This window comes from Marmota monax, unplaced genomic scaffold (genome assembly GCF_021218885.2).
Source record: "Marmota monax isolate L192 unplaced genomic scaffold, Marmota_monax_Labrador192_F-V1.1 WCK01_AAM20220418_F8-fsc00269, whole genome shotgun sequence".
NCBI classification, from domain to species: domain Eukaryota; kingdom Metazoa; phylum Chordata; class Mammalia; order Rodentia; family Sciuridae; genus Marmota; species Marmota monax.
Window position 1 is genome coordinate 1405992 of NW_026694072.1, and position 284637 is coordinate 1690628.

Sequence of the window (284637 nt, forward strand, 5' to 3'; positions counted from 1 at the left end):
TTAAGAAAGGCAAAAATAAAGCAAATACCTTCACAGTGGAACCTACAGCTGTGCTTGAATAACGGGGGGGGCCACAGCCTGGACAAGGTGACACATATAAATGACTTGGCTCTTTTTTCTCTCAACCCTTCTGGTCACCCCTGGAGAAAGTCCCAGCTGGTGTCACTGTGGCTGACACCTTCCTGAGGCTCCCGGGGGTCCTTCAGGAGAGGGGCACAGCTCATGCCTGGTGGACGCGGCTGGACCCCACCGAGGGGGCTGTCATTTTGCTTTCCTGAGGCCCCTTCTCTCGACACCACATTCTGCTGAAGACCTTTGCAGTTTCCACCGAGCGCAGGATAGAAAGTGTATTTTAAAAACAGAACTGAAGTAGACCATGAGCCACTGGGGCACAGGACACGGCATTGATCCTGAGGGCTGCGTGGGGCGGCAGAAGATGTAGGGTCAGCCTGAGGAAGGGCCCTTACCAGATGGTGGCCAGGAACCTCGTTTCTTTCTTTCTTTTTCTCTTGGTACCAGGGATGGGACCCGGGGACACTCCATCTCTGAGCCCATCCCCAGCCCTTTGTAGATCTGATTTAGAGGCAGGGTCTGGCTCAGTGGCTGAGGCTGGCTTTGAACTCGAGACCCTCTTGCCTCGGCTTCTCGTCCTCTGGGGTGACAGGGGGGCACCCCCACGCCCAGCTACTCTCTCTTTTCTCTGCCGCTCTGGGGTCCTCCTCGGGGCGAATCCGAGTGAGTCACTGGGGGTCTTCACGCCACGGGCTTTTGGCCTTTGATGGTTTAGAAAGCACCCAGGTGACTTGCGGTTTTTGTCAAAATCCAAGTAGGAGCTGGGATGGGGCTCAGCGGTGGCGCGGTGGCCTAGCTTCCTGCCAGGGACACCCTGGGTCCCCTCTGACCAGCAAGAGAATTCCCAGGAGAAAATCGATCGCGGGAAAGCCCTGGCCGCCTTCCATCCCGATTTCAGGACGGAGCTCTGCTAATTGATCAATCATGTATGTTATCATATGTACAAGGAGCACACGTGTATATTTGTGGCTAATATGTGACATGCGAGGGCCACAATCCCTTCTCCAAACCAGCTGGGTCCCCTGCGCTTTGGGACCCACTGTCTGGGATTTCACCTGGTTACAGGACACGTGTCTCACACTCTGTGATGGCGCCTGGGGACCAGGGACAGCCCGCTACAGTCTAGTGGACCGATCGTTTCTTCCCAGAAACATAGACATTTCCACTGAGTGGACAGAAGGCAGGAAATAGCCTGAGCCCTGCACGGGGTGGCTTTGGTGGCCAGGAGAGCTCCTGTCCCGGGTGACTGATGGAGGCACATTCTGGTTTCAAAGGCTCCTGGATTTTTGAATTCTGAAGTGTGTGACTAGGTACTTGGGCAAACATTTCCGTAGGAGAAATTTCTAGAAAAGATGCAGCTAGGTGGAGCAGCGCGTCCACTGGGAAACATTTAAAATGGTCCATAAGCGGCTTGTGGGCCCTTGAAGTCCCTGGAGAGGGAGGTGGGCCGGGGCTGTCCCTGCGCCTGCCAGGGAGGCTTCCTGTGCGGGCAGGAGCCCAGGAGCCGGGGCCTGGAGAGACTCAGCCAAAGGAAATGAGGTCGGCTCCCTGGGGCTGGGAGGGGCAGAGCAAGGCTCCAGGAGGGGGAGCTGGGGAGGCAGCTGGTGCTGGGATGGGCTCTGCCCCCTCCTGAGCTCCTGCAGGGTCTGGGCCGTTCCTCTCGGTTCCTCTCTGTTCTCATGGGTGCAGGGAGATGTGGGAGCTGGAGGCCGGCAGCCCTGGTGGGTGGGGCAGTGCGGGGTACCCCCTGTGTCCCAGGCACCGAGCAGGGAGTGACAGAAGCAGAGATGGTCCAGGGTCCAGATGGCGGGGGTGGCGTTGGCCAGACGCCTGCATTTGGAGGACTTCAGGGGACCACAGAGAAAGAGAGGAATCAGGCGACTTTTCCTGCCAGAGTGAGAAGGGTGTTCGGGGACCACCTCTGTCCCCATTTTACAGAGGGGTCCAGGGGCTCCCCCGAGATGTCTTCTGAACTCTTCCTTCTGGAGAATCCTGGGGAGGGAGAGCTTCCAGTTCTGCCTCTGAATCAGCCGGGTGTTGACAGTGACACCCGGGGACTCCATCTATTGGTTGGCCTCAGGATCCTCATCTGTCAATGTGTCCCCCACTCCTGACCCACTGCCTGTTTGGAGAGGGGCTGGAATCAAACCTGATCACTTCCTTCCCCTGCCTAAAGCCTCCCATGGCTCCCCAGTGCCCTCCAGATAAAGATGTGTGGTCCTCCGGCTCTGCTCTCCGGCTCCCGCTGGCCGTTCCTCCACACCCAAGCTCCTCAGCTCCACAGGGCCTTTGCATGGCCCCCTGTACCTGCATGTTGGGGCTGGAGCACCTGCTTCAGATTCCAGCTCGACCACTTCTCAACCTTGGCAAAGTCCTGTTCCCACTCTGACCCTCAGTTTCATCATCTGCCAAATGGGGCCAACCATAATGAAACCTGCTTTGCAGGTATTCGTGACAATTGAGTCAGTACTAAGTGCTCAGTCATCGTCACCTCTGACCCTTCCTCATGGCCCTGGGCCCTCGCCGTCTCTTCCCTGCTTGGCCGTGATGGTTTGCGTGTGATCATGAGGCTAAACCCTGTCTCCTCCCCCAGAACCTGATCCAGGAGGACGGAGACAAAGCTGTCTCCTTCACGGCCAGGCCCCGGCACCACCCCAGTGCCTGGCACACAGTAGACTGACCCTCTGGGAAGACCTGTGGGTCTTGGTGAATCCCCTGTGACTTGGCCTCTCCGGGACACTGTGTCCTCTAGGTCCCCGCCGCTCAGCAACCCAAGTCTCTTTTGTAAGAGACAATTAGGCTGCTCAGCTGTGTGGGGGGTCCCCTGGCATCTGGCTGTGGCCCTGGTCTGCGGGGCCTGTCTGTGCAGCAGGATGGCGGCTCCTCTAATTAGATGCAGCCAGAGGAGATCAGTGGGCCTTTTCCCAGGTGCTCCCAATTAACTCGGGCTCCTCCAGCTGCCTCCGCCTAAGGACCCCTTGTCACGGAGGGGGTGGCTGAGGAAATGCAATTATCTCCTGGCCTAATGACTGGAGGGAGTGGGTGACCCAGGCCAGCCTGTCCCCTCCGTCTGTGCCCGGCAGCATCCTGGTTGGGGGAGGTTTTACAAGAGAAGGGACATGAGACCCCAAACCTCTCAGACCTGCCTCCCGGTGGCTTGTGGCAAATCACAGCCTCTGCAAGTCTGTGAAGCCGGGCCTCTCCAGGAGCCCCTCTGCACCCACGTGATTTTCTGCGTCTCCACAGCGGTCTGCATGAATTTCCTACTGGCTTTGATTCTCTAGAAAACCTTAATAGGATCCCTGTCTATAGATAAGGAAACCGAGGCTCAGAGTGTTCCCCTGACCTGTCCGAGCCCACGTGTCTTGTAAGTAGCATGTCCCCAGTGAATTGATTGCATCCCAGGGGACGTTAATAATCACACCCAAGCTATGGGGCAGCAGGTGGAAGATCCTGACAGCCAGCCCGAGAGCATGTCTACTCATGTGGTGCGATGGGTCAAGAGGGAGGGGACCTTGCCTTGGGCCCCAGAGAACTCCGCTGAGTCTGAATCATGCTCCTGCCTCCGAATGATTCACACCTGCGAGGTCGTCATTTAGCACCAAGCGCCAGCCAGTTACTTCCGATTCAGCCCAAATCTCCAGGGCAAAGGATTCCTGCAGGTTTGACAGGTGTGACCAAGCACACCTGTTGCCACCGGCTGAGGGTCACATGATCAGGGGACGGCAGCCCAGGGCTTGTGCTGCCAGACATGAAGGGTAGTGCCTGGTGGGTAGCACCCCGGCTCCCTCGCCTCCAGGTGAGACAGCCCTGAGCGCGTCCCATGTCATCTCCCGGAAGCCTCGGGTGGGCGGAGCCGAGCCCCCTCCCTCACTTCCTGCTTCCCTACCAGCATTTCCCAGGGTCACCTCCCAAATAAGTCACTGCACCCAAGTCCTGGTCTCAGGCTCTGCTTCTGGGGAACCTTGGCTCCCACCTGGATTCACACGGGTCACTGAGCGCCTCCGTCTAAATAGGCTGCATCCCCAAGATTTTTGGCCTCGAACCTGTGCATAGGACCCTACCCACAAAGTCATGGTCCTGGTTATCCGAGGTCTTAAAGACTCTCAAAGGCAGAGCTAGGTGACACAGGTGACGCAGGTGACGCTCTTTCCCTGGAACAGATCTGGCCATGGCCGAGGCGGCCCTCTGTCCTGGGCCCCGCCTGCTCTCGCCTGAATCCCTCCGCGGGCTCTTGCCCCTTCGGGTCCCCTGGGGTCTGTTTCCTGGGGGGCCTGTCTGCTCGCCCACTCTCCCAGGCCTTGCCACCTCCGGGCTGCTTGCCCCCCTCTGCCTTGTTTGCCTGTCAAAGCCATCAAGACCCAGCTCAGGTCCCCTCTGCTGGGAAACCCTTCCTTGTCCCAGTCGTCCCCCATGCTTGAGTGTCTTTGTGGTGGCTCATGGTCTGTGTCCTCTGAGGTCAATGGGGAGGAGAGTTGGCCCTGTCCCAGAAGCCTTTGTAAAACCTCGTGCCGCCTCAGTGACCAGGATGGAGCCTTGTATTCCCATCGCACTTCAGCACCGTGCGCAGAGGAGCGCAGGACCCGGCTCAGCCCATCACTGGGACCCCTCCAGCCGCACATGGGGTTAGCACCGCGTGATGAGGCTGGGGATGCAGGATGGCCAACCCTTCCCCACCAATGTCCCCTGCTCAGCTTCAACAGCTTCCTTTTCTAATTCAAGAAATACAGATTCAAAGGTGGGTTTTCTTGATGTAAAAAGTTCCAGTTAGCCGAGCTCGGTGGCGCAGGCCTGTCGTCCCGGCTGCTGGGGAGGCTGAGGCAGGAAGATGGCGAGTTCAAAGGCAGCCTCAGAAACAGTGAGGCCCCAAGCACCTCAGTGAGACCCTGTCTCTAAATAAAATGCAAAATAGGGCTGGGGATGGGGCTCAGTGGTTGAGTGCCCCTGAGATCAATCCTCGGTACCTGCCCTCCTCCCAAAAGTTCCAGTTAAATGGTCATTTATGTCCACTCACACACAGATGACTTGGTACTCTGTTACTCAGCACAGATGAGCTGGAGAAATGAGAGTCCCCAAGGGGTGCCACTCAAGCAGCCGTGGACTGGGACCGTCTTCCTGGGGATTCCAGGGCGGCTCAGGCTGAGGTCCGTGTTTCTCAGGATGAAGGGCATGGGGACCCTTCCCTGGCACCTGGATAATTATCTGCACCAGGATGGGGCCTCTTCTTCTTCCCTCTCCTGGAATTCTGGGGATGGTGACGTTGGGGTCCACGTTCAATACAGCTGGCTTCCCCGTTGGGATCCCCCTGCTGCCGTCTAGCTGGTGGGAGGGGAAGTTCATGTGATCCCCCAGATCCCCGAGCAGGGAGCAGAGGGCTGGGGGTTCAGGGCCGGCCTCAGCTCCCGCCCTGCCTCCCCCAGCCCCCCATCCCTCCCACCTCCCCATCCCCTGCCCCACGATCCTTTCCCAACTCTCTCCCCAAGTGTCTTTACTCTTGTGACCGAGAGCCTCTTCCAGTCTTTGTTGTCAAAGCGTCTTGATTAATACACAATCTGCACAATCTGCCAAGTCCTTAGCCTGTCCTGAGGACTAGGTTATGTGCTTTGGGAAGTTTGCATTAGTTACTTGTTACTGCTCAATGAATCAACCCCAAACCTAGAGCCTTAAAGCAACAGGGCACACGTGCAATCTCATAGCTTCTGTGGGCCAGGAATTCGGAATGGCCCGGCCAGTTGATCCTGGTGGGTTGTGTCAAGATACTGCATGGGACAGCAGTCATCGGAGGGCTTGCCTGGGGCTTTGGGATCAGCTTCCAAGAAGGCTCCTTACGACTCGGGCAGGTGAGTGTTGGCTGTTGGCAGAAGACTTAGGCTCCTAGCTGGGGCTCTCTTCCACTCTGAGTTCCTCCAAGATTAAAGAGAGAGAGTTGGAAACTGCAATGATACATAAGTAAATAAATTCAAAAATAAATTTGTAAAATAATAATAATTTATGAATTCATAAAATAAAGTGACCCAGTCTTAGATGTCACAGACTGCCATTTCTGTCATATTCCACTGGTTAAACAGGTCAGCCCTATTCCATGTAGGAGATCACTACCCAAGGGCCAACAGAGAGGGTGTCTAGCACAATTCCCGCTTGGATCCCCAATGATTGACATGCCTCCCACATGCAAAATACATTCACCTGCTCCAAAAGCTCCCTAAGATGGCATTCTATTGCAGTGTCAAAGTGAAAACCTCCTTATCTAAATTGGTTAAATTAAATTACACTCAACTTACAGCAGAGTACAGACAGAATGACCATTAGAGACAGCCCTGTTCAAAATGGGTGCGTGGGTAGCAGACACACAGCTGGTCTGCAGCAGAACTGAACTCCATCAGGGCACACGTTGGCCGTCTTTGAAAAAATTATATCTCGAAGCCTGAGAATGAATCTCTATGGGCTCAGCCTGTGAACTCTTGCTTTATCCAGTTTCACCATTTTCTTGGTTCTTTCTGTAGAGTTGTGAGGGTCCAAAGTCCCTTTTCAATCTATGTAGTTTCTGTCTTTTTTTTTTTTCAATTCAACTGAAATCCTGCCGATACATTTCTCTTAAAAATTGTGGGTCTTTTGTGAACCTTATTGAGGGTCATTTCATTAAAAGAAAGTTCTACCTACATGAATGCAGCAAAGTAGCAGGATATAAAATTAACACCTATAAATCAATTGTGTTCCTGTTTTACTGATGTTGAATTAGCTGAAAGAGAAATTAGGAAAGTATGGCATTCACAACAGCCTGAAAAACAAAACAAAACCAAAAAACAAACAACAAACCAACCAAAAACCCCCTTGGGAATCAATCTAACAAGGGAGGTGAAAGCCCTCTACAATGAAAACCACAGAACACTAAAGAAAGAAATTGAAGAAGACCCATGTTCTTGGACAGGCAGAATTAATATTGTCAAAATGGCCATGCTACCCAAAGGGTCATACAGATGTAGTGCAATTCCTATTGAAGTTTCAATGACGTTCTTCGTAGAAATAGACAAATCAGCCATGAAATTCATTTGGAAAAATAAGAGGCTCAGAATAGCCAGAGCAATCCTCAGCAAGAAAAGTGAAGCCAGGGGATATCACAACCCCAGACCTTAAACTATACTGCAGAGCTACAGGAACAAAACCAGTGTGGTATGGGCACCTGATCGGCAAGAAGACCGATGGCATAGAATAGACGGCACAGAGAGAAACCCACGCACATGGATCTTATTTATGTAAACTGTTCTCTACCTTGGGCTTCTGCTGGGATCCCAAAGCGTCAGAAGCACGACATCCTTCATTTACTAAAGGGCACTTGGTTATCAGGGGCGCCATCTTAGGTCTTTCGGAAGCATTAATAAAGGAGTTCCCAGTTGCCCTCTCGGTTTCCCCTTCATACCTCATTTCCTGACAATACCCTGGATTTGATATTTGCCCAGAGATATTTCTTCCTCTTGGCACACTTTGTCATCTAGAGACACAAGAAAATGTCAAAGCCAGCAAGTCCCGAGTTCCTTCTGTTCACGGCCATTCATTGAGCTGACCTGTCGCCTCTTGTGTATTATTTCGAGCATCAGGAACAAACAGGGTCTGACCTAGACATCTGCCTGGAAATCTCCTTGCCTAGATCACCCAGTGGACTGGACATGTCACCTGATTTCCATGTCACCTGATTTCCACGTCACCCAGGCGGCAGTGTTGCTAAACGCTCTGCGGCTCCATCACCGGCACCGTCCCCCTCTGGGTCAGCACTGATCCGTGTGCGCCCATTCCCGGCAGCTCTTCTGAAGTTCATGTTTTATGAGAATCCCATTGAGTCCCCCTGCCCTCTGGAACCCGATGACATCAGTGTCACTATTATTTGAGGAAACTCAAGCCCAGAAAGCAAAAATCAGTGACCCTGGGCCTCCCAGAGAAGAAGTGGAGGATGGGGGAGTTGAACGTGGGATCCTGGCGCTCTTGGGCTATTATTATGATTTCCCTTCCTGAAATTTAATCTCCATTGTCCTGGCCAAGGTCTGAAGCTACGTCCATTTTTTCCTTGAAATGCCTGTTTTCCCCCAATAGATGCATTTTTCTTTTGGCCAGGAAGAGATAGGTGAAGATGCACTTTCCGGAGTGGCTAGGGTTTCTCTTTACTCTGGGGGCCCTGGGACTCCCCGAAGCCCCCTCCCCCCGTTTCCTGGTGCTCCCCTTATTCAATGATAGGAAAGATGGAGGTTTGCTCTGGACTTTTGGGAGGTGGGGTCAGGACAGGTTTTCCGAGGGCTGAAGTCATTGACTCTTGAAGGTCGCTTGGGGGAAGAGAGAGGAGAAAGTGATCCAGGCAGGAAAGTCAAGTGACCTGCTTATACGTCCTCGGGGAATTGCCACCCCCCCCCCCCCCCCGCCATCTTCCTAGGTCACAGATGCCCTCCAAAGCTAAACAGCAGCACAGGATTTAGGGAAAAGCACACGCCCAAGGGAGGGAGACCTGGTCCCCCGGATGCTGTCAAATGTGCCGCCTGTCCTGGGTCTTGACCTGGGGTCCCAGGCTTTGTCTTCTGAGCGCCTGACAGACGCGGCCTCCCCTTCAGTGTCCAGGGTGAGCTGGGAGCTGCCCACATGGAGGGAGCCTGCAGGTCTGCTGTGGGTCTCGGGGTCACATACAGTAGCACCCTGACTTCCCTCCGAGCGTGGGGTCCAAGACACAATTTGTTTGCCAAGACCCCGACCCCTCCTAGGCCACTCCTGTGGCCCTCTCCACCTCTGACCCCGTGGGAGACCACACTAACCTCCTGTTATTTCTTTTTGGTTATTTGATTTGAATTCAGGGTCCCTTGGCCACCGAGCCACATCCCCAGCCCTATTTAGTATTTTATGTAGTGACAGGGTCTCACTGAGTTGCATAGGGACTCACTTTTGTGGAGGCTGGCTTTGAACTGGCGATCCTCCTGCCTCAGCCTCCAGATCCGCGGGATGATTGGCATGCGCTATCACACCTGGCTGGGAATTTTTATGTTTGTGAATTTGGTGTTGCTACCACACAGATCAAGATTCAAAGCATTTCTATTCCTGTAGGAGATGAATTTATGCCCCTTTCCAGCCCATAATACCATCTGCACTCTGAATGATACTTACCCTGGTCCCCATCTCCAGAGATTAATTATATCTATTCCAGGGCTTCCTATCCGTGGGACCACAGAGTTTACCTCTGGCTTCTTTCACTAGCATTACGACTACTTTTGAGCTACAACTGTGTTGTTGCATGTATCAGTATTTTTTCATTTCCCTTAACTAGTAATATTCCATTTCATGAATGTAGCCCGATTTATTTACTCGTTCTCATATACTAAATGGACATTGAGCTTGCTGTCTTTTGTCTGTCATGAAGAAAGCTGACAAGGACACTTGAGGACTAGTCTTTGTACACTCATGGATTTTGATTTCTCTTGGGTAAATATCGAGGAGGCTGAAGGCTGTTTCTCAGGGTAGGTGATGATGATGATGATTGCCCCACATCCTCACCAGCACTTGATATTATCAGCCTTTTCCATTTTAGCTCCTCTCCCCTGTATATGGCATTATCTCATTGTGGTTTTTTTATTGGTATGACTGATGCTGTTGAGCAATCTTTTCCTGTGCTTATGGGTGAGTGTGGAGGTGTGAAAAGAGTTGACATTCAGGGACAACTCTCAGCCACAGGATGGAATTTAGTAGATAAGTGATACAGCCTCCTTTTCCTCCGGGGGTCAACTGTGGGACATGATTCATGATGATTCTTAGACATGTCCTATTGGGATTAAGTCCTAGTTGCCCACAGTAGTAAATGCATCCTTAAGACAGTATTAGTCTGTTCTCCATTGCTGTAACAAAATACTAGAGGCTGAGTAGTTATAAAGAAAAGAGGTTTATCTAGATCACAGTAGGGGAGTCTGAAAGTTCAAACAGCATATTGCCAGCTCTGGCAAGGATGTCTTGGCTGTACCATATCATGGTGGAAATACGTGTGAGAGGGAGAGGTCGGATGGCAGACAGGAAGCCAGAGTGTGGACAGGGAACAGGCTTGCTCATCTATAAAAACTCACCCATACAGAAATGAACTGTGGTTGCCCATGAACTACCTGAATTCTTTCTTTCTTTCTCTTTGTTTTACTCCCTCCCTCCTTCCCCTTCTTGCTTCACCCCTTGGTCAGGATATAATGCAGCAGGAAGGCCCTCACCAGGTATTGGGACCTTGGTATTGGATTTGTCAGCCTTCAGAACTGTGAGAAATAAAATTCCATTTGTAATAAACCGTCCAGTCCGAGATCTTCTGTTACAGCAGCGCAACGTGTACTGAGACCCTGCCCAAGTCAGAGAAGGAGAGGGAGCCACACCCTGGCCCCTGCCCTTTCCACTTCCTCCAACCCCAGAGCCTCCCTTGGGTGGACTCAACCTCAACCCTGCTGACCCAGGTCCTGGGAAATGCAGCCCTCAGGCTCAGGCCCCCTCAGGTTGAGAGCCGAGCCAGGTGAGGGCAGGACAGGGATATGAGGGCACTTGGGCCCAGACCTGGTGGGAAGGGAGTCGACAGGAGTCTCCCCAGGGGTCTAGGGGCTGCTCAGGTCTTGGCTTCCGGGCTGGACCCAGAGACCACCCTCTCTGTGTTTCAGGCTCAGTGGAGCATTCTCTGTCCCAGTCACCTGGCTCAGTGACAGCTGACCACACAGGATATGGCCCAAATACCTTCTCTCCCTCCTGGGCCACCCTGAGCTTTGCTGTCCCAGGGTGGTGGGGTGCTTGGGTGTCTGTGGTCTGTGAGATTCAAACCCACCCGAGTGGAAAATGGTGGGAGGCGTGCCAGCCCGGGACACCTTCCTCCTCAGCAGGAAGGAGGCCTCACGCCCCTGCTGGCCAGGCCTGCCACGGCAGATGGCGCGTCCAGCCCTCAGTGCCCAAGAGGGAACAGTCAGGCCAGGAGGAGAGAACTGGCTGGGCCCGTGGCTCATCTTGGCCTGGCCACTAATGGGTCAGTGGCCTTGGGAGTGGGTTTGTGCACCCCACCGTGTTTGTGGGGTCTTGTGAACAGCAGGAGGGGGGTCCTGGCTCGTGTCCCAGCATCCTCTCTTCCTCAGAAGACATGACGTGGCCAGGGGCACACCCGAAAGCCCAGTGTGTCTTCAGCCCAGTCCTTCGGTGGGAAGAGCACAAAGTGACCCCCAGTGATCCTGGCCCCCTGGTATTCACACTGTGGGTTCAATCAGAGGTGTACCCCCAAAGCTCCGGTGTTAACGCAGAACTGTTCAGAGGTGAAAAGATTGGATCAGGGGAGTTGTGACCTCCTCAGGCCCTCCTAGTTTGAATGGCAGGGTGGGGCGTGGCTGGAGGAGGCAGGTCACTGCAGGTGACTTGGAAGGGTGCATGTCTCTCCCCCTTGCTTCCCAACCGACCCCTCCGTGAGCTGAGCAGCCATCCCCTGCAGGGCCCTATATTGCTATAACAAAATACCAGAGGCTGAATAGTTATAAAGAAAAGAGGTTTATCTAGGTCACCTGTGGCCCAGGGCAATGGAGCCTGCCGTCTGTTGGGTGCAGGATGGGCGACCTGCAGCCCCCCAGATAATGGGAAGTGGTTGGGAGAGAGGAGCCCACCAGTGTCTGTGGGTCTATCCAACAGCGCCTCCTGGAGCTCAGGCGTGGAAATGCAGGCAAAATTCTCAGCCTCCAGGCCCTGGGCCATCCTGAGAGATGACAATGATCTTGCTTCCAGAACCTTCTCCTATCCTTTTTCTCATTCTCTGTTAATTCTAAGTCTTCTGGGCTCTGTTCTTCTCTTCTTAGCTGTTGTTTTCTGTTGGGCGACCATGATCTCTGGCTTGGACCACAGTAAGAGCCTCCTCACGGACCTGCTTCTTGCTTTTCCTCTGCAAACCAGCTCCTCTCTGAAGCCAGGGGAGACTCTAGAACACAAGGACCATCGTGTCACTCCTGCTCTGGAACTCTCAATAGCTCCCCGTGGCCCTCAGGACAAAGTCCTGGCTCCGTGCCACATTCTACAAAGTCCGCCTCAGGCGTCTCTCCCACCACCATCGACTACGCCCCCCCGTCTCTGGCCGTGCTGAGCTATGCATCTCCCGACTCTGCGTCTCTCTCTGCTGTCCCCGGGATGTGCACATTTCTGTTCCTTCTGGATGGCATACTCTTCCTATGCAGCGCCGTCACCTTCAACTTTGAGACCTGCTGCCCACCCTGAGGAGTCACCTTGGACATATCTTCCTTCCACAATGGGAGCTAGGCACCCACCTGTCTTTCTCTGCCCCATCATAATCACATCTTGCTGTACTACACCTACCCTGTAGGTCTTGGACCCATTTTTATTCACCATAGTGTTCTGAGTGCCTGTTCTGAGTACAGAGCCAGGTACATAGTAGGTGGTTAATAAGTGCTTGCTAAATGCATGAATACATCCACACCAGCTCCCTACCATTTATGGAATCTGATTTAACTAGAGTTTGGTGGGCAAATCTCTCCTGACCTGTTCCACCTTTCCTACCTAACCTCGTTCCCCTTTACCCTTAATATGTACCCTCACCCAGCTGATGTCTTCTCATTGTCCTGCTTGGCCACAACCCTCTCCTGACGGCCACAGCTTCTGCTACACCATCCTTTCCGTGCCCTGGGAGTCTGTTCCCCCTGCTCTCTGCTTGTCCAGGCCAACTCACGTCCTGACCCCTTTACCTACCTTTGGTGCCTGTATCGGCCAGTTTCCCTTTACTACAATGAAATGCCTGAAACGAATCACTTAGCAAAGAAAAAACACTATATCTTTAGCTCCCTGTTTTTGAGCTTCGAAGGCTTTGTGCCTGCGTCAGCTCAGTTCTGATCCGGGTGGTGGGGAGCAATGGCAGGACCATGCGTCACAGCGAGTCACAAGCCCAGAAGCAGAGAGAGGGAGAGGGGACTAGCTAGGGTCCCACACCCCCAGTGACCTAAGGACCTTGCATAAAGACGCACCTCTTTAAGGTCCACGGCACCTCCCAATACTGCCACCCTGAGGACCAAGCCTTCACATGTGGATCCCTGAGGGACACTAGCCACGTGCAAGTCCATGTGTCCAATGGTGGAGAGGATCTGGCTGAGAGGACAGGTTGAGGGCAATGCTGGGGCTCAGGGAGTCACAGCCTCAGTAAGTGCCCAGAGGTGGGACAAGTCTGTCCTGGACAGAGAACCGTCCTGGGCCAGGCTCACATGCACATTCTCACTTAAGCTGGTCACACGTGTCATGGTGACATTTTACTGCAGCTGAGATGCCAGGTGCTGGGGTCAGATGACCTGGACTCGGAGCACAGCTCCTCCAATGACCAGCCAGTGACCCTTCATGACGGACACTTGCTACCCTCCTGGTCCCCAGAGGGACACCAGCAGGACAGGCACCCACCCCCTGGGCTCCTTGGGAGAATTTGGAGTCAACGCATGGGAGGTGCTTGGAACCATGCTCAGCTCAGTAGACATTAGCTATTATTAGAGTCTCCAACTGTCCCATGTGGAAGGGAAGCCGCCAGCCACATGTAGCTATTTCCATTTAGATTCATTAAAATTCAGCAAAATGAAGGATCCAGTTCCTCATCACCTTAATCAATCAACGTGTCAGGTGCTCAGTAGTCAGGGAGTTGGAAGGTGTAGATGGGAAGTCCCCATCATGGGGGAGGTTCTGTGAGTCGGGTCTGCTGAGGAAGGACACGTAAGAGGCAGGAGAGCTGGGGTGGTGGAGGGTGCCGTAGTTTGGATCTGGGATAACCCCCAGCGGCCCGTGGTCTGAGGCTTGGTTGCCAGCCTGCGGTGCTGTGGGAGGTGGTGGGATAGGCCTTTAAGAGGTGGGGCTTAATGGGAGAAAGTCAGGTGATCAGAGGCATGCCCTTGGGGACACTGGGGACCCCAGCTCCTTCTCTCTTGCTTCTTGGCTACCGTGAGGTAAAGAGGCTTGCTCCATGTGCTTCTACCATAATGTGCTACCGCGGGCACAAAGCAACATGGCCAAGGGACCGTGGGCTGAAATCTCTGAAGCCATAAGTCAAACTAAACCGTTCCTCCTTTTAAAATCGATTATCTCAGGTATTTTGTCACAGTCTTGGTAAACGGACTTAGACAAGAAGACAGGGTGAGAAATCTCCTCTTGTCCATTTGGAATTTTTATCGTGTGCATTTATTACTCAGTAGAGCATGAAAACAAAGCACACGACAAACAGTCCTGTCAAGGAGAGACTGGGGCTCAGAGAAGGTTCGAGACCACAGCACGGGATGGTGGCCAAGCCGAGGCTGGGCCTGAACTCTCGACTACCAGGCAGCAGACAGGGGGCTCAAACGCAAGCGTGGAGCCCACAGGCAGGTGATGTTCCAGAGTCCGGCCCTGGAGACTCCAGGGAGCCCTTACGTTCCTCTCAGTCACGAGGCCCATCTCCTGACAGATCCCCGGGCCCTGCAAACACTTGGCAGAAAAACAAGAGGCGCCTAATCCTGATAACAAAGGGCGTGGCAGGTGGCGGGAGGGCCTCCGGGAGTATTCATGAGGCTGCCACGGGGCGCTCTCCAGGTGAGGACTCCGTTGTCACTTTGCCCCCAATCCTGAAAGCAAGTGCGCACAGTGGCCGCAGCAGGAGTGGTGTTCGTGGGTCACGGCGTCAGAGCCGAGCCCGGAGCCTGCTGGGCAGCCTGAGCTCCTTCAGCAGCGTGGTGGCTGCGGGGAGGTCCCCACTGACACGGGGGCTGGAATCCAGAGCCCAGCGCAGGGGGATCGGGGGGCTGCGGGTCAGGAGGACGGCAGGCTGGGGAGGAACCGGTGTGATCCAGCACGAAGGAACCCTGGGCGTCCAAGAGTGTGTGATTAGACCTGGGAGACAGACAGGGCTGTCCCTGTCTCCAGCTGTTAGAACGGGTGCCAGGCCTTCTGTAGGCAGGAGTGTCCACCGAGGCCCTGCGCAGGGGGTACAGGGAGGATGGAGTAGGGCCGTTCCCGGGTCTTCAGGTCAGGGTCCAGGGAGAGAAGAGGAAACAGAGGGCCCTGGAAGCCTGGAGGGGCGGAGGCCTCGGGCCAGCGCTGGACTCGGCAGTTCCCCAGGACCCTGTAGCACGCAGCTGCTCTGTGGACCCCCAGCTCCGGGAACCCGAGAACAGGCTCTTTGTCGGTAACAGAACTTTGGTAGATTCCTGCACTCTCTCCACTGCTGCTGAAACCCCCGAGGGCCTGTCCCTTCCCCTCCCTGTCTCAGGCCACCCCTTTGGAACCTCTTCCATCATTTGTCCACTTTGGTCTTGAAGCCCTGCCCTGGGCGCCCGCCACTCGCCCGTTTAACCAGCTGCTCATCCCACACCCGCCCCATCTACCAGCCAGCCGGTCAGTCAACAGGCTGCAGGTCCAGTCAGCCACTGACCACCCAGCCGACGGCCCGACCAGCCAGAGGCCAACCGGAGGCCAAGCAAGGAGCCCAGACTGACTGGGGTCAGGCAAAGCCGTACCATGACCAGACCCAAGCTGGCCGAGGGCTCGGCCTTCCTGTCTGGTTCGCCCGTCCCCACCTGCAATCACCTCTCTGCACACTTCTGAGCCTGTAGAGCAGCGGTTTTCAAACTGGGTTCCGTGGGGCCCAGGTTCCGTGGGAGAGTCCTGGGAGCGCTTTGGGCTGTGTGTGGTAGCCAGCGGAGGCGGGCAGGCGGGGCCTGGGACCCTCATCCTCACGGTCTCCCTCTCTCTTGTTTCATATATTGAGATTCGGGGTTCGATTTTGTCTGGAGAAAGTGTGTGATGTCTTGAAGTTGAAATCCATCCGATGTGTTAAAGTTTGAGAACCAACTTACTTCTGGGCAGTAAGTTGGAGATTGTGTCCCCGTGGGCCTGGGGGAGGCGTGGTGGAGGCCCTGGGCTCGTGATCGCGAGAGACGGCTGGCTGTGTCCCCCGGGGGGTCCTGGGGCTGTGTCCCCCTGGGGTCCTGGGGCCGTGTCTCCCCGGGGTCCTGGGACACGGTGTCCCGGGGCCGGGTGCTCTGAGGAGCCCTGGGAGCCCTGCCTGCAGGAGGGTCTGAGGGGCAGCAGCCCCTGGCCACGCTTCCCGTGGTCCCAAGCGCAGCTCGCCTCCAGTTCAGGGTTGGCGGGAATTTCCAAGCTCCTGGCAGGCGAGGAATGTCCTTGGACGCGGTGCCCGCTAGGAACCGACTCCAAGAGATCTTCCGGCCGTGGCGGGGCCTCCCCATCTGCCTGTTCCTTGGAGTCTCCACAGGGAAGGGAGCCTGCGTGGGAAGACAGAGTGAGTCACAGACACATCACCACCCAACCCTCAGAGGCCCTGGGTGGGGCGTGGGGCGTGGGGCCAGGGACATCCTCTTGGGCTCCAAACCCTCAAAGTGGAAGAGTAGCCAAATCGGGTTCCCACTGCCAGAGAGAAATCAGAGCAGGGAGGCTGCACCTTGCCTTTGCTGTGTGGCCTTGGGCAAGTGGCTATACCCCTCTGAGCCTGTTTCCTGTTCTGTGCAAAAAGCAGCTAGCTAGTGACTGTCACTGCAAAGCACATGGCCACAGGGGGGACATGTCTTCGTTCGGTGGCCAATGGCCACACAGGGAGTTTCTAGAAGAGCTGGGATCACCACTGAGGTTTCCAAGTTGACATCTCTTTCCTCAACCCTGTGGACAAGCCGGGGACATCTTTCTTGTCTTTCTCTCTCTTTCTGGGGGGTGTTTTCCTCTCAGGCAGGGAAGAGCTGTCCCTGGCTGTGAGGCTCAGCTTTGCTTCTGTGCCAACGCCTGGGGCTGACTCAGGGGGCTCTTGATCTCGTTCCCAGCTCCCTGTCCCCGACGCCAGCGGGTGTGGGTTTCGGTCTCTCCCAGGGAACATTAGCCGTCCCCACCGGCCTGCCCGGGAGCTGGGAGCCATCATTTATTCAGAAGCAGCACTGGGAGCGTTTGATGGATTGGTGACAGCCCAGCTGTGTTCTGTGGGCAGCTGATGGCCACGCCGTCACAGTTTTAGGTATTAGGAGCGCCATGGGGAAGATAGATCTCGTGCCTCGGGGGACCCTGGGACAACAGCTCTTGAGCGATGTCCTCCCACACCTTCACGCTCACCTGGCAAGAAGACAGTCCCTCCATGCTGCTTTCCACCAGGCTACCGCGTGAGCACCCTGTGGGGGGAAATCTGCTCCCGGGATGGGGAGGAGGTCCATTTCGGGGCTAGGAGGGGTCCTCGTGCTGGAATCAGTCTGCTAGAGGAGAGTGAGTTCTTTGAGATCACGTGGTCCAGCCCGCTCACTTAAGCCATAAAGAATCCAAGGGTCGTGCTGGGTGTGGTGGCTCACGCCTGTCATCCCAGCAGCTGGGGAGGCTGAGACAGGAGGATCGCCAATTCAAAGCCAGCCTCAGCAAAAGTGAGGCCCTAAGCAACTCAGTGAGACCCTGTCTCTAAATAAAATACAAAATAGGGCTGAGGAGGGGCTCAGTGGTTGAGTGCCCCTGAGTTCAATTCCTGGTATCCATCCCCCATCCCAAAAAAGAATCTGAGGGTCAGAGTAGAGAAAGATCTTATCCTAGGCCACCAACCAGAAGGCTGCACCCTGACCTTCCCCGACCCCTCTTTACTGCTGGAGTTGGGAATGAGCTGCACCATGGAGAAAAAGAACCTTGGAGGAGATCCACATCTTCATGAGCTCTCCCAGTTTACAGAAAAAGAAACTAAGGTTCAGAGAGGACCCTGGTCCTCCGGGTTGTCAATTTCCCAGTCGTCGCGGTTTTGTGCGGCTGCCCTTGGAACCCACCTCAGTGCGTAGAGCATAACGTGTGCAGGAGATATTCGTTGAATGAAGGGTCATGAGCTCAAGATCTGGAGCTGGAAACAGGAGATTGAAGGCCCACCTGGGGGACAGTGGCCTGAGTATGATCACCGCACCCCCTTATTTATTCACCTTTTAGCACTTCCCACTATCTGCAATGATCTCAGGGTATCTATGTTCATTGCTCCTCTGGTCTGAGGGACTATGTGGACATGTCCATATGATGAGTATGTGTCATAGCACACACACAGGACAGGGCCTGGCCAATAATAGCTGCTCACTTAATCTTGTTTGAATGAACAAATAAACAGAAAGGTGGATGCAAATTGTCTAATGCAAGCAGGTGTGCTGTGGATATATATTTCCTTTCACTGTCTCATCTGAGACCGCCCAGAGAATCTGGTGTATTTGTCTAGTTCTCATTGCTATAATAAAATAGCCGAATTGGGAACATTATAAAGAAAAGAGGTTTATTAGAACACAGTTTTGGAGGCCAAAAGTCCTGAATCCATCCAGCCTTTGGTCTGGGCCCTTTGGCTGTGTCACATTTTGGCAGATGGCACCATGACAGGAGTGAGTGTGAGAGAGATCACATGGTGATCCCAGGAAGCCAAGAGAGATCCGAGGGGCAGTCTTGCCCTTTTATAATGACTTAGTCTTTCAAGAACCAGCTCACTCTTCTAGGCCAGTGACAGTGGCCCCCACTGACCTGATCTCCCTGCACTAAGCCCCACCTCCATCACCACTCCCAGGACCAGGGAACCCTTGAGAAGCTTTTGGATTTAAAATAACTGTCAACGCTCCAGGCAAGTCCCTCTCAGAGGTCACTGCGGGCACCGTGTTCTCTGTGGGAGGCTCTTGGACATATCTGGATGGATGGTGTAGTTTTTCAAAGCAGGTGGGGCTGTTTTCTATCAATCAGGAGATTTTATATTGATGAAAAGTCACATTTTCTAAAAGAAAAGGGAAGATTTGGCAAAGCCAGATCTGCCTTTCTGCTTGGGGAGGAAGGACTGGCACTGAGTGGCCACCACCTATGGAGTCGGGAGGGACATATGGCGTCCGCTTGGCCCCAGGTGCCCTGCTCCTCTCACTAGCCTGTGCCCCGTCCACCTGTTCCTGTGACCCTCGAGCATGGACGTCCCCGGATTTATTCTTTCCTGGTCCTGCTGAATGGCCAGGGCCACTCCTCTGTCCCCTTCCCTGTTGAGCCACAGCTGCTCCCTCAAGAGTGCACTGTCCTTCGGGGCAGCCCCTAGCTTGCTGCTCCCAGCCCGCCCTCGCCCTTGGAGTACAGATCCTCAACTCTGTGCAGTGGATTCTCCAGGAGCCAGTGGTTGGTGAGGAGGGAAGCCTGGGCAGGGCCTCCCGGGCCTGTTTGGATCTCCGACGTGTCTCCAATTTCCCTGCTTCTTCTCTGGCCCCAGATGGGGGACTCGGGCGGGGGCTGCTGGGCACAGATGGCTTGCTATTTACGACAACCCGGACCCAGCACCCCTCCCCCAGCCCTCCTCTTTCTTTTCTAGACCTGCCCCAATGTGTTGGAGGTGTGTGGTGTCGTCCCCATCCCCGTCCCCCTGTCCCCCCCCATGTCTCCCCCATCCCCCCATCCCCCCCAATTCAGCCATGCCCACACCATCAGAGTGGGGGAGAAATGTGGGGCAGAGGGAGCCTGGGGAGAGGTGTCCCTGTAACTCTCTGCCCAGATGTGGCTCTTGGTTCCCCTGAAGAAGCATTAGAAATGCAGACTTTGGGCTCTGACTACTGCTAAATCAGAGCCGTGTGTGTCAGTGAGTGTGTGTGTGTGTGTGTTGCTGGGATTGAACCCAGGGCCTTGTGCCCGCAAGGCAAGCTCTCTACCAACTGAGCTGTGTCCCCGGCCCCAGAAGCCGCGTTTTAATTGGTGTGGCCAGAGCTCCTCTTTTGTCTGTCTGGGCTGCAGTTCTTTCTCTGGGAGAAGCCATTCCCCACCGTGGGCATTCTACAGCGCATACACTGATATATAACTTCAGAAGAGCAAGTGGCCCCTGGCAAATTCCGTATTACGCGTCAATAAAACAGAAGAGAAAACGTAACGATTCCCAAAACCACACTGGGACCTGATTCGCACCACCCCCAGCCCCACTTCTAGAGCCCAGCCGGCCAGCACTGGGTTTGCAGATTCCAGTCCTCGAATCCTCTGTAGGGACAGGGTTAGGTTCTTGCTGAGATTTGGACTCCCCTGGGGAAATTTAAATATTGCTCATTAGAGATTTTTTAAAACCAATTTAATTGACACACAATAATTGTACGTATGTCTGGGGTGCAGAGCTGTTTTGATACAAGCATACACGGTGCGACGATCACATTGGGGTGATAAGCAAACCCACCACCTCAAATGCTTATCTTCTCTGCACTGAGAACTTGCTGAATGCTCTCTCCTGCTATTTCAAAGTGGAGGTACATTATTGCAGAATATAGTCACCCTATTGTGCAAGAGAACGTCACATCTTCTTGCTCCTGTCCATCTGCAACATGGGACCTGCTGGCCATCCTCCCCTCATCTCCTTCCGCCCCCCAACCTCTGGCGATCGCCTTTCTGGGAGATCCATTTCAGGTCGCACCCAAGCGAGAGCAGGGGCCAATTGTCTTCCTGTGCCTGGTGGCTTTGCGTAACCAACCGCCTTCCTGATTGGTCCACGCTGTCATGAATGACATGAGCGAGTCTAACGTAATTGGCCTGAGTGTGAAAGGGGGCGTGGCTTAGCAGCAGTTGGGTGTGACCTGGGAGTAAAAGGGGCGTGGTATAGTCGCAGTTAGGCGTGGCCTGGGGTGGAAGGGGCGTGACTTAACCGCAGTTGGGCGTGGCCTGGGCGCTGCGGAGATTTTAAAAGCTCCCCAGATCCCAGCTGCAGCCAGGACTGACAACCGCTGTTACAACTTCAGGCCTCCGTTGAAAGGTCCCAGGGGACAAAATCACTCTTTCAAATCCCACAAGGAGGAGGCTGAGGCTGGAGACCCACAGGGCAGCCTCTCCCTTTTCCCCTCGTGTTGGAATTGGACAGCGGCGTCCACATGGAAGGACGAGAACCATTGTATTAGGGGACAAGACCTGAAATACACATCTTGGAGTCCCAGCGTCCCCGTCTGGGGGAGATGCTGGCCTGCGAGCAGCTCGGAGGTGGCCGTCCACGGGCTGCCTAGGCTAGCACCGGCCCTTCACGCCCCCCTCTCTCTCCACCTCCCTACTTCATGCCTCCTGTTTTCTTGGATCTCAACCAGTGGATCCCTTCTCTGGCCACCCTCAGGGAAGGCGGGTTTCCCTTGTTGCATATTTTCAAAGAATGGGGCTCTTGGCAGAGCCGGGCTGGCAGGTGGGTGCTGAGGCATGGAAGGCTGGGGACCCTTCTGGGGCTCGTGGTGTTGGCATCAGGTCTGTGGGCCCCTCGCTGTGCTCCAGAGCACGATACAGGACTTACTAACATTGCAACTAATGAGCCAATGCATGGCTCGTCCAGGTCTCTAAGGTGCCACACTTGCGGGAGGGTTCTCCTTCCCACGTCCTCTAGGCACACGGGGAGGTACTGGGTCGGCCCTACGGTGTGCACTCACTGAGGCATAGCTGGCTTTCGTGGGTCAATAATTTTCCAATAATTAGACTTCCATGCTCGTATGTCTTGTGGTTTAAATATGACTCAGTTATACCTCTGTTGCTAAAGTAACTGCATACGTAAGCCCTCAAAAATTTGCTTTTAACAGTGCTGGGCTACTGTGGATTTGTGCTATTTAGGTAACTTGCAATCTACTTTCAGGACAATATAATTACATGGCTGGGTTATTTTTAATTTCATGGGGCAGAATTTCCCGAGTTTCAGTCATACCAATGCCACCTTTCAGATTTTCTTCTCTATGGTGTTGTGAATTTAATATTTTCCTTTAAATCTACCCATTAAAAATATCAGTAAATGCCCTCATTAAAATATCAGTAAATGTAGCTCAAAAGGAAACTTATATGACCACAGAAAATAGAAAATCAGTTATCGCAGCATTGCTCAGGTAGACGGTAACCATAAAATATTAGACTTTCACATAAATGATGAGAACTAGAACAAAGCTATTCAGTGTCCACTTGGTACTGCTGCCTGCCCTAGGCTTTGAGGCTGCTTCGTCATAGAGGGAGACCAGCAAGTGTTGGAGAAGGTGTTAAAACCCATCAGCACCAAATTGAGACTTTGGATAGGTATATCAGAAGGACTGAACAAGAACTGAAAAAGAGAATAACTTTCTCACACTCTCATTCAATATTTCCTGAGCAGATATGTCACCACAAACCCCACTTATGCATAATTATACTGCACTAATAAAAACACACAAAATGTTTATTTGGTGTCTAGCCCTTGTCATAGGAGATCATTTTATCGTGTAAACTTATTTGCATGAGCCCAGTGTGGTGGCACCTGCCTGTAATCCCATAGGCTAAGGAGGCTGAGGCAGGAGGATCACAAGTTCAAAGCCAACCTCAGCGATTTAGTAAGGCCCTAAGCAACTCAGTGAGACTCTGTCACTAAATAAAAAATATAAAAAAGGGCTGGGGATGTGGCTCAGTATTTAAGTGCCCTGGTTGAGTGCCGTCGGGCTCAATCCCTGGTACATTAAAAAAAAAAAAAAAAAAAAAGAAGAAGAAGAAGGAAAGAAAGAAAGCAAGCTCATTTGCATGAACTCACTCACAGTTACTCTTGTCCAAGTCAATAGCAATTTTAAGTTTGGCCGTCAGTTTACTGCAATTTATTTTTATTTTTCCTCTAAGTTCTTTCTTAGAGTCACATCAAAAGGGTGGAGATTGGGTGAGTCTTGAGATCTTTTGTTCTGCCCAAACTGGGGAGTTCAAACTGCTGACAGCCCCAGAAGCCTTTGAAGTGGAACTGTCCGGAGTTGGAAGTCTGCCTTTATCATCTGTTTGCTCTCTGATCTTGTGCAGAGCACTTCACTTCTCTAAGCCCACATCTTCTTAGCTGTAAAATGTGAGAGTCCTGCGAGACTTACATAAAAGCATTCTGTGGGGATCCCCTACCACAGGACCTGTGGTCCATAATTGATCGTTATTGTCCATTCTGTAAGCTCATGACAGCTGGACACTATCTCTCTTATTGTCATAACACTAGCACCCGGCACCTGGTTGATGGTCAATTAAAAAAATCTCACACTTGAGGCAGGGCGTGGCGGCACATATGTCTTTATTCCTGGTGATTCTGGGAGGCTGAGATAGAAGGATTGTGAGTTGGAGGCCCAGACTCAGCAGTTAAGTAAGACTCTGTCTCAAATAAATAAATAAAAATGAATAAAAAGGGCTGGGGATGTAGCTCAGTGGTATAGTGCCCTTGAGTCCAATCCCTGGTATATAAAAAAGAAAAAGGCTCACACTTGAGGAAGTTCAAGGTTGCAGAGGGCGGGGAACGCTGTAGACTCATGAAGGCTCCTGGGGAAATCTCCTATTAGGTGGTTGAAGAGTATCAACTTAGACATTGCCTTTGGGGGCAAAACAGCTCATGAGATTCCTGGGGGGGCAGGTGCTGTGCTGGGGAGTCAACAGGAAGGGCTTCAAACTGTCCCACGGATGGTAAAAATGAAGACAGCAGGTGTTCATTTACCCTAGTCCATCGGGGCTAGAAGGACAGTGTCCTCTTTTTATAGAGGAGAAAACCGACATCTGGAGAGGAGGTGACTCGACTAAGGGGTGAAGCTTGTTTGAAGCCAGCAGAGGCTTGAACCCCTGTCCTCGGATGGCTTGTCCAGCGCTCGGCTCCCGCGTCGCCTCCTGTCCTGTCTGCCTCCTCCACCGCTGTCATATAATGAGAAGCAGCTGGGTTTTCTTTCCAGAACTTCATAAAGCCCCGGTCTTCATCTCCTTCCTTTCTGGGAATCAATCCGCATTCAATGAAGGCACCTGCACAAAGCAGGGGAAGCTGGGAGTCTCCTTGCGTGCCCCCCGGGCCAAGCTGCGATGCTGGGGGTGTGAGGTCAGGGTGTGCACAACAGAGGGAGCGCCAAGCCTAACAGGCTCCGGGAGGGCGGGGCTTGATGTCTCCCCTGGGTTTCATCTGCTGGATTAAACGATGCTGATCCCTGAATATTATGCAACATGAATAAGAAATAGGGACAAAGAAAATAGAAAAAGAAAAAAAGAATTAAGAAGAAAAACAGCAGCTGGAATCCCACTACCTAGAGATAGCCACTGCTGACCCCTAGCCCCATTTCATTCCAGTTCTTTTCTCTGCTTATATAAAATGAATTATATTTCCTTTTCTCCCACCCCAGTAAGCTCACAACGAATGTACAAGGCTTTTATCCCCCTTGCCTATTCCAACCATTGGCTCATGTTAACAAAGGTTTTTATTATTATTATTATTATTTTATTCATGGACTTGGGGAAAATAAATAATTTTTATATTAAAAGTGATACAACCACAGTTTGAAGTAGATGTGAAACGGGCCTCCATTTTGTAAAGACATTACAAGGCTTCAAAGAAAATTTAAAGATTTCAAAAGTGTGCTAGTGGTGTGGACTCCACTCCAGAGCCTCCAGTTAGACTGTCACAGTTTTGTGCTATTTGAGGGGGTAGGTGGGAGAAGTATCGGGCTATTATAAGATGTTTTATCACCAAGCAACACATATGTAATAGGTTATATATATATATATTTAATACATTATATAGGTTTAATATGATCTATATTTCTATTTTGTGAAATGCAATATACTTCAGATATAATAGCTTTATTGAGATATCATTTACATACCATCCAATTCAGCCATTTAAAATATACATTTCAATGGGTTTTAGTACGTTCACAAAATCGTGCTATCAACGACACAATTTTAGAATGTTTTCATTGCTTCCAAAAGAATCCCCGAATCCCTGCATGCCTTAGCAGACACTGGCCATTTCTCTCCCGTCTCTTTTCCCCATATATTTTCCCCTATATATTTGCCATATTTGCCTGTACTTGTTTATTTTTAAAAATCATTTATTTATTTATTTATTTTTTGCAGTGAGGGTTGAAGCCAGGGCTACTCTACCACTGAGCTACCTTCTCAGCCTTTCTTACAATTTTTAAAGAATTTTGAGAAAGGATCTTACTAAATTGCTGAGGCTGGCCTGGATCTCAAGATCCTCTTGCCACAGCTTCTCAAGTCACTGGGATTACAGTCCTGAACCACCATGCCTGGCTTGTTCTTGATATTTCATATAAAAATTATGCAATTTGTGGCTTTTTAAAATCAGACTTTCTTCATTTGACACAACATTTTAAAAGTTAGTCCCTGTTGTAGCATGTGTCTGGACTTCATTCCTTTTTAGGGCTGAATAATATTCCACTTTAGAGTTATATCACATTTTCTTTATCCATTCATCTGTTGAGGGACTTTTGGGTTGTTCCAGCTTTTTGACTACGTGATGAATGCTGCTGGGAACATTTGTGTTTAGCTTTTGCTTCATTTCACTGAAGGGGGGAATTGCTGGGTTATATGGTGATTGTGTTTCTTTAGGATTCACTGCAATGTTTTCCAGAGTGGCTGGTCCAGTTCACACTCCCAGGAGCCCTGTAGGAGAGTCCGGGTTCCGTTCCACCCCTACCTGCCACTGGAGCCACTCTAGAGGGTGTGCCGTGGTCTGTCTGATTTGGATTTGTGTCTCCCGACTGACTAACGATGTTGAAGATCTTTTCACAGCTTATGAGCCACGGGCCATTTGCATATCTTTGGAGAAGTGTCTGTTTAGCTCACTAGCCCATTTTAAAGTTGGATTATTTGGTTATTTATCTCTTCATTATTGAGTTATAAAAGTTCTTTGCCTATTCTAGATACGATTTCCTTAGCAGATGTATGAATTGCAAAGATTTCACCCCAAGTCTGTGGGTCGTCTTTGCACTTTTTGGATGTTATCCTTTGAAGCATAGAGATTCAAAAAAAAATTTTTTTTAATGAAGTCTTGAGAGTATTTTCGAGATATAATTTTTTGGTAGGATCCCGTGTTTCCTGTAGGAAAGCCGCGACTTGTTGAACCGACGTTCGTGCTGTTTCTGGATTCTTCGCTGGGATCCATCTGTCAGGCAGTGGGGTGCTGGTGTTATCTACATGACAGAGTTCCAGGGCAGGACGTGATTGTGGATGAATCTGTGAGCACAGGTCACACGGTTTCCTTGGGATGGAGTTCTGCAAGTGCTCCGGGTGTAGATGCCCCCAAGAGTCAGAACTTGAGCTTGGGCTCCTCCTCTGGCTCCCGTCCACCCCACCAGTGGTGTGGGGGGGTGCCCATTCACACAGCTCTGCTACCGACATTTGGAAAAGACAGCTTTCTTCCCTGACTTTTACATCTGAATTTTAAAATGTGCGTGTATGTTTCTGACTGATCTGGCTACAACTTTATAGGGGGGAATAATTTTGAGGTTGATCAGAGACATCTGTAGGCAGAAGAAATAGATAGTTTAAATCCCAGAACATCTTTTGAAAAATGCAGATTTTTTTTTTTTTAGTACCAGAGATTGATCTCAAGGGCACTCGACCCCTGAGCCCCATCCCCAGCCCTATTTTGTATTTTATTTAGAGACAGAGTCTCACTGAGTTGCTTAGGGCCTCACTTTTGCTGAGGCTGACTTTGAACTCACGATCCTCCTGCCTCAGCCTCCCTGTCATCTGCTAGGATGACAGACATGTGCACCACACCTGGCTAAAATGCAGTTTTATTCCTTCTGCGGTCAGACAGAAATCCTGTGGAATGAGGAAACACCATCTTTGCTCAGTTCCTTGGGGCATCTACTTTAACACACAGGCACTATGTAGCCATTCTGTCATTTCTGGGCTTGCCGACGGAGGGCGCCTTCAACATCAGTCACCCTGGGTCTCCTTAGCGCCATTCTTCAGTTTGTCTCATCCTGGTGACAAAAGTAATTTGGACTAAAGGGTCATTCAAATCATGCCCAAATTCTGGATTAGTGGGGTTTGAACATTCATAAAATCTTTGGATTGTCAGGCAGATGGTGGCTTCAGTCTGTCACAGATCTCTCTATCTATCCAACACGTCTTCAACATGGGCCACGAGATTGCCCCGAGTACCAGGGATGTGAGGCACACGCATGAACCAGGTGTGTGGTTGTTTTGTACTTAAAACCACTTGAAGTTCTCAAACCCCTTTGAAAATCTTTGGAGCCTTTCCCCCAGAAAACCCTGTACCCACAGAGGCATGCACACATAAATTGGTGGTCCTTAGAGACCATCAATAGACGACTCAACTCAGAATTGATATATTTCAATGAATTAAAAAAGATGAGCCAGGCATGGTGGCGCACACCTGTCATCCCAGTGGCTCGGGAGGCTGAGGCAAGAGGACCTTGAGTTCAAAGCCAGCCTCAGCAACAGTGAGGTCCTAAGCAACTCAGTGAGACTCTGTCTCTAAATAAAACACAAAATAGGGCTGGGGCTGGGGCTCAGTGGCTAAGCACCCGGGGATTCAATCCCCAGTGCCAAAAACTATGAGAAATAACTTGTTATAAGCCACTCAGCTTATAGTATTTTGTTATTACAGCCCAAACAGACTGAAGTTTATGGGGTTCACACAAGCCATCCCCCCACAATTCATTTGTTATTATTACTTCCAGAAGGGAACTGAGGCACAGAGAGGTCAAGCCACTTGTGTTAGGCCACACAGCTATGAAGTACACAGCAGAGTAAGTGTTGGGGTGGGATTCGAACCTGCGCCGTGCTCTCCACCCCTCCCATCTGCGACCTTGAAGTCTTCCGGCTACGATTATGTTGTATTCATCATCTGACAAGAGCTGGGCTCTGCGTCGGGATCCTGAGGGCCTTACTTGCCAGGGTTACGCCTTTAGTTCCCGGGTCCTGGGGGGTCCTGGGGGGTGTGGTGGGCTTCCCCGACTGGTCAGGCGATATTGTAATATTCACAGGACTGCACAATTCCCGAAGCAGTGCCTCTGGGGCTCTTCTGAAGACGTGCACCTTGGTAGAGGTCTGTGCAGGGGGAATGGGGAGCCCAGGGCCTGGGGTCCCTGCAGTGATGGTGGGTGGGGGGAGCCTGGGCCTGGGCCCAGCCCCTGCCCCTGAGCTCTGCGTGTGCCTCTGAGTCAGAATCCCTGGCAGGAAAGTAAACTTTCTGCACCTAGGGGAGGAGTGGGGAGCTCACTTTTCAAAAATAGGAAAGGCAGCCCCGTTGCTATGACGAAGTCCTCGTGTTTTCAAAACCCAAAAAATTTTGATGACCCACATATGAAAAGGCACCTACCACGTCCTTGTGAAAATACACAGAAACAACCGGCATCTCCTGCCCCATGTGAGTGGGGGGTGGGCGGGGGCCGGGGCAGCTTGTCTGAAGTAGGACCTCAAAGGCTCTGGGGTCCCCCACACTGGGCTCCCCCCACGTCACCAGCAAACCCCAAGCGCCCCCCACAGAGCCACTGCAAATGGGGGTGTCTTACAACAATATCTGAACAGGGATGGGAATCATCCACACAACATGGGTCTTTATGAAAACTAAGAGGAGCCTCGAGCTCCTGAGCCCAGAGCTTGGACCCACGGGTCGTGGACATCGGGTCGGCCAGCTGACTCTGCAGTCTCCCCCCTGGGCCTCCGGGGTCCACTGCCCGTGACCGCGGGCCTCACGCGTCTCTGCGGGTCCTTGACCAGCTTCGGCCTCCAGGTTCTGAGCTCCCGATCCTGGCCGTGGAGGCAGGGCCAGGGCCCCGGGCAGCTCCGGGGCCTCCCTCTTCCCATAGGCAAAATGGGCGCAGTCCAGGGAGACGGACGGACAGAGGGAGGGACGGAAGGCGGAGGAAGGCCGAGCCAATGGGGCTCAGCACAAGTCACCGGTGACTCCGGGGGAGGCTGTAAGGGAATTCCTCGTCACCAACCCCCAGGTAGGGGACGTGGAGGGGTCACCGGAGGCTTCTCACCTGTGCTCTGATGGTGACCCCAGGGGCCCTGGGGGGCCAGGGTGCTGAGGGCAGTAGATCTGACCCAATCTGGCCTTATTTCTTTCACCTTAGGGTTTGGGGTTCCACACAGAGTCTTCTGGAAAATAGAGGCCTTTATAGAGAAAGACGGAGGCTGGTGGTCAGGGGGAGGCCGAGGGCTGGGGCAGGGGTGGGGGCCTGAAGAGTCCCCGAGGGCATGGGAGACCGGAGGCCTCGGGTTTCCCTGACGGAGCCGGGAGAAGAGACAGGCCCTGGGACAGAGGGGTCAGCGGGCAGGAGAAGGAGGCGCAGGCCAGCGACACACAGGTCTGGAGGAGACAGACCTTCATTTCATAGAAGGGACAAAGGAAGCCCAGAGAGGGGAGGTGATTTGCCCAAATCCACACAGCAAGACAACGGCAGGCTTGGATTTGAACTCAGGTCTTTCTGACTTCAGAAGTTGTGTGTGTGTGTGTGTGTGTTAAGGTCATGCCCTTGACCTCTAGGCTGCCTTAAGATTCAGTGGCTTTGGTGTCTGGCCCTGGGGAGGGGCTCAGGTCAGGAATACTCCAGTGTGGGTCAGCCCCGCGGAGCCAGGGACAGCAGCCAGGGCGGGAGGCAGAGGTGCACAGGGCCACGTGGAAAAACAGGAGGGACACGGTGGCCACGTGCAGACGGGCCTGCAGGAGGGCGCTGGACTCTGCCAGGCAGGTGGGAGGACACGGGGCCCACCTGGAAGGCGGCTGGAGGAGAGGACGTCCAAGCATGGTTTCAAAGGACACAGGTTTCCAGGTGGCTGGGTGCAGGGTGGCCGGGTGGGGGGGTCACCTTTGCAGAAGGAACAGCTTGGCAGAGGGTGGGTTCCGAACAGAAGGGGGCACGTGGCTGGAGAAGTGGGCAGGTTTGGGGCACAGGAAGCTTCTGTGCGTGTGTGCGTGTGAGTGTGCGCATATATGAGAGTATAAATGTGTGTACATGTGAGCACGTGGGCAGTGTGCATGCTTATGTGTATAGGTGAGTGCGTGTGTGTGTGCACATGTATGAGCGTGTCCACGTGTGCGTGCATGTACTTATGCAAGTGCATGATTCTGTGTGTGCTCGTGTGTTTACCTGCATGTGTGCACGCGTGGAGTGGGGGTTGGGAAGCCCTCTGGGAATTACCATGATCGAGCAGTGGCTCAGAACTTGCTGTGTGGCTTTGGGCAGTTGCTCACCCTCTCTGGGCCTCTTTTTCACTGGCTGGAAAATGAAAGCTTTCCCGGACCATGGCTACATGGGGTTCCTGTCACCTGAGAGCTGGCAGACAGCCAGCCATCTCCTGAGCTCCTCCCATCCCGTCTAGGTTTCCTGCTGACACCCCTGCAGGGCCCTCCCGTGGTCACAGGCCCCCGGAAAGCTGTCTTGCAAGAGGAGGGTTTGGGGCTGCTCTCCACCCCTGTCGCCCTCACCAGGAGGGTTCGGAGTTGGGGCTCCTCGTGCCCCACCCTCCCAGGGCCCCTCCATGTCTTAACCCTTCCCAGCCTGGAAGACAGCCCGGGGCTGGGGCGCGGCCTCCTGCACCGTTGAGGGCTGCCAGCCTCCTCCTCTGGCCTCCTGGACCTCCTCGCCCTGGGTTCCCAAGAGCCAACATCTCTGCGCTTCCCTCCCCCTGGATGTTTGCAGAGCCCAGGGAGCCGCTTCCCCTCTCTCCCCTCCCCTCCCCTCCCCAGACCTGTCCCCGACAGGGTTTCTGTCTGGGTGGGAGGACGCCTGAGGACCGCCGTGCTGGGCCCTCCTGCCTGGTGAACTTGGAGTCTGCTGGCACTCGGCCTGCAGGAAGGGCTGCTCCCTCATTTGGGAAAAACGGCTCCCTAATGCCCAACGGGGGAGGAGAGGAAACCCAGTGTTCACGGCTTTCGGCCTCGTGCCAGATCCCGCGCTGAGTTCCCCACCCGGGTCTGGTCTCCCATGAGAGCTCCATTCCTCCCATTTGGGGAGGAGACGTCGAGATTCAGAGAGGCTAGGAAGTTGCACAAGGTCACACAGCCAGCAGGTGGAGGAGGGGCTCTGACTCAGCTCTGCCTGCCCCGGAGGCCAGCGTCTGAGCTCAGCGCCCTCTGGGTGCTTCAACAGATCCCCATGAACTTGGTGGCCCAAGACAGCACAAAGTTAGATTCCTATGGTTCTGGAGGCCCAAGGTCCAACGGAGACTCAGGGCATCACCAGGGGACAGCAGGCTGGTCCCTCTTGGAGGCTCCGGGGCAGACTGCGCTTCTTGGCTCTCCCGGCCTCCTCCCCGTTGGGCCTCCCGCCTTCCCACAGGGACCCTTCCCACAATGCACCCCCTGGACGACCCAAGCTCGCCTCCACATCTCCAGGTCCAAATCACATCTGCAAAGTCCCTTCCCTGTCACTAGGGGGGTGGCATAGCCTCAGGATCTGGGGGTTAGGACAGGGACATCTTCTGCCATTCCTCGTTTCTGTGGGTCCTGGACACGTGCCCTGGGGATCCTTCCTGGTACTTCAGGGGTCATGAGGGAGCACCCTATCCCATCCCTCGTGGGCAGTCTCCAGCAGGCAGGCTCCCGAGGGTGAGACCTGGACGTCCTGCTCACCAGCCTGGGCCTGGCACACGGAAGGAGCCCAGGAAATGGCTCTTGAGGGCTGAATGAACCAGAGAAGTTAAGTGAGTGGCCCAAGGCCACACAGGCGGTCCAGCCAGAATGGAGCTCTCCGTTCTAGGCCTTCAAGAAAGTTCAAAAAGGCACAGTGTGGGCTGCAGAGGATCCTGCAAGTCACAGAGAGCATCTTTGGGAGCCTCCTCTAGCCATCTGATGACCAGAGAGGTCAAGGAAACTTTAGTTCTAGAATGTTAAGAACTCGAGTCCCTTTAACACCAATCTCCAGGACTCCAGATCCCGGCAACGGACGGTGGTCATGAAGCTGAAGTCTGATCCTCCATCTTGACCCCTGAGAGCGATTCCAGGGGTATAAACAGGTTTCCCTGCGCCCCTGGCCTCTCCCAGGCCCCAGCCTGCCTGCCAGGCCCTGAATTTCAAAATCCTGTTGATAAATAAAAGTGCAAACAACAAGACAAAAACATCCTTTCGCTCCCAGGGAGGAAACCCCAAACTTTTCAGCCATGTTCCAAAGGGCGCCCCAAACCCCTGCCTTTGGGTGGCTGGAAGCCCCTGAGGGAGGGTCCTTGGCCAGGCAGCCCCGGGGGACTTTTCAGAGGGACCCCAGCAGGGCTGCATGTTCTCATCCCTCCCCCGGGACCAGGGGCCCAGCTGGACAGGAGCCCAGGGCCTGGCCTTGCCAGATGTGGCCCCCGGCTCATATACTCAAGCTCAGGACACCCAGGGGCGACTTGGGGGCGGGGCGTGGGCGGAGCTTGGGTGGCAGGTCCCAGGAGGAACCGGCGACTTCCAAAGTTCCTCCAGAGTTGGCTTCTCCCAGCGCTCCCTTTCCGGGGTCCCCAGATTGTGCCGGCCACCAAGAGGGGCAGGAGCCGTTCCCAGGTGGGGGGACAGCACGCACCAAGGCCCAAGCCCTGAGTGGGGACAGAAGCAGCCGAGCAGCGGGTCCCTGGCAGGGAGCAGCCCGGGGCCGCATCTGCTCCCGGTTTGCGCCCAGACGGTGGGCGGGGCTCCCAGCTGCGCCAGGGGCGGGTCGCCCGGGTCCTCGCTGCCACCCACGGCTCCCGCGGGCAGGGGCGGCCTCCGCGGCCCCCACTCGCGCAGCTGGCGACCCGCCCTCCCCTCGCAGCCCGCTTCCTGCCCCTCCTCCCTCTCCTCCCTCCAGCTGTTTCTCTGGCTGAGTCCCGGTCCCTGTCCCTGTCCCATTCAGGGCAGCAGCCCTGGTGAGCAGGCAGCTCCGGACGGAGCGCGGACTCCCGGGAAGCCTCGTGGGGGCTGCTGCGCTCTGGGGGACTCCACGGGGGTCGCCAAGGGACCGAGAGCCACTACCCGAGGAGCCCTGTGACCAGGAGGAGGAAGCCAGGGACACAAGTGTCCTGGAAGTCCCCGGGAAGACGGAGCCCCGAGAGAAGGTACCAGGCTGGCTTTTCGACGTCTTCCAGAGGGACAGGGGAGGGGACCGCGGAGACAGCAGTTCCGATCTTCTGGTAACTTAGTGTTTGTCTACAGGCAAAGAGTTTTGAGGTCATTTTCAGATTTCAAAAGTAACGCCTGCTGTTTACCAACCGACCAACCGACGACAGCAGGGACACGGCGTCCTATAGGGATGGGGACCCCCATGCACGTGTGGCCGCACAGAATCTCCCACCATCTGGGTGGGAAGCCTGCTGGGTCCTTAGCCACCGACCCTGAACTGCCTTGCAGATCATTTCTATTTTTGCCAACATACATTTTGAGGGCTGCGTGGGAAGGGGCCCAGGAAGTCACTGAGCGCTCTGCGGTAGATTTGTCATTATTTTGAAGATGCCACGCTTTCCCCAGTGGGTCATCTTTTGTGTTTGTCTTAGGGACCCCTTTCCAGGGGTGCAACTGCGTCCTAGTGGGTGGCGCCAGCTCACAGTCTCTATGGCGTTGTATCTGGGTGCAGGGTTCTCACATCTCAGTTACCCACCCCTTGGACCTGAGGACCTAAGACTCTTATCCAGATGCTTCTATGTGCATTTCTTATTAATGTTGATGGTTCGCTCTTCTTTGATTATCCTGTTCAATTCTGTTCCTATTCTCCACCCCTGGGAACATTGTTTCTTTTTATTGATATTTAGGAGTTCTTTGCATATGAAGGATAAGATCCCCGTGCCAGTGTGTTCTGTTGAAAATATTCCACAGCCCCCCTGGGCCTCATCCTTGTGCATTTTAAATGGGAGGAGCCACGAAAAACGAGCTTTGGGCCAAATTACAAATAGACAACACATTGCAACGATCTATTAGCTGCTTTTGGATGGAAGTTGGTTTGCTGGGAACTTTTTGGTTCGCCGAGGCCAGGTCACAGGTCTGAGGTCACATGGTGAGGAAGCTGCCAAGGAGAGCCTGGCCTTCTTTTCTGTTAAGGAAAGCCCAACTTCCCCTTCTGCACACCTGCCTCCTTCTCAAGAGCAACCTTTTCTGTAGCTCTTGCTCTCTGGAAGGACAGACTCCTCTGGATGGCTTCATGCTGAGCTGCATCTGCTGCAGGAAGGGGGTGGCTTGGCATTTTCTTAAGAAGGAAGGTTTAACTTGAACTTTTGGGGCTCAGGTGGAAAGTCCAGTTGTCTTGTCTGTTGTCCTGGTAGCCTGGGAGCTCCTGGAGACCTTGAGTATCACTTTCTTTCTCTGTGTCCTCAGTCCCTTGTGCAAGAACTAACTTAACCCATGATAGGTTCATGGAAGAGCATTGATTGAATAAGGAGTAACCAGGTCTCAGTTTCACCATCTGAAAAATGGGGTTGGACTAAAGTGTTTACTCACTGACATGTCTGTTTGCAAGCCACTTTATTAAGATGACCCTCTTGAGTCTGCACCATGGCTTTATAATAAAGGTAGCAGGAACACACCTGTTTTACAGAGCAGAAGACCAAGGTCCAGAGGGGGGTTCTGAGGCTCTGTCTCCACAAGACACCATCAGGCACTGTGCTACAGGGGTCAGTTTGAACTGGTTGGCCACCTGACAAGTGAGTGACAGAAGCAAGTTATCCTTTACCTTGGTGCCTCAGTTCCCTCATCTATAAAATGGGGCTATGAATAGTAGCTACCTTGTAGGATAATTATAAAGATTCAATGGGACCATACATGGACAGCACCCCGCAGCGGCTTGTCATGCAGTAAGGTACGTAGTATTAACAAATCTGTGCTGTTTTAGCTCACTCGGTTTGTGGTACTTATTGTTATAGCAGCCAACAAGAAACTAATACGCTTGTTGCCTGAACTCTTACTTCATTTAACACCAGGATGTCATAGATTCTGAATCCTGTTCAAACAAATCCAGGTATTCATTATTCTTCTTGCCATCATTTTTATACTACCATGCTGTTTAGACCTGTAACATTCATCTGAGCCAAACAGAAATGAAGCTGGGTGCAGTGGTGCATGCCTGGAATCCCAGAGGCTCAGGAGGCTGAGGCAGGAGAACCATGAGTTCAAAGCCAGATTCAGCAACTTAGTGAGGCCCTAAGCAAGAGCAAGACCCTGTCCCTAAATGAATAAATAAATAAAAGGCTCTGTTCTTCGATGCACTTGAGCTCAATATCCTGGTACCAAAAATAAATAAATAAATAAATAAATAATAAAAAAGAAAAAATATATATACATTTTTTACAATAGATTATTAACCTCTTTAAAATAGATGATTAGTTCATAGATTCTTGCTGACATGCAGGAAAACCAAAAGCCTATTTTGTTCTCTTTGAGCTTCTCTGTGCCTGTGCAGCCATTGCTGCCTCTGCAAGGCTATGAACTAGACTCAGAGCATCTTGCCCTGTGATCTCCAGACCACCTGGATAAGAATCATTGATGGTGTTTCTCAGAGTTTAGAGTTTGAAATCAGAATCTCAGAAGGTGAGGCACTGGTGTCTGCATTTGGACCAACTCCTGGGGAGATGGGAGCACCCTAAAACTTGAGAACCAGAGTACTTGAATATCTTTTTTTTTGTCATTTTTCCAGGTTCCTGGATTCTTTGCTGGGCATGGGGGTTTCTTTTTCCCTTTCTAAGCAAATACCCTTGTGTTTCTGTGAAGTCAAATGTTCTGTGTCAGCAATTGAGGCCGGGAGGCTTGGTGGAGAAGAAGTGAAACTTTGTCTTATGGCACCACAGAGAGTTGGATCATGTTAGCAAGCCCCCAGCGAGGGGAACTTTGAAATTATTTTAAGCTGCAGAAGCCTTTTCTCAAATGAAATTTGGCTGGGAGGTGCAACTTGAAAACAGATAAAAAAAGGGGTATAGTTTACTCTGGAACAAAAATGGAGCACGTCAGGCTGCAGCTCACTAGACCCGCCTCTCATTTCTGAAGGACCTCCAAGAATCACTTAACTCTCTGGGGTGGGCTGAAAACTGGAAATCTACTTCCTTTACTTGATCTAAAGATCAAGCTTCTAGACCTTTATTAGACTTGCTGTGTGAACTAAGGCAAGGTATTCCCTGCATCTGGTCATAATCATTTAATCTATAAATAGGGAGGTTGTATTAGTTAAGGTGGTCTGCAGTAACAAATAGGCCCAAACACATAAATGGCATTAGCAAGACATGCTTATTATAAGGCAGGTGTTTCTTGTTTTACTCTTTCTTTTTGTTTTCTTCACCCCTCCTACCCCACCCCACCTTTTGAGACAGGTTTTTTTCTATGTTGCCTCAAACTCCTGGGCTCCCCCTTGATCCTCCTGCCTTGCCGCCTGAGCAGTGGGGACTGCAGGTGCATAACACTGTGCCTGGCTTAGGGCAGGTGCTTCTGAATGGAGGGTGTTCCTCTTCCTCACGGTAATTCAGTGACCCATCTTGTGGCCCCCTCACCTCCTTGGACTGGCAGATGAGAGAGTGGCAATGGCATGTTCACGTCCTAACACCTGGGCTGGGGTAGCAGACACCCTTTTGCTCCTGGGAGAGCTAGGCTTGTGGCCAATCGAGTTGCAAAGGAGGCAATTCTCAGGCCCCTAATCATGAATTTCTCTAGAACGTGTACAATGGCTATTTTCTCTCCCTACTAGGGGGAACAAAAAAACATCAAACCAAGGATGACAATTTTAATGAGTGCTTTACATTTATGGAGTTGAAAGTTTTTATAGCCATCATTTGTTTCACTGACCTTGCGTGGAAAGGATTCAGGATCATCATTGCCTCTTTATAGATGAGGAAAACAAGGCTCAGAGAGGTAAAGGGACTTTGTCAAAGTCACACAGCTCTTAAATAAAAGAACTGGGATTCGAACTCAGAAAATCTTACTCCACCGGAACATTCACGTGCATAGACGTGTGTGTGCATGTGGTCAGGGTAGAGATTTTCCAGGCTGGACTTCCCCAGGGCTGGGCACAAGGGCAGCCAAAGCTCAAGATTATTGTAGGGTTCCCAGAACAGGCCGAAGTTCTTGATTGGGAGGCAGCTGGGTGGTTGTCCTGGCCTGGGGAAGCCCAGTGTGACAGTATTACAGCCACTGGCCACGAGAAACAAGAAAGGGCGGTGTGGGAGGGCAGGTTGGGGTCCTGGGTGAGGCTGGGGCTCGGCTGGGCTGGGTCTACTGTGGGTGTCTGGGAGTGTTTCCTGTGTGGACAGCCCACAGCAGGACGAGGACTTTAGTGACATAGGAAACTCGGTGACTCAGCCCTGCTTCCTGACCCTTGGCCCCTGAAGGAGAAGCTTGCAACACAGACTTTTCCTCATTCACTCAACAAACACTCACTAACGCCTACTGTGCGTTGGGCCCCTGCAGGGCCAACCCCATGAAGAAAGGTGGGGTTCGTGCCCTTGTGGACCTTGAGCAGTCCCAGGGGGGAGTTATGTTTGTTCCCATTTTAGAAATGAGGGAAGTGAGGCTCTGATTAGGGGAGTGACAGTCCCAGGTCTCTTGGTGGGATGAAGATCTGCGTTCTTGTTTCCCACTCCAGGGCTCTTTCTAGATCCACGGCGGAGAGGGAGGCACTGGGCCCGGCCTGGGATGCAGAGAAAGGGCCTGGTGGTTGGCAGCTACTCTGTGCTGTTTCTGGGCTCAGGTTTGAGGCAGTGTCAGGAAATCAGTTGATTCATTTGTCTTTGGTGTCTCAGCATTTGTTTTTGGAGTAATGGACATGAGCATTCTTGAGAAAGAGTAGAATTTCTTGCAGTGCTGGACGGAACCAAGGGGCAGTCATTTTACCTGGTCCCAGAACTGTCATAGACTCTGGGGCCCACTCTAGAATGCAGCCCCCTGACTTCCTGACAGCCTCGGCTTCCTCCTCCAGGTTGTGGAGGGATGGAGTGATCTAACGCTCACAGAGCCCTGGGCGCACCGGCGGCTCCAAGAAAGCATTTCATTATCATCCTTCTCAGGAAAGTGAGAAAGTTGTCTTTGCCAGTCTGGGTTGGGGGCATCTGGTGCTTTGCAACTTTGGGTCCCCAGGCTGGAGCAGGTCCTTGGGGCCCTAGGGGGGGCACCGTGGACCTGGCTTTCCTGAGCCTCACACATACTCTGGCATTGAAGGAAGCCCCAGAAGTTGAGTCAGCAGGCGCCAGCTGCCATTCAGGCAGAGGGGGAGGGGTGGAATCAGTTCTGCTTTCTCAGGACCTGACTTGGGTTCTGTGATCCTGTCCTGAGGCACGTGACCTCCTGCTGAGGGCAGCACTTGTGCAAGGAGGTGGAGAGCGAGGCTCAAGAAACAACTAGCACAACTGATTCTCCACCTTGGAAATCAGGGATGAGAGACAGGGAGCTGATGGGAGGGGGTGAGCATGGGGGAGGGCAGGCCCTGCACCGGGCACACCTGGGCACACCTGGGCACACCTGGGCACCGGCCCTGCATGTGCATGCTCCGTGAATGCAGACATCTTTGCTGGGCTTGGGGAGGGGGTGCCTTCTTCTGCCTGTCCGTCAGGGGTACCTCCTACTGTGATCTGCACCCATGTGCCTTATGGACTTGGGCTTTGAGAGCTGAGCTGGCCATTCTCTCGCTCGGTTCCACAGAGCACTGACCATCAGAATGGACACGGGTGTGAACACCCAGAGAGGCGGGGCCGGCCTCCTGTATGGTGGTCAGGCCTGACCTTGGCCCCAGCCTTGGGGTCCATCATTGAGATGCTTTACCCGCTGAGCTCCCGGCGGCACGGGGTGTGCTCTTGGCTGTGAAACGCTACTAAGTGCTTCCCAGGGGGGTCGATAAGGAGAAGGACCGAGCCAGACTCCAGCACCTGGCGGCTGCTCGGGCGGGGCTCTGGGTGACCACATGAGCCCCGGGCCATTCAGGCTTCCAGGGCGGGCGCTGTGCCGGGCGTGGGGATTTCTGCACACGAGGACCCTCTCTTCGGCTTCTGCCCCATGTCAGGAGCCGAGCTGCCTGGGGACTCCTGGTGGAGCATGTGTGGCCACCTAGTGGCAGGTACCAGCTGCCCGCCAGGCTGTGCTCAACCCAGAGACTTCTTGGGCTCTGAGTTAGCTGTGTCCCCTCAGCTGCAAGAGCCGTTGTGACCTCAGCGTGGCTCAGTTCGCCCCATTTCCGCCCCTTTCCAAACATCTGTTTCTGCTTCTGGTCCTGCTCCTGATGGCCCCACTGTCCCTCCCAGTCCCCTGTTTAAACGCCTCAGGAGGGAGCACCTTCCCGGTGCAGATGGTGCTGCGGCCCCCCCACAGGTCCCTGACCGGGTTCGCTTTGCTCTCTGACGGTGGATTGGATCCCTCTCAATCTGGAACCTTCCTTTCCAGCAGGTCCCCGAAGAATCTTGAATGGACGTTGAAGTGGACGGTGTTGACCTGGACAGGATCTGGTCCAGGGTGCAGGTCTCCCTCTGCCCCACCCTCCCCGTCTCTCTGGTGGGAACTGCCGTCACCTCTCTACCTGGGTGCTCAGGGCTCTGCCAAATCTGCAGCCACCTGACCTCTTGAGTCCCAGGCTTGGGACTAGCTGGGTATCGCTTCTGCCACTTCTGTCCATCCTGGAAAGTGACCAGTCCAGTCTAGAATCAGGGGAGGAGAAGCAGAGTCCCCCTCTTCATGCTAGGAAGGACAGGTATGTTTTGGGAGATGTCACAGTCTGTCCTTAAAGATAATATACCCACTGGGGGTGACAATGACCTTCTGAGATAAGTGTGGCCACGCCTGAGCTAGTGCACACTCCCGTTTCTCAGCTGAGCCTCAGAAAGGGAGCGTGAGACCATGTAGAGAAGAGAGCCTCCATTCACACCATTCATTTATTGAGCACCTACTATATGCCAGGAGCGTGGGATACCAGGAGGAATGAACCCTGTCCCCGAGAGCCCCCAGTTAAGTAGGAGATGGCGTGTAGGCAGACGGAGGGGGTCCTGTCTGCTCAGAAGATTGGCTTGCAGGTCAGGGAGTGGGGGGACGGTGCTCACGGGTCCTGACCGCCCCTGACCATTCCACTCACCATCCATTCAGTAGGGAACACACACACACAGGGCCATTGTGACCCAGGGCTGATTGTTGTCTGCACTAACTGAGGCTCCTTCAGCTTGCCAAGGGCTACAGGGACAGACGGGAGGAGATTTTGGGGATCGGAGCTGGGTTAAGGGGGTGCCTGGAAGAAAGTTGGTCGGAAATAAAAGAGATTTCAGGGCGAGAGAGCAGCAAGCAGGGAGACGTGGGGGCACCACAGTGTGGGGTGTCCTGTGGGCGGGGCGGGAGGCAGGGGCTGGCAGGAGGGAGCGGGGACTCCGCAGGGTCTGGGAGCTCCCAGCGGCTTCGGGGAGGGCTGGTGCTCTTGGTTTTCCTGGAGGGCACCCTGACCCTCCCAGACTCAGTGCTGAACTCCAACATGGGGGCCATGGAAGATTCCAGACGACCCCAAGCTAATTGAGTTTGCAGTTGCGAGTCAACAGAGGGCGTGTGGCTCTGTGGCTTCGTCTCCCGGGTTGTCTGGCCCCCGGGGCCAGCTTGAGGGGGACAGTGGTTTTCATGTCTGGGATGGTGGGTCCTTTGTCCTGCCGCTCTAAGGACTTGCTGACGGACGTGGGCCCCAAGGCTGGGAGGGCACTTGGCCTTTGCTTTGGGCTTCACGGGAGCTGGGTCAGGATGGCCTCTCTGGTGGGCCCCGGGGGATCTGTGGAGTCTGGACTGGCAGGAGGAGGCTGGCCTCCAGCCTCGGTACCCAGGTCAAGCCTTGCTGACATTAGAGGCTCCGGCGGCCTCCAGGCCGTGGGGGGTTGGGGGCAGCGATGTAGGGACAGGTCCTCAGGGAGCCGGGTCGTTTCCAGTCTGTTCTAGAACAACCTGGCTCACCAGGGCCTCTTCGGCTGCCCGGGTTAGGGTCATGAAGAATCCAGGGCTCCTCTGCAGGGGGACGGCCGACGCAGCAGCCCTGGGCTGGCTGACCCCTGGCCCCCGTTCCCGCCCTCTCTGGGCTGACCTTGGGAAAGCTGCCCCACGGCCAAGGAGCCACCAGGAAAGGACCTTCCTCCCAGGGACGTCGTGGGGCTCAGGGGAGGGCCTGCTGAGCCGGAGTTGGGGTTCCCAAATAGAACACGGCCTCCTTGGGAGGGGCTGGCCTGACCGGGCCCCCAGGACTCTTGAGCCACCGCAGGTGAAGAAGGGCCAGCTGTGGACAATGCCCGTGTCCTCGATTTGTCCCAAGTGCCTCCCCTCCTCTTCCTGCCTTGGCCAAAGACCATGACAGGGATGAGGGAGACGATGAGTCACCAGCCTTGCATTTCCTGGGGCCCCCGGGGCCTGTCTGGCCTAAAGGGGCCTCTCCTTGACTGTCCCCTCTCCTCCCGTGACACACCAAGGGTGTGAAGGAAATCAGAAGCAGGACTCTGTGGTCTGATGGGCAGGCGGGGCCCTGCGCCTCCTCCTGTCCCCAGGGCTGGCCCTCCTCTATGCTCCCCGGTCACTCCACACTCCGGCCCTGCCCCAGCTCTGGCAGGTCACATGTCCCAGGTGCCTGGGAGGCCAGAGGTGCCTGGGGCTCTGCTTGCCAGAGCCCTTGTGTTGCTTCATCTTCCTGAAGGGACAGGTAGATGCCACCAGCTGTGTCCAGGTGGGGCTCCTGCCCAGCGCCACTTCCTGCTGCCAAGGTTGTCCCTGGGCCATCACCCTCGGGCCGATGGCCACAGACTGTTTATGAAAGGGACGCTACCCTCCCCCATGGAAGCGTGTGAAGGAGGGGACAGCCCTGAGGGACGGGCAGGGAAATGAGGGCCAGAGGGGACGCCCTTCATGCTCCAACCTGTGACATCTTTATCAGTCAGATAATGACTTGAGCTTTTTTCCTGTTTGGTGGGACTCCTGGGGATTTGCAGTTGGACAAACCTGGGTTCGAATCCCAAATGCCCGCATTTCCGGCTGGGTGATCTTGGATCTGCGAAGGTGTCTCTGAGCCTCAGTTTCCTCGCTTATAAATTCAAAGTGGTGGCAGAATCTGCGTGAGCTATGAAGTGAGGGCTGAATGAAACCATCCACACCAAAAAAAAAAAAAAAAAAAATGGTAAGCCAGGCATGGGGCACACACCTGTCATCCCAGTGCCTTGGGAGGCTGAGGCAGGAGGATCACAAGTTCAAAGCCAGCCTCAGCAATAGTGAGGCCCTGAGCAACTCAGTGAGACCCTGTCTCTAAATAAAATATGAAAAAGGGCTGGGGAACGTGGCTCAGAGGTTAAGCGCCCCTGGCTTCAATCCCTGGTACCCAAAGAATAAAAAATTAGAAATCAATGCCACCGCAGTGGGCCCGCACCTAGCAGCTCCGTCAACCAGGGAGCCTGCCCAAGAACCCGGGGCTTAAAACAATGTGGCCCCAGGCGGGGTCCCCAGGATGAGGCCTCCAGATGAGGAGCCTGGGTCCCTGTCACTCTAGGCTGACGCTCAGGGTCAGCCATCCCTCTCTTCCTTGTGGGGATTCCTTGATGTCCTAGTGAGACGGCCTCGTTTTCCTCACCTGTAAATTGGAGGTGAGACTGAAATGCCTTCCCGTCACAGGGGAGGGTGGGGGGCTGCAGGGGTGACTTTTTCTTTCTCTTGGTGGGGAAGTGGGGATTGCCACAGCCAGGTGTTTAAAGAAAAGAAGTTGGAACTGGGGGCCGGGAATTGGGCTAATAACAGCTGGGATACTGGCCATTTGCCATGCGCCTGCTTGGCTCAACACAGGGACGCTTTACCAGCCCCTTTTATGTTTCATTTAGAGACAGGGTCTTGCTTAGTTGCTTAGGGCCTCATTAAGTTGCTGAGGCTGGCCTCAAACTTGTGATCCTCCTGCCTCAGCCTCTCGAGTCGCTGGGATTTCAGGCATGTGCCCCTGTGCTGGCTTGCCTCTGTCTTTTGAGGGGCGTGTTCCCAGAAACCAGGGCTGTATTCTGCGTCCTCCTGAGTAATCAGGACAGGGTGGTGGTAATGTAGAAGGAGCCCTGGCCCAAGGCAGACCCTTGAGACATGTTCTGGAACCATCCAGAAGGCGTGTCTCTCCCCTCGGGCGCCAGGTAGAAATCCTGGGTCATCTCCAGACCCTTGAGTTCCTGAGGGGGCTCTGGGGGTCCTGGGGGGTCTCCCGGCCACGGCATGGAGAGCATGGCCCGGTGCTGGTCAGCAGGGGTGGCCTGGCCTGTCCTGTCCCTGTGCTCCCGCCCCGTGACCCCTCTGTCCCTCCTGGCCCTTCCTCCTCCTTTTCCTCTTCTCTCTTTATTGAGTACGGGCTGCAGCTTCCCAGAGGCTGAGCCCAGCAGTTGGGCCAAACCCTGCCTGTCCCCAGCGGAAGGGTCCTGGAGGTGTCCTGTGACAGCTGGGCGCTGGGATGGGCTCGGCCTCAGCTCTGGAAGGGGACCTGCATCGTGCCCCTGCAGCCCCCGGTCCGCACCTGTCACATCAAGGCTACTGGGTGACACTTGCTCATTGAGGGACTGGACAAAGGGGCCCCTCCAGCAGAGGGACGCCCCCTCCCACTGCAGGGAGCAGGAGCTGGGGCATCCGCAGGAGCCCTGTTTACCTCAGGGAAACCGAAAGGAGAGCTAAGATGATGCTGAGATCCCGCGCTTTGTTTTTAAAACATACAATTATTTCGAGGACATAAACTTGGTTTGTTTTATTGAAAAGCCTGGGAATCTTTTGCATCCAGCACCTAAACGCCCTGTGCATCTGAGCTAAAATACTGTGGCCCTTTGGTCAGTTCCAGGAAAGGTGCCTTCTCTGTCCCCTGGCCTCCTGTCTGGGTGGCTCATTTGAAGAAAACTTGGGGTGGGGAATTCATGGACTACCAGGTCTGAGGGAGGGGTTCACAGATGATGGGGTCTTCTTTTCTTTGTCTCTGCATGGTGTGTTCAAGGAAAGGCACAGAGAGATGGAGGAACTTGCCCAAGGTCACACAGCTGATGAGCAGCTGAGCCAGAGTTTGACCCCCAGGGACTTTAACCATAATCCTCCGGGAAGTTGCTGTTTGACTAAGTCCATCTGTCCCGTTGGGTCTGCAGCTGGGCAGCTAGGACAGATTTCCTGCACACCAAGATGGCCTTCCTCCCAGAACCCGGTGAGCCTCCTGGGGGAAAAGAATGAGTAAAAGAGGATTCTAAGAAGCCCTGTGGTGGGCTCTGATCTGGGTCCCTTGTGTGGTTTTAGGCGAGTGAGGGCAAAACTATCAAGTTTTGGGCACCCCCGTGTCCCCCGATTTGGACTCGCTTGCCTAGTTCTGCTCCCAAGGGGGGAGGGGCTCTGAGTCCGTTTTCTGTTACTAATAATACCACCCCACCGTCTGGGTAAGTTGTAAAGAAAAGCGGTTTGTCTTGGCTCATAGTTGGGTCCAAGGTCAGGGGGCCGCATCTGTTTGCTTTCTTGCTGGCAGAGTCCCCAGGCGGGGCAGGCATCACATGGCAAGGGACAGGGAGGGTGCGACGCTCACCTCCAGGCGTTGACACTCCCGAGACAACCCGCTAACTCGCTGCCCTGCCCGGTGACTGCGCGGATGGATCCCTGCGAGGGCAGAACCCCAACTTCCTTCAGACACCCCATCTTCCCAGCTCCTCGTGAGGAAGAAACTTCAACTTGAGTTGAGGAAGAAAAGCCCCATTTCCAAACCCCGGCAGGGAGGGAGGGAGGGAGCCAACCGGAGATGTGGCCTCAGGTGGAGGCTGGCCTCAGCCTGGCCCCTGGGAGCCCTGGAACCGGAGGGATTGTGCCCCAGGTTAGTCAGGGACAGGCAGCTCCTGCTTGGCAGAGGGCGGTTCTCAGCAAAGAGGACTGTGATGACATGCTTGCTTCTAATGTCCCCTGGGGCTGGCGGATGGGCAGCTCTGCTGGGGCTTTTGGCTTCTGGACTGTTTCTGTGGATGCGATTGCATGGGAGCTTCGGGTCCAGCTTCCACTCCCTTACAGAATGCATGAAGGAGCAGGGTGTGGGCGGAGCTAGAGGGTGTGGGTGGAGTAGAGGGGTGGAGCTAGAAGATGTGGGTGTAACTAGATGATGTGGGTGGAGCCAGAAAGGTGGAGCTAGAGGGTGTGGGTGGAGCTAGAGGGTGTGGGTGGAGCTAGAGGGGTAGAACTAGATGATGTGGGTGGAGCTAGAGGGTGTAGGTAGAGCTAGAGGGTGTGGGTGGAGTAGAGGGGTGGAGCTAGAAGATGTGGGTGTAACTAGATGATGTGGGTGGAGCCAGAAAGGTGGAGCTAGAGGGTGTGGGTGGAGCTAGAGGGGTAGAACTAGATGATGTGGGTGGAGCTAGAGGGTGTAGGTAGAGCTAGAGGGTGTGGGTGGAGCTAGAGGGGTGGAATTAGAATGTGTGGGTGGAGCTAGAAGAAGTGGGTGGATCTAGAGAGGTGGAGCTAAAAGAAGTGGGTGGAGCTAGAGGGTGTGGGTGGAGCTAAAGGGTGTGACAGAGCTAGAGGATGTGGGTGTTGCCAACAGGTCACTTGCACATCTCCTGGGCACAGGGGAGGCCGGGGTGCCTCTTCTTTAGGATTTCGAGAGGTTCTTGGTGAACCTCCACCTCTGCCCCATGAGCTGCCTGGCTTTTCACCATCAGAATGTCCCATCCCAGTTCCGCTCAGGAGAGTCTTTTCCAGCCATATGATGGGGTCCTGCAGAGCTTCTGGGCTCTGCTGTGACCTCAGCCTGACAACCACCTGCCGATCAGGTGTCCCTTCTTTGAAGCGGCCTTCGCGGACTCAGAGCTGGAGTCGATGCCATGCCCATGTGTCCCCCAGTGTCCCCCACGTGTCCCCCAGCATCCTGGGATCCCTCTCTCCTGATCATCCCTCCTCTGCCTTCCCCACCTGGCTCCCGGGGTCATGGGAGCGGATCTGTATTTTTGTGTTCCTGGTTCCTGTGCCGGGACCTGGCAGGTAATAGTGCTCAGTAAGGTTATTAACTATGGATGAGAACCATGTAATCACACATACCTCCAACATACATGTCAGGGAGAAAGCTCCGAGATGGGGGTTTGAAAAACTCAAGCTCCTTCACAACCGTACCACTTGTGCAACTGGATAAGATTCATAATCATACTTAGAATAATCATAAAAATAATAGTAATAATACTAGTTAACTTACCGACGCTTTATCATGGGTCCTGTGCTCCGTTCTCCCAGTTTACCTCCCTCCTTTATTATATCCATGAAGTACGTACTATTACTGCTTTGTTGGTAGATAGGGAAATGGAGACATAGAAATCAAGCAACCCTGAGGTCTCACAGGTATGGTGTCGCAGAACTGGCACTTGAACTTGGGTGGTCTGGCTTCAGAGCCTGCCCCCTTGACTATCTCACATTGAACATGGCTTTGGGTTCAAGTCTTGTCTTCTCTGTTTTTAAGCTGTGTGACCCTGGGCAAGTTGCTTGACGCCTCTGTGCTTCAGTTTCTTCACCTGTGAGATGGAGGGTGGTTGGGAGGAGAAGTGAGGGCTGGGAGGACCCCAAGGATTCACAGGGATGGTTCCCAGGTCTTAGCAAGGCAGCGTTTTCAAGGGGTCCCTGAAGTCAGCACTAGCAGGGGCGTCACAGGTCAGGGCTCTTGGCAGAAGGTGGAAGAGACCGAGAGGAGGGAGACAAAGGCTCCTTTGTCAGCCACTTGGCCCTGCAGGGAGGCTGGCCAGGAGGACCATGAGTACCACGAAGAAGGTGGACGGGATGGGACTCCTGCCCAGGAGTGGGTGGGGACCCTTCCTCCTTCCAGCACATGTTCTTCTAGTGCCCCGGGTGGAAAATTCCCTTGGATCCTTTCCCGAGGGGCCAGGAAGGTTGGGGCCAAGTCTGCGGAAGGGTCGGCTTTCTCCGGTGCCCGGGAACACCATCGCTGTTTCGGTTTAGGACTAAATAAAGGTGGCTGGTGGCTGCTCGGGTCATCTGTCTGCCAAGCCACCCCCAGATCTGGCTCCTCCAGGGCTCGGGCGCCAGCTCTGGGACTGGGGACCACAGTGACCCCTGCCTGCTGGCCTGTCACATGTTCTCTGTCACTTGCTCCGTCCTCTAGCCTGACTGGCCTCCTCTCTGGGAACCTAGAGAGTCCAGCTCCACCCTGGGGTCGAGGAGGGGCCTCGGGTGCACGTCACCCTCCTGTGGCCATCCGCCGTGTGGATGATCCCTGGTCCCACGGCACCCCGGGCATGGCTGTGGTCTCCCTTGGTAAATGTGGACACTGAGGGTCAGGATCGGGAACCGCTCCCACAGCTGGGTGAGAACCACGGTTCTCTGGTTCCCACGAGACCTTGACTGCAGGCGTGGCCCAGCTCAGGGGATCCACAGTGTAGGCCCTGGAGAAGGTTCTGGATGGTTTAATACAGCGTTCAACCAACACAGGGGTGAAGCCCCTTTGGCTCACTGTAAAGGGTGAGGGCACTGGAGATGGAAAAGTTGTGCTCTACATGTGTGATAGGAATTGTAGTGCATTCTGCTGTCATAGAGAACAAATTAAAATAAAATAAAAACACCAGACTCTTCTAAGATGCTCCCGAAAAATGGTGGGGTAAATCGTAACGCTGTGACACATGCACTATTGTTAGTTACAACATTGTAACAGTAAGGGACAGAAAGAAGTTAAGTACCCATCCCCAGGAAACTGGCTAAGTAAAAGCCCAAAATTCCGCTGCCCAGTGGCACTCGCCTGTCATCCCAGAGACTTGGGAGGCTGAGACAGGAGGATCGCAAGTTCAAAGCCAGCCTCAGCAAAAGCAAGGCGCTAAGAACTCAGTGAGACCCTGTCTCTAAATAAAAAAATGAAAAGGGCTGGGGGTATGTTACTCAGGGGGGAAGCACCCCGGCGTTCAATGTCCTGTACCCCTAAACAAATAAGCAGTCCCTCGACCCTTCCTAAAGCCCACCAAAGCCGTTGATGAGCATCCCTTGGCTCCTGTGACCAGCACGTGGGCAGATCTGTCGCTGGGATGACACTAACTCCATCCCAGAGCCAAGGCCCCTCCTGTCTGGATGCTCAGCTCAGAGGTCTCTGGTCTCTGGGGATTTTGGAAATCCTCGCCCGTCCTTCCCACGTTTTTAAAAACATGCAAATACAACAGAAAATGCACCCCTCCTGCATCCAAGATGTTGGGGGCCTCCGTGGTGGGGTGCCTTCCCTGGAGCTCTGCCCTGTCTGCACTGGGGTGGCTCCGTTGGGTCTTCCTGGGAGTCTGGGGAAAAGACTCTTTTAGCTTGGCCTCCTTCCTCTTGTCTACGGGCTCTAGGTTCTCATCTGTAAAGACGAGACAAACCGAGGCCCAGAGAGGCCAAGTCACTTTCCCCATGGTCTACAGCTCACGAGCCTGGACTGGAGAGAGCTGACCCTGGCACATGGGCATCCTGTGTCCCTTCCTGAGCCGAAACCGCAGGGGCCCTGGGAGGCCACGCTTTCCATCTGTGAGCTGAGGCTCTGTGTCTGCATCTGGCAGATGGAGGTGCCCAGAGGAGCCCTCTGAGCAGAGCCTACTGCCTCTCTGACTCCTGGACAGCTCCTGGCACACGACTGCCACCTTAGGTAGCAGGTCTCTGAGCCTCAGTTTCCTCATCTGTCAAATGGGTGTCACAGTCGTACCTACTACTCACAGGAGCGTAATGTCACAGGGCAGGATGTTGGCAGAGGGTCCAGCTTTAGGAAGTGGACAGGGTAACACACAGGGCAGCCCTGCCCCCTTCAGGGACAGAGGAAGGGGCCTCTGGGAGTCAGGAAACCGTGATTTATTGCACACTCCCAGGCACTGAGAGCCACGGGGACATGCCTAGAGAGTATGGCGGGACACGAGGTGCAACGGGGATGGTCCTGCTCGGGACTCTACACCTGGGTCGTGTGTTCTCTTCACCCGGGCACAGACCAGCGGGGGTTGGCCCAGGCCTGTCCCCCACCCCATGAGGAGTGTGACCATGTCAGAGCATTTGCCCCTGAGATATTCTAGAACTTTCTTTAGACTCAGCCAGCAGTGCCTACCTGTGCATGTCAAGGCTGAAATGAAGCGTCCCCCTCCCCTGGCACCCCCAGGCCTGTCCCGTACACAGAGAGGCGTCTTGTTCAGTCATGGTGTGTGCGGCGTCCCCCCGGGGACACCTGGGAACTCTGGGCTGTGAGGGGTCAGCTCCGTGGATGGCTGTGCCCAGGCCCCTGGGGGACGCCCTCCTGCTCCCTGCAGCAGGGGGCGTGCAGTTTTGCAGAGGAGGCTTTTTTGAGCCAGGAGCTGCTGACCTGTGTCGCGCTCTCAGCCTGGGCTGGCGTCCAACACGGGACCCACCCACCCACCGTGAACCCTGGGGACTCTGCTTATCGTCTGCGTGTTTTCCTCCGGGTCCTGGCTCCTCTTCTGTCCCCACCCACGTCCCCCTTCCTCCTTTTACTCTCACTTTTAACTCACGGTCCCTCTGCGAGTGAACGTCCCTCACCGTCCCCTTCTGGACCGAGTCAGTGAACCAACCCTGGGCACAGAGGCTCCGCAGGGGCCCCGGGCGCTGGCCCTGCCTGGGAGGGCAGCTCGGGCCTGGGGAAGCCCGCGGGCGGGGCTTGAGGGCCACGGAGAGGAAGTGCCCGCCGAGGTCACAGTGAGGAAGTGGCCCCAGCCCGGGGCGGGGTGGGCGGTGGCGGGCAGCGTGTCCTGTGTGACCCCAGGGGGGAGCCGGACCAGGCCTGAGGTGAATGTGCAGGTTGTCCAAGTTCAGTTTCCTTAAAAAAATAAAAGGAAGGACTTTCTAATGCCCGAGTCTTTCTAGAAGTTCTGTGGGTGGGGGATTCGAACTGCCCTCAGAAGCACAGGACTTTGGAGGTCCTCGGAGCCACCAGCCTGTCCTAGGGTCCCCTTCGATCCCCTCAAACTGGACAGCGGGTCACTCCACACACCTGCCTGCGTGCTCTCATGATGTCCCCCACGGACCCAGGCTGCAGTTCAGCCACCAAGGGGGACGCGGCCAGCCAGGGGCCAGGCGGGAACTCCGGGCGCTGGGCCCCACTTCCTCTGGCACAGGGTGGTGGCCCGTCCTGGGCTCTCCAACAACAACTCTTCAGGCTCCGGAATTTCCTCTGGTCGCCAACCAGGGTTTGGTGTCACGCAGGGCGGGGGGGCGGGGGAGTGGCTTCCCAGCAGGACCCCTCCCGGGTCAGGGCTGGGCCTCCCTGGGAATAGGTGGCGAGGGGTGACGGCAGGGCGGGTGGAGGCAGGCAGCCTGGGAACAGGGTGGGACCTCCTACCCCAGCCTGGTCGCTGGCAGCGGCACAGGACATTTGTCATGCTCTGCCTGGGCAGGGGCCAGGAATTCCAAGGGGCCAGACCCGCCCGCCCAAGGCCCTGCGCCTGGGCAGGTGGGGACTGGGGTCTCTCAGGGCCCACCAGGTCCCCCCAGTAGCTGGTGAGTGGGGGTCACCGGGGCTCTAGAAGTGGTGTGCAGAAGGTCACAGACTGAGACTAAAGGACAGTCAAGGGCCGGGAAGAGGTGGACCTCAGAGTCGGGGCGCTCGGGTCCTGATCCCACTCTTATCCTTCCTTAGTTGTGGGGTCCTAGGCCAGTTCCCTCGCTTTTCTCCGCCTCAGCTTCTGCACCTCAAAAGTGGGAATGAGAAGATTCACCTGGAAGGTCTACGTAGAGGCCCTGGGGGCAGTTGGGGCCGGGTGATTGACGTCATTACAGCCTCCTGGCTCCTGTCCTCTCGCCCCTGGGCCCTAGGACCCGGCTGGTGCTGAGGGGACAGAGGGCATTTTTGGTGGGGGGTACAGGGAGTTGAACTCAGGGCACTTACCCACCGAGCCACACCCCAGCCCTTTTTGTGTTTTACTGAGACAGGGTCTCACCGAGTTGCTTAGGGTCTCACTAAGTTGCTGAGGCTGGCCTTGAACTTGCGATCCTCCTGCCTCAGCCTCCTGAGCCGCGGGGATGACAGGCGTGTGTCACCGTGGCTGGCTCACTGGGACGTTTTAAACAGCGAGGGGTCGAGCTGGGCTCTGGCTTAGACCACAGGCCTTGGGCTCTCTCAGGGCACCAGACACTGGCCGGCGACCCCACTTGCTTGTCCATCTGTAAACTGGGAATGAGTCCAGCCAGACGCCCAGCGAGGCTCCTTCTTCTTGGTGTCACTTTGCGGCAAGCCTGTCCTGACCCGCGTCGAGTCCACCGTGAGGCTGGGAGCGGGGAGGGCCCTTGTGAAAAGCACACCCCGAGCAGAGGGTCCCGTGACAGGGAGGCCTCCGGGCACTTGGTCACCATGTCCCCGGTGCTGGGCTCCTGAGCACAGGGAATGGGTTGGTTTGGAGGGACTTGGGCTCTGAGGGTCCCCACAGTGACCTCTGGCTGGATTCCCAGGAGGCCATCCTGGCTGGCCGGGGGGAAGGGGCCTGATGCTGCTGCTCATGGCCAGGTCCCCCTCTCTGGGCCGCCTCCCTCCCTCCACAGGGTGGGGCACCCGATTCCTGGACCCTCCAAAGAGCTTCCTGAGCCACCAAGTCCCCTTGCTGTCCCCGTCTCTCCTCCCAGTGCGGCTTCCCCATTGCCCCCTGGTCAGGAGCTGCAGACCAGGCCTGGCCCCCCATGGCCCTCGGGTCCCGTGGGGGAGGGTCTCACACTCTGAGCCCCTCCCCCTCCGCATGTCTCTGCGATCCCCCCGCACCCCAGCCGCACTCCGCAGGCCTCTGTGGGGACATGCACGGTCCCCTCCGCAGGGACCCCTCTTCCTCGGTGGCTCCATCTGGCAAAGGTCTCCCATCCTCCTCGGAGGCTCAGATGTGGCCTCCCCCTCCGAGCTCCTCCTTGTCTCCCTGGCCACCGTCCGCGGCTTTGCCCAGAGCCAGGGACACACACTCAGCAGCCAGAGGAGCCACGCGGGAGGGAGGCACGTGTGACTGATTCACGGACCGTTTCACTTCCACAAAGAGATGCGCTGTCCAGCGAGGCCGCGGCGAGGGCGACCTGTCCTCCCGGACAGAGGGGCCTAGGGCCCGCGGGAAACGGTGGCCGACTGTTCCCTTAGAGCCAGGGGACAACAGGGAGGGCTGGGGACTGGTCACCCACCCTGTCTGCGGTACAGGTCAGGAGGGCCGGTTTGCTGGGTCTGGGTTTGAGGTGACATGGCACAGCCCTGACCATGCTGTCCTTTGGTCCTGCACCCACGTCCCCTGTGGGAGGGCAGGGGTGGGTCACCTCAGCCCCATAGCATCTGGGAAGGAGGTGGCACATAGAGAGTGCCCACTAGCGGCTTTTCCAGGGGCCATCTGAACGCGAGGATGGGTGCGGCTTCTCGTCCCTTTCCAGGAAGGCTGCAGGAGAGGGGACAGGAGGGTCACCGGGTTGGAAGGAGGCGTCCCTGGCCCTGGAGCTCAGCCCCGCGTCCAGCCTGCCTTGTCGGAAGCTGCCCAGCCTCCGGGAGGCCTGAGTCAGCCTGGGGGGGGGGGGCGGCCTCCAGTAGAACCTCTGTCTCCTGACCTCTCCCAGGAGGAGGTGCCGGGCCTCTCTCTGCCTCCGGGGCCCCTGCCGAGCCCACTTCCTGCCCTGGCGGGGCCATGGGCCTTGGGAACAAGGTGGCCTCTGTTGGGCGGCCAGCAAGAGGCCTGAGTGGGGACGCCCTGGGCCAGATGTGATGGGGCCGATGGGACACAAGGAGAGGGCCCGGAAGGGCCTGTGCACTGCCAAGTTCTCCTTGGACCCTGAAACCGTGGATTCCACCGAGGAGCCGCGGAAGTACACGTGACTTCCATCCTGTGACAGAACTTCTCCTTCCTGTAGTGCCAGCACAGTGACCGTGGCCACAGCGAGCCGTGTTTTCTTGTTCCTCATAACTCCTTGAGACGGAGGGTAGAGAGGAGGAGCCTGAGGCCCAGAGAGGTGCAGTAACTTATGCAAGGTCACACAGCCAGGAGGTGCTGGTGCTGGATGCAAAACTAACTCTGAGTGATGGAGCAGGATTCCAGGGCACACCAGGGGAGGACAGGCTGAGGTCCAGCTTGAAGCTCCTGTTCTGCCCACTCACTTACTCTCTGGGTAACTTTGAGGAAAATCCTGAGTTTGTCGGAATCTCAGTCTTCTCATCTGTGAAATGCCTTCATTTGAGTGGCGGAATCACTTGAGACCCGACCCAGGGCTGGCTGTTGGCTAGGGACACCGGCAAGGCTGTTTCCTGCCCCTCCAGGAATGCCAGGTGATCTGCAGGTCCCAGAAGTGGAAACGGGTCTGGAGGGGGGCAGGGGGGCCCGAGGCCACCCAGACAGGGAAGGACCGGATGGCTGCTGGGCTCCTCCTGAGGGACTTTGACACAAAGTGTGAAAATGCTCTATAGAAACTGCTGTGGTCAACAAGGACGCCAACCTTACTCATGGGGTCATGGGGGAGAGGATGGGTTATAAATTAACCTTGACCCTCTGAGGGGTTTTAGAGCTGCAAAGGGTCCCAAAAGATCCCTCCGTGCAAGGAAGGTTTTATTATGACTATTCTATGGGCGGTTCAACTACAACTCAGAGAGGCAAAGCCATTCACCCGGGGTCACACAGCATGGAGCCCAGTCATGCGGTGTATTTATGGTCTCTGCTTCCGCCCACCCAGCACAAAGCTAGGAACAGACACTTGGTCCTTCAACTATGGTATCTTTTAAAGCTGGAAGAGAGTTTCTGAGATCATCAACTGCAACCTCCTTGTTTTGTAGATGAGGCTCCAAGGAGTCAGAGATATTCCTAAGCCCGTGTGCTAGGTAGAGGCTGGGAAGTGTCAAAGAAAGAGCACTAGATTCTTCCCTCTCCATCTGGGTTCCAATTCCACCTCTGTTCCTCATTAGCCACGTGACCTTGGGGAGATCCTCGGCCCTTCAACTCTAGAGCGGCTGTAAGAATGGCCATGATCCCATGGGGCCTGGATGAGGTGGTGTCTCTGCACGTCTGGCACACATAGTAGGTGTTCAACAAAATGGTTCACTCTGGTGGTTACTATTCACAGTGAACCCTGCCGACGGAGGGTGCAGTGTCCACCTGGCCGGGGTCAGGAGTGAGTTCAAGGGGCCTGGGAGGATGTTCTCCTCGTTCACTGGACCAAGTGACAGAGAAGGAGGAAACGGAGGCTGGGGCTCTCTTGTTGGGGATTTTCCTTTCCTGCCACCTCCCAGGTCCCTGAAGGTGCTTCTGCAGGGGTATCGGGTGCAGGTTGGTCATTGGCCCTGAAGGCGGCTGGGCTGGACCTGGGGAGACAGCAACAGCTGCTCAAGGGGCACCCAGGACCCCTCAGGTGCAGCCTCCAAACCTGCAGCACCCTGGGCGGCACAGCCAGTGTGTGCCACCAGCTGGCTCCTGGCTGGGGACAGGCGGGCCTCCCGCAGTGTCCTCAGACCACATCCTGAGCGGCCCACATGAGCACCCCAGGCTGCCGCCTTCCACATGTGCCGAGTACACAGCCCGGGGACTGATGGCGTGAGAGGACCCAGAGTGGACTTCAGGGGATTAGCTGAACACAGCACTGGGCCTCCCAGTCCGCGGGACATAAGCAAGGGAGGAATTGTGTTTACCGTCCACCTCCAGGGGCAGGGGCAGTGTTTATGGGGAGCAGCTTGGGCCGTCTGCCTGGCGACTTTGTACAAGCCCTGGGCCCTTGAGATAATGCCTAATGTTTAGTACTGGACGCATTCTTGGGGACTGGAGTGGCTTTCTGGCCTGGAGAGACGTCTATCCAAATACCGGCTCTGGGGGCCTTTGATGGCTAGGAATGGCTCTGGGGAGATGGCTGACAGGCCCCCGATCGCCAATGCCATAACTGGGCTGAGTTTGGAAGAGGTGTCTGCACTCTACCTCTGAATCTGCTGCCAGCTCAGGGGTCATTTTGGGGCTGGGGTCGGGCCTCAGCTCAGCACTAAGGTAGGCAGGGATTTTAGCCAGCAGGTGATGTGATGTGGTTTGCATTTTAGAAAGATCTGTCCTGTGATAGTCAGCTTCCTGTTACTATAACAAATACCCAACATAAATCAACTTGAAGAGAAGAAAGGTTTCTTTTGGCTCAGCTTTGGTTTCAGTTCACGGACAGTGGGCTCATGACTCCTGGGTCTGTGGAGGAGGAAAGTGATCACCCAGTGGTAGCTTATGGGGTGGCCAGGAGCGGAAAAGCCCTGGTGTCCAGGTCCAGCCATGGCGAGGAGAACTTTCCTCCCTCGGCTGAGGGGCTGGGAGAGGGCATGGCCACCAGGGCCCAGAGGGTGCCTCTGTGGCTAAGCTGTGGGCCCCTTCAGGCACTCTTCTGGCCCAGCGGTGTGCAACAGAGAGAGGCTGGAATTAGAGGTCGGAAGGCAAGGAGGCTCTTGGGGTTGGCATCTGGGTGACCCTGGAGGGCACAGGGCAGGAAAGTGGCGGCTCTCTGGTGAGATCTTTGGCGAGGAAGGAAACGCTCTCACCCCTTGGGGAGGGGTACCCTCGGGGGACAGGCCAGGCAGTGGCGGGATACTTGGGGAGTCTCCTGCATCCTTGTGCTCAGAGCTGCAAGAGGTTTTGGGGTCCCCTGGCCCCTGAGCAGGGGCTCTCCTGGCCTCCGCCCGTCCTCAGGTCCTGAGCTCAAACTCGGCCCTTCCAAGCCCAGGAAAAGTGGGGCGGCCTCTCAGACAGCCCGTGCCTCCCAGCTCCGCCGGTGACTCAGTGCGAGCTCCTGCACGTGGGCGTGAGAGCGTGGAGGACATTTTCTCCCGACATGGAGCTAATTCTGTCCCGGGGCTGGCAGCCAGGGCTGCGGCTGGGACATCTGCTGGTGCTGTGTGGGTTCCAGGTTAGAAATCGCTCAGAGCCTGGAGATCCAGGGAGTGCGACCACGGCCATCTGGGGGAGCCGGGGGGCCCCTGCCCTCTGCCCTGGAGGGTGGGAGATGGGCGAGGGGACCCACCAGGGAACAACGCAGCAGGCAGACATCCCGACCCACAGCTGTCTGGTGGGTGGGATGCAGGTACAGTTAGTTCTAGGCTCTGGGGCCCACCGTGCAGACGATGGACAATGTCTCCCTTCTCTGTGGCCTAGGGAGGGTCACCACCCTCTTGGGAGCCTCAGTTTCCTCAGCTACAAAATAGGACATCCTCAGAGGGGCGTCCTGGCTCCCCATAGCCTTTTGGAGGCCAAGAGAATCAGGGGAGGGGCGTCTGGGCCGCCCAGCTAGACAGTCAGGGAGGGCCGTGGGGAAGGGGGAGAGGGGGACAGGAGCCAGGCCAAACAAGACCATCTGCAGAGAGAAGAGGGGTTCCAGCCTCCTGATGGGCTCCCACGCCCACGGGCCCTGATCAGGCCTGGTGTGTAGCCTGGGACCTGTCGCTGGGCTGGGGGAGGCGACTGTGGAGGGAGAACCTGCAGGTGGTGCCACAGCTGGGACGGGCCAGGCCCGCAGGTGAGTGGGTGGCAGGTGAGGGCCGGGGGCTCTCAGCCAGGAGGGCTGCGGGGATGGCAGAGGGGGAGGGGGAGGGCGGGAGGAGGAGGCTGAGACACCAACGGGCACAGGATTAGAGAGAGGGGACCGAGAGGTCAAAAGAGAAGTGGGTGGAGGAAGGGGGCCAGGGGGACCATAAGGCAGAAATGGAAGTCAAACTTTGCTGCCTAGATGTCCCTTGGCCCCACGGTCCCCTGAGCCCAGGGGGACACAGGTCAGCCCGGCTCGCGGGAAGCTGGTTCACGCTCACCAGGCGGCTGTGAGGGGTGACCCAGGGTTAGGGTTAGGGTCCATCCAAGTGACCTTGTGGCACTAGGGCAAAGATGAGCCGAGGCCACGTTCCCTCTGTGGTCTGCGGTGTCCCAGCGTCCCCACCGGCCAGGGGGCCCTCCTGTGCCTGCAGGAGGCTGGATGGTCCCACCGCCTCAGAAGGGCCTCTGTGGTGCCCGGTCGGGCCATCACCCCTAGGGCCACAGACTGGAGGGAAATCCAGAGGCGCCTGGAGCCGCGTCCTGCCTGCGCTGTGCGACGCAGACCCCGAGTCCTGGCGGGTTGGTCCTGCTCTCGGAGGCTCCAAAGGGGCTGAGGCCAAGGAGGAGGGAGTCTGGCCAGTCCCCGGGCTCATGCCACCTTGAGCTTCTTCGGGTCCTGTGCTACCTGGGGCTGAGGTTCATCCCCATAAGTCTTGGGCGGGCGGCTGGAGGGCGGTGACAGCCACACGCAGCTTGTTCAGTGAGAAGGGAGTGGACACCATCCGTCTGGGCTTCTGTTCTCAGTGTCGGGGAACCGGTGGTGACCTTGACCGCGCTTGGTCCCTGCAGGAGTGCTGTGGTGGGGTTGTGGTCAGAACACAGCCTGGTGGCCTCCTGTCCCCATCTGGGGAGGTCCTGGGGCCAGGCCACCTCACAGACACCTTGGGCTGAGCTGTTGGTTTGTCCAAGTCCAAGTTCATCCCCTGCCCCTGAGTGTCCATCCTGGCAGAGGGGACAGGTGACTGGGGTGAGTCCCCACCTGGAGATGTTGTGCCACTGTCCAGATGACCACATGCACACGCAGCCACATGGAGCCTTCTAAAAGCAGCACGGGGACAGGGCACGAGCCCCTGAGAGCGGGAAATGCGTTGGAGACGCGGAAAATGCACGTTCTACAAGACCCCGGCTGGACGACAGGACGCACCGGAGCAGTCTGGTACAGGGGGACGGTGTGGGAAACGGGCTACGGCAAGAGGACCACAGTGGGGCAGGGGACTAGCTCAGGGGCTTCTGGAGGCTGCCATGGAGGTGAGGTGGGAGGTGAAAGGTGAGGTCGGAGGTGAGGTCAGAGGGGAGGTCAGAGAGGGTGTAAGGGGATCAAACCCCCCTCCTCTCCCGATTGCCAGGGAGACACCAAAATAACAGACCCCCGCATCCCTGCCTGGGTTCATGCTCAGGTGGCGCCCAGCCCAGAGCCGACCAGGCCGCCCCAGGCACAGGGCCAAGGGGGTCCTCTCTGTGGGCTGCCAGCATCCAGCCACCGGCAGACACATCTGCGCCCTGCCGGAGCGCTGTAGGGACTGGGTGCAGGCACTGGCCTCCCCGGGGACTCTTGCCCCTGACAGTGGGCACTGTGACTGTCTGGGAGGGATGACCCCAGGCACCCGGGAAGCCCCTGGGGATGTGCCCCCAGGACAGGGTGCGAGGAAGTCGGGGTTCAGCCTCGGGGATGTGGCTGCGTGGTCCCCACGGTGCTCGGTGGGGCTGAGCCAGGGCCACGTCTGTGGGCCTCTGCAGGTCCCCTCCCTGGCCTCCTGCCCAACAGCCCTGGCTCTCCGCTCCCTAGGGCTTTCCGGGATCGCTTCCTTGGTAGATCCTTTTGCAGGAATCGTCACACGAGGGTTTGCTCCTGGGGGCAGCGGCAGGAGCCCCTCTACAGCAACCAGCGGGTACAGACCTGCTGTGAGAACCAGGCCCAGATATTCTCTCAGGAGTGGCCACAGGGACCCACGATGTGACACGGTGTCTGTGCACCCTCCTGGGCAGCCGGGGACTCTCCTGCTTTCTCCTTCTTGCCACGGCCTGGTGGGTTGGGCTGCGCACCTTGTGCTGGTCCTTGGCAGTTCTTTGACCTTGGGTTCCTCTGGCGCCTGGGCTTGGGAGACGCCCCCTGGACATTGCCTGTTCCGACATTTCCCCACCTTCCTGTGGGGGGCGCTGTCTTTAGGGGTTTGCAGGAAGGAGTTCCTTGAACATGCTGATGGCCATCCCTTGTTGGGTTTGGAGACAGTAAATATCCTCCTCCACTGGAGTCTCTGTGGGTGTGTCTGTGGTGTAAGTACATCGTGTGTGTGTGTGTGTGTGTGTGGTGGAGTCCGGGGACCTGAGTCCCAGAGTAGGTGAGGCTGCAGGGTGGGGAGCTGCAGGGAAGGCTTCAAAGCACAGAATGAACACTTGGAGGAATCACAAGCAACCCCTTGATTTTTTTGGGGGTACTGGGAATTGAACCCAGGGGGACTCAATCACTGAGCCCCCTCCCCAGCCCTAGTTTGTATTTTATTTAGAGACAGGGTCTCCCTGAGTGGCTTAGAGCCTCACTCTTGCTGAGGCTGGCTTTGAACTCGGGATCCTCCTGCCTCAGCCTCCCCAGCCGCTGGGAACTCCTTGATTTTTGATGGAGTCGTGTTCAGATAAACCCAAAGTTCAAAGTATTGTAGGTTAAACATGCATTTACTGTGCCCCAGTCAGCCTCAGGATCCCAGGATTGGCTGGGAACCGTGGCCAGCTGCCACTGCCCGGCATCTTGAGAGTGGATCCAAGCACCTATCCCCAGCTTGGGAAAAGGCCAAAATTCAAAATATGAAGTATGGTTTCTGTTGAATGCATATTGACGTTGCATTATCATGAAAGTCAAAAAATGTGAACTGGATCGTCTTGAGCTGGGCACGGGTGCTCTAATTTATAATAATGACAATAGCAATGACCTGAAGCTGTATGTGTTTCCAAAGCCTCAGTTTCCTCATCTGGAAAATGGGCCAGAGGATACCCCCCACCCCCACTGCAGAGCTGCAGCCATACGTGGGACAGTCTGTGACAAGGCTGGGCACCGTTACGTAGTAAGTGCCCAATAAATACATTAGGGTGCCAGTAATATTAAGCGTGCGTTTATTAAGTACTCACTGCATGCCGGGCATTGAGCGGGGCGATGACTGGGAACAGTATGTGTCAGGTGGCCCTTGGTGTGTGTGGGTGGCCTTGGGAGAAGCCGTGCATGGAGAATGGTCAGCAGCAGAGGGAGAGGCCTGGGGACCTGGAGAGAGGGAGGCGAGGGGGGCAGGAGGAGCCTGGTGGACCCCGGCTACAGCCAAGGTCACTGCTAACAACAAAATAAATAACAACACTGACCTCGCCTCCTTGAGCCTCTGTGTCCCCAGCTGAAAATGGGTGTGACCATGTTGGGATCCTGTAGGGCTCTTGGGTGACGTCAGAGTGCAGCTCGTGGCTGGCTGCCCAGGAAGTGCTCGGTGAAGTCACCTTGTCCTTCATCCCTCCATCTGCCGGACGGTATTCGGGACCCCGGGCTGAGGCATGTAAGATGCTCATTGGGGACAAAGGGTGACAGGCCCCTTTTTTTTTCCTCCGCATTTCTTCTTTGCCTGTAATTGTTTATAAAGAGGGCAGAAGTGACCCTCTGTGATTTCCAAACCCTGAGCCTGAGGGGACATCACAGGAGAACCTGATCCCTGGAGCACTCTCGCACACAGGCCAGGGCTGCTCTGGGACACGTCACCGTCCCGAGGCCACCATGCTGGGAGCAGGCTCAAGCCACCAGTGCTTTAGAGGATCGAGTCAGAAAAATAAAACAAGACAACACAGACCAGTGGGTGCCCACCATTGGCTCTGGTCCCAGGACGTGGTGCTGAATAAGACCCAGTTCTTGTGCTCAGATGTCCTGCCGCCTGGTCAGAGGTGTCCCCTGGCCATGGTCACATAAATAACTCCTGACTCGCAGAGGTGAGCAGATGGGGAGTGCGCTGGCCTCCTAAGGCTGCTCCGCCAAATGGTCACTAACGGTGGCTCTGCTGTCAGCCTGGCTGTGACAGATAATGTGGCTGCTGGCCAGTGACTCCCCTCCCTGGACGTGTGTCCCAGACCTCAGCCAGATTGTCCCCAAATCTGGGGAGGGTGCATTCCTTGAGAGGTTCAAACGAGCGGAACAAGAAGGAGAGTGTCCCCAGAGGGTGGAGCCGGGGACCCTGCAGCATCAGGAAGGATGTGAACAGGCTCAGAAAAATGTGCTTGGCTTTCTAGAAAGCCCTGTGGTTAAGTGCTAAGGTCGGGGTTAGAGCAACCTGGATGTGCATCTGTCCCTGGCTGACCCTGTGACATGGGCTTCCCTTCAACGGAAGCGACAGCAGGGTCACCCCTGGGTTGCATGAGCTCATGCAGCCGAGCATCCTCCGTACGTCTGGGCTCTGGTGTGCACCCCACCAACTCTGTATCACAAGGAACTAAAACCAATAGAAAGCCTCATCCGGGGCAGACCAGAGTCCCAGCCAAACCCAGGCAGAGGCTGGAGGCCAGCAGCAGTGAGGGAACAGCTGCCTTTAGCCTGCAAAATCCACTCCGAGCTTCCTTGTAGCCACATCAAAAAGGGAACAGCGGATCCGTCGCAGGGTCTTGCGTTAAGAAGAAAGAGGAAACAGTTTCAGTGTCTCAGGAGACACAATGTTGTCCTTGACCAGGAAGAAAGAAATGGCAGCGCCATGGATCAGGAATCACAGAGCTCGGCAGGTGTCATGTGGAACTTGGGGTACAGAGGAGGGAAGTCTGAGAAGGTGGCTCAGGGAAGGATCCCTGTGAGGGCCCCAGGAGTGGGCAGAGGGTCCTGCTTGGGCTCAGAGTAGGTGGGATGTGGGGGCTGTTAACCCTGCAGGGAGGCAGGGGAAATCTGAGCCTTTTCACCTGGGATCTCTAGAAGTCAGATTCTGGAGGCAGACCTCCCAGCTGTGTGACCTCAGGCAAGTGGCTTCACCTCTCTGATCCTCAGTTTCCTCATCTATGAGCTGAAGTTATCCCTGCAGGGCCATTCGGGAGTACGGCATGGAGTCTTGCATATAGTGAGCACCCGAGTAGTTGTTAACCACGTGTGCGCACATATTCTGTGTATATAATCACGTAGACTTCTTTCATAAGCTTGGTGGGATACAAGTGACTAAAATGTGCTATAGCTCTTTACAACGAAGACTTGTCCAAAGAGTCATTGTCATTGCGTGTTGCTCCCAGCAACTCGAGGGACGAGTCCTTTACCTCCATCTGAGAGGCTTGGCTTTGAGAAGCAAAATCCTTACTCTTGTCCCTGATCTGCCTTTGGACTCAGAACCGGCATGACAGGAGGGCAGGAAGGTCCCCGTCCTCTGGCCTCGCAGCTGGCCTTCTCCTCTCTGCTCAGATGAGAGACAGTTCAGGGAGTCGTTGAGAAGCCTGAGGAATTAATAATAATAACCAGCACTCGACGGCGGCCTGCGAGGGGCCCTCCTGTCCAAGGATTCCGTATCCGGGATCGGAAATATTTTGGAAAAACAATTGCATCTCCACTGAACATGTCATTCCTTGTCCCCAGACCATTCAGCGTATTTAGGCCGCATTTGCCTTGCGTCCTGTCTCATAAGTAATTCAGAGGTAACTTGAAGGACGTGGCTGGGCATCGCCATCTTTACAGGGTCCTTGGTGCCTGGGGATTTTGAGAAGCGGGGGAAGGGCACGTCCCCACAGAGGAAATGAGCCCACTCGACTCCTGCTGGAGGGAGGGGTGAGGGGTGGACAGACAGACGTGCCCAGAGGCTGTCAGGGGAGCTGTCAGGGCCTCTGTGCCAGCCCTACTTGACCCTGACCCAAACATGGAATGACGTGGCCTCTGACTCCACGGTGCCCTCAGCCCAAGCTGAGAGCCACCAGGTTACGACGTGCGGCTGGTCTCTGCGGAGCGGCTGGGGATCCTGGATCCCCCTCCTGTCCCCCGTCTGGGCTTCCTGGGACCCTGCAGATCTGCCCTGGCCCCGCACTTGTACCTGCGAGCTCCCTTGGAAAGGGCCCCCACAAAGCCATGTCCTTGTCCCTGGGAGAACCAGCACTGGGACTCTGGACAAGTCATTTCTTCCTCAGGGACCTGCTTGGTGGGAGCCATTGGCTTGGACGGATCACGATTTCAGGGGCAGCGTGACCTGCGGGTTCAGAGCCCAGGGTCTCTCTGGGCCTCCGCCCGGGCCTTCACCTCCCGGAGCCTCACTTAGCCCCTCCTGGGGTTTGAGTGACAGCAACCCGGATTGAGAGCTCTGCCAGTCCTGGGTGCCTGCCAGCTCAGCATGTCACCGCAAGGGTCACCAACCCCCGTCAGCGTCCTCCAATCACGAGAGGCCAGCTCCAGCGTCCCCGTCTTTATTCTAGTGCCCCTGGGGACACTCAGTGGACACCCTGGGCTGCCCTCCCAGCCTGCAGAGTGGAGAGACACTGAAGCTCAAATCCTGAGCCCCTTGATCTCAGAGTCCTGCATGGAATTTCCCAACTGCTTTTATTAATAAAAGCAAAGGACGACTTTCATGTAATAAAGTAGAACCTGAGGTCCATGAGGACCAGCCACACACTGACGCACAGGAACCTGCAGGTATTTATCATGAAGTATCCACGGGCAGCCTCGCCCAGCTCTGGCGTCTGGTTTGGAGCCGGTTGGTCAAGACGGGAGAGCCGGGCAGAGGAGAGAGTGTGGGCGCAGGGGGCTGAGCCCAGGGTTCCAGCCCTGGGTGGCCGTGACCCGGGGGCAGCCACCCCGCTTACTGAGGGTTTGCTGTGTGTCAGGTCCCAGCAAAACACCCCACATCCCCAACAAATTTAGTTCTTCTTCTTTTTTATTTTTTGGTACCAGGGATGAACTCAGGGTGCTTAACCACTGAGCCACATCCCCAGCCCTTTTTTAAAATTTTATTTAGACACAGAGTCTCACTGAGTTGCTTAGGGCCTTGCTAAGTTGCTGAGGCTAGCCTTGAACTTGTGATCCTCCTGCCTCAGTCTCCCTAGCTGCTGGGATGACAGGCGTGTGCCACTCCACCCGGACCAGCCTCCAAAGAGCTCGCAAGTGCGGGAGGTCTTGGAAGCAGTGATCATGTGCAAGGTCACATGCTGGGTTCAAACCTCACCTGGATCACTTCCGGGTCGAGTGACCTTGGCTGAGTTCTACTCAGACGCCAAACTTCTGCAGCCTCCTATGTCTGGTGCAAGCAGCCCAGGGGCTCCTTATTCTGGCCCTGAGCTTGTGCCATCCCTTCGTCCTCAAACCCAGACCCACCTGCCGCCTCCCTTTCCCCTCAGGTGTCTCCAGCTGTGCACAGGAACCGGCTGACCGGGGACCCCTGTTGGACACCACAGCACTGAACGGTGAGGGACTCCTGTGGTCTGAGCTCAGGTCTCCAAAGGGGACGAGTGGCCCTGGCCAGGCTGGGAGCACGGGGGTGGCTGCTAGCAGGGTTTTGGAAGTGTGGCTGGAACCAAGTTCGTGGCACCATGCCTCTCTGTCCTAGGGGGCAATTTCCCCATTATTCGAGGGGCTTTTGGGTGAATATTTCCTTCCCCCCAAACGGTGGGGGAGGAGAGGATCCCAAAGAGGCAGAAGATATAATCGTCAACAGGACAGACCTGAAACTTGGAATTTTTTGGTGCTGAGGATTGAACTCAGGGGCACTCGGCCACTGAACCCCACCCCCAGCCCTATTTTGTATTTTATTTAGAGACAGGGCCTCACTGAGTTGCTGAGGGCCTCGCTTTTGCTGAGGCTGGCTTTGAACTCGCGATCCTCCTGCCTCAGCCTCTGAGCCTCTGGGATGACAGGCGTGGGCCACTGTGACCGGCTGACACTCGGATTTCAATGGCAGCTTGGTCTTTTCCCAGCTCTCTGGCCTTGGGCCACTGCTGGAGTGGGGTCTGCTCAGAGCCGGGCAGGGCGCGGTTGGTCTTGCTGGCGCCGGTCAGCTTTGGGCGGTCACTGTCGCCCAGCTGCCCCTCATGACCTCCCTTGCCTTGCAGAGGATGGAGGATGGGGAGTACAACTCCTCCCTCCCCTACGACGACGAATACCTGGATGATCTCGGCCCCGTGTTGGTTCTGGACGACCACCCCGCCCCGGAAGCCAGGGTGACCAGGATCCTCGTGGTGGTGATCTACAGCATCGTCTGCTTCCTGGGGATCCTGGGCAACGGCCTGGTGATCGTCATCGCCACCTTCAAGATGAAGAGGACGGTGAACAGCGTGTGGTTCCTCAACCTGGCCGTGGCCGACTTCCTCTTCAACGTCTTCCTGCCTCTGCACATCACCTACGCCGCCCTGGACTACCACTGGGTGTTCGGGACGGCCATGTGCAAGGTCAGCAGCTTCCTGCTCATCCACAACATGTACACCAGCGTCTTCCTGCTCACCGCCATCAGCCTGGACCGCTGCGTCTCCGTGCTGCTCCCCGTCTGGTCCCAGAACCACCGCAGCGTCCGGCTGGCCTACACGGGCTGCGTGGTCATCTGGGTCCTGGCCTTCTTCCTGAGCTCCCCGTCCCTCGTCTTCCGGGACACGGCCAGCCTGCACGGCAAGACCTCCTGCTTCAACAACTTCAGCCTGTCCGCGCCCGGCTCGTCCGGCCGGATCGGGTCCAGCCAACACGTGCTGGTGACCGTCACCCGCTTTCTGTGTGGCTTCCTGGTCCCTGTCCTTGTCATCACGGCCTGCTACCTCACCATCGTCTGCAGGCTGCGGCGCAACCGCCTGGCCAAGACCAAGAAGCCCTTCAAGATCATCGTCACCATCATCGTCACCTTCTTCTGCTGCTGGTGTCCCTACCACACTCTCTACCTGCTGGAGCTACACCACACTGTCCTGCCTGGCCCTGTCTTCAGCCTGGGCCTGCCCCTGGCCACGGCCCTCGCCATCGCCAACAGCTGCATGAACCCCCTTCTGTACGTCTTCATGGGCCAGGACTTCAAGAAGTTCAAGGTGACGCTCTTCTCCCGCCTGGTCAACGCTCTGAGTGAGGACACGGGCCACTCCTCCTTCCCCAGCCATAGGAGCTTCACCAGGATGTCGTCAGTGAACGACAAGTCTTCGGTGAACGAGAGGGAGACCAGCATGCTGTGAGCCTCACCTGGGAGACCTGCAGCGGTCACTCCCAGCCCAGGGGGGCCCAGGGGTGCCCGGGGACGTGCCTTCTGAAGACCAAGGCAGGCACCTCCTTACTGCACCTTGATGGATACTCGCTGCATTTTGCGTAGGGGTGAACCGTGTTGTGAATCCAGGGTGGGGAACCCCTTTCTCTGAGTGGCATGGGGGACGGAGCTGGCCATGTCTCACGTGGACCTTGGACCAGCACCCTGAGCTCCAACGGAGACCAGCCTGGACCCACTCAGAGCAGCCGAGGAAGGATTCTCAAAAGCACAGCTGTGAAATGAGATTGGCCTAAGGCTGTGGTATTAAGCTGCCTACTGGGTACCCCAGGAATACCCCGGGTCCTCTCCAAAGTCCCTGGAGGGAGCAGGAGAGGTCAGGGGGAACCTAGCGTGAAGCAGCTGACGCTTCGTCCCCCGAGATCCTGGCCCTGCAGGTGTCCCTCTGGGTGAGGCCCGTGGAAAGGCACAGGATACTGACTGAAGTGACAGACGCCCCTGACCGTGTACTTGACTTTGAGAGGAGTCGAGAAGATGGACCAGGTCCCCAGGGCTTTGTGGATTCTGGCAAGGTCCACACCAGGGAGCCTGCAACCGGTACTGGGGTCTGGGGAAAGGCAGAGCAAAGACCGTCCAAGGCGTGGGCACCGCAGTTCACCCCAGAGCTTCCCACGGTGGGGCACGTCAGCCACAGGTGCAGGGACGCCGGCCCAGGGGTGGAGGCGGCGGTGGGGACCCAGATGCTACCTGGCAGGACAGCCTGCAAGCTGCCTTCCCGAGCCACATCCCTGAGACGAAGGCAAACAGCTCCCGTGTGCACCTCCTTGTCTGGCTTATTCTCTTCTTCCTTTGGCAGGAAGTGACATTGTCCCACTGACAAATGACAGAGTGGAGGCTCTGAGGGAGGAAGCCAGGCACCCAGCACCACACACACGGCCTCACAGCGGCAGAGATGTGATCTGCCCCAGGCTCTGCCTCCAGAGGCTCCCCTCTGGTATGGAGAATTTATCTGTTGAGAAGATTCCAGACCATCACGTGGCCCATATTCAGCACGTCCATGAGATATTTACTCCCCACGGTGGCCCTGAGCTAGGCACAATGGTTATTTCCCTTTTGCATATGAGGAATCTGCAGCTCAGAGAGATTAAGGGACTTGCCCAGGGTCACCCAGCTAGTTTGCTGGAGGCTGGATTGGAACCTCAGTTTGCTGGGTTCAAACAAGGCGGCAGAGTCAGGAAGGAGCTAGAGAGGTTGGGGCTTCTTTGTAACGGGGTGCTGCTGGGGGTTGAACCCAGGGGCGCTTTACCACCGAGCTACATCCCCAGGGCTTTTTGTTTGTTTGTTGGCTTTACTTTGTATTTTGAGACAGAGCCTCCCTACATTGCGGAGGCTGGCCTCGTCCTGGTACTCCTTCTGCCTCAGCCTGGGATCAGAGGCGAGTGTCACTGCGCCTGGCGAGAGGTTAAGTTTTGAGCATGACTTGATTTTTTCAGCAGATCAATGTGAAAATCTCAGTGGCCCTTTAAGGAGCTTTGCAAATAGTTTTCAAAATGATCCAAAACGGCAGAGAAAATGCACTTGGCCTCCAGCTCCCTGGACACCCATCAGCACCCCGCCCCCGCCCCCGGGGCCCCCACCCTCAGCGCACCCCGAGGTCTCTGGGGAGCAGAGCAGGGGAGGCCTGGCGGGCGTCAGCCTCCTGTTGGACCGAGGCCTCTTGGCCCCGAACCGCCCAAGTCCCTTGGTCGTGAAGCCTGTCCTCCTGATGTCACGTCGACCTCGTGCTGGGCCCGTCCCCAAGCTTCGGGCTGTTTGGAGTCACACTTCATCAAGGGACAGACTGTTCCTTCCTGTTGGGTCTGGAAACTTTTGATGAGGGAGCTCTGAGTGCATCCAAGCCGGGCCTCCGACGGCCTCAGGGAGTTGGGACCCGCACGTTGGACGGGGAGACGGAGCTCTGAAGACGGCCCAGCGCCCCTGCCGTCCCCGCCCAGGTTTACAGATGAGGCGCTAGGTGCCGGGTCGCAGAGGCAGTCCTCTGCCACTCAGGCCTCCGGGCTACGGGGACAGCGCTTCTCCTGGGCTGCAGGGGAGGCCCGGCCAGGCTGGGGGCCAGGAATTTGTGGGGTCACTGGGGACACCGATAAGCAGGACGGGATGCAGACCAGCTGTCCTCCTCCCTCTCTCCTGGATGCCACACCAGCGTCCCTGTTCTGACTGACATTTTCTGTTAGGGATGTCAGTGTGACCAGGACGTCCCCTCCTGTCTTGGCCCCACGGTGTCTTCTATAATCCCTGCAGTTGGTGACACGTGCTCCTGTGTCACACTCCACGGGTAGCCAACACGCCCAGGGCCTGGCTTCTTCTCTCCGGGCCAGGACCCAGCCAGTGGTCTCAGTGCCGGGGTCAGGTGGGTCGAGGGGACATGGGGACAAATGGCAGAGAGACCTGAAGAGAAGAGAGTACGGGCTCTGGCGTTTACTGAGCACCTACCAAGTGTCACCTGTTATGTGTCACCTACCATGTGACACCTGCCATGTGACTGGCCAGGGGGAGGACCACCGGGGCCACGTGGGTGGTGCAGAAAGCAAGGCTAGGAGCTGGTCACGCTTGCCTGGGGGACACGGGCCGGGAAGGGGGCAGCTGGCTTGGAGCCAGGGCTGCTGTCTGGGCCCCCACCTCCATTTTTCTAGCAACCAAGCACGCAAAGGGGTGGCGACTCTGTCAGTCTAATAGCCAAGACCTGGCGGATGGGAGAGAATGGCCCGGCCTCCTCGATCCTGAGTCTTGCTCTTGAGCACTGCTGGGGCCAACTCAAGGGCCCATCCCCCACTGCCCATCCCCCAACACTCCCCATCCCCCCACCACCCACCACCCACCCACACATCCACCCACCCACCTGTTTACATGAGCACCTATTACCCACCCATTCGCCCAGTCTCCATTACAGTGCATTTAACACCTGCTCTTTGCTGGGAGCCCAGGGAGGCCCTGGGGACACAGGGATAATCAAGCCACACTGTCTCTGTCCTCTGGCGAGTGGGACAGACAGCTAACCATTAAAACCCACCAAACCCGCCCATCCTGGTGGAGAAAACCCTCAGTGAAGGGCCACACACTTATTCTAGAGGGACCTGACCCCATTCGGGAGCCAAGGACACCCCCTGGGGAGGACACGCTTGAGTTACCTTGGTGGGTACTGGCTTGGTGGGGGGCCCTGGAGGGGGTGCTCTGGGGGGAGGGGACAGGGGGCCAGTCCTGTTGATCTGGGAGATCAACACAGTGGTCACAGGGGAGTGGGGACTCCGTGCGGGAGCAGGGCGAAGGTGGGACCAGACGGGGAAGGTCTTCGCCCTGAGAGCCAGGGGCCAGGCCTGCGCAGGTGTGCACCCCGTGTCCACGGCCCTGGCCGCTGTGCAGGGACCCAGTGGAGCGGGGCAGAGAGGAGGCAGGCAGCTGAGGTGTCCCAGCAGGGACAGTCCTTGGACTGGGGAGGGCAGGTGGAGCCCTGGAGGGGGACTGTTGGGGAGATAGTGAAAAGCCGCCCAGCCCTCTCAGGGCAGCGGTGAGTGGGAAGCCAAGCCGAGCCCATGTCTCTACACAGAGTCTCGATGCTTTGCTTTATTGGCAGAAATTAATAGTAAACATTATTCAACTCGCCCTCCCCGTGCACAATGACGATCCTCGGGGGGCCCCTGAGCACATAATGAATCCCATAAATAACACACAGGTTCACCTCGGGCGGCAGAGGCCTGTTCAAGCTGGGATTGCAGGGGTGGTGGCGGGGGTGGCGCGGGGGTCTACGCAGACAAGATGTCCCGCTGCGGGGACCGGGGTTTAGCCTTGGCCATCACCTGGGCTCTGTCTGGGGGGAATCTTCTAGAAGTGCCTCCCCCCCAGAGGATGTGGATATCCCCCACCATGGCTTAGATTCCTGGTCGAAGGGCAGGTGGGGAGCAAGCAGCAAGCAACTCGGGCCTGTGCATGGTCCAGTGACTGACAAGGACAACCTGGTGGCCGGAGCTAATGTGCATCGGGCATGTTCAAGTGCGGGCGGCCACTTTAGTGTCATCATTTCATTGAGTCCTTGCAGCAACCTCTGTGGTAGGAGCTGTTACTCTCTCCACTTACAGATGGAGAAGTTGAGGTTCAGAGAGGTGAAGTGACCTGCCTGAGGCCACACAGCTACTAAGTGATCAAGCGGGGGGTCCCAGCCCTGCTGGTCTCAAAAACTCTGTTTCCCCAGCAACCTGCAGACTCAAAACTGTCCTCTGAAGAGACTCGTCTCCGGAGGGAGGATGACAGGGTGCGCTCCCTCTCTGGTGTGGAGTTTTGAGGAGGTCCCAGTGAGGGGGTCTGAGGGATTGCTTTGTCCTGGAGGGAGGGAAGCCGTGTCGGGTGGGCTTGTCACTTGCGGGCAGCCTTGGGGGGCTTAGGGTTTTGGAGTTTGGAAGAGACACATCCTGCCCCGCCCTTCCCCTCTCCCGGTCACAGACTGAAACGAAGTGGGGGTGCAGCTCCTCTGGGGACCTCCTGCCTCTCTGACTGCTGTGCGCTAAGTGAGTGCAAATGCTCCTGCATGTGGTCGGCATTCGCCAGGCCGCCCCCTTCACTTCTGAGTTTGTCCCCCAGGCCCCCGGTCTGTCCTGGAGGACCTCTGCCCAGGCTCTGCGAGCCCCTCAGGAGCCTCCGGCAGAATCCTGGCTGGAGAGGGGCGGGTCTTGGCGAAAGTCACTTCAGGGCAGAGACGTGATGTATTTGGGGCATAAACTCAACCTTCCAAATTGCCCCAGGTGTGGGCGAGGGGTGTTCCTTGACCCGCAAGTGGTCACATGGGTGTCCTCACAGGTTACGCTCACTTCTCGGTGTGTCTACGGTGAATGCACCGCACAGCAGTAAGTTATATCTCAATAAAAGTCTTTTTAAAAATAAAATAGTTGGTGGTAACTGTAGAAACGACTTCCCGCGGGCACCCTGGCCAGCCAGCAGGAGGAGAGGACCAGATCTGGGGGAATCATCCTGGGGCAGTGGCCCCTGCAGGGTCTGTCCAAAGAGACAGCCTCAGAAAGGACCAAGCCCTCCTGGGGGTGATCCCAGTGTGACCCTGACTCTAAGGGCCTCTGATCGCAGTGACAGGAGCAGGTGGGCTCAGGAGTCACATGGTCTGAGCTCGAATCCCAGTCCACTCTCTGCATCAGCTGGAGACCTCTGATGAGCTCATTCAACTCCCCAAGCCTCAGTTTTCTCATCTGCACAATGGATCCACTCAGAGTTTGCAGCTCCTGGGGTTACCAGGGAGTTAAAGGAGACACCCCCCACCTTAGTGCTTAGCTCTCATTCCCCCGGGGGGGGCAACCATCCCCCCGCAGGTCATAGCCTGGTCACCTTTGCCCCTCCCCCACTCTGCAGAGAGGCCAGGCTCAGGTGCCCCGTCCCCCTCCCTAGCAGATCCCTGTTCTCTTTCCTCCTTGGTGCCGTCTGATCATTTCACTTCTTTCTGTATTTAGCTGCCTTGGGTCTGCCCTGCTCTGGGTGGCGAGCTCTGTCCGGCATGGGCCTGTCCCTCCCACTGTACCCCATCACCCAGGGCAGAGCTGAGCCCGGAAAAGTGCTCACAGTTTTTTGTTGAGTGAAGAAATTGTCAGCAGCTGACATTATTTTTATCACCATCACCGGCAAGGACCATGATGGTCACGGTCACAATACACTCTCACAATACGTGAATGATCAAATACAGTGAAAATGCCCAACATCTCCAGCCACTAGAGAAATGCAAATTAAAATGATGCTGACTCACTCCAGTCAGAATGGCAATCTTCAAGAACACAAGCAACAAACATGCTGGTGAGGATGTTGGGAAAAGTTTCCCTCATACCTTGCTGGTGGGACTGCAGATTGGTGCAGCCACTCTGGACAGCAGTGTGGAGATTCCTCAGAAAAGTTGGAATGGAGCCACCATTTGACCCAGCTATCTCACTGCTCTGTCTATACCCAAAGGGCTTAAAATCAGCCTACTACAGGACACAGCCACATCAATGTTGATAGCAGCTCAATTCACAATAGCTACGCTACAGAACCAACCTAGGTACCCTTTAACAGATGAATGGATAAAGAAAATGTGGTATACATACACAGTGGAATATTACTCAGTCATTAAAAATAATAACTTTATGACTTTTGCTGGTAAATGGATGGATCTGGAGACTCTCATGCTAAGTGAAATAAGCCAATCCCCCCAAACCAAAGGGCATATGTTCTCTCTGAAATGTGGATGCTGACACACAATTGGGAGGGGAGAGGATAGAAGTTCATTGGATTAGAAATATGGAAATGAAGGGAAGGGAGCAGGGATGGGAGTAGGAAAGAGAGTCGAAGGAATCTGAATAACTTTCCTGCATCCACATAGGAGCACACGGCCAGTGAAACTCCACATCATGTACAACTGTAGAAATCGGAAGCTCTACTCCACGTATGTACGACATGTCAAAACACACTCAAAAAAGAACAAATAGGAAAAAAATACATGATTTCCAAATATACCGAATTTTCTACTTTTTTCCCTCTATGCATGAAGGCTGGAGAGGGTGCCATTTCTCCCCATTTCACAGACAAGGACACTGAGGCTTGGGGTACTCAGTTGGGAGTGGAGGAGTCGCGGTCACTCTCTTGCACAATTCAGAGCCATCGGATGAAGGAGGTTCCCATTAAGGGCCTCCCTCTCCCCTGGCCCCCTCCCTCCCCTGCAGCCTGATGTACTGCAGCCTGGAAATAAAGGAACCAGATGTCGTCCTCCACCCCACCCCCCCCCACCCCCCACCCCCCGCTCTTATTGTTTTGCGGTTCTTTTCCGGATCAGGGCTCTGGGAAGGGTTTGGTGGGTATGGCTGGCCGCGGACTCCTGTGTTCGACACCCCTCTGGATAAAGCCATTGGCCGGGCGTCAGGTTTGCTTCGGGCACAGATGATGGGCGACAAAGCACATCCAGACACCTGAGTGTCCTATGATGCCCTGTGACTCTGGAGCCCAGGGAACTGACCCTGGCAGAGGCCCGGGGCTACCTCTGCCCTGGTCTCCACCATGTGGACATTTGGCACCCGAGAGCAAGCATCTGGATGACTGAAGGAGTTTCCAGTTGGCTTCCAGATGCTGACCCCGTGGAGCAGGGACGTGGTGGGAAAGGGCACTCTCACAGCCTTAGCTGTTGGCCTGTGCACTCCTGGTTGATGGCAGGATTTAGGATGCCCAGGCCACTGTCCAGTCTTCCTGGGATCCCCTGGCTTGGGATGAGACTTTAGGCATGGTAACAGGTAGCCGGGGGCCATTCCACGTCAGTCATTCCATTTCCTCTCCATTGGAAGGCTGGACAGTAAAACCAGCATTTAGGGACAAGAAAGCTCAGAGGGATCAAGCGACCAACCACTCGCCCGGAGGCAGAGCTGGGATTCGAACCCACGCCACACCCATATGACTTTGTGGCGTCTTCTCTGCTTATTCTACTTCCTGGGTTAAGTAAAACAGAGACCTAAGAATTAGCACAGATCAGAGGAAGAGGCTTTTGGCTATAGTTAGAGAAGACTCACAGCTTGGCTGGAAATAGCTGATTAGAGAAAGATTCTGGGGTCCCAGAGGCACCCGTCAGCCTCTGCTCCCCCACCCCCAGATTCTCCAAATAGGCAAAAGGTTGGATTCAACGGCTCTTTCCCTCCTTGGAAAAAGAGCAGGAAGAGACTCAAATGAATGGCTCCTAAGAGGTAAAAAATAATTCAGAAACTGAGGCAGGTGGGAGGAAGAATAGAGAATGGGATGTGGGTTTCCTGACCCTCTTCCATTCTTGCTCTAGGAACACTCGGTGTGTTCATTTATCGGAATCAAAATGTCTCTGGTTGGTGATTTCTGGATTCTTTGGGCCTGCTGTGCTCGTATGATCCTTGTTCTAGTCCCTTGGCTGCAGAATCTTCCACAGAATAATGAAAAAAGCTTGCTTAACCTCAAAATGCGGGATATGAAGAGGTCCTGTGGTCAGCCTAGTCAATCCCCTCCCAGGATCCTCTATGGGACAAAGCAGGAACTGGGGACTTCCCCTGGCCCCAGACCTTTCTCTCCTGCCCCACAGTTCCACTTCCAGTCCCTTCCGTGGCTCAGTCTTTTTCTCACAGTTTGGTTCAGACACACTGAGTCGAGAAGCAGAGAAACAGACGATCAGCATACTTTAAAAGGCTGGGAATATAAATGGCAGGAAAGAAAGCCCTGAAGACCCATGAGAGTTAATATCTGCCTTTGGACTCACCCTTGGAAATAAACCAAGCAAGATATGAAAGAAAGAAGATCATCTCCATGAGGGTGCTTTGGGCTGCAGGTAACAGAAGACTGAATCAAGATGGCTGAGGCCATAAGCAAAGACATTCCCTCCCCTAGTGAAAAGGCCTGGTGAGTGGGAACTCAGCAGCCCAACCTTGACATCAGGGGCTCAGGGCACTTCCTTCCCCCTGATCTGTCACCTTCAGAGAACAGACTTTGTCCCCAAGATACATCTCTCCTGGTCCAAAGATGGCTTCTGCAATGTCAGATGTTGGAGCCACCTTGGCATCTGCCAGAAGGGGAAAGACTGTCCCTTTAAGAATGTTGCCAAAAAAACGCCTCTCCCTGAAGTCCCCAGCAGAGCTCCCCTCACCTCTTTGGTCAGAACTGGGTCACGTGGCTGCTACGCCACCAATCACAGTGAGGGAAAGGACGGTGGCTCACACCAATCAGGATCCACTCCTGAGTCACCTGGGAGAGGGGTGACCACTCAGATGATACCAGGTTCCAGTCCCAAGGACAAAGGAGGGCAGTTCAGGGTAGAGACCAGTGGGGTCTGTTCTACCACATTTTAAAAATATTTATTCTTAAGTTTTAGGTGGACACAGTATCTTTATTTTACATTTATGTGGTGCTGAGGATCGAACCTAGTGCCCTGTGCATGCTAGGCGACCTTTGCACCACTGAGCCCACAACCCCAGCCCTCTACCACATTTTTATCCATTTTTTTAATCAGGTCACCAAGTGTTCCTTTAGACAGCCTTGAACACTCAAGTCACTACCTAGTAGTCCTAGTGGAGGTGCCACAATTTATCTAGTTAAAATTTTATTGGTGACCAGCCTAGGTACCCTTCAACAGATGAATGGATAAATAAAATGTGGTTTATTTTATATATAATATAATATTTTATTTATATATATATATATATATTACTCAGCCGTAAAGAAGAATGAAATGACGGTATTTGCCATTAAATGGACTGGAGGCTATTATGCTAAGTGAAATAAGCCAGTTCCAAAAAACCAAAGGCTGAATGATCTGATATGCGGATGCTAACACACACTGGGGACAGATAGAAGTTCACTGGACCAGACAAAGGGGAATGAAGGGAAGGGAGGGCATGGGAATAGGAAAGACAGTGGGATGATGGGACGTGACCTTCCATGTTCCTAAATGGCCACACGACCCGGGAAACTCCACATCCTGTGCAGCCACAGACACGAGGAGCTACACCCCACGTACATGTCAAAGTACACTCTACTGCCGTGTATATCTACAAACAGCAAATAAAGAAATAAAAAACAAATGATTGGTGGACGTGTAGGTGATTCATTTTCCAGAAGATCTTAGTAGGGTGATGAGCTTCCTCAGTGGGGCCTGGCTCCCACCGAGCAGAGCTTCGGAAGCCCCCGCCCCTTGTGTCGGGGAGGCCCGCAGAGCTGACTGACCTGGACTTTCTGCCCTCAGGCCCACCCACAGGGGTCCCACTTAGAGCAGTGAGAACTTTCCAGAAGCTTCCAGAGTCTGGTGGCTTGAGGGAGAGGGCATGGCGGGTGGACATGGCCACACGGTGAGGCTCCGGCATCAAGCAGAGTGGGCAGTGGCTCTTCCTCCCTGTGCCCTGGTCCCCCCCTGTGAGCCGGAGAGGCTGCGTGGCCTGTGTGAGGACAGCCACGTCGTCCCCTGCAGAGTTGGCTCCAGGGCTTGAAGAGACCAGGTGCCTAAAGTCGCGGACTCTCCCGCCCCATGCTTTCTTCTTCCTTATTCACAGTACTGCGTCTGCCCTGCTCTCTCCGGGGGCCTTGCTCAATCCGGGCCATTGACCCAGGACGCTGCATGGATCTTAGATGGTGTGTCCGGGCAGCGCCTTTCATGCTGCTAGGACTTGGCAGGCGAGGAGAGGGCCGTTTTTGTCACTGATAGTTGGTCTGGTCCTTCTCCTACCACACCCCAGGCCCCCACCCACAATGGCAAACAAACAAAACAGACATGAACTTGTCCCTTTGCGTGGGTTGAACTGTGTCCCCTTCTGCCCCTCCCTAAGATAAAGCAAAACAGAACACAACAGGAAAGAACTTATAGGTTGACATCTGAACTGCGGCAGGTGGGGTTGTGATCCAGGGCCCCCAGAGCAGAGCCGTGAGAGGAGAAAGGAGCCAACATGGGCTGGTCCCTGCTCCTGCGGCTGAGCGTCTCCCCTTCCCCCCCCCCCCAAAACAAGCAGGTTTCCTTCCCCCCTCCCCTCGGGCTCGGCCCTTCTCATCCTGCAGGGAGCCTCGGAGTTACAGAGAGAAGGTGTTTGGCTTCTGGCTCAGGCAGAGTCTGGGAGCTGGGTCTCGCGGGCTCCGCTTCAGTGCATGGAAAAGAATAATAGTGCACCCTGTCATCCCAGGGGCTCGGGAGGCTGAGGCAGGAGGACGGCGAGTTCAAAGCAGCCTCAGCAAAAGTGAGGCCCTAAGGAACTCAGTGAGGCCCTGACTCTAAATAAAATACAGAATAGGGCTGGGGATGGGGCCCAGTGGTCGAGTACTTGCCTGACATGAGCAAGGCCCTGGGTTCAATCCCTAGTCCTGCCAATAAATAACTAAACAAAAGTTGGGCAATCCTCCCTCGAGATGAGAAGCCCAGCTAACCGTCCAATTCTGCATCACAAACAGAACATGGCCTCCTTCTGCCTCTTACATAAGGGATCCTGTTTTCTTCCTGTGCCTGCGGACTCCTGGGGCCAGCTGGACGATGATCACGTCCTTGGATCGCTAACCAAAGGAGCGTCCTCAGGATTTCCAGAGGAGCCACTGGTCACAATTAGATCTTGATTCTTTGGGCTGTTCCCAGCGGGCTTCGTGTGGGCCAGCTCGTGCCACTGGAACAAAATGCCCGAAGCCTGGCAATTCAGAGGGGACAGAAGTTGATTTCTCACAGTTCCCGAGACGGGAAGCTCGTGATGAAGCCTGGCGGGGCTGGGGTAGAGGACAGAGGGCAGCCTCGCCCCTCAAGCCCTGCTTACCAGGGCACTAATATCTTCAGGAAGGGTGGAATCCTCCTGGCCTAATCCCCACCCAAAGGACCCCCCCCCCCGCCTTTAATTCTGGTGCTTTGGAGATTAAGTTTCCTCAGGAATTTTGGAGGAGACGTAGACATTCAAACCATAGCACTTCAGATCTTAGAAACTGGAATGAGCTGGGCGCGGTGGCCCACACCTGTCATCCCAGCGTCTCAGGAGGCTGAGGCAGGAGGATGGCGAGTTCAAAGGCAGCCTCAGCCACAGTGAAGTGCTAAGCAACTCAGTGAGACCCTGTCTCTAAATAAAATACAAAATAGGGCTGGGGATGGGGCTCAGTGGCTGAGTGCCCCTGAGTTCAACCCCTGGTACCCTCCCCCCACAAAAAAAATCTAAAATGAAAAGTCACGATGATGATGATGATGATGATGATTTTTGGTACTGGGGAGACAGGGTCTCACTGAGTTGCTTAGCAGCCTCCCTTTTGCTGAGGCTGGCTTTGAACTCACGATCCTCCTGTCGAAGCCTCCTGAGCCGCTGGGATGACAGGCGTGCAGCACTGTGTCCAGCCATAATGATCATTATAAAGACCGTTTTTATGACTCCTCAACCATAAAATATATTTTCTCCACATTTTACAGAGGAGGAAATGGAAGCTCAGGGAGAGGGGACGTTCCCTGCCCAAGGTGACTTGGCTGGTGAAGTGCCACAGAGATGGGGGTGGGACGCTGCTGTCCTCAGGCTCCTGGGCACAGTGACACACGATTTTCTGCTCACTGATGTGGAGCTGCGTACCACATGTCTGAGAACCCGGGGGTGGGCAGGGATGGGGTGGGAGAAGCCCCATGGGAATGCGGGGGCTTCCGCCGAGGCCCTGAGGTCCCTGATGCTTGTGTGATGGGATTGGGGGTTGCCTGGGATCCTGAGATCTGTTCTTCCTCTCGCATCTCTGGCTCTCCTGGGTCTCAGGGCTGCCAGGGGTTAAAAACCCATCCCAGGGCCTTTGCAGGCGGCGAGAACAGATGCCCAGGCAGATCCCCAAATCCTCAGTGTGTGGTGCTGTTGGACGTGGGGCTGCAGATGGCAGTTTCTGGCTCACACAGGACTCACCTGCCTGGCACCACCCCGCTCCAAATGCTCAGTTCAACAGGAGGAGGCTCCTGTTGTACCAGACTTTGAACCCAGGGGCACTTAACCTCTGAGCCATACCCTCCCCCCAGCTCTTTTTATTATTATTATTATTTTTTATTTTGAGACAGGATCTCACTGAGTTGCTTGGGGCTTTGCTAAATCGCTGAGGCTGGCTTTGAACTTGCAGTCCTCCTGCCTCAGTCTTCTGAGTGGCTGGGATTAAAAGCGTGCCCCAGCATACCCAGGCTTGATCAGCCCCATTTTTAAAGAGAAGAACTCAGGGGCTCAGAGAGGTCAAGCCTTGTGCCCAAGCCACACAGCTAAGGAACGGCAGTGCCTGGGACACTGGCTGCCGAGCTCCTGTGCCCAGCACTGAACTCGGTGAGCCTGGGCCAGGCACTTCTACACCTTGAGCCTCGGTTTCCTCATCTGCAACATGGACAGGAAGCACGGGGTCGGAAATGGGATGCTAGACCCCGAGGTAGGATGCATGTCCCGGGAACAACCTTGGGAAGGTCACTTTTCTTTTCTAGGTCTCAGTTTTCCTTTCTGAAAAACAGAGCAGGAGACGGGGAAGGCGACGGGTTTTCCCAGGCTCGTGACTGTCAGGGTTGGCATGTAACAGACTGTGTGTTGGCTGCTCTTGACGTTGACTCCTCCTGGATCCCTGGGGACGGGCATGGCCGCGTGCTTTTTTGGGGTGTGGAGACTCAGGTGGGTGTCTCCGGAGCTTTGCTCTTAGGCAGCTTCTCGGGGACCCTGTAAATTCGGACATTCCAAGACTCCAGGCAGAGGGTCAAATCTTGCCTCCCCTGGATTCCCAAAATATGGCTCCACCTCTCTGAGCCTAAGTAGTTCCTTCTGCAAAATGGGTCCGATGGTGGCCACCTTGCAGAGCTACCAATGTGATGAAATGTCTGGCATGTGGTAACTCCTGGCTCCTTATGCCACCCCCCACCACACTCAGGTAAGTGCTGGAGGGCAGCCAGGCCAGAGGACCTTCTCTCTCTCCCCACAAGGTTCTGCCCTCCCGTCTCTCGCTTCTGTCCTGCTTCACCAAGCTCCGGCTCCAGCAGCTGCGTTTAATTGGATTTAACTTAATAGTTTTATTGATGCCTTTTGGTTCAGGGGATGCAGGGGCCTCTGGGTAATTTGCACATTTTTAACACACCAAATAAAGAGCGATAAGCATGCACAAGTTCATTTTAATTGGATTAAGCGGAGGCTTGGCTTGGGGAACCAAAAAACCACAGAGGAGCTGGAGAAAAAGAACTCAGAGATTGCAGATTTTCTGCCTCCTCCCACCCCACAGAACATCTGCACCCGCGCTGCTTCCTGCTGAATAAAGGGTGCGCTGTGTCACTGTGACTGTGTCTCCTACAGAGATACACGGGTTGGTGGGTTCTGTCCTCCGCCTCCTTCTCTGGGTGCTTTGTGCATTTTGACAAATGGTTCCAACCCACTGGCTTTGGTTTCAGATCAAGGATCCGAGTCCTGGTCCTGCCTCCTTCCTGCTCATCTTAAGCAACTCACTCCATCCCCTGGACCTCAGTTCCCTCCGTGGTGAGAGGCCCTGCTACTGGGGTCCCTTGGTAGGGTTGGCGGGAGAAGTAAATGCCAGCAAATTGCCTGCCATCGAGAAGGTCCCCCCAAATGGCAGCCACTGAGAAGCCCGTTGAAAGCCCAGATGCAGCTGGCTAAGTGAAGAGGCCACCCCCGACAGGTGTGCAGGGCCACCTAGCACAGGCTGAGGGGCCAGGGGTGGCTTGTCCAGAGGCCATGGGACTTGCAGAATGGACAGGAGCTGGTTGGGGCTGCAACAAGGTACACTTGCCCCTCCTCCACGTATGCGTGGAGCCGCGGATAGCACCAGACTCTCAGCGTCCTTCTTTTCCTAGACACAGGCGCAGTGCAGAGGGACAGCGCTGTTCACCTCCAACAATTACGACAACACACTCTAAGGAAAGTGTGGGACTATGGTCTCTCTTGAAAAAAATCAAGACAAAATTGGTATTTTCAGACTATGGCTTGTGAGACATTCCGAGGCGCCACAAGGAATCAAACGCGGGCTCCAAAAATGGGTGGGCAAAGCAGACCTTCATTTCTGGAGGCTGCGGAGCTGGAGCCGGAGCCGGAGCCGGAGCCGGAGCCGGAGCCTGAGCGTGGCTGCAAGTCCGCCTGCTTATATCTGGGGCTTAACACAGCCCCGCCCCTCCCTCTGATTGGAGGAGATCTGGGTTCTCATCTACACGATTGGCTAACAGTAGAATTAGGGCGGGGAAAAGGCAAGCGGTGCCATGGGATCCAGGTAAGGCCGGATTCTAGGTTCTGAAAACGGACCACCCCCCTTTCCATGCACAGGCTGACCAGGTGCAACTGAAACTTCAGAAAGTGAAATTGTGGGGGGCTGTGGGGAGGGGACCGCTGTGGGGCAAGTCACCTGGGGACCTGGTTGCCTTGCAGATTCTGACTCCAGGGTCTGGGCGGGGCCTGAGAAGGCGCATTTCTGACCCGCTCCTAGGGGATGTTGATGGGGACGGTCCCAGGGCCACCCTTTAAGTAGAAGTTAGTGAATGGACAGAACCGAGCTTTGAAGCCAGCCACTCTGACCCCCAAATCCGGCCTTCTTCACGGTCCTCTGCTAGCTCAAGAGCCCAGCAGGACAGGAAACAGGTCCCGCAGGGCCTTTAGCACTACAAGGGGTCCCTGTAGCCTGGGCGGGAGATTCTATTGACGATTCCTTATTTTATCTTAAACTTGTATGGCTATCTTGCATTTGACACCACACACTTTTCTTATATAAAAATAACACTCCCTTCTTGACTCTTCATCTTCTTCCTATATTTCAGTGAGACAGGTGCCATAGGAAGCCGCGACTTTCCATGTGATCCCTCTAGTGAGGGGTGCCCCTCTGGGATCATGGGGCTGAGCCACAATTCCCCCGCTTTTCTGAGACCAGACTGCCCACTTGGATCAGGTGTGTGTCCTGAGACATGACTGCTGTGGTGTGTGTACAAAGCCAGGTCCCAGGAAGGACCTCCTACAGAAAAACCTATATCTGAGCAGGGCAGTGGGTTGGGGCCTGGTTGCTGGTTCCAGGACTCAGTAAAAAATAAAAAACCAGGTTCACAACTCTGAGTACAACCCTGGTCCATTTTAAATGCTCAGTAAGCATTTGTTTTGATTATTATAATTTAAGCATGTACTGTGGCCAGGGACTCAGTTACTGAATATTCCACCTGTAGTTTTCATTGAACCATTGAACCAGATAGTGCATGTGATAATTTATTTTTAAATGCCCACCGAACAGCACGGTTTAGCCGCTCAGCAACTCTGAGTCTCCTCCCTAGGGTTCAGTTGATTCCACTGTGGACTGCGGCCTGTTTTGGGGAATAAAGATATCCTGGTGTGGTGGTATCAGGTGTGGCGGTGCAGGCCTATAATCCTGGCTACTTAGGAGGCTGAGGCAGGAGGATCGCAAGTTGGAGGCCAGCGTCAGCGACTCAATGAGACCCTCAGCAGTTCTGCGACACCCTTTCTTAAAATGAAAAATAGAAAGGGCTGGGGAGGTAGTTCAGTGATAAAGCACCCTGAGGTTCAATCCCCAGTACCTCCCCCCCCCCCAAAAAAAAAGCCATCTAGGGGACACTTTTATTTGCCTACCTGTTCCAAGTTGGGTTTTCAAGGAAACCAACTCTGAGATGGATTTCCACATGCAGAATTCTTTTTTTTTTTTGGTGGGGGCTGGGTGGGGACTGCCCTTGGATCCACACTAATGGGAAGGAGGGGAAGAGAGCCAGGCCTGGGCAGAGAGAAGTGGTACTATGGTGCACCTCCCTGACGGCTCGGTGGACCCCCAAGAGAGAGAATGGCTCTTTGGGGGTTTCCCAAACTGGGCTGAGGAATCCAGAGCTTCTGCCTTGCATCACTTGGTCCTGGGTCCGGGCTGCCCAGAGAGGGCGTGACCTTGGCAGCAGAGGCAGCCCTTCAGAGCCCCTCTACTGTGATGCTGATCCGTCCCTTGGGTAAGGCGGCAGGGTGTTTGCACACGGCCTGTGGAGTCCCCCTCCCTAGGTGACTTTTAACAGTGAACGCCGTGGACATGCTGCTGTTATAGCATGTGCACGGCGTTCACTGTCCTGGGACTGATCCCCGGGCCTGCTGAGGGAGGGCTGTGTGTGGTAAGAGGGGGAGGAAGAATCTAAGAGGCTGCAGGAGTCAAGGTCCACCCCCTGGGGCCGGTCACGCTGAGGTCAGCCCCTGCTGGGGCCGGGTATAGGGCAATAAGCATTCTTTTTCCTTTTCCTCAAAACTGTGTCCTCATTATTGGATTGGCATTGAGGACAAGGACTGAGCTTTTGGTCACAGTTTGTTATGCAGCATTATTGAAGGGAATAGCTGACAGGTACAAAGGGAACAGAAGATGTAGAAGACTTTGGTGCCTGCACAATATAAGTGCATGATAAAATTTGGCTCTGGGGACACCATTTATTTAACGAATTTAAATATCTAATTTGTTTTATTACATTAAATATTTAATTTAAGCATTAATTAATTTAAATAAATTTCCTCTGGCAGAGGAAATTTCAAGGCAGCACAACCTTCAGGCAGTGGCATGGGTATTGCTGGCAACTTTTAGCCAAGTTTCCTGTAATAATCAAGAACAGAAAGCAAAGCAATCCGAAAACGTGCCGCTTGATCAGAAAAGGGCAAGTAAAAACCGGGGCTAAGGAAGTTGTGGTTTTGAAAGACATGGCAGCTGCTAAAGAGATGCTGAGTCTTCTGCACAGAGATAATGGGGAAGACGGCTGGCGGGCAGCTCAGGAGCTGGCAAGACCACATCATCTCAGCCAAAGGTGTAAAAGTAAAGATTCCTCCGAGGGGAGACCATGGAGCACTCTGCTTCCAGGGGGTGGCCCGGGAAGCTGTTCCACTGTGCTCAGTCACTCGGGTACGCAGAGGCTGCCGCAGTCCTCCCTAGAGGTTGGCTACTGCTCCAGATGACCACAGAGTTCAGCAGCAACCACGTGGTGCGAGTTCTGCAGGATTGCAGGCTTCTAGAGTCAGAGGGATCCTGGAGGCTTCTGCTGAGGTTACAGAGGAAGTCCTGGGGGACAGGTGACGGGCAGCAGGGTTAGAGTCCCTGCAGGCAGCTCCTGAGAGGGCGATGCAGGAAAATGTGAGAAGGAAGGCAAAGTTGCAGTGCAGATGCCCGAGATTAAGAGATGCCAGTAACACGGCACCTCTGCTGCGGAGAGCTGCAGCGATCAAGTACAAACAAGCCGAGAGAGACAGGCCACACGGGCAGTAACCAGCAAAGCCTCGGGCAGAGGGACACTAGCCCTTTGGAGGATCATGCCCTGGGTGCTGGACCGGAGCTGGGCTTCCACCTCGTTTGGGGTCCAGCCCCCTGTCCTCCAAGCCCCTGTTTCTCCTCTGTGACATGGAAATATCTACTCTGTGCCATTATTTCTAGGACATGGATAACTTGTTGTTTTCATTTTTACAGGGGATCAAGCTGACAATTTGCCTTGGATCTCAGAAGACTTTGGCCTTGAAAGCTTTGACCCAGCTTCTGGGTAACGTGGGAAAAGTTGGAACATGGGGACTCCTGGAAATGGGCCAGATGTACTTTGCACTGGGAGATGGGCACGCGCTTTGGGAGACCATGTGGGAGACCAGATGGGTCCACACGTAGGGTAGTTGGGTCGACCATTCCTCCCATCTTCCATGGTTTAGATATGAGTGTCCCCCAAAAGCTCACGGGTGAGACGACCCAAGAAAGTTCGAAGATGGAACGATGAGATAAAGAGGTGGAACCTAATCCACGGGTGGGTTGCACTGGGTGGTAATGATAGGCAGGTAAGGTGTGGCTGCAGGAGACAGGTCACGGGGCGTGACATAGTTTATGATCTCCCTCTCTGCCTTCCTGAGCTGCTTTCCTCCACCTTCTGCCAAGATGCCCTTCTGCCTCACGCCGGGCATCCATGGAGGGGCTGTATATGGACTGAGACCTCTGAAACCAGGAGCCAAAATACACTTTTCCTCCTCGACGTTGTTCTGGCAGGTCTTTTGGTCACAGCAACGAAAAAGCTGACTTACCACTCTCATATCTATTCATAAGTATTACTAGAAATCATGAGTCTATTTAACAATTTTTTTTTTACTAATATCTAAATTTTAAGCACCTTTAAGAGGAGACCACGTTTTGATTTCTTTCATCAGTGCATTACAGTCATACATGATATTGGGGCTCATTTGGACATAATGATAGAGGCACGGAATTTTATTTGATCCAGGTCAGGCCCAAGCACTTCCCCTTTCCTGACCCTCCGCCAATCCCCTGCTTCCCTCCTCCACTCTGCTGGTCTGCCTTCTATTTATTTATAGTATTTTAAAAAAATTAATGCATTCTGGATGTGCATAAAGGTGAACTTTGCTGTGGCCTATTCACATACGTACGTAGGATCGTTCGGTCCATTTCATCCCACCATTCCTCCCTTTTCCCATCTCTCCTCCCTTCCTCTGCTCCCCCAGGCTCTCTTCTGTTTTCTTGGGATCCCTCACCCTCCCTTTATTATTCTCCTAATTTTGGTCCAGATTCTGCATCTGAGAGAAAACCTCTGACCCTTGGCTTTCTGGGTCTGGCTTATTTCACTTAGCACCATGTTCTCCTGTCCCATCTAGTTACTGGCTAATGCCACGATTTCGATCTTCTTTATGGCAGCGTACCAGTCCACTGGGTATGTGCTTTCCTGTTCTTTTTGAAGAAATTATTTAAAAACTTATATGAGGAAATAACCTCATGCCTTTCATGAAACTCCACCTGCAAAATTGGACCTTTGGTGTTTATATGTAGATTGTTGAATCATTTCACTAAACAATCATAGGTTTAGTCTGTTTTAAAATTTTTAATTGTATATTTTTATATTATTCATCTATTATGTATTTGTGCATTGCTTATCTTGTCAACTTTATTTTGTTAATTAATGAAAATGATAGATTTTTATGTTAAAAAAATAAAAGGGGAAGCTGTCCACTTGAGGCAGGTCTGCATATTCTTTAAAGCATCTGCCAGCAGAATACGTGAAGAATGCTTTGACTCCTTGCTAAGAAAACAAACCAAGTACAGAACGGTCAGAATATTTGAAGGGACGTCACCAAAGAAGACATAGAGCAGGAAGTAAGCCCACGTAAAGATGCGCACAGCCACGCATTATGATATTAATTCAAACCACAGCAAGGTACCACTATGCCCATGAGGTTATATTGGACTGAAAAGACCAAGAATACCAGTAAAGGTGAGGAGCCATTGAACTCTCACGCACAGCAGGTGAGACTGCAAAATGGTATAGTCTCTCTGGAAAACATTTCTTTCATAAAGTTAAGCATACAGTGAACTTGAAACCCAGTAATTCCACTTCTAGTATTTACTCAAGAGAATAAAAACATATGTCTATATACAGACCTGTAGGTGAATGTCCATAGCACCTTCATTGATAATAACCCCAAACTGGAAAGAACCCAAATCACCATCAGTTGGTGAATGGTATAAAAAAAATGGGGTATGTCCATACAATGGAATACTACTGAGCAGTGAAAAGGAATGAACTAATTCATGCAATGACATGAATACATCACAAAAGAAGTTTGTTAACTGAAAGAAGCAAGGCTCTTTGCATGTCTGTTTACATGACATTCTAGAAGCAAAATTATCTGGATAGAAAGCAGATCTGTGGTTGCCTGGAACCATGGGGTAGAGGGAGGAGAGTGACTGCACAGGGCCTGGAAGAGTCCTATGGGGCAATGGAAATGTTCTCTAGCATGACAGCAATGCTGGTCACTGTCATGACTCATCAAATTGTATGTCTGAAAGTGGCAACATTTGGTGTTACAGTTTAGGTATTGAATGTCCCCCCAAAGATTGTTCCCCAGGGTGGTGTTATTGAGAGGTGTGGGACATTTGAGAGGTGGGGTCTGGTGAGAGGTTCTCAGGTCACTGGGGAAGGTACCCTTTAAGGGAATCATGGAACCCCACTCTCTCAGTCTCTCTGTACTATCTGGCTAATGATGTAAGTGCTTGCTCTGCCACATGCTCATGCTATAGTGTGCCTGCCACCCTCATCACAGGCCCAAGGCAATGAGGTTGCTCCATTTTGGACTGGAACTTCCAGAATCATGAGCCCCACAAATAACCCTTTTTGCTTTATAAGTGGCTTACCTCAGGTATTTTGTTATCATGATGTGAAGCTGGCTAATACATGCTGCATGCAAAATATACTTCAATAAAACTGACCTGAAATGGCAAAATAAAGCATTGAGCCCATGATGAAGGATATACCTCTACTGACGAGAGTAATTAAATACGTTTAATGGTTATTTAATGGGTATTTAAATGTCCACAGACATTTGTCTCATTTTCTAGGCTAGGAAACGGATGCTCAAAGACATGAAGCCAATTCCCGCAGCTACCCCACTGGGAAAGGCCAGAGCCGGGTTTGGAACCAGAATTTTCTTTCTGCAGGACCCACACCTGAGACCAACCCGGCTGCCAGCCTAGGACTTGAGAATGAGGTCAATTGCTGGGGAAAGACGCGATCCTACCACCTGAGGGGCCCCTCGCGTCTCTTGGGGAATTAGCTAACAATTACCGGGTGGTGCATTTAATTAGGTGGAAGGCTGCCTGGGATAACAGTCATTAGCACTTAAACATCGGTCCTGCACATCGGAGGACTTTAAACGCATGTTTCTTAATGAAGCATTTTGTGCAGGGAGGTGAGGGAAGGGGGCGTGGCCACTTCCCAGGACCCCCCCCCAGGTGAGGAGGTGGGCGTGGCTTTCCTGGGTCCATGTCCTACGAGCCTCAGGTCAGGGCCCAGCGGCCTCAGTTCAGTCATTAACTAGAGAAAGGGCTGATGGTTCTCTGGATCTTTATTTTGACAACTGGGAAAGGAGGTGTGACATCCGCTGTGCCTTTGGACAGGGACCTTCTCCTCCCTGGGGCTTTGTCTCCCTCAGGGGGTTGGTGTGGGTAATTCCAAGTCCTGCATAGACCCCCTAGTAGGACCACTGCCCACTCCAGGTCCTTAGGGGGATGGGAAGGGGACAGAGGGTCCCTCGAACCTGGGGGGCGAGGGTCCTGCAGAGAAGCAGAGCAGCTTTGGATCCAGAGCAGAGGGAGCTGCGGCCACGCGGAAGGAGGGGCTAGGGGAGTGTCCTCCTGTCCTCCACTAATTGCCGGCTCTCCCCTCTGCTTAAACCCGGGAAGGGTCCTCAGGTCCGTCTCCTGGACCCAGCACAGACAGGGGAAGCAGGAGATGGCACCCAGAGGGGCATCTGGATTTCACCCAGAAGCACCTTCTGGAACCCGGCCACCCCGTCCCCATCCCCTCCACTCTACTCCCCGTGGCCACCCGGGGAGCACTTTGAAGCAAAGTCGAATCAAAGGTGAGCCCAAGAGCCAGGTTCCAGCTGGGTGGCTCCATTGCCCCCACACTGCTGCCCACCCCATCGACCAACATGACAGGTGGCATGGCTCAGAGATGCCACACTGTCACCTTGCATCCCGCATACTGCTTCTGCCATGAGATGTTGACAGTCCTCATCAGGAGACAGTCTGTGACACTGTGGCTTCAAGAGGCCAGGTCTTAAGGAGCACCTGCCTTTCTCTGTTGGGAGATGTGCGTTGGGAGTTCTGACCACCAGCAGGAAGTACTGTTCTGAAGCTTCCATGCTGGACAGACCACAGGGGAGACTGAGGTAGAGAGAGCCTCTATGTTCCAGCTCCCTGATGTGTTTAGGGGGCATTTAGGAGGTTCCGGCTGCCAGCCAGTGCCCAGTGGAACAGAGATGAGCTGTTCAGTGCCATAAGCCAATCATACATGGCCCTATGGCCACACTGCCTGAGTGTGAAGCCCGTTCCTGTCATGCACGCTGAGGGTAACTTTTGGGTAAGTGACTTCACCACCTTGACCCTCAGTTTCTTCATCTAGAATTTCATCTTAGATCATCTAAGAAAAGTATCTGATAGAATGCCTGTTCTTGATTAATAGCAACTGTTCTTTATTCACGATAGCCATTCGTTTTCCTCTAAGCAAATTCTTTGCGTTATCAGGGCCCCGATCTCTCCCTGTAAAAAAAAAAGTGTAATTTACAAGGTTCTGATTTTCTAGTTTTGGAAATATTTTATGTGCTCATCTGCTTGGGGATAGAGGATTAGACCCCAGACCACTCAAGTCCCCCCTCAAAGCTGTACTATTTGCCCTTGTGCTATTTATTTGCAAATTAGAGACACTGTAGTCTTCCAAAAGCATCACAATATGTCAACCTGCATGACTGGGGGCTAATGGCATCTTGGAGAGTTCTGCAGGGCACAACTGTACCATGATAGATGGAGAACCTGTCTCCTAGATAAAAGATCCACAGAGCCCTGTCCACGTGAACCTGAGACAGCTACAGAATCCTAGGGCAGAAACCATCACCCTCCTCCTCTGATGCTTTGTCTTTCTCTTTGAGAAACCGGGGACTGTCCCCACCCCATCAGCTGGGCCGTCTGTCCACTCATTGCCATCAGCAGGATCAGTCCTGACTTTACCAGCTTCTCAGGGGGTAGAAGATTGTGGCTCTGTCGTGGGCCTTGGGGAGCAAGATGCCAGAAAGGTCTTCATGGCTCTGAGTTGCTTTCCAGAATCTTCTCATTTCCGCCCTAATGACTCTCTGGGATTTCTTATTGGTCAGCTTTTGTGTATCTGGGGACATTTTCATCTCTTCTTCATTTTTGGAGGATACTCTTGTTGGATCTAGCATCCTTGGCTGGCCCTTTTATTTACTTACCTATTTTATTTCAGGATTTGGACTGGGCCTTGTGGCCTCCGTGATTAAGGATAAGAAATTGTCTCTTCCTCTTACTGAGGATCCTGTGTATGTGAAGACTCATTCCTGTCCTGCTGCTTGCAAGACTCTCTTTGGGTTAGATTTTTGGCTGTTTGCTTATAATATATCTTGATGAAGATCTCTTTGTTACTCTACTTGAAGTTCATTGAGCATCTTATGTGTGAATTCATGTATTTCATCATTTTTTGGGGGAGAGTTTTGAGGTCACTATTTATTCAAATAGTCTTTCTTCTTTCTCTTTCGTCTCTCCTTTTGGACTCAAATAATTCATGTTTTTACCCTTGATGGTGACCTCCAGTCCCTTAGCTCTTCACGTTTCTTCATCCTTCTTTTCTTTCTGTTCCTCAGACTGGATAATTCTCATTTTTCTATTTTAAATTTCAAAGACTCTTTTTCCTTCCTGCTCACATTCGTGGCTGAACACCTTTAGTAGAATTTTTTACTTCAGTGACTGTAACTTTCAGATCCAGAATTTCTACTTGGTTCCTTTTTACTTCTATTTTATTGATACTTTCACTGAGTTCTTGCATCATTTTTTGGGGGTGGGAGGGGGAGTACCAGGGATTGAACTCAGGGGCACTCGACCCCTGAGCCCCATCCCCAGCCCTATTTTGTATTTTATTTAGAGACAGGGCCTCACTGAGTTGCTTAGTGCCTCGCTTTGGCGGAGGCTGGCTTTGAACTCACAATCCTCCTGCCTCAGCCTCCTGAGCCTCTGGGATGACAAGCGTGTGCCATTGCACCTGGCTTTGCATCATTTTCTTGATTCCGTCTAGTTCTTTGTTCATGGTTTCTTAAGCTTCTTAAACATATTTGGAGCAGTTGATTTAAGGATTTTGTCAACTAAGTCCAATGTCTGGGTTTCCTCACGAATGATCTTTGTCAATTTATTTTTTTTCCCCTTTGAAGGTACCATATTCTCCTGTTCTTTTCTGTGCTTTGTGAAAACTGGTCATTTTGAGTGTTATAATATGTCACTCTTGGAATCATGGTCTCCCCTCTGCCCCAGCATTTGCTGTGGTTGATCACCAGGAGACGAAACTCTCTGCTCAGTGACTTTTTCAAACTACTTTTGTGACGATTGTATTCCTTGTCATGTGTGGTCATTGAAGTCCCTGCTCCATTATTTTAGTGGTCAGAGGGTGACCTTAAGGCTTTCCTTAAATGCTGAAATTCAGGTTCCTTTACTCCATTAAGCATCCCCCCGGTTGATGTACATTGTGGATTAAATTCTAGAGTTCCAAAATGTCAATTCTGCCCATCTTATGCTTGATTTAGTCAGAGGATTTATTCCCTTTGTTTTGTGATCTCTCAAAATGCTTAACATATTGGTGGCATCACCTGCATCCTCTGGGTATGTGAGTATTAGGACCTACCTAAGCTTCTCAGATGGTTTCTCTACCTGCAAGTGGAACAAAAAGGTTTTTGTCTGTGTGAGCTGGCCAGGGTCAGTTGGAACCCACTGATAGGGAGCCAGGGAGACTCTTATTAAGCCAAGAAGGCCCTTCTCTCATGACTTGCTCCCCCTTCTTTCCCAATCCATTTGATTCTTTGTACCAGGGTTCCTTAGAATCACTGATGTGGTTTGGAAGTGTCCCCCAAAAGCTGTGGGTTGAAGGCTTGGTTCTATGTGTCAAGGCAGATCCACAGTTTCAGGACTTGCTAGCCCAGGATGCTGTTGGGAGGGCGTGGAACTTTTAGGAGGCGGGGCCTAGTGGAAGGAAGTTAGGTCATTGGGGGAAGGTCCTTGCTGGGGAGCTGGGGAGCCAGGCCTCTTCCTGTCCTTCTCTTTGCTTTGTGGCGGCCCTGAGGTGAAGAGGCCTCCTCTACCACATGCTCCCATTATAACATACTGAGCCACCACAGGTCTAAGCCACCATGGACTGAAACCTCTGAAACCACAAATTGAATAAATCTTTTTTCCTTATAAGTTGTTTACCTGGGTGTTTTGTCATAGTCCTGGAAAGCTGACCAACACACTTGTACAGTTACTTCCTGGAGATTCACTTTGTGGTTGGTATAAATCCTGCTCAAGAGGTGACTAGAAATGGAGCAGATTCCATATTCAAGACAGGCTGCTTTTGGAAAAAGGCTGCTGCTCAGGTATGAGGTGCTTATTGATCCTTGACTGTTATCCAGGGACTTTACCAACATAAGCTCATCCCACTCTCCCAACAACTTTGTGAGAGAGGTGCCGTCATGTCTACTTTAAAGAAGAGGAAATTGAAGCTCAGGGTGTTTCAGAGTTGGCAAGGGTGAGACCTGAACCAGGAAGACCCTCAGGGATCGTGAGTCCCTCTGGTTGAACATTCCCACTGGTGATGTCACTTGCACCCCTTGGCTCACTTCTCACATCAGCTATGGCTGGCTCCTGGCATCCGGTCTCTGAGGGATGCCACCTCAAGCATGCACAATGCCTCCTGCCTTGGGCCCTGGACTTCCTGATGTCATTAACTTGAGGTGCCCTTGCAGCGGGAGGGAAGGTGGAGACTTGATGACCACTCCTGACCGGTAGCAGATGGTCCCGGGAGGTGGCCTACCCACTTCTGGGAGGTCCTGGGGGAGTCACACCCCCTTGACCCACAGGCCTGACCCTGACCATGCACCTGACCTTGGCCTTTCCTTTCTCCTCTCCCTACCTCTGCTCCCCAGGCTCATTTCTTAATTAAAGGACCTGCACACAAATCCTCGCCCAGCGCTCAGCCTTCAGGGGACCTTGAGCAAAGGCCGGGCTGGCGAAATGAACTTAGATGTGAAAATCAAGCTTCACCCCAAAGATGAGGGTCGGGGTTCAAATAGGTGAAATCAGGAAATACAGATAAATAATGACAAGGTGTCAGCCTGGATGTGTCCATGTGGGGTGTCTGGCTTTATCAAGGTGTTTCTGTGACAGGTTTGTCCCCTGCCTGGTGGAAAGTTCATGTGCTAAGTACCCTCTGGACCACAAAGCCACCTCTGGTCAGGAACCACTGACTTCCAGATCAGAGTTTCACCTTTGAGTTTTTTGTTTGGTTTGGCACCAGGGATTGAACTCAGGGGCACTCAGCCACTGAGCCCCCTCCCCAGCCCTATTTTGTACTTTATTTAGAGACAGGTCTCACTGAGCTGCTTAGGGCCTCCCTTTTGCTGAGGCTGCCTTTGAACTCTGGATCCTCCTGTCTCAGCCTCCCCAGCTGCTGGGATGACAGGCGTGGGCCACCCCGCACAGCGATATAGGGTTTCCTAATTGCTCTAATTTGAGAATCACCAATTTAGATTTCTAACTCTATAATTTAGGCCCCAAGGGATCTAAAGGCTCCTTGAAGCTGTAGACGCAGCACGTTGCGTGCATGCGCACATTTTTCTTGGGGAGGCAATTCCGGCTTTTCCTTAGGTTTCGAAGCTGGTCTGGGAACACCCCTTCTCTTCCTGGTGATGGGATTTTTCCCCATTTTTTCCTCCTCTACCCAAGTCTTTCCCTTCCATTGTCCGGATGAAAGGGTGGAGGCCGCACTTCCTTCCTGGGCGGTATTTCCCGGGCAGACTTGACCCTGCATCTCTGGGGGGCAGATGTCGGGGTGCGGTGGTGGTTGAAGCCGAGAGGAAAGGATTTGTAGAGAACCACTGAGCTGCGGAGTCCAAGATCATTGCTTGGCCGTCGTCATGGGAACCTGTAAACCAACCTCCCAGCCAGAGTCTGGCCTGCTTGAGGCTCCCGCTTGAGGCCCCATCTCAGCTCCCCCCCAACTTCTTGTGCTTCTAACCCCGCCCCATGCCAGCAACACCCCTCCACCTCCAGGAGTGAAAACCCCAAATATCTTCAGGCATTGCTAAAGAGCTCTGCGGTGCAAAATCTCAAACTCTATTTGAGATTCTACTTCTGTTTTGGTGGTGCTCTATCCCCAGCCCTATAGCAGTCTCCTTGCTAGGTGCTTCCTGGGCAGCACCCCTTCCCGATGTCTTGCCAGACCCTCTCCTTCCTTTCTTGGCTCTGAACTCATTTTATCCTCCAGGATGTAGCACAGGAGTTAAACGCAGACTATGAAACCAGTTCAAAGTCCAGTTCCATCCTCTCCACTGCTGTGTGACCTCGGGGGAAATTGCTTTGCCTCTCTGAGTTTTGGTTTCTCAGGTGCAAAATGGGAGAATAAGAGTCTCTTGTCTCCCGGGGTTCTGGCCATAATTTGGTGATATTCTACATGGTACTGGCACATACTTAGTATCTAATAACTATTAGCTGTGATCATCACTGTAATCATGGTTTCTCACTCCCCTGTGGTTAGAGGAGAAGCAGAACCTGTCTCTGTGGTCAGGGAGGCTGCTGAGACGAGGAAGAGCTGAACTGAGTTTAGGGAGGTCGAGCTTTAGCCAGGCAGGGGCTTCCCGGGGTGCTGTGGGTCGTGGAGTGAGCTGAAATACTGCAAACTGCCTCTCGGATAGACCTTGAGCTACTCATGGGACATCGCTGCGTAAGAATTTGGGAACCAGCGACTCCTGAGGACCAGGATTTGTGAGCTGTACCGCACCGCTGGCTGGGGGACTCCAAGCAGGGGCGAGAGAGTAGAAACAGCTGAATAACACTGGGAATGGAACCCAAGGCAGCTCGGGGACTGGCTCAGGCCTGTGGCGGCAGGTGGCTGGGACCCTTCACTCAGTATCTTTCCTATTCCTTGATTTGCTTCTTTAGAAAATCAGCAGGCGTTTCCTTAGCACCTACTATGTGCCAGATACGGCGCCTACTGTGTGCTGGTTGGAGGAATGCGCTGGTCATGATGCCTGAAGAGGTGTGAGAGATGGCAGCCATCCTTTGTCCTGTGGTGACGGTGGCTTAGCTGGGGCTGGTAGTTATCTACGGGATCACTCTTGTATCGTAATGGTTTTTGGACCTGGAACGCTCTGGAAAATACAGCTGTCTAGCTGAGCCCCATCTTTTGGAAAAAACACTCAGAATTTCTAAATAAGCCCGGATGTGGCAATTTCTAGAAGCCCAGGGAATGGTGGCGATGGCTTGGGTGCCTAACTCGTGTCTCGGAGGAGAATTTCTCCTCCTCCCTCTCGGTCCCACTTTAGAACGCCTGAAGCTCTGGTCACGGCCCAGGGTGACTTGCTCTGCCTGTTCCTTCTCCCTCGTTGCTCAGCAAATGATTCTTCCAGAATGCACAGAAGTCATTTTTGCGGCAACACATTCTGTTGCACAATGCTCATTCACTGAACGGGCCCTCGGTGGCCTGAGAGAGAGCCCTGCTCTGAGCCACGGCCACCTTCTGAAATTGGATTTGAGGCCGCGGGGCTGGGGCTGGGGTGAGGGCATCAGTGTTCGATCATTTCCTCCCCCCTGTCCTCCTTGGGGTCCTCCTCTCCCTGGGTCGCCCCCTGTGCGCTGGCAGATTGCAGACTGTCACCTTGGGGGGAGTCGATAAACCTGCAAATGGGGTAAATAAACACGCTGCTTCCGCGAGGATGGATGTCATCATCATCATCTGGATTCACAGCCCTCGTCGCCGGCACCTTGAACTGCTTTTGGGGAAAAGGCTTCCGTGTAGCATCCATCAACTTTCCGTGTCCCCATCCTCCCCTGCGCACCCCCCTGAGTCATTTAAATACCAACACAACACGGATGGGGGACATGATTCTTCTCTCCGGAAGGGAATGCGTCTTGACAGATGTTTTCTTTGGGAACAGTTATTTATAGCAGCAAGAGCTCTCCTACAGTAGGGCACAGTGGCTTCCTTCCTCCTCCTTCTCATTTCTCTAAAATGGAACATATTTTTGTTTTCCTGGTGGGAAAAACTGCCAGATCAATGATTTACACCTCTCTCTCTCTCTCTCTCTCTCTCTCTCTCTCTCTCCATATTCTCTTCTGCCTCTTTCACCTTCTGAACAGTCTCTGGATTCTCCCAGAATATAATCCAGGTATTGCCACCAACTTTTGTGTCTCAAACCAGATCGCTCAACTTCCCGGAGCCTCTGGCCGCCCACAGGGCTGTGCTTGGTCCCCCCGCCACCCCCCAACCTTGTGGCCAATTTCTAAGGGAGACTTGAAGGAGGGCTTTTGTGTCTGTTCCCTACTTTCCAGCCCTCCCCTGCCTGCGGGATGAGCTCTTGGGAGCAGAGGCTATAATCAGAGGGACATCTTCCCCTCCTTGGCCCACTCCCTGCCCTGTGATCTCCATCTCAGACAAAGATATACCATCCCCCCCAAACTGCCTGGCCTAGGACCTCGGGGTCCTCTTGGCTCTTTTGTCTTCCTGCCCCCCTCCCCACATCTAGTGGGCTCTTCCTCCCTCCCTATGGTAGTGAAGGGACCGGGCAGCGCAGCCTGTGCCTGCAGATTCTGTTGCTAAGGAAACCACTTCCTTGGTTACCAGCCTGGGTACCATTTGTCTCACTGCGTCTGCATCCCGCCGAGTCGCCCCCGCTCCCCAGGATGAGAGGACGGCAGGGGTGGGCGAGAGCCCAGGATCCAGAGGCAGGGTGTAGAGACAGAGATGGAGAGGAGACCACGGGGACGGGGCGATGGGGGGGGGGAGGAAAGAGCCAGAGAGAGAGAGAGCGGGGGGGGGGGAGGAGGAGGGCAAAGAAGGGGGGGGAGGAACCAGAGGAGGGGAGGGGAGCGGAGCCAGGCCCCCAGAAGGAGGAGGGGTCCGCACAGGACCTTTCCCCAGCATCTCTATCCTCTCTCCCCTCCCACATGTCCCCTGGAGACATTCACAGTGACCTCCAGGGCTCCTAGAGAATCTGGAGTAGATGGCAGCTCTCAGCCGCTGTGGGGCCTGGGCGTCCCTGCACCGAGGACCACTGGGATCTGCAGCTTTTCTTCCTCCATGGACACAGGGGGACTGTCACTTTCTGCAAACGGGATGGGCTTTGAGGCCCTTGAAGGAGAGGCCAGCAGCTGAGCTCTGTGCTCAGGCCAGTGACCACACGAGCCTCCGTGTCCCCAGAAAAGGGAGTTGATCTCCGCTCTGAGCAGCTCAGGGTAGATGAAGAGCCTCCCACGTCCTCCCCTTCTCTGTCCAGGAGCATCTTCCCGAAGCTGTCTGGCCCCGTACACGTATCCGCTCGGGACCTGGTTAAGTGGGAGCTCTGCAGGGATGGGGGGTCTGCCTGTGGGTCCCTAGAATCAGGACCAAGGTCCTTCCCAGGCTGGCCATAAAGATCTATGCCAGGGGGCTGCCAAGGAGGTGGCAAAGGCAGACACTGGACAGAGCAGGGCGCCAGCCTGTCCATCTCACCCGGCCCCTGGCCCCCAGCTCCTCCCACCTTCCGGTCGTTCACCATGAAGGGGAGGGGGAGCGGGATGTGGCACAGGATCCGTGAGGTCCCGGGGGAGAATCCAGGACAGCTGGGTGCTCCGTGGCGTCCCTGGTTTCTGGCTGGGAGAAACGGGCTGCATAGGGGGTGGGAGGGGAATCGGCCGCACACGGGTTCTGGGATCAAGCCTGAGACCAGAGCCAACGCTTGGTCTGAGATCAGGCCAGAGCTCAGAGTGACCAAGGTCAGGACTCCTCCAGGACCAGGACAGGGGTTGAGGTTGTGGCCGGAATCGGAGCTCAGGTGACAGAGATCAGGGCTCAGTCAGGAGACACTGTCAGCCCTGGTTCTGGGCAGACGACCCAGGTTGGAGTGAAGTCAATGACCAGGGTCAGGGTTTGGTACGGTTAGGGTCAGACTCCGTGTGGAGTGTGGACAAGGGATCAGTAGGAGACCCAGATCATGGATCAGCACGTGCCCAGGATCAGGGCTCAGTCTGTGAGCCAGGTTCCGGGGTGTTGGATTGGGTTCTGTCTGTGACCAGGTCAGACTTGGCTTAACAACAGGGTCCCAGGGTAGCCTGGGGCACAGATCAGAGCACAGAATGGTGTCCAGGAGCCAGGACCAAGCCCTGAGGAGAGGGACACTGCCCTCAGCTCTGAGCAACCTCACGCCGCGTCCCGGAGCTCTGTCTTCCCCGCCCTATCTATCTCAGTGACCTCAGGATTAGACACCAACCCTTGCCCCAGATAATCTGTCACTGTGTCTACCTGTCTCTGTCACACACACACACACACACACACACACACACACACACCCCAAGCAAACATCCCATCTATGAACACAACACTCTGCCACGTGGTAGAATTATCAACAAAACTCTCATTTAATGATAGTGTTGACCTGAGGAATCTTCAGACAGAGGCGGGTGGTCCAAGGTGACCACCGGCAAAGAGCTGGTCCAGGTCTTGGACCGAATCTCCCAGAGACAGCTGCCCTCCCAGTGGGAGCGGAGGCCAAGTCCGCTGCTGCTTTGTGAAAGAACACTAGAAATTCGCCCCCTGGCCCGGCCCTGGGGTGGCCCAGATCCTACAGTCATGGGAACCAGAGAAGGGAATCAGGTGCGACTCCTGTGCCCTCTCTGCGTGGCCGGGGTCCAGGGGGCGGAATGTATTCGTCATAGACCTCTTAAAAAAATATATCTCTTTTCACTTGCCTTCCCCAGGCCCCTTTGCTGTTTGGAACGAGCTTCGACTTCAGAGGGGCGGCTCAGGGGGGCCGCCCTGGACAGGATGGCGAAGAGGCAGTGACCTATGGCTTTTGCATGGACGTGGTGGGAGGGTCCTGTGGACAGGATGTAAAGCCGAAGGATCCGACCTGGGGGGCGGGAGGGGATCTCGGGTCAATGAATGATCAGTGACTCAAGTCCTCAGAAATCCTTTGGTTTGGTGTCAAGAGAGCAGCGGAGGGTGGAGATGATGGGCCATTCTGACCCCTTCCTCGGAGGATCCCGGGGGAGGCGGGTCCGACTGGGCTGTGGTCAAGGGGAGGCCGGTGCCTGGGAAGGAGGGGCATCTCTTCCAGGCGCAGTTCCTTCTGATCTGGAGCCCCCTGGGGCTCTCACCTGGATAGCACGGGACCCAGTGGTAGGGGTCACAAGGGCAGTGTAAGATCAAGGTGTGAGACCCCCCACCTTGGGTCACTGGGTCTTCTGTCGGGTACCTGGGGAGCCCTGGGAATGGGATCCAGGACTCCGAGTTCACCTCCTAGACAGGGTGCTGGGCAGGGAGGGAGGAGAGGAGGTGCGACTCCAGCCCTGGTGGGGTCGGGCCACAGTGTGACCTGCCTGGGGTGCGCTCAGGAAGCCGGTGACCCTGCCTGGGGTGCCCATTCTGCTTGAGCACGGGCTCTCCTCCAGCTACCCAGACCCCAGACATCTAAGGCCTCCTGGACGCGGCCAGCTGTCTTTCTCCCAAACAGGAGGTGACCTGAGCCATGTCACAGCAAGTGCTTCCTGAAGAAAGCGAGGCTCTGCCCCGTGAGCCATCCGGGCAAGGACCCAATCAGCGGGCACTCGGGGGAGGACACTCAGCTCATCTCCACGACAACGGTGAACCCTGCAGCCCACCAGTGCAACCCGGAGTGGTGGTCGCAGGGACACGGGGGACACAAGACGCTGGTGCCTGTGACCAGAACTCGCCAAGCCAGGTAGCCCGCATCTCCAAGAGGGAAGGGGCGGGTGCGGAGGGCGCGGGGACCTGGACAGTCGGTTCCCTCGAGCCTCCTCTGTCATGCAGGAGGCTCGCCGAGGGCAAGCAGCGGCCGCCACGGGGGCGGTCCCCAACCGGAGAGGCCAGGTGAGTGGGCGTGGCCAGGCCGCCGCCCTCCCCGCGCCCCGTCATCTCGGGTAGTAGTCGTCGGGGACGCCCGTGAGGTTGCGGCCCTTGAGCGCCGCGTCCACCATCTTGATGTAGGCCGAGATGCTGCGCTGCATGTCGGCCGTGTAGGGGTCGAACTCGAGCTTGCGCAGCCCCGAGCGCTTGAAGTTGCCGTCCTTCTGGCTCTCCACGCACAGCAGCCGGTCCTCCCGCACCGCCACGCCCAGCAGGCGCACCATGCGGCCCAGCTGCACGAACAGGTCCTGCTTCAGGTCCTCGAAGTGCACCACCAGCACCTTCTTGCCGAACTTGAGCCAGTCCAGCGTGTGGGTGGCCCACCAGGGGGCGTAGTTGCGCACGAACTCCGGCCACTCTGCGGAGAGGAGGAGCCAGCGGTCAGGCAGGACCCGGGGCGGAGCGGCCTTTGACCGCGCTGGCCCCGCCCCCGCCTCGGCCTGGGCCTGGCACCGCCTCTGGCCCTCCTCGCGGAGGAAGGTGGCACCACTTGGTGTCACCACGGGCCAGGCACAGCCCTAGGTATAAACCTGGGTAACTACGGCATAGAAAGATAACGTAAGAGACACACGACACAGAAATACACAATCATAGATGACAGAAAATGCGCATTACACTACATATATGAATATAGAAAATATGATAGGAAATATGTAAATTGTGTACACTACATAATTATACAAGATTAATATATAATATATGTGATATATGCATATTTTATACATATACATGCATATTTATATATCATATTAAATTACATAGAAGTATACTACATATATAAATACATGTGATATATGTGACATATGTAATATATAAATAACCGTGTATCACATATAAATAATATATTTATAATATAGAATCAAATGCATTAATAAATTATCTAGAACTTATATTACATGTCAATTATGTATTATGGTGTATACCTACAATCATATATATATATATATTTTGGGGGGGGATACAGGAGATTGAACCCAGGGGCACTCAGCCACTGAGCCACATCCCCAGCCCTATTTTGCATTTTATTTTGAGACAGGGTCTCACTGAGTTGCTTAGTACCCCTCTAAGTTGCTGAGGATGGCTTTGAATGGCGATCCTCCTGCCTCAGCCTCCCTAGCTGCTGGGATGACAGGCGAGCACCACCATGCCCGGCTATAATTGTATTTTCATAGCTATGCTAATATAGCTATTAACTCCACGTAATCCTCCCAACCTTATGGGGTTGGACATCATCATTTTCATTCAAAAGGAGAGGAAACTGAGGCACAGAGAGATTAAGTAGTTTGCTCAGGGTCACTCAGCTAATAACCAGCAGAGCCAGATCTGAGCTCAGGCAATCTGGCTTCAAGTTCTGGGCTTTTAACGGCGGCTGACGTGTCCCATGTGGCCCGAGCCCCTACTCGGAGGGTAATAATGGGGCTGTTGTACAGAGGAAGTAGGAAGCGCATGCAGCCGTGGGCATGGAGGCTCGAACCAGCTGTGACTGCTACCCTGTTCTCTTCTCAGGTGAGAGGAGGATGCTGGGAACAGAGAAAAGGAACTTCCACCTCAACTCTGAGCCCAGCTGGAAAACCACAGGGCAGGTGCTCTGAAGTTCCAAACAGGCACTACTGCTTCCTGTGGGCTCAGTGCCACCCAGCACCTCCCTGGGGGAATGTGTGTGAGGACATTTATTATTAGTTCTTCAACTAAATCCGAATCTCCTGCTGGGTGATGGCTACCCATTGTCTCATTTAACCCTAACAACTACCCTGAAATCAGGACTCCTGTTCATTCACCACCAGGGAGGAGACTGAGGCTCAGAGAGGTGAAGCGACTTGCTCAAGGTCACACAGCAAAGAAGCACCATCCAGATCAAGCCTGCCTGATTCCAGCCCCTGCTCTTTCCCAGGCACCCGCAGCCTCACCCTAGATACCTCCCGGGGCCTGGGACTCAGCAGGGGCCCAAGTGAATGACTGTTGAACTAAATTGAAATCCGAAAACCACCCTCACAACGTGATAAAGGGCTCCTTTTCCTTTGCAGAACACATCGGAGTTTGTGGAAGACTCCTGCGCCCCCGTCCCCTCCTGGGGTCCCACGGCTGTTTGAGAAATATTTATGGTGGTGACGGGAGAGTTTTTATTCTTAAAATAAATCATTTACAATGTCTCTGGCTAATTGGGCCCGTACTGTTACAATGGTTAAGGCCAGATGCAGCTGGTGATTAAGGAGGATCCAGCGGTGGCAGGGTCTGCTTTGCTTTCCCAGAATCTCCCCACTCCTGAGTCACCTCCAAGCACCCCTGGTGATTCAGGACAGCTGCTGTGGTCACCGGTCACTGGAGGTGACTGCGAGATGACTGCTATGCCACCCAGCACCCCCCACACCCTCACTTCTAGACCCTGTCACCTCTGACCACCCTGAGAGATGCCAAGGGGTGGGGGTGGGGTTGAGGGTGGCCCTGGAGAAAAAGGAGGGGCTGGTCTGCATGGTGGTGGGTCCCTCAGGCAGCCCGGGTGCCCAGGCCTTGGATGCAGCGGGACAGAGAGGACATTCTGTTCTTGCTGATTGCAAACTTCTGGGGGAGACCAGGCTCCTCTGTCCCCGGTAAAGCTGGGAATGGACATGCTGGAGCCTCTGGGGACGTCAGGGGCTACACGGGGCACCTTGCCCAATCTCACCCTGTCTCTCTAGCGGCCTGCGGAGTAGGAATGGCTAGCCCCACCTGAGACCCAGGCAAAGGATGCTCAGAGACATGAGGCGATTTGAATCCAAGGCAGGATTCAACCCACGTCAACCCCAGGCTGCACCTGGCTCCAGCTTCCACACCAACCCTGGAAGAGGACCTGGTGTGACGGGCTGTGGCCTTCCTTTTTTGTGCTGCGTCCCGGGCAGCTGTCTTCTACTCCACCCTCTGGGCCCTTAGCTTCAGCCTGTCACCTAGGACACGGGGTCTATTCATAGGTGACTTTGTGAATGGGTGGCCGGGGGCTCCACACGCAGTTCCTCTCCACCTGAGCCGGGTGACCTTGAGGATATTATTAGATCTCCTTGAGGCCCATCTGCAAATCAGCAGTCCAGATAAGGCCCGCCTCCTACAGACGTGGTGCAGATTGGGTGGAGTAAGGTCTGCAAAGGTCCCGGCACAACATCTGGGGCTCAGGAGGTGCTCCGTAAGCGTTGGTCATCTGAGCTGATGCTGGTCCCCCCAGCATCTCTTGAGACCCCCGCAATGCCCCGCCATGTGGGTCTGAGCCTCCCTCCCAAAGCTCAGCACATAGCCACGCTGTTTCTGCCACACATCTGTCCTCTGCACCCTGTCCTGTGGCCAAGCTCCCAAGTGACTTCACTGGGAAAAAGAAGAAAATTAAAACCCAAAGTCCTCAATTAACTCAGGATTCCTGGTCATTGATCACCGCCTGCAAATCCAGCAACAAAGGCACACTGAGCCACCCGGCCCCCCTTACGACTGCGGGTTCCACCAGAATCCCTGCCCAGGTGCGCCTGGCCATCTTACTGTCCACGGAGGAACCAGCCCTGACGGATGGCTTCCTCTACCTAGTTCCCCCTGGAATCATTAAACACAGTCTCTGTTTCATTAAGCAGATCCAGGACAATTCACCTTGTGTAATCAGATCACATAAAATTTTACTTTGGACTCGCTCCAGGGAGGTTGTAAAATTAATGTTGTGGAACCAAAGGGGGGGGGCGTAGGAGCCTCAATCCAGCCATCATTGGGAGGGGGCAAAGGTAAGGGGGGAATGGGCCTGCACAACAGCTGGGTGGCCTCTGCATTTAAGGGGGACCCTCCCCTCCCACACCGAGCGCATCCTAAAGCAGCAATTCTCAAACTTCCAACTGAGCTCAAAGCACTTGGGAATCTTGTTAAAATGCAGATGCGGATCCCCTAAGACGAGGCTGGGGCCTGCCTGAGACTAGTCGGTAACTCTCCTGGGTGGTGTAGGTGCTGCTGGTCCGCGGCCGCACTTTGAGTAGGAGAGGTGCCTAAGCCTGAGTTCACATCGGTAACTCCTGGAGGGCGGGGCCAACTTCAGAGGGCGGGGCCATCTGTAGGGGCGGGGCCAACTGCCCAGGGCGGGGCCCACAACTGCAGAGGGCGAGGCCCACTCCCAGAGTTTCCGATCCAGGAGCAGTTGGGCGGAGCCTGAGAATTTGCATATCTAAGGAGCTCCCTGGCCAAGCTGTTGCTGCTGCGGACTCAAGAGCAAGGGTCTCAAACTCTGGATCCAGGGCAGAAGAGGAATCCGCAGGGTGGGGCCTGGGAGCACTGCGCTTTGGGGGGCTCTTTGCTTGAAGATCGGGGTCAGGCCTGGGAGGGGATGTTGGGAGAAGCCTCTTCCCCGACTGATGTGGGACCCTAGGCTGATAGGAGATGAGTGTGGAGGACCCCTGTCCACCACAGCCTTCTAGGTTCAGCCTGTCGCAATTCCTTCCTTAGCGGTGATTTAAAGGTCCCAGCTGTTTTCAATTAGGAAAGAGAGGCGCGATGGCTTCTGGGAATTAGGGACTTGTCTGAAGCTAAGGTGGGTGGGCGGGTAACCGGGAGAGGAGGACCTCTGGATGCACCAGGAGGCCTGGTGGGCAGGGCCTGGTTTGAATTCCGCTCGTCTGGGCCTTTAGCCAGGTGACGTGGCCCACCTGCGTGATGACAAGAGCCCTTGTCCCTTCCCGGGTTCCTGGAGGGTTTAGATGAGACAGCAAATGCTCAGGGCCCTGGGGCTTCTCTTGATAACCCCCCCCCCCCCCGTGGCCTGGGAGTGAGGGCGGTCTGAGCCACAGAGATGCCCTCTGGGGACAGTCCTGACACTGTGTCCCAGGGACTGGCCTCGGTCTCCCTGTTAATAACAGAGAACCCAGGGTTGTCAGCCCCCTGCTCTCCGGAAGGAACTGAGAAGCTTTCAAATAGGCTGATGTCTCTGCTGCACCCGGGTGACGCTCAGGGCTGCAGCCTGGGCACTGGGATCCTCCCAGTTCCTCTGGGGGTTCCGACGGGCAGGCCAGGCTGCTCACCAGGGATCCCGTGATCTCCCCCATCTGCCCCGGCTCTGGCAAGCAGGGGCCGTCCCCTGGGGCCCGCTACTGCCACGTGCACCCACAGACATCTCAGTCGCCCTGGGACCAGGGTTCACTCCCAACGGTCAGGCAGTTAAATAATTCAGAGGCCTCTTTTCTCCTGGGGACGAGTGAACACATGTCACCACTGTCCAGCTTCTAGCCCTCACCGACAGGGGTAGTGGGGCTGGGAGAGGGACACGCCAGCCCCCCGGGGGGGCACAGCTGGTCAGGCAGGCCAAGGCTTTGCACGGAGACCACGTGGAGGAGGGAGCTGCCGACCCCCGTATTCTGCTCTGCTCTGTGGGGAGGGGCTGGGCTGGCCGCTGCCTGGTTCCTGGAGGCTGGACCAGGGGCCAGCTCCCATCAGCTCACAGTCACAGAGAACCTGTGGGTGTCAGCGGCTCTGGGCCAGGTGGCTCACAGCCACCAACAGCTCACTGACCGGGGCTCCATTCTAGATTGGAAATATTGCAGGTAACACACTTAGTCCCCTGACCCACCAGACCTGCCAGCTCAGCCCGCAGCCAGGCACAACCATCTACGTGAAGCCTGCCTTAGAACGCACTGTTGACCGTCTCACATAATTTACCAAATACTCTAAGGAAACAGAAAGACAGACTCGAGCCCTCGGATCTCAGGCCATCGTAAGTCAAACCATCGTAAGTTGAGGACCATCTGTGGTCCATTACCGAGGTGCAGGGCCCGAAGGCCGGAGCCCAGAGGGGCTCCAGAACCTGATCATCTGGTCTCACTGCGACTCTGAACTCACCCACCGGGGACCCCCCCATTCCCTCTCCCTCTGGGAAGCTCCCTGCCCTCTCTGAACTTGGATCACCTCAGCTATAAAATGGGGGATCATTGTTGTAGGGGTTGAAGGAGGTCAACTCTCAGTAAGGCTCAGTAGCAGTGACTATGGTGACAGGGATTATCACACTGTCAGTCTGGAGTTTTAAGACCTGGAAGTGTTGGAGACACTCAAGATGGCAGCAGTTGGGTCTGACTTCCAATCTCAGGCCACTGTCGGGGCTGGGCGGCTCTCTTTGCTGAGATGTTCAGCCACACAGCCACATAGCCCTGTCATCTACCAGTAGATCATCTTGGGGGTCAGCACTTCTTTCCCAGCTGTGTGACCTGAGGAGAGTCACTTAACCTCTCTGAGCCTCCCAACATTGGACTGTTGGGAGAATTCATGAAATGATGCTCTGAGAACCTGGGCTCTTAAGAGCTCATGGCCTGAGCCCCACCCCAGCCGTATTTTGTATTTTACTTAGAGAGGAGTCTCCCTGAGTTGGTTGCTTAGCACCTCGATTTTGCTGAGGCTGGCTTTGAACTCGCCATCCTCCTGCCTCAGCCTCCGAGGCACTGGGATGAGAGGTGTGAGCCAGGGCACCAGGCCCAGACCACGATTTAATGGCCCCTTTGCAGAGGTGCAGCCTGAGTTCGGGGTAGTCAAGGAGCTCTCCAGGAACGGGTAGCGCTGGGACTTCCGCCCAGGAGGCCGGCTGCAGAGGCCGGCCCTGTCCCACTGTGCCGGGCTGGTGGAGGCCGACGCTGGGGGTGTGGTGATCGGTGGGTGGCAGAGCAGCTTGGCTCTGTGCACTCGGGGACAGCAACAGGACACTGGGCTCTTAGGAACGTCCTTCTGGGGTCCGTGCACAGGAGACCACCCGCCCCCGTCCCAGACCCCGGCCCCGCTGCGCGCCCGGCCTCACCTTTGCCCTTCCAGTGCGCGTGGGCGGCAAAGCCAATGTGGCCTCCGTACTTGCGGTTGAACTCGGCCATGAGCGCCTTGTAGGGGTTGCGGATGAGCAGGATGGCGGCATCGAAGGCCTCGATCTCCTTCTGGCCGCTCTCGTGCGTCTTGATGCAGATGGTCCTCCCGCTGCGCCAGTGGTCGCGCTCGCCCTTGAACCCTGGGCGGAGGCCAGAGGTTGGGGCCGGGGAGCCGAGCCAAAGCCCCCCACCTGCCTCTGCGCTCCCCGCGCATCCTCGCCCTCCATCCCTTTGCGCAGCCACCTGCTCCTGCAATTCTGGAGCACCTACTATGTGCCAGGCTCTGCCATAGCAGCCGCTATTGGCAGGGTCTTCGCTGCCTGCACCCAACTGCCAACATGAGCTCCCCGGGAAGCCCCCAGTGAATGGGCGGGTCATTCAAAACCTCAGCTGACTGTGACCAGCCACCATCGGCCTTTCTCAGGGGGACTGAGACATCTGATAAAAAGGCCTGTTGTCCCAACGACTGGGGAGGCTGAGGCAGGAGGATCGCAAGTTCAAGGCCAGCCTCAGCAACAGTGAGGCCCTAAGCCACTCAGGGAGACCCTGTCTGTAAATAAAATACGAAATAGGGCTGGGGATGGGGCTCAGGGGTCCAGTGCCCCTGGGTTCATTCCCTGGTACCAAACAACAAAAAGACCCGGCTCCAGGTGGACGCGTTGACAGGGAGGGTTTATATTTCCTTTTAAGTCTTTTTTATTTTTTAAGTTACAATTTTAGTAGACACCTTGCCCCATGAGTTGCTCTTCCTGCGATTCTAGAATATAAAAGTAGGGAGACTGGGGTCAGTCTAAACATACCAAGCCCTGGACGCTCCCAAGATCCTGATGAGCAGACTGGGGTCAGCCTGACCTTGGACTTGAAAGGCCCCTGGTGATTCCCAGGTCATCAGAGATCACCTGTCACTGGTCATTTGGAAGACAATGTAGGTTCCATACCAAGCCTCACACCTCTTATCTCACAGGCCTGTGGGCTCACTTTTGGAAAATCTGGGTCCAGTACTGACCGCCCCATCTTCCAGATGAGAAAGTTAAGACTCTGAGAGGTCGAGACTCTTGCCCCAAATCTCACTGCTGAGAAGCCTCCGGTGGAACTTTCAGAAGGAAAGTTGGAGGCTCTGACTCTGCCTAGGGATTCAGTTCCCTCTCCCTGAGGTCAGGAGGCTGTGGGATCACGAGCCCTGGGCACACAGACCACGGTGCACCCGGAAAGTCGAGCTTTCCACGGGCAGATCCACGAGGCGGTCACTGTGTTTCTGAGGGAGAACAGAATCCTCCTTGTCACACCACCCTGAAGCAGGGGCCGTTGGAAAGGGCGCAGGAGATCAAGCCACTGTGGATCCTTGGCCTCAACGATCCTGAGGGAGGGTTAGGTTGTGGCTGAGCCGTGGGTTCCTCTGAGCCTTTCCCCTCTGGCCACTGCTCCAGAATTTGCCTGGGCTCCTCCCAGAAATCTCCCAAAAGACAGGAGAGCCTGGGTGTAGGAGCACAGGGCCCGAGTTCAAATCCTGATGTGAGCCTTCATCACGGAGCCTGGCACATAACAGGCACTCAGCCAATGACAGCTGAAGTCCACCAGAGGCCAATGAATATGACCGAGCTGTGGTTCCAGGGCAGGCCCCGGCCTCCTGCCCTGCGACTCCAACCTCCCCAGTCTCTGCCTCCCCTCTGCTTCTCTCCCTGGGAAAGACATGCACCCGGAGATCTCCCCAGCTAGGGCTCAGGGATGTTTCCTCATCAGCCCCAAGCTGTGCTTGGCATCCAGACCATAATACTCATAGTCTGTTTACTATTGCTGAGCATGTTGCAAGTACCAACTTATTGCCTTTGACAACCTCATGAGGTAAGTATTGTTACCTCTTATTTGTATATGGTCATGCAGGATCAGAGAGGTACAGTTACTTGCCCAAGGTCACACAGCCAAAAGAAACTCACTTCCCCAGTAAGACACCTAGGGATTTTTTGCCCTTGTGATAGAGTAACAAGGACGTGGGCTTTGGAATCAGGAAAGGATAGGGCGTAACCCCTGGTGGACTGTGTGACTTTGGGCATGTTATTTCCTCTCTCCCAACCCAGGTTTGCTGTGCAGGGTTAGACCAGACCACACAACCAGGCACAGGGGCCAGGAGAGCATCTGCGGTGCTCTGAACCTCCACGAGGAGCCTGGCACACGGTTGGCGCTCCGAGAGGGGCACTGCCGATGCTCCTCGTGGGGACCTTCCGGAGCCCAGAGAGCCTCCCCAGTCGGTCTCCTCACCTTTATTGTACAGGGACCCGTCAAAGTAGTAGCTGCCAGTGTAGAAGCCGGTGGCCAGCTCGATGAGGTGACGGGCCCACGTGTTGCCGGCCCCTGGGAAGCTGGCCAGAGCGATCAGCTGCTTGGACCTGGCCGGGAGGAACCTTCTGTCCATGCAGCGATTGTCTGAAAAGAGTTGGGCACAGACAAGGGTCAGCGGCTGGGCAGGTCGGGCCTGTCCCAGGGGGACCAGGGTGTGAGTCTCAGCCCCCCACCCCACCCCACCTCCCACTTCTCAGCTCAGACTTTCATGGGCCTCGGTTTCTCCATCTGTAAAATGGGGCCACGGCACTTCCCCAGGATCCAGGCAAGGATTAAATGAGATAGTGCAAGAAAAGGGACTAGCAGGTGCTCAGCACATAGTAGGGATCCAGGAAAGCCGCTGGGTGGGTGGAGCCTCTGCGCCCTCCGTTTCCCCCAGCAGAGCGAGCCCTTCGCCTTCTCCCCCAGCCTTTCCCCCAGCGGCCCCATCTACACGGGACCCAGCCCAAAGTTGTCACCTTGACCTCCAGGACCTGAGTGGCAGGCCTAGCCCCACCCAGGCGCCCCTCCCGCCCGCCGCCAAGGCAGGCTCTGCCGGTCCCTCTCCGCTGCCTCCTGCCTGCTTGGTCCTTGGCTGTCACAGGACCTGGGACTTCGGTCCCCCCCACTGACTCCAGAAGCTGTCGTCACTGCAGCTTCAGGTCTGTCTCCTGCCTTCCCGGAACACAGTCACAGTGGCTCAACAAGAGCGACGCCCCATCGTGGGTGATTTTATCCTGGTGCGAACATCCGCGCGGACTTAGACCAACCGAGCCCGCCCCGCGCCTGCGCTCTGGGGCGCAGCCTGGTGTCCCGGGCTGCAGGCCCCGGTGGCGGCAGGTGACTGTCCTGAACACAGTGGGCAACTGTCACGCATAATGCGCCTTTGTGCATCAGGGCCTGTCGCCAACGGAGAAGGCACAGGACGAAACTACTAGGCCACAGGACCTGGTCACCTCCCTTACAACCTGAGGGGACTGTCAGAAACCCTCCCCGTAGATGACCTGTGGCTCCCCACGACCTTGGCAGATGCTCCCGTGGGCGGATGAAGGGGCTTGTGGACGGGTGGACTGGTGGGCGGCAGCGGAGGGGACTGAGAAGAGGGACGGGCCCGCGGATGAGGACCGTGTCCACCCTGCAGGGTTTCCGTGCGGGTTAAATGACATGATGCAGGGAATCTGTCCCTGCTCTAAAGGGCTCCAACGGGGTTGCTCTGTCTTCGCAGCCCTCAGTCCTCCCATCTGTAGGTTGGGTTGGCCGAGTGCCCTTCCGATGTCCTCCACCCTCTGGCCTCCCGAGGCCCTTGGGGGCCACTCCCCGCAGAGCTCATGGAAAACGGCCCGGGACCTCCCACCGCAGCCCTGAGGAGCCTCTGCGGCCCAGTGGCTTCTTCTGGTCCCCGCGTCTGGAAGGGAAGCCGCCCTGCAGCCCAGGACCACCGGTCCATGTCCTACCTGCTCTCAGCCCTCCTCCCACGGCCCTGCTAAGGTCCCCAGAGACCGCGCAGCGCCACCTCCAGCCCGAGCGCAGGTCCCTGGACTCCCCTGCAGCTGCAGATCCCTCTTCTCTCTGGTAATTCACCCCAAGATTTCCCCTGGGTCCCCGCTGTCCTGCATTAGCTGCAGCTTGTTGAAGCCCTACTGTGAGCCTTGCTGATTTATCGCGACAGCCTTTGGCAGGGTGGACGGGTCTGAAGTCTTCGATTTCAACCCCAATTCTGCCACTTGTTTCTTGGACCGTCTTGAAGAAATGGTTCCACGGAGCCTCAGTTTCTGCAGCTGTAAAATGGACCCATGGAGCAGCGCCGCACTGGCCCACGGACCACGCCCTCGGGGCCAGCCATGGTGGCTCTGAGCTGTGGCTGCGGGGTAGGGGCCACCTCCACATGGAAGCCAAGTGCTGACCTGAGAGCGGCTCTCACAGGATGCGCCGCTTCAAAAATCCCAAGGAAACAGCCCAGCGCAAGGCTTGCAACCGACTCCATGCGTGGGAAATGAGGGGGACCCGGGAAGGGGCAGGGGAGGGCTTGACAATGAAGTCAGCCCGGCACAAGGCCGACCGGCGGGCCGTCCCCGAGCACAGGCTGCTCCCTCGGGATCCTTGTTCTCGTTCCCGAGGTCTGACTTATTTTATATAATGATGGGCTGGGCGTTGGGGGGCCGGGAACTGGCTCCTTCCTTTCTTCTGAAAACAGAATGCTCCATTCAGCCCTTCCTGGGAGATCAGGAACAACCCCGAGGACAAGACTCACTCTCCACGCTAAAGAGGAAGCAGATTGGGTTGCTCAGCCTCTGAAGTCAGGCAGAGTTTGCGGGGAACAGTGTTATTCAGCCCGAGAAGCAGAACGCCCTGGGTTTCCATCCTGGACCTTCATGACACTGAACTTGGCTCTTGGTCTCTCCAAGCCTTAGCTTCTGCACTCATAAAACAGCTCATAAACCTCATGGGATTAAATAGGATGACGAATGTAAAAGATTCTCAATGTCTGCTGCAAAGCTGTGGTCAAACACTGCAGTCTTGGGACCCTGATCGCCTGGGTTTGAATCCCAACTCTGCTCTGTCTTAGCTGTGTGACTCTGACCAAGCCTCTCAACCTCTCTGTGTTATTATCTCATTTGTAAAAGGGTCATCACAGCCCTTAAGTCATTCGGCTGTTGGGAAGGTCAGGTAAGTGAAGGCAGGTAGAGGGTTCCTACGGTGCTGGCCACACAATCAGTGTTCAATAATGATCTAGTTCTCCTCAGGAGCATCAGAGCTGAGCATTCGCAGGTGCATGATGTGTGGCAGGCTCTTGGCAGCCTGATGAGCCACTGAGGCTCAGACCTTCCCAGCGCGAGGGAACTGCCAGGCTGACAGGGAACAACTGAGAAGCAGCGATGGCCTGGGGGCAGGACACTGGGAATGAGCAAGCTCATCAATTAGAGACTCTGTCTCTGTTGTTGAAAAGACTCCAGCATCTATGTGGGCCACATCAAAGTGGCTCATGGTCACAGCACAATTAAGCTGTGCAGGATCCTCTCCTCTGACCGCAGAGATGCAGCTCCCAGACCAAGCAACACCCCCGCCACAAACACGCTCCTCCTTTTTGGGTGGAATGTACACAGCCCAGGGCCGCGCTGGCTCACAGCTTCCCCAGGACTTCAGCCACCACGGATCAGCCAGTTGGCCACTGCTGGGGCCCTCGGCCAAACAAGAGGCAGCCCCTAGAGTACTTCTGTGCAAATCAGAAAAAGGAACTGTCCCTGCGCTGGGCTGATGTGCTGCCATCTGGGACGTGCGCACACAGGCCACCAGGCTGGCTCGTGGGCACTGTTTTTATCATAGGCCACACTTGTGCAGTACCCAACCTGCCCATCCACGCATGGCAACCTGGTTACTGGGAGAGGAGCAGGAGGAGGTGTTGTATCGACTCTCCACGTTTCAGAGGGGGTGGGGAGTGTTCTTCACACCCTGGGTAGAAGTTTCTAGCAAGAGCTCTGGAGGCCTGAAAGCAAATTGATTCCCTGGATGCATCATTGTGGCCAGTTCCCAACCCATCTGGGTCTCAGTCTCTCATCTGTAAAACTGCCCTGGTCATTGGTGCGCTGGTGTCGTCTGTCACTGAGTGAGATAAGGCTCCCCCTGAGGCCAGGGCATGGCGGATGGGCAGGCGAAACTCAGGGGCTTCCTCTGGGCTCCAGCAAGGGATGCCCCTGGGAGCCACGTGCTGTTTGTGACGCCCCAGGAGACAGGGTCATAAATAGTGTGACTTCAGGCAAATCCCTCAACCCGGGCCTCAGTTTCCCTCCCTGAAAGAGGGCACAAGACTGTCCCCACCACTGAGAACAGCTGAGAAGATCCAGGAAAAAGTGCACGTGAAGGCATCTGTGTCGAATTTGGCACAGAGTAGAACTCAAGGTCTCCCCAGTGCTGCTGCTCACCACCATCACCACCACCATCACCACCACCAACACCACCATCATCACCACCATCACCACCACCACCTCCACCATCACCACCACCATCACCACCATCATCACCACCATCACCACCACCATCACCATCACCACCACCAACACCATCACCATCACCATCACCACCACCACCAACAACAACAACACCATCACCATCACCAACACCATCACCATCACCATCACCACCACCATCACCACCACCACCACCACCATCACCACCACCACCACCACCACCATCACCATCATCACCACCACCACCATCACCATCACCACCACCACCACCACCACCATCACCATCACCATCACCACCACCACCACCATCACCACCAACAACACCAACACCATCACCATCACCACCATCACCACCACCACCACCAACAACACCAACACCATCACCATCACCAACACCATCACCAACACCATCACCATCACCATCACCACCACCACCACCATCACCACCAACAACAACACCAACACCATCACCATCACCATCATCACCACCACCACCACCACTATCACCACCACCATCACCAACACCATCACCATCACCATCACCACCACCATCACTACCACCACCACCACCATCACCACCACCACCACCACCACCATCACCATCACCACCACCACCATCACCACCACCACCACCACCACCACCACCATCACCATCACCATCACCACCACCACCACCATCACCACCACCAACAACACCAACACCATCACCATCACCATCATCACCACCACCACCACCACTATCACCACGATCACCATCACCATTACCATTACCATCACCATCACCATCACCATCACTGCCACCACCATCACCACCACCATCACCATCACCACCACCACCACCACCACCATCACCACCACCATCACCATCACCATCACCACCACCATCACCACCACCATCACCATCACCATCACCACCATTCTCATGGCCATCAGCATCTTCACCCTCCTCACCTCCACACCTGGTGCCCCAGGCAGACAGTGTGAGCCCCACTATTGGAGCAAAAGCGTTGGAGGTGGGAATGGTAAGAGGGAGAGAGAAGGCGCTGGAGGAGGAAGAACCTAAAGCGTCCAGGGGTCTAGTGCGGCAGGACGCGGGAGGTGGGCAACCTGTGGCTTCATTTTACAGATGGAGAAGCTGAGGCCGGGGGAGGAAAGGCCCTGTCCAGGGCCGCACGGTGGGTCCGTGATGGAGGCAGGGCCCGGGCTCCCTCTACTCAGTCCTGCTGCTTCCACTCTCGGGGGAGGGCCCCAGAGATCCTTAGCCACGAGGGACTGCGGTGGGGTCCTTAGGCCTCCCCCTGGGCTGCCTCCATCGCCCAACCCGGGTCCCCCAAGTTCACCAGCCTCGCCCGTGACAGTGTCCCCTGCCCCTGCCCCCTGCCCCCCAGGCTGCCACCTGCCTATGCTCTGTTGGAGGGAGCGCCCGGCCACCCTGGGGTCTCGCGGGAGGCTCACCTTGGACCTGCGTCTGGTAGACGACGAAGTAGCCGGGGCTGCCGCAGCTCTCCAGCTCCTCGGCGCTGCACTTCTGCGCGCACAGCCGCTCGTCCTCCCGCTCGTGCAGAGGGAAGCGTGTCGTGGGGAAGCCGCAGTGGCACGCGGTGCCGGCCAGCGCCGCCAGCGGGAACTCCTGGGGACAGTGGGGGAGAGCAAGCTCCAGGGTCAAGCCGCCACCTCGCCCCGCCTGGGGGCCTCGGATTATGACTCGATTCCTTTCATCAACTCGATTTTTGAAACTTAAATTCTAAAGGGAGCTGTCCCTCCTGCAGGGAGCCCTGGGAGAGGCCCCCTGGGTCCAAGCTGAAAACCCAAGCAGCAAGTCCTGCAAAACGACGAGGCCAGGCGGCCCTCCGCGCCCCTCGTCCCATCTGCAGGTCCAACCAACTGGGCATCAAAAATATGTGGGGAGAATTTGCACCTGTGTTGATAACGGGCACACGTGGTTTTTCTTCTTTGTTGTTATTTATTCCCTGAACGATGGAGTTAAAAATTAAGTACCTAGCCTTGGCCTTGTGTCAGGATTGAGAATCATGCAGAAATGAGGGGGTGTTTTTGGTGCTAAGGACTGAACCCAGGGGAGCTTAACCCTGAGCCACATCCCCAGCTCTTTTTTATTTTCTGTCTTGAGACAGGGTCCTGCTTAGATCCTCATTAAGTTGCTGAGGCTGGCCTTCAACTTGCAATCCTCCTGCCTCAGCCTCCCTAGCTGCTAGGATTACAGGTGTGCACACCGTGCCCGGCTGGGAATGAGGGAAAGCTTGGGGGAGACGTGCGATATTCTGCAGATATTCCACCTTTTCACCTAAGGAACCCCAGCCTTGAGGACATGGGTTTCTGCAGGGCCTCTTGGAGCCCATGCCCTGGGGATACCGAGGAAGGACTGTAATTAAATGCCACTCAGGTGCTGTCGCCTGCCAAGACTCCGGCCTGGGGTCAGCTGCGTTTTTTTTCTGCAGAAGAGGGATTAGTTGAGGGACGTATTAAAGACCCGTCAGCACTGAGATGAAGCTTTCTCCTGGAGGACTTGAAAGAACCCAGAAAGAAATGTCTCTGTCTGTCACGTTGCATGCCATAGTCCGTGCCCCTGGGTCTGACGGTGACACGCAGACCCTGCTTTGCGGATGGCTTTGGGGACGGCTGTCAGAGTCGGTGCTCCTAAGCCAGAAAGGAGCCTGACACTCTCGAGCTCAGAGCCTGTGTGGGCTGCGCCACCTCTGATCACTGTACTGCAGCGGGTAGGTGGCAGCAGGATGGACCTGGGACTGTCCTTGTCCAATTTGCTTCTGGACCAGAACCGCAGCCCCGAGTTGTCCTGGGTCGTGGCTGATCCAGGAATAATCCGGTTTCAAACCCCAAGTCACCCCCAGCAAACTGCGTCACCAGGTGTGGCTTCTTTCTAACAGATGTCACATGGGGACTGTGGTCCCTGGCTGGAGAGCGGAGACAGAGATGGTGACATGCAGGCAGGTCCCCTTGGTCACCCTGAATCTCAGACCCTCCACACTTGGCACCAGCAGCTCTGCCTCCCGCCCGCCTCACCCCCTCGGGTGCTGTCCTCTGGCCCCTGAAAAGGACAGGGAGAAGGCAAGGGGGAGGGGACTTCCTGTCCACACCCCACCCCCCGCCCGCACGGCCTTCCAGTCCTGGGGGACCTCTGCCGGGTCTCCCCCCCTGTAGGCTCCCCCAGGGCTCAGGGACAAGCTGGGTCCACCTGGAGGGGAGGCCACGGGGGAGGGGTCCTGCCCGGGGAGGGAGCAGGAGGCAATCATGGAGTCTCTTCCAGGCTGCCTCTGCCCAGCGGCCACCAGTGTCCCGGCTCCCTCTGAATGGCTCTGGAGGCCCCTCTGCAGCTGCCAGGGCAGCTTGGAAGTCAAGCCTGCAGGTCTGGAGTGGCCCTGGGGTGCACCCCGTGCCCCCGGTCACTCGCACCAGGAGCTTGGGGGGCCTTCGCCTGCTCCAGGGCCTCAGTTTTCTCATCAGTGAAATGGGGATGAGAACTTCCAACCCGTAGGCCAGAGGGGGGCAGTGAACTGTGTGGCCCGAGAGGGCCCTGAGGAGGACACTCAGAGCCGCGTCCTCTGGGCTTCCCCAGAAACGCTCCTGGACCAGGAGAGCAAGACCATGCAGGATGACCAGGGTGGGGGCAGCCAGGATCTGGGTGAGCTCTGAGCCCTGGGGGGGACTGCACCCCGAACTCTCCATAATGAGCTCATCTGGGGGAGGGCTGGGGCTCGTCGGCCACCTCAAGTGCTGGTCACATGTCCCTCTCTGTGCTGGGAACTGGGGGACCTGGGATGTGAGAGGTGCAGCTTCCTCCCCGATCAGGGCAGGGAGGGGACCCAGCCAGCTGTCGTCGAGAAGCTTAGGCTGACAAGGGACCTGTGGCCACGGCTGTCCAGGGCCCAGAGTTCTGCCTCTGCAGGCCCACCTGCAGCCACGGAGACTCACCGTCCCCAGTGGGGTTGTGCTCGTCCTCGTTTGGCAACCCCCGATTCAGGCTACTGAGCCCCGTGCAAATGTCACCTCACTCCTAAGCACTCCCTCAGAGGGAGGGACCCACCTGTGTGGCTCCGCCCCTTTGGGTCCCCAGGAAATGACCACCGCCCTCTCCTACGTCACTGACCACAGCCCACCACCTCGTCCATCCCAGCCGGGCCCCTGCCTCTGGTTCCTGCAGCTCTTCTGCCCCGCGGTCTCCAACGCTGAGGGCGGTAAGCAGGACCCTGTGCTCACCTTCTCTGTGCAGAGATCCACGCACTTGTCCACAGACATGTTGGGCATGGCGGCTGTCACGGGCAAGGCCAGGGAGAGGTTCTCAGGCCGGTGGAAGCAGCCTCGGAATACTGCACTCCCATCTGAAGACCAGGAGGGGAAAAACATAGTCAGACCTAACGGAGTCAGATCTAGATGGGAGAACCACCTTCTAGAGGAAGCTCTTGGAAGTTGAAGCCCAGAGAGGGCAAGAGTCTTGCCTAAGATCACACAGCAAGTCAAAACAGAGACAGAAAGAGCAATTGCAGCTTTTGCTCTTGAACAGGACTGTTCACAGTCAATGCGCCATGTAATGGAAAGGACGTTCTTCTGGGTGCTGGCATCTTTGCTAACAATCTGGGTCCCTGAGGTGAATTTCCTCCTGGGTCACTTTACCCTCTTCCCTTCAGCAGCACGTGGCTGTGTGTCATTTCCTCCTTCACGGTGGCCAAGCCCCTTTTGGGGAAGTGACAATCCATGGAGGACTTTCCTGATCCCATCAGGAGATGGTGGAGCATTCGAGGCTCAGAGGAAGCGGAAGGCCTGTCCTTCCTCCTGATTGCCAGGGGCCCTGTCCCTCCCCTCCTCCTGGGCTTCAGGGACCTTGGGAATCCCCTACTGAGGACTGAGCACCTTCAGGCTGCAGGGGGTGCTGTGTCGGGGGACGCCCTGTGTGGCCATTTGACCTGGCAACGTGCCAGCCACACAGTAGCCAATGTGGAGGCCACTGGTATCTCAGGAGAAGTCACCTCCTAGCAAACATTCAGAGACGATGTCCTCGGCTTGTCCCCTGGACGTGTCACTGTACTAAGGGGCTCTGGGTGGGCACCCATGGCACCTGGGAACCGCGAGGTCATCCCTACAGCCGTGCAGAGCCTTACCAGTAAGGACGTTCATTCTGTTGAACTAACACGTGAAAGACTGGAAACAACAGAGCTGTCCAACAATGAGGGATTAGACAAGTAAAATACGTAGCCACACCAGCGGTGGGATTCTATGCCGCCATCGAAAGTAATGGTGCTAAAGCTTATTTTAACCAGGTAAAGATGTGTTTGGATACAACAATGGATGAAAACCAAGAATATAAAGTTTCACCTATCACAAAATGTCAATTTTGTAAGGAAAAAAAAACTATCAATAGAAATCTCCAGAGGGACATATAATAACCATGATGTTTCTGGAAAGTGTGATGGGTAAATTTTCTGGGTTGATTTGGCGGGCCCCAGGTGCCCAGCTGTTTGGTCCCACCATCTAGATGTTGCTATGAAGGTACTGTGTAGATGTGATCAACACCTACAATTATTTGACTCTAAGTAAAGGAAATTGCTCTTGACGATATGGGTGGGCATTGTCTAATCAGATGAAGGCCTTAAGTCTTATAGCTGAGGTTTCCTGGACAGGAAGACATTCGATGTCAAGACGGAACAAAGCCCTCACTCCTGCCTGTTTCCAGGCGTCTGTCCTGGGCCACCAACTTCAGGCTTGCTAACACCCACAATTATGTGAACCAACTCCTTAAAAACAGATCTAATAGGCACATACGTCCACACAGCCAGTCGGTTCTACATCAGAGAACTCAGATCCCTTAGGGTCAGAGGGAAATTTTCTTTCTATCTCTGGGCTCGACTCCTTTCTAACTCTTTCTATGAGGTCTAAAGACAAATAAAAACTAAGAAGTGGCCCCTGTCAAATTTGCATCATGCACTTTTAAAATTAGCCTCAGTTATTTCTCAGATCTTGAGTTGAATGACTTTCCCAGAAGCAGCCATCACATAAAACAAAGGACACTGTGACATCGTGTGCATCTAAATCAGAGCACAAGAACAGGTGCCCATTATCAAGTCCCTACTAGGGGTGGTTCATTATGATGAGGACTTTTTTTTTTTGATACCAAGGGGTCACTTAACCAATAAGCTTAACCCCACTTTTACTTTTTATTTAGAGACAGGGTCTCACTAAGTTGCTGAGGCTGGCCTCAAACATGCGATCCTCCTGCCTCAGCCTCCAGAGCCCTGGGATCACAGGCGTGCACCACCACGCCTGGCCGCTGAGCACTTTTGAACCATCAGCTGTTGCCACTCTCTTGAAAACTGGGCAAAGTTCATGGAAACTCATTTCACAGATGACAGAAACAGGACTTGGAAGAAATTAAGGAGCCACTGTTTGCAAAACCTTCTTGAGGCTCATCTCAGATACAACTGTCAGCCCTTGGAAAGAGCAAAGCCAACTGCAAAAATCCAGAAGCCTCCGTCTCTGTGGGATCGGGTGTATCTCAGTATAGAACTTGACACTTTTGAGCGCACACACACATATATTTATATTTATGTGCAGAAAATAGGATACGCAATGCCTCCCTGAGCAGAAGGATGGGGGTGTGTACCAACGATGCTTTCAAATTTTAGCCACCAAAGACACCCGAGTGATTATTTTTACCACCCGACACCTGGCAGCCAGAGGTCCTTTACTGCCGTGCCAAACCACACTAGGGACAGCTGATTTTGGTTCCATGGCTAATTTCTGGAGCAGGCTGCAGGCAGCGCATGCACTTCTAGCAGACGCTCCCCGACTCTGTCCCCAGCCTGGTGAGGGAGCGGCCATCAGTGGCAGTGATGGCCAAGATGCTCCAGACTCCCCCCCCCCGCTCCCTCCAGGTTTCAGTTTCCCCCACACAACTGGCAACGAGGGGTCTGACATTTCAAGGACTGTCACACCTGCTGTCCAGGAAAGCCTGGAGATGCCTCTGACTGCCTCAGTGTCCCCGGGCCGCACTGGCAGTTGGAAGGCTGGACTGTCCTACGGTCCCCACCCAAGGATCCTGACTCAAATGCCCCGTGGCTGCCCAGGGGGAGCCCCGTTTCTAATGCTCATAGAATATGCCACGCGGGGCACTGAGGAAGGACGTCCCCAGCGGGGTGACCACCCTCATCGCCCCAGGAAGCTCAGTGGGCGGAAGGCCAGCTGGGGACAGAGGGCGGTGAGATGCTGCCTTTGCAGCCCGCAGTGCTCAGGGGACTCCGAAGCCAGGCTCCGCGGGGGCTGCGGGGCCCCCCGTCTTCTCCCCAGCCCGTGAGAAAGGGGTCTTGTCCCCAGCTCATCCTCCAAGGTGGGTCCTTCCCTGTGTCCCCTCCCACAGCTCCCCAAGGGGCCTGAGGCCCTCGGATCAGGACAGCGCAGCCTGGGCAGGGCGACGGGCTTGTGGGCACGTGGGCGGCTGCGTCCCTCTGCGCAGGCGGCAGGGAGCTGGGGGCTGGATGACCGCCCGACGGCTCCGAGGGGGCGATCCGGGGTCCGGACGTGAGGCTGCTAGTGCGTCTGGCTGTGCACAGAATCTGAGCGCCAGCGTGTGTCCCCGTGTGAGTGTGGCAGCGGGACACGGAGCCTCCCACTGGGCATGTGGGTGCTAGACACTGGGGCCCCGTGATCTCCTGGTCATCTGGGGCTGTGGGTGGCTGTGCCCACGGGCCTGGCAGGTCTCCTGGCAATGGGTGTCCAACGGCGCCGCCTGCTCTTGGCGGACACTGGGTGGTTGTCATCACTCCACCGTGAGGCCAGTCTCACCACCAGGGGTTGTGCACGTGGACACATGACCAGGTCCTCTCCGGGTTGCCTGGCAACAGTTAGCTGAGGAGGGCTGCCGGCCTCCTAGCACAGGGTGAGGCTGAGCTTCAGCTGACCTCCCGCATCCTGCCAGTTCAGTGCCACCAGGGCTTGGCATTTCCCAACAATCCCCCAAGCAGCTGGCGCCTGGTTGGGACAAGATGTCTACTTCCCCAGAGCAGGGACAAGGCACCCGACAGACAGGAACAGCAGGGGTGGGGATCAGCCCAGCAGGGTCTCTCCCCAGGAAGCCAAGAGCTGGGGGACAATTATGCCCGATTCAGCTTGCAGCCAGGGACAACTGGTGTCTGTGTAGCATGCATCTCGGGTGGTCTTTGGGGTCCCCTTGCTGATTTGGGTCCTCCTTACTGTCACTGGGAGTCACTCTGGCAGACATGACTTTGGGTAACTGAAGGCACCAGGGCATCAGCAGGGTCCCATGCTCTTCATCTGGGGTCCCATGGCCAAGTGCTCTGCCCTCCCCACTTCCCTTTCCTGGGCTCAGTCTGACAGGGCCACGTCAGCATGCATCTCCGATGGCCTTGAGTGGCCCAGCCCCAACGCAGGGCCCTGGAAGGTCTTCCAGCTGATGCCACACCAGAAGGCCACGAACCCTTCATCGTCACCTGGAGAACAAGAAGCTGTCCTCCATGAAGCTCCTACTGGCAACTGCACGCCCCTCGCCTTTGATCGGGGGCAAGTTCCCTGCCTTCCAGAGCCTCGGTGTTCTCACCTGTAGAATGGGAGCAGGGGAGGGCTCCTAGCTTAGTAAAGAAGAGAAGGGACAGGCCGACTTCGCTGCCCAGTTCTGCAGAGATTGGTCACCTCTGACCTTTAAGCAGCTGCTAAGGAGCCCCTGAGTACCAGCTCCTTGAGGTGGGCCCCCTGAATGTCCTGAGTACCAAAGCAGGTGAGGTTTTCAGAGGCCTTAAAGGGCTAGAGACCATCAGAAGTGACTGCTGGGTGTCTCTTTGGTCAAGGTGTGTGCTGGGGTGGGGGACAGGGGACAGTTAGGGAAGTGAATCCAGGATGGGGAATCTTCCCGCCGTCTGCTTGGGAGGTGGGGGCAGAAACCAGGGATCCCGGGCAGCTCTTTGTCTTTGCCGGTGGCTCTCCACAGCATCCTGATGATCTGGGTGTTGAGAACAGGATCGGCGGCCCCGGCATTTGATCTCCCACTTCCCTCCATCTGGAATATGGGCCACCTGGCTGTCTCCTCCAGGGGTGAGACGCTCTCTTCTCTGAGAGTGAAGTGGCCAGGGCATCCCTCGGCCTTTCTGACATTCTCCTGTGGTGTGAAGACATTTGGACCTTGCAGCAGTGAGAAGATGCCTTCTTCTCTGCAGAGGGCTCTGGATCCAGCAGGAAGGGCATCTGCTTAGGTCACGCACACGCTCAGCTGTGTGCCTTGGGCAGGTGTCTTCACCTCAAGGAGTCTCCATTTTCCTCATCTGTGAATGGGGCTCATCAGGTGGACGTACCCTGGCCAGATGGGGTGGAAGTCCCTGCAATGGCACTTACGACTGTCCGAGACTCAGCAAGTGCTGTGTTCCTTCCTGTTCCCTTCCCCATGCCTTGTCCATGGTGTGTGAAGATGGCTGGATCCCACAGAGGGGACACTGTCATAGCCCCTGTTCATATGCATGCTCCATTCCAGAATGGGCTGCCGGTGACCGTGACTCTCTGCCTTAGGGCCCGTGAGGGACAGGCTGGACCTACCAGAATTCACCCTCAGCTCATGGGTGGGAGCTGAGGAATAGAGATGGCAGCCGGCTGTCCCCTCAGGTGGGACACCTGCCTCCCAGGGCTCTGCAGGGGGATTAGGCTTCAGCTGTCCTCAGAGGTGGCCTGCATTGGGAAGGACCTTCCTTCTTCTCCTGGCCCCTTCCCTGTCCCCTACAGGTGCACACTGACATCATCTCCCAGGGTCGCCCAAGGCTCGCGCGCGTCCTTGCATCTGGGGAAACCCAACTGAGCCCATCTTGGATCTCTGAGCATTTGTAATTCATAAGGAAAATCCTTCACAAAGTTCAGGGACTAGTCCTTCCTGGGGTTGTACCTTCCATAGCCCTGGGCAATACCAGTGGCTCTGAGTGGCATCTTCCCAATGACCAGCCCTCACTGAAGCTGAACAATAATGAAAACCCTAACAGCTGTTCCTTGGTGCTGATCGTGCTCCACTATATCTCAGTTAATCTCTGCAACAACCTCTGAGGTTGACGATACTATGATCCTGTGGTTCAGGCAGAGCCCCGGGGACCTAGCAAGATCTGATCACTCTACCAGGTCACCCAGCCAGTGGGGGGCAGAATCGGGATGTGACCCCAATCTCGTTGGACACCACATCCTCACTTCCCGCCTACAGGGGGCTGCCCAACCCTAACATGCTGGGGCTCCAAAGACCCATGCCCACAGCAGGAGTGCGAGGCTTGCAGAAGCCTGTGCCCCACATTCTGACACTACCAGCTCCCTGGCGGGCCAGCGGGGACAGGGTGTGACCTCAGCTGCCCAAGCTTTTTACTAGCATGAGGCGAGGGGCAGACGAAGAACAGCCCAGAACCAGTGGCCAGTCCCTCTGAAGTCCTCTCATCTCTTTGTTCTGGGGCTTCCCCAAAATGAGAGAAATGTCAGCAGGCATCTGCTTAGAGGCAGGCTTGGGGAGTCCTCCTGGGTTTGAAAGAGGCCACCCCCCCCCTGAGTAATTAGGCCAAGTTCGAGTGCATTAAAATGCTGTTGACGAGGAACAGCCGAGAGCTGGAAGCCGCTCCCGGCCACCTCGCTACCTAGCATCAGCAAGAGACTGAATCACACAAAGAGGCTGACGGTCTGAGGAGGATGCGATCTGGCTATTTTTAGACATCCCAGAGGCGCCCGCAGGCTGTTGGAAACTGGAAGAGCCAGAATTGGGTGATTCTCAGAGTAGAATGGGGGTCTTCATGAGGAAGAAGGGGCAGCATCTGCAACAGGCCTTGCACTTGGTGCTTTCTAGACTTTATCCCACTTGACGTCAGAGCCATTGTGAAAGGTGGGGAAATGTCTCCATTTTACAGACGAAGCAACTGAGGCTCACCATAGCTCAGTGGCTTGGCCAGAGTCAGGACAGCAAGTCTTGCATAAAAACAAGGTCTGCAGGCCCTGCTCCCAAAGCCATAATAATGCCTTCCTGAATTTGTGTTAGGAGAAAAGAAAGAAATCAAGTCTCAAGCCAGATATGGTGGCCCACACCTGTCATCCCTGTGGCTAGGGAGGCTGAGGCAGGAGGATCTCGAGTTCAAAGCCAGCCTCAGCAAAAGTGAGGCCCTCAGCAACTCAGGGAGACCCTGTTTCTAAATAAAATACAAAATAGGGCTGGGGATGGGGCTCAGGGGTCGAGTGCCCCTGAGTTCAACCCCTGGTACCCCCAAAACAAAACAAACAAAACCCCCAAGTCTCCCCCACTGTGATACAGAAGGAGGAATATTTTCTCTTTTCCCCTTGTTTCTACACAGGGAACCCGTGAAGTCTCGTATGAGTTATGAAATTCAGGAGTTGTAGACAAATGTTGGGGTGGGGTTGAGGACTGGAGATGAGATTTCCTGGGTCGCCTGAGCCCCCCTCAGCAGAGGTGTTGATTGGAGGAGCTGTGAGCATGAAGGACAAGTCTGCACTCAATTCTCATGACCTTCAAAACCCACAAGTGGCCAACAGTAACCACCCTGCACAAAGTCCATCATGGAAGCCGTGAGCACGAAGCAGAGATCTGTATTTTCCCAGCGAGGGTGCCAGCTTCATAAGGCTCCATCGAGATAGCTGAAAGGGTAAGAAGAAAGAAGGCTGAGGCCCGGAGACGCCGGATTGCGGGGCTCCTGGTTACAGCCCCACGGAAGGGCAGTCAGCACCATGGACAGCCGCCCGCGGGCCGGACAGCTTGCTGCGCAGCGTTCTTCCATCGCGACCCAAATCTGCAAGACTCTTTGAGGCCAGTGACTATTCTTGCAACATGCTATGAAATCATAATGTTCACGAATCCATCAGGTGTCCCTCTCCGGGAGAAGAGCCTCTCTTGCAGACACAGTTAGCAGACGACTGTGAAAAATGGAGTCCAGCCTGGCACGGGTGGCGCACCCCTGTCATCCCAGCAGCTTAGGAGGCTGAGGCAGGAGGATCGCGAGTTCAAAACTGGCCTCGGTAACTTAGCGAGGCGCTAAGCAACTCAGTGAGACCCTGTCTCTAATTAAAATACAAAAGAAAGGGCTGGGGATGTGGCTCAGTGGTTAAGTCACCTTTGGGTTCAATTCCTGGTATTAAAAAAAAAAAAAAAGACTCCAATCAAGAAGGAAGTCCATTTCCTGGTTCTTTTGTAACCAGGCAAAGAGCCCCAGTGTCCAGGAGTCTGTGTGAAGGGAGAGCAGCAGGTGCCTGCAGATATTTGCTCTGCCAGCCTTTGGTGCTTTAGCTAACTAAAGCACCCTGTGGCCTCAAAAACATGTTGCCGGGCTCCCTACCCAAGGCAGACACCCAGTCATCAAAGTGTTGGGGACATAAGAAGCCGCCTTTGGATCTTCAGGGAAAACCATTAGGAAACAGCGTTAATACGGAGGAGTGACTCTACACACAGGAGCTGTCCCCTGCGCCACCTGTTTCCTGAAGCACCGGCTCACTTCTCCTTCTGATGTGATACAAGCTAGAGTTGTGTGACAGTGACTTGGAGGGCAATCTCTTTCTGATTTATTTATGTATAAAACAGATCCCGGGCATGGAAAGTCAGAGAAAAAAAACATCGGTGGTTTCATGTTGCCTAGAGTCGGGGAGCAAAGCAGAAGGAAGGCTCAGGGGTTGGGAGCAGGAGGAGTTCAGCTGGGGCTAAGGAGTGACCCCCAACAAAGAGGAAATGGGATCCTGAATCCAATTCAAGGAGTCAGGTTGTCCACAGTACTGTGTTGAGTGAGCACCCAAACTGGGAGACTGGGTTCCTGCCCATGATCAGTCACTATGAGGAGACATGGCTTTGGAAAAAAAAGAAAATCACACCTGCCCATTATTTCCAGAAATGAAATGACCTCGGGGTTTCTGCACACACCACTTCCTTGGTCTGGATCTCCTCTCCCTATCCACTGGGCATGACCTTATGCATTTTTTGAGGCCCCTATACAAAGCCTCTTCTCTTTGGAGCCCCTCCCCACAGGGCTGTTCAGCTGAGCCACTTAGGCTGAGTTTCTCTAGGTATAAAATGAGACATCATGGAGGTGTTACCGAGCCACCAAGGTGCCACTGAGCCACATCCCCAGCCCTATTTTGTACTTTATTTAGAGACAGGGTCTGAGTTGCTCAGGGTCTCACTAAGTTGCTGAGGCTGGCTTTGAACTCGAGATCCTCCTGCCTCAGCCTCCCAAGCCACTGGGATGACAGGCATGCCCCACCGCACCCCAGCAAACAATGAGTTTATAAAATATGAAATTCACATAGAGGAGGACTTTTTATGCAAACAGAGGTGTAACTGTCTGTCTGCATTCTAGGAGAGATTTGCTGAGATCAAGCCTCATTATTCAAAGTTGGTCCATGGGCCAGCAGCCTGGCGTCACACGGGACTCCTTAGAAATGCAGAATGTCCCTGGCTTGCTGACACAGAAGCTGAACAAGGTCTCTGGGGCCTCTCAGACATGTTCCAATTGGGGAAGCGCAGGCCACAGGGCTAGAGGGTTTCACTGTGGAGCTCTGTCCTGTCTCTGGTTCAACTGCCCGAGAGGGTAATCCCAGCCTCCCACTCCTCGTCAAGCCCAGTAGATCTTTTAATAGGTCTGAAGGTCATCTGTCACTAGACTGTGTGACCTTTGGCAAGTTCACTGTAATTTTTTCTGTTCCCTCGCTGTCGATGGGGATAATTAACAATGGCAGTGACCCGAAAAGCCTGTAGGGAAGGTAAGTAAAACCAGGCCTGCCCGAGGCTTAGCAGAGACCTGGCAGATGTTTGACAGATCCTTACTAACTCTCATTAAACAGCCCTGACCCTCAGGAAGGGGGCCACGTGGGACAACGTCCCGAAAGCAGGAACTGGCTCGCTCTGCAAAGGTGCGGGAGGCGGGCTGGGCGGCACAGCAGTAGCCTCTGGGTGATGGGGAGCCATGGGAGGCGGGGGGCAGACAGAGGGCATGGGACCTGCAGAGGCTCTGCAGGCAGGGCTGGGCCCAGGGGTGTGGCCAAGGGAGGAGCCTCAGATGGGGTGGGTCCAGGGGTGTGGCCAAGGGAGGAGCCGCAGATGGGGCGGGGCCCGGGTGTGGCCAGGGGAGGAGCCGCAGATGGGGTGGGTCCAGGGGTGTGGCCAAGGGAGGAGCCTCAGATGGGGTGGGTCCAGGGGTGTGGCCAAGGGAGGAGCCTCAGATGGGGTGGGTCCAGGGGTGTGGCCAAGGGAGGAGCCGCAGATGGGGCGGGGCCCGGGTGTGGCCAGGGGAGGAGCCTTGGACGGGGCGGGGCCGACTCACGTACACCTGCGGGCCGACTCCTGCGCCAGCTGCAGCCGGTAGACCGAGAGGCGGTTGGCGCCACCGCACACGCTGCCCCGCTCGCCCTTGCACTCCATGTCGCACTCGGCCTCGCTCACGTTGGCCGCCTGGATCTTGTGGCCGCAGTAGCACTCGGCCCCGAACTCCAGCCCGGCGTACAGGTAACCCCTAGGGGAGGCCGCTGTCAGGTGGGGGAGGCTGCCACGGGGAGACCCCGCCACTGCAGACCCCGCAACAACAGACCCCGCCAGCGCGGAGACCCGGTGGACAAGGGCCTTCAGGACACAGAGGCATCCCAAGGCCATCAGGAGACCCCTGGGGATCCTGGAGAGGGGGACTCCAGGAGACTCCTAAGAGGAGTCAGGGAGGCTGGGGAGTTCCAGAGCCAGGAAGAAAGAAAAGAGGCCCTGAGGTCAGAGAAACCCAGGAAGGGAACTGGAGCACCCCAGGGACCACCCACCTGCCCTCTCCGCCACGCCCACCGTCACCCCTGCAGAGCCCCCACCACAGCGTACAATCACACATGCGCCCAGACTCTGGTGCCCTCCCCTGGTCCTCCCTGTCTGGGGACCGGGGACATTCAGTTCCCCAGAGCCCCGCCTCTTTATTCCAGGAAATGTCACTCAGAAATGATGTGGCTGTGTCTCTAGAGGAGCTGGGGCCAGGGGAGGAGCAGAGACTCTCCTTTCCTTTGGAAGATGGCAAAACTAGCTCCAGACCCAGCCAAGGGAGAAATTCCTTCCCCTAAAACATAACAATCCAGGCACGCTTCGATTTTTAATTTTTTTTCATAAGCATGAAATCCTTTCCTAAAAAGGATGCTCAGGGGCTCCACAGTCTAGGAACAAATGACGGTCCCTGCTGGCTCGGGTCCCAGGCCTGGGGGGCTGGGGAGGGGAGGAAGACCGGCCCTGCTCAGCCCCTTCATCCACGCTGGCCTCTGAGATATGGTGGTCTCCGGGAGCAGCCTGCAAAGTACTGGACACCCGAAGAGCAGCCTGCAGGGACCGTGTGCTCACGTATGGCTGGGGTGGTCCTGGATGGAGAGACATGCCCAGCCAGGCTGGTGGCCCCTACATGCCCCAGCAACTTGGGGTAGAATGTGGCATTGCCACAGCCACCTGCTCACCTGGGCAGGAGGGGCAAGAGCGTCTCAGGTGAGCTGAGCATCTTGGGATGTGACGCCCAGCACAATCCTGGGGCCGCGCCAGCCCCCCTCCTCTGCCTGCCTCAGCTCCCTGTGTCTCAGGCCCTGCTTCTCAGGTGTCCTGTGTCCTCTTTTTTTATGATGGTACCCACTGATAGAAGCAGCCTTTTCCAAGAACAGGGCCCAGCAGTGTTGCCAAATCCAAAGCAAGAGGGGCCTCACCCCTCAGAGGCCCGAAGGATGGAGGCCCCGGTGGGTCAGGGAGACCCACCCAGGAGAGGGTCCAGCTGCTCTGGAAAGAAACGTGCCAGGGAGCGTCCTGGGTCAGGAGGGTGGAGGTTCGGAACTGTATCCGCAAATTCTGAGCCACTCCGTTCTTTTAAAGATGGAGCTTAGTCCTCCTCCCCTGGAGCTGGGACTCCACTTGGAGACTCCCAATGAACAGAACGTGGCAGTGGAGACGGTGCTATGAATTTGATCCCAAGTGTCCTCCAGAGTGTTGAAGGCTTGGTCCCCAGGGTGGTGCTGCTCGGAGGTGGTAGAACCTTGCAGGGGTAGAGCCTAGCCAGAAGTCCTTAGGTCACTGGGGACATGCCCTGAAGAGAACCGTGAGGCCCAGCCCGTTCCTCTTCCTCTCCTTTCCTGACCAAGAGGTGAGTGGCTTTGCTTCTTCATGTGCTCCACATGGTGTGTTGCTCCCCACAGGCCCAAAGCAACAAGGCCCATTAGTCATGGTCTGGAAACTCCAAAACTGGGAGCCCAAATAAACCTTTTCTCTTTATAAGCTAATTGTCTCAGGTATTTTGTCACAGTGACGGCAAGCTGACGAACCCAGATGGCAGTACCTTCCAAGGTGCTCTGGGTTTGATTATGGTTTGAGTGTCTCCCAAGGGTCCATGTGTCAAAGGCCTGGTTTTCCAGGGTGGTGCTATTGGGAGGTGGTGGAGGCCTGGTGAGAGGTCTTGGGTCATTGGGGGTGTGCCCGTGGAAGGGATTAAGGTAGTGCTCAGGGGACCCTCAGTAGTTCCTGTGAGTTTAAAAGGAGCAAGCCTGGACTTTCCCTCTCTCTCTGCTTCCTAGTTCAGGCTCTGATGTTTCTTCCCCATACTCTACTGGGAGTACCAAGGAAACTCCTATTCATCCTTCAAAACCTCACTCAGGGTCTTACCTTTGTAATCCATCCCCAGGCCCCCGTGTGGAGCCCCCCACCCCTTCTGCCTTCAGATCTCCACCGTACAGCACCCATCATGCTCCGTGTGTCTACACCCCAGATTGCCCATCTGTAGAATGTGGTCCCTAGCACCCCTGCCTCATGGGAATCATGTGCTGTTGAAGAGTTAGGAACTGCAAAGTGCTTTGGGACAGTGCTCGGCAGGAGCAAGTGCTTCCTGGGTGGACACGCTGCTGCTCTATAGGTCAACCTGTTGGTGCCTCGGCTTCCCCAGTGAGATGGGGGGCGCCCCATGGGCAGGGCTGCAGTTGCCTGGGCCCCGACCCCAGCTCGTGTGCACAGCCAGCAGATGCTCCCTGAGCTGAGCGGAATTCCCACAGCGGCCCCAGGGCTCCTTGGCTGTCACCCCCGAGCGGCCTCTCCGGACCTCTGGGTGGCAGGGCCTCTCTGCTATCCAGCTCCCGCGGTGACACGTTGCAACCCTAGCTCACAGGTTGCCCCGTGTACTCGTCTGTCCCCCGTCTAGGCTGGGAGCTCCCGGGGCCAGGGGCTCTGGGGAACCACCCCCATCTCCCCACAGATTGGCAAATAAATTAGCAAATCCACATCCTTGATCCCGTGGCCCTTCCCAAGCTGGACAGGGTCCCGGGCTTGTGACTTTAATGGTGGGCTTCTCAGGCAGCTCATTATAAAGGGGACAGTGTGTCCTAGTCAGGGACTGAAGCGAGAGTCCCTCCCTGGCTACCCATTTCTGCATTAGTATGTGGCCAGCGGAGCTTGTGACCATCAGTCAGCTGGATGAAATGTGGCAGTGAGCGGATTCAAGGTCACCTTGTGTGCCACCCAAGGCTAAGGGTCCCAGGAGACAGGGGAAAAGATGAAGCCCATGGCACCCCAGGGTCCTGACCCTGTTTACTGGTCATACATGGACTTATCTGCTCTTAAAAAGGTAAGGAGGTGCACGCCTGTCACCTCAGTAGCTCAGAAGGCTGAGGCAGGAGGATGGCGAGTCCAAAGCCAGCCTCAGCAAAAGTGGGGTGCTTAGCAACTTAGAGAGGTGCTGTCTCTAAATAAAGTACAAAATAGGGCTGGGGATAGGGCTCAGTGGCCCAGTGCCCCTGAGTTCAACCCCTGGTGTACCCATCCAAGTCAACTCTCTCTCCCCCCAATGCACATTCTTTTTTGTACAGGGATTGAACCAGGGGCACTTTACCACAGACCCACATTCCCAGCCCTCTTTATTTATTGTTTTGAGACGGTGTCTTGCTAAATTGCTGAGGGGGCCTCCAACTTGTGATCCTCCTGCCTCAGCCTCCCTAGTGGCTGGGATAACAGTTATGGGCCACTGCTCCTGGCCCCTCGGTGCCCACTCTAATCAAACTCATTCTATCCCCTTGTTCCTGGGTTGGGGATCCTGTCTGAAGAGCTGAGTGTTTCTCCTTGGGAGAGAGGCCAGATACCCCCATTCCCAAGCCCTCGCCTCCCCCTTCTCACGAGCTCCGTGTGTATAGTGCGCACGTGCACACGCCCACCCAGTCCTCACCCCTGTGCGCCGTCACCTCAGTGCGTGTGTGGGCAGTGCCATCGGCTACCTGGCCACGGTGCGCGGCTCCAGCCCGCGACCTCTACTAGAAGATCATCAGGCGCCACCACTGCGCTCCCCAGTGTCGCCAGCCAGCCCCACTCTGCACACCAGGCACTGGCTCCTGGGCTCACATCACACCCGCGGCCACCTCTGGACAGTCTGCTAGTACACGCATGCGCACACGCTCGCCTGCAAGCCGCCCTCTGTGCTCACCCCCCCCCCACTCTGGCACAGCAGGAGGAAGAAGGGAGGGACCCCAACAGGTGGATCTGGGGACGCGGGGACCTACCGTTCGGCGCAGTTGTCCTGGCAACGGAAGACTGTCATCTTCTTGTAGTCGAAGAAGGACACGCCCCTCAGGGCGCGGCTCTGGGTGTCGTCCAGGTAGCAGCCGATGTACTTGGCTTCGGGGGAAAGGAGAGAAGTCAGATGTGGGGACAGGAGGAGCCTCAGGCTGGCTGGCACGGTGGCCTGGCTGGGTGTTGGGGACCGATTCCTTCCTCCCGGGCCTCGGTGGAACCTGGTCCAGGAGGGGCCGCGGTCCTGGAGGCCAGCAGGGGACAGCAGGGAGATGCAGCAGAGCCCCTGGGTCTCCTGGTGACATTGGGGCACCCAGAAACCCAAGCCAAGGCCATCCCCGAGCCACCCTGGATGAGGCCCTACTAAGCAGCTCTATGGGCTAAACAATCCCTTTGGGCCATCGCAAGACGCTTCTTTAGGGTGGGCATGAAACTAACAGCCCAGGGAGGTCTAGAGGAATGTGTGTGGAATTGTCTCCCCCATGGTCCTGCATGTCAGAGGCGCAACGTTCAGGTAAATGGATTCAGTAACGGGCCATTCACAGTGTTGTGTAAGGAACTTTACAGTTTGTCTCTATGGTGGGTCAAGGTGAATTCTCCCATCCAAAGGACAATTCCAAACTATATAAAATAACCATCTAGCTATAAACCATGCACTTAGTTTTCTTAAACACTTTCCTGTACTTCATGGCAAACAGTGAACTCTCATGCACAAAGGGCAGGACTTTACAGTTTATATAAACTCTTTTCCTTTTTTTAAAATTTTTTTTTTTTGAACCCAGGGGCTCTTAACCACTGAGCCACATCCCAAACTCTTTTTTTTATATTTTATTTAGAGACAGCATCCTGCTAAGTTGCTTAGGGTTTACTAGGTTGCTGAGGCTGGCTTAGAACCCATGATCCTCCTGCCTTAGCCTCTTGAGCTGCTGGGATTAGAGGCTGCACCACTGCACCCGGCCCCATTATTTCTTCAAAATTACTGTTATTATTATTATTTGGATATGCGCTTTGGTAAGTGGTTCATGCACATTGTCTTCATTGGATCTTTAAAATAATCTCATGAGAATATTATTCCCATTCTATACAGAACAGGACACCAAAGCCCAGAGAGGGTAAGTCTTTGCCCAAAGTAACAGAGCTTGTACATAGGAAGCCGGAATTGGACCCAAGCAGTCTGGCTTCAGAGCCCACGTTCTGAACTTCTTGCTTCTTGAATGAGGGGATCTTTTCAATGCCCCATGGGTAGCGGGAAGCACCATGGTCCTCACGCTCTTATTAGAGGCCCAGAAAGGTGTCCTGCCTGAACAAAGCCTCCTCAGTCAGGTCCGGGGCACCCACACCAGCTCTCCCCACCGCTGCGCTCAGACGCACCTGGAGGCGGGACCGTGGATCCAGCCGGTGGGAAAGACCAAGGGAAATGCTAAGGACCCCTTGACCCCTTTCCCTGCTGAGAATGCTGTCCAGTCTACACCGTGCGCCCTCCCCTCCCCTGTCTTGTCGTGAGGAGCAGGTCTATCTGAGGACGCCATCCTGTCACAATGGACTGTCAGGCCCCTTGCCGCTCCCCTGCCAAGAGCAGCATTTCCCAGCGCTGCAGGAGACGCGCCGCCATCCCCTAGGATTTCTTTCATGAGACAGAGGCGATCTGCTGATCTGCTGGGCTGAGGACAGTCCATCTTTAGAGGAAGCAGGGACACCAGACAGTGGCCGCTCTGGAGGCCCCGCCCCCTGCCTTTGTGCTGAGCCCCTCTCTCCTGGCTGGGCTCGCAGCCCCTGGACTCCAGCAGGGATGCCACGCCCCCCAGCTGGGCGGGGGCACTGGGTGGGCGTGTCCAGTGGTTCACTAGAGGATGAGTGTCCAGGGTGCACAGTGCGGTAGGCAGGAGGACAAAAAGCCCGGGGAGAGAGAGGAGAAAGCAAAGAGAGGGAGAGACAGGGGAGAGGGGCTTCATCACCAGATGCGCATGCGTCAGAGCGCGCCTCCCCGCGGGGCCCACTGTATGGGCCACGCTGGACCACGTGGACGGAGCCACGCCCCGTCCCGTTCAATCTGCGCTCTCACGAACCCATTTCACAGATGAGCAAACTGACCGCCACGCCTCTTCTGTCTGTTGGCCTCACAAGCGAATCTCAACTTTGGGCACGGGGCGTACGCTCTCATGGGCAGCTACTGACATTCCCTCTGTCCCCCTCTTTTCTAAATGAACAGGGGAGGCCACGTCATCTGCACAACTTCCAAGCCCAAGGCTGGGCCTGCCACCAGCTGCAACATGACTTTGGGGGCTGTCAGCTTAGGCTGCGGGCAGGTGCATTTGGCTACCGGGGGACAGCGATCACGTAGATAGGATGGTATCGTCTAATCACAGAAGTAAAAGTGTGTCAGTGCGGGTGCCTCCGGACCTCCACAGTGGCATGGCGGGTGGACCGAGGTGGGCGCTCTGGGCCTGCAGAACGCCCCTCTCCCTGGTTTTCAGACCTTGACCTGGACAGGGCCTCTCAGAGTGCCCACCCCGCAGCCACAGTGTTGGCCCAGGGAAGGGCGCAGGAGGCGCTCGCTGGATTCCTACAGGGTGAAGCCTCTCGGGACGCTGGCCTCGTGCAAGTCTAGCACTACCAACAGCCAGTCCCCAGGTGGGCAGAGAGCCGCGTTAGGACAAGCAGCCAAGACAGGGGTGGGCAGAGAGCAGCGTTCCAGAAGGAGACTGTGGTGAGTTGACAAAAATCGCGTCCAGGGAGCCCTTCTACAGCCTGGTGACATGGCCTAGTGCATTTTCCTCTTTATTAAAGCTGGTTCTGGGGGCCTTTTGTCCTTTGCCATCAGCGGGGCGTGACCAACCTGCGCCGACACCCAACTGGCAGAGCTTATCCGGCAGTGATGGTCTCAGATCCCCCGAGCCCAGCCCATCCCCTTCCAGGGACCGCAGTGACAGGGGCGCTACCTGCAGATTCCTCCCATGACCCTGGAGGGGTTGGGAGAGGCTGGGTCCCTCAGAGAAAAAACAGGGTGTGTTTATGCAGCCACTGTCCCCACAGCCTGGACTTTGGAGTGCGGGGCCACCCTCACCTTTCCCTCCACTGGGCTGAAGTGTCCCACAGAACAAAGACTTGACTGACCTCCACCTCCTTATCTGTGGACAGGGGGAGGGACAGACAGACTCAGGGTCCTGGGTACTAGGGCCTGATGAGTCGGCAGAGCCCTGGGGGCCGGGGTGTGGATAATGAGTCCATTTCCTACGGGTCCTGGGACAGATCTGGGGACGCCTTTCCCACTGGCGTCTGGTAGAGGCTGCCACCCACCCTACCACTGTCCCTGTCCTGGGGGTTTTACGGCCTCTGCCGACCCCTTCAGCTCTCTTCTGGGGCCCCCTCCCCAAATCCCAGGCCACTGGAGGGTGGATTCTATGGCCAAGTTTCCAGCTATCAGCTCGTCTCCATGGTGACCGGCTGCTGGAGTGGCCAGGCTTCCAGAACCAGCGTCAGGAAGCCTCCCGTGAGGGGCATCTGATCCTTCTTTCTTAACTTTGTTCTGCGGCTCCAGTTCATCTTTAATAAAATAAGGCTTTGCTGTCTGTGAGCAGGGCCGTCTGTCCCCAGGAGACGAACACACACTGACCTGCACCCCCTCACCAGTCCCTGGTAAGTGGATTTGCGACAGGCGGCGTCTCCCTGTCCTGCAGTCAGGCAGGTCTGGCTTCAATCCCCAGGACCAAGCTGCAGGAAGCTCTGAATGTCACTCGGGCTCTTGGAAGTATGATTTTTCTCCCAGAAAAAGTGAAAATAAAATATTCTACTATGTTATGGATTGAATTGGGTCCTCCTCACCCCCAAAGAAGATATGTCAGAGTCTTAATCCCCAGTATCTCAGAATGCTGCCTTGTTGGAAATAGGATCCCGGCACATGTAATTGAGTCCCAAGGCCAAACTGGAGGACAGTGAGCCCCAATCCGATAGGACTGGGGTCCTTACAAGAAGATGGCCATGTGGGGCCGGGTGACGTGCATGGCACACGCCTGTGGATCTCAGTAACTCGGGAGGCTGAGGCAGAAGGATCGTGAGTTCAAAGCCAGCCACAGCAACTTATCAAGGGCCTAAGCAACTGAGCAAGACCCTGTCTGTAAATACAAACCCTGTTTCAAAATAAAAATAAATAAATAAAAAGGTCTGGGGATGTGGCTCAGTGGTTCAGTGCTCCTGGGTTCAGTAACTGATACCAAAACAAAAACAAAACAAAACAAAACAAAACCTGGGCACAGTGGTGCACAACTGTAATCCCAGAAGCTTGGGAGGCTGAGGCAGGAGGATCACAAGTTCGAGGCCAGCCTCAGCAATTGAACAAGGCCCTGAACAACTTAGTGAGACCTTGGTGAGACCCTGCCCCCCAAATAAATAAGTAAGTAGGGCTGGGAATACAGCTCAGTGGTAAAGCACCCCTCCTCCGCCTCAGCCTGTGGCAGGGTCTCCATTGCCTACAGCTCAAGCCCTGCATCACTGCGTCCAGTAGAGACCAGCTGCTACTAAGAATGACAGCAACGATTCAGGGACCTGTGTTCATGAGCCAGAAGATGGGATAAGCATTTACACAAGTCACTAAGCTATGAAGAGCAAATACAACTTAATGGCATGTAGTAGTTGCTCAAGAAAGGCTTATTAGTAGTAGCAGCAGCAGCAGCGTATAGCAATCCTTCAGTATCTGAAGGTGTGGACCCACAGATATGGAGGGACAGTCACAACTCCTCCTGCTCACCTGTACCTGTGAGAGGGCTCCCCCCAGGCAGACCCCAGGAGCACCCCCTGAACATCTGTAACCACTCGGTGCCAGGCCTGGGGGTGCCAGGTGCTTCCCGGGTGGCATCTCACTGAACTCTCAGACCGCCTGGGGGGAAGGGATCTTTATCCCCATTTTACAGATTTCAAAACCGAGGCACAGGGAAGAGAAGCCGTTGGCCTGGGCCTTGGCGGGAGAAAGGACTTTCTGTGAGCTGACTGTCCGTGGAACCCAGGGCTGGTTTCCCTCCTCTTCATTTATGCCCCTGACCATCCAGCCTGAGTTCTGGGAACCTCGTCTGTGTTAATCTCAGGATGGCCAGGGTTGCTGGGTCTCTCCCCAGCATGCCCGTCAGGTGCCAGTGGACTTGGGGTGCATCACAGAGAGCCAAGCGTCCAGGCCAGGGAGATCTGATTTAAACCCCAGGGCTACTGCCGCCCAGAGCCAGCGTCTCTGCTCCTTCGAGCCTCAGTTTTCACATCTATTAACTGGGCACAGGATTGTAAGTGTCCGGTTCAACCCCATGGAATTCAGTGAAAATCAGAGTAAACCACCTTTTCCTGCGACAGCTGAGAAATGCAGCGAAACAAGCCCAGGGCAGTGATGTCCCCTGAGGACAAATGCAAACTCCACAAGCTGTGCAAACTTGCCCAGGCTGCTTAACCTCTCTGAGCTTCATTTTTTTTTTTTCCCTCTGCGGAGTGGGGGCGAGAGTGAAATCTCCACCATGTCGCTACAAGCTTAGGACACCTGCTTCCTAAAGGGCATGGCGCTAGGGTGCTGTCACCCTCCGGTTGTGTCCCTCGTCCCCTGCCGGCTCCGCGCGGGGCTCTTACCTCGCTCCTCCTCCTTCTCCCGGAGGACTCTCCCCTTGAGGGCTCGGCTCCAGGCTCCCCCGTAGTCGCCCAGCTTGGCTCTCTCGTGGGCGTCCTTGCCCTTGAACGAGGGTCCGTACCTGCGCGCGATGCTGGACGCTTCGCCGTCGCGGAAGCCCCTGCCCAGGTGCAGGTCGCCCAGGAAGGGCAGCTCGTGGCCCCCCGCGGCGGGGCTGGCCTGGCCCTGGGAGGCGGCGGGCTGACCCCCGAAGCCCGAGTGCAGGAAGACCAGGCTCCCGGCCGCCAGGTAGAGGGCCAGGAGCGAGAGGAAGCGCAGGGGCTTCCTGCGGCAGGAGCGCTGCACCTTGACCCAGAGCTTGGCCATGGCGCGGGCATTCCGGACCCACTGGCTGCTGGGCGGCTGGGGAGGCGACAGGGGCGTGGCTTTCCGGGCTTCCCCTAGGGACAGGACCCCCGGGGGTCCTCAGTCTTCCTCCCTCTGCAAAGGGGGTAGCCCAGGCCTGAGGCCCAGGACACGTCCAGCTCTTGGTTAGGCCAAGGGAGAGGTGGCCCAAGGTCAAGGTGGGCTTCTTGTGGCCAAGCCAGGGGACGCGCGGGAGGTGGTCCCATCTCCCTACATCTTGTTCTTCACCTCGGAACTCCCCCCCAGTGGCTCTGAAAGTGGCAGTTCGGCAGAGGTTCCGCTCCTCAGGCCTGTGGGAGCCGGGTGACTTCACCCAGGGCTTGGATTCTGGCCTTATCTCCCAGCCAGGGGCCAGGCTCCCGGGGTCCACCCTCTGGGGTCAGAAACCGGTGGGCCTCCAACTGTCAAGCATCGGGACACAGGGCAGCCACCTGCAAAAGAGCACAGAACCCGGCATGAGGAGCCCCTCTCCAAAGACAGAACCAAGGGGGTCTTGAGCATCCTTCGGCGGGGACAGAGTTGGTTGCAGGACCCAGCCCCCACCCCACAGATAGCCAAATCCACAGATGCTCCAACCCCTTCTAGAAGATGGTGCCGTATTGGCAGAGAACCTGCACACAACCTCTCAAACACTTTAAATCATTGCTACATTGCTCTGATACTTCACGCAATGTCAATGCTATAGAGACAGTTTTTATACTGTATTTAGAGAAAAGGGACAAGAAATAAGTCTGTGCATGTGCAGAACAGCAAAATCATGTTTTCGAGTGTTTTCCATCCATAGTTGGTCGGATCTCTGATTGCAGAACCTGCAGATACAGAGACCGACTGTGCTCTGCCCCACGCTTCTTCTATCTTTGTCAAATATGAACATCCATATGTGGGTGAGGTCCCCAAGGCATTTCCCAGTTCCTGATGAACTACCCGCTGGGCCCAGCTGATTTTGAATCTGCTCAGATTCATTCATTTTTTCCCCCCAACAAATATTTAAGGAGAGCCGTCCTATGTGTCCAGAACTGTCCGAGGCTGGGAGCCAGAGAGACCAAAGCCCTTGGCTCACCAGCTTCACTATCTAGGGACAGAAATGGAATCCACAGGTCCCTCTCCTCTACCTGAAGAAGAAAGGGACAGTGGCATTACTCAGCAACACATTCGTTCATTCAGCTTTTATTGAGTGTCTACTGTGTGCCCGGCTTTGTGCCAAGCCTTCTGCACGCATCTCCTCATCCTTCTCATCAGTCCTACGGGGGCGAGCGTCTCCCTAGTTCACAGATGAGGAAACTGAGGTCACACGGCTTGATGGAGGCAGAGATGGGATTTGAAGCCAGATGTTCTAATGCCAAAGTCCAGCTCTTACTCATGGGCTTTTGGCCTCTGCCTTTCCCCCACATGATCTGGACATCGCTTGAGAACTCAGAGACGGTTCCCAGAGCTGCGAGCCATCTGTCCCTTCTACCAGTTACAGACAGAAGCTCGTCTTTTTTCAGGGTCTCTCAGACAATGGCCCGAGGAGCATTTGATTCTGAATCACTGGGGAGCCTGGCCCACAGGAAGGTTCCTGACCTCTCTGGTCAGCGCCTCTGGTTAGCAAGCTGCCCTCGGGGATGGAGTGAGGACAGAGTCCAGGGCCGCTGCTGTAGGAGTCAATGTTCAGGATCGTCAGCCGGGAAGAGGAGCTGGGTGTGAATCAGAAAGCAGAAGAGGGCCTCGGGGAAATCACAGCATGGCCGCCCGAGGCCCATCTCAGTCAGGGCCACTGGACGGGAGCTCTGACGCGAGACGGCCCCTCCAGATCCACACAGCAGCAGGGGAGTTTAACTGTGGCTTGGAGGCCGCCCGCCCGTCCACTACGGAACTGAGTACCGAGCACTTCCTATGCACCAACCACCTCCTAGGCATTTGGAATAGATCAGTGAACAACACAATAAAAAAGACAGGCCCTGAGCAGTCAGTCTGTCCACCCAATCATCCATACTTCTGTCTGTCTATTCAGGCATCCATCATCCATCTACCCATCCATCAACCCATCCACCCATCCACCCATCCATCACACCATCCTCCCATCCATCACACCATCCTCCCATCCACTCATCCACCCATCCACCCATCCATCCATCCATCCAAACATCCACCATCTCTGTCCACCCAGGCATCCACTTTCCTCCCATTCATTTAAAAATGCCTGCTGGTTGCCGACTATGTGTGAGCTAGGAATGAGGACTAAGTAGCTCAGAGTCTGCTTTCGGGGAATCCAGAGTCAACTAAGGGCGAAGGCCATTTAAATAGTAACCATACCAGATAGACAAGGACAAGTACCCTAGTGGAGAGCAGCACTGAATATCAACAATGTTTATTGAGCACTTGATATGTGCCATAAATTGTTCTTCTACACAGCTGCGTGCTCTGATTTAATCCATTGGTCGCATCATCCCTGATGTGAGACACCTGTGAGAACTTACAGAACATGTAAAGAGATGACAATAACAACAATATAATCCCATCAGAGTGCAATAATCATAATGTAATAAGATTAGTTAATATAATATCTATGTAAGCTCTGGATCGTCATTTCCAGCTTATTTGAAGGCACCAGTGTCACTTTTGTTGAACTAGTCTCAGAATTGAAAACTTGGGACTTCACTGGCGAGTGAGTCCCTGTCACAATGCCACGCGGGCGAGCTGTCTCTGTTTTGCGTGGCTGGGGAATGAGTGTCAGAGAGCCTGAGTCACTCCTCCAGAGCCACACAGCAGGCAATGGCCACTGGGCTGCAGATCTAGGGCCACCCGACTGCAAAGCCCATCTTCCCAACCACGGCCTTCTTTCGACCCCTTTGAAAATGACTACTAGAGCCACGTGTCCAGACAAGGGCCTTTGCCCATCAATTCCCAGATTTTGGCTTCAAATCTCAGGAGGCTGTGGCCCTGCTGTGGAAAGCTCTGGAAGGCGGGAGTTGGAGCAGTGAGGGTCGGTAACGGCCTGGGGGACCCGGAAGGGCTTCCCCAGGGCGAAGTCTTTGATAGGGCAGCTCTTAAGAGAGAAGAGCAGTCTCCAGAGAGGAGCAAAAGTTCTCTGGGTGAAGGACAAAGGGCCGAGCGAGCTCAGGGAGCCTGGCAGTGCCTGGCTGGGGGGGTGGGGGGTGGGGGGGGTCCAGCCTGCGTCACCCACACCTCAGAAAGACCGGGATCCCGCCATCCGGACCACTCTAGAGATGTGCGGCATCCCCAGTGTCCCCAGACGTCACCCACGTGCCAGATCTTTCCACAGAAGAAGCCGGGAGGGGACGGGTCACCCTGGCTTCTGCAGACACTCGGCTGGAGCCTCAGCCCCGGGGGGGGCACAAGCCGCTCTGGGTTCAAACCCGGCCCCTTCTGGCTGAGCGCCTTGGGCAAGTCACCGCTGCTCACTGACCCCCGGGTCCCCCTGCTGTCAAGTGAGCCAAAGGATCCCCGCCCTAAAAATTAAATTGCTGAAAGGATTGAAAGAAAATGGTAGAGAGGCTGGGCACAGTGGCACCCCGTCATCCCAGCAGCCCGGGAGGCTGAGGCAGGAGGATCGCCAGCCTCAGCAAAAGGGAGGCCCTGAGCAGCTCAGTGAGGCCCTGTCTCTAAATAAAACACAAAATAGGGCTGGGGTGGGGCTCAGGGGTCGAGTGTCCCTGAGTTCAATCCCTGGTCCCCCCAAAAAAAACTAGCTCTAAAAAATGGCAGGAGGCTGTTTGGCAGAGGGGATGCTCAGGGAAAGCCCCCGCCCGCTCTCCCCCTGCAGCCTACATGGAGGAGCCCTGGGGGTCGCTGGCCACATGAGCACTTGGGCTGGCGGTCAGAGGTCCCTGTGGCTTTGTGCCTCTGACACTATTTCTGGTCTGGCCTCTTTGGTGGCTCCCTGGTTCTTTTACATTCCGACACAGCTTTGCTCTAAGTGGGTGCCAAATGGGCTTGGAGAGGACTCTGAGCTCCTTAGCAGCTGGCAGGGGGGGGGGAAGGCAGGGGACAGGGAGCAGGGCTGTGCCGCCCTGCTTTCAGAGTCCCCTTCCCTCCCCAGGAGAAAGATGCATGGGGGTGAGCAGAAGGAGAGTGGGCTCCCCCCCACCCCAGGGCTCAAACCAACAACCATGGCTTCATGCCATTGCCAACACACTCAGGTGACGGCCTCGGGGGGGGGGGCTGCAAATTCAGGGCTCTGTGGAGGCAGGATTTATGTCATTCAGTGCTGGGTGGCTCTGGGGTTCCACAGTCCACTATCATCCAGGGAATCCAAAGACTGTCCTGTGTCTCTGTCTCTGTTTCTTCAAGTCTCTCTCTCTCTCTCTCTCTCTCTCTCTCTCTCTCCTCTCTCTGCCCAAGAGAATGGGGAGACCAATCCATGGACCACGGATGCGCAGCCTTTAGTCATTGCTGTCTGGGTCCCAGCTGGGGCCTCCCTGAAACGCAGCCTGTTTTTAGCACCAGCAGGAGCCTCTGGGTTGAGTGGCCAAGAAAAAGACAGACCAAGTGGAGCTGCCCTGCAGGGGGGACCAAGAGGAGCCCCTGCCCTGCAGCTGGGAATCCTGGTTTGGCTAGATTTGATGTCTTCGGAGGGCTGCACAGGGGACCCATCGGGGACACTTCCAAGACACGGGGAGCCCAGGCCAGAGGTGGGATCTCAGCCTCAGCCTGATACACACTGTTTGCTGAACACTTACTACGTGCTGAGCATCTCACCCGCTGTTGAGTGCTCTTCACAAACCTCCAGGGGATGGCGACTCACCCCTGTGGCCCTCAGCTTCCCGTCTAGAAGGGGGAAATAATAGTATCTATCCCTGAAAGAGGTGTGAGGACTGAACAAGTTAATACAGGCAGATGTAGGGTAGAATGGCTTCTCCTAATGGCCTCTCCTGACCAGCTCCTGCCTCTCTCCTGCACCCTGTAGACAAGAATTAACAGAGTGGAAATGAAATTGCCAGGTCTTTCTGTATGTGTGTATATATATATTACTATATTCCCAGCCATTTTTATTTACTTATTTTAAAAATATTTTTTGGGGGTACCAGGGATTGAACTCAGGGGCACTCGACCACGGAGCCCCATCCCCAGCCCTATTTTGTATTTTATTTAGAGACAGGGCCTCACTGAGCTGCTTAGCACCTTGATTTTGCTGAGGCTGGCCTGGAACTTGTGATCCTCCTGCCTCGGCCTCCCGAGTTGAAGGGATTACTGGCACTTTGCCACGGAGTTGGCCCCATGAGCATCCTCTGACGATCTTAATAATGATTGGTTTGTTTTCCAACGTGCCTCTTGGTGTTGCTGTCCCCATCCGGCAGACATGGAGCAAACAGGTGCGTGTCTATGCCCCTTTACCTGAGAGTTTTTCTCTGACACTGGAGATGCTCTCTGGGCCCCTGCGCCTGACCTGCTGGGCGTGGTTGGGAGTTAGCATTTGGAAGCAGCTGGGGCCAATGACCGGATGACTGGGGGGTGTGCTTTACGCAGGCTCCTGAGTGTCCCCAGCCGCCTTTAGCCTCGGCCACCCTGGGTACTAGCTGCCCTGACCCACACCTTCCTCCCCATCTCTCTCCCCCACTCAGGGAAGGGCGAGAGTTCGCCTCCCCTCCCCTGCTGCTCACCTCGGAACAGAGCAGGGTCTGCGCAAGCTTCTCCTTCCTCTTAAATGGTGCAGAATATTTGCAAAGTCCCTTCCCGATCAATAAGTCCTGCTATGACCAAGCCCCTGCACGCGGCCGTCACAGGTGGAGATCTTCGCCTGGCTACTGTGCAGGCGCCCCAGGACCTGTGGACCCCGACGGAGCCCAGCTGCACGGAGACCTACTCCACAGACAGGAAGCTGAGGCTGAGGCTCGGGAGCTTCTTACCTCGCCAGACCCATGACCAGAAAGAAGAGGAGCCCGGGGTCAAGTGGGAACCCTGAGCCTCACTGCCATCCCACCAGCTGGAGCCGCAGGACAGCTGGGCTCTCTCCTAAACCTGGCGTCTCTCCGTGGAGTCCCACCGTCCCCCGAGGGTCTCCTAAGCTTGGAAACGTGGAGGAGCACCCCTCAAAGACCGCTCCAGGCCCACGGACCGCACAACGCCCCTTGTTTTGTGGTTCTGGGAATGAACCCTGGCCTGGCACGTGGTTGTCCCCGGTTCCTTCTACAAAGGGACGCCTCGTCCTCTTGCCTTTGGGGCAGCTGCTTGGCAAGACAAAGATGTGAAGAAAGAGCTTGAGGAGAGACGCCATCACCAATGACCTCCTCTGGGGGTCACCCTTCTGCTCCCGGGCGGCTGTAGTTCTGTGATTCCGTGACACCCGGGACAGACACACAGGGTGTTCCCAGGTTTCAATCATTCTGAGCAAGTGTGCAATGGACCCTTCTGTAGGTACAGACCTAGATCACAGCGGGATTGCTGTGGCCACGATCCTGCACAGTGACACGCACACACGCACACACACACGCACACACACGTGCACACACACGGAGGGAACGTGTTCCAGGCCCCTAATCACAGCCCACGTGCCCCAGTCCCAGGGAGACCCCAAGAGCTGCCCACTACCCTCTGTTCCCAGGACAAGCGCCCTCCGCCACCCCCAGGGCTCACAGCTCCTCATCCAGGTCCACTCCCATTCATCTCCTCCAGATCTCAAGAAAATGAACGAGGAGGCAAGTGCCGTTAGCTCATGGCCTTTACCCCTGCCATCTGCCATGATGTAGTTAAATAAAAAAACCAGGAGGACCATATGGTGCCCATTATAAGTAAATATTAACATTTTTTCCCCTGGATAATGACTTTGAGTCCTCTGGCTCCGTGGGCCAACTCTGCGGTCGCTTTCACTTGTTGCGGGTTGGGCCACACAGTGAGGCGGGAAGGAAGGATACGCGGGGAGGGGTCGGACCTTCCTGGGCAGCTGCAGCAGGCGCGGCAAGTGGCCTCTCTGTGACTCAGTTTTCTCAGGTGCAAAGGAGGACCAGCCCACCCTGCCTCTGGCGGGTTAAATGGGTTACAATGTATAAAACACACAGCTCCCTCCTGAGAGTGTGGGCTACTGTTTATTGAGCACCTACTATGTATCCGTCGCTGTTCTACAGGGTAATTTATTCCATTGGTACAACACTCCAAAGGGAAAGGTCCTATCCTAACCTTGTTTTACAGATGAGGAGACTGATGTTCAAGGAGGTTAGGTCATCTGTGCAAGGTCACACAGCTAGAAAGTGGTAGAAGACGTATGGAACACAGGTGGTCTGGCTCTGCCTGGGCTTTTCAATGTCCACTAGGTGTGACAGCCTCTCTGTGGATGGTCATTCTCTGTTCCAATTTTGGTGAACCAAGCAAAGCATTTACCCCTTCTTGTGGTGAAAGAAAAAGATGAGGACCCAGGGCATCGGTGCCGTGGCTGGTGGCTACCTGGGGCAGGTGAGCAGGACACCTGGGGGAGTCTGTGTGATCCCCAGCCCCTGCCCACTGGGGTCAGCTCTCGGGGTCTTGTCTGTGCCACGTTCCCTGCCCGTGGCATGGCTACAGGACCAGAGATGGACTCCGACCCTCAACTTGCCCCGGGGATGTGGAGTTGGGATTTGAGACACGGTCGTCTCTGCTGGCCACTTGCCCTAAAGACCTGCGGCCTCAGGAGCAGTCACCAGGTCCCAAAGAAAGAGAATATTGGGGCAAAGAGAAAGAGGGGCAGAGACAGGGGAGGCCCGGGGTCCCAGCAAGCCCTGGGCTCCTGACCTCGGAGGGGCCAAGTACCAGCCTTCCAGGTCCAGACCCCATTCTTACCCCAGCTGGGGACACCTGGAGAGCCGGCCGTCTTAGCTATGATTGCTCTGCAGGCTGTGACCGTGTTAGCCCAACTCCCCTCTGGCCTCGTGACCCCAGACCCTGCTCTTGGCATTTACATGATGGCATGGAGACCTGGGGACACCCAGACGACGATGACGAATCCGGTGCTGGAAAGGGTCGTGCTCTCCAGCCCCAGAAGACGGGGGACGTGGAGGCTCAGCACCAAGAGAGGAGCCCATTGGACGGCCTCCACGCTGCGTCCTCCCAGCCGCGTGAGATTCCAGAAAAGGCGAACCCAGGGCACAGTGGTAGGGACCAGGGTGGCCAGGGCTGGGGGGGGGGCGGGCGGAGCTGGTGGAAGCGCAGGGAGACCCCAGGGCAGCGAAGGCCTTCTGCAGGACAACGGAGGCTGGACGCGTCTGAACCCAGGGAACACAGGACACCAGGAGCTAGCCCCAGGGTGCACGGGGTCTCGGGCCACACTGATGTGTCACTGTGGCTCCTGGATGGTAATGAATGTGTCACTCTGGTGGGGACGTTGATAGTGCGGAGGTTGTGGGGGAGGGCGGGACATGGGGAATCTGCCTGCTCATCAGTCGCCCTGAGAACCGAAGTCTGTTGGGCACTAGGAGGACGGTCCCTGGTGGGAGATGTGTATATGTCTTGTTTTGGTTTTGGGGTTTTTTTGGTGGCACTGAGGATTGAACAATGCCAAGGGATCGTTCTGCCACAAAGCTCTGTCCCCACCCCCATTCAACAGTGACTAATGGCATATTTCAGAACAGCTGATGGGAGTTAGACTGTCCCCAACACAAAGGAATGATAAATGTTCCAGGCGATGGAAATGCCAGTTACCCGGATCCGATCTTGCACATTGTGTTCGTATCCCGAAATGTCACAGTGCAGCCCCCATTTACTATGTGACAATTAGAATTAACATATTATCCTTTTTTTTTGGTACTAGGAATACAACCCAGAGGCCCTCAACCACAGAGCCCCATCCCCAGCCCTATTCTGTATTTTATTTAGAGACAGGGCCTCACTGAGTTGCTTAGGGCCTCGCTTTGGCTGAGGCTGGCTTTGAACTTGTGATCCTCCTGCCTCAGCCTCCCCAGCCCCTGGGATGACAGGCGTGGGCCACTATCCTTATTTTTTTTTAAAGGACAATCAGGTATTCACGAAGCAGGGCCCACTGATGGCTGTGGGGCCAACTCTAGGAGGGGGAGGGGCTGAGCCACCGGAGGGGACAGGGCTGGTAGGGATCAGGGAGAACCAGCAGAGCCCCTTGCCCAGCAGCATGATGACATGTGCCCCAGGTGCAGGCCCCTGCTGGGCAGCTGGCAGCCCTCCTCTGAGCCTGGCTCTCCTTCCCCAGGAGGGGCTGGCGAGAAAGGCGGGGCCAGGCCTGTCATTAAGACATCTGGAGCCCTCCCCTCCCCCTCCCTCTCCCCTGCCCTGCCCTCCCCCTGCCCTCCCCTCCCCCTCCCCTCCCCCTCCCCCTCCCCTCCCCCTCCCTCTCCCCTGCCCTGCCCTCCCCATCCCCTCCCCCTCCCCTCCCCCTCCCCCTGCCCTCCCCTCCCCCTGCCCTCTCTTCCCCCTCCCCTCCCCCTCCCCTCCCCCTGTCCTCCCCCTCCCCCTCAGGGGTCAATTAGCACAGGCTGCCTTAATAGGTTGCTAATTTTCTGGGGGGATAATGGCCAGCTGTGCTGTTTCTGGGCCGACTGTTTACTCCGGGGCAGGGGAGCTGGGGACAGACCTCTGGGGGTGGCGGTGGAAGCAGCAGAGCTGATCTGAGGCTCTCGGCTTGGCTCCGCGGCCACCCCCACATCAATGGCCATCCTCAGGCAGCTTCCCCCCAAATAATCCGACAGCCCGAGTGATGGGGGCGGGAGGGGGAACCACGTGGGCCAGGGTGGTCCCAGAAGGACCCTCTGAGAAGGTGTCCCCAGGCGATGGTGGCCCGTCCAGGCAAGGGCACCCAGGCAGAGGGAGGCGGAGACGGCGGGGGCTGGACGGCTCCCCTGACCTGGGCTCTGCCCGCCGAGAGTGGACGAGCTGGAGGAGGGAGCCCGAGGACCCTGCTGCCCCACTGGCCCCGTCCAGTGGCTCCACTGCTGAGCTGGGGGGGAAGTGCCCAGGTTTCTGGAGCTGGGACAGGCGGAGGCTCCGGTCCTCGGGGGGCGCAGGGCGTGGGGGCCTCAGAGCCCAGGGCATTTACCCAGGTCCCTGCTTCACCAGCAGCGGAAGCTGATGTGCAGATTGGGGGGCACGGCCAAGCCCACTGAGGAAGGCCACCCTGTCTCCAGTGCTCAAAGATCCCCTTCTGGTCACTCTGAATTGTCCTTAGGGCACGTGACAAAGAGCTGGGTGAATCCTGGAGATCTCCCACCCAGCAAAATGGCCTTCCCTCCCAGAAGGGTCACCGAGGCCCCGGGAAACCAAATGACAGGAGCCCTGTCCGTGTGAAGCTCCTGGTGCGGCCTGGATCCGGGTAAGTGTCCAATATCATCATTATTATTATATCACAGAATCCTCGAGTTCAGTGGGCCCCAGAACCAGCCAGGGCTAGTCTGATGTTTTACAGATGAGGACTCTCGGGATCAGAGAGACTGACAGAGTGACCTGGGGTCGCACAGCCAGGCCAGGGGCAAGCTGCCCTGCAGGTTCATCCCGAGGTCTACACTGCTGCCTGCCCCCCATCACTCCCAGCCACAGCCAAGAGCAACCTGCCTTCCCGAGGTCTCCACGCTGACCAAGGGACTCAGCTGCAATTCGGGAACAGTGACAGGTGCCATTCCCTGCAGACGAGTTCTCCACAGGAGTCCCCCAGTAAGAACCGCTGACCCCGCCGCCAACCGCCCGACCCCGTTTCATGTCCGAGTCCGTGTGTGTGTTGGGGTGCTCTGCGCCCCAGCCTGGCCCCACGGGTTATAGTTCTCTGTCTGCACTGAGCAGCGAGGAGGAGCCCACGGCCCCCCAGAGCCCCAGGTGACCCTCCACCGTCCCCAGGGCGGCTTCTTCGTGGCCCGAGCCCCAGGAGGAGGGGACAACCCAGGGATCACAGAGCGACTCCTTGCCGGTCCCGGCCTCCTGCCCTGCAGCCCTAAGCCTGCCCACGTCCCTGGGGAGGAGGAGACCCAGGTGGACCGGGCTGCACACCTACTATGTGCCGGGTCCCTCCACCGCCCACCGCCACGGCCTCTCCCCCGCGTCTCCCTTTGCAGATCAGGCCCTCGAGGCCGAAGAGCTCAGCCCATTCCTGGCCGGGGGAGCTGGCCAGTAGCAGGGCAGGACCCAGGCCCAGGCCCTTCGGGTTCCAGAACCTTCTGCAACTCCCCAGTGCTGCCCATGTCCGACCTCTGACCCTGGGGCCTCCTGACTGTGGGGCGGCTCGGCCACTGGGAGTCCCCACACTCGGGAGCCTTTCTCCCCTGCGGGCTCAGAGCCCGTGTGGGCGACGAGCACCTTCTAGAAGGTTCTGAGCCCCCAGACCACAGCCAGAAACCCAGTGACACTTCAGCACTGTGGTCCCTCATCACACCACGGTCCCAGGCCAGCAGAGAGTCACGCATGTGCGACCACATAGACACCGCCATGCCTGCCCCTCCCCTGTCCCCAGCACACACCTGTCCCCCACCCCCATGGACATGACCCTTGACGTCCTGGACTGGAGGGTTTTCTGCTGCTGGGGACGGGGGGTGGCCCCCTGGGCATTGTGGGGTGGTCCTCGGTGTCCCTGGCCTGCACCTGCTGGATGTCACCCTTGGGACCCCCACCAACATGTGCAGACGTCCTTCTGGGCCCTGCCCTTGTGAATGAACCCCTGGTGGACCCCAGATCCCCGGGTGCACAGCCCGAAGGCCGCGCTCCATCATGAGCTCCCACGGGGACGTTCCACACCGGGGTCCCCGAAACCTCGGACCCCACGCGGGCAGGCTGTGCCCATTTGTGCTGTGGCCCCCTGGGCTCTGACATTCCGCTCTGGGCTCCCGAGCCCTGTCCCCTCCCGTGTCCAGGTTGAAAGGCTCCCAGGGAGACGGTCACGCCTCGCTGCCTTCCAGCGACCAGGACGATAGGTGCGCCATGAATTATAGATCCCGAGTCATCTGGAAATTGCTCAGTAATTAGGGGACACCAGGGCCAGTGGGAGGGGACTTGGCCAGCGGGAACCAGCCCCGGGCACAGAGACCGGCCTCCCAGGGGAGGCTGGGGGCCTTTTCTTCAATTTGCTCATCTGTGTCTTCATTTTCCACAACCCGCTGTGGCTTCAGGGAAATGGCAGGGACTGTGTGCGTTGTGACACCCACTGGACTTGGGTTTGAATCTTGGCTTCGTCACTAACAGCCTTGAGAACACGGGGGTGGGGGGGCTCAGCCTCCCCGGGCCACAGCTTCTCAGCCATGAAACAGGATGGGGACCACAGCACCCAGGCCCTGGGTGGTGGGCAGCACCACTGGCCCTCTGTGTGTGTCGCCGACTCGACACAGGGCCAGGAGAACACCTGGGTCGCTGGGTACAGGTGTCCACACGGATGTTGCGATTCTTAACCAATTATGAAGAAGTGGTTCTGCATTTCCATTTTGCATTGGAGCCTGCAAATGAGGGAGCTGTCCTAAGCGGTTGTGAGGACCTTTGAAGGAGGCTCCTGACCTGCCCCTGAAAGTGCCCATACTATGGTTTCTCGCTTTCTTCCTACCCCGCCTGTCAAGATCATGCTGTGTGACCCAGAGCAGGTGGGTTACCCTCTCTGATCCTCCAGGTCCTTAGTAATGAAACACGACAACGAAAACTGCTTTAAAATGTCTTCCAGTTCCCACTGCCCCTCTCCCATATTTAAGCTCTAATGCGGTGTGCCTGAAGCAATCCTGAGTACAACTAGCAGATTGGATGCATTCATTCACTTGCTCATTCATTCCATAAGCACTCTCCTCCCAGCCCCAGTCTGAGGGGCAGGGGACACAGTGTTTCTGTTCCCTCCTTTTTAAAAAATTGGTCCATATTCTTTATGCAGAACGGTGGGGTTCATCGTGTCCCATCTGTACTTATTTTAAAATGCAATTTGATCAATAACAGATGCTTCTTGACTACCTGTGTGTGACTCACCTGGGGGACGGGCTTCCCATGCAGCCTCCCTGCGTCTCAGATTCCAAGGCTGAGTGGACGGGCTCCCCGGAGGAGCCGTGAGGACCACGGGAGCCCCGAGTCCTAACAGCAGGGAGGAACTCACGGCAGGAAGCGCTTTTGACCGTCCAGGTGGCTAGAGGCTGCCCTGGGTCTCTTGAGTCCTTACATGGACATGGACACCGGGGCCGTGACCTTGCTCGGACACAGGTTCTGCACAGAGTCCTCAAGTTAGGATAAGGTCACTGGGGTGGCCCTCGTCCAATACAATAGGTGTCCTCACAGAAGGAGGGACTCTGGACACCCCTGTCCAGGGAAGGCCACTGGAGGCAGGGAGGAGGAGGCTGGCCTCTTCGGACCTGGCGAGCCCAGGAGCAGGTGCCCCCTCCACCCTGGGGGGGGGGGGTTGGCCCGCGGGGACTTCATTTTGGACTTCCAGCCTCCAGAATCCTGAGACAATGAGTTTCTGTTGTTTAAGCCCCCAGGAGGTGGCACTTTGTGACAGTTACACGCTGCTCTCTGCCAAGATCCTCGGATTTCTACCCCCGTTTTTTTGAAATGAAAGAGACTTTCTGTACAGTTTGGCCAAAATACACACATCTTACGTGTCCAGGTGGACGGAACTTTACACATGTGCACAGTCCTGTGACCCTCCCTACATCAAGACCCCGAACCGTCCCCCAGCCACACAACTGTCCCCAATCACACTTTTCTGACGTCTGTCACCATAGATTCACTTTGCACATCCTGGAGTCCTGGAACGGCTGAAGGATGCGGAACAAAGGAAGCCCAGCCTTGACATTTCGACCCCCTTGCCCTCACAAAAAGCCCTTGAGAAAGGCTCCATTTTACAGGTTTGGGGTCAGAGGCCCAGAGAGGTTCTTTAATTTGCCCAAGGTCACACAGCTAGGGTATAGGCGGCATAGCGAGGATTGACTGTACCCACTGCTTTTATAAGACACAGTAAATGCCCAGCAAGTATAACTGGCACTCATCCATAAGTCACCCTCAGGGACTTCTAATAAGCAATGGCTCTAACTCTGGGTCAGGTCCACAGTGGGCTCTCTGCCACATCTAACCCACCCAGCGTTGGCTCAGCGACACGGAGTGTTCTAGAACGTCCCCTCCCAGCATGCTGGGCCTCGGCGCACCCTGCTCCCCAGCATCACCAGAGACGTGGCCCCTCCTGCTCTTGCCAGCCCAGGAGAAGATCAAGCTCTGAAATTCAAAGCACAATTTTGACCCAAAGTGTATCAGCTGCGCATCGTCCTGAGTCACAGATGTCACAAGTGGAACCGTCACGAGTCGGAGACCATCAGGAGACGAGGGCACCGAAGCCACATGGCACCTACAGACGATCCACATGGCGCCCACGCCACCGCGTCACCCAGCACCACCAGGATCCCCTTTCACAGAGGAGACCGAGGCTGGGGCGGTGGAGGGGGTGTCCACGGTCACCACCTGCAAGTGGCAGAGCTGCTCCTCAAATCCGTCCCCTTCGCCTCTGCCTCCCGGGACTCGGCAGGTGGCACTTTAATTAAAACCACGATAAGACAGGACAGTGGCCACCGCCCCAGACACACAACCCAAAAAACCAACCCAAACCAACAACCCGGGTGCTGGGCAGGAGGGGGCCACGGGAGCTCCTGGACCTGGGGGCAGGAATGCCAAGGGCAAAGGGCCTTTTGCGGTTTGCATCTAGAATGTTCCACGCAGGCTCGGGCCCCAGGGCAGGAGTGTCCAGAGGTGGAGCGTTAGGGGCACGGCCGGGTGCCCAGGGCTCTGGCCTCAGCTCTGACCCTCCCTCTGTTGTTTGGATGGACTGGGAGGTGGTGGGAGCTGCAGGCCATGGGGCTCGGTTGGAGGAAGTAGGTCACCAGGGAGTGCCCTTGGGAACTGGATCTTGTCCCTGGCCCCTTCTCCAGTTCCCACTTTCCTCTCTCTCTCTGCTCCCTGGCTGCCAGGAGCTGGGGCGTGACATTCCACCATGGTGTTCTGCCTCACCTCAAGCCCAGAGCCATTCAGCCGTGAGCCAAAAGAAACTTTTCTTCCACCAATTCTTTGTGTCTGTCATTTAGTCACAGTACCGGAAAGCTGACTCAGCAACAACGATTCATTCTTATACAGTCAGAAATGCCCACTCAACACAGCCCCGCAGTCCCTTCTCCTGGGCAGTTAAACCAAAGAAATGAACCCTGTGGTCACAAAACCTGTATGCAAATGATCAGAGCTGCCCTAATTATGTGATTGCCTAAAACAAAGAGATTGGAGTGTCCAGGTCCTGAGTAGCACTCAGCCCTGTGGGGGACAACCAGGCGCTCCCCAGCACAGACGGATTTCACAGGGGACTGGAAAAAGCCAGAGTCAGAACACTGCAGGATCCCACTTACAGAACATTCTAGAAAAGGTCCAAAGACACTCAGAGCAGTGGTTGCCAGGGACGAGGGTGGGGAGAGGGCAGAGGAGTGGCCAGGGGCATGGGGCTCCTGGATAGCTGGACGGTGTCAGAGACCGCAAAAGAAATGGCTGAGTTTTTCTGTAGGTAAATTATTACTTAATAATAATAATAACCCCCTAAGCCAGCAGCAACCCTGGGCGTTCTTCCTGCCGTGCCAGCTGCCTCCCGAGAAAAATGCTTCTGAGAGAGTCACCTGCCAGCTCTTCCTGGGCCCCTGGGGCACGCTCTCACCTGGGCGGAGGGTCCCTCACCTGCAGGGCATCGCAGCACCTGGGCTCCCAGTGACCCTCTCCCTGCCAGCAGAGCCTGGGGCTATCTTGCTGGGAGAAGTGCCAGCCCAGGGCTCTCCCCACAGGGAGCCGCCGCCCTGCTGTGTTGACAGGAAAACACATTTGCACTGAGCTCTGTTTTCCTGTTAACTCGGGGACAGGGACAGGGACAGGGATGGGGAGTCCTGATTATCTGGCTGGGGCTGCTGGTGGGAGGCAGCCTTGGGTGGAGGAGGGAGGAGGGGACCCTGCTTCTTCCCCCAGCAAGTCTGCAGAGCCTGGGGTCTCCGTGCAGAGGGGACAAGTGTGCTTGCTGGTGTCCCCCCACTCCCAGCACTGGTGACACTTTGCTGGGGGAGGGGCATCCCCCACCCTTTGCCACCGGGGAGACCCACCAGTCCTGAGGCCCATCAAACTCGTCAATAGAGATTGTCAAAATGTCCCCTGGTAAGGATCACTGGGGCACACAGAGAGTTGACCTGAGCACAGTTCCCTGTCCCCCCCCCACATGGCCTCCCCAGACCACATTCCTGTTTGAGAAGCTTCCCGTTTGAAGCCAATGGTGATTAGCTGCCTGGGCTGGGGGGACAATGTCCAGCAAGTCCGTGGGACTCTGGCCACCATGTGCGGACTTGGACCCCGTCCAGGCTCTTCCCACCTGACCGGATCCCCCAGGTGAGGAGGTGGAGCCTCTCCCTGGGTGGGATCCGAGCCTCCTGGGGACAGAGGCGGGTGTCTTTGTCATCACCCTCCACTTAGGGCAGCTGGCCCCTTGCAGGGCTGAGCTGGGCACCCTGGACCCTGAACACACCGAAGTGTCCATCCCGCGGCCCCCGGGGACCTGGGTCTGGACTCCAGTCAGAGGCTGCCCTTGGGGTGCCACCAAGAGGCAGTGCTGTCCCTCCAGGGCCTGGTGCAGGGTGGGGAGCATGGGCCTCCAGCCGCTGCCCGGAAGTTTCTGCTTCTGTGTTGGCTCAGGAGCGTCCTGTTGCCCGCTGGGCACTGAGACCCTGTTTTCAACTGAAAGCGGTGGTTTGCCACAGCTCTCCACGCACCCCAAGGGGGGAGGGCTGCACTGCCCACCACCCAGAGCCGGGGGTCCTTGGAGGCTGCCCAGCTGCAGGGAGGGTCTGGGCTGGGGACAGGAGGAGGACCCATGGGCACATCTCCCTGGGATGAATTAGGTCTATGGGTTGGATGTCAGGTGTCCCCCAAGCTCATGTGGGGGACAGCAGGTTAGAGGAGAGGCCTTCACCCAGTGATGAATGGATCCCCTGATAGGGACCAGTGGTCACTGTAGGCAGGCAGGTGTGGCCGGGCAGGTGGGTCACGGGGGTGGTGGTGCCTTTGGGGTGTATATTTTGTCCCTGGTGAGTGGACCTTGGGGCTCACTCTGCTTCCTGATTGCAGAGTCCTGAGCCGCTCCCCTCCAACACCCTCCTCCACCTTGATGTCCTGCTCATCTCAGACCCGGGGCCATGGAGTTGGCCCTCTGTGAACTGAGACCTGAAACTGTGAGCCCCAAATAAACTTCCCCTCTTCTGAGATTGTGCTTGTCAGGTCTGTGGGTCACCGAGGCAAAGAGGCTGACTAAAGAGCGCAGCTGGTGTCAGGCTGCTTCAGGCTGCTATAACAAATAAGCCCACTGACCTCACTCACCACGATGAACACGCATTTCTCCTAGTTCCAAAACCTGGGAAGTCCAGGGCAGAGCGCCCACTGATCCCGAAACCCTTGAGGGCCTCCTTCTTGGTCTGCAGATAGGCATCTTCCCACTGCGTCAGCTGGGAGGGACGGAGACAGACATGGCCTCCTGTCTCTTCACCTCCCATGGTCCCATGGTCCATACTTCTACACCTAGAAGGCCTGTCCAGGTGCCCTAGGGTATAGACTCTCCTCCCAGCACAGGAGGGTCCAGGAGCGCAGTCTCCGCCTTGGCTTCTTGGCCACTCCATGGGGAAGCTCCGGGGTTGGGTCCACAGGGTGCTGTCCCTGGGGGACATTGTGCTGGGTCTTGTAACAGCGCTGGAGACCAGCTCCATAGAATCACTGCAAGCCAAGAGCCCGGTCAAACCCACAACATGCTCTTCTGCTACCTGTCGGACCCCTGCCCCTGAAGGTGGCCTCTGTGTGACTCCTTCATTCCTCCACCCCCCTTCTGTCCCCTTCTTTGATGCCAGCAACAGGATGTGGCAGTGGACTTGGGGAACCCCAAGGCTCTGGGCGGGTGGAAACCGGGGAGAGCAGAGAAAGGGATTTCAAAGAAGGGAAGCGATTTCAGCGCCGCTATAATCAGCTACACAGAAAGCTGCCTCCTCTGGGTTCACGGTGGCCTTTCAAATGTGACATTGCTGTCGAGGTCTGGGAGCAGCCTCGTTATGCAGTTCTATGCTCCCAGTGGAGCCAGAGAACACCCTAGAACATGCTGAACTGGGACATTTATTCAATAGATTTTATTGAGCAGCTACTACACACCGGGCCCAAGTCTAGATGCAGAGGTGCAGGAGAGAGCGACTCGCTGCCCCAGCCCTAGGTATCTCACACTGGGAGAGAGTAGAGATGTGGCTTCCCTAGTCTGGTGTCCCACCTGGACCTCAGAATCTCCATTCTCTTAGGTAACACTGACCGAGCCCAGCCCTGGTTATATGCTTGTGTAAGTTACCCAGCACAATTACTGCAACCACCCCACTAGTGAGGTCAAGCTGACTCCTTCACAGCTCAGCTAAACCAGGGCTCGGGAGGAGCCCGAAATAGCTCCAGCTTCCAGGCAAAATGAGTGTGGAGGCCGCTGGTTCCATTCGTTGCGCTGCCTTCCCCTGGTTATTTTGGGCTGCATGGTAGTGAGGTGGGGCGGGGAGGGGGCTCTGCTTTTCAGTTCTGCTGCGTTGCTAGGTTTCTAATGGAAAATCTGATTTTCTTTGCCAGAGGACAGAGAAAAGTCCCGGAACAGGCGCTGATCACAGCCCCTGGATCCTCCAGCCCTGGGCACCTGCTTCCCATTCACACCCGGACAGGGCATCCAGCAGGTGCAGTCTGAGGAGGGTCTGCCCGGCGCTCAGCTCAGAATGAGGAAGCCTGAGCCAATCAGCACAGCCCATCTCCCTGTCCCCCTTCAGTGATTGGCTCAGGAACAGGCAGATCATCTAATCACGACCAATGAGACTTTGCCTGGGAGAAAGAGGTTCCGGCTCGTTATGGAAGCGGGCATCTATGAGCTTGGGCTTCTGGGGTCCTCTTGTCACCACGGGGGCTGCCAACAACTGGGCCAAGGTAGAGATGTGGAGAAACCAGAATCCAACCGGCTTTGTTTGAGCCTGGATCAGGCCACACCTGAAGCTTGCAAGATATTTGTAGATTTTGATGTCTGTGAGCTAAAATAAGTTTTTTTTTTTCCTTTCTTTCTTTAAGAAACTCTTTCTAGTCGTGTTTGGCCTTCAGTAAAGAAAGTCTTACCTGAGCCTGAGCTGCTGCAGAATGTCCACGCAGGTCTGTGGACCACCACGGCTGTGGGAACACTGGCAACTTCTGGAATGCAATGGGATTTGAGGGGCGGGGCTTCTCTGAGGCCAAGACTTAGGACGCTCCCGAGTCTTCTACACTTGACCTTGGCGGGATCCCAAGGGCAATCAACGCTCCTGGCATGGTGGAAGGCTTTGCTGACGCTGTGGGACAGTTCTGCTCCGGAGGATGAGCCCTAACAGAATCTCAGCCCAGAAACGTCCAGGGCATTCATTCCGCCACCCGTGTCAGCGGTCATTAGATGTCCCTGGCACGGGGAGGCCAGCCGCAGAGTCATTTCTTGGGTGCCTCCAAGGAGGGAGTCCTGGCTCAGAGAGGGGAAGTCACCCACGTACTAGGACAGAGCTGGCAGAACACTCAGAGCAAGATCCGATCAGAAGACCTTTCAGTACACCGGGGACGTCCACAGGGCGGGGACATTCTGGGCCGGCGCTCTGTCGCCTCCAATCGCAAAGCTAGAAACCATCCGCTTTTAATTGCCTTTGGGTCTCTCTGGATACATCCAGAAGAAAGTCCCCGTTTCGTGCCAATAGATCTTTAACTAACCCTGGCTCCTGTGCCTTCAGGACGCGGAGCCTCCTGCTCTGAGCCCCAGGCTGGGGACATGGCGGGGCTGCAATTGAGCGAAGTGGTTGTGGTTTTGAGTATTTCTAGTGATTAACCTCTATTTAGGGAAAGGCGTATTGATTTCCTATTTGCAGGTGAGTTAACTTCCCAGATAAACAATTTTCACTAGAAAACGAAATCAATTCAAGGAAAAATAAAGCAAATTTGGGAAAAATCGTGAAGGTGGCAATGACTTAAGTCTGGGAAACGGTGCCAAGTTCTCATCCGCTGAGCCCCCGATTTCTGCCTTATCAGCTAGGAAAATGGGGAGCCCGACCTAGAAAGGAGAGTGGCTTCCCCTTCCTTTCCTACCCTCCCCCGTATCCCATCTCCCCCAAACCCACCAGGTCAGCTAAGGTGCTCCTGGCCAGGGTGAGAGGGACCCCCGGGCCTTCCTTATCTCACAAGTAGGGTCACCAGCAGGGCACAGAGGTGGAAGGTGACCGTCTAGGATAATAGTCCTATGCAGGCACAGAGGGGTTCCCCATGCTCAGAGCTCGGTCCAGCAGGGTCTTCTGAAGTTCAAGAAATGCGATTTTTATCTCCCCCAAGACCTGTAGGAGAAAGTTCCGAGCATCTCTGCCAGTGACATGTCCTTCAAGAGCAGAGTGGGTAGAAATTGAGTGGAAATGAGAGGAACTGCTGACACAGGCAAGGTCAGGGCACATCTCAGGCAGAACGCTGGCTCACCCAGGGAAAAGAGTGCGTGACTCCACCCCGGGAAGGTCAAGGGCAGGAAAACCCATCTCCAGGGAGGGCAGGGACTCATCAGGAGACACAGAGGAACTTCGAAGGGGATGAGAATGTCCTCCCTCTTTTCCTCCGTGATGGCTGCAGGGTGGCTCTAGATGTTTGTAAAAACTCTTTGATTTTTTTTTTTTTTTGCACCTGCGAAGTTATCACTCGTAAAAAGCTTCTCTAAACCCCGTCCCCCTAAAATAAGGATTTGGGATTTAAGGATCAATGAAGTAGTCTATGAACATCAACCGAGTCCTAAAGGAGCGTACAAGTATTATAAGAACTAGGTAGATGGACGGGAAATAAATAAAGGACCATAAATTCCACTAGCAAAGGTAACCGCTGCCTCCTGGGGTCCTGGGCCATGAGAAAGTAAGGACCCTTGGCAATGTCCAGCAGGGCATCGTCAAAATCCCTCGTTCATCCACTGTTTCTCTAGAGCGTCATTAATTGTTTTCTTATCTTTTCTTAATTTGTATTTGGCTGCCACAAACTCGTGGCTTAAAACCACACTATTTTATAAAAGCTCTGATGGACAGAGGCCTAAAATCAAGGTGCCGCTGGGCGAGGTGGCGCACGCCTGTAATCCCCGCCACTCAGGAGGCTGAGGCAGGAGAATCGAAAGTTGAAGGCCAGCCTCACCAATTCATCGAGGCCCTGGGTAACTTAAAATATAAAAAAGGGGCTGGGGATGTGGCTCAGTGGTCAAGCACCCCTGCGTTCAATTCCTGGCACCAAAATATAAAAATAATAAAAAAAATAGATAAAGTCAAGGTGTCCACAAGGCTGGCTTCTTCTGGAAAGTTCTGTGTCCTTGCTTCTCAGGTCCTAGAAGCCACCTACTCTCCTGGGCTCCTAGATCTTTCCTCATGTCACTCCCAACTTCTGCTTGTGAGGTCATATATCGTCCTCCTGTCTCTGCCCTCATTCTTCTCTCTTATTAGGACCCCTTGGGTGACACCAGCCCTGCCCTATCTGGATAATCCAGGACAGTGTCCCCATGACAAGACCAAGTAGAAATGCCAGGTTCCTCTGGCCACAGGTTTTGGGGTTAGACCACAGGCAGCTTGGGGCGGGGGCAGGAGCCTTATTCAACCCCCCAGTCTTTCAGAGAAGGACGGGGGAGCCCTTCAACAGCACGGACTTGGACCCGGGTGGGATCTGTCAGGAGCCGACCACTGAGCCACCTCTCCTCAGCTTCGTGTCCTCGGAGGCTCGACCCGGCCTCTCCTGAAGCCTCAGATTTCCCATCTACACCAGTGGGCTGTCACTGCATTTCCTTGGGGCTGCCAGAAGGAGCTGCAAGGGACCCGTGAGGCTACTCAAGCAGATTCGGGCACACGGTGAGGGGCTCAGCAAGTAGCCCGAGACCTCGTGACGCTCAAGGGACAAACGATCTCAATGCAAGAAGCCACCTGCTAGGGTGGCTTGGTTCCCTAGGCCTGTGTGACTTCAGACTCCTTCACAAACTTCCCGGGAGGGTCCCCGGGAGACGACCCCCTCCAGGAAATGACGGGGTGCGTCCTTCGGGGAGCTGGGAGCAGCTTTCCTGGTGGGTGCCCGGTGCTCATCCAAGGTGGCATCTCCTTGGCCCTCGGGGGAAGCGGACCCTGAGATGCAGAGAGGAAGAGGGTCTTAAAGTCCTTTGCCCACAAGCGGAACTCCGTCCCCACACAGGCAGGGCGAGCGGATCCCCTTGGGAGGAGGAAGCTTTGTGAGCTCAGGGACCAGAGATGTCACTTTCGTCCCTGGCTGCACAGCTGGAGGTCCCCTGGCTGGTCTCCAAGGCGCCTGCCGCCATCACACCAGCCAAGATTCTGAACGGGGGTGGCCACTCCTCCCTGGAGACGCGGCAGGACTCTGAGCCGGGTGCCTCCCGGGAGAAGCCGGGGAGGGAAGGACAGGACCGAGGCCACTGTCCCCAGCAGGCTTGGAAGAGAACCTGCAGCCACTGGCCCGGCCCTCTGCGCCACAGAGCTCTGGGACCAAGGGTAGGGCTGGACATGGACACTCGCGTTTGATTCTCTCGCTGCCACTTGGCCCTAGGTTTCCTTTTCTGTGAGCCTTGATGTCCCCGTCTCTAAAATGGGGAAGATGGCCATGCTTCTGGCTGAGATGAGGGTCCGACTGACCCTGTGCCACAAAACCGAGGTGGACTCTGCAGGTGCGGAGTTTCATGAGCTCTTTTGACCAGGAGGAGTTTCCATTTTATGGGTCAGGGAGCCAAGGGCCCAGAGAGGGACAACAACCGGCCCACATCACACAGCCCAGCTTGTTTGAGGACATCTGGTTCTGACCAGCTCTTGAGCCACCGCAAGTGACCAAGAGTCACAGGGCAGAACAGTGTCGTGACTGTAAGGACAAGAATGGCCACTTGCAATGGCCACTTTGTGCCAGGCTCTGGGCTGAGCCCTGGCCTGTGTGAGTTAGGATTTCTAACAAAGCCGAGGGGCCGGAGCCACAGAACTGTATTGTCACACAGCTCTGGAGGCTGTCACACAGGTCTGGGATGGAGGTCCTGGCAGGGTTGGCTCCGGGACACTCCCCTCGCTTCTGGGGGGCTGCCGGCAAGCTTTGGCGCTCCTTGGCTGGCAGAGGCGCCCTGTGTCTGCCCACTTCTTCTACCGTCTTCCACGGCGTGTGTCCACGTTTCTCTTTCTAGAAGGACCCCCGCCACATTGGGTGGAGGGTTCCCTGGGCTCCTCTCTGACCCCATCTGAACCCAGCCAATGGCAATCACAAGGACCCTATTTCCACACAAGGCCACGTTCTGAGACACGGAGGGTCAGGACTTTTCCACACACGGATTGTGGTAGGTGGGGACACCAGCGAACCAGGCCACCTCCGAATGCACGGTGCCATCTCCTACCTCAGCTCTGCTGGGTCAAGGGGGACCGGCGTTTTCTCAGCCCTGCTGAGGTCACAGAGCGGGAGACCCGTCACCAAGGTCACAGACATGCCGGGCGTTCATATCTTCAATGTCAAGCTCCAGTTCACAGCAGGATGTGACCCCCCTGTACGCGGAGAAGCGTCGGCATTATTGTGTGATCGGTCCCTGCACCGTAGCCTACAGGACACCATGTCACATCATAATGCCATCCCATGCCAGGCCAGGTCCTCTGTCACTTGGTGAAGGACCACAGAGGACAGGGACAGGATTCCTAGCTCTGGGACGAGTTAGAACCAGCCGCCCTCCTGCAGAACCCAGGGGAGGCGCGTGTCCACCCTGGGTCCTGGGGAGGCTGGCACTCAAGGCCCGGCTCCGAGGCCAAGCAGCCCGCCCTGGTCCCCCCAAACTCCTAAATCAACTCTGAGGCTGTGAGGAGTGAGCCTCGGTGCTCACGTCACCACGAGGCCCCCGGCAGAGCCCTGGTCACACAAACGCCTTTTCTCTTGGCCCAGGGCCCTCAGCCAGAAACCCCCCAACCACACCAAACCCTCGGAGTCCGTCTCCAGCCAAGGGGTCGTTTGGGTTGGAAAATAGTTGACACAGAACAAGGCCCCCACGGCGCCGTCCCCAGTGAGAAATGCTTCATCAGCCTCCAGGGCCCCTCGGGCAGGAAGACAGAGTCCCTCCTGGTCCTGGAGGACTAACGGGCCTCCCATTCAGACCACCCTGAGCAGAGGGAGCTGGCTGTGGCCGTCACTAGTGCGTTTACTCAGCATCATGGGCACGCAGCCTTCAGTGGGTTTGTTGAGCACTTACTAGGAGCCAGGCTCTATGTGCTGGGAAGGAAGGGATGGCAAAAATAGATTCCCTGCCTCCGTGGGCCTCAGCATCCAGGGGCCAGCGGCCAGCGTAGGGTGTGGGACTCCAGCTTAGCCACTTTCCTCTCTGTGCCTTGGTTGTCTCCTCTGGAAAATGGGTGTCAGCACTCACCCCTACCTGGAGTTGGGAGTTCGGAAGGAGGTGACCTAACGCATGGGCTCAGAGCAGAGCTGGGTATGCAGAAGGCTGGTCATCATGGGGCTGGGCTGGGGAGGCGGGAGGGTGAGGGAGGGCTGGCTGGGTCCAGAGTGACCCCTGGGGAGAAGGGGACACTCTTTGGAGGAAAGGACACTGTCAGCAAGCCTTCAGAGGCAAGAGAGGCCAGCTCAGCTTCAGAGCAGCCAAGAGGCTGCAATGGCTGGGGCCCGGGGAGTTGTGGTTTTATTCTAGGGCACTGGGGAGCCACAGAATGTCCCTCACACGCAGACGTGTGTCTCAGGAAGTTGTCTGGCTGCGCCGAGGAGGACGTTACAGAATCGAGGCAAAAGACAAGACAGAGGTGGCTTGGATCAGCACACCTGTCCACACAGGAAGGATGGACAGGGCGGTGGGGGATGGATGGGGGTGTGTCCCGCTCTCCACTGTATCTCTAGCACCTGACACATAGCAAGTGCTCAATAAAGAGTTGTGGATTGAATAGTGTGGCAGGTGAGGGAGAGAGATGACCTGGGTAGACGGACCCAGGGCTGGGAGAAGAGACACAGAAGTCACCTAGGTGGACATTCCTGTTTATTCTGCAGGGAACACAAGCACTATTGCCACTTCCATTTTCCAGAGGCTCAGAGACACAAAGCAACCTATCCAAGATCACACAGCACAGAGGTGGCAGGTATTGGGCTCTGCATCTGGGACTGTTTTGACCATTCCTCGCCTGGAGTGTCAGAGCCACGCGGGGGCAAGGACAGGGAGGCACTCAGCATGATGCCAGGTAGCAGCACGTCACTGCTTAGAGACTCCGGTTCTCCCTGGAGTAAAACTCTGCAGCCTTGACCCCCAACACTCTCTCTTCAGCCGCCACCTGCCGCGCCCCTCCTGGGGCAATTTAATCTCTGGGTGTCCAGTTCTCTGGCTCGCTCCAGAAGGGGGGTCAGCGGGGTGAACACAGCGTCAGCATGAATTATTGACCCCGCGCTGGGCTGGCCATCCACGGGTTCTGGCGTCACCCACGCGGGGGCCCGCAGCCTCGGGGAACTAGAGGGTCCAGGCCGGGCCCAGGATGCAGAGGACATCTGTCAAGGGCTGGATGTGGGTGACGAGGCCCATGGTGGCTGCCTGTTGGAGTGGCCCCATGAGCGTCCCAGGAGCTCCAGAGGACTTGTATGTTGTGTCCCTCTTCTCCTGATTTCAAGCAGGTGGCTTGGGACTGGGGACCATCTTGGGAGTACATTTGCAGGCAGGAAAGAGCCCCAGCCCAGGAGTCCAAGGCTATTCTAATCTTTCTTGGGGGGGTATCAGAGATTGAACCCGGGGGCGCTCAACAGCAAGCCACACCCCCAGCCCTATTTTGTATTTTACTTAGAGACAGGGTCTCACCGAGTTGCTTAGCATCTTGCTGCTGCTGAGGCTGCTTTGAGATCCTCCTGCCTCAGCCTCCCTGGGATTAAAGGCCTGCACCACCAAGCCCAGCCTGACTGGTCTTTTTAGAGGTTGGGCCAAGGTCACAAACACAAAGGCCTCAGGGGCCAAGGGAGGCTGGATGGAGTGAGGTTAGTGAAGAACAAACAGTTGGTGCCCCAGCGCCTGGAACTCGGCCCCAGCCCAGATTTGCCCAGGGAACCCCCATTCGGAAGAGACAGCCGACGTCTGGACTTGGATATAGAATAATTCACTTTTTCACTCTTAGAAACTAAAGAATGAAGGGTTAAAAATGTAGACAAGGCAAGAGAGATGGGCAAACATCGGCTTGGCGGGTGGAGGCCCGGAGGGAGGCCCAGGAGGCACAGAGGACCTTAGGGGCAGTGACTTCATTCTGTACAGTGGCGACATGTCAGCAGACATCTGTCAACACCCACAGGCTGTGCGACACAGCCAGCCCCAGGATGAGCCACCAACAACACCCATCTGCATCCACATTGGTTCAGAAGGGCTTGGAAGGTCCCGGCCTCAGGGAAGATGCTCTAGGAGGGGAGGCTGGGGACCCTGGGGTGGGAGGGCCCTCAGTGCTTTCTGCTCAATTTTCCTGTAGCTGAAACCTGTCCCCTCCCCAAGTGAAGTCGGTCACAACAAATGGAGGGCAAAAAAGTGCAGTCAGGGGCCAAAGCCAACAGGGGGCATGGGGGGCGGTTAGAGGGGAGTCCTGCTTTCCCCAGGGCGGGGAGGTCACCAGGCTGCAAGCCATCCCCAGAGCGCCCCAGGGTGCACTCGGAGCCAGAGAGGCCCACTGGGCTGCCGTGGCCCCTGCTCCACGCTCGGGGCAGAAGTCGCCGAGCGTCTAGACTTGGAGGAAAGATGGGCTTTCTGGGGAGCAGGGGGCCCGGGTAAGTCCTGGGGGACATCATCCGTCCTGGAGAAGGGAGCCCTGGGGATGACGGGGACTCAGCTTCTTGCAGCTCAGTCAAGATGCCAAGCTGAATTTGACCTCAGGAGGTTTAAGGAGGCTGAGGTTTCTGGGACACCTGAATTTGGGGGCTTAAATAGATCTCCAGCTCCTCCCCACCCACACCTGTCCGCCCCGGCGGAACTCAGCATCTGTCAAACCAGCAGCTTAACATAGACAGGGCTGGGTGTCAGCTGTCTCCTGGAACAGCTCCGCCCCAAACCACCCCAAATCCACCCACCAGGTGAGTCCCGATGAAGACCCCACTAGGTGCAGGCCACCCCCTGAGTATCGTTCCAGGAGCTGTTATTGGCTGGGTAGCCCTGGGTGCTGAGCTCACCTGATTGGCCAATCTGAGGATGACCAGCTCACCTGATTGGTTAATCCGAGGGTAACCCATAGTAGGGAGGAGGGAGGAGCTCAGGGAGACCAGGAGCTGGTTGGTGACCACCCACCATGAAGTGGCAGGGCCTGGAGGTGACCCAGCCCTGCCTGGCTCCTTCTCCTCCTTGGGAGGAATCCACGCGCCTGTCCTCATTCTCGTTCCATCTGGCCATCTATCGCACGAGGCAAAGCCAAATAAAAAATCTATTTTCAGCGCACGTGAAATTTCCACTTTTGGAGAGCATCGAGTTCGCATCTCCAGACACGTTCAAAATATTGCCTGGGCACGTATTTGGGCGGCAGCAAGTGGCTTGTTGGTGCAGAAGGAGGTGTGTGGGTGAGGGCACCATTGGGGTGTGCCACCTCACACAGGGACCCCGCACCTCCTGAACGGCCTGGGGGAAGCTGGGGATCTTCACGGTTTATCTACGTCTTCCCAGACAGTGAGGGAGGTGGGCTGCTGACGGTAACAGTATTCATCATTGTTAATACACACACACATATATTTTGGTACCTGGGATTGAACTCAGGGGCACTCGACTACTGAGCCCCATCCCCAGCCCTATTTGGTATTTTATTTAGAATCAGAGTCTCACTGAGTTGATTAGTGCCTCGCTTTTGCTGAGGCTGGCTTCGAATTCGCCATCCTCCTGCCTCAGCCTCCCAAGCCTCTGGGATTGCAGGTGTGCGCCACAGCGCCTGGCTCATTGTTAATATCTATGGCTCGCTCTGTGCCAGGCAGCCAGCATGCAAACCATGTGCCGTATGCAAATCACGCTGTCAATCACTCCACCATCCAACAACCAGAGAACACACAAAGCCCTTATTGTAGGACTGGCGTGTGGCTAGAGTCTCCTCCTGCGTGCATCTCCTCCTGCGTGCATCTCCTCCTGTGTGCATATGGTGCCAGATAAACACCAGAATCATTCCCGTTCTGTGGTGCGGTGGAGCCAGCACAGCCCGAGGGAATCCCAGCTTGTCAGATCCTGCCTGAGTTGGGTCCTTGTCCCTCACCACTCACCCATTCGTGGGCTGAGAGCCAAATCCTGTAGCAGGAATTGTCCCCATCACAGAGATGAGGAAACTGAGGCCCCGGAGGATAGTGGGACTTGGCTGAGATCACGGAGCCGACTCAGGACCAGTTCACGGGTCTCTTCACTGCTCTCAGGATGCTCGAGGTGACATGGCGGGCTCATGACAGTCCCAGTGCAGAGATGGGGTTGGAATGGAGGCTTATTTACCACCCACGCGGTCGGCTGGGAGCTTTTCCCTGGTGGTTGTCCAGGTTTGGATCCAAGGGCCCCCGAGGGCGCCCGTGCTCCACAGGGGGACCCGCAGGGGGACCCAGAAGTGGAATGACGGGGCTGTGGGTGCCGGGACCTAATCAGTCCCTCTTTGTCTGGATGGTCCGGCTGGGTGCTCACTCTGGGCGTGGCTGGAGGGCATGGGTCACTGGGTGCCCTGGAGGGGTGCATCGTCCTGTGTCCCCTTTCTCCTCGCTCTCTGCCTCCTGGCCAACACTAGCCATCCAGATTTCTTCAACCCTGCCCTCCGCCATGAGTTCCTGAACAATGGAGTGGGCCCACGGCATATGGGACCTCTGTCACCACGAGCCAAAGCAAACTCTGCCTCCCCTGAGTGGCTCTCAGATGCCACACTTGATGCAAACATGCCAAGGACAGATTAAGCCACCTGCCCACGGTCACGACTCACATAGCTGCTCAGAGTTCTCTGCGGTGTGGTAGGCGCGAGCCACCGTGATCCCCGAGGTCCTTCTGGGTGACATGCAGACACGCTGTCCTTAACATGTCAAGGGTTGTGCAGTCATTTTTAGTGGGGACGGTTAGACACATTGTAAGTGAAACTCGATTTCACAGGGGTCATCCCTTGGGACCAAGCTGAGTCAATTTAGAATCCATTTAAAGAAACAGCCACACAGCACCAGGCAGTTCTTGAAGGCACTCGGCCACCGAGCCACATCCCCAGCCCTATTTGGTATTTTATTTAGAGACAGGGTCTTACTGAGTTGCTTAGGGCCTCGCCATTGCTGAGGCTGGCTTTGAACTCTCGATCCTCCTGCCTCAGCCTCCTGAGCCGCGGGGATTACACACGTGTGCCACCACACCTGGAGGATTTGGGGACTCTTGAATGCCACACTGGGAAGATTATTTCCCTCTGGGAAGCTTCATGGTGGGCAGAACCTCTTCATGGTGGGCAGAATAATGTCCCCCAAGTGTGTTCACATCCCAGTTCCCAGAACATGAGACTCGGCAGGTAGGTTTGGGCAAGGGACCAAACCTTGCCTGGGCCTGGGAGTGGGAACGTGGACCCAACCTTGCTAACTGTGGGGTGCGGTACCATCCCTTGCGATTTCCCCACAGTTGGAGTGAGCCAGGATCCTGACAGATGCCGCACTTGGTGCAGACATGCCAAGGACAGATTAAGCCACCGGCCCACCGTCAAGAGCCAGGAAGGGAGGCCAAGTCTGCCCAGAGCCCTTGGCCAGGGGGTGCCGGGTTGAGTGGGCTCGTGGGCCTTGGGCTGCCGAGAGCCAGGGACAGGTCTTATCATATTGTTGAACTTGAATTCATGGCGAACACTCAGCGACTGGGAGTTTGTAAACACCAACTCACGGCTCCTCTGGCCCTGGGGAGGTGGTGTGGGGTCCCGTCTGCACAAGCCTGCCTGTGTCACCTGCCCGGTCCCCAAAGGCATTCGAGTTTGCAGCCCCTCCCAGGGGCTCTCTTGAGTCTCCAAGGGAGGCAAACCCCAGCCCCCCCCCCCCCTCGGGCTTCTGGGATGGGCCTGGCTAATTTTCTGGCACCAAGACCTGGAACTGATCAGGGTCCCAGTGGTGGCCGATCATAAAAACGCTTTGTGCAGGGCTCAAAGCCACAGCACCGGCGTCTGCCCAACCCCATATTTCTCTGGCCACATCATGGACTTCTGATTGTGTCCAGCGCCTGCCTGGAGCCCACGGGAGCCGGCGCCCAGTTCCCCTGCCCGGGTGCACAGAGAGCCCTTGTTCTCCTGGCTGCGACCCCGCCCTGCTCCGATTGGAGGCCCGCCTTGGGGTCAATGGGGCTCTAGTTTTGTCCTTGCTTGGCCACCGTCCCCTATCAGCCTACCAACAGGGAAACCGAGCCGGGCAGGGGCACTTTCTAACCTATCTGTGACATCAGAGCCGTCTGGGGCTCCTGCGCCCAGGTGGCGCCCCACCCCCAGCAGGGGCTTTTGCTGGGTTTATCTCTGATCTTTCTCTTCCAGTTTCCCTGGATGTCCCGGGGGAAGAGAGACCTGCTAAATGCCCTCATTGTGAGAGTCACCCACACGTCCCCATGGCCAGGAGGGGGCTGTCCCACCCCAGGACCGTCCTCCTCCCTCTCCAGCTGACAGAGGCCCTGAGGCCCGGAGAGGTGGCCATCCGCCCATCCCTGGAGAGGGTGTAAGGGCTGGCCCACACCAGTGGTTCTGATGTCCCAGGGGGACGTTTGTCAACATCTAAGGACATTTTTGTGGTGCCAATCGAGGGAAGAGGTCTCGCTAGCATCTGGTGGGTAGAGACGGGGAGGCGGCTCCTCGGCCTCCGGGGGACCGGCCACCCCCATCCCGGCAGGGACCCAGCCAGCCCTGCATGCCCACAGGGCACGGGGTGGGACACCTGCAGCAGATGGCAGGTCAGAGCTTGACCACAGGCCATCAGGGAGACCTGGTCAGAGGGAGCTCCTAGGAGGTGACACAGGGTGGTCTCAAAGGTGACAGTGTGGGCCTCCAGTCTGGCGGGTGGGAGGTGCAGCCCTGGGCCTGGGTGGTGTCAGCCTGCAGGAGGCACTCAGGCCCACGGAGCGGGTGGAAGGCCAGTTGTGCCCCATGACCTGGAAGTCAGTTGTGCCCCATGAGCCTCACCTGGAAGTCAGCCTCAGACCCCCCATTCCCCGCTCCTGGCTGTGTGACTGAGGGCAACTCACTCCACCTCTCTGATCCTCAGAGATCCCATTTGTAAACACAGGCTAATAATCCCCTCAAGACACTGTTAGAGGCTTTGATGACACGATCCATCTACATGAAACACAGGGCCTGGCGTATAGTCACAGCCCAATAGTTTGGGGACAGGGAAGCACACCTGTAATCCAAGTAACCGGGGAGGCTGAGGATTGCAAGTCTGAGGTGAGGCTGGACAACTTTGTGAGGTCCTATCTCAGAATAAAAAAATAAAATAAACAGGGCTGGGGACATGGCTCAGAGGTAGAGCGGTCACCTAGCCTGTGTGAGGCCCCAAGTGGAATTCCCAGCCCAGTCCAAAGAAAAAAGTGCTCCACAGACTCTGAATCTGGTTTTCAAAGACCAGGGTGGAGCTGGATTAGCGCTCTTCCCCTGGGTCACTCAAGTCTGACTCTCTGTCATGGGAGAGAGGAATTTGAACCCCAGAAAAGACAAAGCAGCCTACGGCCATGATCACCAGGAGTCAGGGTGGCCCTATTTGTCAATTACCACCAGCAAGGCCCGGAGCAGTCGCCAAGGCTTCCGTGGTGACCACCGGGGACCTCCGTCTGGACCAGCCGTTCCCACCTGGGGCCTCCCCGAGTGGGGTCTGGCCCACCCTCCGGGGTCCTCAGGGCGGATGCGTGTCCCAGTGGCGAGGGGCCGAGGCCGCCAGGCCCACACTGGCTGGTGGCTCTAGGGACCCCCAGGGTTGGGCAGAGCCTCGCCAGGAGGCGCTCAGGTCACCTCGGTCCCAAGGACGCACAGGTGGAGAAAGGTTTCTCTGGGACGGAGGAGGAGGGCGGAGAAGGGTGTCCCCAGTGGGTTCCTGATCCAAAGCCCTCGGCTGGACAGAGCTTCAGGGACCCCAGGGAACCGAGCCCCACCCGAGCTTCAAGGTTAAGCTCTGCGGCCCGGCCAGGTTCAAGGGTACAGCCCAGACCTGCCCCCCGTCCACCCAGAGACCCTGGAGGACAACCAGCCCAGGGGCCCTGCCTGCTGCTCTGGACCTGCCCTCCTGGGCTTTGGGGCCATGTCCTCACTCCAGCCTGACCCGGCCCATCACCTGACCCTCCGCCAGGACAGCTGACCCCCGGCTGTCCTCGGTGCCTGCAGATCCAGGGCCTGGATCCAGCCAAGCCTGCTGCCTCCCGGGTTCTGAATCTTTCTTTCTTTTCCTGTGTCTTGGGGTCTCTCTGGGGCCATCTGTCCCCAGCCTTATCACAGTCTACACAACGGAGCTACTGGTGTCCTCGGGGCCCAAACAGAGCAGCTCAGGGTTCTGATCACACAGCCACTGCGGCCACCGGGGGCTTCTCAAGGAAGGGGACAGGGCACAGTGGGCTGTGTGGCCGTCAGCCCACAGGACAGCAGAGGATGTGTCTCTGTCACAAGGCAGCAGCACGGATGGTCCAGATGGGGTCCCCAGAGGTGATCACCTGGGGACACGGTGACATTTTCCTAGCGAGAACCATGACCCACATACACAGGACAACAGAAAAACAAAGCAGGATCTGCCCGAGGCAGACCCACGTCCTGGCCATGGGGTCCCTCCAGTCAAGACCCGCCCCTCCCCCACCTGCAGCGTCCCCTCCTGGCTCTCGGGGTCCTTCCTGGGTCCTCTCTGAGGCCCCCACCTTTTGAGCTTTTGGGAACTAGAATGAGCCGTCCTGTGCCTTTTTGGAGTGTGGCTTCCTCAGCCTGGTCCAAGGTGACACCCGGAGAGAGAGGGAAGGAAGAGGGGGGGGGGAGAAAGAGAGAGAGAGGGAGGAAGAAAGAGGAGAGACCTATGGCATTGTCAAGCTCCTGGATCCAGCCAAGCCTGAAGCTGGACCCTAAGCCAATACATCCCCTTTCCTGATCTGGAAGCTGGGCTTCTGTCACTTATATCCGAAAGAATCCCGATAAAGGAGAAGATTGCCATCATTGCCACGGTGCACGAGGACTTGGAGGCTAAGGGGGCTGCTGTAAAAGGAGCCATGGCCACAGGATAGTGAGTTGATGGTTTGCATTGAGCAGGACCTGCCCTCCCCCAGCCCCCAGCTTCACCCCCCAGCTGCCCCCGGCCCCATCTGTTGGGTTAGACATCTGGGCCTCAGTTCCTTCGCTGCCAGGAGCTGAGGGGGGGGGGGTCTCGAAGCAGATGGTCCCCGCCCTGTGGTGTTCTGGGGCGGTCAGGGTGGGGGGAAGGGAGCAGGGGGGAATGAAAGGTGTCATTATTATTTAAATCAGCTCCCACGCCATCAGGAGAAAACCCGAGCCCTAGGTGGTGGCATCTCCCCAATGCCATTTTAAATTCTAGCTTATCAAAACACAGCTGGGATTTTTGTTTTTTAACATAACTCCTTTAATAAAAAAAAAAAAAATTCTCCAATAAAAGTCGAAACAACCACAGGCTGTCAGGTAACAGTGGAGGCAAGACAGGGCATTTTAGCAACTGATGACAAATCAAAAAACTCATCTGTGGGCTCTCTCCCGGAGCTGCCTCTCCCAGGGAAGGCTGAGCTCCCCAGGGCTCCCTGCTCCCTGATGGGTTTCAACAGGCCCTGACCTGGCCTGAGGGTGGGCTGGCACTCTCCTACTAACCCCAGGGCCTTTGCATGTGCTGTTTCATTTAGGGCATAACTCTTCACATCCTTCTTCACCCACAAATCCTTTAGTTCCCAGCTCATTTCCCCCTTCTCGGGGACCCCTGCCTTTGAAAGGCTCTGAGATGTGGACTCCCAGCCTTTGTGGGTGGGCAGCACGGGGAAGAGGCCTCATACCACCCTGGGCCTTGCTGAGCCTGAGGCCCCGCCCACTCTCCCTAGGGTCTCAGATTACTCCGCCTTTAGGAGCACGTGGTGCTGAGTGGGGCAGGACTCCTCCAGTGTCCCCCTGGCTCCCCTGGGTCCAGGCCCAGCTCCGCCTCCTGCATCTTGGCTTCGCTGATTTATTTTGCTTCTGGTAAAATGCACCTAAGATTCTCGACCTTGGCCACCCTTAAGTGCACAGTCGAGTGGCTCTCCACGTTCCCACACTGTGCGGCCGTCACCACCTCCTCGCCAGAGCTGCTCCTCCCAAACGGAGACGCGTCCTGTGGGACCCCAGACCACAGCTCCCACCCCGCGGTCCCTGCTGGCGCCCACCCTTCTACCTTCTGTCTCTGTGAACTTGACCACTCTGGGCGCCTCACCCGAGTGGGGTCGTCCACGGTGACCTTGTGTGTCTGGTTGGATTCACTTGGCGGGACGCCAAGGGTCAGGGACATTGTGGCGGGTGCCCGTCCCCTTCCTTTCTAATTAGGATCTCGGCCCTTTAGATGAGCACATACTGGAATATGTACATGCACTTATATATAGAATATGTCCTACTGTACCCAGCGGCGTGTGCGCATCACGACACGCGCATCCCACCGTAACCTATTACACCTGTCCCATTCTGTGTGGAGAGGACCAGGGCGTCAGGGACCATACCATGCATGCAGGTCGCACTGTGCGCATGCGTGAGCGTCGCGTTTGGCGCTTTGGCCCCGGGGACCCAGCTCGGCTGGGGCACAGCTGGGCTCTCTGAAGGGAGCACGGGGATAACGGGACCCTTCCTCGATGAGTGACGGAGGGAAGCCACCACTAGAGCCCCGTTCACAGGAAGCACCTCTGTCCCCCAGGGCCCAGCAGGTGACAGGTGGCTCATCGTACCTGGGTGACCTGGGACAGTCACCATGGGGAGGGGAGGCCACGAGGAAGGGGCACGGACAGGGGGAGCCCTGAGCACTGTCAGGCCAGATGGAGGAAGGCTGCTGGATGGAGAGGACCCTGGCGGAGCCCTTGGTGGCCCTGGGGGACTGTGCTCATGGCCCCTGTGATCTTCAGGACGCTGCTCACCTCTGCTCGGTGCTGGCTCCCAGTCCCTTCCTCACGGTCAGCCCCGGCCAGCAGGGCTGTGTGGAAGCCGGGACTGGTTCAGGGCCTTGGGGTGGGCCAGGATATAGAAGACCCAGGTTGGGGTCCAAACTCTGTCACCAGCTCTGCAGGATGTCCCACCAACCCTACCTTCACAATGCCCAGGGGGCTGCAGGGCTCACCAGCTGTCCCCGGGGCCGCCACTGCCCTGCTCAAGTCCAGACCTAGAGACAGGGGCCCGAGCAGCTGCAGGATGTCCCTGGCCCTGTCCACTTGGGCCATTTGTCACACAGCCTTTTCCACAGGAGGAAGCCGAGGCGCAGAGCCGACCGTCACAGCCCCGCCCCCTCAGGAGGTGGAAAGCCAGGACAGGACCCTGTGGGATGCCCCAGAACTGCCCCATGGCGCGGCCGGGCACCTTTCCTGCCCTTGCTCTCTGCTGAGAGTACACAGCCCTTCAAAACTGAGAAAATGAGCCCATTCGGTCCCCAAGATAGGCTCTTAGCCTCCACTCCTGCAGGGGACCAGAGCTAACCAGGTGGCCCCTGTATGGACATGAGTGCCCACAGGGAGGAGGTGGCATCTCTGCAGGTGGCACTTCATCCCAGCACTCTGTCCTGGGGGTGCTGCTGGGTTGTGGTGGGTGCCCAACATCCAGTATGGGGACCTCACTTCCCAGAGGGTCCTCTCCTGCTTTCTGCGTGTGCCCAGCTCCACAGGAGACACAGAGGACCGAAGCCGGTGTCACAGCAGGACGGCGCAGTGCTGTTCCTTCTGCCACGCACACACAAGAAGGAGCTTTTACCTCAGCTGTGGCCCAATGTCTCCATCCCCAATGTCCCGAGGAGGATACTGGGGCCAGAGTGAGCCACCCGTCCTGGGCAGCGGCTGCCATCTGAAGCTGGATTTCTCTAACACAGAGAACCCGCCTTTCCTGAACGTCCCCAGGAACGCCGTCCTCTGCCGGGTATTAGATGTCACTGACTTACTGGGCACTTTGGCCAGGGGTCGGACCTGTCTTACACAGGCCCCATTTCTTGCCCTTTGCCCTGCCTACTAGATAGGGCTGCACTGTTTCCCGGGACTGTCACCGAGGCCAGCGATTCCCTGTCCCACACCACGCTGGACACAAGCTCCTGAGAGGGGACGGTCTCCTCCCTAATAGGGAGCAGGAGGAAGGGGAGGAGGAGGAGGGGCTGCAGGTTTTGTAGTCTGACAGGCCGGGCACTGGGCAAAGGACTTGGCCAACGTCCACCACCCAGGGAGGGGACGGGGCCTGTCTCAGGCACCTCCCGAGCTCAGACTCTCCTGTTCCCTCTCCAGACCACACGCTCGGCAAGACGGAGCCGGGCGTCTCATCCCGGAATGGTCAGTGCCCAGCACAGAAGAGGTCACTTAGAAGATTCTGAGGAAACACTGATGTCAGCCCATACGATGCTGAGTGAATGTGAGCAGATGGATGGACGGATGGATGGATGGACAGATGGGTGGGTGGGTAGATGGGTGGGTAGATGGATGAATGGATGGGTGGGTAGACAGACGGTGGATTGGTGGATGGACGGATAGATGGATGGAAGGGTAGATGGATAGATGGATTTGTGGATAGATGGATGGATGGATGGGTGGGTGAATGGGTGGATGGGTGGACAGGTGGATGAATTGGTGAGTGGATAGATGGGTGGGTGGATGGATGGATGGATGGATGGAAGGGTGGATGGGTGGGTGGGTGGATTGGTGGGTAGATGGATGGGTGGGTAGACAAATGATGGATTGGTGGATGGATGGGTGGATAGATGGGTGGGTAGGTGGATGAATGGATGGGTGGATAGACAGATGGTGGATTGATGGATGGATGGAAGGGTAGATGGATGGGTGGATGGATGGGTGGGTGGATTGGTGGAGAGATGGGTGGGTGGGTGGATTGAATGGATGGATCATGGCGGGTGGGAGGATGGGTGGGCGGGCGAAGCTCCCCATACTGAAACAGACACTTCCCACTTCCGTGGCATGATTTGTTTCTTTCAGCCCAACCTCCAGATGGGCTCAGAGGAAAATGCCAACTGTGTGCTATGACATCAGTGATGTCCGTCACCCCTGCTGGCACTGGGGAGGCGGTATCACGTGACGGCCAACCGTGGCCTCTAACAACAGGTGCTCCGTGTGCAAATCCCCAGAAGACCCCTTCTGGGCTGCGTGACCGGGTTCAATGGCTTCGCCTCTCGGAGACACACAGATCTTAGCAGAAACCATCTCACGCGTTTCTCTGGGTGATAGATCATTGTATATAAAGTCACCCACATGTCATGTGGACCTCGTATTGCTGACCTCACTGCTTCGGCCGGGATGGGGAGCAAGCAAGGCAGGACTTCCTAGGGACAGGGCACATGGTGACATCTACCTCATCGAGTGGCAATGCTACTCCCAGGGTGGAACCCAAGTGAGGGACCAAGAGCATAAACATGTCACCCATGGAGTGAGAAGCAGAGAGAGTTCCCGCAACCCAGACACCGACGAGGGAGGGAGGAACCGGGCCAGCAGCCACCCACGGCCTGACCTTGAACATGGCCCCTGCCTCATCGGCTCCCGGGGATCTCCAAGGATCCTGAGCACCAAGTACTTTAGTCCCTTAGTCCCCGGGACCAAAGCCTCTCGCACGCCCAGCCCCATTTCCATCTCCCAACATCTGGACCTGCTCGGGGAGCCATTAATCTCAGGCAATTTCTTTCCTCGCTTGATTTGTTTATTTAAGGAAAACAAGTTGCTCCTAATTAGGAGACTGCTGGTGGGAGCTCAGCTCCGGGGCCTCGGCCGCCCCACTTCAGACCTAGAATCTACCTGAGCTTTGCACATCCACAAGTCTGTCCAGCAGCTGTCCTAGGTGGAGGCTGCGGGTGAGGAGGCTGGGGCTGGGGCAGTGGAGGCTGCAGGTGAGGAGGCTGGGGCTGGGCGCAGAGACAGGCAGGGCCCGGGGACAACCCAGGGCTCTGGAGCACGGGGAGCGCAGGCGCTTGGGAAAATGAGCACACGAGTGCCAACACGGCTCAGAGCTGGCACCAATCTCCGAGTCAGCACTGGGAAGGTGGCCGGCCCAGCAAAGGACCCTGCGGGCTCAGGGCTGGGGCTGTTTGAAAACGCACAGGTGACACCCCCCCCCCCGGCCACTTAGGGCCCCGCAGACACTCAGACGCACCTCAGAGATGTGCATGCTTGGAAGCGCACAGATGCACACAAGGGATGTGCCAAAGTCACGCTGCCACGCAGCCAAGCAAACACCCAGAAGCGCACACACGCACACCCAGAGGCGTGACAGGCATTGTGTGCCCCGCAGCCAGCACGCCCAGACAGCAACACTCCTAAGCACACACATAGAGTTTCAACCAAGTGTGCAAAGCTGCACACAGGCATGCACTGAGGAATATGTACACAAAGAGAAACACAAACATGTGCACTGCAACACACACACACGCACTCACGCAGAGACACAATCACACTCTGACGCTCTGAGGCGCACGTGCTCAGAAACTCACCCACACGCCTAGAGACGCTCACAGGACACCGCACACACACACGCGCATTCACCTGCACACACAGATACGCACAAAGGTACCTGGGAACACACAGAGGCATATGTGCAGAAGTGCACAGCACAAATTGCACGTGTGTACACTTACACTCATGCAGGGGCTTGCAAACACCCACACGCCCACCTGTTCACATGGGGACAGCATGTCCCCCTCTGGGTGCAGGGTTAGAGCAGACACACCCCGCTTCTCCAACATAGGTGTTTCCACACACGCTTCCCACACATGGGTGCACCTCTGTGGGTGCGTGCCTGCTTGCTCACTCACACACACACACACACACAAAATGCAGTTACAACACCTGACCCCTCACAAGTGTGCACACAGAGTTGCGCCCACTCCCGCCGGTGTTCGTTCTCTAGCACACTCGCACATGCTTGAACCCACACGTGTGCATCCGGCAGACACTTGGCACACACTTGGATCGACGCTCCTCACACCCGTGCACACACACTTCAGCGCTCCCAGAGTCACCCTCCCGAGAGCATGAGCACACGATCCTCCTGAGAGCACACGCGTCTGCACGCCTTCACATGCACGTGCACACGCACACACACCCTGCTCCCCCAGGAGAGCACACTGCCCATTGCCTCAGCCCTGAGCCGGGGCACAGACGGAGGCCGCGCAGAGGGGCCGCTCCCGCGGGTTCCCAGGGCACCCCTCTCCCCATGGCAGCCCCACCAGGCAGAGTGGGGTCTGTCCTCCCCGCCAGGGTTTCCCCAGGAGCCCAGGCTGCCCCCAAGCTCAGGACCAGCCAGAAAGAAGCAAGACTGGTCAGCACACCCCATCCCTGACCCTCTGGGCATCTCCCCACCGGCCCCATCACCAGGCTAGAAAGCGCTACTCCACCCGGGGATACTCCTGCGGGGACAGCAGCCTCGCCAGCCCACGTGGAGCAGCCCTCCGTGGTTGGGATGCCGGACCAGACTGAACTTCTCTGCTCGGGGTCCCTAGACAGCTGCCAAGCTGAAGCCATGGAGACGCTTACCTCCATTTCCTGTCGTCATGACGACCAGCAGCTGGGTGCACAGGGCCCTCCTGGCGCCCGGGCTCCCCACCAGGAGCAGCTGGCCCAGGGAGGGGGCGGGGACTGCAGGTATCAGGTGACTGGAGAGCCAGGACCCTGCCCCCAACTGAGCATCACCTGGTGCTTGGGTGGGACACAGTCACCCTCCCTGGGGACACAGCACCCAGAGGCCCATGCGCAATGCCCCAGACCACATGGTGGGGTTGCTAGCAACGTCAAGACCGGGGCCAGCAGCTCTGATGCACACACTGTCTGGGGTGCTCCTGGCACCCTTCCAAAGCAGGACCATGAACTCGCCATCTTACAGTGGGGAGGCTGACGCTTGGAGAGGGGAGCGTCTGTCAAACTTGGGTGTGATCTGTCCATGGTCTCTTAAACACCAAGTCCCATCAACTCCTGGATTCTGAAAATCTCATCTGTGACATTGCTGGGGGCCATAGAGTATCTGGATGGGGACCTCTGAAGATACATGAAACCCAGCAGCAGCGGCTACAGACCAGAGAGGTCTAGTGAGTTTCCCAAAGTTACACAGCAAATTAACCACCTGATCCAGAGCTGGGGCTTTTCCCAATGTACCAAGCCCAGGCCTCTGATGCCCCAGAGGGATTCCTGGGTTTTGGTAGCCAGGGGAAAAGGCTTCTATCCTGTCCCCAGGTCAGAATCCCAATAAGGGCAGGAGTTTCTCGGAATCCCACTGTGTCCCAAGAATTGACAGGGACAGGGAATATCTCTGACTTGGGGTTTGGACCACCAGAGTGCCCAATCCGTGTCTCACAGGTGCATCAGCTACAGACCAGAATACCAAGATGACCTCAGCCTCAGGCTGGGACCCAGCAAGGAAAGCAATGTCCTCTAGGGGGCTGTGGCCACAGGGACAGCTCCCAAAGGATCCTTGGGGTCTAGGTGGCCTCTTTGGAGCATGCTCTTCACGGGGAGAAAAAATAATCTGGCCAAACTCTAGCTATAGGCAGGGCTCAGCTGTGTGTCCAGGGGCCTGGAGCTGGGCTGGGGGGGGGGGTTTGTCCCCCCACCAGAGCTGGGGCTGGGTGTGCCAGGAGCCCCTGTCCCCTGGGCTCTTCCAGAACCTTTGCTACAAAGTTGCACCTCCCCAGGCTGCAGCCTGAATGGCCCATTGAGCAGCCCCGGAATCTCCCTGCCTCCCCCCTTATCACCTAAAGAGAAGCCCTTTTGGAGCTGTGGGGCCGGGGTGGTCACCTCCAGCCCTCCCGGTGGCTTTGCCAGGGAGGTGTGTAGGCTCTAGCCTTGACACTTGGGCTGCTGGGGACTCGGATAGGGGCGGGCTAACGGAATGGGCCCTTCTCCCCACCCCCAGGCTCCAGTCTCTCCTCTCTCTCTCTCTCTCTCTCTCTCCATCCACACCTCAGAATGCACAGAAGCAAGTCTGCAAACACTATGCACAAAACCCACTGCCAGGTGGCCCGGCTGCTGGTTCCTGATGAAGGGACTCTCATTCCCCAGCGTCCCCTCCCCACCCAGCACCTCAGAGAGTCAACTCCTAAATACAACTCGGTCCCTTCCAGGTCCCTTCCCGGGGGACTCGGAGCTGCCCAAGGCGGGGGTTCACAAACCCCATCAGCAATGACCCTGCCGTCTCCCGGCCCAGCCCCACTCCAGCAGCCCTGAGTGCAGCTTTTGGGGACCAGAAGGATGACCAGGGAAGGGACCTCCTGAAGGAGCCACCCGATCCCATCCTCCACCTGAGGAAAGTTTGTCATTCACCCAGAGCTGGGCTGTCACCGCTGTGTGTTCCTTTCGGACCCAGCGGTGGGCGCGGGGAGGCGGCCAGCCCTGGAAGCCCAGCCGCGGTGGCCTCCTTCCCACGCAGCTGCGCTGCCTCCGGGAGGCTCGGAGCAGGTCCAGGGCCGCGGTCCTTACCTGGGGAGTCGCCGCCACTTGCAAACTCTGCCCGCGGAGCTCGGCCGGCGCCGGGGTCTCTGCGCGCCTCGGGGGCGCCTTCCCAGCCTCCAGCCGCCGCAGTCGCTGCCTCCCGGGAGCCCAGCCTCGGCCCCGCGGCTGTCGCTCGGGCTCTGCTGCAAGGGGCGCCCCCCGCGCCCCCCGCGCGCCGGTGGGAGACGCGCGCCCCGGATGGCAGCCGCGGCGACGGCGGTGGCCGGCGGTCAGGAGCCGGGGAGGCGGGCGGCAGCGGAGGGAGCGGAGCCGCGATCCGCGAGCCCGAGCCTGGGCGGGTGGCACTGCGGGTGCCCCGCGCCGCCGAGGCCCCGCTCGGGACCCGCCCGGGGACGCCCGCGCGCCTGGCCTCGGGGCTCCCTCCGGCCGCCGGCCTGCGGCTCGCGGGCTCCTCCGCGCTCGGCTCCCCGGCTCCCGGGACCCCGCGCCGCCGCCAGCCGCGCGCCCCAGCCCGGCGCTCCGCTGCTCGCTGCTCGCACGGAGCCACCGCGCTGTCGCGTTAACTCCTTGAGTGCCACCGGCCTCCCGCCCGGGGCAGCCCGGAGCGCCCGCAGCCTCCCACCTCAGTTTCCCCGTCTGCAAAATGGGCTCGAGACCCAGGTCGCAGGGTTGTGGGGAGAATTAACCGAGATGATTACGCGAAGGGCCGAAGCGCCCGGCATGGAGGAAGCGCTCCATAAATGGCAGAGCATTTGCGGCTGCGGCTGCGGCTGCGGCTGCTGCCACCGCTTCTGCTCCTCCTCCTCCCCACTCCACCCCTGGGCCCTGGCGCTGGTGCTTGGTAAACTGTCAACACCCAATAACGGGCAGTTTTGTTTATTGGTGTTCCGTTGGCTGTTTCAGTTTTTAGCTGTGTGACCTCTGGCTGATCACTCACCCTCTCTGAGCCTGTTGCCTTGCAAGCTCAATGACCTTGAGCAAGGAGCAGCACCCCTCTGAACCTCTGTATCTTCCTCTGTAAAGGGGTGATGGTAATGCCATCCACCTGGAAGGGATTCTGGGGGAATCTCTGGGGAAGGAGCCTATGTCACCATGATGAGCCTCAGTTTCCTCATCCCCAAAGTGGGAACAGTGACAGTACGTATTTGATAGGTGACTGGTGATTATGGGCTGTGAGGCTCGGGGCCTGCTCGAAGCCCATCAGCTGGCTATAATCCCACAGGAAAGGGATGTCTGAGAAATAATGAGGAGAATGGACCTTGCACCTTGGGGACGATTGCAGGTAAGAACAGTAAGCCAGGTTAGGTTGCCATTTTAGTGTTACTCTGGTGCACGTGGGGCATTCCTGTACTAATTTCTTTTTCATTATTTACCTGGAATTCAAATCCAATTAGTCCTGCATTTTGATGGGTTCCATTTTGCCACTGGAAGCCCATAGTTATGAGCTGAGTGCCCTGAGGTAGGTTGCTTAACCTCTCTGGTCTTGTTTTCCTAATCTATAGAATGGGAATCAAGATCCCCTGCCGTGTTGACAGGGAATGGAATGGATTCAATAGTGCATGTTCTGGCTCCTGGTAAGCACTCTGCTCTGCGTTTGTGCCTTGCACTCGCCACCATCTGCCCAGCTCTCCTTCTGTTCTTCCTCTTTCTGCCTCAGACTTGGGGTTGCCAGGGCACCCACAATCCTTGTTTGACCCCATTGTTGGTCTTTGAAAGATTAGGATTATCTATAAAACGTGGGCAGTACAGTTGCAGGAGTTACACACACACACACACACACACACACACACACACACACACACGTCAATCAATCAGTGACTTCATTGAGGACAAATTCTAACTTGTGCCGAGGCCAGCGCAGCTCCTCCCTTATCTCTGCGACCCCAGGGTCCAGGTTTCTGCGAGGACCCCGCCTTCTCTCCAGCTCTGAGGTCAGTTTGGCGTTTTATCGTTTCTGGCCAAACATCCACGGCGGGACTTGTGAAGCCAGGAGAAGAAAGAAAGTGAATTTTGAAATAAATTATGAAGATCCAAATGCGGTGATATCAGGGAGTTCCCAAGGGTTCAGAGCAGGCACCACCTCTGAGCTGGGTCCCTAGAACTTGTCACTAACCCGGCCGTCACCACCATTTCAACCACAGTGTCTAAAAATAGAATTTGCTCTGATTTCCCCAGGAGCTAAAGCAGAAGGAGAGAATGGGCCGGTAGTGAGTGGGCCTGGCCCGGTGCTAAGTAACTTCCTTCTGACGGTGGTGTTCAGATATGTCAGGCCACCCTGCCAAGGATGGAGGACATGGGATGAAGCTCTGGTCTGCTACCTCCTAGCTGGGTGGCCTTGGGTAAATTACTTAACCTCTCTGAGCTTCATCTTTTAAAAAGTAAAGAGAGTGATAGTTGTGACCTTATGAGGCTTTTGTGCAGATTAAGTGACAAGCACCTGTGTGCACAGGCCTCCTGTGAGTCCTAAGTACCCCAACCCCCCTCTGTCCAAGGTTGGGGTTTGGTCCCCCATCTGAACTCCTAGAAATCCAGAGCTGGGTCTCTCAGAGATCAGTTTCTCTGTCCCCAGCACCCAGTATAGACTTAGGACATAATAGATGCTCAGGGGAAAAAAAAAAAAACTGATGACCAAATTAAACTGTGCAGTATTATCACAGATACACAAGTGTGTTAGTTTCTACGCGCTGCTGTAACAAAACACCATGAACTGCACAGCTGATAAACAGCAGAAATTTCTCTCTCACTGTTCTGGAGCCTGGAAGTCAAAGATCAAGACTCTGGAAGATTCAACATGTAGGAAGGGCCTTCACTTGACCTCCTTGCATGGTGCCAGGGGCTGGCCAGATCTCTGGGGTCTCTAGTATAAGGCCACTGGTCTCAATTGTGGGGGCTCCACCCTCCTGACCCAGCCACCCTTCAAGGGCCCCCTCCTCAAACCCTTCCTTAAGAATTTTGACAAATGCACTTGGAAAGGACATTGAGACCACAGCTCCTGGTATGGTGAGGACAGCTTGTCCATCAAAATTTTAATACAGCTGGGCACGGTGGCACACGCCTGTCATCCCAGCGGCTCGGGAGGCTAAAGCAGGAGGATCGCGAGTTCAAAGCCAGCCTCAGCAAAGGCGAGGCCTAAGCAACTCAGTGAGGCCCTGTCTCTAAATCAAATACAAAATAGGGCTGGGGATGGGGCTCAGGGGTCGAGGGCCCCTGAGTCCAATCCCTAGTGTCTCCCCGCCAAAAAAATCAGCACAGGGAGCATCCACGCAGCACTTCCCCACAGTGAAAATCTGGAAAGACTAAATGCCTGTCCATGAGAAAATGGGTGCATCGACTCCAAAGGGGAAATGAACACCAAAAAACACAGTGTGGGGTCTGGGGGGACAACCGCTCTGCAAAAGGTGACACCCCTGAATAAAGTTCAAACACCCCAAGAGCAACCCAGCAGGTTTTTATGGGTACAGTTACGTCTATTGGAAGATGGTGGACACGTGCCGGGGGGTGAGGTCAGCAGGTTCTTCAGGGAGAGAGACTGCCCTGGAGGGGAAGGGGGACAGGGAGCCCGCGGAGCCTCAGGCTATTTTTAGTGTTCTGTTGCCCAGACGGCTGGGTAGATTCGTAGACATTCATCATATCGTTCTCTGCACGCTTCTGAATGCCTGGAATATTTCATTTAAAAATAAAAAAGAACGAGGCAGCCGTGGAGGGTGCAGAACAGAACACGCCTCGCTCCTCCGACCCCTGTTGTGATGGCTGCCGGCTGTGTGTCTTCGAGTCAGGAACTTAACCTCTCTGAGCCACAGTGGTCTCAACACAACCACTCCTTTCCAACGTTGCCTGTTGGAAGAATTAAATGAGATTGGGTCTAGGAATTGCTGGAGGCCACGTCCTCTGTGGCCACGCGGTGGCTATTGAATAACATCGCGCTGGGTCGCCAACAGCAGTCTGAATCACTTGACAACTGGAAACGTCTGAGGTCACCCGTTTTGGACCCTTCTTGGCAGGTGCAAGCCCTGAGCCTGGCTGGGGCGGGTGAGGTGTCCAAGGTCATGTGAGAGGGTCTGAGGGCGTCTCTGGGTCTTCAATGCTCTTCCCGCAAACCCTGCAGAAGCTCCGGCCGACCACAGGGGGACCCGGAGGCAGGGGGCGGAGCCCAGGGCCTCGTCCATGCTGGTCAAGTTCACGGCCACCCGCCCCATCCCCAGCCCTCAGGGACATCTCTCAATAGCCAGAGCTTTGCTGTCAGCACGGACACTCATCCGTGTCCCCAAGTGCGCACCCCATGGGCTCCGTGCCCAGCCCCACCTGGAGGCCACCCGAGTGTCCTCAGGGAACGTGACAAGTAGTGTCGCATTCTTTCCACAGGAGACCGCCCAGCAGGAGGAAGGAGTGGATCGTGGCTACCGTGACGCTGAGGGTGAACGTCATGCACGTGCTGTTCACAGAAGCCAGGCCCAAGGCCGAGCGGGCGGGCGGCCACTGCCATCTATGTAAACCCCCAGACTGCAAAAGTGTCCATGCTGCGGGGTCGGAGGAAGGGGTGACCGGGACGGGGCTACCAAGGACAGAATGCTCCTGTGGTGGACCTGGGGCGGGGTGTGGCCTGTCCCTGGCTGGGCCCTTATTCTTCGTCCACATGTTGGACTTCAGGAAAAGGGTTTTGAAAAGACTGCCTTCAGGACTCAGAGCTGTCCCACGGCCACCCTGGGCCAGCCAGCTGGGGGGGCGAATGGGCGGTCCCTCCTGCGCTCGACCTTTAGCCTCCCTCCTGAAACCAGCTTCCATTTCGGGCTCACCCGGGAAGGGGACTGTCGCCACCGAGCCAGGCCAGGTGGGGACGAGGGTCATGACTCGGGACATGTGATCCAGAGAGACAGAGAAAGGCGAACCTCCCAAATTATCTGATTTGGCAGGTCCCCGGGGATCCAGTGACCCAGATAATGGTCAACCTGCCATGGTGACACCGCACATCGTCGCCAAAATATCTGCAAGACAGTCCCTTAGGCTGGGAACACAGAGAACGGAGGCCGGTCCCCCTGGGGTCTCATTTCTCCACGAGGAGCCCTGGAGCCCTGGGAGGGGGTGTGGGGACCACCGAGAGGTGAGGCAGCAGGACCACAGAGGGGCTCCAGGCAGCGCTCACGTCCCCCAGTCCTGCCTGCCCCGCGGTGGCCCCAGGGCCTTTGCAAGGAGACATTCAGCCCTGAGCCACACTGAGCCTGGATCATCTCATTTAATTCCCAAGGGTCCAGCAGCTCCGGGCAGAGCGGATGTCATTATGCTGAGGGAACTGAGGCTCGGGGGTCAGAGGAGCCCCCCGAGAGTGAGCGACCAAGTGGAATCGCTTATTTTTTAACTCCTTCTCCCAGGAGGACGGGTCGCGCTCTTCCCAGGGCTACTTGGGAGTCCAGCCTCAGTGTGGACCTCACCTCTGTAGGAGGCTCCAGCAACCCAGGCCCCGGCAAAGAGGCACCTGGATGGAACTGGACCTGCAGGAGGCTAGGGGCAGAGGCCTCCGTGGAGGTGAGAGAGAAAGGGAAGGGGAGGGGACTGGGAGGGGCCTGAGCCCACCACGCAGGTGTGGCACTGGGAGGGAAGAGGAGGAAGGAAAGAGGGACGGAGGGACGGAACGGTGGCTCAGCCTGCTGGTCCTCAGCGGACCACGGGACCAGTCAGCGGTTTTTATAGAAGACCAAAGGAGCATCGGTTTATCCTGTAAGGTGACAGGAGGGCCGGGGAGTGCGGTGGCTCTTAAGAGCCTGTGGTGATGATTTGCTGCTTGGCTCCGTAAGAGAACACGCCGTCTGATCTGACTTGGCACTTAGTAGATGCTCAGTTAGTATTTATGGACTGGCCAGCCTTCCAAATGGCCCCTCTGCGCTCGCCTGTCCAAGACAGGACCCTTATCCCAAGGTGTATCCTGACTCCGTGGAACGATCCTGCTTACACCTTCACGGTCACTCCTCGGACTGAGAGGACCCGCCCTCCCCGACGGTCAAGGGACGGTCCTTACCGTCAGTAGCTTCTGGAGGGCCAGCCTTCCCCTGGGACAGGATCCACATCTTCTTCTCTGTGTATGGCCAGCACTTCACGACGACGCTGTGGGGACCTGAGAAACGCAGATTCCTGACCCCAAGAGGAAACGGTGGCCGCGGGACCCCAGGTGACTGGCATTTGTGCACTGGATCCCCAGACAGCCCCCTGTGGGGGATCCTGTCCCCACCCTGCAGATGGAGTCCCCGGGGCCCAGAGAGGGGAGGTGACTTTCTCAAACTTGTGGACATGGAAGGCTGCAAGCCCGGGCTGCCCTGGCTCCACCTGGGGACTTTCCACTGGGACACGTGGCTCTGGGGGCCTGGCTCATGGGTCACTTCTGGATGCATCCTAAATGGCAGCGGGGCTGACCTTCGGGGACCCGCCCTGAGAAATCAGCCTCTTCCAGCAGGTTCCAATTCAGACCCACGAGGCTCCCGGGAAGGGACGTCACCCTGGAGTCCCCGGAGGCGGCCTGACCCGGTTACAGAGCCGTTCCGAGAAGCTTCAGGCTTTGGAGTGTCATTTGTCCCTATGTTGTCACTACTCAGCCCTAGTCCGTGTAAATACACCGAGGAGTCACTGCCCACGGGTGACCACGGGGACATCGGCTGAGATCTAGGCTCTGGAGAGAGGCTCGGGGTTGCCAACTCACCAGTGCAAGGTTCCAATGGGGAAACCGAGGCTCAGGAAAGTGAGGTCACCTGTCCTTTGTCACAGGGCTGGGACCGGGCCTGGCCATGGCCTGACCTTGAGACGAGAGGGAGCACCTGGGTACCCGGGACAGAGCTTGGTGTGCTACCTCCACCTCTGAAGCAGGAGCTCCTTAAAGACACAGAGGACACACGGTCCTCCGCACTCGGCCTCCCTCCCATCCCGCCCACTCTCCGGACCTGGCCATGGCTGGGTGGAGCGCTCACAGGTCTAGCTAAGCCTCCCAGTGGCCTCCCGGTGGCATCCAGGGGCGAGAGCCCAGGCTCCTCACATCAGTGCCCCCGGCCCTCAGAAGCCTGGCCTCAGCTTCGCCTCCTGCTCTGGTCCCACCACGCGCTCCAGCCTCCATCACAGCCTCCCCCACAGCCCTGTGAGTCGCCCCCGGCCCTTTGCATATGCCACGCCTCCCCCTGGAACACGACTTCCTTCCTTCTGTTTCTCCACCCCCCAAAACTCCTGCTCAGCCTGCTTGGGGTTTATTTGGTTTCTCGAAACTTCCACCTCCATAATGCAACAGGGCCAGGGAGACCAGAAGGCAACCAGTTATCATCCTCATGATGCCTTTTGATAGGATCCAGATGCCAATGGATAGGTCTCTGGCAGTTCCAGAGGCTTTTGGAAGCTGACAACATAGGAGTCTCACAAACATGATTTAAAACTCCCTTTTCCAATTATTTTAGGTCTCAGGGTCACCAGTAAATATTTATTAATGAGCCAGAAAGGACCAGAGTCTATAGTAAGTGATGGGGGCACAAGAGCCAGCTACAGCCCAGGGCTGTGCTTTCCAAAGCAGTAGCCACTAGTCACCAGGGCCTCGTTAAATCAAGATAACTCACATTAAGCAAAATGGACAATTCGAACCAAGCAAATAACCCAGCGAAAAACGGGCAAGAAATCGAAAAGACATTTCTCCAAAGAAGACATAGAAATGGCCAAGAAACTTAGGGAAAGGTACTCGATCATTAATCAGCAGGGAAATGCAAATCAAAACCACCATGGGATATCCCTTCAAGTGCTGCTGAGGAGGCTGAGAATAGGGAACCCTTCTACACCGTTGTGGGGGTGACATTGCAGAAAACCGTATGGAGGTACCTCAAGAAATTAAAAATAGAGGGACTAGGGTTGTGGCTCAGTGGTAGAGCGCTCACCTAGCATGCACGAGGCACTAGGTTCGATCCTCAGCACCACCTAAATATAAAATAAAGATATCGTGTCCATCTAAAGCTTAAGAATAAATTTTTTAAAAAACTTTAAAATAAGCTACTCTATGATCCAGCAATGGCCTTTCTGGGTGTATATGCAAAGCAAATTAAACCAGTGTCTTCACAGGAGTTTTGGGGGGTGGAGAAACAGACTTCCAAGTTTGTTGCAAAATTGTATACAATAGCCAAGATACTGACCCACCCATCGGTGGCTGAATGGATACAGAAAATGATGGATACATATACCGTGGAATATTATTCAGCCTTCAAAAAGAAGGACGTCCTGTCATTTCCAACAACATGTATGAAGTTGGAGTTGATGCTAACTGAAATAAGCCATGCCCAGAAAGACAAAGCTTGCATGACCTCACTTAGAAGTGGAATCTAAACAAGTCCAGCTCATTGAAGCACAGATTGGGGGCTTCACGGGGGCAGGAGGGTGGGGAAATAGGGAGAGGTTTCTCAAAGGTATGGTTTCAGGTTATGTGGGATGAGCAAGTTCATGCACAGTCTAGTGACTGTAGTTAATTCTACTCTATCATACATGTAAAATAAGAGGAGTGGCTCTTAAAATTTTTCACTACACCTGGGCATTGTGGCACACACCTGTAATTCCAGCAGCTCAGGAGGCTGAGGCAGGAGGATCACAAGTTCAAAGCCAGCCTCAGCAGCTTAGCAAGGCCCTAAGCAACTCAGTGAGACCCTGTCTCTAAATAAAATATGAACCAGGGCTGGGGATGTGGCTCAGTGGTTAGGCAACCCTGAATTCAATCCCTGTAAATCCCCCCCTCCCAAAATCAACCAAATCTTTTCAAATCCTTGCCTATTTTTCACTGGGTTGTTTGCTTGGTTCAGTGGTTAGGTGGCTCAGTGGTTAGGCACCCCTGGGTTCAATCCCCCCCCCCAAATTTTTTTCTTTTTTATTAAAAAAGAAAAAAAAATGATACCTATTTAAGGCGATGGAGATATTAATTAGCTTGGTTGTGATGATCATTTCACAATATTTACATACATGTATATCAGAACATCATCTAATTTAGTTAGTTAGTTAGTTAGGTTTTTGTTCATATTTTGGTACCAGGGACTAAGCCTCATCACCAGTTCTTTTTATTCATTTATTTTTTAATTTTGGAGACAGGGTCTTGCTAAGTTGCTTAGGCTCTTGCTACATTGCTGAGGTTGGCTTCAAACTTGTGATCCTCCTGCCTCAGCCTCCTGATCCACTGGGATTACAGGCACGTGCTCCTGGGTCCGGTATATTGTATACTTTAAAAATATGTATGACCTTTATTTGTTAATAGCATCTCAATAAAGCTGGGGACAAAAAGAACATTTTACTTTAAATAATCTGAGACTCTTTGTCCATGTTTGAATTTTAACTTGCTTTTTCAAGGGGAAAATTTAATTTGTGCTCAAAAACTACTTGAAAGTTAATGTTGAACTTCCATGTAGAATTCTAGAATATATATATATGTATGTATTATATATAAAAACATAAATATGCATACATATACATGTATATCGAGAATATGTATGTATGTATGTATTCCTTTCCGTTCCATGTTTATTTCAAAGCTTTGATAAGCCTTCCGATGCCAGTTTCTAAGTTTATGCTTCTACAAAATGAGATATCATAACTCAGATATGATATCCTCTTGAGATTTCCTGAAAAAAAAATACCTTATTCTTCAAAGCATTTGAAAAAATAAAGCACTTCTCAAAAATAATTCAGTTCCTTAGCCTCACTTGCTGCATTCCAATACCCCAAAGGCACACGAGGCCACCAGGCTGCTGGGCTCCCGAACACTGCCCTGGTATAGGACATCGTGTGCAAGGGCCTGCTGTCTGCAGCCTGGCTGTCCACGCGTGACCCTAAGGCCTTGGCTTCACCCAGGAGCTTGCTGGGAATGCAGCTCCGTCTTAGACTCCTGGGTCAGAATTTGCATTTTATCAAATGTTCCCGGGTGACTCCTGCACATTTTTGAGTTTGGGAAGCCAGGTCCCTGGCAGCCACTCCAAGTTCAGCCTCCTTCGTGCAGCTGGGTGACATCCCACCTTCCTCTGCCCAGCAGAAGGGGTCCCACCAGGAGAAGGACGCGCATGCTCACCTCGCCACACAATGAGCCCTCTAGATGTGCGCCCACCCCGCGAGGCTTCGAGCAGCGATTCTGATCTCCAGCAGAATGTGCCCATCTCCGGGTACCTGCCCAACCCCCAAGTAAGACCAGCCGCGTTCACAAACGGCACTGGGCCAGCTTGGGGTTTGGTGGCGATCCCAGCCCTGGCCTGGTGTGTCAATGACTCGTTTCTTCGGGCCTGAACCACTGCACTTGGCGAAGGGAGCCGGGTGTGTTCAGTTCTGCTTATATTTTTCCCCAAAGAGGAAGAAGGCCCTCACTGTGCACCAGTAGGCTCCTCCGTGTCCTCGAAAGATCTGCCCGCCCTGGGCGGGTTCCCAGGTCGCAGGCCAGTCCAGCCCGAGGGCGGGGCCGGGCGCGCTCTTGGAGAGCTTCAGGCGCACACGCAGGCGCGCTGGTAATTGGTGGCATCCAAACCTCACCGAGCACAACAGGCAACTGGCCACATTTCAATTGCAGATGGCGACCCTCCTGCTGGAAACTGGTTCAGACATCCTGTTTATAGCTTTGGGGGTCTGGCGCTCAAATAACCCTCCGAATTATTTTCTTCCATTTCCCCCACCTAATGGTTCTTAGGATGCATCGCATTCCCCCAGTTTCTGGACCTCAGCCCCCCAGTTGGTTTCTCCAGGGAGCCCCGGGAGTTTGGAAGCTCCTGTTCTTCCTGTTTTTAGTTGTAGCTGGACACAATCCTTTATTTTGTGTCTTCATTTTTATGTGGTGCTGAGGATCGAACCCACGGCCTCGCGCGCACTGGGCGAGCCCTCCACCGCTGAGCCCCGGCCCCGGCCCTGTCCTAGAAGTGGCTGTTCTGCACATCAGGGGTGCGCCTCGATTCTGGGAGCTGACCCAGTCGAGGAAGGGCGCGCGGCAAGGCCAGGGCCACCCCGAGGAGAGGGAGCCGGGTGGGGGGAGACAAGAGGGCTTTGTCCCCCACTGTCCACCTCCTCCCACCCAAAGGTGCCCCGCGCCCCGGGAGCAAGGCCCGCAGCCTGACTGCACTGCAGAGCAGGGCTCGTGTTGAGGGAAACCCAGTCCAGTAGGGCTAAGGGGTTCCCACTGCAGGACTGTCAGGGCCTCGGGCTCAGGGGCCTGCACAACTCTCTGGGTGGGGTGGGGAGGCCCATATGGTGGGCAGTTTCCCTCCTTTATAACTGAGGCTGCGTCTGCTCCCCGGGGGACCTCCCAGGCTGATGGGCCCCAGGGGCACTGTCCCCGAAAGCTCTGTGAGCCACACTCTGGTGTTGTTCCAAGCTGATCACTAAAGTCTGGAAATAGCCACGGCCTCTCAGTAGGGGGCACATCTCCAGCTGACCCCCCTGTCCTCAGAGAGACTGGGCAGGGGCACTGGGTCCTGACACCATGTGGGACCCCGGCCGCCCTCCTCTCCAGCTGAGCCTCGTGAACTCGGGCATTTCTGCCTTCCCACTTTCCACTCTTCTTCCTCCTGGAAACAAAATCCCTTTCTTGAGGGGACTCGGGGTGCTTCAAGTGAGCCCTGAGAGGTAGCAGTTCTCTGCGTTTCTCCCGGAGGGCTGTCACCTGGAGCTCCACAGATGTTTGATGACTGGGTGGATGGGCATGGTGACAGAATTGTGCTGTGGCACCCTGCGAGGTTGCCACTCTGTGAAGTGGCCACTGGGATTGTGCCCATTTTACAGACAGGGAAGCCGAGGTCCGGGCCGCAGGTACCGTCAGGAGGACATCCGGATCCCGGTGGAATCCATCTAACTTCCCATCTGGTGTTCCCAACAGACCCGCAGATGGAAGGAAAGCAACCAGTACCCGTGGACCCATGATGGCTGCTATTTATTAAGCACTTCTGTATGCCAGACTCATGGGTCACTATTTATGGAGCGCTTTCTGTATGCAAGCCTCTAAGAATTGAATCCACTCATCCCTGGTGGCAGCTGTGCCATGTGGATTATGATCAGTCCAGAAACCGAGGACCTATTCAGTGTTGAAGAACCTACTCAGCGCCACGCAGCCTGTCAGGGGCAGAGGCAGGATTGGAAACCAGGGACCCTGGGGCCTGTGCGGACGCTGCTGCCCCGGGGAGTGGCCTTGTTCGCCTCCCAGATGGAACCCAAGGCCCGTCTCAGCTGCACTGGGCTCCTCTGGAAGACAGAGCGTCAGCGAGGGGGAGCCCTGCCTCCTGCCTGGTGTCAAGGACAAGTAACAAGTAACGTGGGGCTCCTCCTGCCCTCCTGGGGGCAGCGGCCACAGGAATCAAAGTGTCCCAGCAGGAAAGGGGACCGACCGCAGGCTGGCCGGACTCGGGGTCCTGCTTCCCGGGGCCTGGCCGTCTGGAGGGTCCCCGTCACTCGACCACGCTGGCACCAGGCAGAGGAATTCTGGAGAAGGGGCTCAGGGGCCCACCCCACATTCCCCGCATTCCCAGCCGCCTGGGCAGGAAGAGTTTCCAACCAAACTTGGCGAGGCCCAGGGCTGGGAGGACCGCGCCTGGCTGCTCCCCCTGGAGGCCGCGGAGCCCAGAGGACCCCCCCCCCGCCCCCACCCGGCGACCTTCTAAGAATAACCAGGCGTCCCCACCCCCCCGACTCAGGCCTTTCCTCTGTTAAACCTGCTTTGGAAGAAGAGAAACAAGACGGTGGGGCACGATGGCTCACAGTGTCGGGGACCGCGTGTCCAGGGCACTGCTGGAGAGGACGGCTGGTCCCATAGGGCTGCCTTGGGGTCGGGGACTGACCCTCAGACCCTCTGGGCCAGATGCTCCCAGGGGCCTGTATTGCCTCATCCACCTCGTCCCATGGGGGTTGAGGACAATTGACCTACGGGATACCTGCAGGAGACAAGCCAGGCTGCTGGTGCCTCTTGAGTTCGGACCCCACACACTCACTTTGTCCCCACTGTCCATGCTCAAGGGTGACCCTGAGAACCTCCCCTGTAGGTAGAGTCCTGGACCTCGTTAGGAAGCCCTCCTGGCCCCAGAGGGGAGCCTGGCTCGGAACTAGGATACGTACACACAGACAGAGCAAGGGAGCGGTACACAGTAGGTGCTCCATAAATGCTCCTCGCATAACTAACTGAATGCATGAGTGGGTGTGGGAACAGGTGGTGCTGCTGATAACCCTGCTCTCTGCCGTGTGTCGGCAGCACTCCGTCTCTGGGTTCACCTGAATGTGGTTTGTGTGTATTTTGTTGTCTTCACCAGGAAAGCCGAGCCAGGTGGCTGGCTTCACGGTCCCCGTTTTAAAAGCAGGAGAAAGAAAGGCTGGGAGATGTTGGGGAGCCTTCCAGGGCTACACGGCACGGAGCTGGGATTGAACCCAGGCAGACCCAGGCACTGTAGGAATATCACCAACACGCTGGCCGAATGGGCCCTGGAGGGATGGATGGGTGAAGGGACGGGGCGTGGGTTGGCCTTTGCTCTCAGGTTCCAGGGTCCTCATTCCTTTCCCATGTGATTTTGGTGACTTGTGTGCCATCCTTGAGCTTCGTGAGAACTCTATTGGTAAAGAGCCACCAATTCAAGTCACAGGTGTAATTGTGAGCTTCCTAGTGTTCATGGTAAGAAAGGAAACCAGATGAAATGGTATATTTTAAACATAGCAAAGATATGGTGTGGTGGCTGTCAGGGGCTGACATAGCAAAGATATTGTCATTTTGATGGGAAATCAATGGAAAATATTATTGGCAAGATATTATAGGGTTAGGTTAGGGCTGGCTCTGTGTGTGCTGCGGGTGAGACTCAGGGCCTCACACATGCTGGGCGAATGCTCTCCCACCGAGCTACCCCCAGCCCCCACAGGCCTTTGTGTGTGTGTGTGTGTGTGTGTGTGTCCAGCCTACGACATCCAGCATCTAGGTCCCCTTGTGGACCCTCTCCATCTGATAAGGCCAAGCACAAAGGACTACACATCAGATGAGGTGTGTGGCTTCCATCCTGGATGACGCCATGTTGGGATGAGACCTTTCCTCTGGTGTGCAGTGGACATCAGTGGAAACCCAGATCCCACAGCCAGTGGGGGGCCCAGATCATGGCTCCCCAGGCTGACTGCTAAGTTGAGGCCACTGGTTAAGATCCTCTGCAGGGCTGGGGATGTGGCTCAAGCGGTAGCACACTCGCCTGGCATGTGTGCGGCCCGGGTTCGATCCTCAGCACCACATACAAACAAAGATGTTGCGTCTGCCGAAAACTAAAAAATAAATATTAAAATTCTCTCTCTCTCTCTCTCTCTCTCTCTCTTTAAAAAAATTTTTTTAAAAATGAAAAAGTAAAGATCCTCTGCAAAGGGGTACAGGATTCAAATCCCAGCTTCGCCACGTGCCAAGAAATTTAGTCCCTTCAATACCTCGGTTTTTCTAATTTTTAAAAAATCTTCCTGCCATATAATAATTTGTGGGGTTATTTATACTGTGGGATGACTAAATCAAGGTAACAAAGTCACCACCAGGCATCTTTATCTTGTGTGTGTGTGTGTGTGTGTGTGGTGATGGTCAGTTTTCTGTTACTGTAACTAAAAGACCCAATGAGAACTACTTAGAAGATAAAAAGTTTCTTTTGGCTCATGGTTTCACAGGTTCAGTCCATGGTCGGCCGACTCCATGGCTCTGGGCCTGAGAGGAGGTGGACCATCATGGCGGAAGGACGGGGTGGAGGAAAGCAGCTCAGCTCAGGAGGCAGACAGAGAGAGAGAACAAGGGGCCTGGGCTGCTGGGATCCCAAGGGCACACCCCCAGGGGTCACCTCCTCCAGCCACTCCCTACCTGCCTGCAGTCACCTCCCAGTGAATCCCCAGCAGTGTCGGCCTGTCCCCTCTGAACGGTCCTGTTTTGGACCTTCTCAGAATGTGCACCAGTTAACAAAGCCTAGAATGAAGCAGGTTCTCCAGACACTTTGGCCAAAATAATTTCTTAGGTAAATGACTGTCTGACTCCCTGGCATACAGTAGGTCATTATTATTACTCAGATACTGGTCACAGAGCAAGTAAGTACTATGTTTCTATGTTCACTTTAATTCATCTAAATATTTTTTGTGCCTGTATTATGTCCTGGGCAGCATGCTGGGCTTCTGCTAATGTCAGGGTGGGCAAAGGAATGCATTGACCATCAGAGGATTGATTAGTACCTCTTTTCTCTGGTTATTGTGAAGACTGAATATGCTAATTCAGGAAAATACTTTGCATTTTCAGGAACAGAGTATTTGTATTCGTCAGCTATTGCTATGGTAGAGCTGTGTAACAAATACCCCCAAGTCTTAGTGACCTCCAACAAATAGTTGCTACTCTTCAGTTTATCTCTGGGTCCGATTTGGGTCTGCTCCATGTGTCTTCTTATTTGGGTCCTAGGCTAAAGGAACAGCTCCTAGCTGGGCATGCTCTTCTGTTAGGAGAGAGTGAGAACCCACAGAAACGCCTCGCATCTGATGAAGGTCATTGCTGTGAACTGCCACAGCTTGGCTTCCATCCACAGTTCATAGGGGCTCCTGGCAAAGCCCAGCATGACCTCTGCTGTCTTGCCTGGAGGGTCTCAGCTTTGAGGTCAAGTGCTGACCTCCGACGGCCTTGGCTCCGAGGACTGGGTGCTGTTCCTCGAAGTGTCCTATCCTTCAGGAGGCTGGCCTGGGCTCCTTCTCCAGTGTCCCCGCCGTGACCCCCGAGCTGGGAGCCACCTGTCCCCCGGCCACTCCCACCGTGTTCCATAGAGCAGAGCCAGCTTTGGGGCGGTGGTCTCCACCTCTTCATGGCAGGAGCTACGAAGTCCCACTGGACCAGGAGCGGATTCAGGGTGCGGGGAGGGGGACCCCAGCCTGTTTGCAGAGAAGTCTGGAGGCGGGAGACCGCGTCCCTGCTCAGGGTTTGCTGGGTCAAGCTCCCCTCCGGGAGGCTCCCGGCTCGGCCTCAGCCGTATTTGCATGTTTCGATTGGTTCCTCCACGGATCATGTCACCAGCCCCTGGAGAATGATTCAAGCCCCGTGTGGCCTCGTCCAGACTTTAATGGGAGTTTCCTGGGGGCAGGAACCTGGCCCTCATTTTCCATAATTAACTCATCCAGACACCTGGTGTGGCCGCAGCGCTGGCTCTGTGCGCGTCCTGGGGGAGGGGAGGCTACTGCTCCCCTGAGACCCATCCTGGGCCCAGCCGCCGGGAGGGGGTTCCATATGAGGGAGCCACGAGATATTAAAGGATTCCCATGTTACAGATAAGCTGACTTTGACGCCCAGAGAGGGGAAGTTACTTGCCCAAGGACACACAGCCGGGAAGTTCTGCACAAGGTTAGTGGTTCCTTGGGTGGAGGCGGAGGGATAACTGGAGGAAATTGAGGGTGGACGGCCATGCGGGTGCTTTCTCTGGGCAGGGCAGGCCGCCTCAGGAGATGGGATTTGACCCCAGCTCTGACCCCTGCCGCTTGCCATGAAGACTTGGATATCTGCATGAGTCAACCACTCCCTTGATTGGACATTTCTCTCTTGGTCCCCATCACCCACAGTGGGCAGCAGAAAGGGGGACCCTGTCGAAGCCCAGCAGGGTGGGTCTCTGGTCAGCTGAACACTGGTTCCTGACCCTTCAAAACGGACTTCAGGATTGAGGACCAGAAATCTGGATTTTAATAATTCTCCAACGCAGTCATTAATATGCACAATGACGGGACCCTGCCAGGAGAGATCCCCACGCAGCGGTGGCACTGGTCATGTGGAAGGATATCAGGCTGGACAAAGTATTTCACCAAGAAATCTCAAAGAGACCCAGGAAAAGACTGTGAGGAGGGGGCTGACGGTGGAGCCTGCCCCACAGGAGGGCTGCGGACCCAGGCCCTGATGATCTGTGTAACTTGAGCCTTGCCCTCTGAGGCCACGTCCCTGTCACCAGAGAGAGTTAATAAGGAGCTCTTCATGCAAATAGCCTGAGACCAAAGCCTTGCGGGAGGAGGACTTTGGTACAGGTACCGCTGGGCCGGCCATGGCGGGGGGCCTACAGTGGTGGCCACCATTCTCCATCCGTCTCTGTGCCCGTGTTCATGGCCAAGTGAGTGAAGCACATCCCCACTGTAACTTGGCTGAAGCCAAGTCCGACTCACTTTGACCAAAGAGATTTGAGCAGGCATGGCCCAAGACTTAAAAAAGAGCTCGCACCTGGACAAGTAGAATGCAGTCCTCCAAGTTGACCGGCAACTGAGCCTAGACACGTGAGTGAATCAAGTCAGGACCCACAGAGCTGCCTTGCTGCCCACCCAGGCACACACCCACTGAGCGCTTGGTTTTCAATGTGATGGAGGTTGCTTTGTTACGCAGCATTACCGCCACAGTGAGTGTGACTGATAAAACGTTGGACCAGCTCATGCTGGTGTCTTCCAGCAGAATAGCCAGTACATGGCCCCTGGACTCTGTGTTTGGTGGAGTCTGGTTCCGGTGATCCTGGCAGGACTTGCCTGTGAAAATCAATTTTTCACACTTCTTGGGTAGCCCATGGCTCCTGACCTCCAAAATATGACTAATACTCGTGCAGATTTTAGTGACGGAGCCCTGTCAACCCCACAGGTCATCTGACCCAACATCTGAGATCCCACTCTGCCATCAGCCCTCCTGCCTGCCCTGCCAGAAGACAGACACGAGGCAGCGGTGTCACCTCTCCTTTCCTCCTGTCCACGCCTGGCCTGATCATCACACCTGACACGTCCCAAGAGGCCCGGAACCGCGTGCTCACACTCCAAAGCCTGTCAATAACAGAAATCGCTCATGCAACGACCGACCCGGAATTCTGCTCAGTGCTCACAGGTATTGAGCCATCGAATGCTTGCTCACATGGCAGCGCAGGAGGTGCCATGATTAGGGGTAAGATGAGAACCCAGAGGGAAAAAGCGAACTCAGGTGAAGGGTGAGAATCTATATTATTGTTATCCCTATTAGGCTAATGCCAGACGATATTAAAGGGCTCTCTCTCTCTCTCTCTCTCTCTCTCTCTCTCTCTCTCTCACATTGACCAAGACAAGACACAAGTGACCCAGTGGAAAAATGAAGAAAAAAGAGGAAGTTATGGAAGAAATGCACATGGCCAGCAATTCAGGAAAGGAGGCCCAGACTCCCCAGAAGTTAGGGAAATGAAAATTCAAGTGACTGGGAGGATCCATCCGCCGGCTGCAGGTAGCACAGGGCCGTCAGTGGGAGGTCAGCTCAGAAGCTGAGAATGACCGGAAGCAACCAAGAAATAGGATCCATGGGTCTTCAAGTCCCCGTCCCCTCCTGCTCCTCCTCTAATCCTTCCCCCTCCCTCTGCTTCTTTTTAGCAGAAGCATCTCTTCAGAGAGGATTTTAAGGAAACACTAATTCCACAATGTGGGAATTAGTGGAATTCAAGATCCACTTGAATCTTGATCACAAAGAGCCACTGTCGTTGAAACTGCTCTGACCCCACGACTCTATCCTCGTTATGGAGCCCAAAAGTCTCCCATAATATGACAAATGGAACTAACTGAACAGCCCAGAGAGGGCAGGAATTACCTGAGGTCACACAGCACATCGTGGCTGAGCTGGACTAGGATCAGCGGTCCTTCTGCTGAGTGGCTGTCATAGTCCTCACCATCCTCGTCTTCGGAGTTGTCCTTCACCGGGCAGCTTCTCAGTGTCCAGCAATGTCCACTTCTCACAGTGATCCCACATGAGGTGAGTGTGGCTTGGACAGGCAACCTCGAAGGGGTTCCAGCTAGGAAGGAGCAGAGTCAGGATTTGAACCAGGTCTACCTGATTCCCAAATGGGGGTGCTTCATACTGTGGCAAGTTGCCCCAGGAGAGACAGCGGCTGGTGATGAGAGTGGCAGGTGGACCAGGGGACATCAGCCCAGCAGATGTTCTCCACCCCCACCCCCATGCCGTGCTGTTGCCAGGGTCTTCACATCTTCTCTGTCTCTGGATACCATCCCTCTCCCACTTCACACCCAGCACTGCCTGCAGTGAATACACAGTAACTACCATTTTGCAGCTGTTTAATTTCAGAGGCCAGCTGTAAGTCACCCATGGGGAGCAGGGTGGGGCTGGAGGCACAGAGTCCTGGGTTCACAGTCTAACTGATACGATTTCCAGCTGTGTGGACCAGGACAAATTAACTTGCTGCTCTATAAACCCACGCCCTTAATCAGCTTTACAATAACAGTGCTTCACCCATGAGGATGCTTTGGGCTGCAAGTAAAAGAAAACTCAACATATACTGGTGAAAACTCACAGCAAATCTATTTTTCTACCTATCAGCAAGCATCCAGGTAGAATGGCCTTTGTCCTCTTTTCATTCTGCCGACCTCAGAGTGACCTTCACCTTCTGGCATGTGGTCAGACGGCTGCCCAAATTGCAGGGACCCCTTCTATGTCTAGCTCTGAGCTGCAAAGGGCCCGACCCCTTTTATGCGCCTTCTTAGTCATAGCCCAGCCCAGTCAAAAGCCCCAGCCGACTTCCCCTCACTTCTCATTGGGCAGAACTGGGTCCCATGCCTGCCCCTAAGCCAATCATTGGCAAGGGAGACACGTGCTTAGCTCTAGCCAATCACTGGAGAGCAGTGGCTGATGGGAAACCAGCACCTACTATAAAAGGTGGCACTTGCTGATGTGCTGAGCGTGCAGCCCAGGGGAGCCTCTGCAGTGTTCGACCCTAAATCTAGGACATGTGAGTCCCCAGGACACCAGAAACCCCTGGCCTCTGGTCAGCGAGCTCCTGGGTGAGTGAAGGCAGGGGGAATTTCTTCCCTCTCGTTATTTTCTCCACTGCTGGACTCAAATCATTTTTTTTGATGACCTCAGTGCCCAAACGAAGCCACAAAAGATGGTGCATCTGGAACAAATTAGGAGACAAATTAAACTTTCTGGAAAATTCTAGTGAAAAAATGAGTGGGCCTGGGCTAGGCCTGAGTTCTCTACATTCAAAAGTACTCATGGAGGGGGCTCCCTTGGGCCAGGGCGGACCCAGGCTGACCTGTTGATGTTGTTGTGCTGGTTGCTGCTTCTTAAAGGAGTTGTTCCTTGTTTTGAGAAGATTCCAGAAGTCTTGTTTATCAACGTGGTGAGTAATAGCCACCGATGTCCAGAGTAAAAGTCAGCCTGGTTACAGGGGGGGAGCAGCCAAACTGCAGCCGGGGGAAGTGACATTTCCCCTCCCTCTTTCACCCTTCCTCCGCCACCCAGGCTGGGCTCGGCTCTGGACTAGCCTCTGCCAACAGCAGCGCTTGGATCTGTTGAAGCGATTGGAAGGGTTCTGAGCCCAGGCCTTAGCTGGAGCCTGTGAGGTCACTTGTTCCTCCTGACTGGTCTGTGTTCTGCTCTTAGCAGGGCACATCCAGGGTGGCACTGGTCCCAGAGTGAGAGGCCGGGGAGCCTGGTTACACCAACAGCCTGCACAACCATCCCGAGCTGATTCACAGAACTGCGAATGAATGCTTGTTGGCTTTGTCAACCAGGGTGATTTGGGGGGCATTACTGCATCATTATTGCAGCTAAAACTGACGTCTCGAGACGTGATCACAAAATAGTAATAATAATCCCTAATGCTAACTATGTGGCAGCTGCATGTGCCATCAGAAGGACCACATGAGGGACTGCAAATTGGTGCCACCACTCTGGAAAGCAGTATAGAAAACTTGGAATTGAACCACCATTTGACCCAGCTATCCCACTCCTCAGTTTATACCCAGAGGACTTGAGATCTGCATACTACAGTGAGGCAGTCACATCAATGTTTAGAGCAGCTCAATTCACAATAGCTGAGCTATGGAACCAACTTTGGTGCCCTTCAACAGATGTGATAAAGAAAATGGGTTATGTATACAAAATGGAATATTACTCAGCCATTAAGAAGAATGAAATTATGGAGTTTGCTAGTAAATGGGATAGAGCTAATATTCTGAATATTAGCTAAGTAAATATTATGCTAAGTGAAATAAGCCAATCCCCAAAAACCAAAGGTCAAATGTTTTCTCTGATACGTGGATGCTGATTCACAATAAGGATGCAGGTAGGGGAAGAATAGGTGCTTTGGGTTAGGTAGAGGGGAATGAAGGGAGGGGAGGGGCCATGAGGGTAGGAAGGACAGTAGAATGAATCACACTTTATTTCCCAATGTGCAAATATGATCACATGACCAGTGTAACTCTACATCGTGTACAACCAGAAGGATGAGAAGTCACACTCCATTTAGGTGTGATGTGTCAAAATGCATCCTGCTGTCATGTATGACTGATTAGAACAAATTTAGTAAAGATTTTAAAAAATATAAAACGACCACGAGACAGGAATCATTATCCTTGTTTTATCAATGGGAAAACTGGGACTCTGTGAAACTAGGGGCCTTGCTTACAGGACCTGTAAGCGGCAGAGCTGAGATTTAAATGGCCCCACATATTGGGTCTTCTTCTTCCATCCTAAGCTAACAATCGAGAAAAGCAGTGTAGTTCCTTCAGAGCGCAGGACCGCGGCTCTGCCGTCTGAGCTCAGGCTGGAAGCTGTTCTGGAGCCAACCCTGGGGCTCCCCAGAAGGCCTCGATCATCCCACTAGGGTGGGCCATGTGGCAGGGTCTCAGTGTCTGCTGCTGTGTGAGCATCCAGCAGGGCAGCCAGAGAGGCTCCCTCCCTAGTGTTGGGCTGTCATTTGGTTCTTGGAAACATTTATTGAGTACCTACTGTCTACCTCATGGAAACAGGACGGCACCCTCATGTAACCAAAACTCAGGTATGTGGAAATGATTCTCTTCTGAGGTTCTTCTTCTTCTTCTTCTTCTTCTTCTTCTTCTTCTTCTTCTTCTTCTTCTTCTTCTTCTTCTTCTTCTTCTTCTCCTCTCTCTCTCTCTCTCTCTCTCTCTCTCTCTCTCTCTCTCTCTCCTTCTCTCCCCCTCTCTCTCCCTCTCTTTCCTCTCTCCTCTCTCTCTTATTTCAGTTGTTAAATGTCTGCTTATCGCTGAGGAACCCAATACATGGGTCACCTTGAAGGTCCCTTCCCTGACTCCCTTTTCTGAGTCTGTTTTTCATGACTGTCCATCTCACCTCTGATCTAGATGGACCTCTAGCTTTCCCCTCAAGCCTGCAGGGGCATCAACAACAGAGACTGTCCTTTGCTCAATTTGTATCATTTCCCAGCCCAACAGGTAGCCCAAATGGCAGATGTTGGATAGAGAGAATTTATGTGAAAGTCATGCCCAGTGTAGAGCACAGTATTAGTAGGTTTCTGTGGCTATAACAAAATACTCAAGGCTGGGGAACTTCATAAAGAAAAGAGGTTTGTTTAGCTCATAATTCGAGAAGCTGAATGTGCAAGATCAGGCAGCCCCACCTGCCTGGCTGTGACGTGAGCCTTCTGGTTTCATGACAATATGGCGGCCAACATGGTGTCAGAACCTTATACAGGAGAGATCACGTGGCAAGACAGATGCCAGAGAGGTGCCAGGGTCACCTTCCTCTTTTTGTAAGATCTACTCTGTGGGAACCGCCTGGAGTCCTAAGAGATCTACATTAACCCCTTTCGAGGATGGTGCCCCCAATGTCACATACCCCTAACTAGATCCCACCTGTTAAAGGCCCCACCACCTCTCAACACCCCCACATTGGAGGAGAAGCTTCCGGCATGTGAACCCTGGGGACACTGTAGGCATTTTGCCCTTTACTTGTTGGTCAGCTCCGGTTTGGGCCCCCTGTGGCTACAGGCCATATTGATGTTATTAACTGGGTGCTCTCTGGCTCTTAGGGAACTTTCCCCCTGATCTCTGAAATCCAGGATGATGGTCATCTCTATCCCATAGTCTGGGGCCATCGGCAGCAACAACGGTAATAAGGGCAGATCAGGTTCCTCAAGTGCGAGGAGCTGGACCTGGGCTGCTCACTGCCTTGGACTGTCTCATGACAGGGGGCCTGGGGCACACTCAGCCGTCATGGCACGCGGGGACACAGCGAACACCAGTGAAGGAGCAGGGCTCTGTGCCAGTCAGACTTTGTCCACCTGAGCTGCCGGGACTGGATGGGGGGGTTGGTGTTTTGACTCTGTCCTGGGAAATCAGAAGACTGCAGTGTCCCCTGGACCTACTCAGGGTCCTGCTTCTGTAACTTAGAATAACCCAGGCCATCTGCAGGATCCAGGCGTCTCCACAGCGGGACCCGGGAAGACCCTGGACGGCCGTGGGGTGGGGGAGTCGACAAGCAGGTGGGAGGGGCTTCCCGCTCCTCAAGCGCAGCCTGGCGCCCATCACTGCTGTGTGTGACTTGGGCCCAGGGAACCCTCTCTGTGTCAGCTTCCATTTGCTCCCGGGTAACATAGAAATGACAACTGCCCTCATGTCACAGGTGTGTGTGTGGGGGGAGGACACGGTCCCTTCTGGGGCTCAGCCGTCTTGCCAGAGTTTTGTGCATCTTGGAAATGCCAGCGGCAGGCGTTTGGAGACCCTTAGTGAGACCCTGGGCAATGGGGGGGGGGGGGGGGGGTGTCTCCAAATGGAAAGTGCTGACCTTCTGGGAGTTTCCAGTACCCGGGATTCCTCCGCAAGACCTTGTAAACCGCTCAGCTTTGGGTGAGGGGTGACATTCAGGGAATGACATCCTCAAGTGTCACTCGTGGCCAAGAAGCTTGATCTCCGCATGATGATCTCTATACCTCGAGTCCCAGCCCCAAATAAGGGCCAACGGGGGACCGGATCCAAGACCCCGGGCCCCTCCACCAGGGACAGGATCCAAGAGCCCCGGCCCCTCCACCAGGGACTGGCCCCGGAGGCCCCGCGGGCGGGTACTGTCCCCTGAGCAGCCCTCGGAGCGGCCGTGCGGATTAATACGGGGAAGAAGAAGATTAAAAAAGATTAAAGAGGGTGAAGGGTGATGAATGCTGATCCTCCGGGACTTCTCAGAACGCCAGCTCCCCCCATCCCAATAAGCTCTTTAAAAAATCCATGAGGTTTTTGGTGTTTTTTTTTTTTTTTTTTTTTTTGGTTTCTCTGCTTATTTATTTGGGGCCCCGGGATGAGCTCATGAAAAGCAGCTTTTCATTTTGGCGAGTCCTGGTGGGGGGGGGGGCATCGTTTGTGTAGCTCAGGCTAATAAACCACACGGTGCCAACATGTCCTGTCCCCCAGGTCCCAGTAATGAGGGGTGACCGAGGAAGGGAGGACATCTCTCTCCGCCTTTAGTCCTCTTCTCCTCCACCCCTCCTTCCCTGCATTTTGGTGCTGGGCGCAGGGGACACAGATACACAGGCCACAGGAAGGTCAAGGTCAGGTCAGGTAAAGGAGGCGTGTCCCGAACACCAGGATAAAGCCCAGGCGGGTGTATCAGACAGCATCCAGGAAGCCACGGCTACGTGGGGGCAGAGGCGGGCAGCAGGATGCCCAGGAGAGACCCGGAGCCCTGCAAGCCCTCCACCCTGCTCCTCCCCTCCCCCCCCCAAACCGGACCCACAAACCTCCAGTAAGGACAGACTCTACAGAGCTGGCACCTCTCACCTTAAAGCTGCAAAAACGAGAAGCCACCCAGTGACCCACAAGAGGGGGTCAGTTATGCCCATGAGGTGACTTTATTCTGCAGTCATTAAAGTAATAAGGACAGGCCGGGTGCAATGGCGCACGCCTGTCATCCCAGCAGCCCGGGAGGCTGAGGCAGGAGGATCGCGGGATCAAAGCCCGCCTCAGCAAAAGTGAGGCCCTGAGCAACTCAGTGAGACCCTGTCTCTAAATAAAATACAAAATGGGGCTGGGGGCGGGGCTCAGTGGTTAAGCGCCCAGAGTTCAATCCCTGGTACCACCAATAATAATTAATAATAAAGAAAATGATAATGATAAAGGTCTTCGTCTCGCAGCAACATAGAAAAATGCTTGCAGACCAGCTCAGACAGCAGAAGTGAGAATCCTCACCAAAGAGGGAGATGGAGTTACCCAGGGAGCCTGGGAGGTCCCAGGAGCTGCAGCTGAGGAGCCCCGGGGTGAGCTCCGGTGCCCTGCTCCCCGCTGCATCTGGGCGCCTGGGACAGGACGGGGCCATCTGTGTGTATCTGACCTCAGCTGCCAGCCCTGCTGCCTCGCGCGGGGCGGGGGGGGGGGCACCTCGGAGACCCGAGAGAAGAAAGGCTACGGGGCTCTCATCCCCACCTCCCGGCAAGTGCCTGCGTGTCTGGCACATGGAGGTGGGAAGATCAGTACCTCAGGGTGGAGGAGGGGCTGGGAGCCACAGGGAGGCAGAAAGAGGGGCAGGGGGAGGAAGAGAGCCTGCCTCGGTTTAAATCATCACATTCTAGAAGAAGATTCCCCCCCACCCCCACCCTGGACTGAGCTAGGATTCTCTTCTTCACATATTGACCTGTAAAGAATTATAAGTTTCTTTAATTGAACAATTTAAATAATTCTGTGAATACTGTGGTCCTTCATGACCCTCAGGCCCTAAGGCAGGCTCAGGCCATTAGCCCAGGGGACAGGGATGAAGCTCAATGCTGGGGTCCAGCTGCATCTCGGTTCTGCCCATCTGGTGACCAGCCCCACAGCTCAAACCAGGATCCACTTCTGAAGGCTTTGGCCAAAACACGAAAAGGAATTTTCTTTAGTCTTCTTTTGAATTGGCAAATAATAATTGCACATAGGTGTGGGGTACAGAGTGAGACTCAATAGGTGCGTACACTGAGCAAGGGTGAGATCAGAGTGGTTAGCATGGGCCTCGGCATCACACAGCAATGGGACAGTCGTTTGTGATGACGTGTTGCACATTTCAAAATAGCAAAACAAAGAAAAACCCATGGATTTGATCGAAGGTTCGGTGTGACCCGGAGGATGGAGATTTCAAAGCCTATTTGACAGCAAATCTTCTTAAAGAGCCCCTGTGAGTGTCCCTGTGTCCCCAAATCTCTGTTTTGCTTTGGCAGCCGCCCCAGCTCTCTCTGCCAGGCTCCTTCAGTCCAGCTGGACTCTCTCTCCGCCCCTCAGCCCCTCCAAACCCCCAAGTAAGTGGCCCCCCAGCCTGCAGCCATACGAGGTCCAAGCCATCAGCTGGGCTGCCCCCATGCAGCCTCCTAGCCTGGAGTCTGAAGTTCCTTGGGACATTCCTTCCGTCCTTCATCACATTGGAATGTGGTTCGTGGTGTAAACTCTCAGGGGACTGGGACGGTCTCTAAATTCAGACTTAATCTTTGCAAACTGGTGACCTCAGACGAGCAAAGTCATCTCTCTGGACCTGTTTCCTTGCCCTCAAACTGAGGCTGATCTGAGCTCATGCCCCCACAGATTGCTGGGAGTTCTAACTGAGACGATGCACGAGGTGTGGACCTACAGAAAGAGCAGTAGCTCTGAGCCATGACACTGCAGTCCCTCCTTTGAAAAATTCTGTGAGGTCAGAAAAGCAAAGGTTCCCATTCTGTTCAGTACAAAGCAAGGACCAGAGAGGTCAGCTGACTTGCTCAAGTTTGCACAGGATCAAGAAGATAACGCAGAGGACAAGCCCAGTCATTTGGGTCCAGACCTACTGGATTTCAGACCAGCTCCTTGAGGTCAAGTCCTGAGTGGACAGGTACTGGCTGCTGTGAACCCCCACACCTGGGGCCCTCTGTGTCCTAGGTCCTTGAGGTCCGGCAATGCAGAGACAGGTAGTTGTGAGGGGGTCCCTCAGCTCTGGTGCTGTTTAGGTTTCTGGAGGACAGAGGTTTTCCTCCATGGCTACAGATTTCAGAGCCTCAACCTTAAATTAGGATAATTAATGGCATGGGTTTGTGCTGCCTCCAAGCCCTGGACTATCACATTTATTCTAGGCATAACTCCAGAGAACCCATTTTGCTGTCCTCAGCAGAGTCTGGAGTGACCTATTTGAGTCCCTCTGCCTGGGACAGGAAGTTTGGTGCCCTCAAAAAACATTTCTCACTGTAGCCACCCAGGGACTTTCTAGAGAGTCTGACTGAGTGGTGCTTCTCTGTAGAACGTTGACACTGTCCCTGAAAGCCCAGAATTGACAGGTGGTCGCCGGACCTCCTCATGGCCGCCCAAACCTCCCTCCCCTCCGCTGCCAACACAGGATGCCATGGTGGGTGGGGGATTCTGCAGGCACCCAGTGTGGGTCCAAAGCCTGGGTTGTTCCCTTAGAATTTTGGGTAAACACTTCTACCTCTCTAAGCTTTCCCATTTTACCTGTAAAATAAATATTTCTCTAATGGAAAACAGATGAATAATACCCCTCAGGGCTGTGGCAGCAATGAGATTGCATCAGCTAGATATGGCGCGTAACAAATACCTGTAACACATCAGTGGCTTGTCACAGCCAGCAATCCATGGAAGAAGACATAAAAGTGGTGGACACACACGGCAAAGGACGTCACTACGTCAGGAAACAAAGGTAGGCACTATTTTAAAAAGCTGAAAGACCATTTTTCATCTATATCTGATTGGCAATGTTTGAAAACAGACTTTGCTTTTAAAAGTGGTTCTAGACTAACCAGATGTGACCGCGGTACAGAGAATCCTCGGCTTCACTTACAGGCAGAGTATTACCATCATACGGTGCATTTATTTTAACTAAGGAACAAATATTGAGGCATTGTTATTAACTAAGGTCCACATTGTATTCAGATTCTCTTAGTTTTAATCAATGTCCTTTTGGGTCCTGGGTCCCCCTCAGAATAGCATGCTGGGTATAGTTGACCCCTCTCCTTAGGTTCCCCTCAACTATGATAATCACACTTTTCTCCTTGTTTTGGAGGTCTTTGACAAGTTCAAGGAGTACTGAGCAGGAATTTTACAGACTGTTCCTCTGCTCGGATTTTTCAGATATTTATTTATTTATTTTTTCCTGGTCCTGTGGATCGATCCCAGGGGTGCTTAACCACTGAGCCACATCCCCAGCAAGGTCTTGCTGAGTTGCTTAGGGCTTCGCGTGGCTTTAAACTTGTGATCCTCCTGTCCCAGCCTCCCGGGCTGCTGGGATTACAGGCTTGTGCCACCGCTGATTTTTTTCCCCATGAATTGATTAAGTTTTAGATTCAGGCCAGAAAGTCCAGGGAGGTAAACACACTCTCCTCACCTCATCTCAAGGGTGTAGGCTACCAACTTGTGAGAACTGGCCTGATTGGGGGCTGGAGGCAGTGCTTATTGGGGGTCTCCACTATAAAATTACCCTCCATGCGCACTGTAGCCAAGGCCCTCAGTACAGCCCCTGCCCCAAAAGCGGGAGTTCAGCTCTGCCCCACTCAGGGCCCGTGATCTTCCTTCTGAGGAGATTCGTCTCCTCTGTCGCCCTTACCAACTCTGCGGTCCTTGGCCTCAGTGTGGACCTGGGCACTAGGTTGTCTACTGCGGATCAGGATCCAGCTCCTCTTGTCTTGCTCACGTGGTTCCGGCTTTGACCAGGGGGAGCTCTTGTGATTGACCTTCACGATTTTAGCGCCTCCTTACAACCTGGCACTGCTGGCCACCCCAGCTCCTCTTGTGTATTTACTGTCCCTGTCAGTAAATCGGTCACTTCTCCAAGAACCTCGAGTTCCTCTTATTTGGGGAATGGCTTGGAGACCCAGAGCCGGGCATCAGGTGCCCTCGCTGCTGCTGGGTGTGGCTGCTTCTGTGCCCTGGGTGGACCCACGGGCTGCGGGTGGACACGTGGCCACAGGTTCTTCTGCATGGAACCCTCGGTGGCCACCGTGGGCTGCCCGGGCGCTCACACTGAAGTCCCAGCTCTCACCCTCCCCCACGGATCGTCTTAGTCCTGCCCTGTGACCTCCCACCCTGATGGCGAGGAATTGGCTGCTGTCACCGTCACCTGATTCCACTCCTCATTCTGTTTTCAGTTCCTGGACACAGGACCGATGGGTGTCAGCGCTGTTCCCTGCGCCCTCGTGGGGACGACTCCCTTGGCTTAGCGCACCACGCCTGTGTGCGTCCCTCCTGCTTCCAGGCTGGGACCCCACTGATTTCTGAAGCCATCTGATCAGTCCCTTTCCTGCCCCCCTGGCTTCCCCTCCTTGTGGTCACTTCAAACCCTTGGAATAAAATCAAGTTCTTTGGCATAATCCGCCTTCCTCCCTGGGACCCTTGGTCCTAGATGATGTTTTATTTCATGGTTTTTCAAATCGGATTTATTAAAGTCCATTCTGTGGTCTGTTTTGACAGGTGTATGACGTCGTGTGTCCACTGTTCCAATAAGATGCAGAATGTCCCTCGCCCCCCTGCTCACTCTCGTCTGCTTTCACCCCGTCCCCTCCATCCCTGGGCCCCTGCATCTGCTGATCCACGGACAAGCAGCGCTTCGCTTGTTCCCGGCCCAAACGCCTTAAAATAAAAAATGATAAAATAATTTTTTTTTTTTAAAAAAGGGGGAAATGATACTTTGATTCAGTAATTTCTGCTTCTGGAAGATGATCAAAAGGAAATCATTGCAAATGTGTGCAAAGGATCGGCCAGAAGGACATTTATCGCATCGTTTTGAATCATAGTGAAATAATGTGTCCTCTCCCTCAACGAATATCTAGCGCGCACCTAGTGCGTCCAGTACCCTCCCTGGAGGCCGGAACTAAGTGAAATAGAATCCCTCCTCCCAGGGAGGCTGCCTCCCTGCGTGATTCGTATCCTAGCTACTGGAAACAGTGCACATATACGCGCACATGCACATGCTCACATACGCGCGCACATGCGCACACACACACACACACACATGCGCACACATACATGTGCACACAAGCGTGCGTACACACATGCACACACACGTACGCACACACATGCACATGCACGCACACACATGTGCACGCACACACACATGCGCAAGCACACGCGCGCGCGCACATGCACATGCACTTGCACGTGCCACTCTTCGCCGGTGATGGGAGCAGGAAGGAAGGAAGCAGGGAAGGTGGCCAGGCGGCTGGCCTGGGGGGCACTGGCTTGACACGCAGCCCATGGAGGCCTGGGGGGACTGGAGAGGCGCCAGGACCCCCGGGCCACTTTCAGTGGTTAATGTTCAAAGGGATTGGGGACTCGATAGAGAGGTTTGTGAGGGTCTCGGGGCAGAGTGGGAGTGAGGCTGTGGAGGCTGAGGCAGGAGGATCTCGAGTTCTCACAGGGGAAGGGATAGGAGAGGACCCGGGTTTTAGGAGGCGCTTACCACGAGCCTCGCCCCACTGTGAGTGCTGACGCGGGACAGAGCGTGGTCCTGTCCGGAGCGCGCACAGCTCTGCGGTTCCTCTTGGCTGCAGGAAACCCCACCAGGCTCCTAAAACGAAGTGTTGACACAGGGGTCACCGCAGGCCTCCGGCCCCTGTGCTCACATACGCGCACGTGAAGGTGCCAAGGAAACCTAGGAGAGCGACGTCCCCGGGGGAGGGGACTGTGATGGAAACGCCTTTCCTCTCTTTATTTACCTGTGTTTCCTGAAGTTTCTTTAGTCAAAGGCACGTTGTGTTTGTCGTTTTGGAGGGTAAAAGTGGGGACAGGGGTAAGAATCTGTGGCTGGATTTAGGAACCGTCTTGTGGAGGAGTTAATCATGGAGGCCAGTGCTTTGATGGTGCCCACTCTCTGCATTACTCTCCCTCACCTCCCTTGTCCCCTCCCTAATGGTCCCCTTCTACTTTCATGTCATCTCTTCCTCCCCTCCATTGCACCTAGGAGAGAAGGCATGTTATGCTTGGCTTTGTGAATCTGGCTGATTTCACTTAACACCATGTTCTCCAGTCCCATCCATTTTCCTGCAAATGACATGACTTCATTCTTTTTCACGGCTGGGTAATACTCCATCACATTAGATGCAGGTGTGAAGATGTCACCATGCAGCCCATTACCTTGTACAATTAAAATGCACTGATACTTATAATTAAAAATGGGGCCAGGCACAGTGGTGCACACCTGCAATCCCAGTGGCTTGGGAGGCTAGGCAGGAGGATCTTGAGTTCAAAGCCAGCCTCAGCAATGGTGAGGTGCTGAGCAACTCAGGGAGACCCTGTCTCTAAATAAAATACAATTTAGGGCTGGGGATGGGGCTCAGTGGTCGAGTGCCCCTGAGTTCAATCCTCAGTACCAAAAATAAAGCGGGGGGGGGGGGGAGAATTGTGATGTTAGGAGACAGTTATCAACACTTCCCCGTCCCTCCCAAATACTGCTCATGTTTCACATGTCCTTGCCCCTCTGCCTGCTCCTCCATCCAGGAGTCAGGGGACACTCCCATCCACACATCTGTTTCTCTGTGGTGCTATATGGCACTTGGGGAGTGGGTGTGAGGCTAGAAGGACACTCCTCAACCCAGACTTAAGAATTTTAGCTGAGCCCAGAGGTGCACACATGTAGTCTCAGGGACTCAGGAGGCTGAGTGAGGAGGATTGCAAATTGGAGGTTGGCCTCAGGAACTCAGCAAGGCCCTAAACAACTCTCAGTAAGCCCCTGTCTCAAAAAATAAATAAAACAAAATAAAAGGGCTGGGGATGTAATTCAGTGGTAAAGCATGCCTGGCTTCAATCCCAAATACCAAAAATAAAATAGAAAAGAATTTCATCAGGGTAGATAGGGCAGGGCTTCCCCCACGTAGTACAGACTCCTCAAAGCCTTTCACCCCTGCATTCTGGACCCGAGACCACCATGGTGGCAATGTCCTCCAGCCTGAGTCCTAGCTTTTGAAGCATATCTGCCCTGACTGAGCAGGACCTTGGTGAGGTGAAGACTCAGCACAAGTCAGCATCGTCCAGGAGATCAGAGTGAAATGGACAGTTTGGGTACAGAAATGGGCTGCAGTGTCTCCCATGCAAGAGAATCCCCCCCACCCCCCGCATCCTTATGCCTGGGAAACGGGAGCCAATCAGATGTGGGAGCAGCACTCAGGAAGCACCACCCCCAGGAAGGCATGTTAGTCATGGGCACTGCTCACTAGTACCAGGCAGACAATAAAACACAACAGAAGAGCAGGTAAGAAAACAGGCTCAGAGGCCCAGGAAAGATGGGGTGGGGGAGGAACTTGGAGCAAAATAGCATCCAGAAAAACGGAGCAGGAGGAAGCTGCCCTGGGGATGGGGACATGAAGAGGGAACAAAATCAGGAGCACTCCTGGCAGTGTGAGGCTGGTTTTCAGCCATTGTTATGTTTCACTTTCCAATTAGAAACAGATTTAGCGTTTCTCAGACTAGAAAAATATTTCACGCTCATTGATAAAAAACACTTTTGCATATTCCCCGTGGGGCTGTCGTGTAATTCACTCAGTCTCCTCTGTGGAACATTTAGATCATTTTGAAGTTTTCACTATTACAAATGACCTGTGAATGAATATTTATATTTGCACTCTCTCATTTTTTCCTCATGATAAATTCCTAGAGGGGGAATTGTTTGATCAGAATATGTACATGTCAAGATTTTCAATATATGCTACCATTTTTTTTCTACTTGGGCCTTGCTGAGTTGCTGAGGCCAGCCTCCAACTTGCAATCCTCGTAACTCAGCCTCCTGAGTTCCTGAGATTACAGGTGTGCACCGGTATCTCTGCAGCTGTGTCTTGCCCTCCCATCAATCACTCTGCTATGAACCCTGCCTTTACTCTGGGCACACCCCCCACATCCCAGCCATTTATAAGCTTGCTTAATTGGAGGGTGACAGGAGGGTTGGGGATCTCTGGAATCTTGGAAGAGGCTTCAGGTGCTGTTTAGCAAATAGCATGTGGACAACATCTAGTTCCAAGGCTCCGAATGCCCTGGCGAAACTGGGCTCATTAAGGAGGAAAAATGAAGCACAGAGAAGGAGAGACAATTGCCTGAAGTCACACAGCGGATCACCTGACCTCAAAGCCTTCCGACCCAGCACCCAACGACCCAGCACCCTTGTTGGACGTCTCTGACTTCCTCGAGACAGACCCCGGGTTCTAAATCTCAGCACAATGCACATCTCCTGCAGAGGAGATGCTGTTATGACATCGTATCCCCCAGCTTTTAGAAATCCAGATGGTTCCAATTGTAGGGGGGTCCAGAGGCCAAAAATCTGTCATCCTCCTAATTCCAGTCTCTCTTTGTGGTGGTGATGTAATCTGTTTGCAGAGAAAGGCCCCTGTCCAGCCTGTCACCAGAGCAGTCACCCTGGATGGTGGTGCAGTGGGGGGAGAGGGGGGGGCTCATGAGGAGTCCATTGTGAGCCGTGAGGAGAAACTTGCCTTTGTCTGTGTCTCTAGCTCAGAAAGGCCTGATGTGCACGAGGACAGAGGAACAGGCCTCTGTGCCCACCTCCCCCCTCGCCTTCCCAGCAGAGGACACACCCTGATGCCCCTCGGGTCTTGTTGACTCTGTTTACCCCTCCTCCGGGCTTCAAGATGAGCTCAGCATGGTGGGTGCAGATCTCAGCTCTGAGATTGTCCGACTCCACGACCCTGGAAAGACCCCTTCCGCCATCTGAAGGTTTATTTCCAGATTTCTCAAACCACATTCATCATAGGTCCAGCTGAAGCCAGATTTAAAGTTCGGTAGTCAGTGTAGTTAGGTAAATCGGGTCTAATATGGAGTAAGATCTAAAATGGAGGCCATGCTGAATGAGTTCCGGAAACTCAGGACAACTCATGGAATGTTAATGAAGTCCCGAGAAAGCCCTAGGCCCAAAGTCCATCCCAAAGAAATGTTAATGGAGCCCAGGAAACAGCCCCCAACAGATCTGGAGATAGCCCATCCCAGAGAAGTGATAATGAAGTCCTTCCTGCCCAGATTACTTCTTTGGCCCACCTGTGTCCCACCCCTCGGGCCTTCCCACCTACATTCCATCACTGAAAGAACTATAAAAAGGGGAGACAACCGCACTTCCACGGATTCCACCTCTTGGGTCCCCTTCTTCCTCTGGGAGAAGTCTTTTCTGCTGTCCTTTAATAAACTTCTAATTTTCCACTCTGACCTTGCCTCGGCGTGCTTCTCTGGTGTTATTCTTCAACATTGGGGAAGCAAGGACTCTTCACCGGTCAAAGCGGTAACACAGCCACATAAGGTTGTTGCAAGAATCAAACAAATAATCCTCACGGACTGCAGCCGGGGACATCCGGGCTGTACCAGAAACCCCCTCAGAGAAACCAAAGCCAAACGAAAGACCGAAAGACCGTGGGGATTTACTTTAACAGAGCACCACCCCAGGTCTAGAATTTGGATGCAGAATAAATCATATCATGTTTAAATTTGCAACTCACCACTCAGGTCCCCACGTTCGGGTCTCAACACCTTCCTCCTAAGGGCCCCCTTGCAGCCTCACCCCACGCCGGCCGGCCCTCTCTGAGTGGTCCCTTGATGTCAGGAGGAGGGTTTCCACAGGGAGCTGTGTCCATTCCAGGCAGCGCAGGATGGAGTCTGTCTGCTCAGGGCTAAGCCCAGTAGCTGTGTCTCTGGTCCAGACTCTGCAGAGACCCCGCACCTGGTGTCGGGAAAGGAGCCCCCCACTCTCAGCACAAAAGTGAGCCCCCAACCAATGCTTGCCCCTGCCTTCTGCATTCATAACCCACCTCCCAAGAACCTGAAATAAGTTCCCTGAGGTCAGAAAATAGGTTTGTTTTGTTGATCACTGTGTGCCCGCCACGCAGAACAAGGGCCCAGAACATGGTACCATTCTATGTTGGATGGATGGATAGACGGATGTCTAGGTGGACAGGTAGATGGGTAAGTGGATCGATGGATGGATGGATGGATGGATAGATGGATGTCTAGGTGGTCAGGTAGATGGGTAGATTGATGGATAGATGGATGGATGTGTATATGGTTAAGTAGAGGGACAGATGGATGGATGGATATATGGGTAAGTGGATGGATAGATGGATGGATAGATGGATGGATAGGTGGTCAGGTAGATGGGTAGACTGATGGATAAATGGACAGATGGATAGATGGATGGATGGATGGATGGATGGATGTGTATATGGTTAAGTAGAGGGACAGATGGATGGATGGATATATGGGTAAGTGGATGGATAGATGGATGGATAGATGGATGGATAGGTGGTCAGGTAGATGGGTAGACTGATGGATAAATGGACAGATGGATAGATGGATGGATGGATGTGTATATGGTTAAGTAGAGGGATATATGGATGGATGGATAGATGGATGGATGGACATCTAGATGGGTAAGTGGATGGATGGATGAATAGATAGATGGATGGATGGATGGATGTCTAGGTGGGTAAGTGGATGGATGGATGGATGAATAGGTAGAATGATGGATAGATGGATGGATGGATGGATGTCTATATAGGTAAGTAGAGGGATAGATGGATGGATGGATGTCTAGATGGGTAAGTGGATGGATGTAAGAAAACCCTTTGGGTGATTTAGCATTATAGAATAGGTAGATATATTATATTTTTAAAATAGAAAAAGTGAATTGACCTTTTAAATATCAAATGCTAAAAACTCTGTGTGTGGATTGGCTGTCTTCACTGGGCATTTTGTGATGGTCCCAGTTGTGCAGGTGACTGTGTTTATGACAGACAGTCCCTGACTCTGTGGATGGGGTTTCCCTCAGTATCCCCGGGAAGGACCTGACAACAAACACTCCCTGGGTGTCCACTTAGCATCAGTTGCTTTATCCCACGTCACCCTGTCCCATCCTCTGTCAACTCCGCATTCAGAGATTTCCAACTCCATTCTCCAGGTGAGGGGACGGAGGGTTCCTTGTCCTGTTGGAGGCCACACAGGAAGAGCTGGCTTTGAATTCAGAATAATCCACTTTTGCTTCGCCCCAAACCCACATGGCCCCAGGGGTAGAGAGCCTCGGGGAGGCGAGCAGCTGGGCAGCCATCATCTCAGGACAGGGCCTCTGTGCTGTGTCCTGAGTCTCACAGAAGGAATGACACCCACTGCTGTTCACCCCATCTCCCAGGCGTGGGGACGCATTAGGAGCTGGCTGGCACTTCTGAGGTTGTGACTTCATTCTGAGAGAAGCCATCTGAGGCCAGCTGGTCCCATGACTGTGTGGCTCCTGCAAAACAGGACAAGGCACGGAGCCCTCCAGGACCTGCTCAGCACCCCAAATCCCGTCATTACACTCTGCTCAGAGTCGTGGCAGTCTGGCTCTGGTTAAAATGCAAATTGTATCTGGAAAGGATGCCGCAGAAAGCCATTATCAGCCTGGAAGAAAGCCAGGCCACATCTGTATCCAAATTCCATTCCTAATTCCCTCCAGTTCCTTTTTAATAACTTTAAAAACAAATTTTTTTTTGCCAGCAACTCATGTTCATAGTAGGAATTTAGAAAATGCAGAGACGCAAAAGGAAAGAAATGAATAGAGACCAGAAGAAAGTCACCTGAAGTCTCCCGGAGTCACCCATTTCTTCCTGTTCTAGCTCGTGATGAAACTCAATATCCCCCACCCTCCAAACCAATCCCTAGGGCACAGCTCCTTCCATCCCCAGGACCATGCAGCTGGGGAGCACGTAATGCACAAGTGGCCGATCAGAGTGTCACAGCCTTGGCCACCATGACTGGTCCACGGAAGGGTGCACCACCCATCCCAGCCCCTAAGAGGCCAGTCCAGAATGTTCACTAGAATCACTGGGAAAGAGGTATTTTGTCTTTCCTTGTCCTAAGCTGCAAAGAGGTGGGGCACCGTGACCTTGAAAAACCAGCCTCTACCTCAGAGCAAAGCCTGTCCAAGGAAGGGACATGACCTTTGTCCTTGGAAAGACTCACAGAGCACCCCTAAGCACATTCCCACCCTGCTAAGTAGTTTATCTGCAAATAACAGGAGAGATCTGCTGCGCCAGGTGTCCCTGACTCAGTCAGGCTAGGTGGGGACCCATACCAATCCCCTAGCAGCCACCAATCAGCATGAGACAGGGAAATACCTGGGATGCCACATGACCCTCCCAGTAGTTTATGGTGGTTGATAACATGTTGGGAAACCATGTAGTTCAGCAGGAACACCCCTCTTGGCTTAAACCAATCAGTTCAATTGAATACCCCTTTTGTACTGACCAATCACCCTTACCCAACTTGTTCCCGCCAATGAATGTGCTAATCATGTTTTAGAGTTGTTATTTGATTTTCCCGCGGTGTGTGATGATTTGCTAAGAGATGCTATGATGTACGTGAAGTCCCTGCCTTCTCCAAAGAGTGTATAAAACTGCTGCAAACCCTGGGCTCGGGGCCTCTCAGCATCACCAGTTGCTGTGTGTGTGCGCGGAGGACCGAGCTAGCTCGCAATAAACACCTCTTTGCTGCTTACATCGATCTTGGGTCTCTGGTGGTCTTTGGGGGTCCCGAATTCGAGCACAACAACCTCTCTGTCTCCATTTGTGGAGAGGAGGTGTCGGAGAGTGAAGCCTGATCCACAGAGGAAAGCCGGCTTTCGAAGAAACAATGGACTTCTGACATGGTCTGAGCGCCTGGATCCAACTTTATCTGAAGCTAGTGCCCTCAGACTTTTCAGTGATTAAGTGGAACCACATACAATGGAGAGTATTTGACAAATTTCTTTTAACCTAAAATGATAATTTTATATGGTTTATCTTAATACATGAGACAACAAATTTCCTTGCTTAAATAAGTTTAAATTGAACTTCAGACTTGCAATTGAAAGAGTTCTGTCCCCCCACCCCATATATATATATATATATATATATCTCCTCCAAAGAAAATTAACATTTGGTATGTCTCTTTCCATGGGATTTTTTTATGCATGTATTTAGAATAGACTGGAAATCATAGCTCTTCTTGTGATATGCTCTTTTATATTAAAAAATCACTTTAATAGAAGACCTAACACACTTTACATTAAACATTAAAGCTTTATGAAAAATTAATTCATTATTTGCATTGTTGGTTCATCCATGTCTGTGTTTTAGGGACTGAAGCTTCTAGGAAAACAAAATGGTGATGCAGGTAAACACGGGGACCATGGTAGGTGCTCTGTGACACATCTGTAGCAACACGTGTGTCTCCGGGAAACAGAATCCAGGGCGAGAGACTGATTGAGAGAAAAGTAACTGTGCCGCCAGGAGACAGCTACTCAGTAAAAAATGAGATACACTATCTCTTTAAACTGGGGTGAGACACAGAGCAAATAAGAAAAAGCAGGCATCTGCAGTAAATGTAAAGGCCCAGCTAGCCTAAGCCAGGCAGGTTCAATAGCAGCTGGGCCCCTGCTCAGGAAAGGGGCGCTCAGCTTCTTGGCCTTCTAAAAATGTTGGGCGCAGGGGTGGGGTGGGGGATGGGGGTGGGGGGGTTGCACAGAAAATAAATCCAGGGCTGTGGCTGTCAATCAGTGGTATGGAGCTTGTCTAATGTGTGTGAGGCCTTGGTTTGATCATCAGCGCCACAAAAGAACAGGAGGAGGAGGAGGAAGGGGAAGGGTGGGGTGGGGGAGGGGGAGGGGTGGGGGAGGGGTGGGGGAGGGGGAGGGGTGGGGGAGGTCCGATGGCAGGGTCAAGGCTTGAAACCCAAAGGAAGAGGTGGCTGCTGGGACTTTTTAATTCTGTCTATTCCGTGTCCATTGCTCGGACCACAGGTCCCTGACACCTCAGAGCCTCTTCAAGGTGGACCAGCCAAATGCAGGGGCGTCCATGAAGGGCCATCAATACCTCCTGCTGCTGCGCTGATCCTCGGCTTGTTATTGCAGTTATAGGACGCAGACCCCAGTTTGGGGGTGGGTCCCAACAAACTAGGTTCTGCCACCATTGTAAAATGTCAATCAAAGAGATGAGCAGGGGCTGGGGGCGCGGCTTGGTGGTGGAGCACTTCCTACCTGGGTGATCTGTCTGCCAGGCTGCCGGGGGTGGGGGGTGGGGGGCTGAGGTGTCTGCTCAGGTTTCGGCTCACTGCCCTCGGGGATCTGGAACAGGACGTTGCAAAACCTGGTGCCTTGAAAATGCTTTGGTGACTCTTATCCTGGTGCCTTGTCTTGGGGACCAGAAAGGTCAGGTACATTGGGGGCTAATTAGCTTGGCGCTGCTGGCCTTTGGGCGGGACTCCCAGAGGGATTCTCCACAGTCATGCAGGACCCCGCAGGCGTCTGGCCCAGAGCTTAAGGGGACAAAGGAGACCCAGAAAAAATGGAGGCAGAGGTGCCAGGCTCTGTTCTGCTCTTAGCTACCCAAGGGGCATCTGCAGGTCCCAAGGAAGTGCCCGTGCTTTTAACAAAAGCGGCTTCCAAGTCCTGTGTCACCGTCTCCATTTTTATCGGAGCACAGAGAGCTTGCTAGTGTCTGGCTGTCAGTGTGACTGTTAGCCATGCCCCCGTGAGGAAAGGGCCACCTGGCTGCCAGGCGAGGGCTGGGGGCGCCCACCCCATCTCAGGGAGATCCTCTGACATTGCCTGGGCTGGGCGCTGACACGGTCCTCTGAGGTCCCTGCGTAGATGGATGAGGATGCTCCAGAGCCGCAGACCAGCATGTCACCCCGCAGCCCTGGCCAGGCCAGAGGGATCCTGAAGTCACAGCACCCCCCAAAATGACAGGGTGGAATCCACAGCACAGTGCCACTGACAAGGGACAGCCACACCACGCCAAGCATCTTCCAGGGACAAGAAGGCATAAGAGACACCAGTGGGTATGACTGGCCACCTGGGGTGTGGAGGAGGGAGGCCAGGGTGGGAGGAGGCCCGAGTGAGGGCCTTGGGAGTGAACCGGGAACCCATTCGCAGGGAAGGCACTTGCAGACGACAGGATCGCCCCGGAACTGGAGTCCCGCGGGCCTCGCACCCCAGACCCAACAGAGAAACACAGCCACGTGGCTGGAGAGTAAGATAGAGAAGTCCGGCATTTTCCCAGGTACCAGGGATTAAACCCAGGGTGCTTAACCACGGAGCCACATCCCTCCCCCTTTTTATTTATTTATTTATTTAAGACACAAGGTCTCACTAAATTGCTGAGGCTGGCCTCGAACTCACGATCCTCCTGCCTCAGCCTCCTGAGTCCCTCAGATTACAGGCGTGTGCCACTGCACCAGGCAAGTCCAGCATTTTTAAAATACCTACTGTGTGTCAGGCTCGGTGTGAGGGGCTTTCTGTGTCTTCTCTTCAGTGGAATATTGGGAGAGAAGCAGAATGTGTCTTCTACACAAAGAAGGTGGCGTGAGGAGGCGAGGCACCTTGCTCTGGTTGGTCCCTGGGGGGGACATGGTCTTCACCCAGATGGTCCCAATCCAAAGCCATTTGCTATTAGAAGGTCCAGGGGCGTCCATGCTCTACAAGACCTCTTTTGGGGAAGGGCCTAGAAAGGCAGTATTTGGATAATAGTAACAAAATTATGGCAATCGACTAGGATGGCCCTGTTCTTTAAAAAAAATGTGTGTCGTACGACTTCATATGGAAAGCAGGAGGGAAGGACCCGCGTGCAGAGTGAGCAGGGAGGTCCCGGGCAGCGGGGCCAGGTGGCCAGGTCAGCTCTGCCTGCCGGGCACAGGGTCAGGCTGGCCTTGAGAGGGCTCGTGCTCGTCCCTAGGAACGGGCCTCGGGATGGCGGAGGGGACAGGCTTTCCTTTGCATCTCTGTTACGATTTGCACGTTGGACGAGCACAGATTGCTTTTAGAATCAAAAAAGGATTAAAAAAAAAAAAAAGACTTTACATTTTGGAAAAATGTTCATTGCAGAAGAATCAGCACAGGGCTCCGGAGGCTAGCGGCGGCTGAGCGTCTCATCTCCATGGCAACCACAGTGCGCGGGTCCTGGGGGAGCCCGCCAGCCGCTCACTAGGGCCCACCCGGCACGGGACGCAGGGCGGAGCGCTCCAGGGGCTCAGGGCCGCAGTTCCCAGCCGATCGCAGGGGCCTGGCTGCACGACCTTGACCTAGCTGAACTGCGGCTTGCGCACCTGTGAAATGGGCACAGGGGGACGAGGGAATGCCCACGGGAGGTTGGCCCGTGCTGGCACAGAGCAGGGGTCCATGCGCAGTGCCACTGCTATCCGTACCCGTGCGCGCGGCGTTGCGCCCGAGCTGGTGGAAATTCCAACGGCAGAGACGCCTGGAGGGGACAGTTCTGGGTCCTTTGGCAGTTTTCTTCTTTTCAGGAACCAGAGCTGTCCTCCTGCCCTTCCCCAGAGTGTTCCCTGGAACTGGGCCACCAGGGGCCCAAAGAAGCCTGGGTAACAAAGGCCTGTCAAAGGGTCCTCCAGCCCAGTCCTCAGGGGAGTGTTCTGGGTGCTGGAGGAGGACGGAGCAGGACCGCCCAGCCTGGCCCAGCCCCGGGACCAGAGGAGCCGAAATGGGATTCCAGAGGCAGAGAGAACAGCCGCAGCCTGAGGCCAGGGGCCAGCAGACAAAAGTCCTGGGGAGAAGTGGACCCCACACACCTCTGAGCCCCGGCAACCCTCCAGGCTCTGCAGACGGCACACAGACCAGCCAGCTCCATCCAGAATGTTTTCCTGTTGCCTAAATGGAATCAGAAATGAGGCACCAGGTCTCCCAACTATACGTCACCTTCTCTTCTTCTTTTGCCTTGAAAATGATACAATATCTCTAGCATACAGGGAGGTCACTGTGTGCGAGGCCCGGGGCAAGGTCTTCTCAGGAGGAAGCTCTTGAATTCTCCCAGCACAGGTTTCAGTTAGGATTGAGATGAAGAACAGGGAACAGAAAAGTTTATTTTTCTCCAATGTTAAGGCAAGTTCAGAGAGCAGGTCCATGGCACCCGTCAATGACTGCAGCTCCTTCTTTCCTGAGGCTCTGCCGTCTGTGGCATGTGACTCCCACCTTGGGGTCCAATGGAGCTGCTTGAGCTCCTGCATCACAAGCACATTTCAGTCAGGAGGAAGAAGGGACAAAGAAAGGCTCACTCCTTTCTTATAGGGTCTGTGTTAGGTTTTCATCACTATAACAAAATACCCCAGGCAAGTGACTTTATAAAGAAAAGGGGTTTATTTAGCTCACAGTTCAGATGTTCAAATCAGAAGAGGGAAGGAGGCCATAAGGAGATGGTGTCACATGGTGGTGGAAGCGCAAGCTGGGGGACATCACATCATGACACAGGAAGCCAGAGGGAGCCCTGGATCCCGCACTGGGGGACCAAGCCACCAATACACAAACCTTCTGGGGAACACATTCAAACCCGATCTAAACCATGGCAGGGTCCTCCCAGGCATTGGCAGGTGACATTTCCTATATCCTCTTGGTGAGAAAGGAGTCACTTGGCTACCCCAGCTGCAGGGAGTGTTGGGAATCACTTTATTCCACTTGACCCTGGGTCCCAGGAGAAGTGGGAGAAGGACGTGGGAGAGTGGCCATCAGAGGAATAGGGAAGTGACCTCGGCCACCGGCCATCACTGTTCCTAATGACCCTGCTGTTCAGATGAGGAGACTGAGGGTCTGAGAGGGAAGGTGACCCACTGAAGTTCACCCTGGTGAGAGTCTAAATGAGGGCATCCACTATGGGGGTTCCTCAAAAACACAGAAATAGAACCACCACACGATCCAGCTATGGCATGAAAAGCCAGGCCTCCATAAGAAACCTACACCCCCGTGTCTACCAGAGTGCCCTTCCCAAAGGCCAGGCCATGACCAGCCTGGGGCCCATCAACAGAAGCACGGGCGGGGAAAATGTGGTGCCTATGCATAATGGAGTATTATTCAGCCATAAAGAAGAATGAAATCCTGTCATTTGCAGGAAAATGGGCAGAAGATCCTGGTGGTCAGAAAGACCGTGGTTGCATGTTTTCTGTCACAAGTGGAATCTGAGGAGGGGGTGGTGACATTAAAAGGGAGAGTATTGGAGAAGAGGAAGGGATGGGGCAGTAGAGGCGGGGAACAGGATGAAAGTTCTCAGTTGCCACACACCGATGCCACCGGGTGGCCACTGTTCTCTATATGTGCACTAAAAAATATTTTTTAAGGTCATCTAGATAGTATGTGGCAGAGCCAGGAGTCCAACCAGCATCTGTCCTGTGAACAGCCAGGTCCTTTGAAATCTCTATCAAAAGATACAGAGAAGTGTCACAAACTAGAGGATCCCGCGGAGGCACACCTTGGAGATCACAGGCTTCCCACCCCGCCTTCTGACAACTGAATCCCCATCCCCAGGAATCCACTGTCTCTGTGGAGTCCAGATTGCAGCAGAGAATTCCACTTGGAATGTCCCTTCCTGCAAGTCACACCAGGCAGGGAGGAGGATTTCTGCAGCCCAGGAGGACACTGGAACTCCCTCCCTGTCCTCTCAGCCTCTCAGGGTGTGCACATCACCAGGTACCTCAGGGCCCTGCAGAGCAAGGAGGGAATGAAATCCTGCCCAGGGTCAGCGGGGAAGGTCAAGTCCAGCAATGGGGGAGAGCTGGCCCCACACCCTGGCAGCCCGGGGGCAGGGGTGGGGGGTGTGGGGGTGTGGGGGGTGTGGGTGGGGGTGCAGGTTTCTTCCCCCCAACTAACTGGCAGCACAAAGCAACCTCCTTGGAGAGAAAGATAGAATCCACTCTGTATCTGTGGATTCTGCGTCCTCGGATTCAACCAGCTGCAGATCAAAAACATTCAGAAAAAAAACACAACAGTAAAAATAATGTAAATTAAAAACAATACAGTAGAACACTCTTTACATATCTGTGGCATTGAATCAGGTATTCTAAGGAATCGAGAGATTATTTAAAATATATGTAGATTGTATGCAAATATCGTGGTACTTTATGTAAGGGACTTGATTCTGGGAATCTGTAGGGGGCCCTGGAAGCCAGTGGGGGGTGACCGTACAAATGACAACAGTCATAGTTAAGACATGCTACACATAAGCATCTGACTTGGAGTGGAATATCTCCTCACAATGCACAGGATGTCTCCACCTTATCCTCATTTCAAAAAACAAAACAAAACTCAGAGATTCAAATGCTAAAGTAAAATGATACACTACTCTGGAAATCTGTTTGCAAGTTTCCAAAAAAGTGATTCATAGTCTTACAATATAACCCAGCAAATCTACTCTGAAGTATTTATGCAAGAAAAATAATAAGATGTGTACAGAGAGTCTCAAAAAGAGAAACAAACCACATGTTCAGAAACAGGAAAATAGAGAAAAAGTAACTATGTACCCACTCAATGGAATACTATACAGCAAGGAAAAACATGGATCCAGGTGACAGCATGGCTGAATTGCAGGGAAATTATTGCAGCTGAGGGTAAGAATCTGGATGCACAGGAGCACATTCTTCAGGACTCCATGTGTCTGAATTTAATGAGAAAAGCGGACTCCATGGCGACAAGAGGTGCTGAAGAGGAAGGCACAGGAACCCTCTGGTGTGGTTTCATATAAGTTGGTCTGGTGACCCTGCCCAGGGTGTTGCATCCAGCAAAATTAAGTGGGCAGTAGCCTTGAGGTTGGTGTGTTTTCCTGTTTGTACATTTTGCCTCAGGGGAGTACTGGGGGGCAGGGGAAGAACCCATCAAGAGGGGAAGGGACCCCCTGTCACTCAGCTGGCAAGTGACAGGCAGCCTGAACCCAGCAGAGAAAGGTGGCCTCTGCCTCTCCTGCCGGGATGGGGAAGCCTCGGGTGTTGGGGACACGGGCATGTCCGAGCTTTCTCCAGGGGCAGGACCGGGGGTTGCCGTGAAGATGGACACAGCCTTGTCCTGGTGAGACACCTGGGACGGGGGAAACAGGTGTCCCTGAGCTGCAGGACGCCCCGTGGAGGAGACGGAGCCCAGCTCACCTGCAGGCGGGGCAGCATGATGCAGAGACAAGGGACAGGTGGGGCAAGGACCCGCAAAGGAGGAGAGAAAATGGGGTCCACCTGGGGAAGGGAGTGTTAGGGGTACAGTCCTCCAGGGGCTTGGGCTGGGGATGGGAAGGGTAAATGCCTCTGGTAAAAAGAGAAAGCAGCTACCACTTCTTTTATTTACCTGTTAACTCACAATATTTTTATACCACCCTGTGCAGTACTTTGCCCCATTTTGCAGATAATGAAATGGAGGCTCAGAGAGGGGAAGTAAGCTGTCCAAGGTCACACAGCTTGGAGGCGGCAGATGCAAGGTTTGAATGGGGTCAGCTGAGTGTAGACTCCCTGCTCCCATGTTGCTGCTGAACAGCCAACGAGGTGTTCGTTTCCAGGTTCCGTCCTACAGACAACGGGAGTCAGTCGCTCCGTGAGCTGCAGTTCCTCGTCTATAAAATATAGACGTTCACAGTTTCTACTCTGGAGTTTCCTGCAGCAGCCTGAATTTAGATGAGGAACGTCAGCGACCATCAAAAAGCCTGGCTCGAGTTATAGTCACAGAGGGATATTTTGGCTATCACCTCTCTCTCTCTCTCTCTCTCTCTCTCTCTCTCCCTCCCTCCCTCCCTCCCTCCCTCCCTCTCTCTCTCTGCTAAGGGGCTTTCCTGAGTGTCATGGTGTGGATATAAGGTGTCCCTTGAAAGCTCATGTGTGAGACTATGTTCATCGGTGACATGATCAGATTACGAGAGGTCTACCCTCCTGAGTGAATTAATCCACTTCAGTGGATTAACTGAGCCACTTAGGCAGCAGGGTGTGGCTGGAGGAAGACAGGGCACTGGATGGGTCAAAATATATACAGGGCAGTATATATTTCGTCCCTGCGGTGGCCTGGGGTCAGGTGCCCCGACTGTCGCGTACCCCAGGAAGGCGGGGAGCGGGGAGACTCGCCGTCGGCCTGGGATAATGGCGAAGCTTCCAGACTGCAGGGTCAGTCCTCTTGGCGGCTCCCCCAAGCCCTGCACCCTCGGACCTGGGACCGCTTGTCACACGTAGCTACGGAGCACTCAGAACAGCCCAAGTAGAGGGCACCTGTGTGGTCAAGTGCACGCACCCCACTTTGAAGACGCCCCTTGAGAGAGCCCAGTAGCCATTTTCACGTCGACGACATGTCCCCAGGTGCCACTGGGCTCCTAGTGTGGGACCAACCTCGGTGTCATCCCCCAGCCTGTCCAGGCAGGTCCTTCTGAGGCTGCTGTATTTGAACTTGAGTCCACAGAGCCCAGGAGGGAACCCCTGTCCCGGGAGCTTTAGTCGAGTGCCTGCAGGGGACAGGGCAGGGGCACGGGCTGGCTCCCTCGCTCTTCCCATGCCGCAGGCCCAGGGCGGGAGAGGCAGAGGGGCCTCCTGGGGACACAGACCCGCAGCCTCCACCCGGTCTCCTGCTGGCCGCTCCGTCTGTCCCATGGCCCCTGAGCCCCGCGGCTCCAGGTTCCAAAGCCGGGGCGTCAGTTTGCAGCGTGAGGAGCAGGACTCCGGGCTGTCGCTGTGACCCAGCCTTTGGAGGGCGAGCGTGAATCTGGTGAATGCAGGCCAGGTGGTGTGGCTTTCGAGGGGACAGAGGTGGAGGAACAGAGAGAGCCCTGCTCCTTCTAAAGCAGGCAGCTGGGGGGACGGCGTGGACGAGGTCCTGGAGTTTGGGGCCAGGCGCACCTGACCCCTGGAAACCTCAGGGTCCATGGTGGGGGGTGGACGGGGGCAAGGGGCCTCCTGGGTCCTTGTGAAGCCAGAATGGTGTAATGCAGGGCAAGCGCTGGGCTCCGGGCCTGGCACAGAGTACATGCTCAGTTAAAGGGGGAGCGGGGCATTCTCTGATTTCTGCTCCCTCCCTCCTCCACTGTGACCTTGAACATCCCCAGTTTTCCTGTTCTCAGCAGATGCCTGGAATTGCAGCCAGATCCCAGGGGGATGTCCTTGGAAGGCCGTGAGGAGAGCTGAAGGGACAGGACAGGGGAGGTTACAGAAGTGCTGATCCCGGTCCCATGTGACAGCAATCTTTGTAAATGAGTGACTGAGACCTCATCAGGCTCCTGGTGGCCGCCAACCTTGGGACTGGGAGTAGACAAAGCTTCCAGAAAGGAGAGGAGAAGCCGGGAGACGGTCGGAGCTGCTCAAAGGAGGTTTGAATCACCCCTGAGCGTCACCAGCCCCCGAGGAGCTACCAAGGCACATTTTCAAAGCCACCTTGCCCCAGGTCCCATTTCAAACATGTTTTGCATTAAAAGCAACGTCAGTCAATCCTTCTTCTCCACCCCCTGCCCCAAAACTGCAGAACCCCTGAGCCCTCCAGTGGGGTTCAGGGCATTGAGTGTCTTCCCACGGTTTTAAGTGGGGTCCCAACAGGAAGCTGAGCTGGGCCTCGGAGTGACCAGGGGCTCCCTGACATGGGGACCGAGTAACCGTGAATGGTCAGAGGCCAGGCAGGAGCTGGGGAGGGCGGGCTGCTGGGCTGGCGCTGTGTGAAGTCCCCGTCCCTCCCCAGGCCTGAGAGCTGGCCTCCCCCAGGGTGACATCCCCCAGCCTGGGGGCCTGGCTCTTGGTCTGCAGGCAGCTCCGCCGCCTGTTGGATTCTTTCAATGGGAAAAACAAGACAGGGAAACCACAGCCCGGGTCCAACGGAAACCCAGGGGAGGGTGACCCGGGATGGCCGAGAACTCACGGGAGCAGCAGGCCTCGGGCGGCCCAGGAGCGGGCAGCAGGAAGGACGGGCCGTCTGGAGGACAGAGGGACGAACTCGGGACGCTTCTGTGTGTACCCTCAAGGTCCCAGCTCTGCTTGGCCTCCCCTGGGTCACGTGGTGTCCCCAGCGGTGAGCCTGTTTGGGGCAACCCTGGTGGCATGACATGGATGGGGGACAGGGACCGGAGGTGGTCAGGATGCGGATAGACAGGGGACGGGGCCCACGCACATGCACACAGACCGCACCCCCTGCCCCTGGACTCCTAGCACCTGTCTCCCTCCTACACAAGCAGAGTCATCCACCCCTCGAACCTCTGACCTCTGCACCCTTCGCGGCCAGAAATCGGCAAGTGGACTCCAGGGGAAGTGCATCCCCCTTAGGGTTTGCCGCTCACAGTGGCTCCCCCAGAGAGAACGTGGTGTGTCACTCAATGGGGACTTTGTCCAGCTCTTGCAAGACGCTCTCTGCAGCCCTGGGAGCTCACTGTTCTATGAGCTTGCAAATAGCCACTCGCCTATCCATCCTGGTGGCTTGGGGTCCCCGATGAAGCAAACTGAATAAGGACAAATACAGAGTGAAAGACGCGGACTTTGGAGGGAGGTTCGAATTCCGGCTGTTTGCTTCTTATCGGTCCCATAACTTGTGAAGAATGTTTCCATTTGGAACCTCAGTTTTCTGAATTGTGAAATGGGTCCCTGTCCACTCCCTGGGGTGGTCCCGAGGAGCAGACGAGCGGAGACACGGCGCCCAGAACGGAGGCTGGTGAGTGGCAACGGCTGATGGAGGTCAGTTAGGACGTGTGTCCTGGCAGGTGAGGAAACGGAGGCTCAGGGAGGGGAAAGGGAGGCATCCAGGTGAGCACCGCCATTCACCCAAATTCCTAAAGCGAAACCTGTAAGAAAAATAAGGACGAGACCAGCATCCTCAGTGGAAATCTGAGGAGAGTCGCTGTTCATTTTAGATTTTCTTATAGCCACGTTAAAAAAAAGGAAAAAAGAGAAGAAAAAGGTGAAATTAATTTTAATAATATAGTTCACTTAACCCGCACACCCCAAGTGCTATTTCAGCATAAAAGTCGATTTGAAAAAAGGAGTAACAGGTGAGTCCCTGGGTCCTATGTGTCCTGGAAATCCCGTGTGGACGTTGATACTTCCTGCACATCTTCATTTGGACCTGCCACATCTCATGTGCCCAAGGACCCCTGGGGACGGCTGGAGTGGACAGGGCGGTGTTGGCCAATTTAAGCTTATTTAAATCAATAGCCCAGCCTCCACATGAGATATGAAGAACCCCACGTGTAGGTGAGGAAATGGTCCCCGTGAGGTCGAGTGACCCGCCCAAGGTCACACAGCTGGAAAGAGTGCAGCTGAGGTGGGGGGGAGGACAGTTCAGCCTTTTCCAGAAGAATCTCTCCGGGATCCAGATCCTTCCTCGGGTCTCAGGGCTGTCCACCCTGCAGGCCATTGATCACCACCATGATTTATGGCCCTCCCCGGGCAGCCCTGGAGAGGTAATGAATTTGTCTCTGCCGGTGGCGGCCTGCCCGGGCCCCCTGGGCCTCCCCGCTCGGCTTCTACCACAGACGATCGATGCCCAGCACGTCGTCGGCCAGGAGTGACCTACAGCCACAGTTAGATTCGCTTAATCAGGCACTTGCTCTGAGCAGCCGGCCTGACAGTTTTATTGGGTGGGGAGGGTCGTATGTCAGCGTCTGTTTGTCCCCTGGATCCCGGCTCCTGGCTCAGCCGGAGAGGATGTCGGATCCATCGCCTGGTGCAGGACCGTGGGGTGGCTCCTCCCTCCTAAGAGCAAGTCTGGAGGGAGTGCCATCGATGATCTGACCTGGAAGGGGTACCTGTCAACCACCCAGCATTTATTGAGCTCCGTCTGTGTGCTCAGCTCTCAGGATAGTATTACCGATGATAAGACCAGGGTCTTAGAGTCATGTGCTGCTTCCTGATGGGGACCGGTTCTGACAAGTGTCACGAGGTGATTTTGTCTTTGTGAACATCATGGAGTGTCTTAGGGGGCACAGGTCAGCCACATGACGGGGCCTCTTAATGCAATCAAGAGACGGGAAATGGGAGGTGGACCAGGGGCTTCCCACACAGACTGGTTTACAACACACACATTTTTTTTTCTAATAAGTAGAAGGAATAACTCTAAAATAATGACAAAAAGTATAATAAGCAAAGATTATACCTGTAACAATAAAAAGCAGAGTACAGTAAATTCTCAAGCCAACAACATATTCATGGATGATCATCATCAAGGACAGTGTGCTGTGTGTCATCACACGGGCTACATGTTCATATGACAGGCAGGACAGACCTTGACTTCTCAGTGCCCAGAACTAGGGGGGTCTGACATCAGAACATGAGCCCAGTCCTTCTGAGACTTCTGTGCCTGTGTGGTGTGGAAGAAGAACAATCCAGGTGCCCCTGAGGGTCTTGGAAACAAAAGTCCCCTAATCCCAGAACAATGTGTGCATTACTCAGCTTTTCGTCACTATAACAAAACAACTGACACACACGACTTATAAAGAATGAGAGGTTTATGTACCTCACAGTTTGGGAGGTTCAAGGTCATGGCTCTGTTCTTACCTACATCACATCATGGCAGACAGCTATGGTGGGATGACCCGCAGGAGCAAGAAAGTGACTTCCTCTGGAACCAGCAGCACAGAAGGACACGTGGAGCCAAACTGCTGGAGAACTACCAGCGAGTCTCACGAACACTCCTCCCAGGGACCTCCCTCTAGGCCCCACCTCGCAAAGGACCCACCACCTCCCAATAGCGCCACCTTGTGGACCAGGCCTGTAAACGGCACCCAGACCACAGCAATGGGGTGCAGCAGAGGGGCTCCTCCTATGGGCGGCACCGGGAGAGTCTAAAAGGAACTTTTGGTCAGAAAAATGGACTCATTCCCCAAGGTCCTAGATGGGCCTCTGCACAAAGGGTGGACAGGTCAAGGGTATTGATGTTGCTGCCTTGGCCAGAGTGAATACTGTAGAAGGAAAGAACCTGGTCTCCATCTCACTGCCTGCTGCAGACCGGGGAAACCCAATTGGACCCAAACTAAATCTCTTCTCTGAGGAGCTCCTCAAGTAATCCTGGGCTGGGAGACGTGACAGGAGTTGGCCTCCCCAGCAGCCCTCACAGCAGAATGAGTACAGGGCAAGCTCAGAGAATAACTGACCCTGACTTCAAATTCCAGTTTTTGCACCTGTCTGCCTCTCTGAGCCTCAGTTTTCTCACTCAGAAAGTGGGGTTAATATTTCTTAAAGTTTCAGATCATTTCTCTAGTGACTTGGGGATCTGGATGTTGGTACCTGCCATCTTGAAAAGTTTCTGCCCAAATTACTTTTTTTTTTTTTTTTTTGATACCGGGCATTGAACTCAGGGGCACTTGACCACTGAGCCACATCCCCAGCCCTTTTTGTATTTTTTTAAAAATATATATATTTATTTATATATATTTATTTTAGTTGTAGTTGGACACATATCTTTATTTCATTTATTTATTTTTATGTGGTGCTGAGGATCGAACCCAGGGCCTTGCATGTACAAGGCAAGTGCTGTACCGCTGAGCCCCATCCCCAGCCCTATTTTGTATTTTATTTAGAGTCTGGGTCTCTCTGCGTTGCTTAGTGCCTATCTGTTGCTGAGGCTGGCTTTGAACTTGCAATCCTCCTGCCTCAGCCACTGGGGTGACAGGCGTGCACCACTGCACCTGGCCAAAATTACTTTGATACATATAAAAAGTGGAAATTGATATAACCATCTGAATGAAGCCCCCAAACAAGCAGGGGTCGTCACTCTCCTATCTGACATTTCAAACTGAAATTAATCAGAAGAGAAAAAGAAGGTCACTTAATACTGGTAAGGGGAACAATCCAACAAGAAGATATAACAATGATATATATTTTTGCCACAAAAGGGGATGCAAATAATTATGTAAAAGAGGCACTACTCCAATGGAAGCCTTAGGCAGACCCCAGTACAGTAACACCGGGTGATTTCAACGCCCTTCTCTCACCATTACACAGGTCATCCAGATGCAAGCTCAGTAAGGACTGTTTGGACATGAGATATATTATAAATCAAATGGATTTAACAGACATCTATAGAATATTTCACCCCAAAACAGCTGAATACACTTCTTTCTCAGCCACTCACGGAAACTTCTCCAATATAGACCATATTTTAGGCCACAAGCAACTCTTGATAAATACAAAAAAATAAGACATAATTTCTTGTATCTAATCAGAGACTAATGGAATGAAACTGGCAGCCAAAATTAATGAACTTGAGAATTTAAAAATAAATACAAAGGACCAATGAAACCAAGACTTGATTCTTTGAAAAGATAAACAAGATTAAAAGCCCTTAGCCAAACTAACCAAAAGAAAAAGAGAGAAAAACGAAAATTAATAAAATTAGAGATGAAAAAGGAACAATCACTACAGACGTCACAGAGACCTGGCAGATGGTTAGGGGTTATTTTTAAAACTTTTCCTTCAATGATTTGGAAAACCTAGAAGAAATGGATACATTTCGAGACACATACAATCTGCCAAAACTGAATCAAGAGGGACTAGAAAGCCTAAACAGACCAAAAACTTGTAACGAGACAGAGGCTGTAATGGAAAGCCTTCCAACAAAGAAAAGCCCAGGACCAAATGGATTCTTCGCTGCACAAGTCACGATAGCCAAACTGTGGAGCCAACTAGATGCCCTTCAATAGACGAATGGATAAAAAAAAATGTGGCATATATACACAATGGAATATTACTCAGCAATAAAAGAGAATAAAATCACGGCATTTGCAGGTAAATGGGTGGAGTTAGAGAAGATAATGCCAAGTGAAGTTAGCCAATCCCAAAAAATCAAATGCCAAATGTTTCCTCTGATATAAGGAGGCTGGCTCATAGTGGGGTAGGGAGGGGGAGCATGGGAGGAATAGATGAACTCTAGATAGGGCAGAGGGGTGGGGTAATTAATGATGGTGGAATCTGATGATCATTATTATCCAAAGAACATTCCTGAAGACACAAATTGGTGTGAATATACTTTGTATACAACCAGAGATATGAAAAATTGTGCTCTATATGTGTAATTCTTATTACACATTCCGCTGTTGTATATAAATAAAAAAACTAATTAAAAAAAATGGATCAAAAACCTAAGAATTAGACCAGAAACTTTGCAACTCCTAGAATAAAATGGAGGTCAACACCCCAGCACGTCGGCACAGGCAATGAGTTTCTCAATAGGACCCGCAAAGCTCAGGAAATAATGCCAAGAGTTAATAAATGAGATGACATGAAATCACAAAGCTTCTGCACAGCAAATAAAACAATTAGGGATGTGAAGAGAGACCTGCAGAATGGGGGGAAAAATCGTTGCACGCCCCCCTTCTGACGGGATCAATATCTACAACACAAAGAACTTTACACACAAAAAAAAAACAGCACAATTAATAAATGGGCCAATGAATTAAACACACTTCTGGAAAGAAGAAATACAGACGGCCAACCACCATGAGAAAACAAGAAATGTGCACACTGTTAACAATTAGGGAAATGCAAATCAAAACGACCCTGAGATTTCCTCTTTCGCCAGCCAGAAGGGCAGTCACCCAGAGGACAAGTGATAATAAATGCTGTAGAAGGTGTGGGGAGAAGAGTGCGTTTTACACTGTATGTGAGGACAATCCCTGCAGAAATCAGTATGGAAATTTCTCCAAAGTCCCAGCATGGAGCCACCGTATGACCCAGCCATCCCACTCCTGGGTGTTTATCGTGAAGGAATTAAAGTTATCTCATTATGGGCCACCTGCATACCCATGTTTATAGCAGCATGATTCACAAGAGCCAAACTATAGAACCAAACCAAATGTCTGAGTGAATTAATAAAGAAAATGTGCCGGGCACAGTGGCACACGCCTGTCATCCCAGCGGCTCGGGAGGCTGAGGCAGGAGGATCGCGAAATCAAAGTCAGCCTCAGCAACTTAGTGAGACCTGAGCAACTCAGTGAGGCCCTGACTCTAAATAAAATACAAAATAGGGCTGGGGATGTGCTCAGTGGTGAGTGCCCCTGAGTTCAATCCCTGGTACCAAAAAGAAGAAAAAGAAAATGTGGTATACATCCCAAAGGAGTTTTACTCAGCCATAAATAAGAATGAAATTATGTTTTTTTTGCAGGAAAAATGGATGGAACTAGAGACCATTATGTTAAGGGAAATAAGTGAGACTCACAAGGCCAAGGGTCGCATGTTTTCTTTCCTATGCAGAAGCTAGAGGGGAAAAAGAAAAAGAAAGGTGGGGGTGGACCTCATGTAACTCAAAGGGAGGTCAGTAAAGGAGAGAGACTAAGGGGTGGGAGGGGGAGTGCACATTGTGGCGATGTATGAATGTGTAACAACAAATCCCATCCATAGGCACAACTATCATGCACCAATAAAGAAAATGTGGGGGTAAAAAAAGTAAAAAAAGAAAATTAAAAAAAAAGAAAATGTGGGGGAAAAATGTTATCAGAAGAAGGGGGGGAAGGGAGGAGGAGCAGGAGGGGCACTGTTCCACTGACCCATATGGGATAAAGCAAGAAAAATTTAAACGAGGTGTAGAATCCGGTGGTCGATCAAATTCTTCCCATTTGCTGTAGGACTGAGACTTCATGATGAAATGTTAAGGGGGAGCCTCCCCCAAATTGATTCTTTTCCAACAGAAATGGTCCCTGTTTCTTTGATAAGTCACTTTCATGCTAGGTGACTTTGATAAGTCACTCAGAAAGCGAGGTGGCCTTGAGGCGGGGGATGACATCAGGGGTCCTAAGTGCTTATGTCTCCGGGATTCCCTCTCCGGGGCACTTGGGATTGGAGAGTTGCCCGTCCAGAGATGTGTGATAGTGAGCGCGGATCAGGGACCTGGGGGAGGTGACAGAGACGGATGTCACGGGCTGTGAGATGGTCTGACTTCTCTGTGGGCCACAGAGTTTCCCAGTGCTCTGGAAATCCTTCCCATTCACCACCTTTTATGCTTCTGATCCAGGTCGCAGGCAGGACAGGCCATTCTGCCCTGCAGCAGGAGAGTCCTTGGGTGGCCCCGGGAATCCGCGGCGGCTCATTCTGCCTCTCCAAAGGCTCCCGTCAGTCCTGCTGCACCTGCCCAGGTTCATCAGCAGACACGGGCCTGAAAGGCAGGCGAAGCTCCTGGCTCCTTCCCTGGGCCCACGGAGGTGGCCTCGCCACAGTCAGGATAACAGGGGTCCCGGTTACTGAGGCGCGTTTCCGTTGGAGGTATCCAGGACATGAGGACCCTGGGCACCAGTCAAGGGCGGAGGAGTGGAGAGCCAGCGTGGCGCATTGGTTCCCCTGTGTGAGACCAAACGTCAACTTTTGGCCTTTTCTTTGTCCATCACTCCCAAGCTCAGACACTGTCTTTAAACTCAAGCCTGAGCCACAGTATATTGAATAAATTTTTAAATGAATGAATGAGTGAACAGACAGTATTAAAAATGTGCATTTGCCCCCTAGGATTAATGAGATGATATTGGAACTTGGCATGGTGGTGTGTGCCGTAGATCAGGTTCCTGGGGGACTGAGGCAAGAGGACCACTGGAAAACAAACAAACAAATAAACAAAGACCCCATAATACTAGACATCATTTACACTTGTATACGAAGTTATGACATATTATTTGCAGAAAGGGCACTAATTGTTTTTCTCCCTGTGTCTAACCCCTTTGAAGTGTGACTTCATTAAAAGGTGGGTCTGTTTTCCTGTTCCTGAATCTCGACTGGCTTTGTGGTTTGTTGTGGTCAATAGGATGTGACAGAAGTGATTAGGTGCCAGTTCTCTGTATTAGCCAGCTGTCTGTTACTATAACAAAAGGCCTGAGATAAAGCATCTTATAAGGAGAAAAAGGTTGCTTTGGATCACAGTTTAGAAGGTTTTAGCCCGTGGTCCGTTGGCCTGTTGCTTTGGGGCTGTGGTGAAGCCCTACATCCTGTGGGGAGTGTCTGGGGGAAGAGGCTGAACACCTCATGGCTGTCAGGAAGCAAATCGAGGGCAGAAGGGGCTGGGGTCCCAACATCCCCCTAGAAGGAACTGACCCACGATGACCAAAATGCCTTCTTCTCCTAGGTCTCACCTCTCAAAGGTCCACCCCCTCCCAATACCACCGTTGGCGGGACTGTGGTGGTCAGCGTTTTCACTGCTGTCCCCAGAGACTTGACAAGAACAATTAGAGGAGGAAAAGTCTATTGTAGGGCTCAGGGTCTCAGAGGTCTCAGTCCATCGACGGCCGAGTCAGTGGCTCAGTGCTTAGTGGAGGCAGACCTTCATATCAGGAAGGTGAGGACATGGCACCGGGAAGCAGAGAGAAAGAGCACTGTCCTCTCTCCTAGGACAAAATATAAACCCCAAAGTCCTGTCCCCAGTGACCCGCTCCCCCAGCCGCACCCTGCCTACAGTTGCCAGCCAATTAATCCCTATCAGGGGGATTAGTGCACTGACTAGATAAACCCCTCATAACCCTCGCACTCCACCTCTAAGCTCTCCTGCCCTGTCCCACGTGAAGACCAAGCTTTTCAACATGAACCTTCGGTGGAGATTCGAGATCCAAGCCAAGGCACAGTCCCAATCTCCAAGGCCCCCTGTGTGTGCCTCACCATCTTGAAGCCCTAGGGCTGAACACCTGGAGGTGAGAAGTTAAGTAGAGAGAAGCAAGGTGACCCATCCAGGGCCATCCCAGATTAGTAGCCCCCCACCCCTCGCTGACCCAGGGACGGATGGAGGTGAGCTGAGATGGAGCCACTCGAGGGAACCTAGACCTGACGTCCCCATCAGCGTTATTGTCCTAGGACACTGAATGTCAGGGTTGTTTCCTTCAGATGGGAAGCTGACTGACGCGCCATACAGTGGTATCACTGCGTGATATGGGGAGTCCTTACGTCTGCCCTCCTAGGTACGTGTGCTAGATGGTGTTGCCTGGCCTCCAACACATGCTCTTTCTGAGTTCTGCAACAACACAGCTTTAGCTAGGACAGAGCGACCTCGCTAGGAAATTCATCTTCTCAGCAAACTTTGCGATTATGTGTGGGAATGTGAGTCCTCTCTGACGAAGGATTGGAAGAATAGGATTTCAATTTCTGCCTCAGTTGCTTAAGAGAACATCCCAAGCCTTGAAATTCTGCTCTCTCCTCCTCCTTGCCGACTAGACAGAAGAAATAACTGGAATGGCTATGTATTGGGGACAACAGAGCTCATGAGCCTGAATCTTTTGGAGGGGACATGCTCTAGACTGCTACCAGGCAAGAAATCAGTTTCTGGTTTACTGGAGCCACTGTGCCGTGGACCTGATTGTTATAGCAGCAAGCACAGTCTTAATGCAATACAGACTGTCGTCTCCACTCAGTGGGGGAGGAAGTGGAGGCTCCGAGAGGTGACCTTACTGACCCCTAAATTACACTCTTGAGCACAGTAGCCACTTGCCACATTAGCTATCTACATTTAAATTCATTAAAATGAAAACAAACAAACATCCAGTTCTTGCCACCCAAGGGACACTTCTGACCCGTGGGCACTAATCTCTGGTGCCCAGTGGAAGATGGACATGTGTCTGACAGGCTCTCAAGTGGGAGGGAGGAGAGGTGTGGCCAGGACACAGTGTCTGTGTCCAGAGGTGCCCAGAGCCAGTTCTCCACGTGCTGAATCAGGGGGTCACAGAGGAGGAGGAGCGGGCGCGGACATGGGCTGGACCGCGGGCTGCCCCTGGCTGAACCCTTGCTGATGGAGTTCAGAGACCTGGAGAGCTCTAGGCTGTGAGACCCCTGGAGGAGCCAATGGGACACAGCTGTCATCTAAAGCCACAAGAATGGCTGCAGCAGCCTTGAAGGAAATGCACCCTGTGAGCGCCCTGGGCTCCGCTCTCAAGCGAGTCCCCATATTCTGTGACAGGGGCCCTGGCTGCGGGGCTCAGGCGGCCCAGACCATCCGTTAAACAAGCTGCAGATACACTCTCAGGCAGCCCTGGGGGAGTGACCACGAAGAAGCAGCAGCCGAATTAAGGGAATAATTCTCTGGCATTTTTAATTAAACCTTCAACCCAAGGAGCTTGTTAATTTTAGTGGCTGCAAGGGGTGTCCCCACCACCTGGCATCCCACTGTCTGCGAGGGCTCTGAAGTCCTTGCTTCTGATTTCTCTAATTTGCCACCCCCCACCCCTCGGGAAGCAGACCTCTGCTGGATTCTTACAGCCCGCAGGTGGCTGGGATCCCGGGACCTTCCATCACCTCCCTCCTCCAGTGAGGCACCTTTGAAGGCCAAAGAGAAAACTCTCAGCAGCAGGTGGTCGATAAGGAGCCCCTCAAGACGGGCTGTGTGGACAGCTCCCCAGAACCCGAATAAATAAATAACGTTGATTCCTGATTAACTCCATGCATAGACAAATGAGAGGACCTCATATCTATCGTGGGCCTTGCCTGTGCCAGGTCCTGTGCTCTTTGCTTACTATCTCATTTAACCCTAACACTAAATCTGGGGAGTTCGATTGTATTATTATCCCCATTTTATAGCCGATGAAACAGAGGCTCAGAGAGGTGTCATGATTTGCCTAAGGCCACACAGCTCCCAAGGGGTAAAAACCCACAATCCAGATTCCAAACAGCAGACAAGAGCTTCTTTATTGAGCCAAAGCAGAAACATGGGACTTGGAGAAAGGAAAACTAGTTTGGAGTCCCTTGGCCTTGCTCAATAAATGTTAGGTCTTGACATTATGGGTGAAGGCTCCATACTATAAATGGGCGTGGTTGGGGGAGAGCATGGCAGGCAGGATGAAAGGCCATGCAAAGGCCCTGAGGTAGGAACTGTGGGGGGACTGGGGACCTTTTACACACTGTGGCTATAGCAGAGGGGGCGTTAGGGGCAATAGGTCGAGGTGAGGTCCCAGAGATAGGTGGGGGCCCACAGGGAGACAAATGGTGAGTGACATGAGAAGGAGTTTGGGGTATATATTTGGGCTGGGGAAAGTGTGGCTTCTCCTCGTCTTCATACCCGAGGTGCAGTTCGCCTGCCTGTGACCGGGTCCCGCTCCCTGCCCTGGTCCTGCCTGTGTGCGGGGTGACAGTCCTACAAGGGAAGCCGGGCTGTGCCTGCCCCTTGTCATCTGGTCAGTAGCCACCTGAGGCCCAGCGAGTCCTAGTGTCCACGTTCCTCCTGTCTCTAGGAGAAGTGGTCAAGGGCTCAACCGGCCTCTCTGGGCAGGACGTGGCCCACAGAGGGTCCCCACCATCAGAGTCGTCCTCGGCTCCTTGCCCTGCGAGTCCGGAGCCTGGCGCTGGGCTCAGCCTGTGGCTTCCTCTCGGGCTCCTCCTGCACCGATCAGGCAGCAGCTCAGTCGAATTGAATTTAAGTTGTAGATAGATTGGAGTTAAATAATTTTTTTCTCTTAATTGTTTGGAATTTGGGTCAGGAGGGAAGGAAACTGATGTATAGCCTCTATCTTGATCCACTCTCTAAGTGTTCAAATTGAACTGAAACGTGACAAGGGTTAAACATCAAATTTAAACTGCTGTCCGTCTTCCTGCGAGAATTAACTGAGACGGGTTCAGGGGGGAAAAGAAGAAGAAGAAGAAAGCATTTTGAACTCTAGGCACAGCCTGCTACTGTGACCAGGCTCAGATGTGTTTTGCAAAACAGAATCCAGAAGACACTGGCAGGTGTCAGGGGAGGGGACCAGGAGGCTGAGCATCCAGTGGCTTCCTTGCGGATGTGTGGAAGCCGGAGGACCTCCCTTGTGTCCTGCACACTCCAAGGGCGTCCTAGGTGGACGGTGCCCAGGCACAGCCCCCAACCTCATTGGGTCCCCCTCTCACAAAAGGGGGAGGGGAGGCTCTGAGGGGTGAGTGGCTTCTCCTGCCGCTCAGCACAGCCAGGACTCGGGACCTGAGCTCGATCTCCAAGCAGAAGGCACATGCCTGTCATCCCAGCGGCTCAGGAGGCTGAGGCAGGAGGATCTCGAGTTCAAAGCCAGCCTCAGCAACTTAGTGAGACCCTGATCAACTCCGTGAGACTCTGTCTCTAAATCATATATAAAAAGGGCTGGGGATGTGGCTCAGGGGTTGAGGTGGTCCCTGGGTTCGATCCCCCCACCCCAAAACAGGACTGAAATGAACGATGGATCTAAGTGAAGAGGAAGTGGGGAGTGGGGGGCTGTGGGTGGGCATCGGAGGATCATAGCTCAGGTTCCAAGTCACACAAACCTGATTGGAATGAGGACTCCACCCCTCACCAGCTGGACTCTCAGGCAGGGGACAGACTTCCGTGGAGCTGAGCTTTCCGGCTACAGGTGGTGAGGACCATACCACCTCGGGTGCTCCAAAGAGCTCAACTATTATTTTTTCATTCCTTAAATAAGCCAGTGTTTACGGACCACCTAGTAGACATCGGGCCATATTTCAGGCTCTGGGGCAAAGAAAGGAACAAAACAGTAAAAGACCCTCTGAGGAGGGGTCCCTGGCTTAGACCTGAATGAAAAGAAAGAGCCAATGAAGAGGAGGAGGTTGGGGGAGAGCATGGCAGGCAGGATGAAAGGATGTGCAAAGGCCCTGAGGTAGGAACTGTGGGGGGACTGGGGACCTTTTACACACTGTGGTTACAGCAGAGAGGGCATCAGGGGCAATAGGTCGAGGTGAGTTCCCTGAGATAGGAGGGACCCCACATTCTAAGCCAAAGTCAGGAGACTGAATTGGGGGCCTTTGTGGGATTTAGGGGGCCTTTGTGGGATTCCCAGCACGGGGCGATGGAACCTCCTTGGCCTCATCACGTGTTGGGTAAGTGAGTTATTTATTGCTGGACTTGCACCAGCCTCCCTTGTGTCCTGCACACTCCAAGGGTGGAAACCAAACCTGATTCATCTTTATGACATCCCTCCTTCCAGGCCCTAAGAAACGGCCCCGAAAATATTTGTTGAGCGAATGAAGAAAGAAAGACAAGACAGATGGGCCTGTTTTGCCTGCGCTTATCCTGAGTCCCCTCCTGTCCCCGCGGTGCCTCTCCAGGGGAAGCGGGGGGCCGCCTGGCTCTCCTCCCCTCATCCTGCCACAGCCCTGCGGCTGGCGCGGGGAGATTGTCCCTGGTCGGCAGGAGATGGATGGGTTGGCTCCACGACTCCCCTGGGTGAGACCCTCGTGGCTGGGGGCTGAGCGTGAGTGATCATGGGGCAGCCAGGCGGTGGCGAGATGGGGCCATTTGTCAGCAGTGCTGGAGACGCTGCGGCTGGGCCCCAGACAAACGAGGTTCCCGGAATTCTAAATGAACCTGCTTCCCTGTGACAGCACCCAGATGTGGAGCCCTGGCACGCCATCCAGGGGACTCGGGTCCCCCAGCTCCCGCCAGTGCTGATGTCCCAGGGGACCCGCTGCAGGCTCAGTCACGGGGACCCCAATAGGAGAGAAAAAGCCCCCTGGGGAGCTCCCCTCAGATGGCCCCAGCCACCAGCTATTTGCTGTCATTCTTCAGAATGGCCCCCTGAGGTGGGACATCTGCCTTCTGTCATCGGATGCCAACACAGGGATGAGGGTTAGGGTCACCGGCTTGCCACGGAGGACGAGGGTCTAGTTTCACCCGTTTGTCATCCTTATTTGAAGGCCTAGAACCTACAGCATGTTGTCTCCAAAAGAGAAAAAGAGAAGCCAAGATCTCTCCCCTGTATGTGATTCTGGTGTTGATTCGACTCTAAGGAATGATAAAAACATCGGCCGTAATGAAGGGCCTAAATATATCAGACCCTGCGATAAGTGCTTTACCCACATTACCTTACTGAACTGCCTTCATCGATCCTGAACCCATAAAGATGTCGTTTTAACTATTTGACACATAAGAAAATTCAGCTGTAGAAAAACTAAGGTCCTTAGACTTATGCAAGGACTCTCAACCCCTTAGTGGTGGGGTGAGGATTTATTCATGCCCGGCTCAGCCTGAGTCCAGCGGAATGAAGATTCCAGAACTTTCTCTAGGCCCAGTATCTGTACAGAAGGAAGATACCACTTTGATTTTTTTAAAAGACAGCTTACAAACCCCTGGCCACCTCCTGAGGAGTCTGTCTAACCTGCATCTCCTTGCTGCCGTGAAAAGAGTCCTTTGCAAAACTCCACAGTCTGAATTCAAGGTCTGGAGCCCCGCAGCCAGAGCACCCAATGTGGGCCGGACGCGGCCCCTGAGCGTTTGAACTGAGTCGGGCCAGAATGGACTGGCTGCACCTGTCAGTCACACACCGGGTTTTGGAGATCCAGCAGGGAAGGGGGAAAGCCGGTTTTACGCGAGCTCTGCTGCACGCTCGTTATGTGTTGGGAGGAGGAAGCTTGGGGTCGACCGTGGTTACAGGAAAAAAATGTAAAAATAACCTCACTTGTTTCTTCCCTCCTTTTGTGCATGTGGCTACTAGAAAAATTTAAGATGACATGTGTAGCTCCTGTTGGTGGCTCCTGAACCGCTCCTACTGGGTGGTACTGCTCTTCAGATGGGCCAAGCAGCCCAAGCCCATCACCTTGAACGGGGAAGAGAGTCACCTGCCGGACAGGAGAAGTGGAAATTTCCGACCCCACATCAAAGATCACACCCTGCTTTTCTTGTCCCTGAATCTTATGCCTTTTCTTCTTTTAGAGCATACTCTTTTTTTTTTTTTTGGCACTGGGGATTGAACTCAGGGGTGCTTAGCCACTGAACCACATCTCCAGCTTGCCTGAGTGAGCACACTCTGTCTCTCTCTATATATATACATATATATTTTTTATTTAGAGACTCTTTATATATTTTTTAATTTATTTTATTTTTAAAATAGATATTACATTTATTTATATATTTTAAAATTATATATATGTGTGTATTTTATATTCAGCACTGAGTTGCTTAGGGCCTCACTCAGTTGCTGAGGCTGGCTTTGAACTCGCGATCCTCCTGCCTCGGCCTCCCCAGCTGCTGGGATGACAGGCTGCACCACCACACAAACTTGGGGGGGGTGGGTGTGGGGAGAGGGAAGTTAGAGCAAATAGGAACACAGCCTTTTATCTTTTTTCCCCCTCACCCGGGGCTTAATGGGATGCTAGAGGACTGTGCTCAGCACTGAGCTGGCTTAGCCTGCAGGCTCTCAGGGAACGGGAGTGCTGACAACCTGCCTGACCTCTGCCACCTAGGCTTGTACAGGATGCTCCCGCAGCCCAAGGCTGACATTGCCTAAAAAAGCAATGTCAGAATCCTGTGTCCCTGTTGTTACTGGACGCCCGGCTGTTACACGGTTATCACCCAGAACCTCTGTCCCCTAGAGACATGGAGGATATTCAACCCAGAAAATCCAGCAGGCCCCGGAGGGGAAGTGGGAATTGATCAAACAGCTTAGGAGTCCTCGCGTGGGCTGAGCACTGGCTGGGCTAGAGGTCCCCCACCGATGACCTGCTTTGTTCCAATACGTCTCAGGTGGTTACTGTTACAATCCCCATGTTAGAGCTGTTGGGGGGAAATGAGGAGCACTAGGTTGAGTCCCCTAGGCCAGGGTCTCACAGCCAGCCAACCCCAGGCAGTCCGACCTCAGAGCCTGCCCTGTCCCCCCATATTCCACGTGGGGTCTCCTTCGGGAACGTGGAGACCTGAGAGATACTCTGAGGGAAGCAGCCCATTCTGCCTCTTGGAAAGCCGCATTTCACAGTGTGTGTCTTGGCTGAGTCTCTGAGATGAGAGAATTTCTGCGGGAACTTAGAAAATGATCCTCGTTTCCTTCCTTCAGGGGAAGCCAATAGTTTTGATGCCATCAGAAAAGATCCTCTGAGCGCCTGGCTGTTCCATTTTGGCCACCTTCTATTTTGGGATCCTTACTAAAAAACCAACAACCTGCTCCCCCTCCTCCGCTATTTATTCCAGAGCCACACACCCCCTTCTGCCTCCTCCGTCCATGCTATAAATCCTGACAAAGGACCTGTCAAGCACAGCGGCCACCATCAGGGACACAGTCCTTCTTTCCAGAGTGGACATCTAGAAGGTGGGCGCTGTATCTTCAGTTCCCTTTACATATATATATATATATATATATATATATATATATATATATTTTTTTTTTTTTTTTAATAATTTGGGTCCTGCCGAGGGACGAGAAGCAGGAAGTGTCCCCAGTAGAACCCTCAGAGGCGGGTGGCTCAAAGGCAGCTGGCATAGTGTGGCACTGGGGTCATTCCAGCCACAGATGCAGGAAACACAGCAAGTTCTGTAGCCAGAGCTGATGGGCGGCCTCCCCGGGGCAGGCAGCACCATGGTCTGCAGCCATCTGCCGGCCGATCCTCCGCAGCCTGAACCCACGCAGGGTCGCAATTTGTCCGTGTCCTGGGCACTCCGCCAGCGCCTTTCCTCTGGGCAGCGAGATCCTCCCTGGCAGGTGCTCCCAGCCTGGGCTCCCCGCCTTGTGCATGTCAGGAATCCAGAGGGGAGGCGTTCCTGCTGCTCCGGACCTCGGGGGCGGACTGGGGTTCTAGATGCAGAACTGAATGGAACTGCTCCCCGAAGGTCCCCCAGGAAGCAGCATCTTCCCAAAGCCAAGAATAGCGCTTCCCTTCCTTTGAGCCTTAGGCAGACAGTTATTCCGCTCCTTTAGGTTTTAATGACAGGTGAACAGGGCTGCCGATGCCGTCCTCAAAGAGCTGCAGTGAGGACAAATCACGATCGGATCCATTACCTAAGGCTTGCAGCTGGAAACCTGGCAACTGGCAGCTACTTGCTCAGTGCGCAGCCTGAACCCAGGGCCGCGCTGCTCTATAAAACGTGACCATCCCTTCGCCACGTCCCCTGACACAGCGGATTGGACAGGGGTGGGCACATGATCGAAGCACAACCGATCCTGAAGCGGCTGGCAAACAACGGTGTGCGGCTGGTGCTTCCAGAAGCGCACCAGGGTGCATCTGCTAGTACTAGGAGCCGCCATGGTTAGCACGCATATTAATCTTTTTTTAATTGTTAGGCTTATAATTTAATGTATATCAGGAAAATACCGGTTTCCCATTTATGATATTGTTAAAAAGAGTTTCCTTCCTGATATGTAATATTAAAATTTACAAGGATTTTCTCCTTTTATTGGTGCACAGTGGTGGAATTTGTTGTTATGTACATACAGGCACTAGTTATAACAGTCTCATTTGGTCAGTGTCATTCCCTGACTTTGGATGTCCCCTCTCCCTCTCCCTGTTCTATTTCTTCTACTCTAACTGATCTCCCTTGGATTTTCCTGAGATCTCCCAAACACACACCTTTCTTTTCTTTTTTCCTCTTTAGCTCAAGGAATTTTTTTCTTTAATGCAATCAGTAAACGTTTAGCCCAGCTAATAGAAGTCTCTGGCATGCGGAGCAGGCAGAGGAACCTGTCTGCAGGTCCACGTCCTTCCCTCAGGATAGGAAACCAGGGGAAAGAGAGGCGTGGGAGCTGGAGGTGAGGGGCTATCTTGGGGTCAATTAGAACCACAGCAAACCAAAGCCAAGGTCATGGGCATCTTTGAGGGAAAGAAAGCAGCAAAGAGTGGGAATCCTGGTTCTCAGTGAGATGGGAGAATTGGAAAAACATTTGCAAAAAAGAGGAAAGAAAGAGAATGAGAATCCTCGGAGACCAAAGTAGAGATGAAGAGACCAAGAAAAAGGAAACAGAGATGTGGTGTGCACCCTACCGGCGGGGACTTCCTGGTTCCTCCTGGACACCACAGGCATCTTTATCTGGAATCCTGCTTTTGATTTATTTATTTTTTTCCTCCTGGGATGTCAGGAGTGGGTCTCTATGGCTTACATCAGAAACTCTGACAAAATAGGTAGCTATGATGGAGAAATTGTATTTTGGAGATTCTTGGGCAACAGCCCACCCATTGTAACCTAAAATGGTGGACATCGGGGTGGGGGTGGGGGTGGGGGGACGTTAAGGGTTCTTGACCCTCAATGGCACCCAGGGAGAAGCTTAAGGAGACACTAGCTCCCGAGCTCTGCCACCAAATCCTGGCTGATTAGCAGGTTTCTAGGTCTCTTCTTGAAACTTTAGGGATTGACCCATCAAGAAGAGAACTGTCAAGGACATGGGGCCCCATACTGTCCAAACCATGGGTGCCCTTTTCTAGAACTTGGCTCCTTTGGAAGCCAATCGAAAGAACCAGTTGTTATATAATTTAAATTCTGCTAATGCGTATTTACTATCCACACCCAATTATCACCCATCAAAATATAACGGTTATTATTTAATGGGTGAAAATTGTAATGCCGGCACCCCAGATTGGCATGGGGCGTTATAGCTAATTGGGATAGAACTTAATGCAGAAGCTTAATGAGAATGTAAATTCCCACCCATTAATCAAACAATTATTTCTATAACCACAAGACAGCCGATCCTAAACCTAATTAGAAAATAAACAAAGTTAATCAGCGAGCCGACGACATTTGCTAATCATATATGTGTCGAAAGAAAAGAAATATTAGGCAATGACTCAGTAAAACATCCCAAACCCCAGTGATGCTACAGTCTGTGAAAATACAGCTTCCCAGTGTCAAGAAAGCAATATACAAAATTTTAGTAAAGCATTTTTTTTTCTGCATTAGAATCTAGGAGGCACCAGAGAACAAAGAAACATATGAGCATGTGTAATAAATAATGGTGCCGCTTTAAAATGACAAAACCGAGAACTGGAAATGTATTTATGTGACACGGAGGACATGGTCCAGCGCACACAGAGCTTAATTATCAGAGGTTAGTTCTTTTCCAGTGAGGGAGGGTACGAGGAAGTTCATTTCAGTGCAGACGTAAAAGTTGGGAGAAGATTTAAGCCAAAGTCAACTGCGTTCCGAGATCAGGGCACATTCTCTGCTCTTTGTGGAAACTTCTACCTGGAGCAATTTGAGGCCCCAATTCGGGTACCACGTCCCAGTGCACCTCAGCAGCCGATTGGTTCCTGGGGCTTTTATTGTCCTGGAAGGCTCGGACACTGGAGAAGCCTCCGTCCACTGTGGTCAGCTTCCCTGAGACTTGAGGGCCCATCTCATCGTGAATCCTAGTCTTCAGTTTTCCTTTGCTGCCTCTCTGTAAGTTCCGAAGCCCCTTCGTGTGACTTCTGTGAGTGTTCTGTCCCAACCAAGTCCCCAAGCAGTAGATGTGGCAGCCCAAGATGCAGTGATCGGAGGTGGTACCCAGGGCACAATGAACCTGCTTCGCATCTGGCACTCAAGAAACAGTTATTGAAATAACAGATTAACAGCCAGGCACGGAGGCCCACGCCTATCATCCCCGTAGCTCAGGAGGCTGAGGCAGGAGGATCACGAGTTCGAAGCCAGCCTCAGGAAAAGCGAGGCCCTAAGCCACTCGATGAGACCCTGTCTTTAAATAAAATACAAAATAGGGCTGGGGATGGGGCTCGGTGGTCGAGTGCCCCTGAGTTCAATCCCTAGTAGCCCCCCATCCCCCCCCAAAAAAGAAAAACCAAGTCAGAGCAAGGGACATGGCTGTGGCTTATTCTACACTGGTGGTTCTTCAAGCCTCCACGGTTGTCAAGAGGGGTGTTTATGTCAGAAAGAAGGGGAATCCCAGAATCGGAAATAGATGCTGGGACCCAAGTCTGTACATATTCAGTTTCTGATCTTGAAAAGGATCAGGTCCGAGCCAGTGGACGCACACACACCCTTAACGCTAAGTGGAGAGGACTTGGCCAAATTCTGGAACCTTGACCCTTGTCTGGTCCTTGCTGTCTTGGTCCAGCCCTACGGTATCTCTAGGAAATGACAGCCAAGGGGACTTTCAACTTGACTTGACACGCGAGGAGGAGGAGGGGGGTGCCAGGAGACAGAATCTACTTTGCAGAAGGTTTTGAGAGAAGACAGAGGTTGAGGGAATGGCTTTTTATAAGGAAAGAGCAAACAGGGACTCTAATGTTGGCCGCCCAGGGGAAAACAGAGCATGGGGTGGTTCTGATTGGCGCACAAGAGAGGCCAGCTAGAGTGAAGGGTCGGTAAGTAACTGCCAACCAGCGCAGCCAAGTCAGGGTGGGACTGAGGACAGTCCCCTCTGTCATGCAAGAGCATGTCAGCTGTCTGTTCATCTCAGTCTTAAGAGCCCCGACACCCAGACATCTCCTTGAGAGCTCGGCCTTTCCAACATGTATTATTTCCAATAAATGAACTGCTTAAAATATCAGCCACAGCCTTCATGTAAGCCACATGCCACCTCCCATACCAAGGGCCAGCATAGAGGATCTTGTTTCATTCTGTGCTGGAAGTTTCATGGTGGCCCCATCAGGCTGGGGAGACCCAGGCCCAGAAGTTAATCACTCCCCTCAAGTACATCGAGCTGGTGGAGAGGCAGGATTCGAACTCAAGCATCTGAATTCAAGCCAGTTCTTGTAGTTGGGGCCATAATTTAGGAGAGCAGGGTCCACCGCACTCAGCGTGCGCAGCCTGAATCAGGACACAGACGTCTTGGCTCCCAGGGATGCCATTGGCTGGAGGATCAGACGCAGAGCTTGGCTCCCGGCCCCTCTTGTTCCTGAACACACCTCCCTAAGCTGCGATTTCTGTTTATTTCCTGGCATTTTGGCCAGACAGGCAGACCCCAGAGAAGTGCCCTTGGGAACAGCAGGAAGGGGGGTCAAGTCCCAAGCAAGAAGACGCAGAGCTGCTCCTGACGGGCACAGCTCTCCAAATAACATTTGTCTTTTCTTGTTTCAATCCGTCATTTCTATTCATGGTGGCAACTTCAGAGAACACCCGTCAACAACCAGAGGAAAGGCAGAGCCTTGCAGGCCCCTAGACGGAGATGACAGCCCTGCAGATTGTAGTAAATAACCTCATGATCTTTTTGATTTCCCGTTCTCATGGTCATTTTTCATGACAAAAAAAAAATAGCATCAGATGGTACAAACTTTGGTGGCCCTTTTATTCTACTTGATGTATTAGGAGCATCATCTCTTGTCTGGCAAATAGATTTCCGTTATGTTAAATGATTGCACGATAGTGGTTTTTTGGGGGAGAGGGAGGGCGGGGGATGCTCTAATGTATTTGGTTTAACCCTCTCTTCTTGTGGCCTATTTAGTAATCCTCCCCACCCATAGTATACATTGTACAACCAGGAAAAAATACTGTAGTCTCTTCAAGAGCTTTCTATGTCTCCCAATATCTCTGAGATTCCTCGGGGGTGACCTACTGTATTTGATGTCTGCCATGAAAGAGGCAATTTGAGCCTGGTGCGGAGGTGCACGCCTGTCATCCTAGCAGCTCAGGAGGCTGAGGCAGGAGGATTGTGAGTTCAAAGCCAGCCTCAGCAAAAGCAAGGTCCTAAACAGCTCAGGGAGACCCTGTCTCTAAATAAAATACAAAGTAGGGCTGGGATTGGGCTCAGTGGTCGAGTGCCCCTGGGTTTATTCCCTGGTAACACCCTACCCTTGAAAAAAAGAGGGAACTTGGCCTCTTGCATGGAGGCTGACATCTCTTTGCTGGGAGACCCCAGGTTCTTCGACACTGGTGAGTGCATACTCCAGTGTTTCCTTGCATTTTACTTTCCTGCCATTCCCATCCTGACCTCTGTATTGTTCTTTATTGATCTGTGCTTTTCCGGGAGCAAACCCTTGTTTTAACTCCCCCTGGCCCAGAACATTCCAGAAACCTGGTCCAGAAGTTACTGAATGCCCAGGAGGGATTGATGGCCGAGGGGTGCCTTATTTCTGCTGCGGGAGGGGGTGGTGTTCAGGGGAGAGGCCTGCGGAAGCTGAGACAGCACCAGGGCCTCCCTCTTCGCCCCAGTTCTTACCATCATGCCAGCAAGATTTCAGACACGTCTCTCAGAGTAACAGGCATGGGTTTATTGGAAGGGATAGGAAAAGAAGAAGGGGGACACTCTCAAGGGAGAGAATGGTTTCCCTCAGAGAGGAGAGGGACCGTGTGCCCTTCGCACCCTCTAGCTTCCCAGGGAAGCTCCCAGAGTCTCCCCCCAGGTCCACCTTTTGACTTCTGACTGGGAGCAAAGGAACTGCGTGGACCCCCTCCAAGCGGGGGGGTGGCACCCAGAGGGTAGGGTAAGGAAGTCGAGCCCCCCAGGTTTTGACTCAATTTCCTGACCCTTTAGTCAGTGCATCACCCTCTGAATAGCTCCCTTTGCTTATGAGGGTCTTGGTATTTTATTTTCCAGGGTGATTGAGGGGTGGGACCTATTTGGGGGGATAAGGGAGGGTCCAGGCCACCTGGTAAGGTGCGACACGATTTTGAAACCATCGGTTTTTCCAAGGAGATGTAACTGTGGCTGGGGGGAGGTTTAGACGTACCAGGCTGCCGGCTTCCAGGTGCTGGTCGGTCCGACAAGCCACCCTGGGGGTCTCCCCAAGCCTTCCCCTTGCCTGGCTGCTGTCCTGCCCCTGAGACACCAGGAGCCGCTGACCCCCACACCTGCACTCCACCTCCCCTATCCTCCCAGCCCCTGATTTGACAGTGAAACTTGGAAATCAATGAAGACCCCCCCCACCCCCCAGAGGAGAGCAAGGAAGGCTGCTCACTCGGAACTTGCCGGAGCCAGCCGTCTGCCCACCAGCACTTGGCAGGAGGCCATCTGGAGGGTGCAAGGGCTGCCCGGGGCCCGGATCCCAGTGGCGGGCTGCCGGCCTGTGAGCGTTGGTGGGGGCTTATTTTTCTTTCTCAGTCGGTCCTAGGTTTGAAGTGAGGGCAGAAGTTAGGGAAGTCAGCAGTTATGAACTGAGTCCTGCTGGTTTGGGGTTGAGTGCTACAGAGGTCCTGCTTTGGCTCCCTGGACACGTTGCCGGATTCTGTTTTTATATACGGTCTATTTTCCATTTGTATATTCAGTCCTGTAGGCTCCCCAATCCCCCCCCCAAAAAAAAAACAGAGACAGAATGATCTCTGTGATACGCAGATGCTCACTCACAACAGGGGATTCACCGGATTGGACAAGGGGGAGTGGGGGGCAGGGGGGGATGGGAATGGGAAAGGTGGTAGAATCAATGAATGGATCGGACCCATCGGACTTTCCTGTGTTCCTGTATGAACCCACGAGCAGTGTGACTCCACACCATGTCCATCCCCAAGAATGGGAAGTCACACCCCACGTATGTACGACCTGTCAGAATACCTCCTGCTGTCACCTATAACTAAAGAGAACGAATACAGAATAATAATAATAATAATAATAATAATAATAATAATAAAGAATCACAGGCTCCCTTCATGAGATGTCCCACCAATACCACAGGCTATGAGGGGCTGGTCCCTTGGTCTTTGTGCAAAGCAATGTCATAAGAATGACATCACTGAAGGTCAGTGCCTTTCCTGAAGTCGTCGGTAGCCCTGTAAAAAGGAGCATTTCAGCTGACATGGGTGTCTGTCTGGAGAGAGCCAAGCTGATCCCTGTGTACCGTCACCAATGGTAGTAACCACTGGGGCTGATCAAAGACCAGCTCTCGCGGAGCCTGCAGGCCAGCTCCCCTGCCCCCACCTGGGACACAAAACTCTTCTCTAACCAGTGGATCTGCATACAGACCAGGCCTTTCCTCCTGTCCAGGGGCCTAGCTGCCAATCCTTAATTAACACAGCACCCTGAGAATCCCTTTCTGGCCTTTAAAACTTCCCAACTTGATCCCTTCTGCATGTGACCCACTCCATGAAATTCCACTGGCATTCTTTGGCTTAACACATCATCAGTAGACTCTGTTCTATGCATTTACTTCTTTATTTTTAGCTGTGGTTTGTGTGAATTTTTTTTTTTTTTTGGCACTGGGGGTTGAACTCAGGGGCACTCGACCCCTGAGCCCCATCCCCAGCCCTATTTTGTATTTTATTTAGAGACAGGGTCTCACTGAGTTGCTTAGGGCCTTGCTAAGTTGCTGAGGCTGGCTTTGAACTCGAGATCCTCCTGCCTCAGCCTCCTGAGCCGCTGGGATGACAGGTGTGCGCACTTTTGACTAAACCCTCTGTGTGACCTCAACTGCAGGGTGCTCACTGGGCCCCCCCCCCCAAGCTGGACAGGCTCTTTGTAAATTGGATCTTCTCATCCTTCTTGCCATTACCAGCTCCCCATCAGCAATGCTCAGTCCCCAGGGCACGAGGATCCCTGGAGAGAAGCTCGGGGATCCTGGGCCTCCTGCACAGAGTGTCTAAATCCATAACCAGAAAGAAAGAAAGACATGATCCCGCCCCGCCAAACAAAACAGTCTCCAGAGAATCAGGAGGACCTTGACCCCGCCATCTGCATTCAGGATGACAGATAATTCACAGCCGCCCCTGGACCCGTCGGTCGGCATCCTCTTGCTTTGCACTGGAGTAGCTAATGGACCTGTTCAGGTGGTTTTTTTCCAGAACAAAAGAACAGCTTGCCCCAAAGGACGTTTAAATCCTCACCACTTGCCGGGCAGAAATCTGCTTTTGGTTGTGAGAGGAGAGGTTTTTCCCAGCCTCTGCGAGTCCCAGTGAGGTCTTTATTCTTTTATGAGTATCAGGCAGGGGGCCCTGTTACGTCCAGGAGTGCAGAATGGTGAGATCCATCTTTTTTTTTCCCATAGGGTTTTCCAAATGTATTTAAAATGGGGTTTTCGTTGGCCCATGAAAAGAAGTTTCATTTAATATGCAATTCTAACATGAGGTTATCCCCAGTAGCTGCAGGGGTTATTCTAGGACACCCTGGGCACAATAAAATCTGTGGATGTTCAAGTCCCTTGTACAAATTGACCTGGTATTTGCAGAGAACCCAAGAGCTCCTCCTGTGTTTAAATCATCTCCTGATACACGTTGAACACCGAGTACAATGTAAATGATGTGAAGAGTTGTTTGGGTTGTTTAGGAAACAACCATAAGGGCAGAAGTCTGGGTGCCTTCATAGAAATGCAGTTTTTTTTTCTGAATATTTTTAATGGGTGGACAGGGAGGGCCAACTACCTTCATCCGTCTCCCATTTACACGGAGAATCATTTCCCCAGCGCTCTGATAATAGCCGACCGCCAATAAATGTGTTTTGACGGAGAAAAGGAAGTTGATTTCTCAGGTACGTTAGAGGTGAGGAGGAACTCTGGGGGTCAGTCCTCAGGAATCCGACAGCCCTCTAGGCTGAAGGGAGGAAGAGGAAGGGAAGGAGGGGGTAGAGATACGGAGAGAGGTGGCAGAGGATAAATAGATTACAGACAGGTGATCGACAGACACGTGATCGATAGCGGGTAGGTCCATCAACCTTCAAGGTAAGCCCTGATCTAACTGGTGAACAAACTGAATTTGAAGAGAGTAGTAGGATAGCTGGGGCACGAGACCCAGGAGAAAGGCACCTAGAATATAGATGGGTGGGTTTTGTGCTCTTTCAATTTCCTATTTGTCAATTTTAAACTGCCCACAATGAACCTGCTTAATTTTTCTGGTCATAGAAACAAGACATAACAGAGTGCTCTATATACTTTGGAAAGATGTAAGTTGTGGTCAGACCCCACCACCTCCAGGCCCAGGTGCAGGTCACCTATTGGAGATACATCTTGGCTGTGTCTCAGTTTCTAAAGCGAGAGTCTCCCTCCCAGCACCCAGAAATCTGTGGTCCTCAGATCTCCCAGCTACCTCCTCAGGACTAGTGCATACCTCACCTCATTACTGGAAGGAATCCTCTTGTTCCTTAGCTACAGTGCTGCGTTTCTCATCTTTGGTCTCTAAGTCACCTTTTAGGGACAGGCCTGGGTTTCATGCACGCCCTCCACCACACGGAGCATGTGTGTGTCACCAGATGCTGAAGGAGCTCCTTCAATTGTGCGCAGGATGGCTGTCACAGGCCCTACCTACAGGGAGCAGGGCGCAGTGGTGCACGCCTGTCATCCCAGGAGCTCGGGAGGCTGAGGCAGGAGGATCGCAAGTTCAAATCCAGCCTCAGCAACTTAGCGAGGCCCTGAGCAACTCAGTGAGACCCCTGTCTCTAAATCAAATACCAAAAAGGGCTGGGGATGGGGCTCAGCGGTCGAGTGCCCCTGGGTTCAATCCACAATATCAACAAATAAAAAGATCACAGGGGACAGGAGCAGAGAAGTCATTATCGGGTGTGACCTGTGTTACATTAAGGAGTGGATAGGAGAATGCAGGGGCCCAGACTGGGCAGGGGGTGGGAAATACAGTCTGTGAGTCCACCCTGCCCTGGACAGACTGACGCAGTGGTAGCACTTTCTCTATGTTCAAAATGAGCCACTGAATGGCTTGGATCATACTCCTGTTCCGTGTTTCTTGATTCTCTGGCCTCTGGTGGCCCCCATCCCCCAGCCCTCACCCCTCCAAATGGAGGCACCTTGACCGATTCTTGCAGGGGAGGGAGGGACTTCGCTTGCCCCTTGCCAGTCAGTCTGACTCAGCTCCTTGGTGCTGTCTAATGCCGTCGAACGTTCTTGTACGACGTGGGAGCTGAGGTCAGCGCTGCACACCTCGTACGTTCCCGGGGTCAGGAGTCGCCAGCGGGGTTTTGCATCCTGTGTGCCAGACGTGCCACACGGGGTCTAGAAGCACACCCCAGGAGGGCATTGGACCGGGTTGGTGTGTGTTGGCTGGGGACCGTTTTCATTCATTGGCAGGGGGACTGCTTGTGCCCGTGGTTAGGAGCCACTCGCTAGCCTGGCCCCACTGAGTCAGGGACACTGAGGGACAGGGTCTGCCTCTCTGGAGACTCCCTGCCTGGCTTGGCTCCCAGGTGCCCCTCTCCACGCCTGTGTGACCCAAGGCAAGCATTCACCTTTCCTGGGTTTCTGGAAGATGAGGACCGTGCTGGTCTCTGCTCCCCTCTCTCAGGGGAGACCACCCATGACAAACCCAGCCATGGGATTCAGCATTGAGAGAATCGAGCCATTTAAAAAGAAAAATCCCTATTTCCCCAAACTCTGATGTCATTGGCTGGGAGACGCCGTCACAGCATGAACCACTGAAATGCAGGTCATCGGCGCCCATGATATGACGTGATCCTTTCATGTTAGTCGATGGAAGGAAACATCCTGATTTCGGAGATGTTAAAATATGGCGGGGAACAGGCCTCTTAGCATGCAGGCTGTCTTGGCTTTGGGTACTCATCCTACAGGGTCCCAGCTTTCCAAGACCCTTAGGACCTGACACCCATCTCTGGAACCTTAAGGTCATGATTCAGGCCACCTGCAGCATTGCACCATCAACCCCAGGGACAGGGGACTGTCACAGTTTGAATGTGTCCCTCCAAAGTTCATGCACTGGAAACTTAATCCCCCAATTCATAGGATCGATGGCATTTGGAAATGGGGCCCTGGGAAGGTAATCAGGACTGCATGAGATCCTGAGTACCATGTCCCCATGATGGTGTTGGGGCATTAGAAGAGGGAGAGAGACCCAAGTTAGCATGCATGCTCGGTCTCACCATATCATCTCCTCCACGGAAATAAGGGCCAGCCCCATGCTTTGGACTCCCTAGTCCCCCGTACTGTAAACTAAGGAAACCTCAATTCTTTATAAATTACCTAGCCTGTGGCATTCAGTTATAGTCTCAAAAACCAGATAAAGACAGGAGTGATGAGAGATGAAGCCCCCCAGCCACCTCCCATAGTCTGGGGCTGGAGTGTGTGTGTGTGTGGGGGGGGGGTCTGTGTCAGACACTTTCAGTGCTTTGAAGCAGGTGTGGGTTTTGAAAGGGATTCAGCACTTGCTCTCTGAAGCCAGAAAGTTCTCCTTTGGCCAACCTGAACAGTCATTTCTTACCCACTGGCTAAGAAATATTTCAAGTCCTCTGGGGCTTGGCTGACCTGGGCTGGGGTTTGCTCCTCCTTGGAGCAACCTTGTGTTGATATGGCTTTTTATAAGGCTGAAGCCCCTGCCCTGATAGACTAGATCAGGGCATCCAATTATTGGTACAATCTCTCTCTCTCTCTCTCTCTCTCTCTTTCTCTCTCTCTCTCTCTCTCAGAACCCATGGTCTTTCACTTCCAGCCCTAGGCTACCTTTCCTCCCATACCTATCCACCAATGACCCCCTTGAACTGGTCTCCTTCTCTCTGGCTTGTGGTCTGGGTCAGCCTCCAGGAGGGACATTGAGGTTCACTGAGCCTCTGCCTCTGGCTTACAAATCCCCCTTAATTGGCTACTCCCTGCAGGTACGCTTGTCCCCGGCCTCTCTCACGCCCTTTGAGGTGCCTCTCTCTGGCTACCCCTGCAGGCTGGTGACTTTGAGCAAAGCCACTCCATTTCCTGATTTGCAAACACAGAAGCTTTCTTCAAAGAGCATCTTCTCTTTCTTGTCCCTCACCTCTTGAGCTTAGTTCAAATATCCAGGTCACTGGATGTCACCTAGCTCCTCTGGCCAATCCAGGGCTACTGTGCAAATATCAGGTCCCTGTGTCCCCAGAGTTTCTCGCCAGGCATGACGATTATCCTAGATTGCTCCAAAAGCCACAACAGAATCCAGATACCATGCCCGGTCTTCCCTGGGGACTCTGGTCTCTCCCACTGGCCCACAGGAACCCAATGCAGTATTCTGAATGTCCCAATAGAGGAGGAGCTCCCCATTCAGATGTAGGGACCACAGAAGGAGGATGTCCCTTGTGCTAAATTGATCTAGGCTGAAAGAGGAAGACATGGATGGATTGTCCCTGCTTGTTCATCATGGGGACCTCAGTGCTGCTGCTTGGGCATCAAGGTACAGCACAGATTCAAGAAGATGATCCTTAGGGTTGGCTTGGGGTGGGGGTGGATCCCGGCCACCGTCACCACGCCACGCTCAGAGTCCCGTCTGCCCCACCACCGCTCAACTGGGATCTGCTCTTGGAATAATGTCATCAAGCCAAGCCAGTCTCTCCCCGCAGTTCCCCTTGGAGACTCCTGAGTGACAGCAGGGGTCCCAGTCCGGCTCAAATTGAGTTCTGTGCTTGTTAATCAAATTAAAGTCCACATGGACATGAAATCATTTTGCTTATGGAAAACCAAAATCCAAACCAGAACCAAAGTGTGGGGATGTCAGAGCATTAGACCTGGAAGGAGAAATATTTTTATCCCGGCCAGATCCCTAGCACATCCCCGGTGACGTGGAAGAAGCAACCTCCCCACGCCTCCTGATTAAATTTCCATTCAGAGTGAACATCTTCCCAACTGCGGAGATCTAGAAAGGCCTCTGGCCCACGCCGCAGGAGATAGGAGAACAATCAGCACTTTATTAAGATCATATATGTAATGGCAAGATGAACTTGTCAGGAATCAGGGGACGAGGGAAGGAGGGGACCACACGAACCATGTCCTTTGCGAGTGGCTGGAGCGAGTTGAATTCTGCCCTTGGTTTGAGGATGCCAGGGCGCAGGCCTCCTGTGCAACCCGTTACCTTCCCACCTGCTGGGGCCGGCGGGTGCCCACAGGATGCGATAAACACAGAATTGAAATATCCTTTCCACGACAGAACCAGCGTGGCCATTCAGATGCTGTCCACCATCACCAGCCTGAGCGCCCTTGGCTGTCCACTCTCCACCACGTCGTCCAAGACACAGGTCACCCGGGGCCATCTGCTTGCCGAGCCACAGACTCTATTTTCAGCCACCTGACCAGAAGTCCTGGGGAGAGGCGTGGAATTCCAGATGGACAGCTCAGATGCTGGGCACACCGTGTCCTTCTCAGGGCCCGAGAGTCGGGGACAGTGAAGGGAGCCATTCCGGAAAGGACGCGCCGCTCCGTGATTGGACAGAACTTCCAAGAAACCCTGGTTCACCTGAGCAGCATCTCTCAGCGCTCAGTGGCCACCCCTCTGTGGCTCAGAGGCAGGGCGCTCAATGACATTGAGAGAAAGCCATTCCCTTTGGGTCTTGAGTGGTAGTGAGAAAATCACTCCCTTTCAGTCGCCTTTAATGCTTGTGATTACGTTGAACACCTACCCATTGCCAACCTGTCTTGGTTTCACCAGGGGTGACCAGGACCCAGGGAGGACTCAGGATTCCGGAAGCCCTTTAGCTCCCACTCATTGGTTATTATTGTAACCTTTCATTCTTCCATTCTTGACAACAATTGGTGCAGATTTTCTCTCTTTTTCTTTTCTTTTTTTTCTTTTCTTTTTTTTTTGTGTGTGTGGGCAGTTTCAGGGATTGAACTCAGGGTCACTCGACCCCTGAGCCCCATCCCCAGCCCTATTTTGTATTTTATTTAGAGACAGGGTCTCACTGAGTTGCTTAGGGTCTCACTTTTGCTGAGGCTGGCTTTGAACTCGCGATCCTCCTGCCTCAGCCTCCTGCACCGAGCCACTGGGATAACAGGTGTGTGCCACTGGGCCCGAGCAGATTTTCTCTTTAAGGTATTAGCAATGTAATTTTATTTTTAAATAAATGTATTTAAATGCAACAAGGTATCCAAATGCATAGGTTCCAAATAGATGGGTTCAGTAACCATGGCTTGAAAACATGAAAAATAACAGTTCAAGCTGGATACAGTGGCACATGCCTGTAATCCCAGTAGCTGGCGGTGGGGGGAGGGGGGGCAGGTAGATTGTGAGTTCAAAGCCAGCCTCATCAACTTAGCAAGGCCCTAAGGAAATCAGTGAGACCCTGTCTCTAAATAAAAAACAAAATAAGGCTGGGGGTGTGGCTCAGTGGGTGGGCACCTGTGAGTTCTATCCCCAGTACCAAAAAAAAAAAAAAAAACCCAAAACAAAAAAACAAATTAGCCTGAAATATATAGGAGGCTGTGCACAAGTTCTATGTAAGTGGAGGGTGGTAGCAATGTAGTTTTCTTTTAAATGGATAAGACCACAGGGCTGCAGAGTCCACGGGCTGATTTAAGGGACCTGAATTTTGGTATCCACAGGGGGCCTGGAACCCATCCTCTGTGGATACCCAGGAATGGCTACCAATGCATTTAAGTATCCAAAAGGTGAATTGCTACAGAAACAACCCTGACTAGTGATAAGTCAAGTGGTGCATGGATTTGGCATAGATTATGAAATAGTATTAGAAGACGCAGTTCTAGCCAATCCCTCCAGGCGGAGACCCAGACCCTTAGTTCTGTCTTTCTGCAAAGATGATGGAGCCTCCCGCGTTCCAGGCTCAGTGTGGGGCACAGGGTGTATCAGGAGCACCTGGTCTCTGTATTGCGGGAGTTTTAGGTTAACCAGAGTCTGCAAGGGTCCCAGTGGGCTGGAGAGAGAGATGCCCCAGGCTACATGGAGCAAAGTCCGTGAACAACCGAGTGTCTTCGTGTGGGAGCGAGAGAGTGAACGAACATCGCACCTTCTAGGTGCCACCTACCTGTTAGAGACCAGGAGGCTGCAGAGTCCAGGGGCTGCGACCTTGAACTCCAGAGTCAGGCTGAGGGAGCCATGGACCCAGCTTTCCTCATTTCCATGTGACCCGTTGGGTCTCAGTTTCCTCATCTGTGAAACGGGAACAGTGGAGCCATCTGCCCACCTGCAGGAAGCATCTGCTGCCACGAGGGATCCAGAGGCCGCGTCCTGCCTCCCAGGGCCGTGGAGAGACGTCCCTGCTCTCCTGCTGGCCTGCAGAGGCAGAGGATGCCAACTCCCCTGGCAACCACCGATTCTGGCTGGGCTCCCAGGGTAACTGGACTGCGCAGAGAGAATCTGCCAACGAGGCCTCGGGTAGATCCCGGCTGACCACACTCGCCGTTGGCCTGTGTTGCTTTCATTTCCAATAAAACCAGGCCCTGTCGCCAGACCCATGGCGCTGGCCCCTTGCCACCATCAGTGACCCTGGAAGGGAGATGGCTCCAGGGCTGATGTGTGGAGCCCCGGTCCCCGCCGTCGCCGTGTGCAGCGCTCGGGTCTCCACGCCGCCCTGATTCCCCTCGGCCCCCCCTGTCTGCCCACTTAGCTGTGTGATTCATCTCGCCAATTTAATAAAAAGAGCTTTCTGGCCGCCGCCCAGCAAGGCCCGCGACCGGCAGGAGCCCTCCGAGGTTTAAACCAGGCCAGGCCTTAATGAGGGCACCATCAAGATGGCTTTTTCTCCGCGATTAGCATTTCAAAGTGAATCCACGACTGTCAGCACCGGGGCCTGGCGCAGGGCTGGGAGCCCAGTGGGGGCATCAGGAGGGAGACGGCAGCACAGGGCTCAAGCTCAGCGACTCCTGGGCGCCCTCCTCTCAGACGCCCTCTTCCTGCCAAGCCTGTGGCAGGGGGTCAGCTTGAGAGCATCCTGCACTGTCTGTCTGTCTGTCTGTCCGACTCTAACTGAGGCCCTCCCAAGGGCTTGGACCTCCGTCCGCTCTCACCTCGGCCGGCCCACCCCTCAGCCCACGGCTCTGCAGTCAATGCTTAATGACTGAATGTGTTCTAGCACCTTCCACGAGCCAGGAGAGACACAAGGACCCTGGGCTGTGGTGCGGATGGCGGTGTCGGGAAAGTTCTGCGGCTGACCTCTGCGTCCACTCTTGCCTGAAGGCTGGAGGTAAGGACCATTTACTGAGCACTTGTTATGTGCCGGACCCTTGACCTGTGATTTCTTCCACTGACTTTTCAAACAAACCTACACAGACTCTGTTATGACACCCCCCCATTTCACAGGTGAGGAAAGTAAGGCTCAGATACATGACGTCTCTTGAATGAAAAGTCACTCAGCTATCAAACAGGAGAAGATGGATCCATCCAGGCCCAAAGCTCTGGATCTTGAATACAAACCACACTGGGCCCCATCGCAGTGGAAAGTAAAGACATAGAGATTCTGAACTGGGAGAGTCCGACTGGCTCGCTGTTCCCACCGGGTGTGATGGTGCACGCCTGTAATCCCAGCAGCTCAGGAGGCTGAGGCAGGAGGATTGCAAGTTTGAGGCCAGCCTCAGCAACTTAGCAAGGCCCTAAACAACTTTGTGAGACCCTGTCTCAATATAAAAATAAAATAAAATGGCTGGGGATGTGGCTCAGTGTAAGTGCCCTGGGTTCAATCCTCAGTACCAGAAAAAAAAAAAATTGAGTGTGTGTGTGCATGTGTGTGTGTGTGTCTACATCACTTGCACACACTGGAGATATGGCAGTGAACGTGCAAATAACGCTTTCAAGTAGATAGTGACAAAGATGCTAATAACACAGTGTTTTGGCAGAGGCTGAGAAACTGCTTCATTTATCTTCTCCTTCTTCTTCTTCTTTTGTTTTCTGGTACTGAGGATCTAACTCAGGGGCACTCAACCCCTGAGCCAGTGTCCTCGTGCCCAAGTAAATGGGCAGCTGGGACCACCGGGGGGACTCCCACACTCTACCCCGTGGGTCCTCCAGGTCTCAGGGATCTGTCAGACCCCGGATGTCCACCTCCACCTCCACTTTGGGGATCTATGCGCCTCTCCACCCCAGAGTGGCACCCCTGGGTGGGTCAGTGGTACAAACGATTCTGAAGTCAAGCAAGATGCCCACGGGTCTGCTCCTGAGGTCTGGAATTTACCTTGGAATGCCTCATTGATGGAGAGACGTGGCACAGCAAGTGCAGTGGCCCCCTGAGACCAGGGGCGGGGGGGTATCAAGTTCCTCCTGTCAAATGGCACAGAATTTGCACAGGAGCCGTGCACGTCTCCTGCCTTGAATCACCTCCAGATCACGTCCCACGCCTTCCGTCACAAGTGCCTGCGAATAATTGTCAAACTGTATTGTTTACAGAATCTCAACGAGAACAATATCTGTACGTGTCCAGGACACATGCACTTTGCTTAAAATTTATTTATTTATTTTTCAATCCATGATTGGATCCATGGGTGGTTAACTCAGGAATATGGAGGCCAACTGTATGGGAAAGTGCTGGCGGGAGAGTCTAGTTGGTGGGTTCATGGTCAGTTATTCAGTGTCACGTTCTCTTAACTTTCAAAAAAGTTCGTCATAAAAAGTCCTGCCAGGCACGGTGGCATACGTCTGTCATCCCTGCTGCTTGGGAGGCTGAGGCAGGAGGATCGTGAGTTCAGAGCCAGCCTCAGCAAAAGCGAGGTGCTAAGCAACTCAGTGAGACCCTGTCTCTAAATAAAATGCAAAATAGGGCTGGGGATGGGGCTCAGTGGTCCAGGGCCCTTGAGTTCAATACCTGGGACTCTCCAAAAAAAATCAGGGGACAGGGGAGCGGCATTGTCCTCTGGAGCCTCTACGCCATTGCTCTCTGTGTTCCCTCCCCCAAGATTGTGACTAGACAAGGGACAACAATGAGAAGAGGAGGGACACATCACACCACTTACTGTGTGATCTGGGCAACTTAGTTAACCTGGCAACCTCGGTTTCCTCATCTGTAAACTGCTGATCCCTGTCTGGGTTTTTCTATGCATGCAAAGCGCTTGGCCCCAAACCTAGCTCACCGAGGTGGAGAGTGACTGTTCAGAGAGGTTAAGTGGTTTGTCCCTGGTCACACAGCCAGCATGTGGGCTCAGATTTTCCTGACCCTGAGACAATGCTCTCAGCCTGTACGCTGCTTAAAAATCATAGCTCTCTGCAGCCGAAAACACCAAGGGGGAGAAGCTTGTCTTCCCTTAATTACATTAAAAGATCTATCATGTGCGTGTAACCCAGCAAGCCATAATCCACGGGGCCTGCTGCATCTTAGACAGAATTTCAGAGTCAGTTGCTCAGATGTGGTGGAGACGCTGGTGCTCGCCCAGGAGGGCACCCTGTCAATCATCTGTCCCTCCCTGGAGAGCGAGGGCCCGGGGGTGTTTGCAGGAGGGTGGCCTGGGACAGGCCACAACAGATTTTGTTAGGCGCCCCTGGGAGAGGGGAGCGCCTTGGGGAAGACCACCTCTCTTCACGGTGACTTTGAAAGTGGGGAAGTAAAGAGGACCCTCAAATTGAGCTTCCTGCACCTGCCGGATGCTATGTCACCTGCGGGTCTTGACAAAGACGCACATTCTCCGGCCCCACCACAGAGGTGGTCCTCAGAGGCTTCCACGTGCGGCCTGAGCCTGCCCTTCAAAGGTGTCCCAGAATGTTCTGGAGCCACAGAGAGCCACCATGCTCAATCCCCAGGGTGCTGCGGAAGGGCCAGGATTTCTACCATCTACTTTGTGGGTGAGATGAACTGAGGTTCTGAGAGGCTAAGAAAATTCATCCAGGGGTCACGTAACTTATGTAGTGAGGTCGATTCTGCTTTAAGGAGAAAAATCCCAAAACTTAAAGAGAGATTAAATAAGTAGTTTATTTCTGTCTGAATCAAAAACCGGAGGTAAGCAGTTTGGGGACCCAGGCTCCCTCTGGCCTGGCGTCCTGTCACCTGGACACCAGGCCTTCTCCTCATGGCTCAGAAGTGATGCCAAGCCAGTCACCATACCTGCCTTTGAGACTTTAGGAGGAAGGAAGAGGGGGATCCGGGCTGGAATCTTAGAAACCATTCACGCCTCCGATTTCCTTGAGCAGAACTTAATCCTGCAGCTCTGTCTAGCCCCAAGGGAGCCTGGGAAATGCAGTCCTTAGCCCCAATTTCAAGACCAGATAGTCCCTTCTTATAGAAGAGAAGGAGAAGGGACGAGGAGAAGGTGCTGCAAACAGAAGCTGGACCGTGCTTTTGGACCTTCAGAGCTGTGAGCTGAATAAACCTTTTTACAAACTACCTATCCTCAGGTATTTTGTTATAGTAATGGAAGTGGAATAAGACATATAGCTAATGCAGTCACAATTCAAATACAGGCCAATTTCTTAGTTCTAGAATTTTCCCTTCCCCACATGATGTTGTAAACATATGTATAGAGTCAGGAGAGAGAACTCTTCCTTCCTTCCTTCCTTCCTTCCTTCCTTCCTTCCTTCCTTCCTTCCTGAATGCTCTTTAAATAAGCTCCATTGTGGCAAAGATATTTCCCACCCAGTTTTGAATTCATGCACTTGGGGAAAACATCACAGCTTCCCTATCACCCTGGGCTGCTTGCACAGTGTCAACCAACCCTGGACAATACTTGGGGAAATGACAGGATGCCACATGTGTCCCACACACCCACAGGACACAGGCCCAGCTGCTGCTGATGGAGACAGACGTGGTCCTGCCTTCTCACCCCAGGGGCTGCTGCTCATCTGTAGGGTTTCAATGGCTGTCCCTGTGCTGTCAGAGGTAATCCCGGGGCCTAGGCACCCAAGGCTGCCCCTTGCACACCAGTCCCTCCTGCCCACGTGGAAGGCTCCCTTCACAAGCTCTGTTTCTCACTATGACGGATCCTTTGCTCTCTCTCTTTCTCCTTGGATCTGCACGATGGACCGGATGATGCATCTGATCAGGGACCGTATGATTGTCCCCTGTCCCCATGAAAGACCAGCGAGGTAAGGGAGCATCATTGTCCAGTGCAGACGTGGGCAAACCTTAGCTCTTAGGGGTCGGACAGAAAATGTTTCAGGCTCTCCAGCCTCGATAAGACCACTCGGCTCACAGAGCACGAAGCAGCCACAGATCATAGGTACCCACAAGGCTGTGTTCTGATAAATCTGCGTTGACAAAAGCAGGCGAAGGCTGCTGAGGCCCTCTGGCTACACAGTTGGCTGACCTTGTCTTAGCGATCAAGGGCACAGACTGGGTCCGGCAACACTTCCTGCCAATCCCAGCATTCCCGTCTCCTAGGGTGAGATGGGGATGATCTACCCAATCTCGTTGGCCCTCAGTTTTCCTGCCCCTCACATAGGGGTGAACATATTCACTTCCTCCACTTGGGATAATAAGGTCTCTTCTCTGACCGAGCTTGCTCAGACCCCAGGACCTTTGAACTTGCTCTGCTCTCCCTTCTGCTCCTAAATACCCTTCCCTCCAGCCTAGCATGCTGCTCCGTTTTGTCATTTAGGGTGTTTAGTCACCTTCCTAGAGATTTCCCTGGTATCACTGTCCAAAGCAATAAAACTGCTAGCCCAGGACATGGCAGGTGCCTATGTAAAGTTGGTTAAAACTTTAAGGTTAATCTTCTGGCACAGAGGGAAAGATGTGATTTCTGTGACCCAGAAATTCCTGGTACTGGGGCTACCACTTTCTACCCTTCTCCAGCATGCACACAGCAGGTCACATGCGGGATCTAAGATTCAAGACCAGGAGAATCAACCCATCTTTTCCCATCCTAGTCAGTAGGTCCTCCTCATTTGCCCACCCTACACCTGCAGATCCAGCCAACCAACAGATAAAACATATTTATATACATTTTAAAGTTGCATCTGTAATGATAGATACAGACATTTTAGGGGGTCATCATTCCCAAAAAATGCAGTGTAAAAACTAATTGCATAACACTTAATATAGAGTATTAAGTATTAAGAACAATCTAGAACTGGACATGTTGGCACACGTCTGTCATCCCAGCCACTTGGGAGGCTGAGGCAGGAGGATAAGGTTCAAGGCTAACCTCAGCAACTTAGTGAGACCCTGTTGCAAAATTAATAATTATACACACACACACACACACACACGGCTGGGGATGGGCTCCGTGGTTTGAGTGCCCCTTGGGTTCAATCCTGGTACCGAAAAATCATCTAGAGATAGCTTAACTTATACAGGAGGATGTATGTAGGTCTATGTAAATATGACCCTATAAGGGACTTAAGTATTTGTGGAGTGTGGTATCCACAGAGGATTCTAGAACCAATTTCATGGTTCCAGAGGGACGACTCATTTTTTCCCCACTTCCTGCTTCAACGACTGTCTGGACTGGCAGATTAAAAAAAAAAAAAAAACAATGATGATAAGAAGGAGGTGCCTGTTCCAAGTCCTCCCACCAAGCCTGGAGCAGGGCGTCTCGGGGCCTGGTGAGACCCCCCTGCTGACAGGCCTCTGTGGGCACCCAGGATTTTCTGCCTAGATTTATGAAATCCACTTTCCCTGAGACACACTAAGCAGTTTATGGAGAGCCAATATCATTAGGTTAATGACTCCCCATAAATCACTCCCCACGCAGCCCAGCTAATCCCACTAATGCAGCAGTCCTGGTGGAGGGTCCACGGCTGGCCAGCAACCCCTCGGGGACAACGTGGCTTGGGCAGGTGGTGCTCCCCAGGAGCCTTGCTCCTGGGGTTGGGTCCTGATCATCCTCCCTGGTCGCTCGGGGCTTGCTCTCGGGCCCGGGTGCGACTTGTCTGTCAGAGATGCCCCCCGCCCCCCGTGAGCACACCCCGGCTGGGCACGATTCCTGAGTCACTCCATTCCCGGCCACGACTTCTCATTTCCCACTGACGTCTGATTTATTCATCTGTTTATGAAGCAGCCCTTTAGCTTACAGCGATGGCAGTAGGCATTTGATCAAGTAGAGCCCAAGACCTCATCTCCCATCCTGCTGAACTCGTATCCATCGTTACTTAACCAAATAGACTCTTGGATTTTGCATTGGCCGGATCTCATGGGTCCTTTTGCTCTCTCTGGAGGACGCGGCTTTTCTGTTCCCCCCGGTTGCCACAGGAAGGCTGCTCCGTCTCTCTAATATCCGAGGAATGTGATTCTCCACTCCGATTTGCTTGGGTTCAGAAAGTGGAGAGAGACGGGCAAGGGACACAGATTTGAGGAGCGTCCAATTACCTGGAGCTAAGTGGTTCCCACCCAGCAACCCTGCCTGGTCTCCCCAGACTAGCCTTGCCCCCCCCCCCCCCGAGTCTACCCTCCTTACAACCAAGGCTGGCTCTCAGGTTTTCCCCACCAGCCTTCCTATTCTCAGCCAAGCAGGCGTGCAACAGCATGAAGTAGGTAATACCAGTACCGGCCCTAATACCAAATGACCAAAAGCTAATTATGGTCAAAACTCTTGCCAGGTACCAGGCATTTGCATAAATGTTTTTGCATGATTTATTTCCGTCGTATAGAGGAGAAGATCGAGGAAGGGACGGAACTGGGATGCAGTTGTCATCTCTCCAACGCTGTGGGCGGGTTCTTGATCATGCCACTCTGCCTTCCCGAGAAGGGAAGGAAAATTAATTCCTATCTACCAGGCACCTGTGTTACCTCACTGAATTCTTAAAGCCCCCCATGACGTATGCAGCAGCCCATCTTCTGGATGGGATACGTGGGGCTTAAAATGATCAAGACCATCTGACTCGAAATGCATGGTAAGTATCAGGACAGCAGAGACTATAGCAAAGGGACTTGGGTGCAAGGTCCTGAGAGAGCCGTCAGGACATTCATGAATTCTCAGCATGCAAACCGTGGTATGCTTGTGTGCATAGGAACCTAGCTTGCTTGCTTTCTTTTTGGTACCAGGGATTGAACTCAGGGGCCCTCGATCACTGAGCCCCACCCCCAGCCCTATTCTGTATTTATTTAGAGACAGGGTCTCCCTGAGTTGCTTAGGGCCTCGCTTTTGCTGAGGCTGGCTTTGAACTCCTGATCCTCCTGCCTCAGCCTCCCGAGCAGCTGGGATGACAGTTGTGCACCACTGCGCCCAGCCTATAGGAATATTTTCTAAGGAAAGTTCCATGTCTCTGGCTAGACACTTGAGGAGGTGATAAACCCCACATAGGTTAGGAGACACGGGACTTGAGGATGGGAAGATATATCTATCTCCATGGTTCATAAGTCTTTGTTGACTTCACGCAGTTAGGAATCAGCACACATTTTTCAGGACCTACTGTGCATAGACTGATGTAAAAAAAAATGTTAGAACTGATACCCAGCCGTGTCCTCGAGGAGACGAATCACAATAGGGACAAGATCGGCAGTTATCATCCCGCCTGTTCCCTCCACTGGTTTCCGTCCACTGAGGATGAAAGGCAGAGATGTACTGTGGCTTATAAAGGAGGCTTAGCAGAAGCTGCCCCTCCCCCACATCTTCTTGGAGGTGGTTTCTTCTCATCCTTCAGGACCTAGAATGAGGGCCACCTCGGGAACCTTCCTGGAACTCGTGCAAGAATCACATATTTTGGGTTCCCTCTCAATGCCCTCACATAAGGGAAGGCTGGATAAAATACAGCATCACTGTAGGTGATCATTCCATCCATGTGTGCACCCACTCACTGTCTCCCCAGCTAGAAATAAAGCATGTCAGCTGGGCCCTGTGGCACACACCTGTAATCCCAGCCACTTGGGAGGCTGGGGCAGGAGGATTGTGAGTTTGAGGCCAGCCTCAGCAACTTGGCAAGGCCCTAAGCAACTCAGTGAGACCCTGCCTCTAAATAAAATATAAAAAGGGCTGCAGTTGTGGCTTAGTAGTTAAGCACCCCTGAGTTCAATCCCTGGTACCCCAAAAGAAAAAGAAAGCTTGTCCATCCCCTTCACCATCCTCAGAACCAAACCTGGTACCTGGCTCAGATTTGGTGATCAACAATATTGAATGGATGTGTGAGGATGTCACTTACCCCCTCTCAGGCTCAATTTCCTCAAGCCTTGGACCATGAGTGTGTTCCAAATTATGCTCCCCAGGAGCCAAAAGGGAAAGAGTTACAAAAAGGAATCCTAGTCTCTTAGTCTCCTAGAATAAGATTTCCTTTGTGAGGGGGAAAAAAGAGAATTTTTTAACTTAAAGTTTCAGATTGCTGGACCCTGAGCTTCCCGCTGGCTCTCAATATGTGACCTGTGACTAACAACCACAACGAATGGTACAGAAGAAAAGGAGACCCCGGATCTCACAGATGAAGGAGGCAAAAGATGTCATCCAGGTTGGCTGGTCCCCGAGAACCTGCAGAAGGCAGAGCTGAGTCGTGAGCCTGACCTTGACCAGGGAGCCGTGGCTCTTTGAACGGGGCCAACACGGGGCAGGGAAAGACCAAGAAGACCAGTTCAAAGACAGTGATCTCAAAGGGTGATCCCCAGACGGGGCACACCAGGCTCACCCAGACCTTGTCACCAAGGCAGATTCTCGGGCTCCAGTCCTGACTGACTGAATCAGGACCTCCGGAGGCAGAGCCCAGAGACCCGGGTTTTCACGAGCCCTCCCCGTGACGCTCGCGTGCTCCAGTCCAAGGTTGTGGGGCACAAAGGGCAGACGTCTGCGCCGACCCAACTCCAAGGCAAACCTGACTATCCTAGGGAGATGTTTCCCAGGACCTCGCTCAACCCCGTGTGAGCTGAAGTCACTTGGAGAAGTTGTCAAACTCCTCATGCCCAGGCCACACGCCAGACCCATTAGACCAGAATCTCTGGGGACGAGACCCAGGGAGTCCTTATTTATTTATTTTACCTTATGTGATTGCACTGTACCAATGTGCTTAAGAAGTAGGGCACCCATGATTTTTGTAGAATGGATGATAAAGGAGAGCCAGGACCCAGGATACCTGGAAATTCTGCCTGGAAACTTACCTTGTGGGAATCCCCAATTGCTGCAGAGAGGGGGATGGTGGTACTGCTCAGGAGGGAGTCAGAATTAACATATGGAAAGGCGGGGTGCACTGGTTCATTCAAGATGGTACCTGTCACAGTGGTCCCTACTCGGATCTGGAGTTGAAACTCAAGCGTTCAAACCCCCTCTCTGCCATTTCACAGGAGACCTCAGGTACCTCACTCAACACCCATGAATCAATCAGTCTCTTCGTTTGTAAAATGAGAATAACAACAACATCTAGACCACAGGATTTTTGTGATGATCAAATGGGTTAATCTATGCAATGTGCTCATAGCTGTGCCCGGTGCTCAGCAGTGGACAGCTGTTTGATTGTTTTTGTTTACAGAGCTATGGTTTAAAATGAATGCTGATTTTGTTGCTCTCCTGATAGTGTGGCTGTGATTCCTGCAGATAGGCCATGTGTAACGAGAATCCGTGTAGTCCGGAGTGTTCTACCCGTGTTGGCTTGCTAGCAACTGTAGTGATTGTTGCTTTAACTACTCTTCTGCCTCTGGTCACCATCAAAGAGTGTCAGATCACCCCTAAGGGGACAGGAAGAGCTCAGAGACTTCCAGCCAACACAGGAGCTGAGCCGACATCTAAGCCCCCTCACACCCTGAACACAGGGGAATGCTGGATAAAATACACCATCAAAAGCTTCAAATTCACGGCTTGGATCCAAAATAAAAATAAAGGAAACGGACTATCAGGTTACAGAAGGGAGGAGAAAAATTAAGTGAACCAAATGGTTCATGAGATATCAAAACTTCACACACCCAGAGAGCCATCATGCCTGGGGCTGGGGGCAGAATTGCATCCACATGAACTGATCTATAAAGCCCCAAGCAGGGAACCGTAAAAGACTTTCCACCCATGAAAGATCTAGAAAGCTTCACCCTGTGGCTTCCGCTTACAGCACTGCAAGCAAGTTGACCCGTCCAGACCGCAGGTGGTAAGGGGTTCACTGGGAGAAACTTAAATGTCAAACATGTTCCATGAATTTCCCCAATCTTAGCCCCAAAAGAATCTCAAGGGGAAAATTCCCACCAAAGATGAGCTCACAATTAAAAATTATCAAGCACACACAAAAAAACAAATCTCCGTGAGAGTCAGGAGATGAAAATAAGGAAAAAATTAAAACTGCAGGAACTACCTAGAGGTGATCTACTTAAAAATCTCCTTGAGATTATCTGAAGGTGATTTATAGATGGAGTATTGCATCGTCACCTGTGCAGTTTCTTCCTGTTGGTCTTAAAAACGGGAATCAGAGGTGCGAGAAGAACTCCCTGCACACCTGTAGGCTGGTACAGTCTTCTAGAAAGGGCAAGTCACCAACGTGGTTCAGAAGCCTGCACTGTTTTGCACACGCTTTGGAGAAATCCACTCTTTAGAATTTACTCTAAAGAAATAATAATGTGTTTGGAAAAAAACGAACTACAAGGACATTTCTTTCATGGATGAAAAATTGGAAGTATCCTAAACAGCCAGTAGCAGGGGATTTGTCAAATAAATGAAATGCATCCTGATGTTGGGATTCTGGGCAGGCGTTAAAAATGGAGGCTGTAGACGAATGTTTAATAGTGTGGAAAGACGTTAGTAAAAAAAAAAATAAATAGCAGGCTACAGAAATGTATGAGCAATAACATTTCATTTTTGTAAATATAGGATAAATACTATGGCTTAGTACTTAATTGAGGAAATTCAATTATGAGAGTCGTTACCACACTGGAAAGCAAATGTCACAAACAGGACTGTCTTCGGGTGGCAAGGCGTTAGGTCATTGATGGAGAAACACCTCTGGCCCAGTTGAAAAAAAAATGAACATCATCTTTAATGGGAAAGATTACAGAGACTTTTGGAGACAGTTCCATGAAGCAGAAAATAACGGCCCTTTGCAGACAGGCACAGATTTCTAGGGACGGCCGCTGTCAATGACATCGTTGTATGAAGCCAGGGCTCCCCTTGCATGTGTCTGTTTGGAGACTCTGGCTATCTGTCTGCTTGATGTCAGGTGAAGATGGCTGATGCCTAAAAGCCCACCCAGCACATTTCTAAGAGTTCAGGCCAAGATGGGGTACAGGGGTGTATCCACGGAGATGATCTCATGGAGCGTCTGGAGGTCTGAGGTCCAATAATACAGATGGGAGAGGTTTCTGTCTCATTCTTTATTCTTGCTTCTCTTTCCCAAATACAGGTCAAGCGTCCATAATCTGAAAACCAAACACCCCAGATGCTCTAAAATCTGAAGCTTTTTGAGGGCTGACGTGATGCCCACAAGTGGAAAATTCCATATCACGAAAACTGGTTCCATGCACAACATGATTGACAGATTGTATAAAATCACCTTCACCCTGTGTGAATACGGTGTCTGGGGGGCACAGATGGATTCCATGCTTCAGCCGGAGCCCCATCCTCAAGATACCACATGATGAATAAGCAAAATCTTTAAAAAAAAATCCAAAATATAAAGCACTCCAGTCCCAAGCATTTTTGATAAGGGAGGCTCCACCTATGCCTGAGGCTGAGTATTAGCTATATGAGAAAGAAATAGCCCCTAAATCAGTGGAATGACACAAGAGCTTCTCAAACCTGCTTTTGCAAATGGAAAGTCTGGTGCAGGTTGGTCCCCACCGCCCTGGGACAACGCCACCTCGAACACGCAGCCTGGAGGATCAGCACAATTTCATTTCTTATCGGAGGCAGCCGGGGAAGTGCCTGCGTGGAGGTGGCCACACCAGCCCTTAAAGTCTTAGAAGGAGCAGGAACCGTTTCTGCTTATACTTCACTGGGCGAGAATCAGTCCCGTGGCCAGCTACCGGGAATATAGCTGTCCCCCTTCTTTGCAGTTTCCCTTTCTGAGATCTCCATTTACATAGTCAACTGTGGTGTGGAGAGACTGGATGGAAAATTCTGGAAGCTCTTGACAATCCCTTCCCAAGCTTCCTTCCACAGATGCAGAGGAATGAGGAAGTAGCCCCACTCCAGTGAGAGAGGAATTTGGGAAGAAAGGGGAAGAATATTGAGTCTCAAAGGACTTTCCTATAAACCACTGAACTGCAGGAGTTGCCCACAAGCCCCTGAGAGATCTGCAGAAAGCACCCGGGAGCATCCCAACTCCTGAGCCATGTGCCCACCACCTGCGCCCGTGACGGATGCCCTTCTAACCCGAGGGCCATGGGCACGTGGAGGGAAAACTGTCATGAAATGCTGCAGGTCCACCTCCAGTCCAGCCCTGGCCCTGGCCCTCTGTAAGTATTAACAGCCCACAGCAACAAGATGAGGGATCTCTCTCCGGGAGTAGCCTTCGGCCCCCCCTGGAAAGCATGGTCCTTGATACACCCCAACGCGGCTCTCTATAAAGATGACCCCAGTTCTCCCTGGAGGAGGTTTTTACCTGAATAACCCTCCGTCCGTGCTTTTGACTGGCACATGCCGAAAGTCTTTTCTGTCCCATGTGCCAAGGACCCTGCTGGTCCTAAGGCTGTTATGATTTGGGTGTGAAGTGTCCCCCAAAGTCCTTGCATTCATGCAAGAATGTTCAGAGGTGAAATGACTCGAGTGTGAGAGCTGAAACCAAGTTGGTGGATTAATCCGGTTGATGGGTCCTGGTTGGAAGGACTCCTTTGCCAGATGGTGACTAAGCAGCTGGGTGTGGTGGAAGAAGGGGTCCCTGGGAGGCACACCCCTGGGGATTGCGTCTTGTCCCTGGCTCCTCTCTCCCTCTCTCTGCTTCCTGACTGCCTTGAGCTGAGCCGCTTCCCTCTGCCACACCAACCGCCTGCCCTTCCGCCATGACGTTCTGCCTCCCCTGGGCCCAGGGCAGGAGAGGCGTCCAACCCTGGAGTGAACCTCCTCTAAAACCAAGAGTTCAAAATGAAATGTTCCTCAAGCACCGTCAGTCAGAGTGTCAAAAAGCTGAGATGCAGGAAGAGGACGAGAGACTTGAAGGAAATTAGGGAAATCAGAGAAGGCTTCTCAGAGGAGGTGACCAAGCTGGATCCTGAAGGCTGAGGAGGAGTTTGCCAGGTAGACAACGCCGAGAGAGCATTCGGAGGAAGGCAGAGGAGTGAAGGAATGAGAAAATCCTACAAGGAAACCCCCACCCAACCACAGAGGGGAGTCTGTTACTGTGAGGCCCTCGTGGTAAGACCTTTAGGAACGTCAAGAGGAGTCCACGGTGGTGGTACCTGTGATTTGAGGCACTGCTGATGGTGTAACTTCGGGGTAACTGCAGGGAAAGACAATGGGGACCCCTCCGGCAGAAGCATCGGATCTGAAAACCCTTCCACATGCAGACCTCGTGGCTGAGAGCTCCGTGGGGACAGGATCCTAACTCAGTGGCACCTGGGACCTGCCCTTCCTCGTGTCTTGGGTCAGTCCAAAGAGCGAATGCAATGGTGGCCGGTGCTCCTTCTGGCTCTGGGGGAGACTTGGAGGGTTGAAGAAAAGCAAGTGAATAGAGTTGGGGGAGTGATGTTTCCAGCCCCTGGGGATGGGACCCCCCCCTAGGAATCTGAACTGCATGGTCACCGTGACTGACCCGAGACTCTTCCCACCTGTGGAAATTTGAATGTGTGTGTGTGTGAGAGAGAGAGAGAGAAAATGGTATCATCTGACTGCAGTGACTAACAGGCACCCACCCAGATGCACAGAGATGGACAGGGTGAGCTCTGAAGATCCTTTTCCAGTCCTGGGTGGCAGGACTTAGCGCAGCCAAGGCACCGTGACATAACACAGAGGAGATCTGTTCTGTCCCCAGTTCTTGGCACCCTTGGAATTTCCTGAGTGATAGAAATGTCTTTTTTTTTAAATCTGTTGTGTAGAACTATAATGCGTCCATTAAAAAATGATTTAGAAAATAGAGGAAAGACCAATAGAGTAGAGGAAGAGGAGGAGAGGGGGCAAACGGGAGGTACAGGAGACTGCAATGGAGCAAATATGTACTTATATCAGAATGAACCCCACTATTATGACTATCTAAAATGCACTAATAAAAATATTTTCTGAAAGGGTGCCTCTTGGCCAGGTGCAGTGGTACATACCTGTCATCCCAGTGGCTTGGGAGGCTGAGGCAGGAGGATCGCGAGTTCAAAGCCAGCCTCAGCAATGGCAAGGCCCTAAGCAACTCAGTGAGACCCTGTCTCTAAATAAAATACAAACTAGGGCTGGGGATGGGGCTCAGTGGTTGAGCGTCCCTGAGTTCAATCCCCAATGTCACACACACAAGAAAAGAGTGCCTTTTGGCTGTCTGTGAGTGTAGGCTGGTGAGACGCAGGTGACCCTTTTAGCATCCCTCCCAGGATCTCTGGGGAGGAGGAGAGGCTGGATTTGGAGTTTGTGACCACATGGGCACTAATTTAATCACTCATGCCTACGTGACCAACACTCCACAGAAATTCCTGGACACGGGGCTGGGTGTGGTCTAGGTCGCCCAGAGGTGGTGTGGGTGCTGGGAGGGAGGCGGGCGTAGGGATGGGAGGTGCAAGCTCCGTGCCCCTCCTGCCCCCACCGTGACCTTGACCCTGCATCTCTTCCATTTGGCTACTCCCCAGTTGTATCCTTTATAGTAAAACTGTGTGGTTAAGAGCCATCTTTCCAGGCTGGGGCTGGGGCTCGGTGGCAGAGCACTTGCCTGGCAGGTATGAGGCACTGGGTTGGATTCTCGGCACCACCACCACCCTCCCCGTCTTCCCACTGCAGACAGTGGGCAAGGATAGAGGGCTGTGGGGCCACTAGGGTGGTGGCAGGAGACTGGGTTCATGGACAACCCCTAGAATCCCCCACTCATTCAAACGTGTGGCATGTGGCGGTGCAGGAAGAAGGTCCCCTCCCAGTCTCACCAAAACGCCCAGTGAGTGACCTGGGAGCCCTCGCCAGAGGTTCTCGTGGTCCTTTGGGATGATTTTTCCATTGACTGTCTCCTCGGCCGGGAACCCAGGGAGGGCCGTGGGTCGCGGGGGCTGGCGCACCTCGGTGAACATTTGTGGAGTGAATAATGAATGGACCACGAGCAGCCTCTCCTGATAGGGGCCCCCACACAAACACACGCTGCGGCCGCCACTGGTTGAGAGCTCCCCACCCGGCTCTCTCGGGCTCAGCCCCCGCCCTCCTCCTCCCCCTGCACGTCACCAGCAATCCAGGCACAGAGACCCAACTGCCAGGCAGGCTCACAGGAGGCTCCGGAACCACAGGCCGGTTTAGGGCTGAACTGACCACCAAATGTCTAGCTCAAGAGCCCTTCCCTACTGGGACTCGGTACGGGGCCTCTCCCCTCCCCTGATACACAGAGGAACAGAATTTTGCTCAGTTTTCCAGAGACTTCCCCATGGGCCAAAACCTATAGGCTGGGAAGAATATTTTCAAACTACTCATCTGCCAAAAAATCAAAATTCAGACAATGTAAGGAACTTTAAAAAACTCAACACACACACTCATAGAGACCCTCAAAAGAAGAAATTCAGGTGCTGGGGTTGTGGCTCAGCAGTAGAGTGTTCAGCTAGCACGTGCAAGGCCCTGGGTTCGATCCTCAGCACCACATTAAAAAAAATAAATAAAATAAAGGTATTGTGTCCAACTACAACTAAAAAATAAATATTAAAAAAAGAAAAAGAAATTCAAATGGCTCACCACTTTGTCAAAGAATGCTTGATTTCATTACCCATTAGGGAAACAGGTGCAGACCGAAATCTGAAGGGAACTCTGCACACAGCTGGTGGGAAGGTCAATTAGCCAAGCTATTAGGGAGAAGAGTGAGGAGGGCATGTCCAAAAGTAATGGTACCAGCCTTTCCCAGAGACACTGGCCACCACGTTAATTGATACCCTGATCACCATGGCTGAGGGATGGAGTCAACCCAGGGGCCCATCGATAGAGGAATGGATAAAGGAAATGCTGTCGGTACAAGCAATGGCAGATGATTCAGCCCTAGAAAACAGGATCTTATGATCTGCAGCAAAATGGGTGGAACTGGAGCTCATCACACTCATGAAGTAAGTCAGACTCGGGAGGACGAGGACTGGCATTTACAATGGTGGTTACAAGTGACTGAGAAGGGCGGGGAGGAGAGGGAACATGGGGAGGTTGGGTAGCAAGTATCAGAACATTGATTGATAGAAATAAGAAGTCCTGTTGTTCTGGGGCCCAGTGCTGTGGCCAGAGTTCACAATGACCTATTATATGTTTATGGATAACTGGTAGAGGGCGGCTGGAAGGTCCACACACAGAGCAATAAGGAGATACAACATTAAATCACCCTGATTGTTTTTTGTGGCGGGGTAGCAGGGATTGAACTCATGGGCACTCAACCACTGAGCCCCATCCCAGCCCTAGTTTGTATTTTATTCAGAGACAGGGTCTCACTGAGTTGCTTAGGGCCTCACTTTTACTGAGGCTGGCTTTGAACTCACGATCCTCCTGCCTCAGCCTCTAAGCTGCTGAGTTACAGGTGTGAGCCACTGCATCTGGCAAATTACCCTGATTTGTTCATTACTCATCATATACATGTATTGAAATATTACACTGTACCCCATAGATATGTACAATTAGGACATGTTCATCAAAAATTTTAAAGTTTAAAAAGAGTGAAATGTCAACTACCTTGATTTGATCATTACACACTGTACATATGTATCAAATTATGACACTCTATCCCAATTTTTAAAAATAGAAATTTTAAAAAAAACTTCTGAGCCGGGTGCACTGGTACATGCCTGTGATCCCAGCGTCTCAGGAGTTTGAGGCAGGAGAATGGCAAGTTCAAGGCCAGCCTCAGCAACGTAGTGAGGCCCTAAGCCACTCAGCAAGACCCTGCCCCTAAATAAAATATTAAAAAGGGCTGGGATGTGGCTCAGCGGTTAGGTGCCCCTGGGTTCAATCCTCAGTCCAAAAAAATATTTCTGATCTCTAATCAGAGACTATAGATTTACAAATGAGCCCAGAGGGGGAAGCCACTTGCCCAAATCTTCCCAGACAAGACTCAGAGCCTCGAGGAGGAAGAGCTGCCCAGGGTCTCGGGGTGTGCCCGGGGAGGTTGGGGGGAGTGGTTTCTACTGTGAGCCTGGAGACGTATTTTCTGTTTATTCTCTTTTTGACTGTGCTCGTGAGTGTTTTCTGGGTCAGAGGTGACCAGAGATCAGTTCTGCTCCACGGGATTAGTTAACCACCGTTGGCGGGGCTGCATTCTCCGTAGAAGTCGGAACCCCTAGAAAACACTGAATTATTCATACCCAGCGGATCCCATTTGCTGATGGAGTAAGTAGAATCATGTGTGTTGTAAACAAGGACTCATTAAACTGAGTGCTTCCATGCAGCCTGCACCAGGGGGTCTAACAGATGGGGCTGCCTGACATCTGTCCTCCAAAACTGATGAGCAGCCTCTACCCGAGTATGTGGAGAGGCCGAGCCTCCTCCTGGCTGTGGACAGGAGACGGGCCTTGTGAGGGCCTGCCCTGACCTCTCTTCTCTGCCCAAAGCCCTATGGGGGGCAGAAAGTCAAGACTGGTCACTTTCCGGATGAAGGCTACTAGTTCCATTATGCTCTTGCTTAAATATACCTTTATTTTATTTGTTTGTTTTTATGTGGTGCTGAGGATCAAACCCAGTGCCTCACACATGCTGGGCAAGCGCTCAGCCACTGAGCCCCAGCCCCAGCCCCTCCATGATGCTCTTCATCAGGCCTGATTGGGTGACAAGGGTCGGAAACCTCTTTAGAGGTTGGAGGGATGGAAGGGAGTCTCTTGGATCTCAGGGGGTGGAGTCAACTACTGCACTGGGTGAGAATCAGAAGTCATTGGAGAATTATGTTCTCCTCCTTCTCTCTCCTTCTCTCCGGGAATCACGTGACAGAATGAATAAATGAATGGAGTGAGTGGGTATGTAGGAACCTGAGTGCATCGACTTTGACAGGCGGCCACAACTTTTCTGCTTAAACGTGGCTCCTGACAACCCGGGTGCAATCTAACCTGCGTTGCTGGGGGAAGGAGGGAAGCAGGCTGCTGTCCGTGGTCCCAAACAATCATTGAGCTGTGTTTTGTGCTTTTGATTCTTTTCCCCTCCTAGCAATAGAACTCTGGTGATATCACCCAATTGGACCAGGCCAACTCAATCAGATGGAGAAAGAGATGTGGAGATAAAGAAAAGAAGGAAGGGTGAAAGAAAAAGATAGGCCGTGGGAGGGGACATGGAGGACCACAGTCTGCAGAAAGGAGCACGAGGGAGCCTGCCCGTTGGGTGTGTAGGGTTGTTTTGTTGTTATAGTGGTTTCACGTTCTATAATGGTGAGCTATTGGGTATTTGTGTGGATGTTGAGCCAAAAGAGTCAGCAATCCTGTGTCACTCTGATGCCCTCCTAACACGAGTCAGGGAGCTCGTCCCTTGGGGTGTTGCCTGGTCCCCTTGGTAGGAGGACTTTAGTTGTGGAACCGTCTCTCCTCCTGCAGACTCAGCCTTCACCCCTCTGTTCCTGGTTCGGCTGCCTCTTCCGCACGACAGACTCTCAGTCCATTCAAGTCCACTCTCCGGGGCCCCCAGGTCCTCCCCCTCCACCGGCTCACTCCACCTCCTCAGATGACCCCAGGTGGGTCCCGTCCTGCATCAGCACCTCGTGATGAGCACCAGGCGGCCCAGAGAGCGAGGTGAACTGCTGAGCCGGGCGTCTGGGCTGACCACAGCATCTGGAGGCCCTGTTCAGGCAGTCCCAGGTCCTGCCCAGCCACGGGCCGCAGGAAGATGTCCAAATAGGCCGAGGCGGGGAGGAGGGCAGGGGAGGGGCAGGTAACCCAATCATCCCGTGTTCATTCCAGTGTAAGTTCCCATTTTTGATGCATGTGCATGTCCCGGGCACCTGGCTGTCCAGAGGGTCACCAGCTTCTCAGGCCTGCTTGCTGCAGGCAGAACGCCCCTACTTTCTCTGATTCCCCAATCCCAGCCACAAGGAGACAGCACAGAAGATCTGCAGCCAGCATGCGTCTGTCCCTTTATAAACCTGGTCACTCCTGCCGTCACCCATGGTCCTATCTATCCACCCCTTAGGTGACTCTCGGGGGAAGGGGGTGTTCAGATGCACCATTGCTGTTCTGGATACAGAATTAGGACGCTGAAGTGTCCAGGCCGAGGCCTTGCTGTCCCCCTGATCAGCTGGCACCGTAGGAAGTGCTTTGGGAACTCCGCCCCCACCCGTCCCACAAGCCCTGCAGTGCTACGCTGGGTTATTCCAGGAGGCCTCAGGGAATTTCCACGCTGTGGTGCTTTCCTGGAAACTTTCCAATTTCCCTCTTCAGAGCCTAGAACTTCCTGGGGTTTGAAGAGAGGGATCAGTCCAACTCCGTACACCTGGGAAGGTTGGCAGGACATCTTTTGCAGGGCATTTGGTCTGGTCTTGAAGGGAGCCTACAAGTTCTCCAGGTGCTCAAGGGGGTAAGGATGAGACTCCAGACAGAAGAAGAGCATCTTCCAAGTCCAACCGTTGTGAAGACGCACGGGGCTGCTGGCCGAAGGGCTGGTGCCCCACGGAATGGGCGTATAAGGAAGATCCATTCTGGTCCATCAGCCGGCCAACAGAACTGACCCTCACCAAGTGCCTGGCGCTGGGGACATCGTAGTAAGCGTGACAGACCTGGCTCCAAACTTCCTAGAGCTTCTGTTGCACTGTGAAGGAGCTCAGGAGGTGCTCTCAGACCCACATGGACAGGCTCCCATAACACCTTGCACCTCCCCTGGCTGGAGAGCCCCCAGCCCTGGCCCGCAGAAGTCTGCCCTCCTCCTGAGCCGCTCACGGACTCCTCCTCATCAGGGATGTCAAGGTCACTGGCATTCAGGAAGCACACTCTGTTAGCTCTTTTCTTTCCAGACACTGCAAAAAAGAAGCCATTTGACCTTTTATTAGGAAAATGGAACCCGAGCCTCCCCCTGACTGTGCTGTCTGAGATTTCTTATCTCCACCATCCGAAGACCTTCTCTCCGGCCCTGCGGAGTGGGGCTGGGGGCGGATGAGCCGATCTGATGCTGGTCCCCGGGGGGAGAGTGCTGAGCGGAAGGTCTATTAATAGTGCAGATCAGCCCTGCCACAGGCCACCGGGAGGAGGAGGAGGAGGAGGAGGAGGGAGAGCGCGGGAGGCCACCAGCCTCCAGGGTCACCGTGAACTCCGCTGACATTTCGTTTCTTGGACATGTGGGCAGAGGATCCCGTGCTGTTGTCCTGGGGGTTGAAAGAGAGCGGCCGCCACGGTCAGAGAGGTAAGATGGAAAACGTGGCCCCGCCCGGCCGCCCAGAGAGGTGCCCAGAGTCCCCGCATGGGGAAGGGCAGGTCTCCATGCGGCTCCCACCTGGTTTGAAGAGGTGAGAAACAGGTTTCCTGCCACCCTCCACTCCTGCCATCTCTTTCGTGATTCGTTTTACATCTGGTAAGAACGAGGAGCAGGTGGGTCCTTGGGATCTACTGCCAGGATCACCTGGGTCCTTCTTGTCCCTGTACCCATTCCTCACGCAGTGACACTCTAGGGCCAAGCCCATCCTCACCGTCTGAATCTGGACTTGGCCTTGTGGCCCGTGGGGACCCTAGAACTTGGTTTCATGTATTTTCAGGCCTCGACCCCAAGAAACCAAGCAGACTCCACTGTCCCTGGGAAACTTCCTACAGGGACACGGGCCAACGTGAGACATGTGGCCAGGGTCAGCTCAGACGGCTTTCCTTCCTGAGGTCCTCGAACAGGAGAGAAGCTGGCCAGGGTCAGGTGGGCTGCCTACCCACAGAGCAAGAAGGTGCCCCTCGCAGATCAGAAGAACCGGCCAGCGGAGCTCAGCCTCCATCGCCAAAGGCAGAATTTTAACACAACGCTATTCAAAGTAAGTCGCTAGGTTTGGGGGACAGGTAATGCAGCTGGTGGGCGAAGGAAAGATCGTTTTGCTGGAGTCCAGGGCATATAGTCCCTAGCGGAGCCCTTCTGTAATGGGTAGGACGCAGCATCATCAGAGCCATTACACCACTGGGACATTTTATTTACTGGTGGATGCAGATCAAGGTAAAGCACCACATCTGAACAGTCAGCCCAGTCAACCCAAGAGCAACCTATTAGATTCAGAATATCCCTTGGGGATATCCAAAGAACAGATGTCCCCGACCCGGTGCCTAAAGATCCCAATTTAATTGGCCGTGGGTGGGTCCTAAGCATCGATGTCATTTAAAAAATACCGGATCTAATAGGTTGTCAAGACCGTGGACAGCAGTGGCAGGGACATGGCCCAGAGAAGATCGAGTCCAGCTGGGACAGTGTGGTATCGATGACGTCACGGAAGAGACTGCATGCTGGCCTTGACCTGGGCGCGGTTTGCGTTTACATCAGCGGCCCCCTGTCTTCTCTGCCCTTCATCAGGGGCACCTGCGGCTGGCCTGGACCTCCTGATTCTGACTGGGGGGCATTCATTTTTTATTTTTTAATTTTGGGGCATTTATTTTTTTATCATGAGCAGAAGCTCCCTTTGGTGTGGCTATGCCACGGGAGATGAACCACGTGTGGCTTCCACCAACTCATCCTCACTCCCTTGCAGGGAGGAGGCCATGTGACCCAGCTCTGCTGGGGAGACAGAGAGAAGACTGCCAGGTGACCCTCCATAGGAGTCCCCTCCCCAGTCAGAGGAGCAACGGTCTCAGGAGACCTCTTACCCCCACGGCTCCTACCTCCCGGTCCAGCCCCTGACTTCTGTGGGGTGCGGCCATGAGATTTGGCGCTACTGATGCCCGCTAGCCACCATGGGACAGGCAGGTGTCTCTTCCAGACATCCCCCCAGGCATTGCTACATGGTGGTTGACGTCGTTTGGAGCTGTCGGGGAATTGGGAGAAACGGGGTGGCCAGGGACTGTCTCCAAGACATCTCAAGGACCCTGAGGGACAAGGAGATTCACTCTGATGGGTGGCACCCCAGAGGTTTCTCCTGAAGACCCAAACTTTGAATGATCTGGTTAAAAATATATATTTATTCTGCCCTGAGAGTTAAGAGCCACGCCTCTCAGTACTCCAGAGACCCTTCAGCCGAAGTCTGCAGGGGCCCTGAACTCTAAAACCCCCCTGGGAACTTGCTCGGAGTCAGACTCCTGGGTTTTCTCTCCCAAAGCGCTTGGACTCGGTGGGCAGCGATTTTGTTAAGAACTGTTCCAGGCGGAGCCGTCCAGGGGCCTCAACCTCGGAGGCCACTCGGCGTCCTGCAGACTCCGCCTTTGGAAGGGAGCAATCTGCTGGGTAGAGGGCGCGAGGACTCACCTCCAGCACCCCCCGGGCAGGTTGGGTTTAAGTGGGCCACAGCTGGTGTCGATGGCCTCGTTTCAACGTGGCTTCCCCACACGCGCCCCCTGGAACAGCTTTTCCATCTGAAAGTCGGCAGCGAGTCCAATCTTGGCTCTCGGTTTTTAAGGTTTATTTAAAGGCACACGACAGCCGGAGCTGCACGTTCTGAAGCTAAATGAGTCTGCACACGGACGTGGGAATTCGGGCGCAGCATGTTGAAAACAGAACTTCCGTGACTGGGTGGCTGTCGGCTGGGTTTTAAACTGTGAGCTGCCTGTTCTCAGGATCAGCTCGGGCAAATTAGGACATAGCCCCAGTTCAGCAGAAGGCTCGCTTCTGAAAACTGTCATCGAGGGTGCTGCTGGCCCGAACGGGCCTGTGGGTGTGAACTGGGAAAAGGCGACCCTTTCTCCAGATAAAAACAGCCCTCCCTGGCTCCGGGAGCATTCCAAAGTCTGGAAAATGAGGAAGGAGGCTCCTAAGGGAAAACAAAACTAAACAGAGGGATTGTTGCACAAAGAAGGGGAAGTCATGCTGGCTGGAAGCCAGGGCTCGGTATGCTGGCTTTCTGTATGATCCACTCACTCTCTCAGCACACATCACTTATTCAGTACACAACCTGAACCACCACACGTGACAGCCATATAGGAGTTAGCACAGGTCTTGTTCAGAATTGAAGAGTGGGAAGAGTTCCAAACATCAAATGGGTGGCCATGAGTGTTGGTATAAAAAATAAAACAGAGCAGCCAGAACTCTGTTAAATAATCCAGACTTTCTTAGTGAAAGAGTGACCTCAAGAGAGACCCCACAGAGGCCACATGAGTGTTTTTTCCAAAGGCCACAGGGGATCAGAGTCCCTTGGGCTCCTTCAGGGAAGGCCACCCCTGAAACATGCAGGCCTGTGACCAGTAGGAGTGGACACGCCAGGATCACTTCCCCACCTGGGGTGATGACACCGTAGTTGTCCCTTGAAGAGCCACCTCACCTTCCTTCCTTGTTTAAATGACTTGGTGCTGAGGACCCTCAGCGGCCCTGAGGATGAAGACCCAGGCTCGGTCAGCAAGGTCACAGCCCCAGCACAAGCTTGGCTGTGGACACTGCAGGCCGGGAACCAACTGAGAGGTCAGCAGAGCCTAAGCCCTGTCCTGCCGACCCGTCCCACCCAGCTCCACGGCCAACCCACCAGCCACGTGACCTCGAGCCCCTTCACCTCGCGGGGCAGGCAGCTCCGGGATGGCCCTGGGACCTCCACGCCCTGTACTCAAGCCTTGTGGGCGCCCCCCCTCTGCTGTGAGTGGGCAGGGGATCTGACTCTCTTCTTACCAATACTTGTGACAGGGTCCATGGAATACTGTCACCTCTGTGATGATGTCACAGTAGGCTGCACCTTCTACCCTGCTCAAAGAGTCTCTCTGTCCCAGAGTTGGAAGAAGAAAGTGGCTACGTGGGGCGGCCCCTGCATCATGGAATGGGGGGTCTCTGGCCGAGAGAGATGGGCGTGGGATTCCTCAGTTCGACACCATCGCCAACGACCCCCGGGCTCGGAAGCAGGTCTTTCCCCTCTCGAGCCTCAGATGAGACCGCTGCACCCTGGGAGGACCCTGAACAGAAGGTCTGGTTCAGCTCCGTCTGGACCCTTGACCTGCAGAAACGGCAAGATAATGAGCTTGCTGTCCGCTGCCAAGTTCATGGTCATCTGCAGTGTTCACACGCCCTCTCAGAAGGCGGATGGGGAAGAGACAGGTTCCTACTCCCTGTTCTGCAGAAGAGGGAAGGAGGCTGGGGAGATTCATTTCCCTATTGGTGAATAAATGGCCATGTTACCCCCAGATATTTCCAGCTGCAAATCTTGACTCTTTCAAGACCCCCAGGGTGGGGGTGGGGTTGCGTTGTCACTGACTCTCACAAGTCACCATGTGGGCTCTGCAGCTCGAGGTTGGCTTTAGTTGGAGAACTGACCCCGGAGTAAGTAGCAGAACAGGCGTCGGCCGCAGAGCGTCACGAGGGCCTGGGCGCCCGGACCCAGCCTCCCGCGTCTCCATCATCATGTAGGCACCCAGGGGTGAGGCTGGTGGCTGTGAATCACACCCACACCACGAGGCCGCAGGTCTCAGGTCCCCGGCTTGAAGAGCTTGTAGTGACGGGGCCTGGGGGGCGGCCGTCCAGTGCGCAGCAGCAGCCCGGGCGTTACAGAGGAGGTCACCACCTACACTCGACAAATAAAAAAACCCAAGAGCCAAGGACCGTGGACTAGGGACATTGTTGGGTCAGCGATGTGCTCACGGCCACCACAGCAAGACCATCCTTTATCCCAATGGACACAGTCCACCTGTGGCCACCAAAGTCCAACTGTCCTCAAACATCCAGAGGCTGGAAGAAAGATGGACAGTCCACCAGGTACCCCAGCCGCTTCCTTCTCAAGGGGACAGTGTCAGTGACGATGACAAGAATAGTGACCAGCACTCAGCTGAGAACTGACCCTGGGCCAAGAGGCTAAGCTTTTTATCTACGTTGTTTTAATGAACTCCACAGCCCAGCAGAGTATGTCCAGGTATTACTGTTCTCATTCTACGCATGGGAAAACTGAAGCTTGAACAGAGAGGCTCAGTAACTTTCCCCAAGTCACACTGGAAGTGAAGGTGTTAAGATTTAACTCTGTTTGTCTGACTCTCATACTGATGTTTTCAACCAGTCGAACTGGTCAATGGATTAAGAAAATTAATCCATTCCTAATCATTACATTGGTTATGTGTATGAGTCCCGAATTAAACAATAAACCAATTCAGGTGGAGGAAAAAAAAAAACAAAAACTAGTAGATTGTCTAATTTGGTTCAGTTATTTAACTAAATTGACACATCACTTCATGCAAAATAATTGAGCTAATAATTGTGTATGGAGATGACACTTGGCTATGTTAAGATGCTTAGCACCTTTTATCATGAAGAAATTGTATTTCTGAAAGCGTTCTCTCGGGAAGGACAGTGTCACTGGTATCTTGCTATGATCAGCAGTTGGGAAAAGTGGAACTAGTTCAGGTTAAGGGGACCTTTTTACCTTGCTGTAATGGTTTCTGTTGCTATAACAGTTTCTGTCGCTACAACAAAATACCTGAGACTAAGTAATTTATAATGGAAAGAGGTTTGTTTAGGTCATGGGTTCTGAAGGTTAAAAGTTCAACGTCAGGCAGGGATCCCTCAGGTTCTCTCCCATGGGCCTAGCTATGAGCAGGAACACAGTTCCCAGCACAGTCCAGGACACGTGACCACAACCTGGTCCTCTCTGTGCTCCACTGGGTTTTCTGGCTCCCAGGAGGGAAGCATCTCTTTTGTCCCCATTGGTCCACCCTGGATCAGCTTCCAGCTTCCCAGAGCCCCAGTGGCAGGGCTGCAAGTCAGATGGCCTCGCTTAGCACCACGCAGGCCCAGCCCAGCCGCCCTGGAGTTCATCAGCTTGGAGAGATGATTTCCAAAGGCTGTCAGAACAAACGAAATGGGAGTGCACACACACACTCACACACACATATGCACGCACGCATGCATGCACACACACACACGGTACATGTGTGCATGCATATGCACACACGCATACACACACGCACATACACACTCGTGGACACATGCACACATACATGCACACACACGCACACACACATGCGCACACATGCACACACATGCACATGCACACACACACAAGCACACTCACGCACACACACGCACACACACACATGCACACACATGCACACGCACACACACAAGCACACTCACGCACACACACGCACACACACGCGCACACACACACATGCACAAGCGTGACAGGGCTCCACCACCAAGATGCCCTGAGCAGCTCTCATGGACATAAACCGTGTTCACGATGCAGAGCGAGGCGCGGCGGAGTCCCCTGGATCAGTTGTTCCGTCAGGAGCGCGGGTGGCACTGTTTCCTTGCTGTTGTCCTCGGTCGCCGCCGTCCACTTGGAGAGGAATGAGCTTCCCACTGTATTGATGGCCTGTTCATCTTCGGCCTCTGCTGGCGCTGAGTGGCCGGCTGGTGTCTATTCGTGGAGTAAATGGCCGCTGCCTTCCATCCCAGCCCAGGCTCCTGGTGACACTGGAGTGATCTGCTGTCTCCAAGGGCCCCTCCAGGCTCTGCAGCTGCGGGAGAACTGGCCAAAGCTGGCTCTGCAGGACGCGGGGAGCGTTAGGTAGTTTGGACATACTTTTCTCCTAGCACAACTTCCACAAGGCTCCGTGGAATGTGCTTAGTTCATAGGGGGAGAGGGCGAAGCCTTCCTGAGTCCACAGTCCTCTCCACCAATCCCCTGTGGGTCCTCTCGCCACACCTCCCCGTGGGAAGCCACATAATATGACAATCAAACATATCAGAGTCAAGGACACATGGCTTCAGATTCCAGCTCTGCCTCTCACTAGCTGTGCAGCCTGAGGCAAGTGGCTTCACCTCTCTGAGCTCATTTATACTAAAATAGGGGTAATGATTATGTTTAATTCATACAACAGTTGTGAGCATGAAGTGAGAAAATTAGCATCATAATTGCTAAGACCAATGTGTGGTGTGGGATGAGTACCATATAAATATCTGTTTCTTAGTCTTAGAAATGGAGAATCAATGTAAATAACTAGGCACATAGTAGGGCCTCAATTCATGGTGGCCATCAGCTGTACTAAGACAATTATTTTCCCACTTCAACAGGTCAGCAATGTTAATTTCTTTCAAGAAGATCACAGAGAAAAAATAATGTAAGGCATTTTACATATCGTACTTAATTCTGATTGTTATTTAATAACAATGATTTTATCACTACCCCCACTTCACATTTAAGAAGTTCACCAGACAGTCCATATTCACATCTGAGTACAGCAGCAAGGTGGTCATTTAATCCAGTCTCCTCTGACGCCAGAATGTGCTTATGCTACCTCTGAGGTCATCCTGGAGGGGGGCCTGGTCTGTTTCTGATGTATCCTTGGTAGCCAGGAGAAGGCCAGGGTCATGGCAGCTGCCCAAATATACATTTTAACCAGCTCTTATGATGGGCCAGATGGTCTCCTAAGCACTGTCCACACATGTTCTCATGTACTCCTCACGACATCCACATGAGCTGGACGCTGGTATCACTCCAGAGTAAAGACAAGGTGGATGGACTGGTGGGTGGATGGGTGTGTGGATGGATGGGTAGATGAATGGATGGATGGATGGATGGGTGGGTGGATGGGTGGATGTATGTATGTATGGATGGATGGATGTATGGATGGATGGATGGGTGGATGTGTGGATGGATGGATGGATGGATGTGTGGATGGATGAATGTGTAAATGGATGGGTGGATGGATGGGTGGGTAGATGGATGGATGGATGCATGAACAAATGGATGGATGAATGTGTGGGTGACGGCTGTATGGTTAGATGGATGGATGTATAAATGAGTTCATTCC

The 284637-nt window shown here is 54.4% G+C and overlaps 2 protein-coding genes and 1 long non-coding RNA gene across 6 annotated transcripts; 2 read left to right on the top strand and 1 right to left on the bottom strand.

Moving 5' to 3' along the window:
* Window positions 1-32515: 32515 nt before the first annotated feature.
* On the top strand, window positions 32516-70270 carry Cmklr1 (chemerin chemokine-like receptor 1). Of its 3 annotated transcripts, none has more exons than XM_046464320.2 (3): window positions 32516-32832; window positions 63505-63570; window positions 64216-70270. In XM_046464320.2, the coding sequence occupies exon 3, from the start codon at window positions 64219-64221 to the stop codon at window positions 65308-65310; it is 1092 nt and encodes a 363-aa protein (XP_046320276.1). In that variant the 5' UTR covers window positions 32516-32832; window positions 63505-63570; window positions 64216-64218; the 3' UTR covers window positions 65311-70270. The 3 variants fall into 3 exon arrangements, with proteins under 3 accessions (XP_046320276.1, XP_046320277.1, XP_058441541.1); XM_046464321.2 differs by lacking the exon at window positions 32516-32832 and adding an exon at window positions 38719-39419; XM_058585558.1 differs by lacking the exon at window positions 32516-32832 and adding an exon at window positions 55939-56128.
* Window positions 70271-80217: 9947 nt separating this feature from the next.
* Window positions 80218-100445, top strand: LOC124106656 (uncharacterized). The gene is made up of 4 exons (XR_006856108.2): window positions 80218-80744; window positions 83277-83346; window positions 97119-98101; window positions 99793-100445. It is a non-coding gene; the product is annotated as an uncharacterized LOC124106656 (long non-coding RNA).
* Wscd2 (WSC domain containing 2) lies at window positions 96761-177530 on the bottom strand. Of its 2 annotated transcripts, none has more exons than XM_058585557.1 (9): window positions 177452-177530; window positions 135528-136361; window positions 129917-130031; window positions 125708-125892; window positions 115631-115752; window positions 112853-113027; window positions 107373-107537; window positions 105056-105256; window positions 96761-98644 (listed from the first exon to the last, which is right to left on the bottom strand). In XM_058585557.1, the coding sequence occupies exons 2-9, from the start codon at window positions 135889-135891 to the stop codon at window positions 98292-98294; spliced, it is 1680 nt and encodes a 559-aa protein (XP_058441540.1). In that variant the 5' UTR covers window positions 135892-136361; window positions 177452-177530; the 3' UTR covers window positions 96761-98291. The 2 variants fall into 2 exon arrangements, with proteins under 2 accessions (XP_058441540.1, XP_046320275.1); XM_046464319.2 differs by lacking the exon at window positions 177452-177530 and adding an exon at window positions 159266-159607.
* Between the last annotated feature and the right edge of the window lie 107107 nt (window positions 177531-284637).

Coding starts and splice junctions, on each gene's coding strand:
- Cmklr1 (XM_046464320.2), top strand. CDS start 64,219: ATGGAGGATGGGGAGTACAACTCCTCCCTCCCCTACGACGACGAATAC.
- Wscd2 (XM_058585557.1), bottom strand. CDS start 135,891: ATGGCCAAGCTCTGGGTCAAGGTGCAGCGCTCCTGCCGCAGGAAGCCC. Junction 115,753..125,707: donor GCAGGAGTCGGCCCGCAGGT/GTACGTGAGTCG, acceptor CCTGGTCTTCAG/ATGGGAGTGCAGTATTCCGA. Junction 105,257..107,372: donor CGGGTCCCTGTACAATAAAG/GTGAGGAGACCG, acceptor GCCTCCGCCCAG/GGTTCAAGGGCGAGCGCGAC.